This window comes from Dendrobates tinctorius, unplaced genomic scaffold (genome assembly GCF_039654945.1).
Source record: "Dendrobates tinctorius isolate UK_male_01 unplaced genomic scaffold, ASM3965494v1 ptg000043l, whole genome shotgun sequence".
Taxonomy (NCBI): Eukaryota; Metazoa; Chordata; class Amphibia; order Anura; family Dendrobatidae; genus Dendrobates; species Dendrobates tinctorius.
In genome coordinates, this window is record NW_027361711.1 from 23,784,715 (window position 1) to 24,028,507 (window position 243,793).

A 243,793-nucleotide genomic window follows, 5' to 3' on the forward strand; every position below is an offset into this window, starting at 1 on the left:
TGGGAAATACTGGCGTGGTGGTTTTTATCGGTGATGACGCTACTACCGGTAAGACCATCAGTCAGAGCAGGATCATGCTGGCAGATGTCAGCGTGATCCTACAGCTGTGACTGTCACCCACCATAATGCTACCGCTGGTACTGTGGGTTAGAGTGTTGCGGGGTCAGGCTGTTCAATGTCAGCGTGACCCCACAGCTGTGACTGTGATCTGCGGTAATGTTACCACAAACTGTCGGCCAGAGCACTGTGGGATCATGATAACTGATGTCAGAGTGAAATGCAAAAGGAGGGGTGCACTACTGTCATATCTCAATTTCCAGTGGAGTGTAATACCTAGCCCGTCACTTCCCCTGACGAAGCCGCCAGTTGCAGCGGCGATATGCGTGGGGCCTGCCTACCACCCCCTTTCTTTAACCCCTTTGGGACTCTTGCTGCTTTGACCTGTATCTTGTGGTTCTAATTTTCTCATTATACTTCCACTGCAACGTTGCAATTTCAGCCATGGTATAACCATTCTTGGGTGTCTTTTGCACTAGGCAATTTCATTCTGTGGTTAGTTCCACATGCTTTAGGGCAGTTAGGATTTACAAATTTTCTTACATTGTTTTATTATAAGCTTGATATCAAATCTGTTTTTCTGCCTTATCTTTGCCTGCAATGTACATGGCTGTCTTGTTATATAGAATTGCATGATATGTGCCTGCTTATGGGTGGCTATGAATAGTCCAATATGGGCCACATCTTAGTTTCATATTACCTGTTTTTTGGGGATGTCTGGGTCATTGGTTCTTTGTCTGTATTTTAAATGTTTTCAGCTTATTGTATCCAATATGAAATAAAGGTTTTTTATTGTCTATTGGGATGTGCATACCATGATTAGCCTAATCTTTTTCTCCCTTTTTTTTGTTTAACTGATGTCAGAGTGACTCCGCAGCTGTGACTGTGACCCGTAGATGTGGGCCGATGAGACTACTGCTTACATTGGCCTTTGTCTGCTGTCACTGATAACAGTAACAGCAGATGTCTCTGATGGGAGACATAAGCTCATCTGCCGGCGCCTGTGCTCACAGTTAAAGAAAAAAAAGTAATATTACATACACATTCAAATGAAAATAAAAAAATCATACTCACCTTAATGTCCAATCCCTGATGCCCTCGTCTCCTAGAAATAATGTGAAATACTAAACCACGAAATACTTACCTGTCCGCCGTAGTCCATATAAAGCCTGGGTCACATGGAGTCCCAAGTATTGAGACGCAAGTCTCGTGCGAGTTTCTCACAAGTGTTATCTCAGCCTCATCCTGAGTGTCCCACAGCGATATCACATGTAGAACAGTCACATAGAGCAATTACCTCCTCTAAGTGTATCACTGAGCTGCCATGAGAGTTCACCAGTGAGCTCCCTTATAGCACCACTGCTGTGTGGGAAAGTTCTCATGCAGCGGTGCCGTAAGTGAGAGCATTGGAGCTTATGAACTCCGGTGAACTCTTTCACAGTAGCTCAGTGATACACTGCGGGAGCGATCACCTCCTGTCAGTGTATCGCCGGCTGTCTTTGAGAGCAGTCACATCACTGATATAAAAAAAAATATCGGGTATCGCCGATTCCGATACCGGAAGTCCCATTCAAGTCAATGGGACTTCCGGTATCGGAAATTAAAAAAGCCCTTTATTTCCTTGTTGGCTAATTCTACGTAATTGAAAACAAATAAGAGTCATGTAGAATGTATTGTGGGAGGTGGAGGAGACATTAAAGGCATAGTGGTTTATTCAAATCACATGGCATAGCATTAATTCCAATTTTTTTTTCAAGACGTTCGGAGTTAAAAAGATATTGACTATGTTAACTTTTTCATATTTTGTCAGATATGTATGTTTCACAACTTCCATGCTCTTCTCCTTCTTTTGTACTTCTCCCACACTTTCTCCTTCATGATCCGCAGCAGTAGCATTTTTTTCATCAACTTTTTCTTCACCTTATTCATCTTCTTCACCTTCTTCCCATTAATTTTTTTTTCCATTCTTCTTATTCTTCTTATTCAGCTATTATTAATATTCATATGCTATTTCTTCATCTTCTTCCTATTCTTCTTTTTCTTCATTTTCTTATGGTGACAGGCATTCCTGTAGTACTTATCTATAAAAGTTATAAGATTACACCTTACGCTCTGCCTGTCACAAAAGATTTACAACAGGATTTGTCCGCGTTCAGTTTGGCCTGCAGCAGCAGGCATTTTCCAGGGGCACCACGAGGAGGAACGGACTCACCCCCATTTACTGCTTAGTCTTCTTCTGCTTATAATTTTGATTTCTTCTATGCTGATTTTTAGTCTTATGCTTAATGTTCTTCTGCTTTCTGTTCTTCTGCTTTTGCTTCTTCTGCTTCTTGTTCTTCTGTCTTTTGTTCTGTATCTTGGTGGTTGTCTTCATGTTCTTTGTCCTCTTGGTCTTATTATTTAGGGTCATATTTCTGGTCTTCTTTGGTGTGGTCTTCAGGGTCGTCGTCATGGAGATCAATAAGGATTACCAAAGACAATTTCAAAAAGCTTGATCTTGGAAATGCAGCAGAAGGTACAAGAAGGCTGAGAAACTGGCGAGAACCAGCTGACAGTACTGGAACCCGTAGTGGCAGCAGGAGGAACAATAGCCAATGGCACTACTGAGGAACAGCTGACGGTGCTGGACCCCGGTTACTACGCAGGAGGTACCTGTGCTAGAAACCACTACCAAGGACCAGCTGACGTTGCTGGACCTCGGATACCAAGATAGAGGCACCTAGGCCAAAGGCTCTGGCGAGAACCAGCAGACAGTGCTGGAACCCAGATAGGTAGCAGAAGGAACAAGAGCCAATGGCACTACCGAGGACCAACTGACGGTGATGGACCACGGTTACTAAGCAGAAGGTACCTGTGCTAAAAAGCACTACCAAGGACCAGCTAACGGTGCTGGACTTTGGATACCGAGATGGAGGCACCTAGGCCAAAGGCTCTGGTGAGAACCAGCTGCCAGTGCTGGCACCCGGATGGGTAGCAGGAGGAACAAGAGCCAATGGCACTACTGAGGACCAACTGACGTTGCTGGACCATGGTTACTAAGCAGAAGGTACCTGTGCTAAAAAGCACTACCAAGGACCAGCTGACGGTGCTGGACCTCGGATACCGAGATGGAGGCACCTAGGCAAAAGGCTCTGGCGAGAACCAGCTGACAGTGCTGGAACCCGGGTGGGTAGCAGAAGGTACCCATCCAAAGCAAAGTAGCCAGGCCGCAAGCCGGCCGCAGTTACCGATCCCACAGTCCTACAGGGGGTCCATGTCCCATTGGCACTATGGATCCAGCCTTCAGTGCCAGTTCCCGCAGCCCACATAGGAGTCACCTAAACTGCAGGCACCCTAGAGTCGGCTAACCCGGCCGCAAGATGACAGGACAACGGATTGGTGGCATAGTGACCTTGACACTACCCGGAAACAGCTGGCGTGCTGGAACCAGGCTGGGCAACAGGGAGTACCCGTGCCAAAGACACTGCCGAGAACCATCTGACGGTGCTGTAACCCAGATGGGTAGCAAAAGCTACAAGAGCCAATGGCACTACCGAGGAACAGCTGACGTTGCTGGACTACGGTTACTAGGCAGGAGGTACCTGTGCTAGAAAGCACTACCAAGGACCAGCTGACGGTGCTGGACCTTCGGATACTGAGATGGAGGCACCTAGGCCAAAGGCTCTGGCGAGAACCAGCTGACAGTGCTGGAACCCGGGTGGGTAGCAGAAGGTACCCATCCAAAGCAAAGTAGTCAGGCCGCAAGCCGGCCGCAGTTACCGAAACCCACAGTCCTACAGGGGGTCCATGTCCCATTGGCACTACGGATCCAGCCTTCAGTGCCAGTTCCCGCAGCCCACATAGGAGTCACCTAAACTGCAGGCACCCTAGAGTCGGCTAACCCGGCCACAAGACGACAGGACAACGGATTGGTGGCATAGTGACCTTGACACTACCCGGAAACAGCTGGTGTGCTGGAACCAGGCTGGGCAACAGGGAGTACCCGTGCCAAAGACACTGCCGAGCACCAACTAGTGTTATTGGAACCCAGGGACAATCATGGTGAAGGCCGAGGCCTACTTGGTGGTAGTTTTAGATAGTTTGTAGGCTACAACAGACTGTCAACGTGCTCCAATTAGGCAGGGGATCAGCTGACGTTACCGAACCCCACTTTCACATGAACGAGTGTTTTTTTTTGTGTGGACAGCACTTCTGAGCACCAACTGGCATTGTTGGAGCCCAGGGACAATCATGGTGCAGGCCGAGGCCTACTAGGAGCCAGGTATAAATCGGAGGTATTTTGACTTTGGATGGAGCAGGACACTTTGCCCTCCACACAGCAGGGGATCAGCTGACGTTACTGACCCCCACTTTCACATGAGCGAGTGTTTTTTTCTGTGTGCACAGCACTTCCGAGCACCAACTGGCGTTGTTGGAGCCCAGGGACAATCATGGTACAGGCCGAGGCCTACTAAGAGCCAGGTGTAAATCGGAGGTATTTTGACTTTGGAGGGAGCAGGACACTTTGCCCTCCATACAGCAGGGGATCAGCTGACGTTACTGACCCCCACTTTCACATGAACGAGTGTTTTTTTCTGTGTGGACAGCACTTCCGAGCACCAACTGGCGTTGTTGGAGCCCAGGGACAATCATGGTGCAGGCCGACGCCTACTTGGTGGCAGTTTTAGATTGTTTGTAGGCTACAACAGACTGTCAACGTGCTCCAATTAGGCATCTGTCTCCACTCTGTTTCCAGGATTTCACGTGACCACCAACACCGCCAGTTTATGCGTACAGCAGCCGTCTGCCCAATCCACACGTGTTCCTGTGTTACTGGGGTTCTGTAATGTCAGCAGATCCCCTGATGTGTGTCTGCCACTGTCTCCTGCTCTGTCCACTTTCCCACCACTTGTAGTGGGAAGGTGGACAGCGCAGAAGACAGTGCCGGACACACATTGGGGGATCTGCTCACGTAACAGAACACCAGGAACACAGGAACAAGTGTGGAATGCGCGGACGGCAACTGTGAGCAGGAACTGGCGGTGTTGGAGGTCAGGGGAAATACTAGAGACAGAGTGGAGACAGAGGCCAAATCAGAGAATGTTTAAATCTGAAGTAGTTACAATTTGGAGGCAGCAGCACTTTGTCCTCCACACAGCAGGGGATCAGCTGACGTTACCGACCCCCACTTTCACATGAACGAGTGTTTTTTTCTGTGTGGACAGCACTTCTGAGCAACAACTGGCGGTGTCGGAGCCCAGGGAAAATCAGGTAGTAGGCCGAGGCCTACTTGGAGCCAGATGTAAATCTGAGGTTGTTTGACTGTGGAGGGAGCAGGACACTTTGCCATACACACAGCAGGGGATCAGCTGACGTTACCGAACCCCACTTACACATGAGCGAGTGTTTTGTCTGTGTGGACAGCACTTCTGAACACCAACTGGCGGTGTCGGAGCCCAGGGAAAATCAGGTAGTAGGCCGAGGCCTACTTGGAGCCAGGTGTAAATCTGAGGTTGTTTGACTGTGGAGGGAGCAGGACACTTTGCCATACACACAGCAGGGGATCAGCTGACGTTACCGAACCCCACTTACACATGAGCGAGTGTTTTATCTGTGCGGACAGCACTTCTGAGCACCAACTGGTGGTGTCGGAGCCCAGGGAAAATCAGGTAGTAGGCCTAGGCCTACTTGGTGGCAGTTTTCGATTGTTTCTAGACTACTACTAACTGTCAACGTACTCCAATTAGGCCTCTGTCTTCACTCTGTTTCAAGTATTTCCTCTGGCTTCCAACCATGCCAGTTGCTGCTCTGAAATGCCGTCTGCACAACCCACACTTGTTCCTGTGTTACTGGGGTTCTGTAACAGCAGCTTCTCCCTAGAGGTGAGTCAGGCAACGTCTCCTGCTCTGTCCACTTTTCCACTACAAGTAGTGGGAATGTAGACAAAGCAGGAGACATTGCTGTGCTCACCTCTGGAGATGAGCAGATGTTACAGGACCCAGGTAACACAGGAACAAGTGTGGATTGTGCAGACGGCACTTGAGAGCAGAAACAGGCGGTGTTGTAGGCCGGAGGAAATACTCAAAACAGAGTGGAGACAGAGGGCAAATCAGAGAACATATTAAATCAGAGGTAGTCAGAAGTTGTAGGCAGCAGGAGAGTTTGCCGTACACACAGCAGGGGATCAGCTGACGTTACCGAACCCCACTTACACATGAGCGAGTGTTTTGTCTGTGAGGACAGCACTTCTGAGCACCAACTGGCGGTGTCGGATCCCAGGGAAAATCAAGTAGTAGGCCAAGGCCTACTTGGAGCCAGGTGTAAATCTGAGGTTGTTTGACTGTGAAGGGAGCAGGACACTTTGCCATACACACAGCAGGGGATCAGCTGACATTACCGAACCCCACTTACACATGAGCGAGTGTTTTGTCTGTGCGGACAGCACTTCTGAGCAACAACTGGCGGTGTCGGATCCCAGGGAAAATCAGGTAGTAGGCCAAGGCCTACTTGGAGCCAAGTGTAAATCTGAGGTTGTTTGACTGTGGAGGGAGCAGGACACTTTGCCATACACACAGCAGGGGATCAGCTGATGTTACCGAACCCCACTTACACATGAGCGAGTGTTTTGTCTGTGTGGACAGCACTTCTGAGCAACAACGGGCGTTGCTGTAGCCCAGGAAATAAAGTTCAGGTCATAGAAACATGAACACAACAGGAGACCTGGATCCTGTTGCCAGCCAATTATTTATTCTGGAAGAGGACTGGCAAATTCAGGTGAGATCCAGGCCTTGTTCATTTTCACAAAAGTAAGCCGGTCAACATTATCGGCGGATAGTCGCGTGCGACGGTCTGTTACCACACCACCTGCAGCACTAAAGACACGTTCCGATAATACACTGGCAGCAGGGCAAGCCAGCACCTCCAGTGCATACTGGCTAAGCTCTGGCCATGTATCCAGCTTAGAGACCCAATACTTGAATGGGGAAGAGCCGTCTGGGAGTACACTAACAGGGCAAGACAAGTAGTCTGTCACCATCTGACGGAAACGTTGCCTCCTGCTGACTGGAGCCGTCTGTGATGGTGTAGCCGTTTGTGGCGGTCCCACAAAACTTTTCCACATTTGGGCCATACTGGCCTTGCCTTGTCCTGTGGCACTGCCTCTGCTACCTCTTTGTGCAGAGCTTCCTCCACTGCCTCTACCCACATGGCTGGTTTGAAAAGCACTACCAGCAACACTTGCAGGGGGAATGGAGAACATGATGGCCTGCACAAGTGTTTCTTGGTACTCCCGCATTTTTCGCTCCCGGTTCAACTGTGGTATGAGGCTTTGTAAGTTGTCCCGGTAGCGAGGATCTAGGAGGGTGTACACCCAATAATCAGCCGTGTGGAGAATGTTGGCGATGCGGCGGTCATTTAACAAGCACTGCAGCATGAAATCAACCATGTGCTGAAGACTGCCAACTGGACCGGAAACGCTGTCCCCAGCTTGAGGCAGCATCTCAGCCTGCTCAGCATCACCTCACCCTCGCTGTATACACTGACTACTAGAGCCTTGTGTACCTCCCTCCTCTGGAGAGATGTGTTTCTCCTCCTCCATTGACTCCTCGTCATCCTCCTCACTAAGTGTCCCCTGCCTGGGCCTTTGTGTGGAAGCACGTTGCGCAGACTTGCCAGAAGCAGATGGCATTTCTGACTCATCATCCTCGACCTCTTCAAAAACCTCCTCACTTAGTGCTTGTAAGGTTTTTTGAAGCAGACAGATAAGGGGGACAGTCATGCTGACTAGTGCATCATCTGCACTGGCCATCCGCGTGGAGTCATCAAAGGCACGCAAAACTAGGCAGATGTCCCTCATAGTGGCCCACTCAGTGGTGGTGAAGTGTGTCCGGCGCACAGTGCGACTTGTTTGCACCTGATGCAGCTGGTACTCCATTAATGCTGCAGGCTGCTCACACAACCGCTCCAACATATGTAATGTTGAATTCCACCTGGTGGGGAGGTCACATATGATGCGATGTTCTGGCAGGCGGAATCGGCGTTGCAGAGATGCAATGCGCGATCTTGCCATGCTGGAACACCGCAAGTGTGCACACTCTAGGCGAACCTTGTGCAGCAGTGCATCAAGATCTGGATAGTCCCTCAGAAAGCTCTGCACGACCAAATTGAGCACGTGTGCCAGACATGGTATGTGACTGAGGTTGCCTAGGCCCAGAGCTGCCACTAGATTTCGGCCATTGTCACTCACTACCAAACCTGGCTGGAGATTCGCTGGCACAAACCACACATTGCTCCTGCTTGATGGCATTCCAGAGCACCTGTGCTGTGTGGCTCCGATTCCCCAAAGAAATTAATGTAAGGACGGCCTGTTGACGTTTGGCCACACCTGTGCTCATATCTGGCCTAACAGGCTCATGCAGTGCTGATTCTGAGGAACTAGAGTAGGAGGAGGACTCAATATGTACAGACTGCATTCCTGCAATCCTTGGAGTTGGCAGAATACGTACAGAGCCACTCTCCAGATCTGTACCCGGCTCCAGAACATTGACCCAATGGGCAGTGAGGGAAAGGTATCGTCCCTGTCCATGGCTACTGGTCCACGCATCGGTGGTCAGGTGGACCTTGCTACTGACGGCGTTTAGTAGCGCATTTTTAATTTTTCCCTCCACATGCTTTTGCAGGGCAGGGACGGCTTGCCTGCTGAAATAAAAGCGGCCTGGCACATTGTATTGTGGAACTGCCAATGACATCAAGTTCCGGAAGGTGTCAGTCTCCACCAGCCTGAATGACAGCATCTCAAGGGCCAGTAGTTTGGCAATGCCGGCATTCAGAGCCAGTGCTCGGGGATGGTTTGCCGAGTATGGCCGCTTTTTCTCCCATGCCTGTGCTACCGATTGCTGGTGAGTGGCCTGGGAGTGTGCTGATGACTGAGAACGTGGTTCAGTGGGTGGAATTTCACTGGGTCTCTGGACAACAGTGGCAGTGGTTCTTCCATAGCGTTCCAGTGAGGAAGCCGAACCAGCTGTGTGTGAGCTGGAGGAAGAGGCTCCAACACGAGCTGAAGAGGTGGTAGGTGCTGCTGAAGGTTGGCCTACATCTTCAGTGTATCTGTGTAACTCCACCTCGTGCTTGGTACGCACATGTTTACACATATTTGTGGTATTGAGGTTGCTCACATTTTTCCCTCGTTTAACTTTCTGATGACACAGCTTGCATTTGACAAAGCAAATGTCATCTGCAACTGTGTCAAAAAAAGACCACGCACTGCAAGTCCTGGGAGCGCCCGTTTTCAGTTTTGCAAGAGGATTGCTCCTCACGGGTGCCAAAGTGGAGGCTACAGGCAACCAAGTCTGCCGCCGCCCTCTCCCTCCTCTTTTGGCCATTCGGGGAATCTCTTCCTCAGAGCTGCTCCCACCACCTTCCTGTGGCTGACGCCATGATGGGTCAAGGACCTCATCATCTCCACTCCCCTCTTCAAGCATCGGCTGGTCCTGGGTTTTCTCGCCAGCACCGTACGCACCAGAAATTGGCAACTGAGTCTCATCATCATCAGATGAGCACTGAGGTGTGCTGACAATAGGCACTGGCCCACCCGCCTCTTCAAATTCAGAGGGACAAAGCAGTTGCTCATCACTGCATACTCCCTCTTCTTCACGCTCTAGAATGCTGCTTGGCTGGCCACCTCTTTCCAAGCCAACAGATTCTGAGAACAGAAGTAAAGATTGAGATGGCTCCTGTCCAGGGCTCTCAGACTGCCTGGGCAATTTGGCAGGTGGTGAAGAGACAGATGGTTGCTCTTCAGTGCTCTGGCCCTGGGAGGATGCGGAAGTCATTGAAGTGGATGCGTTAGCTGCCATCCATCCGACAACGGCTTCAATTTGTTCGTCACGCAGCAGTGGGGTACGGCGAGGTCCTACAAAGCTGCGCATGAAGGACTGTTGCCTGGTAAAAGTGGGGGATGCCGGGTCACTGGTGGCCGCAGCAGACACCGAATCCCCACGTCCTCTCCCTGCTGAATCCCCCCGTCCTCTCCCTGCTGAAACTCCACGGCCACGACCATGTGCCTTACTCCCTGCCTTGTTCATCTTGGTAGACTGATAAAGATAGGCAGAAAAGTAAAAAAGGGGTGGCTTAGTGTTCTTATTCCTGAACACCTGATAACCAGTATAATAAACACTAATTTGGCTAAGAGTGTGTATACTACACTTTAATATGATCTAATGTGGCCTACACAACTGTAAAGTGGAGTGTTTGGTGAACTTTATTTCCTTTTTTTTGGGGGGGGGGAAGAAAAGGATGTGACCAAAGTTTGAAAGCTATAGTATCACAAACTTTTTGGAGCGATTACAATGCAGGAAGCTAACCTACAATGCAATTGATGAGGCTCCGAAAAATAGGGTGATACTAGTCTGGCTGGCCCTGAAGGGCACAAGCCAGCAAAAAGGCTCCTCTATCTAATCCTATATAGTGTTTGCAACCAACCAATGACAATGAATGCGGATGGAAGCACACTAATATAGGAGCAAAAATCTGGATAAATTTGCTGCAAAAAAAGGACTATGTATGAGGCAGTGACGCACACTGAGCGGACTACAACCAGCGGTGGCTGTAGAACACACTGCAACGTGAGCTGCACTCACACACAGAGAGACCTATCAGACAGCCAAAAACAGTGCAGAGAAATGGGCTATAGCACTGAAAGGCTGCTGAAAGGCTCCGCTGTCCACTCCTTTAGTGTTTGCAACCAACGTATATGGATACGTATGGAAGCACACTATACAGGAGAAAAAAAAGCAGCAATAAAAGAAAAATGTGTATGAGGCAGAGACACACGCTGGGTGGCCTACAAGCAGACGTGCCTGCAGGACACACTACACAGCGTGGGTCTGCACTCACACAGCCCTTGCAGACAGCTATTAAAATAGCGCTGCTGGGCTAAAAAAATGCTACAGTGGTGGATTATGTAGCCTGGGTAGAGCAATAGATATGTTTGATGATCGCTATTTCTAACTGTCCCTCACAGTCTTCAACAGCAGCCTGTCCCTAACTGAATTCACAGCAGAGTGAACCCGAAATGGCGGCTGCTGCGGTTTTTATAGTGCATCATGACATCATTTCAGCAGCCAATCACAGCCATGCCAGTAGTTAACATGCCTACATGCCTAACAGGATGTGCCCACACTTCTGAGGATCCCCATTGGCTGAATCAAATCGAGCAGGCTCCTAGCATTATGGGAACTTCCTATTCCGGTATTTGATATGAAAAAAGTATCGGAACTAAGTATCGGAATTCCGATACAGCGAATATCGGCCGATACCCGATACTTGCGGGATCGGAATGCTCAACACTAATAGTCGCTCATCACTAGTGAGGATTATTTGTGTTTTTTTTTTTTATTGCAGGAGACGTTGGCTTTGGTGGATAAGGCATTTGGTGAGTATGGTTTAATTAAGATTATTAAAGGAGTCTGTGCCATTATTTCAAATAAAGGACTTTATTCTGTGTTTTTATACAATATCACTATGGTGTTACTAATGGATAGGTGTCTTATAGACGCCTCTCCATTACTAACCTGTGGGACTGATGTCACCTGACAATACAAAGATGACCTCAACCCCACAAATATGATCTCCACTTGCCACCACTACAGGGCTAGTGGGAAGAGCAAGGCTAATCGCCAGATTTGGGGGATCTTTAAGATGCGCCTTTTCTGGGGTGGCTGAGAGCTGAGGTTTTTAGTCTGGGAGGGGGCAATATCTATGGCCCCTTCCTAGGCTATTAATATCAGCCCGCAGCTGTTTGCCTAGCCTTTGCTGGTTAGATTTTATAGAGGGACCATATGTCAATTTTTTCTGGAGTCCCCCCCCCGCAAACTAGCCAGTAAAGGCTAAGCCGACAGCTGTGAGCTGATATTAATAGTCTGGGAACCTTTATAGCTATTGGCTCCTTCCCAGAATATTACAAATAGCCCCAGCCATCGGCTTTCCCTCTGCTGGTTATTAAAAATTACGTGGGAGCCCACGCCATTTTTTTTTCTTTAAAAAGAACAGTTGCTGTCTGTTGCTATGTATGTTCGTTCTGTTAATGCTCCTACATAGACTGGTGACAATGTGTTTGTGTTTTTGTTTAGTTAGCAGCTTTGTAATGAGGGTGTTGGGCTGACACCTTTTCATTACTATGTCCAGGACTAGGTGTCAATGACAGCTGCTGACACCAAGGTGTTGAACCGAGACATTACATAACAAAACTTTTTTTTAAATATCTTTATTTAGCTCAAAACACATTCATTGCTGAACGAAAAAACACATACAAAAATGTGTCAAAAAATGCAGCAAACTCTTTTTTTGTGTCTTTTTCTGCAGCGTTTTTCCTGCCAAGAGATGGAGAAAACTTGCAGAAATTTCTGCAAGCAATTACTCAACGTGCGCACATAGCCTTAAGCTAGAGTCACACTTAGCGTAAAAAAATACGGACCATATTGTACGGTCGTAATACGCAGAAATGGTCCCTGAATAGTGATCCGTATGTCATCCGTTGTCAAGGTGTGGCCGCGTATTTTGCGTATGTAAGCATCTGTAAGTAATCCGTATTTGATCCGTATAGCATATTTTTCTCGCAACCTTGCAAAATGGACATTTAACGGTTTTGAAGCCTGCACATAATTTAAATCATCATCAGCAACCCTATTTATTGCCTCTACAACAGGTGCCAGCCTCCAATCTGGCCATTTTGGTGCTGTGCTTGTGTTGGTGTCTTGGTGGTTGTTTGCAAACATGTCAGACACACTTCAGTTCACCCCAACTGACCGTGTTCTGTGCAACTGGGTTTTGTCCCGCCGCTTTGGCCAGCCATACCCAGTGATTGTGGATCCGAGGAGGAGGTGACGAATGTGGGTGCATGCGCATTTAAGATAACGCCTCAATAAAGGCCATTTTCACAGGCTTTTATGCATCTCTGAAGACACATCCCGACAAGTTTTTCCTCTATTGTCGGATGACCATTTCTACCTTTAATGTTTTATTGGAGACAGTGCGCCCAGGGATCACCTTCTAGGGCACCAGGATGCGCAAATGTATCTCTGCTGAGGAGCGCCTTCTCCTTACGTTACGGTATGTATTCCTCAGCTACAGAATGTATGTAGATGATTCATTTTCTAAATAATTATCTTACTCAGTGAACCCTTTTTTGCTGAGTTACCTTCTTAATATATCCAAAATCTATTGTCTAAGCAAGAATACCATGATGTTTTAATACACATTACTGTTATGAGCTCATTTTCTGCTCCACCAGTTGAGAGTTCCCCTTCCGTTCTCCCTCTGGTGGTGACGGGAGGTAGTGAGGTTGGTTTAAGTGGTAGCGATCTGCCACCTGGTGAGGAAGATAATGATTGGATCTCTGGAGTATCAGACTGGATGTAAGACAGCCGACGCCCTATCCTGTTGCTGGTGATTCAGTCTGCTTCTCAGGTCTAGGACTCAGCTCTGTTCCAGTCTTTCAAGATAGGTTTGTTTTTTTGCTAATGTTCACACTTGCTCTTGTTGGGCTTTTCAGTTTTTTGTGTGGTCAGCCAGCCCGGCTGGGCTGTGCTGAATTTCCACTCTTATTTGCCAAATTGCCTTTTTTTTGTCCCTTGTTAGATTGGCCTCTTTTTGCTCTGTGTCAGAATATTTCAGAGTGCTGATATAGTGGGAGAAGTCTAGTGACTTCAAGGTTAATTTTGCTATCAGTTGTGTTGGACATTTTGTAGGGTTTTTTGGCAGACTGCAGACAGTGTCTTTCCTTTCCTGTCCTTTCTAGTTAGTCGGGCCGCATCGTTTGCTCAGCCTATTTTCCTGCCTTTGTGTGTGTTTTCATCTTGTTTCACCATCAATACATGTGGGGGGCTGTCTTTCCTTTGGGGTCTGCTCTGGGGCAGTTAGTTTTCCTCTTTTCCTGCTTTAGGCTTATGTAGCTCTCCAGTTGTGATGAGGCGTCTAGGACCAACATAGGAACTCTCCACGACTGCTACTAGTTGTGTGGTTAGAATCAGGGATCTGCAGTCTGCATAGTTACAAACCTCTTTGGTTTTCTGAGACTTAGCTTGTGTTGTTTTTTATTTTCTCCTTGGCTACCCGTTCATAACAGAATCACCAGCCATACCACAGATTCCAGGGTACTCAAAAGCAGGAAAAAAAGAAAAGTGTCAGAATTTTTTTTTTTTATATGCATTTTTTCCTCTTTTTCTCTGGGGCCGTAGGAGGATTTTTTCCTTAATGGAGATTAAGCAATTGTCTGATCGTGTGGAGCAGCTTGCTGCTGAAGTGCAGGGAATTTCCACCTATCTCGCTCAATGACATGCTGTTGAACCCAAAATCCCCACTCCTGATGTGTTTTCTGGGGATCGGTCTAAATTTTTGAATTTTAAGAATAATTGTAAACTATTTCTTGCCTTGAAGCCTAACTCATCGGGAAGCTCTGCGCAGCAGGTTAAAATTGTCATCTCCTTGCTGCGCGGCGATCCCCAGGATTGGGCATTTTCTCTGACACCTGAAAATCCTATTGTGACTAATGTGGATGCATTTTTACAGGCCTTGGGGTTGTTGTATGATGAACCTAATTTCGTTGATCAAGCTGAGAGAACCCTGTTGGCATTAAATCAGGGTCAGGAACCTGCAGAGTTAAATTGTCAAAAATTCAGAAAGTGGGCGGTCCTTACTACATGGAATGATGGTGCATTGGCAGCCCTCTTTCGGAAAGGTTTATCAGAGACCGTTAAAGATGTTATGGTGGGATTTCCTGTTCCCTCTGGTCTGGATGGCTCTATGTCATTAGCCATTCAAGTTGATCGGTGTTTACGTGAACGTAAAAATACACGGGAGGCGCTGCCACCTTTTGAACAAATGTCTGAACCTATGCAATGGGTTTTGTCTAGGGCTCAACATCGGGAGTTTAGAAGGCGTAATAAGCTGTGTTTTTTCTGTGGAGACGCCTCTCATACTATTTCTGTCTGCCCTAAACGAGAGAAACATTTTGCACACACATTTGCTGTGGGCAGTATACAACCAAAGTTCCTTTTGGCAATTACTCTGATCTGCTCCTTGTCCACATTTTCCACTAAGGCTTTTGTGGATTCAGGAGCAGCTCTGAATCTGATGGATTTGGACTTTGCTAAATGTTGTGGTTTGTCCATGACGCCTCTGCAGATGCCTATTCCTTTGAGGGGTATTGATGTCACTCCGTTGGCGGAGAATAAACCTCAGTTTTGGACCCAGGTGATAATGCGAGTTGCCCCTGACCACCAGGAAAATTGTAAATTTTTGGTGCTGCATAATTTGCATGACACTATTGTTCTGGGGTTCCCCTGGTTGCAAACTCATAACCCAGTTTTGGATTGGAAATCTGTGTCTGTGGTGAGTTGGGGTTGTCAGTGTGTTCTTAGGGACGCTCCTATTTTCTCCACCTCTCCTCAGTCTCATGATATTCCTGATTTTCTGGCTGAATTCTCTGATGTATTTAGTGAGAGTAAGTCTGCGTCTTTGCCCCCTCATAGGAGTTATGACTGTGCAATTGAGTTGATGCCTGGGTGTATATTTCCCAAAGGTCGGCTCTTTAACTTATCTGTACCCGAACATGATGCTATGTGATCCTATATTAAGGAGTCGCTGGAGAAGGGTCATATTAGACCATCCTCATCACCTTTAGGTGCTGGGTTTTTTTTTTGTAGCCAAGAAAGATGGTTCATTAAGACCGTGTACTGATTATCGTTCCCTTAACAAGATGACGGTTAAATATAAGTACCCGATACCTCTGATGTCTGATTTATTCTCCAGAGTTAAGAGTGCCTGCTGGTTTACTAAGCTTGACCTCAGTGGGGCGTATAATCTTATTCGCATCAAGCATGGGGATGAATGGAAGACGGCGTTTAATGCTCCGGAGGGACATTTTGAGTACCTGGTGATGCCTTTTGGGCTCTCCAATGCCCCTTCTGTCTTCCAGTCCTTTATGAATGATATTTTCTGAGACTTTGTGGATAAGTTTTTGATCATCTATCTGGATGATATTTTGATCTTTTCTTATGATTGGGATTCCCATGTGGAACATGTCCGGACTGTGTCTCGGAGTTTGAGGGAGAATTCCCTGTTTGTTAAGGGATCGAAATGTCTCTTTGGTGTACAGAGGATTTCATTTTTGGGATTTATCTTATCTCCATCGACTATTGAAATGGACCCGGCCAAGGTACAGGCCATTTATGATTGGGTTCAGTCTACTTCTTTGAAGGCTCTTCAGAAGTTTTTGGGTTTTGCTAATTTCTATCGTAAATTTATAGGTAATTTTTCTAGTATTGTCAAACCACTGACTGATCTGACCAAGAAGGGAGCTGATGTGCGGAATTGGTCTCCTGAGGCTGTCTCAGCATTTCAGGAGCTTAAGCGGAGGTTTACTTCAGCTCCAGTTTTACGGCAACCTGATGTCTCACTTCCATTTCTAGTGGAGGTAGACGCTTCTGAGATTGGTGCAGGAGCTGTTTTGTCCCAAAAAGACCCTGTGACTTCTAAGTTGAATCCCTGTGCCTTCTTTTCTCGAAAGTTCTCCCCATCTGAATGCAACTATGACGTAGGGAATCGGTAATTGTTGGCCATGAAATGGGCATTTGAGGAGTGGAGACATTGGTTGGAGGGAGCTAGGCATCAATTTGTGGTCCTCACCGATCACAAGAATCTGACTTATCTGGAGTCGGCCAAACGCTTGAATCCTAGACAGGCTAGATGGGCCTTGTTTTTCACGCGTTTTAATTTTGTGGTTTCTTTTCTTCCGGGCACTAAGAATGTTAAGGCAGACGCCCTTTCTAGGAGTTTCTTTGCTGATTCTTTTAATGTGACCGAGCCTACTACTATCCTAGGTGAGGGGGTAGTTCTTTCTGCCATTTTGCCCGATTTGAGATGCGCCCTGGAGGAATTTCAGGAGGATAAACCTGAGCGTTGCCCTATGGGAAGATTGTATGCTCTGGACCAGTGGAGAAAGAGAGTGATGTCTGAAGTCCATTGCTCTGCATTGGCTGGTCATCCAGGTATTTTTGGTACCAGAGATTTGGTGAGTCGGTCATTTTGGTGGCCTGCCTTATCTCATGATGTCAGGAATTTTGTACAGTCCTGTGGGACTTGTTCTCGGTCTAAACCCTGTTCTCGTTCTAGTGGGTTGCTGATGCCCCTGCCGGTGCCCAAGAGGCCATGGACCCATATCTCAATGGATTTTATTTCTGATCTTCCTGTCTCTCAGAGAGTGACTGTTATTTGGGTAATTTGTGATAGATTTTCGAAGATGGTCCATCTTGTACCACTCCCAAAGTTGCCATCTTCCGCTGAGTTGGTACCCTTGTTCTTTCAACAGGTGGTTCGGTTACACGGGATTCCTGAGAACATTGTGTCCGATAGAGGGGTCCAGTTTGTTTCCAGATTTTGGAAAGCCTTTTGTTCCAATCTGTGAATTCAGTTATCCTTCTCCTCCGCGTTTCATCCCCAGACCAATGGGCAGACTGAGAGAACAAACCAGACCTTGGAGTCTTATTTAAGATGTTTTATATCAGCTGATCAAGATGATTGGGTCTCATTTTTGCCCTTGGCCGAATTTGCGCTGAACAATAGAGCTAGTTCTGCCACCTTGATGTCACCCTTCTTCTATAATTTTGGGTTTCATCCTCGATTCTCTTCAGGGCAAGTAGAATCTTCGTCCTGCCCAGGTGTGGACACTGTGGTTGTGAGAATGCAGCAGATATGGGACCAAGTGGTGGATAAATTGTCTCTCTCTCAGGAAAAGGCCCAGCGTTTTTCCAACCGGCATAGGACCATTGGTCCCAGGTTTAAAGTGGGTGATATGGTTTGGTTGTCGTCTAAGAATATTCCTATGAAGGTTGCATCTCCAAAATTTAAGCCAAGATTTATTGGACCATATAGGATTTTGGAGATTCTTAATCCTGTTTCTTTTCGATTGGCTCTTCCAGTTACGTTCAAAATCCATAACGTATTTCACAAATCACTGTTGAAAAGGTTTGTTGAGCCAGTAGTCCCTGTGGCGGCACCTCCTGACCCTGTGTTGGTTAAAGGCAATATGGAATATGAGGTAGAGAAAATATTGGATTCTAGTTTGGTTAGACGGAGACTCCAGTATTTGGTCAAATAGAAGGGTTATGGTCAGGAGGATAATTCTTGTGTCTCTGCCTCTGATATTCATGCCAATAAATTAGTTTGTGCTTTTCACCGGGCCCATCCTGATCGGCCTGGTGGCATGGATGAGGGTTTGGTGACCCCTACTCAAGGGGGGGTACTGTTATGAGCTCATTTTCTGCTCCACCAGTTGAGAGTTCCCCTTCCGTTCTCCCTCTGGTGGTGACGGGAGGTAGTGAGGTTGGTTTAAGTGGTAGTGATCTGCCACCTGGTGAGGAAGATAATGATTGGATCTCTGGACTTTCAGACTGGATATAAGACAGCCGACGCCCTATCCTGTTGCTGGTGATTCAGTCTGCTTCTCAGGTCTAGGACTCAGCTCTGTTAAAGTCTTTCAAGATAGGTTTGTTTTTTTGCTAATGTTCACACTTGCTCTTGTTGGGCTTTTCAGTTTGGTCTTTTCAGTTTTTGTGTGGTCAGCCAGCCTGGCTGGGCTGTGCTGAATTTCCACTCTTATTTGCCAAATTGCCTTTTTTTTGTCCCTTCTTAGATTGGCCTCTTTTTGCTCTGTGTCAGAATATTTCAGAGTGCTGATATAGTGGGAGAAGTCTAGTGACTTCAGGGTTAATTTTGCTATCAGTTGTGTTGGACATTTTGTAGGGTTTTTTTGGCAGACTGCAGACAGTGTCTTTCCTTTCCTGTCCTTTCTAGTTAGTCAGGCCCCATCATTTGCTCAGCCTATTTTCCTGCCTTTGTGTGTGTTTTCATCTTGTTTCACCGTCAATACACGTGGGGGGCTGTATTTCCTTTGGGGTCTGCTCTGGGGCAGTTAGTTTTCCTCTTTTCCTGCTTTAGGCTTATGTAGCTCTCCGGTTGTGACGAGGCGTCTAGGACCAATGTAGGAACGCTCCACGACTGCTACTAGTTGTGTGGTTAGAATCAGGGATCTGCAGGCTGCATAGTTACCAACCTCTTTGGTTTTCTGAGACTTAGCTTGTGTTGTTTTTTATTTTCTCCTTGGCTACCCGTTCATAATACATTGCATAGCCGTGTTGCATGTGTATATGTAGTGTAAGCCTAGCTTCTTAGTTACACACTATTCTGGTGATCTATATGTAATGTGTGCTTCCTTTTTCATGTAGAATTTTTTTTATCTTGAATCAGTCAAACGCTTGAATCCTAAACAGGCAAGTTGGGCCTTGTTTTTCACGCGTTTTAATTTTGTGGTCTCTTTTCTTCCAGGCACTAAGAATGTTAAGGCGGACGCCCTTTCTAGGAGTTTCTTTGCGGATTGTCTTATTGTGACCGAGCCTACTGCCATTCTAGGTGAGGGGGTAGTTCTTTCCGCCATCTCGCCCGATTTGAGATGTGCCCTGGAGGAATTTCAGGAGGACAAACCTGAGCGTTACCCTATGGGAAAATTGTATGTTCCTGACCAGTGAAGGAAGAGAGTGATGTCTGAAATCCATTGCTCCGCGTTAGCTGGTCATCCAGGTATTTTTGGTACCAGAGATTTGGTGAGTCGACCTTTTTGGTGGCCTGCCTTATCTAGTGATGTCAGGAATTTTGTGCAGTCCTGTGGGACTTGTTCTCGGGCTAAACCCTATTCTCGTTCTAGTGGGTTGTTGCTGCCCCTGCCGGTGCCCAAGAGGCCATGGACCCATATCTCAATGGGCTGTATTTCTGATCTTCCTGTCTCTCAGAGAATGACTGTTATCTGGGTGATTTGTGATAGATTTTCTAAGATGATCCATCTTGTACCACTCCCAAACTTGCAATCTTGGTGCCCTTATTTTTACAACAGGTGGTTCGGTTGCATGGATTCCTGAGAACATTGTGTCGGACAGAGGAGTCCAGTTTGTTTCCAGATTTTGGAGAACTTTTTGGTACAATCTGGGAATTCAGTTATCTTTCACCTCTGCGTTTCATCTTCAGACCAATGGGCAGACTGAAAGAACAAACAAGACTTTGGAGTCCTATTTGAGATGTTTTATATCAGCTGATCAGGATGACTGGGTCTCATTTTTGCCCTTGGCTGAATTCGCGCTAAAAAATAGAGCTAGTTCTGCCACTTTGATGCCACTCTTTTTCTGTAACTTTGGGTTTCATCCTCGATTTTCTTCAGGGCAAGTGGAATCTTCGACCTGCCCAAGTGTGGACACTGTGTAGAGAGAATACAGTAGATTTAGGACCAAGTGGTGGATAAGTTGTACCTCTCTCAGGAAAAAGCCCAATGGTTTTCCAACTGGCATAGGACCATTGGTCCCCAGTTTAAAGTGGGTGATATGGTTTGGTTGTCATCAAAGAATATTCCTAAGAAGGTTGCGTCTCCAAAGTTCAAGCCAAGATTCATTGGACCTTATAAGATTTTGGAGATTCTTAATCCTGTTTCTTTTCTATTGGCTCTTCCAGTTACATTTAAGATCCATAATGTGTTTCATAAATCTCTGTTGAAGAGGTTTGTGGAGCTAGTAGTTCCTATGGCAGCACCTCCTGACCCTGTATTGGTTAAAGGCAATGTGGAATATGAGGTAGAGAAAATATTGGATTCTCATTTGGCTAGACGGAGACTCCAGTACTTGGTCAAATAGAAGGGTTATGGCCAGGAGGATAATTCTTGGGTCTCTGCTTCTGACATTCATGCCGATAGATTGGTTCGTGCTTTTCACCAGGCCCATCCTGATCGGCCTGGTGGCATGGATGAGGGTTTGGTGACAACTCCTCAAGAGGGGGTACTGTTGTGAATTCACTTTCTTGCCTACCTCTGGTTACTAGTGAAGGTAGTGGAGCTGGTTATATTGACAGAGGGGTCGAGAGTTCTCTTTCCGGGCTCTCTCTGGTGGTTACAGGAGGTAACGGAGCTGATCTAATTAACAGAGGCCTGACACCTGATAATGAGGAGGTCGATTGGACATCTGGAGTTTTTGACTGGATTTAAGACAGCCGACTCCCTCTATCCCTGCTGGTGATTTTTTCCTGCCTCCTGAGGTCTTAGTTTCCAGCTCAGTCCCTGCATGCTCAAGCTAAGTGTTCTTTTGCTATTGTTCACATTTGATTTGGTTTTGTCTATTCAGTTTTGTGTGGTCAGCCAGCCCCGGCTATTCCTTTGGGGTCTGCTCTAGGGCAGTTTAGATTTCCCCTGTCTTGCTTTACGCTTATTTAGTTCTCCGGCTGTGTTGAGGCATCTAGAATCATCGTAGGTACGCTCCACGGCTACTGCTAGTTGTGTGGATAGGATCAGGGGTCTGCAATCTGCTTAGTTACCAACCTCTCTGGTTTTCTGTGGCTTAGCTTGGTCTTGCTTTCCTCCTCGGTGACCCAATCATAACAGTCCGGGATACATGTTCGCAAATCTGGACCAGACTTCATCAAGTGGTCATGCCTGAGCCCAAGATGGGAGACTGGTTGAGGATTGCCAGGGGATTTGAGGAGCACTGACAATTTACCAATTGTATTGGAGCCCTGGATGGGAAGCACATCCGTGTGCGTAATCCGCCGAACTCAGGGTCCCAATTCTATAATTATAAACAATATTTTTCTGTAGTTTTGTTGGCTCTGGTTGACTGTAACTACAGGTTTATAACTGTAGACATTGGGGCTTATGGAAGAACTGGAGACTCTAGAGTCTTCAATTCTTCCATTATGGGTCGGCGGCTGCGCAATAACCAGTTGGACCTACCACCACCACGTCAGCTTCCAAGCTCAAATCAAGAAGCGGTGCCCTATGTCCTAGTGGGGGATGAAACCTTTCAATTGACCAGGCATGTAATGAGGCCATACCTGCGCAGAAACCTTGACCACCGGTGCAGTATATTTAACTTGCGCCTATCACGTGCCCGAAGACTGGTGGAGTGCGCCTTCAGCATTCTTTGTGCCAAATGGCGTGTCCTCCAGTTTGCCATTCAGCTGAGTGAAGCCAATGTAAATGAGGTCATCAAAGCTTGTGTGGTCCTCCATAACTTCACTAGACTGCATGATTGCTCCTCATCTGATGTGGCTGAAGGTGTGGTGGACAATGGAGATAGGCCAAAGCCACATGTGTTCCCTTTACGGCATCCTCTCTCAGGACTCAAAGTCTGTGATGTGTTCACCCAGTATTTTCTATCACCTCAGGGTGCTACTACCTGGCAAGATCAGGCTGTATCTATGTTGTGATGTTCTTATGTGTGTATATATAAATTTGTTTTGGCCCTTTAATATGGTTTGTGTGTTCTGTTAATTTGGCTTAAAGATGTGTAAATAGTTCCATTTTTTAAAATAATGAAACAAGAGTCCAAACTTTGCATTTTCAACTTTTTTATAAATGCAAAAGGTAACTTGGGATAGTGGTTACCATATCTTTTTCATATGGCATATATTGCCCTTAAAATGTGGGCCTTTATGTATTATACATAATTTGGACAACCAAATATATAAAAAAATAACATCATTTGCTAAAGCAAAAATATACAGAACATTTTAGGTTCATAATTGCTGGTATGTTGGTGCAGGTGAGGGCGGGAGGCCTTCATCTCTTTGTTGGGGTGGATAATCTTGGTCCTGTGGTAATATGTGGCAAGGGTCATGTAGCTGTGTACCGAAGTGGCCATATGGATAATGGAGATTATACTCCTGTGGCTGATTGTAGGCCCGTCCATCATGCCCTCCAATATGACCATGTCAAGCAAATCCAGGTTGGGGCCAGCCTCCAACACTGGGTCTATACAAGGGGCCACTATATTGGGCAGGTTGGTTATAGACCGCAATTTGGGCATGTTGTGGCCAAGGTTGGTTTTGGGGGGAATGTTTTGAGGTGTAGGCGCACGTGCAGGAGGAGCTTCAGATCCTAATTGAGCAGGCACATCTGGGTGTGGGGTGAGGCGGAGACGGTTATGGGATGAGAGCTGCCACCTCTCAAGAAACTCAAACACCTCATATGGGGTATTGGTGTGTGTGCATGCATCAATTAGGATCTGAATGGATCCTCGCACATGTACCCTCACCTCACGGGGTAGGGGACGGAGACACCGGGCCAGGCTTTGGGCTTAAGCCTCTTCAATCTTATCAAGGGCAGCCCTGGACAGGTAATTGAGGACACCTGTGCCTACATGCCTCCGGGTATCTGATGAAGTGTTATCTCTTCTACGTCTCCCACGGTGGCCTACGGCTGCAGGCTGGGGTGAGCCCTCAAGACGGACAGTAGGGCTGCTGTTGCCGGGTTCATCAACGATGCCGGGTGCTGGTGGAGCTGTTGGTTCTGGACCAGGTATAGAGACAGATGCTGGTCCTGGTGCTGGTCTAGAATGGCCTCAGAATCCGACCCTGTCTCCCTCTCTGTGAGGTTGGACTGAGTTCTGTTAGGAAATGTAAAAAAAAAAGGTTGGCGCTCTGACCCTAAACAGCATATGTGCAATGTGGTGTGATGTCTGTACTTACAGTCTGAGATCCGTAATAGGAGCCAAAAAAGCCAGGCGGTCAAAATAAATATATTTGTTCTTGGTCGGTGCTGCTGCCCCACTTCTGGCCTTCTGTTGTCTTTCCCGCCGGAATTGGTCGCTGAAAATTGTAAATTTACCTTTGGGAAATGTGAGAAGCAACTTTCTAAACATTTTACATAGTCATATGGCCTAGTAGGGTGTGCTTTAATTAAAACATTTTCACTTACAAACAATGAAAACTGCATACACATTATAAGATTTTAAGGGCTACTTTGAGAAAAGCTTAGTTCTGGCCTTTAGGCTGAGTTCACACGTGGCGTTTTTTTCGCGTTTCCGCGGCAGTTTTATCCGCGCGATTTTGCCGCGAAAACGTGAAAAATAAGCATCCCATGCATTCCTATGGGATTCCGCAATGCTGTGCTAATGCTGCGGTTTTTACCGCGGCGGAATCGCTTCGCGGTAAAAAACGCAGCATGCTCATTATTTTGCGGAATCGCGGCGATCCCGCACCCATAGGAATGCATTGTTCCGCTTACTTCCCGCATGTGGCTGTGCACAACATGCGGAAAGTAAGCAGAACAATTGCGGATGGTACCCACGGTCCGGAGGAGAGGAGACTGTCCTCCGGGCTTTGGGTACCATATCCCTGTAAAAAATAGAATTTAAAATAAAAAATATTGTTATTCTTACCTTCCGGCGTCCCGCGCAGTCTTCCCGCTTCTCTCCACGCTCCCGTTCCCAGTAATCCTTTGCGAAAATGCCCGCGATGGCGTCGGTTCTCGCGGGATCGCGAAGTCTCGCGGTCATTCGCGCGACGTCATCGCGAATAACCGCGAGACATCGCGATCCCGTGAGAACGGACGTCATCGCGGGCATTTTCGCAAAGGATTACTGGGAACGCCTGCGCGGGACGTCGGAAGGTAAGAATAACAGTATTTTTTATATTCTATCTTTTACTACTGATGCCGCATAGGCGGCCTCAGTAGTAAAAAAGTTGGTCACACTTGTCAAACACTATGTTTGACGAGTGTGACCAACCTGTCAATCAGTTCTCCAAGCGATGCTACAGATAGCTAGGAAAACGCTAGCATTTTGCAAGCTAAATACGCTTGCAAAATGCTAGTTTTTCCGCGGGAATTTAAAATGCGATTTTCCCGCGGACTGGAATTCCGGAATTCTCGCGGTAATTTCCGCGAGAGTTCCGGTACGTGTGCACTTAGCCTTAAGATGATTGGTAAAAAAGGCACTAACTTACTCATTTGTTGCTGCTCCTCATGTGGCCGTTCCCCAAAATCTGTAAACATCTGCCCACAGATGTGCCTCCATGCCGCCTCTTTTCTGGCCCGGTCAGAATAATGTGCATCCCTATGGTCCCAAATTTCAGGCCTTTCCTGGACCAAAACAATTAACATCTCCACATTGATGTGTGGTGGAGACATGCTGCTTGACTCCATGGAGGTGTTCTTCCGGGATGTTTGGAGTGCTTTTTGAGCTAATTAGCATGTCTAAGCTTCCTGATAATGGATTGGCCCATTTCCTGTCACCTGGAGAAGTCTTGCGTATTTCTCTCAAGTCACACATGTGGTCCGTGTGTAATGCACATTTTTTGCGCACCCATAGACTTGCATTGGCGTATTTCGGCCGTAATACACTGACAATCGCAGCATGCTGCGATTGTCTCTGCCTGTAAAGTACGCCCGAGAAATATACGCCTGTTGGGAGCTTTCCCATAGAGAATCTTTGGTCCATGTGCAATGCGGGGTTTTTACGCCTCTCACCCGTCCGTATTTCTCTCTAGTGTGACGCCGGCCTTACAGCACTTCAGCACTTCATGCTTCCCTCTGCCGACAAGCTTTTTGGAGATGGAAATTTCATTCTCCAGCAGGACTTGGCACCTGTCCACACAGGCAAAAGTACACATACCTGGTTTAAAACAACGGTATTATTGTGCTTGATTTGCCAGCGAACTCACCTGACCTTAACCCTATGGGGTATTGTCAAGAGGAAGATGAGAGAGACCAGGCTCAACAATGTAGACGAGCTGAAGGCTGCTATCAAAGCAACCTGGGCTTCCATAACACTTCAGCAATGCCACAGGCTGATCGCCTCCATGTCACGCAGAACTGATGCAGTAATTGATGCAAAAGGAGCCCGACCAAGTATTGAGTGCATTTACTGAACATACATTTCTGTAGGCCAACATTTAGTATTTTAAAATAATATTTCAATCTGGTGTTATAAAGTGTACTAATTTACTGAGATAAACACTTGAAATAGATCACTCTGTTTGTAATGACTCTATATGAGTTTCACTTTTTGTATTGAAGAACGGAAATAAATAAACTTTTTGATGATATTCTAATTTAGTAAGAAGCAATTGTATATATATTAGATTTGCAGGATGCATGCTGAATTTTATATGTTAAGGGAGAATAAGGGACCAGAGCTCAGTGTGGCGCACCAAGTCCACAACATATCACTGAAAAATGCCCATACTTACCAATATTTGGTAAAATATCAGTTCGCTGCAGGATGCAGACAAGTCCCAATGTTTATAGTTATATGATGGCTGTATGGTACCTGACAATATAAGGAAGGTGGCCTATTGACAGCTAGCATTATTGAGCACACATTTGAGATGAAAATAACTGCCCACGCCGCCCACTTGTGATCAGCCAAATAATTTGATGGGCAGGGTTTGGTTCAATTGGAGCAAGGTATTGGCCACCAAACACTGACATATTACCCCATGTGAGAGCCTTTCAAAGATTTTAGTGCCTCTCACTGGTTATCAGCAGAGAGCCGGCTCTTAGTCTCGGACCGAATGCGAACAATCCCTCACTAGCATCCTGGAAGCTTGGGTTCATCTTTCATAGCTATGCCTGACTATAGGATAGCTGAAGAGCTAAATTAAAAGCAAAGCCACAATAAGAGGAATTAGAATTCCACTCAAAAATTCACACAGCAAAAAAAAAAGGGGGCGGCAGTGCTTACCTGTCCAGATCTCAAAACTAATGCAGGATGCAGAAAGTCCGTATAGTAAAAATGGTGGCAACACAGGTACAAAATACTTATGAGTAAAGTTGAGCGAAACGGGTCGGTCAAATTAAAAAATAGCCGACTTTAGCTAAAGTCGGGTTTCGCCGATCGAAACCCGACCATAGCGTGAGGTCGGCCATGAGGTTGCCGATCATAGCGCCAAGTCGCGTTTCAAATAATGCTTCCAGCGCCTTTTCTCAGCCAATGATGGAGGACGCACACTGTGGGCAACGCGATGACATGGGCAGCGGCCACCACCATCTTAGAGAAAGGCATTAAAGTGATTGGCTGGCTTTGTGTGGCGTCACAGTGGGTATAAAAGGCAGTGACCGCCGACCGCCATCTTACTTCTGCCGATCTTACAATAGGGAGAGGTGCTGCTGCTGATGATGATTCTGAATAGGGAGAGCGTTAGGCAGGGAAGAAGAAAAAAAAACTGCTTCTCCTGATAGCGCTTTTCACTGTACAGTTAGTGTGCAGTGAAAGGGGAGGATTTTTGTTGGGTGCAGCAGCAGCGGTGGTGATTAGGCTGCCTTTTAAGGCTATCTGCTAGCTGCATTGCTGTGTGCACACTGCTGTTCAAACTGCTTTTTTCAAAGCACTCCAACTTTTATTATTTTGTCCTAGTGAGTTACTGATCGTTCATTTTTTCACACACCGTATAGCGGTGTACGTTCCTCACACACTACCATGTACCAGCTGGTATCATGGACAAATAGAAGCTATCTGGGTGTGACTCTGGGTGTAGAACAAGCTGCGGAGTTTTTCCATTTTTCCAGACCTACACCTTAGAGAGCTGTCCATTTTTCAAACAGTTTCGTATATCTGCTGTTTGACTACGGTCAAAACTAGACAGAGACAGCGTGTGTCAGTCCCTATAGACGGAGACTGACAATTTTCTATACACACACCGTATAGCGGTGTACGCTTCTTAAACACTACCGTGTACCGCGTTGTATCACGGACAAATAGAAGCTTTCTGTATGTGACTCTGGGAAAAAAAGCCGAGTAGTTTTTCCGTTTTTCCAGACCTACACCTTAGAGTGCTGTCCGCTTTTCAAACAGTTTTGTATATCTGCTGTTTGATAACGGTCAAAACTAGACAGAGACAGCGTGTGTCAGTCCCTATACAAATAGACGGAGATTGACAATTTTCCATACACACACCATATAGCGGTGTACCGCCTTTTAGCATGGACAAGTAGACGCTACCTGTGTGCGACTCTGGAAAAAAAAGCCGAGGAGTTTTTCTGTTTTTCCAGACATACACCTTAGAGTGCTGTCCGCTTTTCAAACAGTTTTGTATATCTGCTGTTTGATAATGGTCAAAACTAGACAGAGACAGCGTGTGTCAGTCCCTATACAAATAGACAGAGATTGACAATTTTCCATACACACACCGTATAGAGCTGTCCAATTCTCAAACAGTATTGTATATCTGCCGTTCCCATTACAGTCACATCTATACAGAGTAAGCGTGTGTGTGACACTCAGTAAATACATATATACGGAGATTGTTAGTTACACAAAAAACGTATACAGCTGTACACTTCTGATACAGTTCCGTATATCTGCTTGTTGGATTACGGTCCAATACATACTGTGAGAGCATCTGTGACTAATAAAATATATACGTAGATTTAATTTTTTTAATACACCTTACACAGCTGGACGCACCTCATACAGTACCATCTCTCTGCTGGTATTTTTGGTACATTTTCCCAAACATGAGGAAGTATGGTGAAAGAGGCCGCGGATGTGGGCATGGGATGCAGCTGGTACTGATGGTGGTGGTGCATCGGCTGGTTCTGGAAAAAGCACAATAGCAGCTAAGGCAGGAGGTGTTGAGCCTGCGTCATCGTCTGGCCCAAGAAGGCCTGTAAGGTTGCCTTTTCTTGGAGTAGGAAAGCCGCTTTTAAAGCCGGAGCATCAGGAACAGGTTTTGGCGTACATTGTCGAAACAGCCACCAGCTCTATTGCCTCCTCTTCTGAACGTTCGAAACCTGCAAGCACGGAGTCGTCAGTGCAGGGTTCTGGTCCGGAAAAACACCTTTCCTTGTGTCTTTCACCCCCACCAAAATTGAAGGATGCGGCAGCCCACACTTCAGATTACTCTATGGAGCTCTTTTCACATACCATGCCTGGACTATCCAGTCAAATCCAGAATTTCCCAGTACAAGATGAATCTGACATGGAGTGCACTGATGCACAGGCACTGCTAGATGATTCTGGTGGTACATCGACGTACAGCACTACATTGCCCTCACAGTCTATTGAGCCAGAATCTGACCCTGATGATACTCAGGTGCCCCTTCCCGTATACAATACCACCTTACACGGTGACACAGAGGAAGGTAAAGAGGAAGGTGCAGATGACTTTGAAGAGGAGGTGATGGATGACCCAGTTCTTGACCCGGATTGGCATCCAATGGGGAGGAGGGTGGCACTGGCAATAGTTCAGATAAGGAGAAGGATCCGCAGCAGGCATTGACATCGCAGCAGCGGTTATCTGCCAGGCCCGTAGCTGTCCAAAAACGTGGAACAAAAACTAAAAGAGCTGCAGGACAGCTTGGCCAGATGGTTAACTTAGCACAGCGTGCAAGGCCAGAAAATGTATACCATAGTAGGAAGAGTGCAGTGTGGCACTTCTTTGTTCAAAATCCTACTGATAAGGCAAAGGTTACCTGTAAGAAGTGGGGAAGGACCCTTAGCTGAGGTAAACAACTCAGAAATTTGAATACCCGTTGCATGCTTAGACATTTAATCAACATGCACTTACAAACGTGGACGGACTACAAAACCTCAGGTAGCACATGTGCACCTGCTCCATCGCTTCCCCCACCGTAAGACCACCGCCACCGTTAAGCACACCACCAGCACTAAATGTGGAGGTGTCGTCGCAAGGCCAAAGCCTTCAGGGAATCACAATGGTTTTGCAACACAACACTGAATCTAGGCCATCACCACCAATACCTCACCAACCCCCTCTCACTCTGTCCGGTCCACCGCTACTTCCCCCATATGCAGCTCTCCAGTCCAGCTCACTCTACCAGACACTCTGAGTAGGACAAGAAAGTACTCATCCTCTCATCCACGTACACTTTGTTTGAACGCCTACATTGCCAAACTAATCTCATTAGAGATGATGCTCTACCGTTTGGTTGAAAGCGAAGCTTTCCACGACTTCATGGCCTACGCTGTCCCACGCTATGACCTACCTAGTCGGCACTTCTTTTCTCGAAAAGCCATACCTGCCCTCCACTGGCATGTAAAAGACCGCATTGTCCATGCACTAAAACAATCAGTGAGTGGAATGGTGCACCTCACAACAGATGCATGGACCAGTAGGCATGACCAGGGCCGTTATGTGTCCATCACTGCGCACTGGGTTAATGTGGTAAATGCAGGCTCCACTGGGGATAGCGGTGGTGGAACAGTGCTGCCTAGCCCACGGTATAGGAAATGGTTGGCTGTAGGCTTTCGATCCTCCTCTATCAGCAAAAACTCATCCACAGAGCGCAGTCGCACGAGCACTCCGACCGCAGCTGGCAGTGTTGCACACGAGGTGTCCAACTATTGAAAAGCTAGTGGTAAGTGTCAGCAGGCTGTGTTAAAGATGATGTCTTTGGGCGACAACAGACACACCGTGGAGGTACTGGCCGACTACTTGCAGAGACAGACTGAGTCATGGCTGGGCAGTCTACATCTTGAGGCAGGCAAGGTAGTCAGTGATAACGGCCGTAATTTTGTGGCAGCCATAGTCTGTGCAAAACTTACACACATACCTTGCCTGGCTCACACTTTGAACCTGGTGGTGCAGTGCTTCTTTAATAATTATCCGTTGTTAACGTCCCTGCTCCATAAGGTGTGAAGACTGTGCTCGCACATCCGTCGCTCAAATGTCCACTCCACTCGTGTGCAGAAGCTGCAGTGATTGCTCCACCTCCCCAAGCACCACCTAATCATAGATGTTGCAACGAGGTAGAACTCCACCCTGCACATGGTTGAGAGGCTGTGCGATCAGAGGTAGGCTGTAATGCATTTGTGGGAAGATACACGGGCAGACAGTTTGAGGGAAGACATGGAATTGTCGTGTGTGCAGTGGTCAAAGCTGAAAGACCTCTGTAAAGTCCTTCACTGTTTTGAGTAATGTGCATGGCTGGTAAGCGCAGATGACGCCATCATAAGCATGAGCAACCCACTTATGCGTCTGCTCATGCAAAGTTTGATGCACATTAAGGATCAGGTGTCTGCAGCCGAGGAGGAAGAGGAGGTAAGCCTTGATGACAGTCAGCCATTGTCTGGTCAGGGAACTGTCCTGGAAGAGGTGGAGGAAGAAGAGGAAGAGGAGGAGGATGAGGGGGATGATTATTTTTAGCAGGAGGATGCTTCTCGGGGGCAAGAGAAAATGTTTGTGTTCCAAGGTCAGGTACAGTGTTTGTGTGTGACTGTAGGGATGTGGATGACACATAGGTTGCAATAAAACTGCCTCGTTTTTGTCCTCCTCTTCCTCGGACTTGCCCATTTCCTCCCTTTGCAGCAGCTGAATTTCCAGCCAACACATCAACATATGCCATTTTTTAAACCTCCCTAAGTGGGCTGCCCACCCCCCCAAATGGCTGGGGTCAACACCTGGCGCACCCGGGCAAGTGCCGTTGCTCTGAACAGGTGGATGGGCCCACAGATGGCCGACAGCACTGGCACAGGGACCCTCATAGTACAATACAATGTCTCTGACGGTGGGGGGGCCCACTCGCCGTCAGACAAACCAGCGTACTATGAGGGGCCCTGTGCCAGTACCATCGACCACGAGTGTGCCCCCCCTGCTTGGTCATGGCCACAGCACTTGCAAGTTGCAATACTTACCTCTCACTGCTCCACCACTGTGTAGTCTGGGCAGTTAAATCCTTCACAGGGACGGCCACTAGAAATTTGGTGTATTGATCAATGATGGTTAAGATGTAGCTATGCCCTGTCCTGCTGGCCTCCAGTTTCAGATGATCAATGGCTACCATTTGTAATGGACGTCAACTTACAAGCGGATGCAGTGGTGCTTTATGATCACCTTTCACAGTTGTGATAGTCACAGACGTGTGACATTCCTGCCACCATTTTTCAAAGTATCCTCTCATGCCAATCCAATAGAATCGCCTACGGTCTGTGGCTTCTGTCTTTTGCACTCCAAAATGACCAGACACATCATGATAGGCAGTGAGGACCATGTCTACATCTCTCCCTGTTATCACAATTTGATTTAGACGAGTAACGGTGATGTGATCCACGCTACTGCGATAAAGCAATCCTTTCTTCACAAAGAACCGTTTTCACTGTCTCCACAGACACAGTAATTGAGGGTCTGCATCGCCTCTGCAACATCTACTGGGAGGTTTTCCCACGATGAGTAATTCCCAAATTTCTACTAACACTCGACTTTCCATCTGTACTTGTATCCATTTAGTTTCCAGTAGCGGAGAGTCTGGACTGGCTTACTGAGATTGAAATATATACGAAGATTTAAAAGTACAACAACACTGTATACTTTTGTATGCTTCGAATACCTTTCCTTTTTTCTACTTGTTAAATTCTGGTGTAATACATACTGAGCCTGTGAGTGTCTGTGTCTGACTCCGGAAGTATAGATGGAAATTTTCAATTACCCCTAGACTGGATACACCTAGTATGTGCTGATACAGTACCTTTGTTCAAAATTTTGTATTACGGTATCATCCATAGTGAGAGAGCGTGTGTAGTTTACGCCTTCTATATATACGGTGAATCGGAGATACCAATTTTTACCCTATATTCGATACAGCTTGTATCTTGTTATACAGTGCCTTTGTTCGACATTTAGAATTACGGTCAAATCCATACTGAGTAAGCGTCTGAGACTGACTACGGGACTATGTATACGGAGATTTCAATTGTACCCTATAATATATATACTTGCTATCTTGTTACCCAGTACCTTTTTTACAACATTTTTTGTTATGGTCAAACCCAGACTGAGTGAGCTTCTGAGGGTGACTCCAGAAATATATACCGAGATTTCAAATTTGGCCAACACTGTATACAGCTGTACGCTTGTGTTACATTACCCATTTATAGCTTTTCATATTCTTGTGTAATCCATACTGGGCCTGAGAGCGTTTGTGTCTGCCTCCTGAAATGTATGCGGAGATTCAGAATGTTCACACTATACTATATATACCTTGTATCTGGTGATACTGTACCCTTTTTCACCTTTTTATTTTATTTTGTAATGCAAGCACTGAGTCGTAAGTGCAGGCTTCTGGTAAGGAGCAACCACTTTCCTTGTGTCCTTCACCCACACCAAAAGTGAAGGATGCGGCAGGACACACTTCAGATTACTCCATGGAGCTCTTTTCACATTCCATGCCTGGGTTAAATAAAAATGGGGCCCATCATAGACTGGAGCATTCAAAATTGGGGGACATCTGACACTGGAGCATCATCCATGAGGCCCATCATATACTGAAGCATTCTAAATGGGGCAGATCAGACACTGGAGCAGCATCTATGGGGCACATGATACACTGGAGCATTAGAAATGGGGCCCATTATATATGGAGCATTATTAGGACCCATAAGACACTGGAGCATCATCCATGAGGCCCATCATATACTGAAGTATTCCAAATGGGGGACATCAGACACTGGAGCAGCGTTTACGGGGCCCATTAGACATTGGAGCATTAGAAATGGAGCCCATTATATATGGAGCATTATTAGGGCCCATCATACACTGGAGCATCATCCATGAGGCCCATAATATACTGGAGCATTCCAAATGGGGCAGATCAGACACTGGAGCAGCATCAATGGGGCACATGATACACTGGAGTATTAGAAATGGGGCCTATTATATATGGAGCATTATTTGGGCCCATAACACACTGGAGCATCATCCATAGGGACCATTATATACTGTAGCATTATGTGGAGCTCATCATATACTGTATGGAAAATTATATGTGGCCAATTATTCTGTATGGAGAAATATATGGGACTCATTATTCTGTATTGCGCACAATGTGGTAGCCATAATACTGTATGGAGTAATATACTGTCCTTTTTTTGAGCTATTGTACAATTTAAAATAGATCAGTCATGTCATGTAAGCAGTGAAGTATTTGTCATTGTACTATACCTATATTTCTGTGCCGTATCGGAGCATCATGAGATGTGGTATGTGTTAAAGGGGCGCTCTGGCACTCTTTGGCCCAGGGCACACGAAAACCTGGAGCCAGCCCTACCCCTCCACAACTTTAGCCAAATAACCCCCTGTTTTCAATGCGTAACTATTATTATGAAGTAAATTAAGGTTGACAAGCTTCAGTAATAAGAATTGATGTTTTTGGCATTGAAATGGGCACTGTAGGTGTGTTTACTGTCTTCCACTCCCTGCCGACTTTGCTTCCCCATTGACTTGCGTTGGGTTTTGTGTTTTAGTCGGCCTCCGACTTTTCCCTGTAGTCAGCCGATTTCGTTCTACCCGACTTTTGAGAAAGTCAGGTTTCATGAAACCCGACTCGACCCTGAAAAAGGCAAAGTCGCTCATCTCTACTTATGAGACAACCACTTGCAACCTACCAATTCATGGAGGGGGTGACTGCTTAGTATTAAAATTGCACACACAAAAGGCTTCATAGGGTGCTGGTCACAATCAGGTAGTGCACGATATCTGGTTTACAGCCAATTAGTGATGTGATGACCATAATTTTGTGAGTGGTTGTCTCATCAGTATTTTCCACCTGTGTTGCCGCCATCTTTATTACATGGGTTTGCTGCATTCTGAGACCTGGGCAGGTAAAAACTGCCTCTCTTTTTTTTGCTGTGTGGATAGTTGAAGCGCTGCTCATCTAAGAGTGAGATGGTTTATTTCCCAGCTTGAGTATTCCTGCTATCACCCTTCGAGCTCCTTATGAGACTCCTAGTGCAGGAGAACATATGGAAATCCTCCCCTATTTTGGTGAATTGGGTATGTGGTGGCACAGAATACGCTTACACATAAAAAATATAAAAAAAAATCCGGTAAATAAGTTGAATATCAATTATTATAATATAGTAGCAAATGGAATCACATAGAAAGCAGCATAATTGCAAAACATCCCTTATAAAGTGTATCAGTGTAATGAGTATATATGGCATCATACAAAAAGGTAGAGTAAGTACGGTAAATATATTACACATATCTCAATGTAGAATATTTTGATGCTGATAATTACCGTATTTTGGCTACAATGAATGTGGATCAAAAAGGATATCAAATTCTATAAAGGGAAGCAATCAACATACTAATGTGGACATAAATAGTTTGTACATACTAGTTCAATCCATGAAATGCTGCTAGTCGTGTGCGTTCTGTGCTGCCACATACCCAATTCACCAAAATAAAGGATTTTTTGTGACTTTTGGCTGCTCCTCAGTTTTTCCTTCTTTGGTTCCAACCATGAAATGATGTGAAGTCAGAGAAAAGTGTCAACGGTGTGTTAAATTTATCATCCTGCTTGAGCCAAATGATAGAATTTACATAGAATTAGTAAATTTGCCCCAGTGCGTCATCACAATGTAAGAACTGAAAGATTAATAAACCGATAATTATGAGCAGGTTATTATGTGAAAATGAAATAGTGAGCAATATGCAATTAGATGTGGGCATTTGTAGTCATTAGAATGCAATGTTTCAAGTCCTACGAACCTCAGCTAAAAACACTTGAATATTAATGATTACCAGTGATTACTCTTAATTGCCGTGTCATTATTCCATAGTAATTTCTATTCCTACTGCAGTCATTTATTATCTATAAGAAAATTTATAGATTAGTAACTTTTTGATTCAATGCTATGGTGCTTTATATATAAGCTAGGTGGATGTCCGATGCTATCGCATCGGGAGGGCGGTAATGTCACAATGGGGCAGGCTTTGCAGCATTGAGAATCTCTCCCCCCATGTGCTCACCGACCTATCCACTCTCTCTTTCTCCATGTGCTGACTTCTCCCGTCTGTGCTCTCTTCTTTGACGTACTTTTTTAGGAGGAGCCATGTTGGCGTTGATATTTGCTTTTTAAAGGGGTTTTCCAACAAATAAAAGTTCATTTAAATAATTGCCTGTGTCTGACCGTGAACAGAACATACCACAGCTCCTGAGCAGGGGAGGAAGCAAAAGACAATACTGACATTACAGCAGGAGATTGCAGAGGATACATTTTGTGAGGTAAAATATCGTTTAAATATAGTGAAATATTTTACCTCATGAATCCTCTGTGATCCCCTGCTGTAATGTCAGTATTGTTTTGCTTCCTCCCCTGCCCAGGAGATGTGGAATGCTCCATACACGGTCAGACACAGACAATTTTTAAAATGAACATTCATTCATGGGAAAACACCTTTAATGTGACCTGCTTCCTCTGCCTGGCCTGTAGACACGTCGCGCATCTGCTGCCGGGAACAGCCGAAAGATTCACTGCACCTAAGCAAAATTCACGCAGGTGCTGTAAATCAGACTGCCGCCATCTTTATGCAGACAGATAGCAGCGGTCACATTAAAACTGTGCATGCTCTCCTCCTGTAAAACAATGGCAGCAGTCAGTGAATCATTTGGCTGATGCCGGCGGCAACGTGTTCGTGACGATGTTCCGCTGGTGTTACCGCGCAAGAGGCTGAGTATGGCATATACAGCGTGTGTGTGTATGTGTGTGGTGCATACGGCATATACAGAGTGTAGATTGCGTACGGCGTATACAGTGTGTGTGTGTGGTGCACATGGCATATACAGTGTATGTGTGTGGTGCGTATGGCATATACAGTGTGTTTGTGTGTGTGGTGTGTACAGCATATACAGTGTGTGTGTGGTGCGGCGGTGTTTCGCTGGTGGTACCGCGCGAGAGACTGGTACCACAACCAGTTTCCATATTGAGACACCCATCACTTGGGCGTCCCAATATGGTGGTCGGTGAACTTCCACGGCTTGGAATTTTGGGATCCGGAGACATCTGGACGGAACAGGATGTGAAGATATTACAAGGTAAGTATATATTAGATTAGCGTCAGAGCAAAGTGCTTGTACTTGTCATTGCTTCAATTTACATGGGCAAATGCATAGCGGCAATTAGCGGTAAACCACAAGCTCCACCTATGGCTACTAATACAAGTGTAATAGTACCCTTATGCAGATGTCTGTCATCCCCTGAGGAAGAAGTAGCTTATACTTCGAAATGTGTTGGGAATAAAACATTGATCTTTTATCATAACTGTAATTGTGTATATTGTCAAGCAGCGCACGAAGTCCAAAAAAAGTTCCATAGGATTTGATATCTCGGTGGTCACTTCTTTGACCCTTGGATGTGCAGCAGCTGATCACTAATTCTATGTGCTTCATCTCTCCTACAGCGGGTGAGTAGATTCTATATACCTTTATAATCTTATCATCGGATAAGACCCTATATGCGCTTTTCTGTTCCTATAGTGCAAATCATATATCAGAGGATAGACATTACAAAAAAGCCCCAAAGCCAAACCCCTTGTTGAGACCCAATGGACTCACAGTAATAAATCTGCAAATCCACCGGCTCTCAAGTATGGAAAGATTCCTAAAAAGATCCCCACCTTTCTGTCCCAATGAGAGCTGATCTATAGCTCTAAATAATAGCTTACTTGCGTCACAAAAATGATGTTGCTGAAAATGTTTTGGTAATGTCTTTAATGGCTCATATTTCTTTGCTGACTTTGCTTTTTCAATATCTCTGATGTGTTCCCTCACCTGGATTTTAAATTCTCTAGTAGTCATTCCAATATATATTTTTTTGCAAGGACATGCTGCAAAATAAATGACTCCCTTGGAAGAACATGTAAGATGGTGTTAAACCTTGTATGTTTGGCTTCCATCAGAATTATTGTAGTCTTTTGTTTTAATCATACTTTTACAGGCTCTTGAAGAGATACATGGATAGAAGGCCCAGATACTAGCTGCAAACTCAGTCAAAGACCCGGACTCAGGTGAATAGTGACTATGGACTAACATGTCCTCAAGATTTTGTGATCTTCTTGCTGTGATAGCCGGACGAGTTGGTAATATTTGTTTTAAAATTGGGTCAGTTTGGAGGACGCTCAAAATTTTTATTCAATAGATGTAAGCTGATCCCAATGTTTATTAAAAGATGTTATCAAACGAATGAGCTGAGTTGTGATATCCTTTCGAGGATAGGGTTTCCTGTATAGCAATTGATCTCGAGGGACCTTAGCAGATCTGATGTATCCTCTGCTAATTTGAAAATGACTGTATCCTATTTCTCGAAAGCGCTGATAAAGAACGTGTGCTTGTTTGTTAAAGATAATCTGGGAAGAACAGATTTGCTTGAGACGTAGATGTTGACCAATGGGTATAGAACTGATAGTAGATCATGGATGAGAAGACTTTGCGTGAAGCAATGCATTAGTGGCCGTTGATTTTCGATAGACATCCATGGGTATGAATCCCTCTGACCGAATTTTAGTCTAAGCTTCAGTTTAGGTACCAGACCAGTACACGAACTTGAACTAGAACCCGAAACCCATAGAAGTCAAAGGGGACCCGAACTTTGGTGCTGTGAAATGGTCATAGTAAGGGCTAGGGGGCTTCCAGACCTCTCTCTTTACAGTTCAGATTCACCCATCACTACTTATAGGCAAATTCAAATCATGGTGCAACCAAGATTAACCCTTCCCCCTCTGGCAACTTTTCATTTTTTGTTTTTTCCTACCTTTCTTCCCGTTCCTCCCATTCTTCCAAGAGCCATAACTTTTTTATATTTCTGTCAATATAGCCATATGCGGGTTTATTTTTTAAGGAACCAGTTGTACTTTGGAATGACACCTTTGATTTTTCTACATAGCGTACTGGAAAACTGGGAAAAAATCCAAGTGCAGTGAAATTGCAAAGACAGTTCAATTTCACAGTTGTTTTGAGCTTGGGATCCAGTGTCTCTCCCCTTCTCCCCTGGTATGTTTCACTAATGTTTTTGTGTCCTTGTAACTTCATCTTTTATTATCTGGCCGTCCAGTTGGGGATTTTACCCCTTATTGCTTTCTAACTGGTCCGCTTGTTACATTTTTTGTTACAATTTTTGACACTAATTCATCTACACTACCAGGCGTTTACTTATGACAATGGGTAGAGTGAGCATTTTGACACTGTATATCCCTTAGCTCTGCTTTTTCTTGTGTCACCCTTTGTTTGCCATGGTTTGTGCTATTTTTACCTGTGCTATTTAATAAAGATTTGCGATCTTATACCATACTTTGGACATCTATGCACTGATTTCCTTTTAAAACAGTGAGGGTGATAAACTTAATAAATTTAATACTTAATAGAGCACTATAATGAAATATAATAAAATAAAATCCAAGTTGGAACACCCCTCTGAAACTATGGATGGCAGACCATCCGGAGAGAGTGACTATACACACTGAATATGGGGGGAAAAAACCAGCAAGGTGGCAGGTGAAAATAGATAAGATATATGCAACAAAGTGCAGTTATAATTAAAATACCCTTTATTAAAATATGGGTGTACACATAAAACAATTAAAAGAAAGACATACCAGGCATGTACACGGTATCATAATATAATATGTTATAGCATGAAGCTTAATATATAACCATGTAAAAATATAGAAACAAGCTCAATAATAAACAGGTAATAGTTGTATATTTCTATATAGACCCCAAAGATAAAAAAGTGATAAAAAAGAAAAATGAAAAGAAAAAATTATATAGTGAGATATAAAATATATATGAATATTGTGTATATAATAATGCAAAAATGGAGTGACACAACAATAATCAATGTAAGATAAAAATTTGTGGAGACGCACATAATATAACCAAAATTGACAAAATGTGTACAGAAGAAACCACACTAAATGTGTGGAAACCACAAAGTTAAAATCAGGGGATGGACAACTACCTGGTGAGCTGTAGAATGTGCCTGGTAACGCGCCCCGACGCGCGTTTCGGAATGAATTACCTTCGTCAGGGGGAGAAGATACTAATAGCCGGCACTTCCATTTATAATGAGGTCAATATCGGGTGGGCCACAGAACGGCGCATGCACCGCCGCCGCGACCCGGAAGACACATCGCGCGCGGCGTCACATGACAAAACACTGCCGGGTAAACCCAGCGTGTCAGGGCATGGAGAGACGCCGTCGCCATGTGAACCACCGGCGCCTAGGCGGTGCATGCGCACAAGGGCCCATCCAGGAAAAAAGTAAGAGGAAGTATAAGTGCAGCGATAGCTGCAAGAGGACCGCTTGTCCAGCATAACGCCACAATATGTATGTGGGAGTATAGAATCCAATAAAGGAAAGAATAAAATGAGAAATAAAAATGATAATGAATAAAGATAAGTGAATAAACAATACTAAAGAAATGAACAATTCACATATAACATGTGAGAAAGAAAAGATGACACTAAATGTGACAACAATTTAATAAATAAAAGAAGGAAAAAGTGTATAGTACATAGAATAATGTGAAAAACAGTGCAAAAACATAATAATAGGGAAATAAGAGAAGTATATAAAAAAAATATATATATCTCTCCATCCATACTGCAAGACTCAAAATGTATCACCATTGCAAGATAAATTGATCTAAATAGTGCTAAAAAGAGGTGCACATATTCACATAGTAATATGTATCTAGATATAATTAATACTCCGAGTGCACCATTGTTACAAGGTAATAATTGTGTGCAGTACGAAAAAAGGAGGAGATAACATATTATACATAATATTATATATATGTATATTGCTAGAAAGATATATTTATATCTCCATCCACATTCAGTATCATGATGTATACGAGAAGATCTTGTCACTGTTTCCTCTTTCTCAGAAATATGTGGTCCATAAGGATACAAAGTGCCGACCAAAGGATCTAAAATAAATACAAACGGAATTAAAAAAAGTACAAGGGTATTTTATAAAAACGGAATAAAAGATAAACTCTCATTCAGACCCAGTGGGGACACAGTATTCAGTGTCCAGATCCACTGGGTTTCTAATTGTGCAAGACGCTTGCTGACATTGCCTCCCCTAGCCCCCTTACAAATCATGTCAATGCCAGACACTTTTAATGAAGTAGGATCACAATTGTGATAGATTTTAAAGTGCCTTGGCAAGGTTTTAAGGGAAGCAATGTCCTCAACCTCTCTCGCTGCCTTTATGCCTAAAACGTGCTCACGAACCCTCACCTTTAGCTGGCGGGTGGTGAGGCCCACATAGATGAGGGAACATGGGCACGTGGCATAATAGACTACAGCGGTTGATGAACAGGTGATGGATTGTTTGATGTTAAAAATGCACGAACCATCTGAGCTTGCAAAAGTGCAGGCCCTGGCAATGTTGCAACAAGCAACACAAGAGCCGCAAGGTTTGCATCCTGCGGGTCGTGTGTGATGAGACGTGAGATTGTTGACTGGTTTGGAAATGTAATGGCTTTTCACTAACAAGTCACCAAGGTTGGGTGATCTACGAAAGGCAATATTGGGACAGTCGCCAATGTATTTAGAGATTATCGGGTCATTTTTTAAAATAGGCCAAAATTTTTTCAAAAGAAATCTCATTTGTTCATTGTGACCATTAAACGTAGTGATAAACCTAACCACTTCCTTGGATTCGGATCTGTTCATGTTCGTGTAAAGTGCATTGTGACGTGACGTATGCTTGGCTCTGTTAAAGGCTCTCTTTAATGATCATCTGCTATAGCCACGTTCAAGGAATCTTTCCTTTAAAAGATCAGCCTGTTTGAAAAAATCGGTGTCTGTAGAGCAAATGCGTCTTAAACGCAAGAATTGTCCAATGGGTATTGAATTAATAAGCGTACGAGGGTGGGAAGATGAAGCATGGAGAAGGGCATTGACGGAGGTGTCTTTTCTAAATAAATCCGTCTGAAGATGATTGTCAAAGTCCCTCATAACTAGAACATCGAGAAATTCGATGGTTTTAAAGTCACTGCGATATGTGAGATGCACATTGATGTTGTTGGAATTCAATACATCAATGAAATCAGGCAACATACCGATGGGATCCTGCCAAATAAAAAATATGTCGTCAATGTAGCGTGTCCAAAAGGGGACACGCTCCATCTGTTCAACTTGACCGGAAAAGAATAAGTCCCTTTCCCACAGACCCAGGAACAGGTTGGCATATGAAGGGGCAAAAGAAGCACCCATGGCTGTTCCCTGGGTCTGTAGGAAAAAGGACTCCTTGAAAATGAAAAAATTGTGTGATAAGGCAAATTCTAATAAATTGATGAAAAATATAATGAAAGCTCGTGAAAACGAAGAATGCTGTAAAAAATATGAAACAGCCGCTATCCCATCGGTGTGCCTGATGCTAGTGTATAAAGATTCTACATCACATGTGACAAAGAAAGAATTTTCATCAATGTGTAAACCATCAACTTTCTTGAGAAAATCATTGGTATCTCTGGTGTAGGACGGGAGGGCAGTAACAAGTGGTTGTAGAATGTAATCTATGTACTTGTTTACATTTTCTAAAAAGTTACCCCTCCCTGATATAATGGGCCTACCAGGTGATATCTCTCTGTTCTTGTGTATTTTAGGCAATAGGTAAAGGGTGGGAATGGTCGGTTCATGGACCTGCAAAGCCAGAAAAAGATCATTGGTAATAATGCTATCTTCCTTAGCGTCATTTAATAGTACTTTTATTTGGCAGGATCCCATCGGTATGTTGCCTGATTTCATTGATGTATTGAATTCCAACAACATCAATGTGCATCTCACATATCGCAGTGACTTTAAAACCATCGAATTTCTCGATGTTCTAGTTATGAGGGACTTTGACAATCATCTTCAGACGGATTTATTTAGAAAAGACACCTCCGTCAATGCCCTTCTCCACGCTTCATCTTCCCACCCTCGTACGCTTATCAATTCAATACCCATTGGACAATTCTTGCGTTTAAGACGCATTTGCTCTACGGACACCGATTTTTTCAAACAGGCTGATCTTTTAAAGGAAAGATTCCTTGAACGTGGCTATAGCAGACGATCATTAAAGAGAGCCTTTAACAGAGCCAAGCATACGTCACGTCACAATGCACTTTACACGAACATGAACAGATCCGAATCCAAGGAAGTGGTTAGGTTTATCACTACGTTTAATGGTCACAATGAAAAAATGAGATTTCTTTTGAAAAAATTTTGGCCTATTTTAAAAAATGACCCGATAATCTCTAAATACATTGGCGACTGTCCCAATATTGCCTTTCGTAGATCACCCAACCTTGGTGACTTGTTAGTGAAAAGCCATTACATTTCCAAACCAGTCAACAATCTCACGTCTCATCACACACGACCCGCAGGATGCAAACCTTGCGGCTCTTGTGTTGTTTGTTGTAACATTGCCAGGGCCTGCACTTTTGCAAGCTCAGATGGTTCGTGCATTTTTAACATCAAACAATCCATCACCTGTTCATCAACCGCTGTAGTCTATTATGCCACGTGCCCATGTTCCCTCATCTATGTGGGCCTCACCACCCGCCAGCTAAAGGTGAGGATTCGTGAGCACGTTTTAGGCATAAAGGCAGCGAGAGAGGTTGAGGACATTGCTTCCCTTAAAACCTTGCCAAGGCACTTTAAAATCTATCACAATTGTGATCCTACTTCCTACTTACCTTGTAACAATGGTGCACTCGGAGTATTAATTATATCTAGATACATATTACTATGTGAATATGTGCACCTCTTTTTAGCACTATTTAGATCAATTTATCTTGCAATGGTGATACATTTTGAGTCTTGCAGTATGGATGGAGAGATATATATATTTTTCTTATATACTTCTCCTATTTCCCTATTATTATGTTTTTGCACTGTTTTTCACATTATTCTATGTACTATACACTTTTTTCTTCTTTTATTTATTAAATTGTTGTCACATTTAGTGTCATCTTTTCTTTCTCACATGTTATATGTGAATTGTTCATGTCTTTAGTATTGTTTATTCACTTATCTTTATTCATTATCATTTTTATTTCTCATTTTATTCTTTCCTTTATTGGATTCTATACTCCCACATACATATTGTGGCGTTATGCTGGACAAGCGGTCCTCTTGCAGCTATCGCTGCACTTATACTTCCTCTTACTTTTTTCCTGGATGGGCCCTTGTGCGCGTGCGCCGCCTAGGCGCCGGTGGTTCACATGGCGACGGCGTCTCTCCATGCCCTGACACGCCGGGTTTACCCGGCAGTGTTTTGTCATGTGACGCCGCGCGCCATGTGTCTTCCGGGTTGCGGCGGCGGCGCATGCGCCGTTCTGTGGCCCACCCGATATTGACCTCATTATAAATGGAAGTGCCGGCTATTAGTATCTTCTCCCCCTGACGAAGGTAATTCATTCCGAAACGCGCGTCGGGGCGCGTTACCAGGCACATTCTACAGCTCACCAGGTAGTTGTCCATCCCCTGATTTTCACTTTGTGGTTTCCACACATTTAGTGTGGTTTCTTCTGTACACATTTTGTCAATTTTGGTTATATTATGTGCGTCTCCACAAATTTTTATCTTACATTGATTATTGTTATGTCACTCCATTTGTGCATTATTATATACACAATATTCATATATATTTTATATCTCACTATATAATTTTTTCTTTTCATTTTTCTTTTTTATCACTTTTTTATCTTTGGGGTCTATATAGAAATATACAACTATTACCTGTTTATTATTGAGCTTGTTTCTATATTTTTACATGGTTATATATTAAGCTTCATGCTATAACATATTATATTATGATACCGTGTACATGCCTGGTATGTCTTTCTTTTAATTGTTTTATGTGCACACCCATATTTTAATAAAGGGTATTTTAATTATAACTGCACTTTGTTGCATATATCTTATCTATTTTCACCTGCCACCTTGCCGGTTTTTTTCCCCCATATTCAGTGTGTATAGTCACTGATTTCCTTTTGTAGTTTCCAGTCACAAATAATGCAGCTGCAGAGACACAGACTAAATCTCCGAGCACGCCCAAAATACTCGGAGATCATCCGAGCATGCTCAGAAATCTTGAGTAACTAGCATACTCGCTCATCACTAGTCACCAGGCTCAGTCATTGAATACATCGGCATAACCCGGAGCCTAAAGTAAAGTTCACACTGAGAAAGCTTTGGGACTAACAAAAATTATTCTCAAAAAACTTCTTAAAAGAGATTGTATTTTTCATGTATAATGAAACCCAATGATGTGATGTGTGGCACCTAAAGAAAAAGAAGATAAAAATGCGATAAATAAAAAAAAATGGTCTTGAAAAAGAAATTCTGCTCTGGCATGATACTTTTCTTCTTTTTATAATATCTTATTCCACTGCCAGTATAGGGATATATCCAAGTAAATGCAGAATAATTTAGACTCGTACTGCTCATTGTAGGCCGTTTACTTGAGTTTTTCTCTGATGAAGTCTGATGAGAGTCGCCTCCATATAATGAGTTAATGACAGCTACTACATGCTACACAAGGCAAATTGTTTTCATCTTAGTCTAGAGACAGTCTCTGACCGGTCTTCTAGCCGTCATGCACTCACAGTCAACTTACAACCAAAGCTAAAGGAAAACAAAAAAAGTGCTTTTTAGCTACAGTGTTGGTATTTGCTCTAAGCACAGACTGGAAAAAAGCAAAGATTAAATTAGGCATGTTTAATTGCCTTGTATGTACACAAAATGAGGCGGATATTGAATTTCTTCAAACAGGACATTTATTTATACTTCAGATTGCTCATGCCATTAAAAGAGTGTTATGAGATATGCCATTTCAATTTAGCCATGAGTTTATACCAGTCATTTGTCAGCCCTTTGTCTTTGTCACGCTACGTTTGCAAAGCAATTGAAATTGGATATTTAAGGCTGTATAAAACAGGAAGACCGTTGTGAGACCGTATCTCTTTATTAGAGGAAAACGTTTAACCCCCTTTATCAGCACGGTGGTCCAAACTGAAGATAAGTCTAGGATACCGATCTGTGACCCATGTATATAAAAGGGAAATAAATGAAGAATGGAAATAATTTTGATTCATTTGCATAAGTCTGGGTCTAGAATAATTGGTTTCAATCCTATTTTTGAGGTGCCACTACAGTAGATTTAGCACTCTGTATTCATAGAATATATGATTTCTTTGCTTTAAAGGGGTTTTATTTGTTTCTTCAGAATCATTGACAACTTTGTCCTAACAGGTTTTCTTGTGTTGCAAGTCAATTGTATTTAACCGCTTCACGACATCAGCAGTACATGTATAACTCAAGTCAGAAGCGGATAAATGGAGTGGACTGGTAGCACATGTATGTGTGATACAGTCAGGACCTTCCTCTACAATTTGCAGGTAGGGCAAAGAGCCTTCCTCGATTGTTAACCTCTGACAGCAGCATTAACACGACACCGGCATGGGGGCACGTCATTCAAAGCACCCATCGGCACGCCCTGTCATTTGATTGCAAGCCGCCAATGGGTCTGATGAAGACCTCCATGCCTGTTATTGCTGAGCTCCATTGAATCGCTGCCTGTGGCCAGGCTTCAAAAGAAACCATGATCTTCACAATTTGCCGCAATACTGTGGTATTGCTTGACATAGCACAAGCAATCAGAAAGATCACAGCTTCAAGTCCCCTAGGCCGGTGACTAACGAATATAGTTTACGGGATAAAAAAAGTTTTAAAAAATATGAAGAAAATGAAGTGACGTGAATGCACGTCAAATGCCTGACAAAGCCTACAGATAGAGCAGCGATGGTGATTTTTTCAAATTACTTGCAACCTTTTAAAATTTAGCTTTTTTTTATTTATTATACTTATATAAGTGTCATTAATTCCACAGCACTTTACCGATATTATCTTCTCTGTCCCCATTGAGCATCACAACCTAAATTCCCTATTACATATGCATTTGGAGTGTGGGTGGAAAGCATAGAACCCAGAGGAAATCCACACTAGCACGAGGAGAACATACAAACTGCTTGCAGATGTTGTCCTTGGTCTTTTAATTCTGAATTTCAGTGCTGTAAAGCAACTGTTCTAACCACTGAGCCTTCGTGCTGCTCTTTTCCAAACCCCCAAAATGTCATGTTTCTCAGCCTGAATACTAAGAAATTAGACATTCATATTTTAATAGTATTTATTCCAAGCAGCCAAAAGAAAAGCATTAAGCAATATGAGTATACTCTAGATGGGAAAAGATAAAAAATGAAGATAATCTACGTCTACATTGTGATTGCACCTTCTCATCCCTCTTTGTTGTGCAATCACATCGTAGAATTTTGCTGGCATAAATGCATCACACATTGGGCTCCTCACATTAATGAATCCACACCAAAACACACACTTTATGCAAATCCAACATTAGCCTAAGCCGATAACATTGAACAAGCAGCATTTATAGCCACCGTAAGGATATGCTCACACAATCATATAAAAAAATCATTCAGCGTTTGATCCAGAAAAGTGGAAAAAAAAGTCTCAGTTTTCATCCATGTGCAGTCCTTATACAATCTGTTTTTCCACAGCAGCAGTTATTAATCATTTACAGTTGCTTATGTTACAGAATTGCAATGCTACACCATGTCAGACTTGAAAGGGTGAGTTTCATCTAATTTACGGAAGAAACCAGTGCATACTGTGATCTTTCTCACACGCAGATTCAGTCAGTGACAGTCCCATTGAATAACATTGGCTTGAGTGCGATACGTTATTTTTACGGACAGCACTCGGACTGAAAATACAGTCGTGTGAGTGAGCCATTACAGTTATTTTAATCGGTGATAATAGCAAAGTTCCTCATTCCAATTAGAAATATATTGTAGCATAAGATCTCTCGGTAAAAGCCATAATGCAGCAATGACCTTGAGGATCAGAGCTTTCGTCTATAGTATTGCCCTTTATGACAGTTCAGGAGCTTCCATCTGTCAGTCAAAGACTACTGACAGGGCTGCCATACCAGGATCCTAAGAATTGATTTGCTTATCTCTAATTATAAATATAAATTCCTTTAACCCTTTGCCAACATCCGTCATACGGTGCACCAAGAAGTGGTTTCTCGTAAACCGCGGTAAATGTTCTCAGGCCTGTTTTTGCCACGAGGCACCGGATGTCCGATGCCAGGCTCAGGTTTGATTTATTTTTAAATCTTTAAATCTTCTCTCCCCTCACTCTCTGTAAAAGGTGCCACATGGAGTGGGATATCTCTGGAAAAAGGCTCCGCATGGGGGGATGTCTCTGGAAAAGGGGGCCACGTGGGATGGGGATGTATCTTGAAAAAGGGGTTGCATTGGTTGGGATGTCTCTAGAAAAGGGAGTCACATGGGGTGGGATGTCTCTGGAAAAGGGGCAGCGTAGCATCACTATGAAGAAGGGGCAGTGTAGGGTTGGATGATTATGGAAAAGGGGTAGCATGGGGTCAGATCACTATGGAAAATGGGCAGTTTGAGGTGGGATCACTTTAATAGACAAGGGGTTAGCGTGGAGGTGGAATGACTGAAAAAGGGGCAGCATGTGGTGGGATCACTATGAAAAATTGGGCAGTGTGGGGTGGCATCACTGGGGTAGGATGGCTATGGAGAAGGGGCAGCGTTGGCTGGGATCACTTTGGAGAAGGGGCAGCATGAGGTGGGACCACAATGGAGAAGGTGCAGCATGAGGTGAGATCACTATGTAGAAAGGGCAGTGTGAAGTGAGATCTCTATGCAGAAGGGGAACTGTGAGGTGGGATCATTATTGAGAAGGGGCAGCGTGGGGTGGGCTCAGTAGGTAGGAGTAGAATTTGGAGTTCAGTATGGGAAAATGGGCTCAGTATGGAGAAGGCTACTCTGTGAGGAGATTAGCATGGGGAGGGGACAGTGGGGATATTGTAGTTCATAAGTCAGGAGGGTGTGATGGGTAAAATTCATAAGGAGGGACGGTGTGGTACTCATAGTATATAAAGGGAAGGCATGGTGCTCCATAGTAAATAAAATGGGATAGTGTGGCAGTTGTAATATAAAAAGAGGGACGGTGTAGTAGTCCTTTTATATAAGGAGGAGCTGTGTGGTGGGAATATTTTAGAGGAAAGGACAGTGTGGAAGCTATGAACCAAAAGAAGGACAATGTGGAGTAATTTTTTGTGCAGGTCTAGGTAAGGTAAGTGAGGGCACCTGACCGGGGAGTGGTCCGTTACTGGCCGCAGACAGACTTGAGACAGAGGCAGGATCGTGTCCAACAGGTCTTCTTTATTAATTATCCGGCAGCTAAGCAACAACTTCACAGCCTCATTTCGTGACTGCTCGACTGCCTCCACGGTCTCCCACAGCCGCTTCACGACACCATACACAGCCGCTGCTTGTCAATCTCCAAAGCTGCACTCAGCAGCTGCTCGTCGCTCTCCACAGCCGCACACAGCAGCTGCTCGACGATTCCCTCAGCTACACACAGTAGCTGCTTGACTTTTACACAGGCCCGGGTACCTTCACTTTCTTTCGTTGACAAATGGACGTGCCTCGCGGCTCTGTCACGGTGGCTGCCCTAGGCCTACCACCACAGCGTTTCACCAGTCCGAGTCTGTTCGGTTTGATCGTACCCCAGGCTGTCTCTGTCTGCGGCCTCACTTAGCTCTCAGTCTGTGGCCTCTGCTGTCTATGTCTGCGGCTAATCCTGTCAGGGCCACCCCCCGTAACTGGCACTACTGTCAGTCCTCTCAGGAACTTCCTTCCTCCTTAGCCGTGCTTCTTGTTTCCTGTGCTCCCTGCACTGACTGACCCTTCCAGAACCTTCTATCTGCCTTTTATCACCTTCTGCTCTGGTAACTCCGCCCCATGACTCAACGTTTTTTTCTAGCCAATGGCTGATGTTTAGTCCTATCCTTACACTCTCCAATGCCCTCTAATGGTCAAACTCTACTACTACACTCTTTCCCTTTATCTCCAGCTGTTTTCCATCTTTCACCACAGCAGTCCATCCAAAATACTCCACACCTCTGCCTACCCACTGCAAATAGGTCCGTCCGTCAGTCCACCTTCCCTACACTCCACCTTCCTTTATCCATTGTCATCCCCGACAATCTGGTCTCCCTCTTTTCCGTTCTGAAACTTTCCCACCTTCTTTTGTCGGACCGGTTGTAGAGCCAGGCCAGCGATACACTGGGGCTGAACCAAACTGGGAGCAATCATGCTCCTAGTAGCTCACGGCTCACTCGTCAGCGCATACGCCACCATGACAATTCCTTCAGGTTGGGTTAGGTCCATCCGGACCACTCTACGGATGTGTACGTCCCACTGCTCTCCCCTTCTATCACCCTCTTAACGTCATGACTGAGGCCCTGACCTACCAGGTCATCGTCAACGTCCTCCTAACCTTCTGGGGTGTACGTCTGTTACTCGGGGTCTGACTTAGGGACTATTGTCTGCTCTGATTCCATCTGTCTCTTCTATCACATCAATTTAAGTAGCCATGGTCGGCGTCTTCGTCATACCTCGTTCCCGGGACCTGTTGAACATTTTTTTTTTAGATAGCACTTCAACATTTTAAACTTGGCTATATATACTAAAAACAGTTTTTTTGTTTTTTTTTAAACTATGCATCTTATGCTTACTTCTAACGGTACTAGACTATCACTCTGTAAATTTTCCATTTAGCACTTTTCAAAGCATAACATCTTTAAATTTTTAACAAACAAGGACACTAGTGCTCCCCCTTCCTTTGAGGAGAGCAATTATTACCCATTTGAGGACTTCAAACTGTCCCCAGGTCGTGCAACAGCGTACGACAGTCCCAGCAGTTCATTTAGCAAGATACTCCGGGCCACCTCCTGGTGGCAGATGTTTCGCCAATTAGCAGGGAACTTCACAGTTGTGAAGTCCCCTGGATGCTTGAAATGTTCTGGGCCTCGAGTGACCCTGATGCCCGAGACCCAGGAGTCCTTGTCTCTTTTTATGGAGGCTCATACCCCTCTGGGTAGGTGATGACTGCTACCACATAGCAGTCGCAGAGGCAGTATTCATTGTAATAGGAGACCGAGTCTCCCTCCCGCAGAGCCCGTCCATGTCTGATTGGGGTCACACTGCGGTAGTCTTTGTGGCCGGTGGCAAGGTCCCGGATGAATTCATATCCTTTTGCAGTGTTAGCATGTACAAGCCACCCATATGATTGAGGGGTAGTCTTGGCTGCCTCTCCCTTCTAGTGTAGCAATGCCCACACCTCCCGCTCTTTGGCCTCCTTCTGCTCAATAATCTCCGCAACCCAGGCGGAGGGTCCGGTGTAGGCCGCAGAGTCCAGTGGGTGGGCCATGGTCGGGGTCAAAAACAGGGCAGAGGCGGCCGCAGACATTGGGGAGCAGGCCGCAACCGGAGTCATGGACGGGACAGAGGCAGCCACAGGCATCGGCGGGTAGGCCACGGAGCAGGCCGCAGCAGGGATCAAGGCGGCTGCGGGCTCCGGCAAGAAGGCCGCAGCAGGGGCCGCTGATGGAGCAGCGGTGGCCGCAGATGCCGGTGAGCAGGACGCGGCGATCTGGGGTGGGGCCGAAATGGCGGCAGGCCCCGATGGATAGGCCACCACCGAAAGATGGAGCGCGGCAGGGAAGGCCACAGGTCGGTTCCGCGCCGGCGACACAGAACGAGGGGCCGCCGGGCGGGGCGGCTCAGGATAGCTGACAGGAGCCGCAAAGTCATCCGGGGCCGGGGTCGCTCAAGAACGGGAGGTCAGGCGGGGAGGCCAGGGGCTGGTGTCAGGGCCCTGTCTTGTTCATAGGGCATGGGGGCGGGATCTGCCTGCGGTGCCGCCGGCTGAGCCGGAGTAACGCTCACCTTCCTCGGCTTCGCAGCTCCCGACAGTCCATCCCGCAGCTCCTCCAGCAGCCGATGTTCTTCACCCCGCCGTCCGGCAGGGCCAACCTCTAGGCCCGATGACTCCGCACGGATGGTCGGCAACAGCTCCTCTAGCAGCTGTTCCTGGTAGTTCAAGGTGGCTGTAAACTCCTGTGTTTCATTTTGGCGCCAAATCGCCACAGCCATTTTTAACAAGACCTTTTTTGGCTCCAGATCCTCCCGATGGAAACCAGCAATCTTAGGCACAGTCCCAATTTGTAATCCACAGGAAAAAAAACAATAAAATCTTCACCCCGTACAGCTTGGGGTCCTTTGGTACTTTGTGGCAGGCTTGCCGCTGAAGATGTTGTATTTGCGGCAATGATCCTGCCGACTACGCCTAATGTAGGTAAGGTAGGAGTGAGGGCACCTGACCGGGGGGTGGTCCGTTACTGGCCGCAGACCGACTTGAGACAGAGGCAGGATTGTGTCCAACAGGTCTTCTTTATTAATTATCCGGCAGCTACGCAACAACTTCATAGCCTCATTTCGTAACTGCTCGACGGCCACCGCGGCCTCCCACAGCCGCTACACGACACCACACAGAGCCGCTGCTTGTCAATCTCCACAGCCCCACTCAGCAGCTGCTCGTCACTCTCCACAGCCGCACACAGCAACTGCTCGACGATTCCCTCAGCTACACACAATAGCTGCTTGACTTTGTACACAGGCCTGGGTACCTTCACTTTCTTTCGTTGACAAATGGACATCCCTCGCGGCTCTGTCATGGTGGCTGACCTAGGCCTACCACCACAGCGTTTCACCAGTCCGAGTCCGTTCAGTTTAGTAGTACCCCAGGCTGTTTCTGTCTGCGGCCTCGCTTTGCTCGCTGTCTGTGGCCTCTGCAGTCTATGTCTGCGGCTAATCCTGTCAGGGTCACCCCCCATAACTGGCACTACTGTCAGTCCTCTCAGGAACTTCCTTCCTCCTCAGCCGTGCTTCTTGTTTCCTGTGCTCCCTGCGCTGACTGACCCTTCCAGAACCTTCTATCTGCCTTTTATCACCTTCTGCTCTGGTAACTCCGCCCCCATGACTCAACTTTTTTTCTAGCCAATGGCTGATGTTTAGTCCTATCCTTACACTCTCCACTGCCCTCTAATGGTCAAACTCTACTACTACACTCTTTCCCTTTATCTCCAGCTGTTTTCCATCTTTCACCACAGCAGTCCATCCAAAATACTCCACACCTCTGCCTTCCCACTGCAGACAGGTCCATCCATCAGTCCACCTTCCCTACACAGGGATCGCAGAGAGGGGTAATTTTTTATTTGGGGGTACAGCCTTAGGATAATATAACACAGCACGTGTGATTCTTTTTATTTTGTCATTCTAATGACAAAGGCACCGTGTTAGGATGTTCTGTGCAAGACCAGAGAAGAGGAAGGTCGCAGAGATGACCTATGGATGGGAAAAGTCATCAATGCACCAGTACCTCTGAGGTACCTAGAGTGACTAAATACATTAACTAAATGCAGATTTTAAATGACCGCTGATTTGCCATATCAAGCAGATTATTAGTCTTTTAATAATACACCAACAAAGCTAATCCTCTAAATCTGAAGCTATAGCTTCAAGGACACTACAGGAGTGTTAATCAAGCAACCGTGATGTGACCACATGATCTAAAGAGTAAGTTAACTACATAGAAATAAGGTCACCATAAAAAGATGTTAATCAATAGTACAAAATTTATTAGAAAAAAACTTAAAATATATTTAATTATAGATCATTGCAATAATTGTAAGAGCTGATACATAATATGAGACAATATAACAGGAACAACTGGGACTACAAAATAGGGGCATAAACCTAATGGGGTTCAATAGAAAGACAGTGCAATATGACTGGTTTGCTAATACACAATTCCAAAAAGTAAAACAACCAGATCAATGAATAAAAAAAGAAAACAGACACCAATGCTATCCTAAAAGAATTTTATAATGCCAAAAAGATACAGTCAGGTTAAATGGTAAAGTGGTTACCACAAAAAGTTTATGTGAAGCAATTAGCCTATTCTCATTTAATAAGTGGTAACCTATGCTATAATGTAAAAAACCCCTTTAGAAAAGGGGAGAAGGTATATCTGAAGTCATGGTGTTAGCAGGTGAAGGTAGGTGCCCCTTCAGGAGTCCCACTCAGCGGCCTCGACGCGCGTTTTGCCAAAAGCAGCTTCGCCTCCTGACCTGCCATCAGAGTAGTAAAAATGTATGTCCCATAATGGGTCTAAGTATAAAATTAAAGTGATGTAATTAAAATGGGCAAAAATCTGAACACTATAAAAGAGAAAGTACGAAAAAAACCTGAAAAATACTTTGCAAGTATAAATGCTGTTATACTGTAATAATGAAAATAAGCAAAAAAGTACAAATATTTGGTATAGCTGCATCCAGAATGCCCTGATCTATAAAACTTTCACATTATATAACTTTTTTGGTCAACAAAAGAAAATAATTAAAAACACACCAACAATATGGCTTTTTCATTATACTCATAAGACAGAATAAAAAGGTATCACTCAATATTGTCCCACTAAAAGCAATCCCTTATATTGTGTTGTTAGCAGTAGTGTAAAACCAATGATGGAAGTTCATGTGGCTACTATGGGTCCTGTGAGCAGAGGGAGCCTTGTGCCAGTGCAGGTGCCGGGTCCCTCACCTTTATCTGTCCTTGCATGTCCAGCTGTATTGGCATCCTGGATGCCAATACAGTGGAAAGTAATGAAGAAAGATGGAGTGTCAGCTGACTCTTCCTCCTCCTTCATTCTTTCTCGGAATCTGATGTCTCAGCGCAGCGTCCGACATTAGCACATGGTGCCCGTTGCTCTGAGAAGTGTGGTGCTTCAGAAAGCTCACTGCAGAGACCAGAGCAGTGGGGAACAAGGAAGAGAGGTGAATATTGCATTTTTTTTAAATTATGGTGGCCATAATACTGTATAAAGGACTATGGGAAGTGTATTATACTGTATGGAGGACTATAGGGTGCATTACACTGTATGGAGGACTATCGGGAATGCATTATGCTATATGGAGGACTATCGGGAGTGCATTATACTATATGGAAGATTATGGGGACTGCATTATATTATATGGAGGACTATAGGGGTGCATTATACTACATGGACAACTGTGAGGAGTGCATTATACTATATGGAGAACTATGGAGAGTGTATTACGCAATATTATTATTATCATGGTGCATTTTACAATATTGAGGACTATGGGGAGTGTATTATACTATATGGAAAACTATGGTGATTGCATTATACTACATGGAGAACTATAGGGAGTGTAATATACTATATTGAGGATTATGGGGTTCAGTATAGAATATGGGGAACTACAGGGCCCATTAAACAATATGGAAGGATTTGTGAGGACCAATTTAATATTTAGAAGACTATGTTGGGGGCTAATGTAATATTTGGAGGGATATGTTGGGTCAATATAATATTTGAAGGACTATGTACTACCCTTTATCTATAATAATAAATGCCCTAACCAGCTTCCGGTTGTAACAACTTCCGTCCAGTTGTAACCGGTGATGTCACCACACACACGCACATGTTAACCCTCAACACATCACACCTCCTCAACACACACTCCTCTCACCTTTCACCTCCACTCATGTCCACTCACTCTTTCACTCCACATACGTTCCTTTCTCTCACTCCGTTTCTCATACTCACACCGTCATCGTCGCTGCCCCGACATCTTCCTCCGCCGCCGCGATCCAGGATCTAGACGTTCTCCAGGCCGCCGACATGTTCTTGCGGGACGCCATCTTGGATTTCGTGAAATCCCGCGATATTCAAGATGGCGTCGCCTCAAAAACATGTCGCTGGCGTGGACGACATCGGGATCCAAAAAGATGGCATCGGCGAAATCTCGCGAGATTACGCCGACGCCATTTTGGATCCCGATGTCGCCCATGCCAGCGACATGTTGTTGCGGCGACACCATCTTGAATATCGCGGGACTTCACAAAATCCAAGATGGCGTCCCGCAAGAACATGTCGCTGGCATGGGCGACATCGGGATCCAAAATGGCGTCGGCGTAATCTCGCGAGATTTCGCCGACGCCATCTTTTTGGATCCCGATGTCGTCCACGCCAGCGACATGTTGTTGCGGCGACGCCATCTTGAATATCGCGGGATTTCACGAAATCCAAGATGGCGTCCCGCAAGAACATGTCGGCGGCCTGGAGAACGTCTGGATCCTGGATCGTGGCGGCGGAGGAAGATGTCGGGGCAGCGACGATGACGGTGTGAGTATGAGAAACGGAGTGAGAGAAAGGAACGTATGTGGAGTGAAAGAGTGATTGGACATGAGTGGAGGTGAAAGGTGAGAGGAGTGTGTGTTGAGGCTGTGTGGTGTGTTGAGGGTTAACATGGCAAGAGGTGTTAACGACGTCGGCGAAATCTCGCGAGATTTCGCCGAAGCCATCTTGCATTCGTGAAATTGCGTCATTTACCTCACGCCGACTTGCTGTGCGGACGCTTGGCATTGCCTGTACCACCATAACTACTGCTGCCTTGGTCCTATGCCTGTTTACTGCCGGTGTCTAATTACTGGACCAATTTGCCTGTACTGCCATAACTATTGCTACCTTGCTACTCTGCCGGTGTCTAATTACAGGGCTAATTTGCCTCTACCGCCATAACTACTGCTGCCTTGCTCCTCTGCCGGTGTCTAATTACAGGGCCAATTTGCCTATACCGCCATAACTACTGCTGCCTTGCTCCTCTGCCGGTGTCTAATTACAGGGCCAATTTGCCTATACCGCCATAACTACTGCTGCCTTGCTCCTCTGCCGGTGTCTAATTACAGGGCCAATTTGCCTATACCGCCATAACTACTGCTGCCTTGCTCCTCTGCCGGTGTCTAATTACAGGGCCAATTTGCCTATACCGCCATAACTACTGCCTTTGTCCTCTGCCGGTGTCTAATTACAGGGCCAATTTGCCTATACTGCCATAACTACTGCTGCCTTTGTCCTCTGCCAGTGTCTAATTACAGGGCCAATTTGCCTCTATCGCCATAACTACTGCTGCTTTGGTCATCTGCCTGTTTACTGCCGGTGTCTAATTACAAGGCCAATTTGCCTCTACCGCCATAACTACTGCTGCCTTGCTCCTCTGCCGGTGTCTAATTACAGGGCTAATTTGCCTCTACCACCATAACTACTGCTGCCTTACTCATCTGCCGGTGTCTAATTACAGGGCTAATTTGCCTCTACCGCCATAACTACTGCTGCATTGCTCCTCTGCCGGTGTCTAATTACAGGGCCAATTTGCCTATACCGCCATAACTACTGCTGCCTTGCTCCTCTGCCGGTGTCTAATTACAGGGCCAATTTGCCTCTACCGCCATAACTGCTGCTGCCTTGCTCCTCTGCCTGTGTCTAATTACAGGGCCAATTTGCCTCTACCGCCATAACTACTGCTGCCTTGCTCCTCTGCCGGTGTCTAATTACAGGGCCAATTTGCATCTACCGCCATAACTACTGCTGAATTGCTCCTCTGCCGGTGTCTAATTACAGGATCAATTTGCCTCTACCGCCATAACTACTGCTGCATTGCTCCTCTGCTGGTGTCCAATTACAGGGCCAATTTGCCAAGACCGCCATAACTACTGCTGCCTTGCTCCTCTGCCGGTGTCTAATTACAGGGCCAATTTGCCTCTACCGCCATAAGTACTGCTGCCTTGCTCCTCTGACTGTTCACTGCCTGTGTCTAATTACAGGGCCAATTTGCCTCTACTGCCATAACTACTGCTGCCTTGCTCCTCTGCCGGTGTCTAATTACAGGGCCAATTTGCCTATATACCGCCATAACTACTGCCTTTGTCCTCTGCCGGTGTCTAATTACAGGGCCAATTTGCCTATACTGCCATAACTACTGCTGCCTTTGTCCTCTGCCAGTGTCTAATTACAGGGCCAATTTGCCTCTATCGCCGTAACTACTGCTGCTTTGGTCATCTGCCTGTTTACTGCCGGTGTCTAATTACAAGGCCAATTTGCCTCTACCGCCATAACTACTGCTGCCTTGCTCCTCTGCCGGTGTCTAATTACAGGGCTAATTTGCCTCTACCGCCATAACTACTGCTGCCTTGCTCCTCTGCCGGTGTCTAATTACAGGGCTAATTTGCCTCTACCGCAATAACTACTGCTGCATTGCTCCTCTGCCGGTGTCTAATTACAGGGCTAATTTGCCTCTACCGCCATAACTACTGCTGCCTTGCTCCTCTGCCGGTGTCTAATTACAGGGCCAATTTGCCTCTACCACCATAACTACTGCTGCCTTGCTCCTCTGCCGGTGTCTAATTACAGGGCCAATTTGCCTCTACCGCCATAACTACTGCTGCCTTGCTCCTCTGCCGGTGTCTAATTACAGGATCAATTTGCCTCTACCGCCATAACTACTGCTGCATTGCTCCTCTGCTGGTGTCTAATTACAGGGCCAATTTGCCAATACCGCCATAACTACTGCTGCCTTGCTCCTCTGCCGGTGTCTAATTACAGGGCCAATTTGCCTCTACCGCCATAAGTACTGCTGCCTTGCTCCTCTGCCGGTGTCTAATTACAGGGCCAATTTGCCTCTACCGCCATAACTACTGCTGCCTTGCTCCTCTGCCGGTGTCTAATTACAGGGCCAATTTGCCTCTACCGCCATAACTACTGCTGCCTTGTTCCTCTGCCGGTGTCTAACTACAGGGCCAATTTGCCACTACCACTTCATAACTACTGCTGGGCAATTACAGGGTCAATTAGTATCTGTTTACTCTACAATACTCCAGGACGCCTTCTTCACTGCCAGATAACTGCCAAATAGACTCCTTTACCTGTGCCAACATGAGTCATAACAAAAAGTATGCCAATGCCAGTGAAAGGAAAGCAGCTTTAGCACTACGACAAAAACAACGCCGTGCTAATGAGACTCCTGAGGAAAAACACCATCGCCTTGAGAAGATTAAGGCTTATAAACGCCGTCGCCTCACACACGAATCCCCTAACTCTAAATCCATAAGATTGGCTGAAGAAGCCTCTGCACGCCATCACCGCCGACAACAGACGGCCTCTTCCTCATCATTATTATTAGACTCACAACAGGATGCTTCCACATCAGCATGTGGAACAATTTACTGCTACACTTCATCCCATATGCCGTTCACTGACATAACTAATCAGCAATCTGTTTCTGCCCTATCAATACCACCATTCAATACCGATGCACAGTATGCCAATGCCAGTGAAAGGAAAGCAGCTTTAGCACTACGACAAAAACAACGCCATGCTAATGAGACTCCTGAGGAAAAACAGCATCGACTTGACAAGATTAAGGCTTATAAACGCCGTCGTCTCACACACGAATCCCCTAACTCTAAATCTATTACATTGGCTGAAGAAGCCTCTACACGCCATCACCGCCAACAACAGACGGCTTCTTCCTCATCATTATTAGTAGACTCACAACAGGATGCTTCCACATCAGCATGTGGAACAAGTTACTACCACACTTCATCCTATATGCCGTTCACTGACATAACTAATCAGCAATCTGTTTCTGCCCTATCAATACCACCATTAGTCAATACCAACGCACAGTTTCTTCACATACAAGCTGCAGTTAGCCCGCAGAAAGTGCAACCAAGACAAATATACGTTGGTCTCAAAACTAGGCGCACCCCATCGGTTGGACATGCACTTCTACTACAACCTCACATTTTCACTAATGATGAAAATAGTATTACCGAACACAGCTGTGGTGACATGACCCATGTATGTGAGCATTGCGAAGCTTTGCATTTTATAGCAGAGATACCTTCTGATAACAACTTTACGCTCTGCTGTCAGAAGGGTAAAGTCCATGTACCCATACTACAATATCCTGATGTCTTTACACGTTTGCTGAAAGGGCAAAGTGAATTTAGCAAAAATTTCATGGATAATATTCGAAGTATTAACAGTTCCTTTGCTTTTGCCTCCATGGGTGCAAATATTTCACCACCTCCTGGATATGGCCCATACTGTTTCCGCATACATGGCCAGATCTATCATAAAACTGGAACACTACATCCCTCAGATGACCAGCAACGCACATTTGCCCAACTTTACATTCTCGATACCACTACCGCAAACGAACAACGCTTACGATGTAAAGAAAATCAAAAATGTCATCCTACATTGATGAACATTATTGCCCTTCAAATCCAAACTATTAATCCTTTTGTGGAAGCTTATCAAATGTTACGTGATGTGGAAGAACAAGAAAAAATTAAATCTCTACAAAACGGAACTGTCATGCCAAACATCACTATGGCTATTAAACAAGATCGTACTCAAGACCCTCGACGCTACAATAATCCCACTGTCAGTGAAGTAGCAGTCGTGTTTAGAGTTGAGCGACTTTTGGTTTTTTAGGGTCGCGTTTCGTTTCGTGAAACCCGACTTTTCCAAAAGTCGGGTCAAGCAAGATCGTCCGATTATAGGGAAAAGTCGGGGTCGTCCCGAAACACGAAATCCAATGTAAGTCAATGGGGAATAAAAGTCGGCAGTGAGAGGAGGACAGGAAACACACCTACAGTGCCCATTTGAATGCCAAAAGCATCAATTCTTCTTACTTAAGCTTGTCAACCTTAATTAACTTCATAATACAAGTTACGCACTGAAAAATGGGGGTTATTTGGCTAAAGTTGTGGGGGGGGAGGGCTGGCTGCAGGTTTTCATGTGCCCTGGGTGAAAGAGTGCCCCTTTAACACATACCACAACTCATCATGCTCCGATACGGCAGAGAAATAGTGGTATAGTACAATGAAAAATACCTCACTTTTTACATCTCATGACGAGGCCCATCTATTTCTCCATACAGAATCATTGGTCCCATATAATGTTTGAAACAGTATATGATGAGCTCCACATAATGCTACAGTATATGTTGGTCCCCATGGATGAAGCTCCACTGTCTTATGGGCCCAAATAATGCTCCAAACATAATGGGCCCCATTTCTAATGCTCTAGTGTATAATGGGCCCTGTAAATGCTGCTCCAGTGTCTGATGTCCACCTTTGGAATGTTCCAGTGTATGGTGGGCCCCATCTATCATTCTCCAGAGTATAGTGCTCCCCAAAAATTGCTGTCCCAACATTGAAAACAATCAAATAAGTCTCCTCGCTAGGGAATCCCTGTACTTGTCTGGATTCCTCGTCGTCCCCATCTTCCATCTCACTGCACAGTATTTCAACTTTGCAAGTGCTGTGATCCTGAGCAAGCAGGGGGGGCCCACTCGTTGGCGACGGCACTGGCACAGGGCCCCTGATAGTACGGTGGTGTGTCTGATGGCGGGTGGGCCGAACCTGCACTTTCATCTGCAGCTTCCTCTTTGTCACCGTGTAAGATGGAACTGTATATGGGAAGGGTAACCTGAGTTTCATCAGGGTCAGATTCAGGTCGTGTAGCGTGCGAGGGGAATGTAGTGGTCTGGGTCAATGTACCAGCAGATTCATCGAGCAGTGGCTGGGCATCAGTGCACTTGTGTCGCCCCCAGGAGTACGGTCGCCACAGTGGCATTACCTTCTTCCTAGGGAGTGTGATGTCATGCTTGGGAGCAATGAAGGATCTCTCTAGCAGGTTAACTGATTGGGCGGCGTTATTCCCACGAGTCATGACCCTCCAAACAGCGTTCATGAAGGCAAAGTGTTTGTTTTACGTGGGCAGTATGGTTGCAAAGCTGAACCTTAAAGGAATGTCCAGAAGGGCACCACCAGGAGTGGAGCCTACGGTTAAATTCGACTCCACCTGGGAAACCTCAACCATGCCAGCTACAGAACAGATGCACACATTGCAAGCTTAATTCCGTTACCGAACGAGACTCCGTCATGCCCCGCGGTCCGAGTCCGGCTTACTAGAGGGACACGTGAGGCTCTGGCACATGAGATTGGCCAATAACTGGTGTGTCATGCCCTTACATGTCCGTGGCTGCATGTGCGCTACACTGAAAAGGCCAGCGTTTGTCGCTTACAGGTGCAGATAACCCGCTGAACAACGTTAGTGATGGAGATCACTGATTACAATTATACCCGCGAACAATGATTTCCCAGTAAGTGCAGGTCAACCGCAGTTCCGGAATTAGGCCTAACCGTCATTCCTGAAAAAATGAAAAACTTACGTGTGCAAACCACAGGTGCTGTAGCTTGCTTAACAGCTCGCCAGCCGTTCTCACGCCCAGTATGGATTACACGTGATTGCACAAAGGTTAGAAAGGGTACCGTATCCCCAGATAACATGTATGGATAGCGTACACATTCAAAATATATGTCTCAGGAGGCAGGCTCAGACGGTGTTAGGCCCAGTATGGATTGCACGTGATTGCACAAAGGTTAGAAAGGGTACCGTTTCCCCGGATAACATGTATGGATAGCGTACACATTCAAAATATATGTCTCAGGAGGCAGGCTCAGACGGTGTTAGGCCCAGTATGGATCGCACGTGATTGCACAAAGGTTAGAAAGGGTACCGTATCCCCAGATAACATGTATGGATAGCGTACACATTCAAAATATATGTCTATACATCAGGAGGCAGGCTCAGACGGTGTTAGGCCCAGTATGGATTGCACAAAGGTTAGAAAGGGTACCGTATCCCCAGATAACATGTATGGATAGCGTACACATTCAAAATATATGTCTCAGGAGGCAGGCTCAGACGGTGTTAGGCCCAGTATGGATTGCACGTGATTGCACAAAGGTTAGAAAGGGTACCGTATCCCCAGATAACATGTATGGATAGCGTACACATTCAAAATATATGTCTATACATCAGGAGGCAGGCTCAGATGGTGTTAGGCCCAGTATGGATTGCACGTGATTGCACAAAGGTTAGAAAGGGTACCGTATCCCCAGATAACATGTGTGGATAGCGTACACATTCAAAATATATGTCTCAGGAGGCAGGCTCAGACGGTGTTAGGCCCAGTATGGATTGCACGTGATTGCACAAAGGTTAGAAAGGGTACCGTATCCCCAGATAACATGTATGGATAGCGTACACATTCAAAATATATGTCTCAGGAGGCAGGCTCAGACGGTGTTAGGCCCAGTATGGATTGCACGTGATTGCACAAAGGTTAGAAAGGGTACCGTTTCCCCGGATAACATGTATGGATAGCGTACACATTCAAAATATATGTCTCAGGAGGCAGGCTCAGACGGTGTTAGGCCCAGTATGGATTGCACGTGATTGCACAAAGGTTAGAAAGGGTACCGTATCCCCAGATAACATGTATGGATAGCGTAAACATTCAAAATATATGTGCATACATCAGGAGGCAGGCTCAGACGGTGTTAGGCCCAGTATGGATTGCACGTGATTGCACAAAGGTTAGAAAGGGTACCGTTTCCCCAGATAACATGTATGGATAGCGTACACATTCAAAATATATGTGTATACATCAGGAGGCAGGCTCAGACGGTGTTAGGCCCAGTATGGATTGCACGTGATTGCACAAAGGTTAGAAAGGGTACCGTATCCCCAGATAACATGTATGGATAGCGTACACATTCAAAATATATGTCTATACATCAGGAGGCAGGCTCAGACGGTGTCAGGCACAGTATGGATTTGACGGCCCAGACTACACAGCGGAGGAGCAGGAAGAGGTAAAGATTGCAAATGCTGGGGCCCTGCCCAAGCAAGGGGGGCCCACTCGTGGGCGTCGGTACTGACACTGGGCCCCTCATAGTACGGCGGTGTGTCTGACGGCGGGTGTGCACCACCACCGTCAAAGACACTTGATTGCACTATGAAGGACCCTGTACCAGTGCCCGCGCCCAAGAGTCGGCCTACCCACCTGTCCAGGGCAATGGCACTCACACGGTGTCGTGCGCTAGGTGGTGACCCCGGCCATGGGGGGGGGAGGCAGCACAGTTAGGGAGTTTTAGAAAGTGGCATATGTTGATGTTGGACATTCAGCTGATGCAAAATGTGAAATAGGTCAATTCCCAGGAAGAGGTGGACCAAAGCAAGCCATTTTTCTGTCACCCTATGTGTCATCAGAGGAAGGTGGGACAAAATCCTTGGAAACCCATGCGTGGTTCATTTTAATGAAGGTTAGATCATCCACATTTTGGGTTGACAGACGGGTCCTTTTTTCTGTCAGGATTGATCCAGCTGCACTGAAGACTCTTTCCGATAGCACACTTGCAGCTGGGCAAGCGAGCTCCTGTAAGGCATATTGTGCCAATTCAGGCCAGGTGTCCAGTTTAGCGGCCCAATAGTCAAAGGGGAATGACCTGTGTGGGAGAACATCGATATGGGAGGAAAAGTAGTTTGTAACCATAGTTGACAACTGCTGTCTCCTGTCACTTTCCATCGATGCAGTATTACCAGTTGTGTGAGCGGTACTTGAAAAATCAGTCCACAACATTGTCATGAAACCCCTGTCTCCAACGTCACTTCTGCTGTGTGCACCATGAACACCTCTGCCAAACTGCCCCCGGCCCGTACGGCTCGTGTGAGAACCATCACCGCTGCTGTGTGCTGGGAATGCCTCAAGCAACCGATTTACCAGAGTTGCTTGTTTATTAGCCAATATTAGGTCAAGGTTCTCCTGTGGCATGATGTTTTGTAATTTGCCTTTATAGCGTGGATCCAGGATGCTGGCCAACCAGTAGTCGTCATCGTTCATCATTTTGGCAATGCGTGGGTCCCTTTTTAGGATCTGCAAGGCATAATCTGACATGTGGGCCAATGTTCCCGGTGTCAATGATGCACTGCGAGTGCTGGTTGGAGGAGCACTTTCTGGCAAATCCACATCCCTCCAGTCACGCACAAACCCTGTACCAGACCTTGCCACGCCAACATTTTCACTTGCCCCACGAGATGCATCCTCCTCCCCTAAGTAATCATCCCCATCATCCTCCTCCTCTTCTTCCTCCACCTCGTCCAGGAGAGGTCCCTGAGCAGACAATGGCTGAATGTCATCAAGGATTCCCTCCTCCTCTTCCTCCTCATCAACATTGGCTGCAGACGCCTGTTCCTTAAGGTGCGTCAAAGTTTGCATGAGCAGACGCATAAGTGGGATGCTCATGCTTAGGATGGCGTCGTCTGCGCTTACCAGCCGTGTGCATTCCTCAAAACACTGAAGGACTTTACAGAGGTCCTTCAGCTTCGACCACTGCACACCTGTCAACTCAATGTCTGCTCTCAAAGTGCCTGGCCGTGTATCCTCCCACAAATGCATTATGGCCTGCCTCTGCTCGCACAGCCGCTGCACCATGTGCAGGGTGGAGTTCCACCTTGTTGCAATGTCGATAATGAGGCGGTGGTTGGGAAGGTGGAGCAATCGCTGCAGCTTCTGCATACGAACGGAGTGTACAGGCGACCGGCGGATGTGCGCGCACAGTCTTCGCACCTTCTGGAGCAGGGCTGTTAACTCCGGATAATTTTTGAGGAAGCACTGCACCACCAGGTTCAAGATGTGAGCCAAGCAAGGTATATGGCTGAGTTTTGAAAGGGCTATGGCTGCCACAAAATTACGGCCGTTATCACTAACTACCTTGCCTGCCTCAAGATGTACACTGCCCAGCCATGACTCAGTTTGTCGCTTCAAGTACTCGGCCAGCACCTCGGCGGTGTGTCTGTTGCCCAAACACATCATCTGCAACACAGCCTGCTGACGCTTTCCACTAGCTGCTCGATAGGGGGACACATCGTGTGCAACAGTGGCAGCTGCAGATGGAGTGCTCGTACGACTGCGCTCTGTGGACGAGCTTTCGCTTCTGGAGGAGGAGGAGGAGGGTCGAACGCCTACAGCCAACTGTTTCCTATACCGTGGGCTAGGAAGCACTGTCCCAACACCGCTGTCCCCTGTGGACCCTGCATCCACCACATTAACCCAGTGCGCAGTGATGGACACGTAACGGCCCTGGCCATGCCGACTGGACCATGCATCAGTTGTGAGGTGCACCTTTCCGCTCACTGACTGCTTGAGTGCATGGACAATGCGGTCTTTCAAATGATGGTGGAGGGCTGGGATGGCTTTGCGAGAGAAGAAGTGGCGACTGGGTAGGTCATAGCGTGGTACTGCATAGGCCATGAGTTCGCGGAAAGCTGTGCTTTCCACCAACCGAAAGGGCATCATCTCAAACGAGATTAGTTTGGCAATGTGGGCGTTCAAACCCAGTGTACGCGGATGAGAGACTGAGTACTTTCTTGACCTACTCATAGTGTCTGGGAGGGTGAGCTGGACTTGAGAGCTGCATATGGTGGAAGTAGCGGTGGACAGGGCGGACTGAGAGAGGGTTGATGATGGTGATGGAGTTGGTGTTCTTTCTGATGGCCTAGAATCAGTCTTTCGTTGATATAACAGTGGGATTCCCTGACTGCTGTGGCCTTGCAACGACACCTCAACATTTGCTGCTGTGCTAACCGGTGGGCTTACAGTGGGGGAAACAATGTAGCGTTGCTGACTACCTTCGTTGTGATCAGTTGCACATGTGGCACTTGAGGTTTGGTGTTTTGTCCACGCTTGCAAGTGCATGCTGGTTAAATGTCTAAGCATGCAACTGGTATTCAAATTTTTCAGATTTTTCCCTCGGCTAAAGGTCTTTGCGCACTTCTTACAGATAACCTTGGCCTGATCATGAGGATTTTGTTCAAAAAAGTGCCACACTGCACTCTTCCTACTTTGGCAGACATTTTGCGGCCTAGCACGCTGTGATCTTTTGACCCTCTGGACAAGCTGTCCAGCAACTCTTTTGATGTTTGGAACCTGTCTTTGGAGTGCTCCGGGCCTGCCAGATAACAGCTGTTGCGATGTCGATGTCTGCTGTGGATGCTCCTCATCTGAGCTATTGGAAGCAGCACCCTCTTCCCCCAATGGATGCCAATCTGGGTCAACAACTGGGTCATCCATCACCTCCTCTTCTATGTCATGTGCACCTTCCTCTGTGTCACCGTGTATGGTGGTATAGTATGCGGGAAGGGGCACCTGAGTCTCATCAGGGTCAGAATCTGGCTCTGTACACTGCGAGGACAATGTAGTGCTCTGAGTGAATGTACCAGCAGAATCATCCATCAGCGGCTGTGCATCAGTGCACTCCATGTCAGATTCATCTTGGCCTGGGTAATTCAGCATTTGACTTGATAATCCAGGCATGGTATGTGAAAACAGCTCCATGGAGTAATCAGTAGTATGGCCTGCGTCATCCTTCAATCTTGGTTGGGGTGAAGGACACAAGGAAAGGTGTGGTTCATGAACATGAGCTTCCAATGACGACTCAGTGCTTTTACTTTTTACAACTGAAGAAGAGGAGGCGATAGAGCTGGAGGCTGAGTCAGCAATGTAAGACAAAACTTTTTCCTGATGCTCTGGCTTTAAAAGCGGTTTGCCAACTCCTAGAAAACTAAGCGTTCGAGGCCTTATGTAGCCAGACGATGACGCAGGCTCAACACCTCCTGCATTCGGTCCTATTTTGCTCTTGCCACTACCATCAGATCCACCACCAACACCATCATTACCAGCTGCCAACCCCCGCCCAATTCCACGGCCTCTTCCACCAGCCTTCCTCATTTTTGGTAGAAATGTAGACAAAATCCAACAAACTATATAGTAATGTAAAACAAGGTACAAGGTGTCTATAGGACAGGGGAGATTTTGAATTTCTGCAGACACTTGTGGACACTGGACACTTTTGGATTGAGTGAGGCCCACTGATATCTGAGCGCTATGTCACAGGCTCGATGGCACAGCTGTGACCAAAGTGACTAGAGGATAAGGGAGATTTTGAATCTCTGCACACACTTGTGGACACTGGACACTTTTGGATTGTGTGAGGCCCAATGAATATCTGAGCGCTATGTGACAGGCTCGATGGCACAGCTGTGACCAAAGTGACTAGAGGATAAGGGAGATTTTGAATTTCTGCACACACTTGTGGACACTGGACACTTTGGATTGTGTGAGGCCCAATGAATATCTGAGCGCTATGTGACAGGCTCGATGGCACAGCTGTGACCAAAGTGACTAGAGGATAAGGGAGATTTTGAATTTCTGCACACACTTGTGGACACTGGACACTTTTGGATTGTGTGAGGCCCACTGATATCTGAGCGCTATGTGACAGGCTCGATGGCACAGCTGTGACCAAAGTGACTAGAGGATAAGGGAGATTTTGAATTTCTGCACACACTTGTGGACACTGGACACTTTTGGATTGTGTGAGGCCCAATGAATATCTGAGCGCTATGTGACAGGCTCGATGGCACAGCTGTGACCAAAGTGACTAGAGGATAAGGGAGATTTTGAATTTCTGCACACACTTGTGGACACTGGACACTTTTGGATTGTGTGAGGCCCAATGAATATCTGAGCGCTATGTGACAGGCTCGATGGCACAGCTGTGACCAAAGTGACTAGAGGATAAGGGAGATTTTGAATTTCTGCAGACACTTGTGGACACTGGACACTTTTGGATTGTGTGAGGGCCACTGATATCTGAGCGCTATGTCACAGGCTCGATGGCACAGCTGTGACAAAAGTGACTAGAGGATAAGGGAGATTGGATTGCTTTTAAAAAAGCAGTTTGCAGAGCAGTGGGTAAACAGCAATGCCAGCCTGTCAGGAAGCCTTAAAAGGCAGCCCAACAACCAACACCACTGATACACCACAATATAGCCTCCCCTTTCACTGCACACACAGTGACTGGTGTGTTGTGCAGGCCAAATTGCTAGCAGCAGAAGCAGTTTTTTTTTCTTCTCAGCAGGACAAAAGAAAAAATTGGGATTGCTTTTAAAAAAGCAGTTTGCGGAGCAGTGGGTAAACAGCAATGCAGGAATGTCAGGAAGCCTTAGAAGGCAGCCCAACAACCAACACCACTGATACACCACTATATAGCCTCCCCTTGTACTGCACACACAGTGACTGGTGTGTTGTGCAGGCCAAATCGCTAGCAGCAGAAGCAATTTTTTGTCTTCTTCCCTGCCTAGTGCTCTCCCTACAGAATCAGCAGCAACCTCTCCCTATACTGAGATCGGCAGAACTAAGATGGCGGTCGGCGTGCACGCCCTTTTATACCCCCTGTGACGCCCACCAAAGCAAGCCAATCACTTGCATGCCCTTCTGAAAGATGGTGGTGACCCCTGCCTATGTCATCACGTTGCCCACAGTGTCCGTGGATCCTGATTGGCTGAAAAAGAGCGCTAAGCAAACTTTTGAAACGCGACTTTGGCGCGTAAGTCGCCGACCTCGTGGCCGACCTCATCCTAGGGTCGGGTTTCGTTTCATGAAACCCGACTTTGCCAAAAGTCGGCGACTTTTGAAATTTTTCGACCCGTTTCGCTCAACTCTAGTCGTGTTTCAAAATGACAATGGTGAGCCACTAATGTCCACTCGCAGGATTTCTGAATACTCAAGATGGCATGGCCGCAAGAACATGTCGCCGGCGTGGACAATGTCGGGATCCAGGATGGCGCCGGCGGAAGAGGATGTCGGGGATTGTGGAGCAGCGACGATGACGGTGTGAGTATGAGAGACGGAGTGAGAGAAAGGGTCGTATGTGGAGTGAAAGAGTGAATAGACGTGAGTGGAGATGGTGAAAGGTGAGAGGAGTGTGTGTTGAGGCGGTGTGGTGTGTTGAGGAGGTGTGTGTGTATTGAGGGTTAACATGGCAAGAGGTGTGTCACTATCCTCTCGATGCGATAGCATCGGGCCTTAATCTACTATAATAAATGCGCTAAGCAGCTTCCGGGTTGTAACAACTTCCATCCAGTTGTAACTGGTGACGTCACAGCACACCTCTTGCCATGTTAACCCTCAACACACCACTCCTCAACACACACTCCTCTCACCTTTCACTATCTCCACTAATGTCCACTCGCTGGATTTCAGAATACTCAAGATGGCATGGCCGCAAGAACATGTCGCCGGCGTGGACAACGTCGGGATCCAGGATGGCGCCGGCGGAAGAAGATGTCGGGGATCATGGAGCAGCGACGATGACAGTGTGAGTATGAGAGACGGAGTGAGAGAAAGGGTCGTATGTGGAGTGAAAGAGTGAGTGGATGTGAGTGGAGATGGTGAAAGGTGAGAGGAGTGTGTGTTGAGGAGGTGTGTGTGTATTGAGGGTTAACATGGCAAGAGGTGTGTCACTATCCTCTCGATGCGATAGCATCGGGCCTTAATCTAGTACTTTATAAAGGGCTATGTGGGTGCCATTATATTGTATGCAAGCAATTACACAATGTGAAGGTTTATGTGGGGTACATCATACTATGTGGAGGGCTGTGTGGCAGCCATTATACTGTTTTGAGAGCTAATGGGGGCCATTCTGCAGGGTGATGAGTTGTGGGGCCCTTATACTGTATGTAGGCCTTTTATACTTCATGGAGGGCTGTTTGGTGGTCACAGTTGGGGATCATGCTATGTTTGCGTCACTATACTTTGCCTGGTGAAGTTGAGGTTGGTTACAGTAGGGTCATCATACAGTGCATGTGGAGAGTACTATTTAGAAATTCACTGTGGGGGAATCATACAGTTTTTGTGTAACACTTTTGTTGGCATCATACTTCAAAGAAAGAGGAGTCTAAGGGTTCAGTATGAGGAAAATTGTTTTGTAAACACAGCAAAGTTGCGAGATATGCTCATCTGTGATCCCATCAAATATTAGTTATTTTTTTGTTGTTGCATGGGCCCAATTGGAATTTCTGCTATGGCGCACCATGATTTTTAGGTATGCACCTGTGAAAAAATTTAAAGTTATAGCTATCAGAATATGATTATGCAAAAACTGCAAAAAATAATTTATAGTGGGTAAAAGTATCAAAACATGAAAAACCTTTAGAAATTAGGTACTATGGTGATCATACATCCCCAAAGAATAAAGTTTTTAATATCAATTTTATGGCACAGTTAAAAAATTAGCAAAAACTTTTTATGAGTTGATGTTTTTTGTTCACTCTGCCACCAAAAATAAAAAAGCCATAATAGAAATGTTATGCAGCAAAAATGGTAAGAGTCAAAGCTTTAAGTCATCCAAAAACAACCAGCCTCACAACAGTGGTGGAAAAATGAAAAAGTTACAGCAAAAATAAATACATTTTTACAAAAAAGTGTTTTTAGCATGTAAAAATAGCACAAATACAAATACTACATAACCCTTACGTTGTTGTAATCGTATTGCCCCTAAGAATAAAGTTGTCTTATTAGGTTTGCTGCACAAAATAACGAAAAATTGTAGACAATTAATGAATTGCTATTTATGTATCCATTCTGAATTGGAATAAACAATTCATTGGAATAAAAAGCAAGTAAAATGTTATATACCTATATACCTCCAAATGACACCCATAAAAACTTCAACTCCTTCACAAAAAACAAGTCCCCACTCAGATCTGTCATCTGTCTGTGGAAAAATTCAACTTTTTTCATGTTACTAGTTGCTGATAAACACTCTAAAAATGATAAGCCATTATTAAGTCTGAAGTCTTAATTTATGGGGCACATGTCTCCAGAATCATGACCTGAGCACTAAAAAAAGCAGCATATTTATACACTCTGCAACATTTATTGCATAGTAATTTCTGGAAAGTGGTAACTACAACCTTAGATTATTTCCTGATTTTTTTAACATCATTTGCAAATATTGTCACTTTTTGAACATTTCTGTTGTTTTGGGAGCGTATATGATCTGCAAAAGCTTCCAATATGTTACTCCAAGAATCTCTGTGCCTGAAAAGCCAAATGGAACTTCCTGAAGTGTGCCCAAATAGAAGTTTATAGCCACATTTAGGGTATCGCCATATTTGAGGAAAATAGTGTAATACATTTTTTGGTTACCTTTTTTTCATATTATCCATTGATGACATTTAAACATTTTGATCTACATTTCTTTATAATTGTAACAAATCTAATTTTTCATTGTCACATAGCTCAATGGTAATAAAATCAGTGAATCATCTGTGGGATAAAGATTAAAAAGCTTATTGCACCCCTAAATGAATTTTCTTAAGTGTGTAATTTCCAAAATGGGGTCATTTTGTGAGTTTTCTGTTCTTGCACCTGCCAACTATTATTGTGAAATTTGTGCTCCAAGACCCAAATTGTGATTCTTCTGTTACAAGCAAAGCTATGTGCATATTATTGTTGTTTATTGTTTGAACACCATTGATTCCACGGCGCTGTACATGAGAGGAGGTTACATACAAAATATAAATTACACTGAACAAACTATCAGTGACAGTCAGGTACAGAGGGGAGAGGGCCCTGCCATTGTGGGCTTACATTCTACCAGATAATGGGGATGGAGACAGCAGGCTGGGGGGGGAGATTGTGTCAGCTTCAGTGGTGGTGAGGTGGCACCGTGGTTATTGCAGGCTGTAAACGTTCTTGAAAAGATGTGTTTAAAAATTGAATCTGAAAGTTCAGAAACTTTTAATCCAAAACGAATAATCAGACATGTTGAAGTACAGAATTCCAGAGTATGGGGGATGCTTGGGTGTTGTCTTGGAGGTGATTGGCTCCAAGGAACATATACGTGTGGAATTGAGAAGGAGACCTTGAGAGGACCGGAGATTACATGTTGGAAGGTAACAGGATATTAGTTCTGAGATATACAGCAGAGACAGATTACGGATGGCTTTGTAGGTCAGCATTAGCAGTTTGAAATGGATATGTTGAGGAATTGGGAGCCAATGAAGGGATTTGCTGAGGGGAGAAGCTGAGGAATAGCAAGGCAAGAGGTGGCTTAGTCATGCAGCAAAGTAAACAACGGACTAGAGAGGTGCGCAAATGTTAGCAAGGAGGCCACAGAGGAGAATATTGCAGTAGTCGAGGCATGAGATGATGATGGGGGCATGCAATAACATTTAAGTACATTTATTGATGAGGAAAGGATGGTTTCTGTAAATATTTTAGAGTTGGAGGTGGCAAGAGGTAGAAAGAACTTGGATCTGAAGGACATGGCAGAGTTGTGATTTACTCCAATGCAGCAGACTTCAGGTACAGGGGAAAGTGTGATATTTATTGTGCTAGATAGATCAGGTAGGGTAGTTGTGTGAGATGGAGGAAAGATGATAAGTTCTATTTTGTCCACATTGAGCTTTACGAAACAAAATGAAAAGAAGGCGCATATGACTAACAGATACTCTGTGATTCTGGACAGCAATGAGGCAATGTCTGTGCCAGAGAGGTAGATCTGAGTATCATCAGTGTATAAATGATACTGGAAGCCATGGAACTTTGAGTTGCCCCAAGCCAAATGTATAGATTGAGAAGAGTAGGGGTCCCAAAACAGAGCCTTGAGGGACTACAATAGAGAGAAGGTGGGATGAGAAGGTAGTGTGAGAGTGACAGGCGCTAAATGTGTGATTAAAGAGGCATGAGGAGATATGGAAGAGGGCAAGGTCTTTGATACCAAAGGAAGAGAGGATTTGTAGTAGGAGGCAGTGGTTGACTTTGCTGAAGGCAGATGACAAGTCTAGATGGAGGAGTATAGAGAATTTTCTCTTAGCTTTGGCTGTAAGTCATTGGTAATTTTGGTCAGGGCAGTTTCATTGGAATGGTGGAGACCAAAGCCGATTTGTAGGTCATCAAAGAATGAGTTAAATGAGAGATGGAAAAGGAAAGTTTAGCATGGACATGCTGTTTGTGGAGTTTGGATGCAAATGGGTGTAGCATATGAGGTGATAGCTGGACATAGAGGTCAGGTTGAGGGATATCTCATTCAGAATTGGTGTGATTGTGGCATGTTTGAAAGCGGAACGAAAGGTATCAGATATTAGCGATAAGTTGAAAATATGGATTAGAGCCTGGATAAGCGAGGTGGTGAGGTTGAGAAGGAGGTGGGATGGCATGGGGTCAAGTGCACAAGTGGTGAGGTGGATTTTGGAGAGGAGTTGAGTGACCACTACTTCAGTGATAGTGGTGAGGAAGGTTGCGGGGAGAGGAAGTGGTCTTTTACACATAGGGGTTGTGGTGGATGGCCAGTGATGATTTGCTTGGTCAGCCTTATTTTTTAAATGTACAGCAAAGTCTTCTGCAAAATGTGACAGGTCGGAGGGGGCAGTGGAGGGTGGAGCACACTTTCTGAAGATTTTTTGTGAGGTTATTGTGTCAGAGTTGTCTATTGATTTGTTTCACTCTGCTATGCATAAACGGGATGACTAAGTCAATAGTTGATGCCAGGGTGGTGCTGTAGAAAATGGTAGCAATGTCTGTGTAATGGAGTGAAGATATGAAGAACAGTGGTAGAATAGAGTTGAAGATCATGTGAATGTTTTGGTGTGAGGTTTCTGCAGGGGTGTGCTAGTTTCTAAACATGAGGGGCAGTTGAGGAGGACAGTGATAAGAAAGTGAGTAATTGTTGGTCAGATAGGGGGAGAGATGAAGTTGTGAGGTTAGAAAGGGAGCAGAGGCGGGTGAAGATAAGGAATAATGTATGTGGGTTTGTGTGGGTGGCTGCGTAGGATCTCTGAGTAAAACCAAAGGATGAAGCAATAGATAGGAGTTTGGAGGCTGCAGGCTGGCAGGTGTCAATGGGGATGTTGAAATCGCCCAGAGTGAAAGTGTAGAAGCCAGGTGGATAATAAAGGCAGTGGCTGGGCCCAGGGGTCTGTTTATGACTTGGAGGTTGGAGATTTACTTGGAGGTTTGATGGAGCATAGATATGGACAGAATGCAATTCAAAAGAAGGGAGGATAAGGGAGGGTAGAAGTGAGACTGGGTGGAAGGTGCAGTTGTTAGAAAGAAGAGAGCCCACTCCTCTACCATGTCTATTGCCAGGGCGAGGAGTATGGGTGAAATGAAGGCCATGTAACACAGCGCAGGTGAGATTGTGTTGGTGGGTTTTAGCCATGTTTCAGAGAGGCCTGGGAAGGATAGGTTACAAAAGGTAAAGAAGTTGTAAATGACGATGGAGCTTATTGCAGATGCAAAGGGTGCTCCAAAGCACTCCAGAGAAAGGGTGCAATGGAGTGGGGGGGGTCAAAGAAATGAGTTTCATGTTTCTGAGATTGCAGTGGTTTCTAGCACATAGTGAGTGATAGGAGAGAGAATTAGTGGGGGGTATCAGCTATGGAGGTCCAGGATTGCAGGATATATACCCAGCAGTGAAGAGAAGTAGAGACAATGAGAGGAGGTGAGAAAAGGAGACTGGCAGGATTGTTTTGTGTTTTAGTGGGAGGGATCTGAGGTTAAGGAGGAGGTCTGCAGATGAGGTAAGGTGGTGGGGTTAGAGGGAAGGTGAGAAATATTTGTTTGATGAGTTCTGTGGTTTGAGGATAGTGAATCATAGAATCATAGAATCATAGATTCGTAGAGTTGGAAGGGACCTCCTGGGCCATGTGGTCCAACCCCCTGCTCAAAGCAGGATTCGCTAAATCATCCCAGTCAGATGTCTGTCCAGCCTCTGTTTGAAGACTTCCATTGAAGGAGAACTCACCACTTCTCGTGGCAGCCTGTTCCACTCATTGATCACTCTAACTGTCAAAAAGTTTTTTCTAATATCTAATCTGTGTCTCCTCCCATTCAGTTTCATCCCATTGCTTCTAGTCTTTCCTTGTGCAAAAGAGAATAAAGTTGATCCTTCTACAATGTGACAGCCCTTTAGATATTTGTAGACAGCTATTAAGTCTCCTCTCAGTCTTCTCTTTTGCAAACTAAACATTCCCAAATCCTGCAGCCTTTCCTCATAAGACAGAGTTTGCAGACCGGTCACCATTCTGGTCGCTCTTTTCTGAACTTGCTCCAGTTTGTTGATGTCTTTTTTAAAATGTGGTGCCCAAAACTGGACACAATATTCCAGATGAGGTCTGACCAAAGAGGAGTAGAGGGAAATAATGACTTCACGTGATCTAGACTGTATGCTTCGGTTAATACATCCTAGAATTGCATTTGCCTTTTTTGCTGCTGCATCACACTGTTGACTCATATTCAGTCTGTGATCTATTAGTATACCCAAGTCTTTTTCACATGTGCTGTCACTTAGCCCTATTCCTCCCATTCTATATATGCTTTTTTCATTTTTATTGCCCAGATGTAGTACTTTGCATTTCTCCCTGTTAAAAACCATTCTGTTAGTTGCTGCCCACTTCTCCAGTTTATTTAAATCTTTTTGAATCCTCTCTCTCTCTTCTCTAGTATTAGCTATCCCTCCTAGCTTTGTGTCATCAGCAAATTTAATCAGTTTACCCTCAATTCCTTCATCTAAATCGTTGATAAAGATGTTGAACAATACAGGGCCCAGAACAGAGCCCTGTGGTACCCCACTTGAGACATTCTTCCAACTGGATGTGCAGCCATTTACGACCACTCTTTGGGTCCGATCACTAAGCCAGTTATGAATCCACCTAACAGTTGCCTTGTCCATTCCATACTTTGTCATTTTTTCAATAAGGATTGTATGAGAGACTTTGTCAAATGCTTTGCTGAAGTCAAGATATACTATATCTACAGCATTTCCTTGATCCACCCAATCAGTGATACCGTCATAGAAGGAAATTAAGTTAGTCTGACATGACTTATTAGTTACAAACCCATGCTGACTCTGTTTGAAGTAGAGTTAGAATTAGTGGAACAAAAACTCTAAGTGTACGTGCCCTCGATGCAGTACAAACACAATGGATGGGATTTTTAGAAATTTCATGCCCACTGTGCTTTTATTTGATGCTGCGTAGACTCACCCACGGACGGGTTTACCAGCTGCAGCATGTCAAATTTCCACATTAGATATTCCCAGTGAACACATGCAGATTTACCTGCATGATTAGAATGCAGGGCTTTGGGCACAGGGAAAATACGCTGCGTCCAAAGCGCTGCTACTTCCTGATCATGGGAACATAGCCTAAGGGCATAGATAAGCAAGGTGGAAGTGTAAAGGTCCCATCTCACATAGCCAGATCGCTAGCGAGATCGCTAATGCGTGATGCAACAGCGATCTCGCTACATGTGACACATAGCGGTGACCGCCCCCCTCTCCGCTGGATATCGTTCATCATGCTCGAATGTCCTGGGCCATTTTTTCATCGTCGGCGTCCCGCTGGCCAGCATGCATCGCTGTGTTTGACGCCGACGAGCGAACTCGTTGGCGATGCAGAACTCAGGGACGCAGGCTGGAATCATTCAGAATAGCTGCTGTGTGACAAGGTACCAACGACCGCCGAGATCGTTATATGGATCGCCGGATCATTGCTGCATCGTTGAAGAGATCTGCCTGGTTGACATCTTATTAGCGATCATTTAGCGACGCACCAGCGATCCCTACCAGGTCGTATCATTGTCGGGATTGCTGGCGCGTCGCTATGTGAAATGGGACCCTAAGTGTGGGAAGTTAAAGAGGAAAGCACATTGTGGTAGAGCGGCTCACTCGGATGGACACAGGTAGACAAAGGAATTACAGGAACACTGTCTCTGGTTTATTGAAGACAGTACAAACCAAGCTTTGGGAAGTAAACATGCCCCTCTGGGCAAGACCGTAAAGCAAACAAAAAGAAACACAGTCCTTTTTCTAACAGGGATCAGCCCGCTAACAGGCAGTAATATCCACTGTTCAGTTTAGCACACACTTTCCTGGAGTGCTCTCACTCCGGGCACCTTCTGAAAACTGGAAGCTTTGGCAGTCAGTCATTTAAGCCCAGACCTTGTGACTCCTCCATCATGTGACTTGATCACATGATCCAGACATCACACACTTCCTGTAAGGACATTGCAGGTGGACATACATAGACATTCTCCCGCCCGCTCTATGGAGGTCCACTAAAACATGGCCATCATATAACTTTATATAAACCATCCCAACACGCTCGGGTGCTGGAGGAAAGTATTCTGGTTTTACATCACTGACGTCATCATGCGCAGTGACATGTATCTCCCCTCCATCACTTCACCAGTGACTCTGTCACATATTCCCCCCTCTGCGCAAAGCCTGTGCTCCACTTAGAAAGTGAAGTCCTGGAGCACCAGAAACCACCTAGTTACCCAGGCATTCTTCTCCTTCTTTTCCCTCATCCATCTTAGGGGCGCATGATCAGAAATTAATCTTAACTTTCTGCCTAACAGGTAATATCTCTGGGTGTCGATTGCCCACTTGATGGCCAAGCACTTTTTCTCCATGATGGCATAGTTCTTCACACAGGAGGAGAGTTTCCTTCTCAGGTATAGGACTGGGTGTTCGTCACCATCTATTACCTGGGATAGCACAGTTCCTAAACCGTCCATCTGGAACACAAACTCCTTCGTGAAGTTTGGTGAGACCAAGAATGGCTGTCAGCATAGGAAGAGGCTTCAACTCCTGAAATGCCATCTCCACTTCAGAGGACCATTTGACCATTGTCAACTTTGTGCCCTTGAGAAGATCAGACAGGGGAGCAGCTATCATGGCGAAGTTCAGGATAAATCGTCGAAAATATCCCACAATCATGAGAAACGCCCTGACCTGCTTTTTGGAGACCTGCTGTGGCTACTTTTGGATTGCCTCCACTTTGCCTACTTGTGACTTTATCTCACCTCTTCCAATGATATAGCCCAAGTTCTTCTCCTCCTCCTTCCTTTGACTCTATGGTAAACCCCGCTTTCCTTAGTTCATCAAGTACCGCCTGGACTTTCTGCAGGTGACTTCCCCAATATTCCCTAATCTGGCTGAAAATCACAATGTCATCCAAATAAGTGGTGGCGTACTTCTTGTGAGGGGACTAGTATCCTGTCCATCTGCGGGGCTTGGGGTCCTTGTAGTCTGAACGGCATCTGGGTATATTGAAAACACCCATCAGATATAGAGAAGGCCTTATTCTCCTTGGCACTTGGAGACAGGAGAATTTGCCAGTACCCGTTTGTTAGGTCCAGGGTGGTGATGTATATGGCTGATCCGAGCCTCTCAATAAGCTCATCGACGTGGGGCAGACATACCAAAATAGAGGGATAGACAGGAGTGAAATGTGATTAAAGAATGTGAGGAATATTCAATTCAGGAAGAAGCATACCTGTGGATAGTCATATCAAGGTTGATGTTGTCATTGAAGGATATATACAGTACAATAAGATTACATTTCTGGTCTATTTCTAATGCACATTTGAAAATGCACTCAAAGATGTATGCATAAGCAATAGATGTGCATACACAGTAGTTTCCGAACACATGTTGAGTACTGCCACATTCTAGAGAAATTTCTTTAAAAAATTTGAGATCCACTTCCTTCTATTATTCCTTGAGAAAATAAAAGATTGGGACTAAAACAAAATTTTAATGGAAAAAAACATAATTTTTAGTTTCTGTGACCCAATGATATACATTTCTATGAAGCACTTGTGTGTTCAAAATGCTAAATAAATTTCTAGAAGATCATCGTTTTTGAAATGGGGTCGCTTTTGGGGAGTTTCTGCTGCTCTGGCATCTTAAGGACTCTCCAAGTGGCACCCACAAACCAACCATCCCAGAAAAATTTGTACTCCAAAAGCCAAATCCTGTATCTTTCCTTCTAAGCCCTGTTGTGTGTCCAAACAAAAGAAAGAAAGCCAAACATGAGAACAACATGGGAAATTGGGACCAAAAGTATAAGGATAAAATACCTTTATTTAACAAACGTGGTAAAAGGTAGCACCACATATAAGAGGTACCAGCACTTAAAAAGATGAGAGGCGTCTGTAATTTACATCATAGGTAGACCTCAACTATGGGAGACAAACTGAGAAAAAAAAATCCAGAAAATCACATTGTCTGTTTTTTTTTTCATTTTATTTGCATATTATGGTGGAAAATAAGTATTTGGTCAGAAACAAGCAATCAAGATTTCTGGCTCTCACAGACCTGTAACTTCTTCTTTAAGAGTCTCCTCTTTCCTCCACTCATTACCTGTAGTAATGGCACCTGTTTAAACTTGTTATCAGTATAAAAAGACACCTGTGCACACCCTCAAACAGTCTGACTCCAAACTCCACTATGGTGAAGACCAAAGAGCTGTCAAAGGACACCAGAAACAAAATTGTAGCCCTGCACCAGGCTGGGAAGACTGAATCTGCAATAGCCAATCAGCTTGGAGTGAAGAAATCAACTGTGGGAGCAATAATTAGAAAATGGAAGACATACAAGACCACTGATAATCTCCCTCGATCTGGTGCTCCACGCAAAATCCCACCCCGTGGGGTCAGAATGATCACAAGAACGGTGAGCAAAAATCCCAGAACCACGCGGGGGGACCTAGTGACTGAACTGCAGAGAGCTGGGACCAATGTAACAAGGCCTACCATAAGTAACACACTACGCCACCATGGACTCAGATCCTGCAGTGCCAGACGTGTCCCACTGCTTAAGTCTGTACATGTCCGGGCCCATCTGAAGTTTTCTAGAGAGCATTTGGATGATCCAGAGGAGTTTTGGGAGAATGTCCTATGGTCTGATGAAACCAAACTGGAACTGTTTGGTAGAAACACAACTTGTCGTGTTTGGAGGAAAAAGAATACTGAGTTGCATCCATCAAACACCATACCTACTGTAAAGCATGGTGGTGGAAACATCATGCTTTGGGGCTGTTTCTCTGCAAAGGGGCCAGGACGACTGATCCGGGTACATGAAAGAATGAATGGGGCCATGTATCGTGAGATTTTGAGTGCAAACCTCCTTCCATCAGCAAGGGCATTGAAGATGAAACGTGGCTGGGTCTTTCAACATGACAATGATCCAAAGCACACTGCCAGGGCAACGAAGGAGTGGCTTCGTAAGAAGCATTTCAAGGTCCTGGAGTGGCCTAGCCAGTCTCCAGATCTCAACCCTATAGAAAACCTTTGGAGGGAGTTGAAAGTCCGTGTTGCCAAGCGAAAAGCCAAAAACATCACTGCTCTAGAGGAGATCTGCATGGAGGAATGGGCCAACATACCAACAACAGTGTGTGGCAACCTTGTGAAGACTTACAGAAAACGTTTGACCTCTGTCATTGCCAACAAATATATATATTTAGATATATCACAAAGTATTGAGATGAAATTTTGTTTCTGACCAAATACTTATTTTCCACCATAATATGCAAATAAAATGAAAAAAAAACAGACAATGTGATTTTCTGGATTTTTTTTCTCAGTTTGTCTCCCATAGTTGAGGTCTACCTATGATGTAAATTACAGACGCCTCTCATCTTTTGAAGTGGTGGAACTTGCACTATTGCTGACTGACTAAATACTTTTTTGCCCCACTGTATATATATATGCCACACTACTAGGTAATACTAAGCAATATAGCTCTCAGTCAAAATGTATATCATACACAATGAAGCTAGTGCATAGATACTGTAAGTGCAACAAGTGCATCCCTATTCTGAAAAAAATGTGCTTTGCCCTGCAATAGCAATGATAGGAGGCAAAGACTGAAACAACCCAGCAACTGCAAAAGTGCTTAAATATATGGGTATCAAAAGGTTATGTGCGCATTAAATAAATAAGTTTGACAGTTAAATGGGAATGTCAGTAATATTGTGCTCAGAATATCAGAGGCAATAGAATATGGCTCATGAACACAGGTAGATGAAATATTAGTACAGACAAGCTAGCGATGCAATGGAGCATTAATAGTTTACCAGGGAGGATGATGGTTACAGTGCGATGCACACCCCAACGCGCGTTTCAGATGGTGTCCTTTGTCAGTCTAACAGTAGTTTCTGGTCAAATATTGGCTAAGTCCATCCTTGGGAGAATTTGTTTTACATATTGTAAAGTCAAATTATCTATAAAAAAACATTTGGGGGCAAGGTAAATATTTTGGTGGAAAAATATAATTGTTGCATCCCAATGTTACAAGCTTTGGTAAATCCAGAAATGTCACTATACCCATACATAAATGAATTGAAGGATGTACTTTCCAATATAGCATCTGTGATGAATGTGTAAGGGACACAAAGGAGTGTCCATGTGTACAGATATATACGTGTATATATAAATATATATATATATTTAATGTTGGATGTTATGTATCCTTTCCCATTAACGTTATTTGTATTTATTGTACATGCCAAGTAAATGTCTATTTATTGTATCTGCTATATGTAGTTAACATTGGACACTGCTATATAGATAGGGAAAGTGTAGTACCCTGGTTTTCCCACTAGATGGGGCTAGAGATGCTCAGCTTGTAAATAGGTAAAGTGGGAGGGGCTATCAGCTGTTAAGCCAGGGAGCATCTGGAATTTGAATCAGTTGGGCGGGAGCACCCTGACAGGACTGTTGGCTCCATAACGTTAAAATAAAGAGCTCAGTCATACAGAATTCTGGCCAGTATCTCATCGGGGAGTAACACAAGAAGACGTGCTGACAGCACAGAATTAGTGGGTCTGTGTCATGCTGCCACTGTATACTCAACAGGCCTCCGCTCCCACGCTGTAGCCCCCTGCCGCCCGACAGCCACGGCGATCCCTTCTAACAGATCCGCGGCTGACGGCTTCTCTGCATGCAATGCACATGTGCCATAGGCCGCAGCAGCGCCTCCCTCCTGTCACTTGTGCTCCGGCAATGCCCTGACCCGGAAGCACTGACGGACCAATGGCAGACCAGACAGGGGCATATCAGGCCGTCCTCCTTTGAGGGAGGCGCCTGATCGTCGTGTTTGCTAGCACACTGGGCCCCTGCTTCCTCGTGTACTCTCTTGTCTCTCGCAGTCCTGTATTCCGTGGTTCCCGCTGTCTATGCTCCAGTCCCGCAGTCCTACTCCAGTCCTGCCTCCTGTGTTCCTGCTCCATCCTGCTGTCTATGCTCCAGTCCCACAGTCCTACTCTGGTCCTGTCTCCAGTGTTCCTGCTCCGTCCTGCTTTCTATGCTCCAGTCCTGCAGTCATACTCCAGTCCTGCCTCCAGTGATCCTGCTCTATCCTGCTATCTATACTCCAGTCCTGCAGTCCTACTCCAGTCCTGCCTCCCGTGTTCCTGCTTCGTCTTGCTGTCTATGTTCCAGTCCCACAGTCCTACTCCGGCCCTGTCTCCAGAGATCCTGCTTTGTCCCACTATCCGTGGTCCGGCCCTGCAATCCTCCTCTGATCCGACCTTCTGCAGTCTCGTGTTCCTACTCCAGTCCGTTCTGAGCCGCCCCTCTCGGTACCGGCTATCATGGTACCCGAACCCCTGGGCATGCTCCTAACGATCCCTGTATAGGGGTCGGCTCCACTTGGCAGCTCGTCCGGGGCCCCTCGGTGCCACAATCCAGAGGGTCCACTCCTTGAGATTTTCCTCACCTGACCAGCTGTGGTAACAGTCTGCAGTTGCCTGAAGAAGACTAAGCAGTATGGGCAAGTCACTCAGAATATGGTGGCTTATTTCATCTGGGGATATTCTTGAGTCCGGGGCTAAACTGTTAAGAGGGTCCCCTACTGGAGTAAGACTGAGCAGAGTTGATGCTGAAAGACCAGAGAGCACGGTCCATCCCGGAAGCAAGCTTAGCGGGAGAGAGGGAAAGACAGGGACAGAGGAGAAAATGTCCTTTGCCAACCCTGATGCTGAAGTGAATATGTATGTGTGGCGCCCATGCGGGTCCAGACGCCACAGAGGTACTGCACCTCAACCAGAGGTGTGGTATCTCATGACCGGGTAAGATGAGGGCACCTCACCACACTCTTAACACTGCTCTCAACACACACACTAGCTAGTCCGGGCACCTGGGTGTACCCTTCAGGAGGATGGCCTCATCCCAGACTGGCTAGGAAAGGGTGTGGGGAGCTAGTGGGGAACGTAGGAAAAGGGGAGGAGCTTAGAAAGTGGAGTGATGTAGAGTAGCCAATGAGTGATAGCGAGTGGGCGGAGCTTAGAGAAAGAGTGGGAGATTTGAAGTGAAGAGAGAGAGTTCCCTCAGGGGAGAGCAGGTGGAAGTATGGGCTTGGAGCAGCTCCTGCCAGGAGGAGCTGCCAGATAGATTGGCTTGGGAGGAAAGCTCCCGGGAGGAAAGAGTGGAATTTCTAAAGCCCCACGCTGATTGCCATAAGAAATTAGGTCGCAGAAGGGTCTCAGCCCCTAGCCTAGCGAAGTGAACAATGAACTTAACTAGCAAGCTGACAGCTGTGGTTGCTGTATGGGCCACAGCGATTCCCACAGTTACTTTCCCAGAAAGGCAGCCACATAGGATCAAGAAGCCGCCTGAGTGACGAATTCTGACAGGATCCGCGGCAGCTAGCCTGAGACACTGACTGTGAAGGTGCTGGAAAGGGAGGAAGGAGAGGAAACAGTACAGTGAGACGGCCTAGGAATGAACATACTGAAAGGGAGTGTTGGAGCGGTGTACTCATCTACCCGGGAGTTTACTGGACCCCTGACTTGGAGGACTCAGCTCCGAAGTGGTCGTCTGTGCGCACCAGACAGTGAGTAAAGCCCTTTTGAACTTCATTCAACTGAGTCCTTGTCTCCTTTCTACAACCAACACTCAGCACTGCTACATCCTCCAATCTGCTTGTCACCATCACCCCTGAAATCACACTCAACAGCCCTGGGACTATTGCTCTACCTGTGGAGAGCCATTGTCACCTCAGCTGCGTCACACCAACGGTCCCAGGAGAACAACACCGTAGCGTTGGTCACCTCTGGCCAGAATAACACAGGTGGCGTCACGTATTTAATCATCTATAAACTTTATCTTCATTTTTACCACACTTCATCAACATCAACAACTTTCCCTTATTTTATTTACTGGACGCCCCAGGGCCATGGACCGCGTCCTTGCCGCCGTGACACCGTCCCCCATTGAAGTCGACGGGCCCGGTACCGAGTACCCCACGGCCCTGCGCGGGGGCGCTCCATATGCACTGTGTAAAGGAAGCAGTAAAGTTGATTTGTTCAGTTATTGAACAGGACTGTGACTCTGTTTGTTCCACATTGTCTAAGGAGAATGTGCAGCGCATAACAGAAAGCCCTCAGGGGGAGCTGGAGAAAGCGACAGGTATGCTGACAGAAAACTGTCATGTCTATGTGAGGGGAGGCCAGGACTCCATTGCCCTGGAGTCCTCTGCCACGACTACGGTCCTGGCTGAACCTTACAAATGCACACCTCGCCACCCCGCCTGATGCCACTATTACATTTGGGGGATCACGCAGTACGGTTATCCCATTTATGCCAAAGTGACATTCCGCATCCCCTGGGAACATGTAAGGTCAGCTTGGCACAGTTTTACACACATACACCCTGTTCACAGTGGCCCAGGCTTTCCCTCTCTGTGAGAGAATGCAGCCCATGCTGATGTGGCACAACACTTGCTCACAACTCTGACAGGCTGAAAGGCCCCTTTCACTAGCACCAGTCAAACAGAGCTTTATCAACCAAGCAGGAATGGCACCAGTTTCTTGTTATATATAAGCCTGGTCCATTAACCGGATTATATCAAGCTAGAAACGAGGCCCAGTAGCAGGTGAAGTTAAAACCGGACGTATAGATTCATGGTTCAAGATAACAGAGGAGCCCAAGGTAGTAAAATGTTATATTTAATCCCTTTAAAGGCACACTAGACAAAACACTATGTTGCCGATATGCAAATATAGGAGATGGCACAAAAAGTATAAGCTGAGGAAACATGTCATTTACCAGTTTGATGCACCACCGTGTGCTGGGCCACATGGGGGTGTGGGGTGGCAGCTGGTTCCAGGTCCTTCCAGCAGGTTACTCGACATGGCTCCCCTTTAAAAGTGAACAGCAAGCATAACAGACAGAGAGAACATGGCCTTACACAAGCCTCTAAGCCTTTAAGTCTTAAACTCTTAAGATCAAACACGGCTTTGCTACCTGACTTTGACTAGCAATTCTGCATACCTCCTCACCCTGGGGTGCTAGAACGGATCAAGACTCTGGAAGCTGTTCCACCAGTTTCTGAGATCTCAAAAATTTAACTGGTGTTCAGCTAGGACATACAATAATTAGGCTGGTGGGGGTGTGCATCTTCACTGTGGAGTTATGAGGCTGGACCATCTGCTGAACCAGGTGCCCTGTTAAAGCTACGCATGTTGCAGGAGGATTGTAATTTGCCATTAAATCACCCTATATCCTTCACACCTCCCTCTCTTAGAATGCACTATGGTGCAGAACTTTCCAGTGCTCAAACACCAGCCCGTCAGTAATCTCCTCTTGTTGGGATAACCCACTGGCATTACTGAGGTCACAACTCTTCTTGTGTTGAATAGCTAAGTGGTACTGCTGAAGCACAAGGCTCCAGAGCAGCAACTGACCATTCATTCCAGATACAGTGTGTAAAAAGCTGAGAGGATTCTAATCCATTTCTATGGTGAACTGACACCTATGCAAGTAGGGCTGCAGATGATATATGGCCCACACAATTGCCATGCATTCCTTTTCCATCATGGAGTAGGCCACCTCCCTCGACAGAAGCTTTTTGTTCAGGTAAAAGATAGGGTGTCCTTGACCCATAGAGTAGACCTGGCTGAGCACAGCGCTGAGGCCAAAGTCAAAGGCATTGATCTGTATTACAAAACAGCCGTGTGAAGTTAACTGGTTTGTAGTACTAGGAAGCGGGAAAGGGCATTCTTCAGCGCCCAGAAGGTCATCTCACAGTTGTTTGACCAATGCAGCTTCTTCTTTGCGAGATCCACCCATCATATTCTCCTTAAAATTCCTTATGAAATCCTATGTGACCTGGGGGGAGTTTGATTGAAGCAATTACCCAGGATGACCCCCTGTGAATACTAGCTAGGCTGGTGGGGTATAAGTTTTCAACGTGCAACTTGTGAGGCTGGACTGCTTGCTGAGCTAGGTATCCTGTTACAGCTACATATGCTGAAGGAGGATTGTAATCTGTGATTAAATCCCCCCAAATCCTTCACAGTGTCATTTGTGAGGGTTTTGCTGCTATGGCACTTTGACGCACTGCAAAAGAGACATATCGTCCAAAATCATTTCAAAACTAAATTGCACTGCAAAAGTCAAATAGTGCACCAACTCTAGTTGCCAATCATATTGTTGTAATCAAGAAAAATCACTTTACAAATAGTGAATCAATTCTCTCCTATTAATAACCATTGTGGAAAGGAAAAATTTTGGTCTAAAATAATATTTTACATCCTAATATAATAAGCTTTCATGAAGGACCTGTGAGTCCAAAAAGTTCACTGCACCCCAACATGAATTCCTCGAGGAGTGTACGTTTCAAAATAGGGCAACTTGGGGAATGTTTATGCTATTTTACAAATAATAATAATAATCTTTATTTTTATATAGCGCTAACATATTCCGCAGCGCTTTACAGTTTGCACATATTATCATCACTGTCCCTGATGGGGCTCACATTCTAAATTCCCTAACTGTATGTCTTTTGGAATGTGAAATTATGTCCACAATCTAGTTGTAACAACCCTGCTGGCATCGCTGCATGGCCACCTATTTCCCATTCACCAACTTGGTCACTGCTCCAAGCCATGCTGTGATTTCTGTCTGCTGCCAGCTCTGTGCCCTGTTCCTCTGCTCTCCTGCATGCTTTCTCGCTGTGTGTGTATAGGAGGGCAGCGCCAGAACTCTCTGTTTCTTATGGAGTCAGGGTGCACCTGCCTAATGTGTCCCTGGCCAATTTCCAAGAGCCCTCTACTATTTAGGGCAGCTGCTCCCAATGAACTCTGCCTGAGCAATGTGTTCACTCAGTTAGTATGTTGCTACTGAGCCTGCCAGGTCCTCTCCTGTATATCTCCTTCTCTGGAGGTTTTTCCCCTAGCCTTGCTTGGTTCTGTTAGGGCTGGCAGAATGCACCAAATTATAAAATAATAGTAGGTGTGTTCGCAGCCTGGGGTCCACCGTGCAGAGGTGGTACACTGCTGCTAAGTAATGGCGGAAGGATTAAGCGGTGTGAAACCAGTCACACGTGGGTTACGTCACCCAATGTGAACTCTGTTACTGCACAGAGCCGCACCACCACTGAAAGTAGATGCTGGAGCCTGTTAACTCACAGAGCTCGGCCAAAAGAGCGCACAGTGTACGGCCACAGAACTCTACCCCAAGGACACAGGGTTAGAGTCCTTCTAGGCCCACTGAACGTGCGGCGTCGCTGCCACGAGTGCCGCTATAGACGCTGGCAATGGAGCACGTGCACTGAGGCGTGCCGAGTCCCTGGTGAGGCCAGATGCCTGACTCAACTTCAGACCTACCTAGGCCTAAGCCTGGGCGCTAGCAGGCTAGGCTGCACAACACATGCGTACCAAGGGTAGGGGTTTCTTAATGAGTCATTCACCAGAGACCTTCATACGTGCATACATCACTCACTCCACATAGTCTGCAAATACAGTCTATACTAGTGCGTGGGCGAGTGGCCATGCAAACCTTTTATAGCCACGGGCGTCCGGGACCTTCCTGGCTTCTCAGATGGGCCAATCCGAACACAAGCAGGACCTGAGCACGTGACCCTCGATCTCCAATGGGAGATCACTCCACGGGCATGCTCAGTGACCCGACATGAGGACTTAGTCCATGGAGAATCTCGCTGCTGAGTAGCATGCATTGTCATAGCTGTGCCAGAGGTGGCAGCAGCAAGCAAACTCACGGAGTTGGCCTGGGCAGAGCGCCGGGACCGACGAATCTGCTGAGCAGGCTCCACTGCGGCCAAAGAAGAATGGGAGACTGCTGGGTGCAAGGCTCTGGATTCCTGCTGTGCAGTGGCAGGAACCAGACGCCTAACAGGTTCTCTCTGTCTGCCCTCCAGGAGGCAGAATATCCTGAAATCTGTGCTTTGTCCTGTACCTGTCTTGCCGCCTCCAGGAGGCAGCATTTCCTGGTCCCTGTGCTGTAGCTCCTAACCTTGCTTTGTATCTGTGTATACTCTGTTCCCTGTGACATGGCCTCCAGAATTAATTGCAGTGAAAATTGAACTCCAAAGGTCTAATACAATAGTCAATTTCTATATGCAAATTATATGCATTTACTCTCATTACAGGCTGTCACAATGAAAATTTGAGGCTAAAGAAATTATTCATTCTACTTTGCATTAATTCCTGTGAAGCACCAGAGTGGTTAACAAACGTCCTAATTGTAGTTTTGATTACTTTGAGGGGTACAATTTTTAAAATGGTACTTTTTTGGGATGGGGGTGGTTCTGACATAATGGCCACTCATAGTAACATCAAAACTAAATAGGTTTGTAAAAAAATGAATTATGTAAGTTTTGTTGAAAAAAATGAAAACTTTCGGCTAAAGTTTCTCTTCAAACTAATATCCTAACAAAATGAAAGTTCAATTAAAAAAGGATGATGATGATGTAAAGTAGACATATGGGAAATATAATTTAGAAACTATTTTGCGGGGATGACTATCTCTAAGGGCATAACAATTTGAAGTTTGAAAATTGCTAATTTTACAACAAACTGCCAAAATTCTAAAATTTTCATAGAATAGCAAATCACCTAAATTCACCATTAAAATGAGTGTCATAAAAATCACAGAGCTTTTAAGTTATTATTACATAAAGAGCTAAATATTAGATTTGAAAAATCGAGCTCTGTCAGTAAGGTGAAATTTGGCTTCAGCAGTAAGTTAAGAACTCTTTACAGGGCCCTCTTTTTATTCATGTCTGTTTTTAATGTCTATTATTTTGTTTATATTATGTATCATTCTATATCGTAATATTGCTATTATTTTTCTATTTTTATAGTTTTTTGCAAAATTGTTCTTCACTACAAAATCTTACTTTAGTGAAGGACAGTAAAACATCTCTTCCTATACCTACATTTATTTCACGTTTTTTTTAGATATTTTATCACATTTCCAATGCATTAATATGATAAGTTAGTTTCATAGATTGGACATTCATGGTCCTGGTACAGACGATGATGATAAGACTGCCTGTTGGTTTACTGATCCAATCTCAAGAGCCTCGCGTACGCCTGTGAGGCTGTTGAGAAGACCAGCAGTAGTTCCGGACATAGAACTCTTATCTTAAACTGTGATTGTAAAGGTCCCGTTACATTTAGCGATGCAACAGCGATCCTGACCACGATATGACCCGGTCAGGATCGCTGGTGCATCGCTAAATGATCGCTAGTGAGCTGCCAAACAGGCAGATCTCACTAGCGATGCAGAGACGCAGCAGCGGTGGTTACTTACCTGTCAGACACGGTGATGATGTCTTCTTCCACCCGCGTCCTCGCGTCGCTCGTTGGCGCCAGCAGGAAGCTGCAGACGAGAAATGGCCCAGGACGTTCTCGCGCGATCAGCAATAACCAGCAGGGGAGCCGGTCGGAGGTAAGTATCACATGTAGCGATATCGCTAGCAATATCGCTGCTGCGTCAAAAAATCGGTGACGCTTAAACGATATCGCTAGCGATCTCGCTTAGTGTGACGGGGCCTTTAGATGAGTGAATCTGACTTAAACCATAATGTTCATTTTCAATTTGCGTCACAATTTACTTTTGACATAATTTGTGATTTACCCAGTCATGGGAGGTCTACAAGATGTTCAGTGAACCAACGCTTTTTCAATTATTGTGCATGCTGTCTTATTGTATGCTTAGCTGACTGTGCTTAGCACAACATCACTGCAGGTGTCTACTGCAATCATGTTACTTCTTTAATGCATAATTTAACTTCTCGCCACACCTCTGTTGGTGTTAATATGCCTTGCATCAGTGATTAAAGGTCTAATTATAAGGAGAAATTCCAGTCTAACTTTAATCAATTTGTAGACAACAGATCATGCTATTTTCATTTGGTTTTGGTGATCCTATTAAGCTCATCAAATCATAACTGTCAAACAAGAACCGGCTAATTACACTTCTATGAAGGATGGTTAAAACAATTACCAGTGATTTTTTTAAAGTGGATCCACATACCTTCTTTTCTTGGAGCGTTTCATGGAGGATAAAAGAGGAAATAGCAAAGTCTCTGTTTTTACAGAGTCTACACTTCACTCTGCTGTTCTAAAGAAAGACTTTCAAAATGAAAAGAAAGTCCCCAAACCAGTTAGATTTATTTAATATTGTCATTGATTAGATTAAAATGAATTTAGCACCATCTTTCATTGTATGAAAATAATATAACCATCTGTTCTTATTACCCTGGTATATAGTGATTTTGGTGTCAAAGATGTTTGACCAGTTTTATATTAGATTTATGGTGCTGATTAAGAATATGCCTTTGGTTTTTCCAGATTGGCTCTAGTTTATGAGATATATAATAATTAATTACAGAAGAATTCTGGCTTCAAAAAGTCACTTTTATAGTATTGTAAGTCTACAGATTGAAATACAAAATAATTATATGGGATATTACATTGCCTAAGACGCTGTTAAAAAGTCAAAAGACCAAAAGCTATTGCATTTGTTATCACATACAGATTGCATTGGGGGATTGCATTATTTTCATGGATAAATTATCTTAAAAACTAGTACCATTTCAGAAAAAGAAATGGGATTTTTTAATTAAGCACCCTCAAAATACCCTATATCCAGAGGCGTAGCTAGGTGTAATAATTATGAAAGTACTATGAAATCTGGTTGCGTGGGATAAAACAAATCTGAGACCAAAGCAGAGGCAATTAAACTGTATTTAACAAAGCTATGAAAATAAGAAACTAACAGAGACAATCCTGCAATTACTGTGAAGTGCACAGCACAAAACAGAAATGTGCAGCAATAATGATAGTGGGGCACAACGGCTAATATAAGCAAGTCCAGCAGTTATATGAAGCAAAGTGCGACCAGCACTTATATGTTGTAGTCCAGAAATATGCGTACAGTGAAGCTGACTTCTTTCATGGAGGTCCAGAAATATGCAGGTGGTGTTAGCAAGGAGAAGGTTTTTTACTGTACTTCTTCTTAGGCTGAAAACTCCAGCTCAAGTCCAGCACCGCAGCCCGCAACAAACACAGCCCAAGAAATAACACTCAGATAGTAATAATGTCAGAAACTCTTACAGACCACAGTAGAACCGGAAACGTATAGCTCCTCTCCTCAGAAGTTTGGACAAAAGGTAACCACCGCCAGGATCAGGAAGCAGATCAGAGGTCTGAAGGTAGCTGGAAGGAATGAGGCAGAGCACCAAGTAAACAAGCAGCAGCAGGAACTCCAGAAGCAAGCCCGGAGGAAGCTCAGAATCAAACAGCAAACAAAATACTCAGGAAAGGAGTGTTTCCCGACCCAGACTTAAATAACAGAAATGACAGGAAGTCCAAGGACAAGGCGAAGTACCAGACTCCATCTTGGACGAGGTAAAACAGGCTCCAAGTAACATCCAGAAACCTTATACTGGGGTGTTGTGAGTTCATTTTCCCCTTCGTCACTGAGGTCTGGTGAACTCCCTATTCTGGTAAAGGAAGGTAATGAGCCTGATTATCAGGCACCTGAGCCTAATGAGGATGACTGGCTGAGTGGAGTCACGGACTGGATATAAGGCTGCTGACGCCCTTCTGCCCTGTGGGTGATTTCTCTGTGGACTTCTAGGACACCAGTCTGATTCCTGCTCCTCTAAAGCTAAGTTTTCTGCTTTGCCTGTTAGCATTTGTGTTTTGTTTGTGTTTTCCTTGCTTTTTTGGATTCTGCCATTCCCTGCTGGGGTGAGCTGAAACTCCTTTTGCCTGTAGCTCTGTCTTCTGAATATTCCTGAGTACTGACATAGCTTTTTTGAAGCCTAGCGTCTTCAGGGCCTTTTTCACTGTCAGTCTGTTGGCTCTTATTTTCATAGGGTTTTTCACAGATTGCAGACAGCAGCCTTCCTGTCCTTTTCTATCTAGTTAGCTTGGGCCCCATCTTTGCTCAGTCTATCTTTCTGCCTGTGTTAGTGTTTTCCTCTTGCTTTACCGTCATTATATGTTGGGGGCTGCCTATTGCTTTGGGGTCTGCTCTGGGGCAGTTTAGATTTCCCCTTTCTTTCTTTAGGCCTACTTAATTCTCCGGCTGTGATCGAGGGGTCTAGGGCATCGTAGGAACCCCCCACGGCTACTGCTAGTTGTGTTGATAGGTTCAGGGGTCTGCAATCCGATAGCTGCCAACTTCTCTGGTTTTCTGGACTTAGCTAGCATTTCTGTTTTTGCCTCCTACGGTGACTCAATCATAACACTGGGGTTTTGATTCAGGGGAGGTGAAACTTCTGGAGCACCGTAACAGTGGATGTAGGAGAACTTCAGCAGATGACCGTGCTGTTACAGAAAATAATCTCTATCCAACCACCAACACTTATATTACTGCCATATGAGGACCAAATAGTGGAAGATATCAGTGCTGCAGAACATATAGGAGATTGCAGCACAGTTATATACCACATTTTTCAGATTGTAAGATGCATTTTTTCCCTCAAATTTGGGGGGAAAATAGGGTGCATCTTATAATGTGGATATACCTTACTGGCAGCAGTGGAGCAGGGTCCCAGAGTCGTTTGCTGGAGGAGGCAAGAGTGGCGAGTTGCTGCAGGCCACAGGCTGGGATGAGGGGGTGTTCCGATGTGTGCTGCTGCGGTTGAAATTGGCTGCAGTGCTCTGTGGTGCGGGGGGCTTCGCAGGTATTTTGTGAAAGCCGGGAGCCCCGGCATATCCATTACTGCGATGCGGTGGCCTCCTGGAAAATGGCCGCCGGGGCAGCGCATGCTCAGATTGAGATCTTGGCACCCGAGATCTCATTGCCAAGATCTCAATCTGAGCATGTGACGCCCCTCGACAGCCATTTTCCTGGAGGCCACCGCAGTAATGGATGTGGGGGGCTCCGGGTTTTCAAAAAATGCCGGTAGAGCTCCCTGCACCACAGAGCACTGCAACCATTTTCACCCTCAGTAGAACACCCCCTCATTTCCATCTAGCCTCGGCCTGGGCACCTTTTTCCAGCCAGGACTCGGCTACATAAATGACAACAAAGTTGCATTTGATTTCTCACATTTCCAGAACAGCCTCATCTATTCCCAACCTGCACAAACTCCTCATCCTACTGATATCCCAATACTGAGCTAATGTTACCCTATATGTCCCTATTACTGCACCTACTGTGTGGTACTGTGAATGAAATAGAAAAAAAAACAGCTTACCCAGGCTGTATGCGCAAAGAAGCACAGAATCCACTGGACCAAATGTAGATAAAATGTGTAGAAAATTCAGCTTATTTTATTAAAAGATATATAAAAATCGATACATGCTGTATTGCAGAGACAGCATAGCAATATGTTTCAAATGCTCATGGCATTCTTTGACAAAGCTGGTACTGTGTGCTCTCTAGATTGTAAAACAAACCTTTAAAAAATATCAATGCCTTGTTCAAGTGCCTAGATAACAGTGCCCACATTTTGCCCCATAGAAAGAAATAATGCCCTCAGTATGCCTCTTTGACAGTCACAATAACCTGAGTTCCTCTATAGAAATAAGTGCCACTTAACATTTAATAATGTTCTGTATCTCCCTCTTGTACAGCTCACCTCTACACAGTATGATGCCTCCTCACTGTATAGTACCCCCACACAGTATAATGGCCCCTAAATAGCCTCTATGTAGTATAATGCACCCCTTAGTCCTCCATAGAATATCTTGCACTTCCCATAGGCCTCTATATAGAATAATGTACTCCCCATAGACCTTTATACAGTTTAATGCACAATCCATAGTCCTCCATATAGAATAATGCATTTCACATAAGCCTGCATATAGTATAATGCACTCCACATAGGCCTTTACATAGTATAATGCAGTCCCTGTAGGCCTCTGTATAGTATAATGCATTCCTCAAAGGCCTCCATATAGTATAATGCACTCTCCTTAGGCCTTCATATAGTATAATGCACTCCCCATAGGTCTTTATAGTATAATGCATGCCCCATAGGACTCTATATAGTATAGTCCACTACCCATAGGCCTCCATACAGTATAATACACTCTCCTTAAAAAAATTACAATAATGATCTCTTTTCCTCGGTCCCTCACTACTCCAATTGCCCACACATCTCAACATAGTGGCACCATGTAGTGATGTGCCTGCTATCAATGTCTGTGTAAGGCTGGTTTCACACTAGCATTCGATCGCACGCGCAATGTTCCCCTATGTTTAACATGGTGATCGCAGGGTCTTGCGAATGTACGCGCTCTTCAGCATTTAGCGTGCGCTGCGCACTTTACTGGTGTGCGCCCAGATGCGCCGTACGCTACATGTTGCATTTTTTTTTCCGATGACTTCGTTAAAAAAATCGCGCGCGCACATGTGCGCTCGGTGTGCGCACAAAAATAGCATTACAGTCTATTTGGTCGCTGACGAGCGCTTGGCACCGCGCACGTCAGCGCCTTGTGCGCGCACGCGATTTGAGTAAACAATGTCTAGACACTGGTCTAGAACTCCCCCTAAACAAGCAACATTGTTTTGGAGGAGTGTAAATAAAAGAAGGTGTCTTCAGGGTCAGACAATTACTCTACAGACAGCCTTGCAGAGAGCAGACAAGAGCCTACAAGTGTGGATTCAAGCTTCAGGAGCCAAAATGTGAGTATTCTTCAACATAATGTCTGTGTGTCCTGTACAATTTTATAATGTACTAATGTATTTTTTGTTTTCATTTCAGCATGTCTTCTTCTGGATCGGTGTATTCGCCATCTCGGCAAGAACTGGCCCAAGCTGTTCGTGAGGTGAGGATCTTGCTGCCTTTGGGTAAATATATCTGCCTCTATAAATGTGTTTTAATTTTTTCTTTCTTTACAGACATCGGACACGGGCACTGAAGGTGAAGTGCGGGAGCAGTCTGAGCGGCAGCGGTCTGAGTGGGAGTGGTCTGAGGATTCTGAGCGGGAGCAGCGTAGTCAAGTCGTGGCGAGGAGACGCAATGTGAGTGTATATATATATTTTTTTCTGTCTTTATTTATCTTGCTTCTTTTCTGTTTCTTTTTGTATCCTTTCCAAAATTCTAAACATTCTATATTTTTTTTTCTAGGTTCCACAACGGGATGACGAAGTCTACATCGACAAAGAGCATCTGATCCGCCTCATTGAGGAGCGTATCCCGTTGTGGAACAGCCGTGACCACCAGTACAAAGACACAGTGGTGACCCGGCAGCTCTGGAATGAGGTGGCCGCAGCGATGATGGATGACTGGGACAGCGCCTCTGCAGCTTCAAAAAGGGCGTTCAGTAAGTATAAACATGCTCTGTGATACTGCATTGATTTATGGTCCTGATGGTGCTTGTGTCTTTTTGGCAAGATATATTCTTGCATTTAAAACACCAATGCCTTGTGGAAAACTGTGATTGATTTGTGTCTTCAACTGCTGCATTGATTTATGGTCCTGATGGTGCTGGTGTTTTTTTGGCAAGATATATTCTTGCATGAAAAGCACCAATGCCTTGTGGAAAACTGTGATTGATTTGTGTCTTCAACTGCTGCATTGGTTTATGGTCCTGATGGTGCTAGTGTTTTTTTGGCAAGATATATTCTTGCATTTAAAACAACAATGCTTTGTGGAAAACTGTGATTGCTTTTTCAACTGCTGTCTTGATCCTGTTTTCACTCTTGCTCCTGATGATACTGTTGTTTTCGCTGATACATATATTCTAGCAGGAAACATAACAGTGTCCTCAGTATCAACAGTGACTGCATTGTGTCTAGAATTTTATTTGTGCTGCAGCATTGACTGTTTGCAAAGTTCTATCCGGTGTGTGTGCTGATAATTAAGTTGCCTTAAGTGCATTTTCTAATTTTTTTTTTCTTTTTTTCCCAACAGTGAACAAAATCCGCACACGTTGGCGCTCGATGAAGGACCGCTTCAACATTGATGTTCGTGCTGAGGGACAGGTTCGGAGTGGTTCTGCGGCAAGGCACAGAAGAAAGTACCTCTATCATCGTGAGTTGGCTTTCCTGAGACCGGTCCTTGCCAGCAGAGCGTAAGTTTTTTTTTTTTCGTTTGTTATTACTATGTGCTTTTCTTTTCCACAGGTGATGCTTCTTGTAAATGCATGATACTCATGTTTTCCCTTTCTTTCCACAGCACTTGGAGCAGCACCCTGCAACCTGTCCCGGGAGCGATTCTTCATCGATCGACCTCGAACCCGTCCCAGCCATCCGACAGCCAGGAAGCAACTTGCAGGTCAGCAACACAGACAGCTGGTGACAAGGAAGCTGGTCCATCAGGTGTTCCCCTGACCCAGGTCTCTGTCACTGGTTATGCGGGCACTACCCGCCAGCGGCAGAGGGCCTTGGACAGGAATGTCATGCCCGAGTTCATGCACTAGAGCAAGGCCTTTAAGGCCATCCTCAAGGCGCTGGCCGCCAGAACGGAAAGCGTTTCTTCCCTGATGGAACGTGGTTTTAACCACATGGAACACTACTTCCACTCTGTTGACCAGCGCCTTGACCGTCTGGAGGCCGACCTCAACAGACCAGCCACCATTTTTTCAGTAAAATTGAACAGGGCATGGCGGAACACCTTAGTCCTGTGTGTTACAGGCCTGCAACACTGCTTACTTGCAGGCTATGCAGCAGAATCGGTATGTTGAGCAGTCAGTGGTGTCATTTCCAACAGTTCCACCACTGACTCACTTTACCACACTACCGACTTCTGCTGCATACCACTGCACAGCCACCTGCATTCCCAGAGAAGCCGGACATCACTACACCACCTCAAGTCTTAGTGCTGCTGGACACTCCTCTGCCACCACCACTATGGCAAGCGCTGCTCCTGTATGGAGCACCACCACCGCCACAGCACCACCAGCTTGGAGCCAAACCACTACAGAACCTGCTTAGGCCACTGACACCACCAGTCAACACCAAAGGAGCACCGCCAGCACTCCACAGCAACAGAGCACCGCCAGCACTCCGCAGCAACAGAGCACCGCCAGCACTCCGCAGCAACAGAGCACCGCCAGCACTCCTCAGCAAAGGAGCACCGCCATCACTCCGCAGCAAAGGAACACCACCACGACTCATCAGCAAAGGAGCACCGCCAGCACTCCGTAGCAAAGGAGCACCGCCAGCACTCCGCAGCAAGGGAGCACCACCACCACTCCTCCTGTCAACATAACCACCACCAATTCTCCTCCTCTGAGTCCACCAAGAACTTTGGATGAGATCCCAGACAGGCAGCCTCCTGCTCAGAGCACCGACCCAAATTTCTCTCCTAGGAGCACCGCCACTTCTAGCAGCACCGCCACCACAGAGCAGCAAAGGGGTGATCCGCATTCGCTATTTTGCAGGGCAAGGCCACAGTCCACCGTCACCAGGCGGTCAACAAAAGTAAGGCGGTCACAGACTGCAAGTCGCTCCGGGCAGGATATTCCTGCGCCAAAGAAGAAGAAAAAAAAAACTTTGTTTGTCCATCCACCGTCTCCTCCTAATGTGTCTCAAGCTGGCTCAATATCCATTCCAGAGCTCCCTTCCCCCAGTACTTTTGTCGCCCCTTCTCCTAGAACCCCTTCCTCTACCTCCAGTCATTCCTCGTTTCTCCATACACCCAAAGTCTCCCAATCTTCCCCCAAATGTCATTCCTAATAAATTTTTTGGGGGTTCTTTTTTGTTACAAGATAAATGTGCACTTGTGCTTTCAAAAAATTTGGAATGGTTACTGTGTCTATCGCCGACTATACACACTGCGCCGTACACACACTGCGCCGTACACTTAGCGTTTTTGCAACAACATATATCTCCATTACTGTTTCTTGTGTGAGACATGTTTCTTGTGTCAGTCTTGAAGATATGTGTGATGTCAACAAACCAAATCTACATGACTTGCCTTTTCAACAACAGTCTCTACATTCTAGCAATATTGCACATATTTGATCAAGCAAGGTTCCCCAACTCCAGTCCTCAAGGTCCACCAAAAGATCATGTTGTATGGAATCCTCTTTTTTTGGGGGCTCTTGTGAAACAGTTATCAACGGAGCTATGGATTTCATTAAAACATGATCTGGTGGTGGACCTTGTGGAGTGGAGTTGGGGAACCCTGCTGGATCCAGTCTGTCTGTGCAATATTACTAGAATGTCGACACTGCTGTGAAAAAGACAAGTCATGTAGAGTGGTTATGTTGACAATTCATAACTCCAAGACTGACACAAGAAACGTCAGTAATCGAGATATCTGGTGTATTGCACACACTGAATTGAGCAGGGTTTCCAAACTACAGTATTCAAAGCAAACCAACATAGCATGTTTTTAGTAATTAAATTTGAGTTAAAAAAATTAAAAAAAGTAAACATGATATGTTGGTTGACATTTAGGACTACATTTTGAAATCCATGGCTATAGAGGATGGTGTTGAGTGCAAGGCATATCTATTGTTCTCATTTAACTATTAGACAAAAAGGCAAGATATACCTTGTAAATAACCACATAATCTATATAGTCACCTACTCTGGAGTATTAGTGAAATCATGATGCACAAAACACAGCATCATAAATTCACTGATACACCTGGCTACTTGCTAATGGTATTGGGAGTGTAAAAACAGAGAATGGACTCAGTACAGGTATCAAAACAGTTTTTTTATTAACATACAGAGAACATGCAATCAAATTTTTTTAAACCATTTGCTCTTGCCATTCCACCCATCCTACATCTGAGTTGAAGTATGCCGCAAATTGGTCCCTCATTTGGCCATCTTCAACGGATGACCTGAGAGGGTGCTGTGTAAATTCAAGCAATGGATTAGGATCAACATCATCAAGATCAAAGTTCGGGTGCTCTCGAGAAAGTACAAAGTTATGTAGAACAACACAGGCCTTGACCACCTTGTCCACGGTTTCCAGTTTCAGATTAATAGCTGTGCCAAGAATGCGCCATCTAGATACAAGGATACCAAATGCACACTCTACTGTTCTCCTGGCCCTGGTGAGCCAGTAATTGAAAATTCTTTTGTTGTGGTCCAAGTCCCGGCTGGAGTAGGGTTTCAGCAGGTTTTGGCACATCTGGAACGCTTCATCACCAACCATTACAAATGGCTGTGGCGGACCTTCGGTGTTGGGAAGAGGCCGTGGCATGGGGAAATTGAAGTTGTTGCCATACAACCTCCTGCCCATGTCCGAGGTCTTAAAAGCCTGGGAGTCATTCCCACGGCCAAATGCCCCAATGTCCACTGCAATAAACATACAGTCTGCATCCGCAATGGCCATCAGTACAGTAGAAAAGTACTTTTTGTAGTTAAAGAACTCAGAGCCTGTTCTTTTGGGCTTGAAACTCCGGATGTGTTTCCCATCCACCGCTCCCAAACAGTTAGGGAAATTGCAGACAGTCCAGAATCTTTCGGCGATTTCCAACCACTTTCTCTGTGGTTGGCTTGGGCATGAATTCGGGACAAAGAACGTTCCAGAGAGCTCGGCAGGTGTCCGCTACAATTCCAGACAATGTGGAGATTCCAATCTGGTACTGGAAGTGCAGTGACGAGAGGGTCTCTCCAGTAGCCATGAATCTGTGACACAAAGAAAACAATAATTAATATTTGTGTATACATAATTTTTTTAACACGTTAAATTTAAAAAAAAAATAAATTCTGCAGCCTTTGGTTCAATACATGCCATCCAAAAATTAACGCAGCTTGTAATTACCGACAAGGCAGAACTGTAATTATGCCAGATTTGGAAGAGTACATGTCACAAGCAAAAAAAATCAACAGGCATTTGTTTAGCAAAACTACCTACCTTAATGTGACCAGGAGCCGTTCCTCAGGAGTAATTGCACGCCGGAGCAGCGTGTCCTGTCTCCGGATGACTTCTTTGACCCGAACAAGCAAATAGTTAAAGGTTTCTTGGGTCATCCGGGTATAATCAGTAAATTTCTTCGGGTTTGCCTGTAGCTCACTGTAGAGGGTGTGGTACGCTCCACGGCTCTCCCAGAGTTCCACATACGCCGCTGCTGCCGTCTTCGCTGCCTCTCTCTCTCCCTCTGTTTATGGCAAGCAACGGCATAAGCCTGAGCCGTCCTCATGTGCAGATCCAAGTCAAAGTAAAAGCTCTTCCAGCGCAGATCCATGTTTCTCAAGTCAAATGCAAGCAAATGTGAAGAATTCAGGTGTAAACAGGGTCTATATAAAGAATTTCCATAGACACGCCCACTGGTGTCCCATTGGTGGAGTGTGTTGCAAGAATTTTTCAAGGATTTTTTCTCCTGTTTATTGCGCATAAAAAATGCAAACGCATGAAAAACGCTTACAAACGCATAAAAACGCTGCGATTTTTTGTTGTAATGTGCACAATAATGATACAAAATAACGCAGCATTTACCAGCGTTTGCATGCGCTTTTGACATGCGTTTCATGTGCGCTCCAAACGCAGTGCAAAACAACGCTAGTGTGAAAGTAGCCTAAGTGATGTCAGATGCAGAGGGAGGATGATGGGAGAAAGAACTTGATGATCCCTCTCTCATCATTGCTCTCAAATGTTTAGACAACCAGCCAATACAGTTGAACTTACGATGATAGGCTGGTGGCCTGATGCTGACACAGGCCCCCCACCTCTCAAAGACCCCATAGTGGCCAGGTGGCAGTACAGGGAGATTGAGTCTCCCTGCTATGCTGCAGTTTATCTGTATGGGCACGCTGCATACGCCGACACGGTTAACAGTAACGTAGCTCCAGCTGATCCCCTCAGAGAGCGGGACCCAGGGCGACTGGCCCCTCTGCCCCCCCGGTAACTATGCTACTGCCTATATCCATTCAAAAAACCTTGGCACCTGCAAAAAAAAATTGTAGACCAGTGTTATGAGCCTTATACCTGCTTAGCAGAAAAATCAAAATTATTTTAGGATCTCTACTATGCCATCTTGGTTTTGGCATTAATGTGATTGGATTATAAAAGGACAGGCGCCGCTCCGCTCGGCACACTGTACAGCACTTCATATTGGAGGGAGAGAGTGCTTGTCTAGGCCCATGTGCACAGTATGATGAATCAGAGGCCTGCAGTGTTGATGCTGGTGCTGCAACTGAGCCATCATACTAACAGCTACAGTAATTGTTTGCTTTGCTGTTTGTATCACATACAACCTGCATTTAGCCTAGGAAGTGAGAGAGAGCTGCAGAAGCAGGGAGAGTGACAAAATCCAGTCTGTAGACAGGAATTAGGCCTGTGTAGTCCGTTGGCAAATATATAGCTGCAGCTTTTTAAAAAAAAAAAAAAAATTGAATACATTTTGATCCATCAAGTATTACGTGTTATGAGGTACTTTTTAGTGTTATATAACACACCCAAAAACTGTTGAAACATTTTCATAGGCTACATTTCTCAATCTCAACCATCACTCAAAATGTGGGGTACATTTCTGTGATATCTAAATTTTGAAGCCATAAAGTGATAAATGGTCTGTGAACATTTCTGTGATCACTCAAACTTAAAAAAAGCTTTTAAACATTTTCTAGGCTTCCATTTCTCAGCCATACAGTGTTACATGGTCTGTGAACATTTCTGTGATCTCTAAATCTAAAAAAAAGCTTTTACAAAATGCATAAGAATTGCGTTAAGAGATGGGAAAGTGGAAGTGCTGATGATGGTGCACGCAGATGTCGAGGATATGGGTCAGGAGCCACTATACCTGTTGCTGGAGCACTAGAAACACACCCATTCATGACACATAGGTTACGGTCCCATTTTGCAGGGAGGCACCTTACACCACTTCTGAAGCCAGAGCGGTTGGATAGCAGATAATGCATCCAACAGGCTTGGTAGCACCACACAGTCTTCCTTACTGTCCAGTCTCACCAGCCTAAAGTCTGGTTCACTTAATCCTCATCCAGATTCTTCTTCCTCACTTTATGTTGAGTCCAAGAAGACTAGTGATCCCACACTAGGATACTCCAAGGAGCTGTTTACCACAACATTTCTTGATTGTGGCCTCTGAACCTACATGCTTGAAGTGGGTCAGGACAACATGCTGTTGATGCACAAAACGTAGAGCAGCCACAGCTACAAGAAAATGATGGTGGGGAAAGGCAAATTTGGGATAAGTAGTAAGATGATGATGTGACACAGTTGTCGTGTCGTTAAGCCTTGTTGTTGTTAAGGCACAAAGTCAGGAGGACCAGGGTGCGGTGGTGGAAGATGAGGTGCTGGATGAGGAAGTCACAGAATGAACCTGGTAAGCTGGCTTGCAGAGTGAGGCCAGCAGAGCTGAAGGGCAGAGATTGGTAGCAATGAAACAGAGAGGAAGAGGCAGTGGGGTGACAAGAGAAGAAGAATCTCTTCCGCAGATCACCAACACTCCTGAATTTCTCTGTCAAAGAGTTAGGTGTTCCCCATTCTGGGACATTTTTAAAGAAAGTTCTGAGAAGAGCAAAATGGCCATTTGCAACCTGTGCCAAGCCAAGATCAGCAGGGGCCTGACCACTAAGAACCTAACCACCACCAGCATGATAAGGCACATGTCATCTCAGCACCCGACTCGGTGGGTCAAATGCTTGGGTTCACAAATGGTGACGCCACTGCCTCTTCCACTGCGCTAGGTGCTTTACAATCTCCTGTTCAAAACACTGGCACAGAAGCTTCCTTTCCTGTGCGTATCTTTGCAAATTCTGACCATAATCATGCACTTCCAAATCCTTGTCCCTGCACAGCGTTCAGCTGTCCCTACCCCAGGCCTTGGAGCATAAAAGAAAGTTCCCAGCTATCCACCCATAGGCGACACATTTCCAGGCTGCTAGCCATTGGAAATGCTGCCATTTAGGCTGGTAGACACGGAAGATTTCCAATGACTCATGGTGGCAGCCTTCCCTCTGTACTCGGCCCCAAGCTGCCACTTTTTCTCCCGGTGTGGTGTCCCCAACTTGTACCAGCATGTTTCCAGGAACATCACCAGTGCCATTACCAATGCATTTACTGACATTGTCCACTTAATGAACAACATATGGACAAGTGTTTTTTGCCAGGGACGCAACATTTCCCTGATGGCACCCCAGGTAAACATTGGTGAGGCTGGGACTGAGTAACAACCTGGCACGGTGCATATGCTACCACCACAGATGTGCTGGTCTCACTTCTATCAGGGTTTCCTCCACCTTCTACAGCATTTCCTGCACTTCCTCCTGCTCCTTGTCTTCCATCTCCAGTGTGCGATCTTAGAGCACATCGTCCACATCACCCACAAACTGCCAACTCTGCAGCACTGCCTTAGCTGCAACAGGCTCTGCTATAGCTAATTTTTCTAGCCACACACAGCGAAAGTTACTTAAACAAATAACTGACCAGACAGATCTGTGGTTTTTGCGGCTGAACCTCCAAGCCAAAAACATCTTAAAAAAATCAGGCTGTGTAAACATGTTGCAAATTTGGTGTTTTTTTGTTGCATTTTTTCTGCTTGGATTTGTAACAAAACCTGAAGCAAAACGTGATGTCAGCGAAGTGAATGAGAAACCTGACTTGTCATACACACGTTGAGTATTTTTGACTTGCAGATTTGGTGCAGAAAATAGTCTGCTGCATGTTAATTGTCTTTGATGTGCATCTTTACAGCTGCGTTTTTCCTGCCAAGAGATGCAGAAATTTTACTCAACATGTGCACATATACTTGTCAGTATTATATTGCTCACCCATAGACTATTTTGTTGTCTGGAGTACATTTCATTCGTTTATAACCCTCAAAAACTTGTTCAAAATTTATTGGTATTATATTGCTCATCCATAAGGTATCACATCTTTTTGGGTACAGTTCGTTGCCCTCTAAGCCTCAAAAACATGTTCAAAATTTTAGGCTGTGTGCACAATTTGCAGATTTTGTGCGTTTTTGTTGCTTTTTTGCCATGGATTTGTGACAAAACATGATCCGAGCAAAGAGAATGAGAAACCTAAAGTGTCAGGCACCGTTAAGTATTTTTGACTTTCAGATGTAGTGCAGAAAATAATCTGCTGCATGTCATTTCTGTGTTTGTTTTTGCCCTGCATTTTTCACCATTGACTTCACTCAAATCTGTCAAAAATACAGGGAAAAAACACAAGCAGAAGCGCACCAAAAATGTGGCCAATATGCACCAGAAATGCGTGTTTTTGCAAATTCATTTTCTCTGTCAAGATTTGTCTTTGGCAGAACAATTCCATTTTTTTCAAGCCTATTAATATTGTAAGAAACTTTCTACTTGTGATATACAGAAAACATTGGATCTCATAGCAAAAATCAAAATTATCTATGGTTTTGTGACTGGTCTGCCCAGACTAAATATAGGGAGAATCAGTTACCCAACAGAAGGTGTCTCAGATCACTCCTAAGTTCATTCAACTGACTAAAAACACATGTGACATGCATAAAAGTGGACAGGTCGGTTGGACAGTGTTCACACCACCCAAAGACTGAAATACAATGAAGAAACACAGTATGACAAATGTGCAAAAATTCTCTGCTGTAAAAAATATAAAACAGTAGTCAGCAAGTGCTGGTAGAAAGATGATAACAAATACAGGGTATTTAGTTGATACGTTTTTTTGCAAAAAATGTATACTAAGCCTCTCCACCAACATCATAGTATACCCATCTCGGAGCAGTCCTATCTAATGTATGCAAAACGGCTCTTTATATGCATGTCACATAAGAGAGGGGCGGGGATCTCCCAAACCTTGCATAAGCAAGAAACTAATAGATTAAAAACACGTGACATACATAAAAGTGGACAGGTCGGTTGGACAGTGTTCACATCACCCGAAGACTGAAACACAAAGAAGAAACACAGTATGACAAACATGCAAAAATACTCTGCTGTAAAAAATATATAACAGTAGACAGCAAGTGCTAGTAAAAAAATGATAACAAAAACAGGGTATTTATCTGATACGTTTTTTGCAAAAAATGTATACTAAGCCGCTCTACCAAATGTCTTTGGGTGGTTTGAACACTGTCCAACCCACCTGTTCACTTTTGTGCATGTCAAATGTGTTTTTAATCTATTAGTTTCTTGCTTATGCAAGGTTTGGGAGATCCCCGCCCCTCTCTTCTGTGACTTGCATATAAAGAGCCGTTTTGCACAGCGTGCCCACATCAGGAAGCGTCTTTCTGAATCCTGCTCATATAGGTACTGTTCACATGATCAGGTTTTAAATACATTAGATAGGACTGCTCCGAGATGGGTATACCGTGACGTTGGTAGAGCGGCTTAGTATACATTTTTTGTAAAAAACGTATCAACTAAATACCCTGCTTTTGTTATAATTTTTTTACAAGCACTTGCTGTCTACTGTTATATATTTTTTACAGCAGAGTATTTTTGCATGTTTGTCATACTGTGTTTCTTCTTTGTGTTTCATTCAACTGACTAGTAGAGATGAGTTGCCATGAAACATGAGTTGGGGTGGCAGGGATCAACTACACTTAATCTCCAGTAAGTGCATTGTCTTAAGGCCCTTTTACATTTAGCGATGCACCAGCGATCCAACCAGAGATCCGACCCGGTCAGGATCGCTGGTGCATCGCTAAATGATGACTAGTGAGCTTTCATACAGAAAGATCTCACAGCGATGCAGCAGCGACGCAGCGCACGATACTTACCATTCACACACAGCGATCCTGCGTCCTCCTGCCCGCCTCCACGCGTCGCTGGACGTCACAGCAGGAAGCCCAGCAGGAAGCAGACGACGAGAAATGGAGCCGGACATTCTCGCGCGATCAGCGATGAGCAGCGGGGGAGCCGGTCGCTGGTAAGTATCACACATAGCGATATCGCTAGCAATATCGCTATAACGTCACAAAACCAGTGACGTTATAGCGATATTGCTAGCGATATCGCTTAGTGTAAAACCCCCTTTACTCTAACTTGTGTCTTAGGGCCCCATCACACATAGCGATCTCGCTAGCGAGATCGCTGCTGAGTCACAAGTTTTGTGATGTAACAGTGATCTCACAGCGAGATCGATGTGTGTGTGACAGCGATCAGCGACCGGCCCCCCTGCCGGTATCGCTGATCGCTGTAGGAAAGCCCTGGACATTTTTTTGGTCGCTGGTCTCCCGCAAGCCAGCACGCATCACTGCGTGTGACAGGCGGGAGACAAGCGACCAGCTGGTAACCAAGTTAACACAAGGTTTCTAAGCACTGCGCTGTGCTTAGAAACCCTCTGTGTACTTTAGTTACCAGCGCGCTGATGCAGGGAGCTGGAGCTAAGGTACACATCGGGTTTCTAAGTAATGCACGTCCCTTAGTAACCCGATATTTACCTTAGTTACCAGCTCCCTACATCTCCCTGCATGCTCGACGTCGCTGGTGCTGATGGCTGGTGAAGCTGCCTGTTTGACAGCTCACCAGCGATCATGTAGCGACTCACTAGTGAACCTGACACGTTGATAACGTTGTCGGGATCGCTGGTGAGTCGCTATGTGTGACGGGGCCTTTAGTGCTTATACTGTCTATTATTTGGATTAGCTCATGTAGCACTTTGTTACAAATGATTGAGGTACAGTACTATGTGTAGTATTACTAGGTTTTGTTCCCTGCACTATTGCCAGACAGCCTCTGTGTTGGGTGTTTTTAACCCCTTCTTTTGGTATATTATTATAAAGAGTTTGCCTAGGCTATGATTTAATATGGGTACTCTGTGAATTAGTAGAGATGAGTGAAATTGTTTGGAAAACATTTGCCAATCTCAAATTCGGCACAAACTTAGCACATTCGGATTCGTGTTCGGTTTCACGATCATTTTTACTCAAAGCTGACAAAATTCGGTCAGAGTTCCACTAATGCTTCTGTTATGACTTTGGCTAGGAGATTGGTGCTGTATGATGAGTGGGTGAATGGTGTGATGTGTTTGATGAGGGGAGGGGATGTATCTAGGTCAGAGTAGCTGCAAAGTGTAATTTTTTTTCATCTTTTTTTTCTTTAATAACTTAATGTGTGTACAGCCAATCAGGGCGCAGAAACCATCCTCAACATCATGACACAAGGTCTTCTGTGATTAGCAGCCAAAGTCCCTTGTCCCTGTCCATGTAAAAAATGGACATCTTGTTTTGTTGGCGCCATTTTCTAAGTGTCACAGTGCAGAGAAGGTGCTGATGCTAGTGATGCTGTGGCTGCTGAAAGTGAACTTGTCAGTTAACTAGACAGGATCCTGTCCTGTGTGAAACCGACCTCACAGCATGTGCAAAAACTGAGTTACATTGAGGAATTAGAAAGCCAGATTTCCTCTAAAGAATTGTTAAGGCTAGTAAAAGGGTTCAGCCAGGAGGCAACATTTGATAATCCAAATAGTTTGTGATAGAAATGTGTTGCAGTGAGAACTGAGAAATCAAAATGCCACATTTCCTCTTAAAAATCATTAGGCCTAATAAATGGGGATTCAGCCAGGAGGCCCTATTTGCTAATCCAAATCATTTGTATTAAAACTGTGCTTCAGTAAGAAATCAGAGGGCCGCATTTCCACTTAAAGATCGTTAGGCCTTATCTTGGGGTTCAAAACTTGGTAAGACCCGGTCAGCAGGAGCGCAAGGACAGGAGAGGAATTAAAATCTTCTTTTTAGTAATAATCCACAACGCGTTTCGACAGACACTTCTGTCTTCCTCAGGTGGCAATGTACAAAGATACACAGGAGGCAGGTATTTAAAGGGGCAGTGACCAATGGGGAGTGGTAAGCAATTAATTACATCATGTCACATCATAAATAATTAAAACATAGTAAATATAAGTAAAAATGAGCATAATTGTATAAAAACAATCACAATGTGGTTAACAAATGTGGAATGAAAGATATTAAAAACTAAAATTAAAAACTTTCTATCTTTCATTCCGCATTTCTTAACCACATTGTGATTGTTTTTACACAATTATGTTCATTTTTACTTATATTTACTATGTTTTAATTATTTATGATGTGACATGATGAAATTAATTGCTTACCACTCCCTATTGGTCACTGCTCCTTTAAATACCTGCCCCCTGTGTATCTTTGTACATTGCCACCTGAGGAAGACAGGAGTATCTGTCGAAACGCGTTGTGGATTATTAATAAAAAGAAGATTTTAACTCATCTCCTGTTCTTGCGCACCTGCTGACCGTGTCTTATCAAGTTTTGCAATTATTTTTCCTCATCTGAGGCACCCGGCTCGAGCTGCATTTACTGCCTAAAACTATGCATGGCTGGCGCTTCTTTTTGACCTTCCTTATCATTACCTGAACTTATCTTGGGGTTCAGGCAGGGGGCTGAATTTGCTAATCCAAGCCTTTTGTGATAAAACTGTGTTGCAGTGAGAAATCAGAAAGCCACATTTCCACTTAAAAATCATTATTGGGGCTTAACCAGGAGGCCCAATTTGCTAATACAAATCATTTGTGATAAAACTATGTTGCAGTGAGAAGTCATAAGGCCACATTTGCATTTAAAAATAGTTAGGCGTAATATTGGGGTTCAGCCAGGAGACCCAATTTGCTAATCCAAATAGTTTGTGATAAAACTGTTTTGAAGTGAGAAATCAGAAGGTCAAATTAACTCTCAAAAATCGTTAGGTGTAACAGTGTTGTTCAGGCACACTATCTATGAAAAAAATAGAGATTGTTCATTTAGTGACAGGTGACTGAGAGGTGTAGGCCTAAAGTTATGAAACAGCAGGTTACAAGAGGGGAAGGGTGTATACAACATGAGTGAGAAAAAGCGAGTTTATAGTGGAAGAGGGAATAGACTTGGTGTTTGATGTGTATGTGGTTTAGGTGTTAATGTTACTGAAATTCTCAATTGAACAAACACCACCTCATCTTATCCAAAGAACACAACATCTGTTACAGTGTCGGATGCTACTAGTTTCGTTGGCATCCGACACAGCATCAAGTTGCCTCTCCTCCACTTCCTCCACCTTAATATCACACACACAGCACAATCTTCAGAGGTAGCAAACCAATCACCCTTGTTTCTCCATGTCAAAAATTTCCAAACTCCCAACTGACTGTGGGGAACCACAGATGATTCACAGAATCCATAGAAGGTAAGAAGTTGCACTGATGGCCAAAATCTTTTCATGTACAGTGGGGCAAAAAAGTATTTAGTCAGTCAGCAATAGTGCAAGTTCCACCACTTAAAAAGATGAGAGGCGTCTGTAATTTACATCATAGGTAGACCTCAACTATGGGAGACAAACTGAGAAAAAAAAATCCAGAAAATCACATTGTCTGTTTTTTTTTTCATTTTATTTGCATATTATGGTGGAAAATAAGTATTTGGTCAGAAACAAAATTTCATCTCAATACTTTGTGATATATCCTTTGTTAGCAATGACAGAGGTCAAACGTTTTCTGTAAGTCTTCACAAGGTTGCCACACACTGTTGTTGGTATGTTGGCCCATTCCTCCATGCAGATCTCCTCTAGAGCAGTGATGTTTTTGGCTTTTCGCTTGGCAACACGGACTTTCAACTCCCTCCAAAGGTTTTCTATAGGGTTGAGATCTGGAGACTGGCTAGGCCACTCCAGGACCTTGAAATGCTTCTTACGAAGCCACTCCTTCGTTGCCCTGGTGGTGTGCTTTGGATCATTGTCATGTTGAAAGACCCAGCCACGTTTCATCTTCAATGCCCTTGCTGATGGAAGGAGGTTTGCACTCAAAATCTCACGATACATGGCCCCATTCATTCTTTCATGTACCCGGATCAGTCGTCCTGGCCCCTTTGCAGAGAAACAGCCCCAAAGCATGATGTTTCCACCACCATGCTTTACAGTAGGTATGGTGTTTGATGGATGCAACTCAGTATTCTTTTTCCTCCAAACACGACAAGTTGTGTTTCTACCAAACAGTTCCAGTTTGGTTTCATCAGACCATAGGACATTCTCCCAAAACTCCTCTGGATCATCCAAATGCTCTCTAGCAAACTTCAGATGGGCCCGGACATGTACAGGCTTAAGCAGTGGGACACATCTGGCACTGCAGGATCTGAGTCCATGGTGGCGTAGTGTGTTACTTATGGTAGGCCTTGTTACATTGGTCCCAGCTCTCTGCAGTTCATTCACTAGGTCCCCCCGCGTGGTTCTGGGATTTTTGCTCACAGTTCTTGTGATCATTCTGACCCCACGGGGTGGGATTTTGCGTGGAGCACCAGATCGAGGGAGATTATCAGTTGTCTTGTATGTCTTCCATTTTCTAATTATTGCTCCCACAGTTGATTTCTTCACTCCAAGCTGGTTGGCTATTGCAGATTCAGTCTTCCCAGCCTGGTGCAGGGCTACAATTTTGTTTCTGGTGTCCTTTGACAGCTCTTTGGTCTTCACCATAGTGGACTTTGGAGTCAGACTGTTTGAGGGTGTGCACAGGTGTCTTTTTATACTGATAACAAGTTTAAACAGGTGCCATTACTACAGGTAATGAGTGGAGGAAAGAGGAGACTCTTAAAGAAGTAGTTACAGGTCTGTGAGAGCCAGAAATCTTGATTGCTTGTTTCTGACCAAATACTTATTTTCCACCATAATATGCAAATAAAATGAAAAAAAAACAGACAATGTGATTTTCTGGATTTTTTTTTCTCAGTTTGTCTCCCATAGTTGAGGTCTACCTATGATGTAAATTACAGACGCCTCTCATCTTTTTAAGTGGTGGAACTTGCACTATTGCTGACTGACTAAATACTTTTTTGCCCCACTGTATATAATATTAGTGCATAGCATCAGTGTCCATTTCACCGCACTAAATACTAGACTGCATCTTTCCATTTACACAGTCACTAAACACGCTGGACTTCCCTTTGTCCAGTAACCATGGATGACTTTAGAGCCATATTAGAGTTTCTTTACTCACAACCATGCACAGTCCTTGATATCCTCCACTTTACAGCTGGGAACCATATCCTCCTGTTTGCAGCCATTAACCACACTAGTCCTCCTTCAGGAACAGGACATCCACCTCCGGTTCACCTCTGGGCACAGGACATCCACATCCGAGACCAGTTACCGTGAACGGCAGCACTGCTGTGTACGCTGCGGGTGCCAGGCTGCTCAGCTGCCCTGGCTGTTGGCTCCGCTCGCCTGTATTGCCTCACACAGGTATAGCTCTGCAAAGTCGACTGCTTTGCACATCAGCACACACTAGACTGACACTGACATTACACCTGACACACCCATACCCTTTCCTGCAGGGCTTTTAACAAAGGAACCTGTGGACTCAAGCCACATGGAAAACCTGGTCTGAAATGAAACGGACTGCACGTCTATCATCCCGCAGTCTGTTTCGAAACACAACAGTCAGAGCAGGTTTTCCCTACATCTGCCTTGGACACTAGCATATCCCGGGCTAGCACTTATTTTATTTTTAATCTGCATTGTAGTCACAGCTATGCCCGTGACTGCCATGCACTCCTATGGCCTTCATACGCCTCCTTGCACATCCTGGGGAAAACACAGAGTGACCCCTACCTGTGAGATCGGTCACTGCTTCACTTTTGCAATCATAGCTACACCTGCAACTGCAATGCCCTCTCGTGGCCTCAATACACCTCCTTGCATAGCCTGGAGAGAACACACAGGGACACATACCTATGTACCTATGATACGGGTCAATGTCTTTCAGGACGTACATGTGCAGACATTTATAAGTTACTAGAAATTGGGTAGATGGATAAGGAACCTAACAAAATACAACACAGTTATTCTTCTACAGAAATCTTGGAATTTCTCGGCAGAAATTGAGGTTGCTTCTTCAATTTATAAAGTCCAGTATATGGAAACATACATAGTCCTCCTCTATGATTGAATTTACTAATACTAATTTACTAATTTACTAATACTACATTTTGGATAAAGTTGGAAGTCTCTAGGATTTCTCAGCTTTTTTTGAATATGGATATGAATACCTTCTATAGATCCAAATAAAACCCAGCCTTCCAAGACAGTTCTTCATTGAGTACCCCTAATTACGCCATATTCTGAGAACAAGTAAGAAAATATTGTTTAGATATTGTAATAATAAAATCCAGTCAATTTCAAAATTGTATCAAGAAATAAAAGAGCTGGCTACTAAACTGAGTCAGCTGCCAAATAGAAACAAACGGGAGAATTAAATTGGAAACTTGGACTATTTACAATGGGAAAATATCTACAGTATAAGTCAATTGAGAAAGTCACAAATAATGGTTCACACAAGATATCCCAGTTGTTTATTATTACCAGAATTTCTTTTTCTCCCTAAATTCCTTCTAAAATCGAGGCAAGGGATTCTGAACATTCAAAATGAATGACGAATTCTACTGATAAATATGTGCTGGAAATGCCAAAACCTATTTTGATACTGGTGACTGACAATTGAACATAAATTTTTTTATCATAAATTTTTAATGCATCCAACGATAAGGATTCTAGATGCTATATTGAATGTAGGGGCTGCCACATGTGTGAAAGAAACAGTTCTGACTATGATATTAACCCCTTACCAACATCTGCAGTACATGTACGACGCAAGTCGATAGTGGGTGTATAGAGTGGGCTCATGGCGTAAGCTCGCTCCATGCCTGGCAGGTCATGGCTGTGTGTGGTGTATCCAGGACTGACTCTAGAGTCAAGCATCACCCTTGATTGTTAACCTGTTAAATTCCGCTGTCGAACTCAAAGCATTTATACAGCACATCGGCATGGTGGCTCATTATTCAATGAGCCAGTCATCGCGCCCGTATTGTGATTGTGGGTTGCTAGGACAGCAAGGGGTCTGTTGAAGACCTCTGTGCTTATCTTTATGGAGTTTGCTTTAATCCCTGCCTGTGGCCAGTCTTCAAAGGAGGCCATGATTTTCATTATATGCAGCAGTACTGTGATATTTCTGTGCATCGCACAAGCGATCAAAAGATCGCAGCTATAAAGTCCCCTAAGCAGACTAACAAATACAGTAAAAAGTAAAAAAAAGTTTTAAAAAATATGAAAAAAATAGAAAAACATAAGTTCAAATCATCTCCTTTTCCGCTACTACAAAAAAAACACATGTGGTATTGGCAAGTTCAGAAAAGGTCGATCTATGAAAATATAAAAATAAACTGTTTGGCAAACCCCGTAAAGGGAAAAAATCAAGAAGGGCAAAATTACATTTTTTTGGTCACTGCAATGCCACAAAAAATGGTGTGACATGTTTTATCCATGCTAAAATACAGTAGTATCAATAAAAACATTGTCTCGCCCTGCTAAAGTTAAGCTTTAACACAGCTCCATCGACTCAAAAATGAAAACATTACGGGTATGAGAATATGGCGACATAACCATCTAATTTTTTTTTTTATAATTCTGATTTATTTTCATCAGTAAAATAATAAAAAACTTGCCATTTTTGGTATGGCCATAATCGTACTGATGTAGAGAATCAAAAAATCATTTTTACCACAAAATGTACACCATAAAAACAATTTCCAAAAAACGTGTCAGAATTGCATTCATGTTTTCCAGTACATTATGCGGTAAAATGAATTGTGTCATTCAAAAGTACAACTTGTCCCGTATATAACAAGCCCAATACGCCTATAAGGACTGAAAAGCAAGAAGTTATGGCTCTGGGAAGAAGGGGAGGAAAAAATGAAAAACGCAAAAGGGTAAATGGGCAGAATAGCAATCTTGTAATCATGGTTGTCACACAGTCAAAAGTTTCTTTTTGAAAAAAATATCAGCTGAAAGTAAATTTTTACAGGATTAGTAAAAATTGTGGAATGGTATACGCCAAAATCAGGTGTGGAACAATCAGACGGAAGGTATAATAGAAACACGTCACCGCTTCTGGATTTCTCACCCTCACCTGGTTTTGGCTTAGAAATATTGGTGTAAAATACTGAACGTGTGAACGTGTCCTAATTATGAGAGTTAGTAACGCTACATTTCCCTAATGATTCATTCTGGGGTGACTCAATCAATCAGAATCAATCAGTCCTTTTTGTGATTGTACTATTTCTTAAACGTGAGCCGTCGGACTGCTCTGATTTCAGTGCTGTTCCTTGTTAGACTTTTTGGCTCCAACATTGTGATTGCCATCTTACAGATTACACATCACTGTAACCAATAATCATAGAATAGAATGGCGCGTGTCTATCTGCTATAAATTTGATAAAAGAATGTTGAGCGGAGGTCCTGGAGACCTGGAGTCCCGGAGACTTCTGTCCTGTAACACACGGCTTTCTCCACCTCTGAGCACTTGAATGGCATGACTTAAGCTCTCCTTTCAGAAGCAGCAACACATTTGTGACCTCTACTCTGACCTCCGGGGATGTTATACATAATTGCTGATTTTTTGTTTATTTAAAAGGAATGTTTGCTTATTTAGTATCTACTTGAGTGGAACCTCTGTTTGTATATGCCATGGACTCCTTACTTTTCCTTGCACCCATTCCATAATGTCAACCTCGAAGAAACTGAGTGGAAGTGCTATATTACGCCGATTCCCTTTATACTTCAGTTCCATTTTTATAATGCATACAGTTAGGTCCATATATATTTGGACAGAGACAAAATTTTTCTAATTTTGGTTCTAGACATTACCACAATGAATTTTAAACAAAACAATTCAGATGCAGTTGAAGTTCAGACTTTCAGTTTTCATTTGAGGGTGTCCACATTAAAATTGGATGAAGGGTTTAGGAGTTTCAGCTCCTTAACATTTGCCACCCTGTTTTTAAAGGGACCAAAAGTAATTGGACAATTGACTCCAAGGCCATTTCATGGACAGGTGTGGGCAATCCCTTCGTTATGTCATTCTCAATTAAGCAGATAAAAGACCTGGAGTTGATTTGAGGTGTGGTGCTTGCATTTGGAAGGTTTTGCTGTGAAGGAAACAAGCGGTCAAAGGAGCTCTCCATGCAGGTGAAACAAGCCATCCTTAAGCTGCAAAAACAGAAAAAACCCATCCGAGAAATTGCTACAACATTAGGAGTGGCAAAATCTACAGTTTGGTACATCCTAAGATAGAAAGCACTGGTGAACTCATCAATGCAAAAAGACCTGGGCGCCCACGGAAGACAACAGTGGTGGATGATCGCAGAATAATCTCCATGGTGTAGAGAAACCCCTTCACAACAGCCAACCAAGTGAACAACACTCTCCAGGAGGTAGGCGTATCAATATCCAAATCTACCATAAAGAGAAGACTGCATGAAAGTAAATACAGAGGGTTCACTGCACGGTGAAAGCCACTCATAAGCATCAAGAATAAAAAGGCTAGACTGGACTTTGCTAAAAAAAATCTAAAAATGCCAGCACAGTTCTGGAAGAACATTCTTTGGACAAATGAAACCAAGATCAACCTCTACCAGAATGATGGATAAAGAAAAGTATGATGAAGGCGTGGTACAGCTCATGATCCAAAGCATATCACATCATCTGTAAAACACGGCGGAGGCAGTGTGATGGCTTGGGCATGCATGGCTGCCAGTGGCACTGGGTCACTAGTGTTTATTGATGATGTGACACAGGACAGAAGCAGCCGAATGAATTCTGAGGTATTCAGAGCCATACTGTGTGCTCAGATCCAGCCAAATGCAGCCAAACTGATTGGTCGTCGTTTCATACTACAGATGGACAATAACCCAAAGCATAAAGCCAAAGCAACCCAGGAGTTTATTAAAGCAAAGAAGTTGAATATTCTTGAATGGCCAAGTCAGTCACCTGATCTCAACCTAATTGAGCATGCATTTCACTTGTTAAAGACTAAACTTCAGACAGAAAGGCCCACAAACAGACAGCAGCTGAAAACCACCGCAGTGAAGGCCTGGCAGAGCATCAAAAAGGAGGAAACACAGCATCTGGTGATGTCCATGAGTTCAAGACTTCAGGCAGTCATTACCAACAAAGGGTTTTCAATCAAGTACTAGAAAAGAACATTTTATTTACAATTATTTAATCTGTCCAATTAATTTTGGTCCCTTTAAACACAGGGAGGCACATGTTAAGGAGCTGAAAGTCCTAAACCCTTCATCCAATTTTAATGTGGATACCCTCAAATGAAAGCTGAAAGTCTGAACTTCAACTGCATCAGAATTGTTTTGTTTAAAATTCATTGTGGTAATGTCTAGAACCAAAATTAGAAAAATGTTGTCTCTGTCCAAATATATATGGACCTAACTGTATGTTCTGCTCCTGCATTGTCGGGGGGATACAGAAATGTAAATCATACTAAGAGCCCACCAATGGAACCCACCTACATTAGAGATCCTAGTGGATATCAGAAGGGAAAATCAAGAGAGGGCAAGGGTATATCAAATGTGGCCTACCAAGAGACCTAGAGAAGGAACAAAAAAAATTGCTGAACTTATTTTCTGCAGAACTCAAGCTTTCTGGTTGCAGAGATATAGTGGGGGAAATAAGTATCTGATCCCTTGCTGATTTTGTAAGTTTGCCCACTGACAAAGACATGAACAGTCTATAATTTTAAGGGTAGGTTAATTTTAACATTGAGGCATAAAATATAAAAAGAAAATCCAGAAAATATAAATTATATAAATTTATTTGCATTTTGCAGTGAGAAATAATTATTTGATCCCCTAACAACCATTAAGAGTTCTGGCTCCTACAGACCAGTTAAGACGCTCCTAATCAACTCGTTACCTGCATTAGACAGCTGTCTTACATAGTAACCTTTATAAAAGACTCCTGTCCACGGACTCAATTAATCAGTCAGACTCTAACACCTACAACATGGACAAGACCAAAGAGCTATATAAGGATATCAGGGACAAGAGCATACACCCGCACAAAGCTGGAATGGGCTACAAAACCATAAGTAAGATGCTGGGTGAGAAGGAGACAACTGTTGGTGCAATAGTAAGAAAATGGAAGAAATGCAAAATGACTGTCAATAGACATCGATCTGGGGTACCAAGCAAAATCTCACCTCATGGAGTATTCTTGATCATGAGGAAGGTGAGAGATTAGCCTAAAACTTCACAGGGGGAACTTGTTAATGATCTTAAGGCAGCTGGGACCACAGTCACCACAAAAACCATTGGTATCACATTATGCCATATAGGTTTAAAATCCTGCAGTGCCCGCAAGGTCCCCCTGCTCAAGAAGGCACATATGCATGCCCATCTGAAGTTTGCCAATGAACACCTGGATGATTCTGTGAGTGATTGAGTGAAATGAAGGTGCTGTGGTCAGATGAGACAAAAATTTAGGTCTTTGGCATTAACTCAACTCGCCGTGTTTGGAGGAAGAGAAATGCTGCCTTATGACCCAAAGAACACCATCCCCACTGTCAAGCATGGAGGTGGAGAAATTATGTTTGCTGGTGTTTCTGTGCTAAGGGCACAGGACTACTTCACCGCATCAATGGGAGAATGGATGGAGCCATGTAATGTAAAATCCTGAGTGACAACCTCCTTCTCTCTGCCAGGACATTAAAAATGAGTCGTGACTGGGTCTTCCAGCAAGACAATGACCTAAAACATACAGCCAAGGCAACAAAGGAGTAGCTCAATAAGAAGCACATTAAGGTCATGGAGTGGCCAAGCCAATCTCCAGATCTTAATCCTATGGAAAACTTATGGAGGGAGTTGAAGCTCTGAGTTGCCAAGTGACAGCCTCAAAATCTTAATGATTTAGAGATGATCTGCAGAGAGGAGTGGACCAAAATCCCTCCTGACATGTGCGCAAACCTCATCATCAACTACAAAAAACATCTGACTGCTGTGCTTGCCAACAAGGGTTTTGCCACCAAGTATTAATTCTTGTTTGCCAGAGGGATCAAATACTTATTTCTCACTGCCAGTGGCGTAGCAACTGTTTGTGGTGCCCGGGGCGGTGGAAAAATTTGCCGCCCCTTTGGTCGTTGATAATTCGGAAGCATCCGAAGAGCCCACACTACACTCAAAGATCTAATTTTTAGTCTGCTACTAACTCTGCTGTTATTATTTCTAAATTTCTAGACTTTCATCTTGCTGCAGTTCTCTATATATATATGTATGTATTAGCTTGATGATGCTGGATGAAGACGTAATGGCTTTTTTAATAATAATTTTTAATAATGTGACAGAAAAAAAACAAAGTACAAATTATTTTGGCAGACAGGGGGCGGACACTGACAGCTTGGGGCCCCTGTGCAAGAAATGTGTCCGGGCCCCCCTTTTTTTAAGGTGTCAAAGCTACGTGTGTGTGTGTGTGTGTATATCTATATATACATAGATAGATAGATATTGATATTATATAGCCACACACACACACATACAGGTATATATATATTACATAGTCTCCTTTATTATGTATATTGCTGTCCCTTACACAGTGCCCTCTCTTGTTATCTACAGTACCGTCCCTTACATATTGAATTATATAGAGCCCTGTTTTTTATTACATACCGTCCTGTCTTGTTGGCTGTATAATGCAATGATGGCTGATGGAGCATGGGAAAGCTTCCTTTCTAATGGAGGAGCTGATGGACTGGTAGTTTGGTCACCGGCTCCTCGATCAGCAGTCATTTTATATGTAAAAAGAGAGGGGACTATGTAATAAAAGAGGGCACTGTAGATAACAAAATTAACAAGAATACACTATGTAAGAGACAGCACTATACATAACAGCAGAGGAAGCTATATAATAAAGGACGGCATCATATATAACTAGAGAGGATGATACGTAATAAGGGATGGTGTTATACATAATAAAAGAGGAAACTATGTAACTATGGATGGTGTTATACAGAATTAGTGAGTACACTATATACTAAGGGACTGTGTTAGGCTGGTTTCACATTAGCGCTTTTTAAGCGCACGCACGGCCGGGGGTAGCTCCGCCCCTGAGCCGGCTCTCTGCCCGGCGTGCCCGCCCCTTGCTTGTAGCGCCGCCTCCTAGCGCACAGCGGCACCTGCAATCAGCGCACCCTATCTTTAGCATAGGGTGCGCAGATCGTGCGCAGGCCGTGCGCTAGTTGCGCTTTGACCTGCACTGCGCACTTTTGACGGTGCGCCGTGCGCGCCAAAATCCGAAAAGTTTGATTTTGGCGCGCACGGTGCACCGTCAAAAGTGCGCAGCGCAGGTCAAAGCGCAACTAGCGCACGGCCTGCGCACGATCTGCGCACCCTATGCTAAAGATAGGGTGCGCCGATCGCAGGCGCCGCTGTGCGCTAGGAGGCAGCGCTACAAGCAAGGGGCGGGCACGCCGGGCAGAGAGCCGGCTCGAGGGTGGAGCCACCCCCGGCCGTGCGTGTGCTTAAAAAGCACTAATGTGAAACCAGCCTTAGACATAATAAGCGATAATGTCTTCCTCCACCTCCCCGTTCCTAAGGCCATTATAAGTCCCCCTTCCTCCCATCCCAATCCCCCACACCCCTCATTGTCCTCCTCTCCTCGCATCCCATTATTGTCCTCTCCCCCACCCCATCATTGGCTTCTTCACCACCTCCATCATTTCCTCCTCCTCCACCACCCCCATTTATTGCCCTTTCCACCACCACCATCATTGCAATCTCCCCCATCACCCCATCATCATTTATTTTCCCCCACCACCCCATCATTGCCTTCTCCCCATCACCCCCACCATTGCCTTCTCCCCATCACTCCCATCATTGCCTTCTCCATCACCCCATCACTGCCTTCTCCCCATCACTCCCATCTTTGCCTGCTCCATCACCCCATCATTGTCTTCTTCCCATCACTCCCATCATTGCCTTCTCCATCACTGCCTTCTCCCCATCACTCCCATCATTGCATGCTCCATCACCCCATCACTCCCATCATTGTCTGCTCCATCACCCCATCACACTCACACACACGTACATATACATACACACACAGACATACATACACACAGACACCACCTCTCTCCTCTCACCTGTCCGCAGCATCGCCCGCACTTCCTCGCTCACAAAGTAGCGGCCGCTGAATGATGATGTAATTCAGCAGCGCTCCTCTGTGTCAAACAGGAAGCGTGGCCTCCGGGCAGGAAGCAAGATGGACCCTTGCAGCTCCGCTCCTGCTATTCTCTCTTGTAGGCAGCGGAGCTGCTGTGATCGCTCCCTGCCCGCTGCTGCACTGCACTGTGCCTCCGCGCTTCTCCCACAGAGAGGAATTGCTGCTGCTGCCGCGCCGCCACCACACACGTGCCACCTGGGGCAGACCGCCCCCCCGCCCCCCCACGCTACGCCACTGCTCACTGCAAAATGCAAATACATTTATATCATTTAAACAATGTGATTTTCTGGATTTTATTTTTGATATTCTATCTCTCAATGTTAAAATTAACCTACCTTTAAAATTATAGACTGTTCATGTCTTTATCAGTAGGCAAACTTGCAAAGTCAGGAAGGGATCAAATGCTTATTTCCCCCACTGTATTCATTTTGCTTTTACTGTAGGTTCTCTAATCATAGGAAGGTTCATTAGCCAAGAATATTTGATGGCACCTTTGGCAACGAGCCACATTATTTCTTTTCCAGAAATATCACCATTTTTCTCTGAGCATTGGACTCACAACTTGTATTGGGTCTGAGAATCAGTGCCAGGCACAATCTGTAGGCAAATGTAACTTTGTTTTTTAGATTTACAAACTTTTAAAAGAAATGTTACTGTAGGCATCCATTACCATTTCCAGTTGTACTTATTTTGGAGTCTTACTTATTGCCAAATATGTTTTATTGTCTGTTTTGCTTAGCCTGGCCAGAATATGTTTTGGCTGTATGTTATAGCTATTTGATGCTGATCGTTAAATCTTTTATTATCTACACAAATTCACATAATGTAACAAATACACTGTAGCCACTTCCACATGTCTGTATTTGATGTCAAAATGGAAGAGGGTCCAATACCTAGAAGAGGGGAAATTATTTTTATTATTCTTTGTCAATGTGTACTTTCCACTCCTGATATTGGATTACAACTAATAATGCACAGTCAGTACTGACCCAAATATAGTCTAGCTCTGAATCCTGACTTAGGTCTCATTCACACATTCATGTTGCACGTAATTGCTCTATCTGTGTTTTTGATGGACGCAAGACATACACATTATAGTCTGTGGGGCTCTTCACATGTACGGGTTTTATCATGGACCATCTGTCCAGGCAAAACACAAGAAGAAATGTCAATTTTTCTCTGATGTCACGGATGAAAAGTGGCAACACAAGTCTATGGGTCATTGAAAAACACGTCGAGCACACGGATGGCATCGGTACAGGTCATGAAATATCCATATTTAACAGCGCAATGTATAGCAGAAGAGTTCTCAGTTATTTATCAGTACGTGAACACTGATGACACACTGACCAAATACTGTTGACGCTTGGATCCAAAACACTGATGAAACCGGTACCGGTTTTTTTTTGCGTACGTGAAAAATATTGACTTCGGAATGGGTTCTAAATTACTGCGTAACATTATTTAGATTTATCGCCATTTTCTACCTTGCTGTGTGCTTTGTAATTAATCTAGAAATAGAACTTTATTTGAGTAAGAACTATGTTCCAGCTGCTAATATAGCACAGGACTCACTTTCTGCACTATGAAACGCGGAGAGTAATTAGACTATAAATAAACTGTATCATCGCTTTACCTCATTTCAATCCCATGTGCACTATTTGATAAGTTAGTTTCTTTATTACACACTAATTAGTACAATATAATCAAGCATAATAACAGAGCAGGGAGAAGAGATGACATGGCATATCACGAGTCTGCTTCTTGGGCACCTTCCAGTTGTATTGCCATACAATTAACCTCCTAGCTTTAGTATTACCAATTGCTGCTTTGTAATGTTGCTTCTATGAATGGTGATATGAGCTGCCATACTCATTGGGCTAAAAAGAGAAGGCTGGTAGTGCAATAAGAGACTGCGCTGCTGTGGTAGAATTCAAGATATCTTTATTGCCAATGCGTTTCCTGAGCCAGTCCCAGCTCACTTCATCAGGGCCCTGATGAAGTGAGCTGGGACTGGCTCAGGAAACGGTTGGCAATAAAGATACCTTGAATTCTACCACAGCAGCGCAGTCTCTTATTGCACTACCAGCCTTCTCTTTGTACCAAGTCCTTGGACCTCGTGCAGACTGCTGCAGCTGTTTTATGCGATTATAGGTGTTGTGACTCTCACAACCCTATCAGGTGAGCTTAACACTTGCTGTGCACTCATCTACTTTCCATACAGACCTACGCATTGGAAGCGCCCTGTCTCCCCCTTTTTCTTTCCACATACTCATTGGGCTGAAATTCACATCATATTTGCTATGTCCCAATCTTTTCCCTGGAATGGCGGTTTATATTCCACTTTAATGTAGAGGAAGACATAACAATTCTTTGAACACATTTGTAGATTAGAACAGCAATGAGTTGATTTGAGCTGCGCAAGTCCACAGTGTTACCAATAACTTCAGTCATCAAATCGCAAATAAACTCTGTACGGTTAGCAAGTGAAGATGTTTAAATCATAGAATCGTAGGGTTGGAAGGGACCTCCTGGGCCATCTGGTCCAACCCCCTGCTCAAAGCAGGATTTGCTAAATCATCCCAGACAGATGTCTGTCCAGCCTCTGTTTGAAGACTTCTATTGAAGGAGAACTCACCACTTCTCGTGGCAGCATGTTCCACTCATTGATCACTCTAACTGTCAAAAAGTTTTTTCTAATATCTAATCTGTGTCTCCTCCCATTCAGTTTCATCCCATTGCTTCTAGTCTTTCCTTGTGCAAATGAGAATAAAGTTGATCCTTCTACAATGTGACAGCCCTTGAGATATTTGTAGGCAGCTATTACAATTGTTGTCTTCAGGGGAAGGTATAGGACAGTCCCTTTCACATCCTTACACAGAGAGGTAGGACATATACATGTCACATGTCACACATGTAAAGCACCATGGAATAAATGGTGCCATAATAATAAATAATAATAATATAGTGGTTAAGGACCATCCATATTAAAAGGTCACCTTGATGTAGTTGGATGCATTTTGCGCTCTTTGATAAAAAAAATGCCAACTAAGTAAGTTAAGTTTTAACATTTAAAGCTATATTGTAATTCAGACAGTATATTCTTTAGTCACTGCATGCTGATGCACTGTGTATGGATTAATCTACAGGAGAGAGAGAGGAACCCACTGACAATAAAAACTTACACACTGCAGAAGAGAGACTAAGGCTAGTTTCACATTAGCGTTTACGGCCGCAGCGTCGGGCTGCGCACGGCCGCCATTAAGCCCCACCCCCTGCCGCACCTCCGCCTAGTAGCTCCGCCTACGGATGCAAGACGCTGCATGCGTCCTGCGTCCCCTATCTTTAGCACTGGGGACACAGGCCATGCGCAGTATGCATTTGGCGGCGCAGCGTCCTTTTGACGCTGCGCTGACCAGCGCCAAACGCAACAGGTTGCAATTTGGTACACTCGGCGCAGCGTCAAAAGGACGCATGCGCTGCCAAACGCATACTGCGCACGGCCTGTGTCCCCAGTGCTAAAGATAGGGGACGCATGCAGGGTCATGCGTCCGTAGGTGGAGCTACCGATGGAGGCGTGGCAGGGGCGGGGCTTAGCGGCGGACGTGCGCAGCCCGACGCTGCGGCCGTAAACGCTAATGTGAAACTAGCCTTACACAGTGACTTCACATATGGAAAATCACTCTGCTGTATAAACTGTGCTCCACTGGGAACCACTGATCTTTGATGGACCATATACTAACCACCACTGTGTAAAGTATGATAATCTGTAAGATGTCATAGCTGCAGGTCATTATGGGAAGACCTGTGCAGCCATGTAAACTGATGTTTGCCTTCTCTCTGATGCACTTATCCTGTACTGCAGGCAGCATCTGTTTTTATCCTACTTTTTGGTTAGCTTCTTGTGTTCTGTTCATGGTTTTTCACTGTCCTGAGAATCACACTTGTTTCTAGAAGCATAGGTGAAGCAGCAGTCAGTTCATCCATACACCATTTCCATGTCAACATCAGAGTTGTGCCTGATCCTTTGAGCTCTACTTCTCTGAGCAAACATTCACATTTCAACTTCTTAATTATGAAAGTTCTTCAACACATAGCACGTTTTATTTTAATAAAATAGAATAAACAATAAAATATAATTAGAAAGTCACAATTTTTTAATTAAAAAAAATCCTTGCTTTTTAACGTTTTTTATTCACCCAGTTGCATACTTTAACCAAGCTGCTGAGAATGCTGTAGGAAATGGGTGATTTAAGGAATGCTTCATTTTAGTTGAATATTTTTGTAAATGACTATACAGTAAACAGGTATGAGTAACTGACCAAGGCTTTGGACATTCTGGAAATTCTGCCATAGTCATCAAGAGAGCTCGTTCCATCTAATGAATGAAAGTGAAGGATGTGCAGAAATAAAAAAAGCATAACATGACCTATACAGTGGCATGCAAAGGTTTGGACAACACTTGTCAAAAATACTGTTATTGTGAACAGCCAACCAAGTTGAAGATGAAAGGATCTCTAACAGGTCTAAAATTAAAGATGACACATTTCTTTTGTATTTTAGGCAAATGACAGATGCAAAAATTTGGGAACCCTTGAAGATTTGTGTGTTCAGATAACTTTGACCACCATTTCAGACCTTAATTAGGCTACTTCCACACTTGCGTTTTTTTGCTGCACGTTTTTTGCGCACACAAACACATGAAAAAACGCATCATGCGTTTGTGTGCGTTTTTTCGGGTTTTGGTGCTTTTTTTGCGCATATGTGCGCATTACAATGTGCACCCATAGACTATAATGGGTGTTTTGCTGTAAAAAAAATGCATTGCGTGTGCATGCGTTTTTTGGGGGCAAGTCGGACACACAAAAAATGCAACAGGATGCATTTTGTGCGCCCGAGCACACACTACAAAAAAACGCATGCGCATACACACGCGTACAAACGCATGTGTATGCGCACCCATGTTAAAGTATAGGGAAAAAACGCATGCTTTTTTTGCGCTAAAAACAGCGCAAAAAAACGCAAGTGTGAAACCAGCCTTAGTTTGTTAGTGTTATGGATTGTTCACTATTAGAGATGGGCGAACCCAAGCAGTAAAGATTGAGGTCGGTATTGAACACCTACTGTTCAGTCACAGACCCTGAACACAGACTTCACCAGGAAGTACACCTTACTGTTTGGGTTTGGCACGTGACAGCATGACAGCGTGGCAAACACAGCATCTATGCAGCAGTAAAATCAATACAGGACGTTAAAAGAGCTGCGATTTGCATGCTGTCAAATGACAGAGTAAGTGCGCAGCTGTGATTGAATGTAAAAAGTTTAGTGTTAGTGTGAGCCTGCAGCTGTCAGTTTTTCCTGGCTGGTTATCAAAAATACAGTTGATCCCATGCCATTTTTTTTAACTGTTTATTTAGAGTCCGGCGCTGGCTGATGAATACTTTCATTTTCTGTGTCTGCTCTTTTTGATAGTAGCTGCAGTAGGTGTAGGCTGATGAGAGTTGCAGTCCCATCAGCTGATGCCAGCAACCGGAGGTAAACTTTTTACCTCTGATCACAGCTGCGGGCTCACACTGACATTTTGCAGTATAGGAACCACGGCTCTCTGATCAACGATAATGAATTTACCGCCGATCAGAGGCAGTGTTTGCTGCGCTGTCATGTTCATGACAGCATTGCAAACACTGGATGTCTGTGCCCCCATTCAAGTGAATGGGGTCCAGGTTCTGGTACTATTCTGGTGCCCAAGTTAAACTTTGTTTTAACTGTCTGGCAGAACCCACAAGACCAAAACATTCAGGGGTTCGCCCTTCTCTATTCACTATCATTGTTATGAAAAGGCCAGGAAAATTTCTCAGCTTTATAAAACCCCACCCTCCTCTAACTTTGTGACAAAAAACAGCAGCCATTGGTTCTTCTAAGCCACTTCCTAGCACTCTGAAAATGAAAATGGGGAGGCCCACAGAGCTGGAGAATGATATAAGAAGATAGCAAAGCATTTTCAAGTTGCCCTTTCCTCAGTTCAAAATGTAATTAAGAAATGGCTGTTAGCAGGAACAGAGGAGGTTGAAGATAAGTTCTGGAAAGCCAAGAAAATTTTCAGTGAGTGCTGCTTGTAGGATTACTAGAGAGTAATGTTGAGCATTCCGATACTACAAATATCGGGTATCGGCCGATATTCGCTGTATCGGAATTCCGATACCGAGTACCCCCGGCAGCCCGCACAGACCCCCGGCAGGCCCGCACAGACCCCCGGCAGCCCACACAGACCCCCGGCAGGCCCGTGCAGACCCCCGGCAGGCCCGCACAGACCCCCCGACAGCCTGCACAGACCCCCCGGCAGCCCGCACAGACCCCCGGCAGGCCCACACAGACCCCCGAAAGCCCTCACAGACCCCCGGCAGCCCGCACAGACCCCCGGCAGGCCCACACAGACCCCCGAGAGTCCTGTACAGACCCCGCCCGCACACACAGACACACACAGTGTCCGCCCACACACCGCCCACACTCTTCCCCCCTCCCGAACTGGATGTACAAGTAAAGAAAGGGTTTTTTTTAATTCTGATATTTCTGTCCCATTGACTTGAATGGGACTTCCGGTATCGGAATCGGCGATACCCGATACTTTTTGGGCATCGGCTGATCCAATCCGATCCGATATTTCTCAATATCTGATGGTATCGCTCAACACTACTAGAGAGGCAAATCAGAATCACACTTGACTACGAAAGACCTTCAGAAAGATTTAGCAGACTCTGAACTTGTAAACATTGTTAAACTATTGAGAGACACCTGCACAAATATGGCCTTCATGGAAGAGTCATAGGAAGAAAACCTCTCCTGCATCCTCACCATAAAATTTAGCATCAGAAATATGCAAACAAACATCTAAACAAGTCTCATGCATTTTGGAATCAAGTTCTATGGATCGATGTGGTTACAATAAAAATCTTTAGCCACAATGATCAATGTGGAGGAATAAAGGGTACAGAATTTCAGGAAAAAAACTTCTCACCAACCATTAAGCATGGGGTGGATTAATTGGGGTTGTTTTGCAGCCAATGGCACAGGGTACATTTCACGGGTAGGGGAAAGAATGGATTCAGTGATAATTTCAACAAGCTCTTGATACAAACATAACACCATCTGTAAAAAATTTGAAGTTGAAAAGAGGATGGCTTCTACAAATGGATAATGATTCAATACACACATCAAAATCCAGAATAGACTACCTCAAAAGGTGCAAGATGAAGGATATACAATGGCCCTCGTAGTCCCCTGATCTGAACATCATTGAAATTATGTGGCTACATCTCAAAAAAGCAGTGCATGCAAGACGACTCAGGTATCTTACAAGCTATGGTATTTTCAAATGGGGGTGCTACTAGGCACTAACCATGCAGGGTATCCAAACTTTTGCATCAGCCTTTCCTTTTTGTAATTTTTAAAATGTAAAAGATGAAAATATATATTTATTTTGCCTAAAATACAAAGAAAATGTGCTATCTCTAACTTTAGGCCTTTTAGAGATCATTTCATCTTCAACTCACTTAACTGTTCACAATAACAAATGACAGTAATTTTGACCAGGGGTGCCCAAACTTTTACATGCCACTGTGCATTGCCATAGTTGGATATATATGTGCTGAAATATAGCAGGTCATATTTGCAGATTGAACTAGGGGTGCTACCACCAGAAAGATATCCTTTCTCTGTGTAGCAAATTTAGTGGCAGAAGTCATATTGAGTGTCTACAATCACCCTTTAAATTCATTAGATGTTTATTAGACTACTAGAGGTGTGCCCGATGCTATCGCATTGGGAGGGAAGTGTGTGTGGGTTTGTGTGTGTGAGTACATGTGTGTGAGTACATGTGTGTGTATGTACGTGTGTGTGTGTCCAGCAGCTGCCTGCCCACCCACCTCCATGCAGTCACAGCCAGCAAGAAAGAGGGTGGTTTGCGGCCTGTGCTGGATATGTGAGTACATGTGTCTATGTGAGTACGTGTGTGTGTATGTGAGTACGTGTGTATGTGAGTACGCATGTGTGTATGTGAGTATGTATGTGTGTGAGTATGTGTGTGTATATGTGAGTACGTGTGTGTATGTGAGTGTGTGTGTTTGTATGTGAGTACGTGTGTGTGAGTACATGTGTGTGTGTCTGACAAGATATAGAATAAACGGGCACCATCCACAATGTCAATTTAGGTGGGATCACCTAGTGCATATAAATTGATTGACATGAAAACGCATGAAGAAAAGAATGTGTGTGTGTGAGTATGTGTGTGTGTGTATATGTGAGTACGCGTGCGCATATGAGTATGTGTGTGTATGTGAGTACATGTGTGTATGTATGTGAGTACGTGTGTGTGTGTATGTGAGTACGTGTATGTGAGTACGTGTGTGTATGTAAGTACGTGTGTATGTATGTGAGTACGTGAGTGTGTGTGTAAGTACATGTGTGTATGTGTGTACGTACATGTGTGTGTGTGTACGTGTGTGTGTACATGTGTGTACGTGTGTGCACATGTGTGTGTGTGTGTACATGTGTGTGTGTGTGTATGTACATGGTGGGCAGGCAGCGGAGAATCTAGCGGCGGAGGTGGGGGGGTTCAGCGGTGGCAGGTCCAGCGGCGGAGGGGTCCTGGTGGCGGCCAGCTGACATGAAAGACCGCAAGCCGCGGTCTTTCCTGCCGGCTGTGACGGAAGTGGGTTGGCAGACAGCGGCAGGTCCGGCGGGGGGGTCCTGGCGGCAGCCAGCCAGCAGGAAAGGCTGTGCACAGGCCGCAAGCTGCGGTCTTTCCTGCCGGCTGTGATGGAGGTGGGTGGGCAGGCAGTGGCGGGTCCGGCAGGGGGGTCCTGGTGGCGGCCAGCCGGCAGGAAAGACCGCGGCTGGCGGCCTGTGCACAGGTCGCAAGCCGCGGTCTTTCCTGCCGGCTGTGACGGAGGTGGGTGGGCAAGCAGCGGAGGGGGGTCTGGCGGCGGGTCCAGCAGCGGCGGAGGGGTTCAGCGGCAGTGGGGGAGTCCCGGCAGTGTCCCGCTGGTGGTACTGTGGAAGGGCCTGGTACCACCAGCGGATGCCATATTAAAATACCCATCACTTGGGTATTTCAATATGGCGGTTGGCGTACTTCCGGTCGGCGCGGTGGATTGTGGGATTCCGGGACATGCAGACTGAAGTGGATGACGGACAATTTATGGCAATTATATATATAGATGGTTTATCCTGAGCCTGATCAGTAATATTTTCCATTTTAAGGCCCACATAGTGATAATGCAATTCATTTTTGGTACAAAAATGCTATATATATGTATGTATATATATATATATATATATATATACACAGAAAATGCTGTGTATATATATATATACACACACATATACAGTTGTGGCCAAAAGTATTGACACCCCTGCAATTCTGTCAGATAATACTCAGTTTCTTCCTGAAAATGATTGCAAACACAAATTCTTTGGTATTATTATCTTCATTTAATTTGTCTTAAATGAAAAAATACAAAAAAGAATGAAGCAAAAAAGCAAAACATTGATCATTTCACACAAAACTCCAAAAATGGACCAGGCAAAAGTATTGGCACCCTCAGCCTAATACTTGGTTGCACAACCTTTAGCCAAAATAACTGCGACCAACCGCTTCCGGTAACCATCAATGAGTTTCTTACAATGCTCTGCTGGAATTTTAGACCATTCTTCTTTGGCAAACTGCTCCAGGTCCCTGATATTTGAAGGGTGCCTTCTCCAAACTGCCATTTTTAGATCTCTCCACAGGTGTTCTATGGGATTCAGGTCTGGACTCATTGCTGGCCACCTTAGAAGTCTCCAGTGCTTTCTCTCAAACCATTTTCTAGTGCTTTTTGAAGTGTGTTTTGGGTCATTGTCCTGCTGGAAGACCCATGACCTCTGAGGGAGGCCCAGCTTTCTCACACTGGGCCCTACATTATGCTGCAAAATTTGTTGGTAGTCTTCAGACTTCATAATGCCAAGCACACGGTCAAGCAGTCCAGTGCCAGAGGCAGTAAAGCAACCCCAAAACATCAGGGAACCTCCGCCATGTTTGACTGTAGGGACCGTGTTCTTTTCTTTGAATGCCTCTTTTTTTTCTCCTGTAAACTCTATGTTGATGCCTTTGCCCAAAAAGCTCTACTTTTGTCTCATCTGACCAGAGAACATTCTTCCAAAACGTTTTAGGCTTTTTCAGGTAAGTTTTGGCAAACTCCAGCCTGGCTTTTTTATGTCTCAGTGTAAGAAGTGGGGTCTTCCTGGGTCTCCTACCATACAGTCCCTTTTCATTTAGACGCCGACAGATAGAACGGGTTGAGACTGTTGTACCCTCGGACTGCAGGGCAGCTTGAAATTGTTTGGATGTTAGTCTAGGTTCTTTATCCAACATCCACACAATCTTGCGTTGAAATCTCTTGTTAATTTTTCTTTTCCGTCCACATCTAGGGAGGTTAGCCACAGTGCCATGGGCTTTAAATTTCTTGATGACACTGCGCACGGTAGACACATGAACATTCAGGTCTTTGGAGATGGACTTGTAGCCTTGAGATTGCTCATGCTTCCTCACAATTTGGTTTCTCAAGTCCTCAGACAGTTCTTTGGTCTTCTTTTCTCCATGCTCAATGTGGTACACACAAGGACACAGGACAGAGGTTGAGTCAACTTTAATCCATGTCAACTGGCTGCAAGTGTGATTTAGTTATTGCCAACACCTGTTAGGTGCCACAGGTAAGTTACAGGTGCTGTTAATTACACAAATTAGAGAAGCATCACATGATTTTTCAAACAGTGCCAATACTTTTGTCCACCCTCTTTTTTATGTTTAGTGTGGAATTATATCCAATTTGGCTTTAGGACAATTCTTTTTGTGTTTTTTCATTTAAGACAAATTAAATGAAGATAATAATACCAAAGAATTTGTGTTTGCAATCATTTTCAGGAAGAAATTGAGTATTATCTGACAGAATTGCAGGTGTGTCAATACTTTTGGCCACAACTGTATAGAAGAGTTGAATAGGTAGCAATTTTTCAAATTTATTATTATTATTTAAAGGGGTGTTCTCAAGTTTAATAGTTATCCCCAATCCATAGCGTTTTGCTTTCCTCTTGACTTGGCATATCCTGAGATGAGCGTCATGAGATTATCTGCTTAAAAAGCAAATACGATTTTGTAATGCTGTGTCAAAAATTGTTTATGCAGCTACCCCACTGTTATTGTGTGGTGTGACAGGGTCACTGGCACAGTGTACGAGGGGAGATATGTGTCACTGCGCATGTTGGCGTCAGTGGTATGAAACCAGGATGTTTTTCCTCCAGCACACTAAGTGTTGGGAGGGTTAAAGTAAGCTGCATACATGGGCTTGTTTTATTTGAGTACTCATAGACTGGGAGGGAGAGTGCTCTCCATATCTCTTCCTGCAGCTGATACTGGCATGTGTACTAGCAGGACCTGTGGTGATGTCACAATCATGTGATCATCACATGGTCCTGGTTAAATACCTGGGTATGTGAGACAGTGTGGGTGGTGTCTTGGGAGAGGACGTACTCCCATGGAGAAAGGCTGTGCTTTTGTTTTCTGAACCCTACCTTGGCGTATGCTGACTACAATAAACCAGCAGATGCTTCACCACCAATGTGTTCCTGTGTCTATCTGAGGAAGCAGCTAAGCTTGGCAACCACTCACAGTGGCTTACAGATTGTCATGGGTTTTGCTAGCATTTTGTGATTACATATTGAATTTACATGATGACAAGTGAAAGTTAACTAAATTTGCCAGCTAGGTCCATAAATATTTGGACAGTGACCAAATATTCTTGATTTGGGCTTTGCATGCCACTGTTTTGGATGTAAAATGAAACAACTGAGATGCAATTGAAGTGTAGACTTCAAGGTTTAATTAAAGGGTTTAATAAAAATGTTCTGTGAAAAATATCTTGTGAAAAAAATATCCTGTGAAATTGCAACCATTGTTTTACAAAGCCTCCTCATTTCAGGCGCTCAAAGGTAATTGGAGAAATTAACTTTACCATAAATAAAATAACCCTTTTTAATACGTTTTGTAGAGAATTCTTTGTAGGCAATGACTGCCTGAAGTCTGGAAGCCATGGACATCACCAAACGTTGGGTTTTCTCCTTTATCAGGCCTTTAGTAGCAGACTTCAATTGTTTCTTGCTTTTGATTCTTTCTGATTTAAGTTTTGTCTTAAGCATGTGAAACTCATTCTCAATGGGGTTGAGATCTGGTGATTGACTCTGCCATTGCAGAACATTCCACTTTGTCTTAAAAACTATAGGGTTGCTTTCACAGTATGTTTTGGTCATTGTCCATCTGTATTGTGAAGCTCTGTCCATTCAGCATTGTCATTGGAAGCCATGCATGTCATGCCATTTCACTACCTCTGCCATGTTTTACAGAGGACCACGCTTTGGATCATGAGCCGCTCCAAGATTCTCCATCTTCTTTCTACATTTTAGTACGTTGATCTAGTTTCATCTGTCCAAAGAATGTTTTTCAAGAACTGGGCTGGCTTCTTTAGATTTTTTTGGGGCAAAGACTAATCTGTTTTTTTCTATTTTAATAGTAGATTTATATACTGAAACACCTGCTTCCTGAAGAGTATTTTTAACTTTTGTGGATGTTGTGAAGGGGTTTTTCTTCACCATGGAAAGAATTCTGCAGTCACCACCACTATTTTCTTCTGGGGGTGTCAAGACCTTTTTTGAGTTCCCAAGCTCACCAGTGCTCTCTTTTTTTTTTTGCAGAATGTATGAAACTGTTGAATTGGCCACTCCTAAAATTTCTTCTATCTCTCATGAATTTCTTCTTTTTCAGCCTAATGATGGTCCGTTTCTCTTCCTTTGAGAGCTCCTTTGACCGCGTGTTGTGGATTCACAGCAACAGCTTCCAAATGCAAATGCATTACCTGGAATCAGCTCCAGACCTTTTACCTGTTTAATTAATGATGGATTAATAAGAGAATAGCCCATGCAGCCCAATAAAGAGCTTTTGAGATAATTGTTCAATTACTTTTGATACCTTTAAAATAGAGGCATCTACATATTAAAGAGCTATAATCCCTAAATCCTTACTCCAATTAAGATGTATGTAACCTTAAATTCAAGCTGAGAGTCTGCACTTTTAGCCCATATTTATTTTTTTAACTGTACCTTGAATGGTAAACAGCTAAAATGCCAAAACTTGTGTCACTGTCCAAATATTTCTGGACCTAACTGTATATTAAGTAATAACAATGGCTCTATTGGGCACTGTGTGCGCATATGTAATGTTGCAGGTATGACCAAACCATTTCAGCTTGTAACAAAGACATGGCTTGAGATGACATACACATAAAACAAGGCATCAGGTTTAATTAAGGAGAGGCTATGATTGGATGTAACAGTCACGCTTTCAAAGTTAGAACCAGAGACCAGCTCTAGATGGTCTTCCCTTCACACAGATGTGACCACTGCAGCCAATTAGTGGTGCAGTGACCAGTGATTTGCTTCAGTGGTCACATGCTTGTTTTTGCCCCCACCCCTTCAGGGAACACCATGGTCAAACCCAGAACACCTACATTTTGGCTTATTTTACATAATCTACATCCTTTCCTCTTTTTATATCCCAGGCCCAGGTGTCGAGGGAAATCCTGCATAGTTAGCAAAAATGTTGGTGAGTGATGGTAGTCGTAACTTTATAACTACTTAATTATGGATAACCACAGTTTAGAGATTCATTGGGATCAAAACCTGAATGCATTCATACATGAAAATAAGAAATCACAGGTCTGGATGAAATTTTGGCAACACAAGAACTGTAGGTGTCAGAATAGTAGCAAATCTCATCATTGTTTCCTTGTCAGATCTGCTTTGAAGATACAAATGTGGAAATCTGATAGGCTGCTATCCAGTTGTTGTCTAAACTTGTTTCCATAGACAAGGTACAATGACCTTGGAATCTTGAGGAATGGCTAGGGGCAGATTGTCCGTGCCTTCAGTAGCTGCAGAATTGAAAAACTGAATTCTAAAACTGTAGTAAAACTACAGAGAAGGCCTTACATTTTGTACAACTTGGAGTAAATGGGAATCATGAACTAAGCATATTAGCTTCTCGGATGAAATCTAATACTGCCCACTTTTCTTTATTGCATAAGAGTCGTTCCTGCTACGACATACGCTACATATGAACGTCTTCCTTTACCTTGTTGCTTAAACTCATTTTGCAATAATTGCAAAGCTGAGTTACAAGCAGGTACCTCCGAGTCCCAAATGTTAATTAAAGGTCTAGACTCTATGTCTCTGAACCTGCCTCTGGATATTTGTCCTCACAGTTTCATACCTCAGCCACACAGACAGGAAAATTAGAAAAATGAGTAAATCCGCATGCGCCACAGCCAAGCCTTTTTCAATTAGCGTAGGTTGGAGATTGCACAGGAGGATCTGCCACAGAGGAAGAGACAGATTATTTGCTGCCGTCTTTCACTGAGGTTTTGGGCCTGGGGCGATGACATGCAGCCGTAATCAGAGCTCAGTTTTCCACTGCTTGAAGATTTCAATAAGGCCGGGCGCTCCTGCTGTAGTTACTGCTGACAGCTCTCCATTATGTTGTTGGCAAAGTGTTAAATAACAAAAACAACTAGAAGATGGGAGAACTGTCATAAGCTCTTACCCAAAACTAAACAATCAAGATGTTAATTGGCAAAGTAGTAACACTATATTCCTAGACGATTGCTTTTTATTAGCATTACAGTAAGCATTATATAATAAAATATTTTTAACAAATCATATTATTGTATTATATTTATAATTAATAGTCAATCAATATTTTATATTATATTTTCTAAATAATAATTTTAGTAAAAATAATCTATCATCACTACTACTACATTTTTGTAGGGGTTGCCTGTTTTTAACAGCCGCATTTCATTCCAAGTTTTACCTTTTCTCTCCCCGGTATGGAAGCAAAGAAGAGAGAAACCAAGCACAGTATGACTTGCTCACTAAACCTCTTGTAGCAGCTTGCCATATAAAGGATAATGTTTCTTTTCAGTTGTCAGATTATTCAGAGCTTTGCACCTACTTATCGTGGTCCAGGATTGTCCAGTCTCATCACAAGTGGAAAGCGACTGCACAAATACATGTCAAGCAGATGGTGATGTTGATGTCCTCTAATCTAGCAGCTCTCTTAAGATTTTTTTTGCAGTGTACAGCGCAGAACAGTGGAATTTGACAGGGGATTATTGTTAATTATGCATTGTAGAATTGTAATCACGTTCAATGAGCTGCTTTATTATGTGTAATTACCCAATAATAACTACTATAAGAAGGAGATAAGTACACCTTGTCTGAACCTTTATTAATATTATTACCATCTATCCTGTGAGTCATCAGAAGGAGACGAGATGCAATTTAATCTGCCCCTAAATGTATCTGTGAACTATATGTTGTTCTAGTGCTGATCTCTTTTTATATATATCAGGGGCAGGCAGGGGTGTAACTATTAGAAGAAAAAAACAGATCTTTGTTCCAGCTCCTTGCGTAAAAATTTTCAAAATTTTATTCCAATGATTAAAACATGACAAAAGACATGCTCCCAGACCACACCATGTATGCACAAAGGAACAGCAGGCGACACGTTTCGACCGCAACAGATTGCTACTGAGGTCGAAACGCGTCGCCTGCTGTTCCTTTGTGCATACATGGTGTGGTCTTGGAGCATGTCTTTTGTCATGTTTTAATCATTGGAATAAAATTTTGAAAATTTTTACGCAAGGAGCTGGAACAAAGATCTGTTTTTTTTCTGCTATATATCGTCTCATCAGGAAGGAGTTCCCGTGCACCTGCAATGTGGTGAGCTGACTTCATTTTCCTTTGTACCTAGGATTGTAACTATCACAGTTGTAGAGGGTGTGACCATGACTGGGCCCATGCGGGAGAGAGGCCCGTCGATGTGCATATTTCAGCTGAAAATATCCAAAAATGCACATTCAGGTGAAATGCATTGTGGTGCAGAGACCAGTCGGGCCAGCAGTTGATGTCGGCGTGCAAATCACTTGCGGTGCATGGCAGTGATCTCATGCACTGCCTGTCGCTTCCACGCTGAAGTCAGCTGCCAGCTTTAGAAGAGAACACCACTTTGCATGGGAGTGAGGAAAGGTGAGTAGAATTGTTTATTATTTTCCATATGCTAAAGAACAGCAGCAGAATGGGGAACATATATAGCAGGATGGGAGATATAGGTACCAGGATGGGGACATTTATTCCATGAAGGGGACATATATGAGCCAAGGATGGAGGATATATACCTGGATGGGGGACATTAGAGCAGAATGGTAGATATATATACCTGGAAGGGGACCAGGATGGTGGACTTTAGTACAGGATGGAGGAAATTACTACATAATGGGGGAGGGGGTCAACACAAAAGTCCTTAAACGCTTTAGTACACTACGTGGACCCGTACATCTAACCAACATCCCGGAGGTCCAGATTTTGGAAATCTCTGATAGAAGAAGGGCAATCAATCCTCGGCGTTGGGAGCACATGTGCCATGCCAGTGTGGGACACCACAACAAGAAAAAGTGGTGTCTGGGGACCGAATACCAAGGGATGGCTGCCACCATGAGTCAGTAGAAATCCCCCATGTCAATAAGTCTGAATTGTGTCTCATCATCATCTTCCGCCTTAGACAAAATTTCATGTTCCACACCATCATCTTGTTGTGACCGTGGCTGCTCTAAGTTTTTTGCATCACTAAACCACATCTTCTTCTGTCCCTCTTGGAACATGCAGGATTAGAGGCCACAATCAAGAAATGATTTTGTAAAGAACTCCTTGGAGTGTCCTAGTGTGGTATCACAAGTCTTCTGGGACTCAACATGGTGGAAGTAATGAAGATCAGGGTGATTAAGTGATCCAGACTGCTGGCTGGTGGGACTGGAAAGTCTGGAAGACTGGGTGGTCCTGCCATGTGTGCTAAAAGCATTATCTGCTATCCAACTGACCACCTGTTTGCACTGCTCCTGCTTCAAAAGTGGTGTACCATGCCAAAGCGGGACAGGAACCTATGTGTCGGGGATGCATGTGTTTCTTTTGCTCCAGCAACAGGCGTAGTTGCACCTGCCCCACGTCCTCTGCATCTGTGTGCACCATAATCAGCACTTCATTTCCCTGTCCTTTAACGCACGTCGTACAAATTTTGTAATTGCTATGTGTCTTGACACCAGGTTTATTTTTAATTAAAAAAATTGGCCCCCTGCAGCAAAGCGTTTTTTTTTTTTTAGTTTAATACTACAGTAATGTAACACAAAGCACATAAATGTGTATAGATAGCAAATTCAATCTATGTGTTAGGAGTCAGGTTTCTGCGTCTGCTCTGCAGGAATCCAGAGCCTCACATTCCGCGGTCTCCTGCTGTCTATCTACTGCAGAGAAGATTACTTTGCAGCAGACCACTCCAGAGACTAAGTTCCTCTGTGCTCCTACTGGGCATGCTCACGAGACAATCTCCCATTGGAGATTGGGAGTCATGTGCCCAGGTCCTGCTCCAGATCTCATTGGTCCATCTTGGAGATCTGGAAGGTCCCGCACGGCTATAAAAAGCGCGCATGACCATTTGGGCTATGCGCTAATATAGACTTTTCAAGATAAAGGTGTGAATGGTGACGGATGTATGACTCTGGTGACTGACTCATTTGAAACCCCTTCCCTCTGATATTACACATGTGGATAGGGAATTAGTGCAGCAGTCAGCGCCAGTTAGTGGCAAGCCTTAGGCCACTGTGCACACCACACCTCTACTCTAGCGTCCGACATTGTGCCTGCTTCCTAGATTTGTTGACTAGCGGCTGTGTCCTACGCCGCGCTGCAGTTGCAGCCCTCCTTGGTGTCCGCAGTAGCGATGCCGCACACACGGTAGGTCTAGATGGACGCAGCTCCTCTGCCTTTGGTCCTGCTCCTGTGACCAGATACCATGTGTGCATTTCCCTGTGGTCTGTGACACTATCAGGCTCAGTGTTTTTGTATGTTTATGTTGCGGCGCCTCTGTGTGTGAACAGAGCCCGCTTTGCGCACTTTGGGTGAAGTTGAACCCGTGCGCATTATACCGCAATATTGCTCATCTGTCATTACCTAGCAGCGGTGTAACACCTACTGCACGGTGGACCCCGAGCGGCGAACGCACTTTATTATTTATTTTTATTTAGTGTGTTCCGCCATTCCTAACACTATGGATGACAAATATAATCCAGAAACATTTTTGAATGCTTTTTCGGAGTGTTATATACCACCAAAATTTAACTGAAAGTACCTAATACTGTATGGATGACTAATTGAATCCAGAAAATATTTTCGATGCATTTTTGGAGCGTTACATACAAGCGAAATTTAACAGAAAGTGTGTAATACTCTATGCATGATTAAATCCAGAAATCTTTTTCAATCCTTTTTTAAGTGTTATATATCAACGAAATGTAAAACAAAGCATGTAATCACCTTGTCTGATTAAGCAAGATATATTTTGCAAATTATGGTGGAAAATAAGTATTTGGTCACCTAAAAACATGCACGATTTCTGGCTCTCACAGACCTGTAACTTCATCTTTAAGAGGCTCCTCTGTCCTCCACTTATTACCTGTGGTAATGGCACCTGTTTGAACTTGTTATCAGTATAAAAGACACCTGTCCACACTTCAGAAAGTCACACTCCAAACTCCACTATGGTGAAGACCAAAGAGCTGTCGAAGGACACCAGAAACAATATTGTAGCACTGCACCAGGCTGGGAAGAGTGAATCAGCAATAGGCAAGCAGCTTGGTGTGGTGAAATCAACTGTGGGAGCAATAATAAGAAAATGGAAGACATACAAGACCAATGGTAATCTCGCTCTATCTGGAGCTCCACGAAAGATCTCACCCCGTGGGGTCAAAATGATCACAAGAATGGTGAGCAAGGATTCCAGAACCACATGGAGGGATCTAGTCAATCACCTGAATAGCGCTGGGACCACCGTAATAAAGGCTACCATTAATAACACACTACATCGCCAGGGACTCAGATCCTGCAGTGACAGAGGTGTCTCCCTGCTTAAGCCAGTACATGTCCGGGCCCGTCTGACATTTGCTAGAAAGCATTTGGATTATCCAGAATTGTATTGGGAGAATGTCATATGGTCTGATGAAACCAAAGTAGAACTGTTTGGTAGAAACAAAACTCACTGTGATTGGAGGATACAGAATGCTGAGTTGCATCCAAAGAACACCATTCCTAATGTGAAACATGGGGTAGCAACATCTTGCTTTGGGGCTGTTTCTCTGCAAAGGGACCAGGATGACTGATCCCTGTCCATGAAAGAATGAATGGGGCCATGTATCGTGAGATTTTGAGTGCAAATCTCCTTCCATCAGCAAGTGCATTAAAGATGAAACGTGGATGGGTCTTTCAGCATGATGATGATCTCAAGGAACCTTTCTCAAGCCTTGAGAAATGTTTGTGTTGTTTGGACCAAAACGTCGCCTTTTGGCCTTATGAAAGAGCTCTTTTTTCCCTACAAATGGTTTGCTGCCTCCAATTTCTCTGGATTTCTATAATTGAGGTTTTTGCCTGGGGAGCCCTGCACCTGGACTCTTTCTTTGTGCTGCTCTAATTTTCTTCTTTTTAGATAGATAGATATATTTTAGCATAGAATACAAGCAGATTCCACCCTGAAATATGACCCATCATTGTCCCCTTCTTGTAGTAATGTGCCTCATCATGATCCCCTTTTTGTAATAATGTCCCATAATGATCCCCTCCATGTAGAAATGTCCCATCATAATCACCTTCATGTAGAAATGTAGAAATTGCCCATTCCACCACCTCCATCATTTCCTCCTCCCTCACCACCCCTATCATTGCCTGTTCCACCACCTGCATCATTTCCTTCTCACCACCCCAATATTGACATTTTGTTCACCATCATTGCCCTCTCCGTCACCCCCATCATTGCCTTCTCCATCACTCCCATCATTGCCTTTTCCTTCACTCACAACGCACTTTCAGTTGAAATGTATTGCGGAATAGATAGTCACTGGTTCCCTGAACTGCAATAGCTATACAAATCACTGGCCTATCACATACCGGAAGCGGACGTCATCATGACTATCACGGCGGCACATGATGACACTACAATGTGTCACCCATCCACCTACACTGGCTATGGAGCAGGAAAAGGATGATGCTTGTAGGAGTGGGAACTGGTAAAATAATATTTTTTTTTAAATGTGTATGTGCCGAGCGCCAGAACAGGGGACATTACTACAAGATTGGGGAGATTTATAAAGGATGGTGGACAGGATGAAGAACATTATTCCAGGAGGGGGGAATGTATTACAGAAAAGTGGCCAGGATGGTGGATATTAATACAGACTAGGGGCAAGAATGTGGGACAAACAAAAATACAGAATTTGTAATAAACTCCAAACAAACATTTATTAGGATCTCCTTCCTATGTGCATTCATAGGTGGATTGTACTAAAGGCAATTTGGGCTAACCCCCGGGGCCAGAGGCTCCAGGGTGCCCATGGCCAGATTGACCTCATTATACTGATTTGAAGCTCCACAGTCGGCAATACAGGATGGAAGTGGTGCTACAGGCATGATGACATCATAGAATGTACAAGCTAGCATAAGAAGTGAAGCCCCGTAGACCAAAGCCAAGCACTGGGGGAAAGAGAGCAAGGTGAGTATGTGTTGTGTTTTCTTTAAGATATATCTATGGGATATGTGTGCCTGTATATAGGGGCTATGTATATAAGGGTGTAAGTTAACAGCAGGCACATAGGATGCAGCAAAGGACCGTATACAAACCTAGAGTAACGGGTTTATTATACAACTGTTACTCCACGCAGGGAGGGAACAGAGGGTATACTTTTCTTAATACAACCAGAAACAGCAGATAATAACTGTAGGAACAGTATCAGATTAAATAACATGCTCAACGTTAATACACTTATCACTCTGGTGCCAGTCGCGGCTGGATCTCCGAATGTCACTGGTGGCGCGCCTTGACTGCGACACAGTAAGGGACTGTCCCAATCCTGAGGAAGACAATGGCCGGAGTCCCGATGATGACGGTGTTACCCCATAGTCCTGATGCTGCCGGTAACTTCTTTTGGTCCTGATGGGGGTCTTGGGTGTAGAAGACTTGAAGGCAGAGAGGAAAATGTCCTTATCCCCAGCTGAGATTGTCCCTGGGCGACAGAGGTGTACAGCTCTATCAAAACCCAACTTACCCCAGGCCGCCCGGTTTTTAGCACCGTATCGGGGTGTGCCTACGTCTCGTTCGCAGACCTTATCCTTCACAGTCAGTGATGTAGGCGGCGTCAGCTGCAGCAGCAGTGTCAGCGGTATCTGCGATGTCTGCGGAGTCGGTCCCGAACACCAGCCATCATCACACTCTGATGTCCCAGGCTTGGACCTGATCTCCCCTTTCTCCTCACCACTAAAATCTCCTCACAGGCTTCTCACGCACCTGTTGTTCCTGCCCAAACTGTCTTTTCACTTGCGCGCTGCAGATCCCTCTGCTTAGCCATGCCACCTCTCCTCATAGAATCATAGAATCGTAGAGTTGGATGGGACCTCCTGGGCCATCTGGTCCAACCCCCTGCTCAAAGCAGGATTCGCTAAATCATCACAGTCAGATGTCTGTCCAGCCTCCGTTTGAACACGTCCATTGAAGGAGAACTCACCACTTCTCGTGGCAGCTTGTTCCACTCATTGATCACTCTGTCAAAAAGTTTTTTCTAATATCTAATCTGTGTCTCCTCCCATTCAGTTTCATCCCATTGCTTCTAGTCTTTCCTTGTGCAAATGAGAATAAAGTTGATCCTTCTACAATGTGACAGCCCTTTAGATATTTGTAGACAGCTATTAAGTCTCCTCTCAGTCTTCTCTTTTGCAAACTAAACAATCCCAAATCCTGCAACCTTTCCTCATAAGACAGGGTTTGCAGACCGGTCACCATTCTGGTTGCTCTTTTCTGAACTTGCTCCAGTTTGTTGATGTCTTTTTTAAAATGTGGAGCCCAAAACTGGACACAATATTCCAGATGAGGTCTGACCAAAGAGGAGTAGAGGGAAATAATGACTTCACGTGATCTAGACTGTATGCTTCTGTTAATACATCCTAGAATTGCATTTGCCTTTTTTGCTGCTGCATCACACTGTTGACTCATATTCAGTCTGTGATCTATTAGTATACCCAAGACTTTTTCACATGTGCTGTTGCTTAGGCCTATTCCTCCCATTCTGTATATGCTTTTTTCATTTTTATTGCCCAGATGTAGTACTTTGCATTTTTCCCTGTTAAAAACCATTCTGTTACTTGCTGCCCACTTCTCCAGTTTATTTATATCTTTTTGAATCCTCTCTCTCTTCTCTAGTATTAGCTATCCCTCCTAGCTTTGTGTCATCAGCAAATTTAATCAGTTTACCCTCAATTCCTTCATCTAAATCATTGATAAAGATGTTGAACAATACAGGGCCCAGGACAGAGCCCTGTGGTACCCCACTTGAGACATTCTTCCAACTGGATGTGCAGCCATTTACGACCACTCTTTGGGTCCAATCACTAAGCCAGTTATGAATCCACCTAACAGTTGCCTTGTCCATTCCATACTTAGTCATTTTTTCAATAAGGATTGTATGAGATACTTTGTCAAATGCTTTGCTGAAGTCAAGATATACTATATCTACAGCATTTCCTTGATCCACCCAATCAGTGATTCCATCATAGAATGAAATTAAGTTAGTCTGACATGACTTATTAGTTACAAACCCATGCAGACTCTGTTTAATCACTTCATTCTTATCCAGGTACTGACATACATGTTGTTTAATAATTTGTTCAAAGATCTTTCCTGGTATAGAAGTCAGACTCACCGGCCTATAGTTGCCTGGGTCCACCTTCTTCCCCTTTTTGAAGATAGGAACAACATTTGCTCTTCTCCAGTCTTCTGGGACTTCTCCTGTTCTCCAAGAATTTTCAAAGATTATGGAGAGGGGTTCAAAAATTTCTTCTGCTATCTCCTTCAGTACTCTGGGGTGTAATCCATCTGGACCTGGAGACTTGAATTCATTTAGGTTAGCTAAATATTTCCTCACTATCTTTCTGTTTATAGATATCCTGGATTCTTCTATTCCCTTAATAGGACAGTGAAGAACAGTTGATGTTACATTTCCTTTCTGAGAGAAAACAGATGCAAAATAGGAATTTAAAAGTTCGGCCTTCTCAACATCCTGTCTTACCATTTCATCATTTTCATCCTGTAAAAATCCTATAGCATCTTTGACTTTTCTTTTACTTTTGACATATCCCCAAAATCCTTTATTATTGCTTTTGACATCTCTTGCAAGCCTCAATTCATTGTCAGCTTTAGCTAATCTGATTTGTGCCCTGCAGGTTCTGCAGACAGCATTATATTCTTCTTTAGATATGCCTCCCTCTTTCCATCTTATAAACATTTTTTTCTTCCTTTTTAGCATGTGCTTAAGTTCTGTGATCATCCATCCTGGCTTCCTTAAATGCTTCCTATTCTTCCCTCTTTTTGGAATTGTTAACAATTGTGCTTTGAGAATTTCATTTTTCAAGATTTCCCATCCTTCCTGGACATTTTTGTCTTTAAGGATATCCAGCCATTGGATCCCTCCAATTCTCTTTTTGAATCCCTTAAAATCTGCCTTTCTGAAATCTAACCTTGACGTCTGAGTCTTCACAGGTCTTCCTCCTCTAGTTATCCAAAATTCTAACTCATGTGCGGTTTAAGATCCTGTGCCTTAAGCATTACACACTGCAGCTTAGGTGACAGCCCCTATGGTTCGGGAACCACAGCGGAGGGAGCATGTCTAGCTGAGTTCTTCTCCTTACATTCTCCCTTTCTTTGTGCTTGCTATTCCATGGGCGAGAGTTCTTGTAGTATGACTCAGCATTCTTCTAAGTTTTGGACCAGTTGCTGCCAGACAAAATTTTCTTGATCAAATCGGTTCGGGGTATTCCTACTGTTGAGCGTTCAGAATGTCATAACCCAGGAATATCAATTGGCTCTACTTGAGTAGTGAGATCAGGCTGGACCATTGAAGGTGGAGATGTGCTCACTTCTGGAAAAACTGCCATCCCAGGTCTTGTGGGAACCCCAGGAGTCTTGGGTTCCAGTTCTCTTTCTGGTCTTGCCTGCAATGATTCAGGGTATTCCTCTTCTTCACTATCACTAGTGACTGATGGAAAATTATCAGGAGCATCAGGTTCTTTTTCCTTAGTTCAAGCTGGCTCTCTGGATACGCAGGGACACAACATATTTTGGTGTACAACACAAGTAGGCCCATCTTTGGCTCCTTCAGGTTGAATTTCATAGACGGGACCTTCAGCATTGACTCGTTGCCGTACACGATATGGTGTTTCTTCCCACTGATGGTCCAACTTGTCTCAAGGACTTTTCTCTCTGACTAATGCCCGGTATCCAGCCTGTAGAGCTGTCCCTCACAGAGGAGCCATTTCTGGATGTTCCAAATCTCGAAACCGGGTCTGTACCAGTCGATGTAATGTGTGTAACCGATGTCGGTGATCTCGGACCCAGGTGGACACCCCCGTCCGTGGGTAGTCCTCCTCTGGGTCCAGCTCCAATTCAGTGATCTCTTTTCCCGGTTGGCTGAAAAGTAAGGTGTGATGAAGGAGCAGCCGCCATCTTGGATATGTGGCCTAATGCTCACCTCATGTCTGAGCTTGGCCTGTCCCAGTGACGCCATTTTGGTCTGAGTTCACAAAAATTACAGGCAGCTAACTGCTCCTACCCCCCAGGGCCTGTAAGCATATTGAAGAAAACAGGATTTAGTGCTCCAATGTTGAATAGCAAGGCGTTTTAGTATGATAATGAGATAAGGCCAAAACAGAACTTCAAAGCTTGAGTAGGAGCCATGCCAGCATGGGGCATGAAGGTGCCTGGGGGCTTCAATTAGAATATACCTGCCAGTTGGACAAAGAAATTCACATCCATTGTCTCTCCCAGCAACTTCGACTCCATCCTAGGATCATGGATTATGAGCACACCTTTCGAGTTTTAGACTCATAAAAAATATCCGCGTAACCCTGAGGAAATCACGCATCTGGCAGTGCGACTCCTGAGTCGGTGAGGGCTCTGGGACCTGAGATATAGAGATTGGCCCTCCACAGTGACCCAATAGGGCCATGTTTGTTCTCCACACGACAGGCAAAACAAACCGCATTCACTGGTACCTCTCGTATCCTGATCCGATCACCCTGGAGGAAGTTACCCCCATTCTTAGATATTGGGAATAAGTTCTGCAGGGAGCTGAAGGGTGGAGATAATTAGCCCACCCTCTGACACAGGGGGGAGGAACCCAGCATGCTTAAGAACTGGGAGCACATGGCAGACAGCCTCTCTCTCACAGAAGAACCAGATGATGATCTAAGAAGGAATTGGGGACAGACCTGCCAAGGGAGCAGCGGCCCGCGCTTTGGGGTCTGTCCAGCAACTAAGATTCTTGTACCTGTGGACTGCAGAGCTCCCGTCATACACATGCAACCTACAACCTGGTAAATTGACCTCCAGCTTAATATCTAAGTCTTGTACCATTATTGTTATATCTTTACTCTGAATGCAAATCCACTGTAATTCCGTTGTATAGCTTACTGTATATTTCTGTAATTATCTGGTGCGCCCTTAAGGCAATTAAACCATAAAATTAATCTCGGGCTGATGCTTTTACTCTGATTACGAATCTTAGAATACCCAGCGGGTAACAGGACATCCTCCCTGGCGGCCATTTGCTCTAGGTGCAGTTCCCTTACTGACCTGAGAGACAAAGGGGGCACCGGAGAGCTGTGCCTGTGTAGTTACGTCACATTGGTGACGTGGGAGGAACCGGTCTTTCCTCCACTTAAGGTATAAGGTGTGTATCCTGTGGTGCGATGTACCCGATTGTTGTACACCCACACCAGTTCTTCTAAAAATTGCAGCCAAACAGTCTTACGGTCCCCTTCCAATGTGCTCAACATTTAGATAAGGGTTCAATTGAACCGTTCGCACGCTCCGTTACCCTGAGGATGATAAGGCCTTGTTTGAGACTTCTCAATTCCATAGAAATGGTGTAACTCTTACATAACTCGCCCAAAAAGCAGGGACTTTGGTCTGAATGAATCCTTTTCAGACACCCATACATCTGGATGAAATTTTTACAGATAGCGTGAGCTGCAGATTTAGCAGTTTGGTCCCGTGTTGGGGTTGCCACACCAAACTTATTGAAATTATCCACCATGACTAAACAATGTTTGCACCCTTGGTGAGCTAGGCCGATTGTGAGATAGTCATTCATCAATACCTCTAGTGGAACAGAAGTCACGATAGTTTGTATGGGGGCTCTCTGTTCCGGAGGTTTGGACAGCTCACACTTCCTACAAAGCCAACACACTTCTTCCACCACCGTTTTAGCGAGGGGTGTACACTAGTCTCTGTAACCATTGAAAGGTCTTTTCCTGGCCGAAGTGGGCCCCTTTTTCATGTTCCTCAGTGCCTACATGATGTAACAGGATCTCAGGAATCACTACTTGCCAAGTGTCAGATAGGGCCTGTTGCATTTGGATCTTTCTATATAGCAATCCTTATCTCAGGTGGAGCCTCTCCCATTGACGTAGGATTTGTTTCATCCCATAGGACAGGGTCTCTCTCCTCCCGGTTGGGTGATTATTTGAGGACCACCAACTGCTGTATTCGGGTGAGCTTTCCATATTCCTGCTCAATTCATACCCACTCATCGCGGGGCTGTTCCAGCACACTTTTCTGAGGTTCTGTTCGAGCCAGTTCCCATGTAGTTGCCCACATCCTGCTCTTTGTCTCGATTGGGACAAGGCTGCTTATTTGGAACCCTGGGTAATGCATCGACATGGGTATTTTCACCCCCCCCGTTTGAAGACTATCTTTTACCGGAATTTGGCCTTTCTAGCCACCCAGCTCTGTTCCAGAGCCCCTATTTTCGCATTCTCCAGGTGAGCCAGCGGGTTGTTGACAGTGCGCACCAGCACCTCAGACCCAGATAGGTATTCTGCACACTTTTCTGTCATGGCCCATACTAGTGCCAACAATTCTAGTTTGAATGAGTAGTAGTTGATTGGATTTCGTTCCGAGTCATGGAGGGAACGACTCGCGTAAGCGATCACCCTCTCTTTCCCATTTTGGACTTGCAATAATATGGCTCCGAATCCATGTAAGCGTCCATCTGTATGGAGAATAAAACGTTGGGAAAGATCAGCATATGCTAGAACTGGAGCTTTTGTCAGAGCCATTTTCCTGACGCTCTCCCCACTGAATTTCCCGATTTTTGCTCCTGATGGCACTCCCTTCAACAGCTCTAGTAACGGATTTGCAATGTGGGTGAAGTCTTTCACGAACCGTCGATAGTACCCGGTTAACCCTAGGAAGGCTCGAACATCCATTACGGTTCTCAGGGTAGACCAGTCCTGCACTGCCGCAATCTTCTCATGGGACGGTCTTACGCCTTCTGCAGAGACTACATGCCCTAAATACACAATCTGAGTGTGGAACAGATGACATTTGGAAGGTTTCACCCGCAGCCAGTGCTTCTGGAGCCAGCTGAGTACTTGCTCAAGACGCTGTAAATGTTCTTCAAATGTGGGGGCAAACACAATGATGTCATCCAGGTAGATGAAAGGGGCCTCAAAATTTAAGTCTCACAAACATCTTTCCATGAGTCGCCAAAAAGTACCGAGAGCATTAGCCAACCCAAACGGCATTCTGTTGAACTCATACAGGCCCATAGGTAGTATAAAGGCTGTTTTTGCTCGGTCATATTCTGACATCGGCACTTGCCAGTACCCGCTAGCCAGGTCTAAAGTGGATAAGTATTTTGCGTTTCCCAGAGCAGACTACGATTCTTCAATACGGGGTAGGGGATATGAATCTCGCACTGTGCAGGCATTAAGTTTGCAATTGTCCACATAGAACCGTAGAGTCCTGTCTTTTTTCCGCAATAGGACTATGGGCGTAGCCCATGGGCTTCAGCTCTCTTGAATGACACCGTTCTGTAACATTTGTGTGAGCATTCCTTTTACCTCTTGGTACATTTGTGGAGGAATCTCTCGATAACGTTCTCTCACAGGCGTGGCATTACCCGTTGGAATCTTCTGTGTGATGGCAGTTGTACAGCCAAAATCATCTTCATATCAAGCAAGCACATCCTGGAAATGCCCCAGTAAGGTCTCTACCTGCTCTACCTGCTGTGGTGTGAACTCTGTCAATTCAACCGGAGCTTGTTCTAAGATGTGTCGCTCCTTTCTCTGTGGTTGAGGTTCAAACGCAGGGGTTGTCTCTACAGCTGCAGTCCATGGATCTTCCTCCTTTGCCTTTAATTGGAGTGACTGTGATGGTATTATCTCCTCTGGCATGCCTACAATTTGCCTGATTTTGCTTCTGGGGTAAAGCGACAGTGTGTTTTGCCTTAAGTTCACACACCGCACAGGTACCTTTCCATCATACACGGTAGATAATGTCCTGGCTACTAAGAACCCTGATGGTAAATTCTCCACAGTAGCTGAATCTAATTGTACTTCAACCCCCTCCAACTGGATGCAAGCTCAGACAGGTAGAGAGAGCACACTTTGACCAGGTAGTAAGTTGAGACTGGCGGCAGCCGGAATTATCACTTTTCCCAGCACTTTTCTGTCACAGGAGGCCTCTTGTGTCTGGGCCGTCCTGATCAACGGCTAAAACACTCTCCTTTGTGGTGTATGCCGGCTCTACTGTTTCAGGAACACGTTCAGAGATTTGTTAATAAGAAGACTTCCAAACACCAGGAGAACATTCATTCCCAGTGTGACGGTATGTCCATGTGTGGGGTCGCCTGTGGTTAACACCACTCCCTTGCAGCCCAGGTCTTGCTGCAGACCTTAATTTGCATCCATGCCACCCATGTGATCGGTATAGGTAGTCCATTGGCGGCCATAAACTTTATCACTGGCCCCCACTCAGGCCTCATGGCTTAGGGGAAGTGACTTTTAAAGCACGTTTCAGGCATCGTGGTTATTTGAGAGCCCTTATCTACCAGGCAGCGTATGGCTCACCCATCCATTTCGGGCCAATACTAATGGGTACACTGACACTAAATTGGTGGGACTATTGGCTCTTCTTTCGTGATGTTTGGGCTCCGGGCAGTGTCCCCCAGCCTCGGAGCCTCCTAGTTTAATGGATGGCGCTGTAGTGTCCACCCCTCTTGTGGGCAGACCCGGACCACATGTCCCAGTTCTTCACAGTGGTAACAAGTTGGAGGCTCTTCCCGACGAGATACTCTTCTACCCTGTCGCTGTTCTGAGAATGTTCTGCCTCCAGATGTACTTAACGAGGTCACCTTCCTTTTAGTATTGGTCAGATCTTCTCTCATGAATTGGATCTCCTTCCGTAACTCTTCTACCCATCCTGGTTCAGTAATTACCTTCACGGCCACCTCCCCGCTTCGTACCTTCGCTGCTGGGATTGTCACCCGTTGCTCCTGTTCACGTGCGTGCCTCAATTCACACCTCTGCAAAGGTCATGCAAGGGTTCATGCACAAGCGCTCCCTTAGGGCCTGTTTTAGCAGTACATTCCTCATCCTGGTCACTAACTGGTCACGTAACACCACGTCAGTCGATCCTACTCCCAAAACATCTTTTCTTACTAGGGCAGTGTGAATTTCTTGCAATACATTCATATACTGTGTCACAGTCTCCCCCTCTCTTTGAACCTGACTAAATAGCTGCATGCGTAACTCCTCTACATCTGTGGGATCCCCGTGCATCTCCTTCAGTATCTTCAACATTTTGTCAAGGGAAACCAATATACTAAACCAGCACCTACCCAAAGGAATAGTGATGAGTGGTGGTGCACAGATGTATCTAAGAGGTAAAACAGTGACCCCCGGAAGAAGGCACTGTGCCGAAACACGCGTTGGGGTGGGAGAAGCCACGGCCTTTTAAGGTAAACCTCTCAGGCACCTTTATTCCTTTTTTTACAATTGCTCTGCTTTTTTCACTTGTGGTGTTTCACCTTCTGGGGTTAATTGTGACCATCTTTGTGCTGCTCTACATGGGTATTATTGTATTTCTGCCTGTCACATAGGATCCTTTTTTACATTAATATACTTTTGTTTTACTACTTACTCTTGGATCTTCAGGTTAGCACAATGAAGTTGCACTTTAGGTATTTGTCCTGACTGGCTTGCCTTTTCTTTTTGTACCGTAGCCCTTTTAGTTGTCTGTACCACTGTCATCCTTGTTTTTATCATGTATTTGAATGTAATTTTTGATCTCTTAATAAATTTTGTTACTTTGCATGAGCTGTGCTTTTTCCTTTTTTGATTTAACATTTTGTCAAGGGTATCCGGCTCCCGGGGGGCCGCAACATAACCAAATCCCTTGCCTCTCCCTCTAAAGCCATAATCATGGCGACCTCTGCCTGTAAGATAGGAACCATGGGGTGCATTCTCATCATTCCTTTTATACGCTCAGTCCAGCTCCATAAGATGGTGTTATTCCCATTAAATTTCGGTAGGTTAATTAACATTGCCCCCAGAGAGATACTGGTCCTAGGGCCTTCCGAAGACACTGTCTTTTATCAAGACCAAAGTCAGTGCAGCCGTCTACCAGGAAATTTTAGAGCACTTCATGCTTCCCTCTGCCGACAAGCTTATTGGAGATGGAAATTTCATTCTTCAGCATGACTTGGCACCTGCCCACACTGCCAAAAGTACCAATTCCTGGTTTAAAAACAACAATATCACTGTGCTTCATTGGCCAGCAAACTTGTCTGACCTTAACCACATAGAGATTCCAAGTATTGGGTGCATTTACTGAACATACATTTCAGTAGGCCAACATTTCAGATTTTAAAATCATTTTTCAAGCTGGTGTTATAAAGTATTCTAATTATTTGAGATAATGACTTTTGGATTTTCATTGGCTGTAAGCCATAATCATCAACATTAACAAAAATAAACAATTGAAATAGATCACTCTGTTTGTAATGACTCTATCTAATATATGAGCTTCACTTTTTGAATTGAAGAACTGAAATAAAACTTTTTGATGATATTCTAATTTTGTGAGATGCACCTGTATTAAGAGAAGCATAACATAGTAACATAGTAACATAGTTTTGAGGGCTGAAGGAAGACCTTATGTCCATCTAGTTCAGCCTATTTTAGTGCAGCTGTCCTGCGTTGTTGATCCTGGGGAAGGAAAAAAAACCCATAGAGTAGAAGCCAATTTTCTCCATAGGGAAAAAAATTCCTTCCCTTAAGCTGGGTCAACCATCTACCTATAATATGCTGTTATTCATAACCTTCTATACTGTTACTCACAAGAAAAGCATCCATTCCTTTCTTAAATTCATTCAGTGAGTTGGCCATCACCACTTCCTCAGGAAGAAAATTCCAGAGCCTCACTGCTCTTACCATGAAGAACCCTCTTCTATGCTGGTGCAGAAATTGTCTTTCCTCCAATCGAAGAGAATGCCCCCTTGTTCTTGTCACAGTCCTTGGTACAAACAGTTCATTGGAGAGATCTCTGTATTGCCCTCTGATATACTTGTACTTAAATATTAAGTCTCCCCTAAGTCTTCTCTATTCTAGAGTTATTAGACCTAATTGTGATAACCTTTCTGGGTATTGTAGTGAACCAACTCCATTTATCATTTTAGTAGCCCACCTTTGAACCCTTTCAAGTTCAGTAATGTCTTTCTTGAGCACCGGTGTCCAAAATAGCACACAATACTCCAAGTGTGGTCTGACGAGTGATTTGTACAGAGGGAGAATTATGTTTTCATCTCATGTCCCCAGACCTCTTCTAATGCATCCCATGACCCTATCTGCTTTGGTGGCAGCTGCCTGACACTGGGCACTCCAATTTAGCTTCTTATTGACTAAGATGCCTAAGTCTTTTTCCTTGTCTGATTTCCCCAGCAGTTTCCCATTTAGTAAGTAATTATAGCATCTGTTTCTCCTTCCCATGTGCATAACCTTACACTTATCTGTGTTAAACCTCATTTGCCATTTTTCAGCCCAATTCTCCAATTTACTCAAATCTGTCTGTAGTTGCAAACTTTCCTCCTTTGTGTTAACTACCTTACATAGTTTTGTATCATCTGCAAATACTGATATTTTACTGTGTAAGCCATCCACTAGATCATTAATAAATATATTAAATAGTAGGGGCCCAATACAGAACCCTGTGGTACCCCACTAGTAACCCTGGCCCAATCTGAGTATGCCCCATTTATAACCACTCTTTGTTTTCTATCACTAAGCCAGCTACCTACCCATCTACACACATTTTCCCCTAGCCAAAGCTTTCTCAACTTACTTACCAATCTTTTATGTGGGACAGTGTCAAATGCTTTAGAGAAGTCGAGATAAATGACATCCAGTGACTCTCCTTGGTCCATTTGAGAGCTTACATCCTCATAGAAGCTGATCAGGTTAGTTTGACAGGAGCGATCCTTCATAAATCCATGTTGATATGGTGTTAAACATTTATTAACATTGAGATATTCCATAATAGTATCCCTTAGAAACCCTTCAAAAATTTTACCCACAACAGATGTTAAGCTTACCGGCCTATAGTTTCCAGGTTCCCTTTTACACCCCTTTTTGAATATTGGACCACATTTGCTTGCCGCCAATCAAAAGGAACAGACCCTGTTTCTATAGAGTCGTTAAATATAAGGAATAGAGGCCTGTCTATCACATTACTTAACTCCCTTAATACCCGAGGGTGAATGCAATCAGGGCCTGGTCAATTTTAATCTTAAAGGCGGTTCTGCACTTCTTCCTGGGTTAGGCAGGTAATACTTAATGGGAAGTTTACATTATCACTCTGCATTTCCCCTGGCAAATCCTTTTCCTGTGTGAACACTGTTGAGAAAAAAGTATTTAAAATATTTGCTTTTCCCACATCGCTCTCTATGATTTCACCCTCATTGTTCTTTAAAGGGCCGACACCATCAATTTTAATCTTTTTACTGTTTATATAATTAAAGAATAGTTTGGGGTTTGTTTTACTTTCTTAGCAATGAGTCTCTCAGTTTCCACTTTTGCTAAATGTATTTGTTTTTTACACATTTTATTTTTTTCTCTATAACTTTTTAATGCTTCTTCATTGCCTTCTTGTTTTAGTTTCCTAAATGCCTTGTTCTTGTTATTTATTGCCCTTTTTACATCCTTATTTAGCCACATTGGTGTTCCCCTGTTCCTAGCCATTTTATTTCTGTACGGTATGGCTAGCTCGCAGTGGGTAAAACTGATTTAAATATTTCCCATTTATTTTCTGTGCTCCTATTTTTGAGGACATGGTCTCAATCAATTCGGCGAAGGTCCTCTCTAAGCTGATCAAACTTTGCTTTCCTGAAATTCAGCGTTTTTGTAACCCCCTTCCAGGGCACCTTACTGAAGGACAAGTGGAATTGTATTATATTGTGGTCACTGTTCCCTAGGTGCCCATCGACTCGTACTTCTGTTATTCTATCTGGCCTGTTGCTTAAAATTAAGTCCAGAAGGGCTGTCCCTCTAGTTGGGCCCTGCACAAGTTGTGACAGATAATTATCCTTGGTCACTGACAGAAATTGGTTTCCTTTCTGAGATACGCAGGTTTCAGTTTCCCAGTCTATAGAGTCTAGATCATGTGAAGTAATTATCCCCTCTACTGCTCCTTGGTCAGACCTCATCTGGAATACTGATTCCAGTTCTGGGCACCACATTTTAAAAAGACTTTGAAAAACTGGAGCAAGATTAAAGGAAAGCTACCAAGATGGTAAGCGGACTGCAAAGTATGTCGTACAAGGAACGGTAAAAGGAGCTGGGAATATTTAGCTTGCAAATAAGAGGGGACTTAATAGCTGTCTACAAATATCTGAAGGGGTGTCACAGTGGAGAGGGATCATTATTATCCTAATTTACACATTGAAACATGAGAAGAAATTAAATGAATCTGAAAGGAAGAAGATACAGATTAGATAGAAAAAATTTGGGACAGTTAGGGTGATCAATGAGTGTTCCTCGCTGCCATGAGAAGTGGTGAGTTCTCCTTCAATGGAAGTCTTTATACAGGAGCTGGACAGCCATCAGTCTGAGATGGTTTAGTGAATCCTGCATTGAGCAGGTGATTTGACACGTTGACCCTTGAGGTCCCTTCCAACTCTAACATTTTATGATTCCATGAACTTGCTTAACTGTTCACATTAATAGTAATTTTGACCAGGGGTGCCCAAATTTTTACATGCCACTAGAGATGAGCGACTTTGCCTTTTTTTGGGTAGAGTCGGGTTTCATGAAACCCGACTTTCTCAAAAGTCGGGTCGAGCGAAATCGGCCGATTATCGTGAAAAGTCGAAGGCCGACTGAAACACGAAACCCAATATAAGTCAATGGGGAACCAAGGGCGGCAGGGAGTGGAGGACAGTAAACACACCTACAGTGCCCATTTTAATGCCAAAAACATCAATTCTTATTACTTAAGCTTGTTAACCTTAATTTACTTTATAATAATAGTTAGGTATTGAAAACTGGGGATTATTTGGCTAAAGTTGTGGGGGGGTAGGGCTGGGGCCAGATTTTCGTTGAACCCGGGCCAAAGAGTGTCAATGGGCTCCTTAAACACATGCCACAATTCATGATCCTCTGATACGGCAGAGAAATAGCGGTATAGTACAATGAAAAATACTTCACTTTTTACATCCCATGACTGATATCCATTGTAAATTCTCCAATAGCTCCAAAAACGGACAGTATATTACTCCATACAGTATTATGGCCACCGCATAGTGCGCTATACAGAGTAATGAGGCCCATGTATTTCTCCATACAGAATCATTAGTCCCATATAATGTTTGAAACAGTATATGATGAGCTCCACATAATGCTACAGTACAGTATATGTTGGTCCCCATGGAGGAAGCTCCACTGTGTTATGGGCCCAAATAATGGTCCATATATAATGGGCCCCATTTCTATTGCTCCAGTGCATAATGGGCCCTGTAAATGCTGCTCCAGTGTCTGATGTCCACCTTTGGAATGCTCCAGTGTATGGTGGGCCTCATATATCATTCTCTAGAGTATAGTGCTCCCCAAAAATAGCTGTCCCAACATTGAAAACAATTAAATAAGTCTCCTCACTAGGGAATCCCTGTACTAGCCTGGACTCCTCATCCTCCCCATCTACCATCTCACTGCACTTGGACTGTTTAGGCAGAGGGTGTACAGACGTGATGTCATCGCGCTCTCTGACCAGAATGTCAATGTCAGGAAACATGGAAGACGTCACGGCGGTGGAGCAGGGAGAGGTAAGTGTTTCAACTTTGCAAGTGCTGTGATCCTGAGCAAGCAGGGGGGCCCACTTGTTGGCGATGGCACTGGCATAGGGCACATCATAGTACGCCGGTGTGTCTGACGGCGGGTGTGCACCCGCACCGTCAGAGGCACTTGATTCTACTATGAGGGACCTTGTGCCAGTACCGTTGCCAAAGAGTGTGCCCACCCACCTGTCCAGGGCAACGGCACTAGCACAGGTGCGTGCGACAGGTGGTGACCCCGACCCTGTGGGGGGAGGCAGCCCAGTGAGGGAGGTGAAAAAATTGGCATATGTTGATGTTGGACATTCAGCAGCTGCAAATGGAGTAATTGGAGAAGTCCGTGGAAGAGGAGGACAATAGCAAGCCATTTTTCTGGCAACCTACGTGTCAGCAGGGGAGGGTGGGACAAAATCCATTGAAACCCATGCATGGTTCATTTTAATGAAGGTTAGATCATCAACATTTTGGGTCGACAGGTGGGTCCTTTTTCCTGTCAGGATTGATCCAGCAACACTGAGGACTCATTCAGATAAAACACTAGCAGCAGGGCAATCGAGCTCCTGTGAGGCATATTGTGCCAATTCAGGCCAGGTGTCAAGTTTACTGGCCCAATAGTCAAAGGGGAATGACCGGTGAGGGAGAACGTCGATATGGGAGGAGTAGTTTGCTACCATAGTTGACAACTGCTGACTCCTGTCACTTTCGATCGATGCAGTATTACCAGTCGTGTGAGCGGTACTTGAAAAATCAGTCCACAACATGGTCATGAAACCCCTGTGTCCAACGCCACTTTGGCTGTGTGCACCACGAACACCTCTTCCATGTTGCTCCTTACGGCTCGTTGGAAAAACATCACCGCCGCTGTGTGCTGGGAATGCCTCAAACAAACGGTATACCAGAGTTGCTTGTTTGTTAGCCATTATTAGCTCTAGGTTCTCCTGTGGCATGATGTTTTGGAATTTGCCTTTATAGCGTGGATCCAGGATGCTGGCCAACCAGTAGTCGTCATCGTTCATCATTTTGACAATGCAGGGGTCCCTTTTTAGGATGTGCAAGGTATAATCTGACATGTGGGCCAATGTTCCAGGTGTCAATGATGCACTGTGATTGCTGGATGGAGGAGCACTTTCTGGCAAATCCACATCCCTCCAGTCACGCACAAACCCTGTACCTGACTTTGCCACGCCAACATTTTTTCTTGCCCCCTGAGAAGCATCCTCCTCCCCAAAATAATCATCCCCATCATCCTCCTCCTCTTCCTTTTCTTCCTCCACCTCGTCCACGAGACTTCCCTGACCAGACTATAGCTGACTGTCATCAAGGCTTCCCTCCTCCTCTTCCTCCTCGGCTGCAGACGCCTGCCCCTTAATGTGCGTCAAAGTTTGCATGAGCAGACGCATAAGTGGGATGCTCATGCTTATGATAGCATCGTCTGCGCTTAACAGCCGTGTGCATTCCTCAAAACACTGAAGGACTTACAGAGGTTTTTCAGCTTCGACCACTGCACACCAGACAACTCCATGTCTGCCTGCAAACTGCCTGCCCATGTATCCTCCCACAAATGAATTACAGCCTGCCTCTCTTCGCACAGCCTCTGAACCATGTGCAGGGTGGAGTTCCACCTTGTTGCAACGTCGATAATTAGGCGGTGCTTGGGAAGGTGGAGCAATCGCTGCAGCTTCTGCATATGACTGGAGTGTACGGGCGACCGGCGGATGTGTGAGCACAGTCTTCACACCTTATGGAGCAAGGCTGTTAACTCCGGATAATTATTGAGGAAGCACTGCACCACCAGGTTCAAGGTGTGAGCCAGGCAAGGTATGTGTCGGAGTTTTGAAGGGGCTATGGCTGCCACAAAATTCCAGCGGTTATCACTAACTACCTTGCCTGCCTCAAGATGTAGACTGCCCAGCCATGACTCAGTTTGTCACTGCAAGTAGTCGGCCACTACTTCCGCGGTGTGTCTGTTGTCGCCCAAACACATCATCTTCAACACAGCCTGCTGATGCTTACCACTAGCTGTTCAATAGTGGGACACCAAGTGTGCAACACTGGCAGCTGCGGATGGAGTGCTCGTGCGACTGTGCTCTGTGGACGAGCTTTCACTTCTGGAGGAGGAAGAGGGTCGAATGCCTACAGCCAACTGTTTCCTATACCGTGAGCTAGGCAGCACTGTTGTGAGTTCATTTTTCCCTTCACCATTGAGGTCTGATGAACTCCCTCCTCTGGTGAAGGAAGGTAGTGAGGCTGATTACCAAACACATGGGCAGCTAGATGATGACTGGGTGGCTGGAATTGAGGACTGGATATAAGGCTGCCGACGCCCTTCTTCCTGGCTGGTGATTTTCCTGCTGGATTCTTGGAGACCAGTCTGATTCCTGCATCTCAAAGCTAAGTTTTTCTGCTCTGCTTTGTACTCTTCAGTTTTGTTTTTGTTTTGCCTTGTTTTTTGGGAGTTCTGACATCCCCGGCCGGGGGTGAGCTGAACTCCATTTTTGTCTCTGATCTGTTGATATTTTGCTCTGTCTTCAGAATATACCTGAGTGCTGATATAGTCTTTTGAAGCCTAGTGACTTCAGGGCCTGTTTTTCCTATCAGTCGGTTGGCTCATTTTGATAGGGTTTTTGCGGATGGCAGACAGCAGCTTTCCTATCCTGTCCTATGTAGTTAGCTTGGGCCCCATCACTTGCTCAACCTATCTTTCTATCTGTGTTAGTGTTTTCATCTTGCTTCACCGTCATTATATGTTGGGGGCTGCCTATTGCTTTGGGGTCTGTTCTGGGGCAGTTTAGTTTTTCCCCTTTCTGTCTTTAGGCTATATAGTTCTACGGCTGTGATCGAGGGGTCTAGGGCACCGTAGGAACCCCCCACGGCTATTGCTAGTTGTTGTGGATAGGTTCAGGGGTCTGCAATCCGATAGCTGCCAACCTCTCTGGTTTTTCTGGACTTAGCTGGTATTTTGTTTTTTCCTCCTTTGGTGACTCATCATAACACAGCACTGTCCCACCGCTGCTGTCCCCTGTGGACCCTGCATCCACCACATTAACCCAGTGTGCAGTGATGGACACGTAACGGCCCTGGCCATGCCTACTGGACCATGCATCTGTTGTGAGGTGCACCTTTCCACTCACTGATTGCTTGAGTGCATGGACAATGCAGTCTTTCACATGCACGTGGAGGGCTGGGATGGCTTTTCTCGAAAAGAAGCGCTGACTGGGTAACTCATAGCGTGGTACTGCGTAGACCATGAGCTCGCGGAAAGCTTTGCTTTCAACCAACCGGTAGAGCATCATCTCTAAAGAGATTAGTTTGGCAATGTGGGCGTTCAAAGCCAGTGTACGCGGATGAGAGGATGAGTACTTTCTTGTCCTTCTCAGAGTCTCTGGTAGGGTGAGCTGGACTTGAGAGCTGCATATGGTGGAACTAGCGGTGCACATGGCGGACTGAGAGAGGGTTGGTGATGGTGTTGGTGGCGTTGCTGATGGCCTAGATTCAGTCTTTTGTAGCAATAACATTGTGATTCCATGACTGCTTTGCTCTTGCGACGACACCTCGACATTTGCTGCTGGTGGTGTGCTAACTGGTGGACTTACAGTGGGGGAAGTGATGTAGCATTGCTGACTACCTTCATTCGGAGCAGGTGCACGGTTTGGTAGTCCATCCACACTTGCAAGTGCATGGTGGTTAAATGTCTAAGCATGCAACTGGTATTCAAATTTCTCAGATTTTTCCCTCGGCTAAAGATCTTTGCGCACTTCATACAGATAACTTTTGCCTGATCATTAGGATTTTGTTCAAAAAAGTGCCACACTGCACTCTTCCTACTATGGAAGACATTTTGAGACCTTGCACGCTGTGCTAATTTGACCATATGGCCAAGCTATTCTGCAACTCTTTTGGCTTTTGTAACACGTTTTTGGACTGCTACGGTTCTTCCAGATAACAGCTGTTGCGATGTCGTTGCCTGCTGCGGATCCTCCTCCTCCTCTTCTGAGCTATTGGCAGCAGCACCCTCTTCCCCCAATGGATGCCAATCTGGGTCAACAACTGGGTCATCCATCACCTCCTCTTCAATTTCATGTGCACCTTCCTCTGTGTCACCGTGTAAGGTGGTATAGTATGTGGGAAGGGGCACCTGCGTTTCATCAGGGTCTGATTCTGCCTCAGTACACTGCAAGGACAATGTAGTGCTCTGAGTGAATGTACCAGCAGAAAAATCTAGCAGAGGCTGTGCATCAATGCACTCCATGTCAGATTCAACTTGGACTGGGGAATTCACGATTTGACTTGTTAACCCAGGTATGGTATGTGAAAAGAGCTCCATGGAGTAATCGGTAGTGTGGCCTGCCACATCCTTCACTTTTGGTAGGGGTGAAGGACACAAGGAAAGGTGTTGTTCCTGACCAGGAGCCTCCAATGACGACTCAGTGCTTTTATTTTTTGAAAGTTCAGAAAAGGAGGCGAGAGAGCTGGAGGCTGTGTCAGCAATGTAAGCCAAAACTTGTTCCTGAAGCTCCGGCTTTAAAAGTGATTTACCTGCTCCCAGAAAAGAGAGCCTTCGAGGCCTTGTGGAGCCAGATGATGATGCAGGCTCAACACCTCCTGCCTTACGTGCTATTGTGCTTTTGCCACTACCAACAGATTCAACACCACCACCACTATCGGAACCAGCTGGCAACCCCTGCCCACTTCCATAGCGTCTTCTACCATACTTGCTCATTTTTGTGAAAATGTACCCAAATTACCACCAGCTATATGGTACTGTAAAAGAAGGTAGCAGGTGTATCTACTATTGTTGAGAATTTGAATCTCAGTAGAGATTTGAGGACGCAGAACTATTGTCTCTGGCCCAGTAGAGATTACACCTCAATGTAACAGGCTGAAATTGGATGGTGAATGACAAGGTGGAGGGTGTCTATAGGATTGGTGAGAATTTGAATCTCACTATAGATTTGAGGACACAGAACTATTGTCTCTGGCCCAGTAGAGATTACACCTCAATGTAACAGGCTGAAATTGGATGGTGAATGACAAGTGGAGGGTGTCTATAGGATTGGTGAGAATTTGGATCTCACTAGAGATTTGAGGATGCTGACAATGATGCTCTCAGTCCAAGTATGGACGCAGGCAGCCTAATAAGCAGGACTGCTGCACAATGCGCACACAAAAGGGTGGAAAAATGAACACTTGGTAACTGTGCAGAAAAGGGGAAGAAAAGTATTTTTGCTTTTAAAAAAGCAGTTTGCACAGCAGTGTGCAAACAGCAATGCAGATCAGGGAGCCTTATAAGGCAACCTAATAACCAACAGAGCTGATGCACAAAAATAGAGCCTCCCCTGTCACTGCACACAAAGTGTTGTGTTGTAAGTGGAAATCGCTAACAGCAGAAGCTGTTTTTTTGGTTCTTCTTCCCTGCCTAAAGCTCTCCCTACAGAATCATCATGAGCAGCAGCTCTCCCTATGCTAAGATCGGCATAAGTAAGATGGCGGTCGGCGTTCACGCCCTTTTATAACCCCTGTGACACCACACAAAGCCAGCCAATCACTTGCATGCCCTTCTCATGGTGGTGACCGATGCCTGTGTCATCGCGTTGCCCACAGTGTGCGTCCTCCATCATTGGCTGAAAAAGGGCACTGGAAGCATCTTTTGAAACGCGACTTTGGTGCTCTGGTCGCCGACCTCGTGGCCGACCTCACGCTATGGTCGGATTTCGTTTCATGAAACCCGACTTCAGCGAAAGTCGGTGACTTTTGAATATGACCGATCCGTTTCGCTCAACTCTACATGCCACTGTATGTAGGTGATCATACTGTATATAGGGGCTATATAGGAGCTCAACCTTCATATAGGGAACTTTGGGGGGCTCATACTTTATATAGGCACTATAGGAGACATCACACTGTATATAGGGGGCTATATTAGGGTTCAGCCTGAGTGCAAGGAGCACTGTGTTATACATAGCACTGTACATAAGTGAATAAACTTATGTGGCACTGTCATTTTCCATCTACAGATGTGCATCAGAGTGCCTCAGTCAGATGTGTAGCTAGGGGTTCAGCTTCAGGGGGGGCGAAAAATCTGAGAGGGCCCCTAACCGGTAACCTTGATTACAACTCAGGTGGCGCACTCTAGTCGCAGGTATAGGAGAACCTCAGCAGACGACTGCGCTGTAACTGAAAAAATCTCTATACAAAGGCTAATACTGATATTACCGCCATATGGTGACCTCATAGTGGTAGATACCAGTCCCTGCAAATATACAAGAGTTTACAGTTACAGATAATAACTTACCGGTGATGTTCTTTCTGATAATCGTTCACTTTTACATCTTACTCAGATGGACATGATGACATCTCCAGCCACGACTCGTCTGCAGAGATTACAACAAAGACACAGCTGACTTTCACATTTCCAGCCCAGTACCCTTCTATTCCCAACCTGCACAAACTCCTCAACCCAATACTGAGCCGCTACCTCTGTATGTGTCCCTATTATTGCACCTGCTGTGTGGTGCAAAAGCTGGGATCCTCTTAGGCTAGGTTCAGATTTGCGGATGACAGAGCTGCGGAGGGCTGCATAGTTCTTCAGGGAAGCTCCGCCCACTATCGCACCTCCTCTGTTCAGCTCCGCCTACATCTGCATGCGGCCTGCGTACCTATCTTTAACATTGGGTACGCAGGCCATGCGGATGTATGCAGATGTGTCTGCATGCGTCATTTTGATGCTGCCGCAACCTGCGTCGAAAGCAACATGTTGCATTTTGTTGCAGTTGCCGCAATGTCAAAACGACGCATGCAGACGCATCTGCATACATCCGCATGGCCTGCGTACCCAATGTTAAAGATAGGTACGCAGGCCGCATGCAGATGTAGGCGGAGCTGAACGAAGTAGGTGTGGCCATGGGCGGAACATTTTAGAACCTTCACCACTTTAGGGGCTAAATCTAGAGAAAATTGACAAATAGAAAATAGACTTAAACAGTTCAAGAAATATTCAAAATGCAGATTGTCAGTAATATGGTAGTGCTGTTTCTTATTTCCAAGTTTATGACGGCCTATTATGAAAATTCACCTGGAATGCATTAATGATTCTTTTAATTAATGCAACCTTTATTAAATGTATATTTAATAAAAAGCTTTAATTAACCAATATATTTCTAATATTTTTTTCCTCTACCGTGTACAGTATATCATTTTGCACATACCCTTTACCTTTTTCTTGTTTTTTATATTATTTAATAGATGGTACAAAAAGATTATTCTTTTTTTCACAGATATTTCTGCATAATGTGCTAAATGTAAAAATATTCTCATTTAACCCTGTACACTGCGTTAGAGTCTTAAGAATATGTTTGTTCAGAAGCCAAACCTTTGATCTTTGTGAACTGTCATATTATATAAACTGACAGTCTCTGTTTTTTTTAACTAAAAAAAACATATTTAGTTGCATTTTGCTTCAGAACCATAACTAAAATTCTCCTATATAAATAATCTTAAAGCATGGATAACTAGCAAATTGCTTAAATTTGCTGATGATAGAAAGTTGGCTAGAAATATAAAAGAAGAGGAAAACTAGCACTGAAAAGCATATTCCAAATTTCAAATTATACTGAGAGAACCATTATATTATAAATTACAGTATATAATTTGAAAATTTGTTTGGGAGTAAAATCCCCAAAACTATATTATTTAAAGGGAATCTGGCAGCAGTTATTTGCTATGTAATTATGTAAGGGTTGAGACCCCAATTAAAGGTATATGCTACTTACTAGGCTGTGTGTAGCTGTTTCATTATAATCAGTGTTTTATCAGCAGATTTACTCTAGACGACTAAGTGTCTCATGCCATGTAGTCCTTCTGCTCTTTGTAATCCCGCTCCCACCACTGATTGGCAGCTTTCTGTCAAGTGCACACAAAAAGCAGCCAATCAGTGGTGTGCAGGGGCGTAATGATCATGGTCACATAGGGAGTAACCATCACGTCAGCTGGATTTGCATCCTAGGAGGTACATTCAGCTGAAGAGTATTTAAGCACGGGGACCCTACTGCTTACAGTCACTGGCAAATCAGAGGCCAGCAGCTGATGTCAGTGTGCCAAGCATTAGCATCTCATAGCAGTGATGTCATGCGTCGCCACAACAGGCACGCCAACATCAGAGGAAGGCTTCTAATTGGCTGGTGACTTCTATTTCAATGCAGAGAGCGTCCCCTCACCCCAGACACACTGCTATCACGCTTAGGTAATTATACCTTTTTCATTGCCTTTTTTGGGGTTACATTTGCTGCTTTCCCATGGCGTCACTAGGGCTCATAATATAAGGTGCCTGTGTTATTTCACACGGCTTTATGGGTTGATTTTTGTTACCATGGGATATGCAACCCTTATACACAGTGCTTGAGGTATACCAGTCTGTATTATACCATTTTTAGATATACGGTCCATGTCTGGGTATGAAGTTTATGTAATTGTGATGGAATATGCTGTGATGTGTCTATTTACACACAACAACCTGTTATGAATTTTGATCAGTGATTGTTGGCATTTTTTTCATCACATATCAAATTGTTATGAGATTGGAATATTTTGCATTTTTTGCCTTGGACTGTTGTTTGGTATTTCTCTTTCTGCATTTATTGACGGTGATGTCTTAGCGTCTCCTAGACGGCATTATGCTTTTGTAATTTTAAGAATTTTTGCAATAAAAATTGTTTTTATGATATTTGGGATCTCTTATTTGTCCCATATAGATAGTTATGGGATTTGTATAGAACACTTGAGTGAAGTGCCCTGTGTATTAGTTTTGGACTTTGTTTGATTGAGGATATATCAATGTCAGCATAAACTATCCATCAACATTTCAGTGAAATTAAACGCTATGGCAAAAGACCAAGTAGGGCAACACTGCTGACACAGAGACATAAAAAGCTAGACTGCAGTTTATTAAAATGTGTGTGAGTAAGCCAAAATCCTTCTGGGAAAGTGTCTTGTGGACAGATGAGATCAAGATAAAGCTTTTTAGTAAAGCACATCATTCTAATATTTTATCAAAAATGGAAAAGAGGCCTACAAAGAAAAGAAAACATTACCTATATTCAAATATGGTGGAGGTTCAGATGTTTTGGGGTTGCTTTGATGCCTCTAGTGCTGGTTGTTTTGACTGTGTGCATAACCAGGAGGATAGCGTGCACTCTAGTCCAGTAGCAGGTGTAATGGACCGGTAGGTCCTATTACCAATAATCTAATTCACCGCACACTCAAAGGGGTTTCATGCAAATAAGTGTCCATTTTATTATGTACAAAATATGTGGGAGCCAAACAAGAATATATAAATAATGATATAAATAAACTGGAGAAGTGGGCAGCAACTAACAGAATGGTTTTTAACAGGGAAAAATGCAAAGAACTACATCTGGGCAATAAAAATGAAAAAAGCATATACAGAATGGGAGGAATAGGGCTAAGCAACAGCACATGTGAAAAAGACTTGGGTATACTAATAGATCACAGACTGAATATGAGTCAACAGTGTGATGCAGCAGCAAAAAAGGCAAATGCAATTCTAGGATGTATTAACAGAAGCATACAGTCTAGATCACGTGAAGTCATTATTTCCCTCTACTCCTCTTTGGTCAGACCTCATCTGGAATATTGTGTCCAGTTTTGGGCACCACATTTTAAAAAAGACATCAACAAACTGGAGCAAGTTCAGAAAAGAGCAACCAGAATGGTGACCGGTCTGCAAACCCTGTCTTATGAGGAAAGGTTGCAGGATTTGGGAATGTTTAGTTTGCAAAAGAGAAGACTGAGAGGAGACTTAATAGCTGTCTACAAATATCTAAAGGGCTGTCACATTGTAGAAGGATCAACTTTATTCTCATTTGCACAAGGAAAGACTAGAAGCAATGGGATGAAACTGAATGGGAGGAGACACAGATTAGATATTAGAAAAAACTTTTTGACAGTTAGAGTGATCAATGAATGGAACAAGCTGCCACGAGAAGTGGTGAGTTCTCCTTCAATGGAAGTCTTCAAACAGAGGCTGGACAGACATCTGACTGGGATGATTTAGCGAATCCTGCTTTGAGCAGGGGGTTGGACCAGATTGCCCAGGAGGTCCCTTCCAACTCTGCGATTCTATGATTCTATAGCAATGACGCCATTGCAGCCAGGCGCGGGAGCGCCGCTTTATAGCACTATAACAACAGCCATCTTTCTTGGGCTATTTTCTTGGGAGTTCTATTCTTCCCTGTGCACCTTATTCAAAGATCCGACTCTGGATTCAGAGATAAAGTGATAAAGGCTCGGACTGAGCTGAAACGTCGTAGTATTTATATCGCTTCTACTTGATGCTATATATTCTTGTTTGGCTCCCACATATTTTGTACATAATAAAATGGACACTTATTTGCATGAAACCCCTTTGAGTGTGCGGTGAATTAGATTATTATTGACTGTGTGCATGGCATCATGAAATCTGAAGATTGCCAAAGGATTTTGGGTCTCAATGTAGTTCCCAGTGCCAAAAAACTGGATTTGTATCCTAGGTCATGGGTCTTCCAGCTGGACAATGACCCCAAATTTACTTCAAGAAGAACCCAGAAATGGATGGATCAAAGCTCTAAAGAAGTTCTGAAGTTGATAGCAATCAGTCTGCATCTAAATACCATTGAACACCAGTGGAGAGATCTTGAAATTGTTGTTGGAAGAAGGCATTCTTCAAATATGAGAGACCAGGAACAGTTTGCATAAGAGTGGTCCAAAACAGTTGATAGGTGTAAGAAGCTTGTTGATGGTTATAGGAAGCAATTGATTGCAGTTATTTATTCCAAATGGTGCAGAACCAAATATTAAGTTGAGGGTGTCAACAATTTTGTCCAGCCCATTCTAAGAGTTTTGTGTGAAATTGTGTCCAATTTGCCTTTTATTCTCTGTTTTTTTGTGTTGTTCCAATACACACAAAGGAAATAAACATTTGTATAACAAAATATGTGTACTTGCAATAATTCATTTTCTGGGACTATTTTAAGGGTACCAGCACTTTTGGTCATGACTGCATATACCAGTATGGACCGAGGATGGGAGACATATATACCAGGATGGGGCACATAAATACAAATATGGGAGACATATGTACCAGGATTGGGGACATACAGCTCTGGCAAAAATTGAGAGAACACTTTCAAATGTTCAGTTTGTCTGATCTTTCTCTTCATATGTATATTTTTGAGTAAAATATAAATTGTTCTTTTAGTCTACAAACTTCTGACAACATGTTACCGAACTTCCAAGCAATAAAAATAGTTGTTTTACTGAAAAGGAGAAATGGTCGAAATGAAAAAAAAACGGCTTTCAGACCTCAAATAACATAAAGAAAACATGTTCATAATCATTTAGAAACAACAATACTAATGTTGTAACTCAGGAGGAGTTCAAAAATCAATATTTTGTGGAATAACCATGATTTTTAAAAACAGCTTTCGTCTTGGCATGCTTGCCACCAGTCTTTCACACTGCTTCTGGCTCAAAAATTTACGTAGTTCTTCTTTGTATGATGGCTTGTGACTATCCATCATCCTCTTGATTACATTCTAGAGATTTTAAATTGGGTTCAATTCTGGAGATTGGGCTGCCCATGACAGGGTTTTGATGTGGTGGTCTCTTAATTTTTGCCAGAGCTGTATATACCAGGAATTGGCTCAGGATGCAGGACATACATTAGTACAGGAAGGGGAACATTACTACACAGTAAAAGAGGGGAGCAAACAGGTATGTCTTTATAGGATTTAGAACGCTGAAAGGGTACATACATCTGACCAACATGCAAGGGGGCCAGATCCAAATTTTACACCAGGGTCCATCGGAATCTAGTAACGCCACTGCTGCTGAGATTGAGGTTATACAGAGCTCAGCATTTGAGCACTGCTATATCTGCAGCAGATAAAACAGTGATTGGCATCAAAATGACAGCATGCAGACCAACAAGTGACACATCGGTAACATCAGGGTACTAGCTCCTGCTTTATTCTTAGATTACATGGTGAAAACTTCAATATCTCCACCTTGTTCATAAAAAAGTTTAGTAGGGAAACTAATTGATTTGCCACGCGCTGTGGCCCTTTTATCATTAGCCACATTCCCTACTCCAAGGTGCAGAGGTTGGTCCGGGGCTTTAAGCTTTCCCCCGTGAAACCTTGGTGACAGTCCTGACAGCTCCGGATCCGTCACGGAGTAGGTAGGCCTGGTCCGGGTCTTCTCCTTACACCTTTATAAAGTTCTAAGACAGCAGCAGAAGTAGAACTAAATAAAAAGGACCCTTTAAAGTTTTATATACAAAGAATCAATAATTAATAGTTAAAAATGGTGCAGGTCTTGGAAATGATTTTGACCATCGTAACGTGAAGTTTTTATGCAAAGGGGTTTTGGGTGGGATTTGGTTTCAACCATTACTTCAAGACATATGAATATCCAAAAAATAAGGAAAAAAGCAGCACACTCTGTTTACCACATCATAAAAAACCTAAGTCCTTTATTTCAGAAAATCATACATGGACAAGGTTTATGAGGGCAGGATAAGTGCAGGCATGCTGGCAAGAAACAGGACTGAATATATTGCACATAAGAGTTATGGAAACTGTAACATACACGTGAGTGTTTGAATAGAGTAAGTTATGACAATGTAGACAGGGCATCATATAATACACTGATGTTAATAAAAAAAGAGAGAAAATTAAAAAATATAAAGATTTACAAAATCTCAAAAATCTAAAGGTAGAGCATGATGCATATCATGACTATTTGTGGTCTGTATAACATTGGAATAAACAAGAGCACAAACAGAAAGAAAATCTTTGAATAGTGATCATTCTGTATTACAACTAAATGATCAACCCTATTAAGAATCCAACGAGGGTGTTCCAAGTAACCGAAAACACAACAGACTATAGTAAATTTTTCCTCCTCAAAATAACTATAAAAACCTACTAATCAACATCACGCCAAGTAAACATCATGATCTCATAAATAAAAATACATACGGTAATTAAAATGGTGATAAGACAAAGGGCTAAACATCTGACTGTCCAGTAAAATATCCCAATGTGTAAGGGGAATGAACCGAAACAATTTAAATCTGCATAGCGTAATCACAGCCAAATAGCAAACAAATTGTTAGGAAGAATTAATACATTTGCCAGATCCCCCATAATCTTTAGAAGGTCTAATAGCACAAATATAAAGTGAATCATTCCCTGAGTGATAACTGGTCATCACAATGGACAACATGGGACAGACCTGTCATTAAACTGGAGCAGGGCAGGGAGACGCTTACTGGGGGCTTGCATTGGACTATCAGTTTTCCCCCTATAGTTTTCGCCAACTTTTCAAACTATACACTCTCTGAAGCGCTATGGCTTTTCAGAGTAAAATATGCCTGATTACAATCACCTAGCCAACCTCTGGTGCACCATGATTGAGGCATTAGCCAAGTGTATTTTATAAGCATGGCCAGCAGGACTGGCACTTATGTCAGGAAAGGTAAGGGCAGACCAAATGTACTCCATGCGTGTTTCACAGTTAGCTCGCCGAGCATTGCCTCCTGAGAAAGCTAAATGCGAAACGGGCCTAGTACCACATGTACTACTCCTGCTGCACGTGCTCTCAGGTTACTATTTTCTGAATTAGAGGAGTCATCCTGGCTTGAGGCAACCACCTTACAAACGGGCACTTATGTGACCCCATGTATGCGACATTTGCTGTCAGATGCCGACTCGGCTCCTTTGATTTCTCTCAGTTCACTCCTATTATGAGAAGACAAATGCGTTTATTCAGCATGTGACAAGTTTTTTTAAGTAACGCCATTTTATAGTGAACTGTCTGCTGGACACTTGTTTAATGAAAAATTAGATTTTCCTGTGGTTGAATTCTTGTTAATGAGAATTTTCTAGTCTAAACTTTAGCTTTGATCCTTAGACTTTTGTTGAGTTGTGCTCATTTGTTACAACACGGTCTTAAATTAATTTGTTAGAAAAATTACTTTTTTGGGGTGTGCAAAATAACAAATTTTGTATGCAATCAATGGCCCACATTTGTGGTAGCATTTTGTAGTAAGGTGTCTCATAGAAAGTGTTGAGTCTGATTGGAAACTCAAGGTTTTCTGACAAATCTGTTGGGGTATACTCATTTATGTTGAGCTCTGTATATTAAGCACAGTGAATTATTTACTGTATGTTTGTGCTATTATCCCTTCTGATGATTATGGGGGATCTAGCTCATGTAACAAATCTTCAAAAAATTTTGTAAGAAAGATGGATTAGCTGGCCATCACAGGGGATCTTGATAGCACAATTTTTAGTCCTGTGTCATATTGTTCTATGTATTCAAAGATTTTTTTATGTTTTTTTATGTTTTTTATTTGGTGTGTGTTCTTTGATTTGAGATTGTTCTTGTGTTGTTGATATGCTTTCTGCATTTAATCTGGTACATTTGTGAGCACATACAGTACCACAGAGCGCCTACTGAAATATGTGTAGCTGTGTAACCTTTGACTAGGTCCCATTAACGCAGAACTAGATGTTCTTTAAGGAAAGCTTTTGATGTCATGTAAGTGGAATTTCTGAGTATTGTAACCATGCTTCACATATTCTCATCTGATATTTGGAACATCTTGACTAATCAAAGGACAAAAAAGATTATTCACCTCGAGGCATGCAACTTGCTCTATTACACTGAATAGCACAACCATAGGCTGGAAATGTTACCACAATAGCAAGAATTGTCCCTGGTAGTAATCTCAGCACAGACAGTGGAAACATATGTTTCATTTACTAACCATGTGTGACAGCGCAATACATTTCCTTCAAGTGGACTAATAATTGGAATAGCAGTTGGAAGAAAAAGGCTAAATGAACCCTAGGGTCTGCCTGTCTCTAATTTAATATGCTATGAAGTTTTACTTAGCGGTCGTAACCAGTGGGCTCACCCTTTTAAGGTATCCCTGTGTAATATATCCTTATATTACTAGTGTCGTGCCCCGCAAGGTCATCTCAGCCTTTCAAACCTTAATTGGGTAATAATACCTATATTCATGTATGAAATTATATCTTTAAAGTGGTTTAGGACCCTAAATATGAAAGGAAACACAAAGACTAAGCTATTATTTCAAACTTTTAGACTGTAGGCAAAAGTCCATTATATATATTTATTATTATTGCTATTATTTTTAATAATAATAATAATAATAATAATAATAATAAAGTGCTATCACATTACCATGATCATATTCAATTTTTTATTTATTTATTTAGTTATTTATTTTATTCTTGATCCTTAATTATCTACTATATAATCGTCTAATTCTGTCTGTCCGTCTGTTTGTAACGGAAATCCCGCGTCACTGATTGGTCGCACCAGGCCGGGCGCGACCAATTAGCGACAGGCATAGTCTGGCCGCGAATTGGCGCTGAATTCAAACGACGCACGCCACCGCTACCTCCGGGAGATCTGCGGCGCTAAGCCGCTGATCTCCCAACGGTTGCCGCGGTTCATGTCCTGCCGAATGGAGTTGCCGCAATCAGCGATATTGGCGCTGTGAGGTAGCGCTGTCATTCATGGTTGGGGGACACTCGCTTGGCAGCAAATAAATCACATCCGGTACGGGTTTTCCATAAAACCATATCAGTCCATGAGGTTTATTATTCAGCATAAACCAATGGAAGCACCACAAAGTTCATATCAGCATAGCTTCCATTATATAGGCTATTCAGCCTCATCATTATCGCACCCGTCAGGGTTCCTTATGCGGGTTCACCATCGCATATGTTAGTTCCCTCCAGGGAGCTCTCAGGCACACATCGCCAATGCTCACACAGCCGCTCCACAGGCTATTAGCCAGGAGATCCTTCTCCTCACGGGACCTTCCAAACTGGACCAATCAGGTCCCAGTATTCACCCCTTGTGACCTACCCTGGCCACCTTATATGGTCCAAAGCCACGCCCACTGGATCACATGGCTATGACCTCATCACAGGTCCTTCACACACTTACAAAGCCTTTTACTATAGGCGCTTTCAGACACACCCCTGGGTGGATTTGTAGGTAACCAGAACCAGCCCATCTCTCCAGTTACCTGAAGACTTCTCCCTTACACTTAGAAACAACACCTCAGCAATGATACTGCTGATCACACATACACAAGTCTCCATCTCAAAGCCACCCACTTTGAGATACTTAACTATCCTTCAGGATTCTGCCACTCATCCGTTCTCTTGGGACATCCACACAGCACCCCCTAGTGGACACAGTGGTCATTACACCACAGCGCAGAATTTAAAGGGGATCTGTCACCCCATTTTTGGCTTATCAGCTGCTGCCACCGCTATCAGGGGCTTATCTACAGCATTCTGTAATGCTGTAGATAAGCCCCTGATGAAATCTGAAAGATAAGAAAAAATAATTCGATTATACTCACCCCGGCGTTTGGTCCGGTCCGATGGGTGTCGCGGTCCGGTCCGGCGCCTTCCATCTTCATACGTTGACATCCTCCTCCTTGCTTCTCCCTCAGCTCCTGCGCATGCATACTTTATCGGCCGTGTTGAGGGCAGAGCAGAGTACTGCAGTGCACAGGCACTGGACTTCTCTGACCTTTCAGGGCACCTACGCAGTGCAGTACTTTACTCTTGTTAGGGATGGCGGAACGCTAAATATTAAAGAATAGAAAGTGCGTTCGCTGCCCGGGGTCCACCGTGCAGTAGGTGTTAAAACCGCTGCTAGACAATGGCAGACACGCTATTTGGCGGTATAGCACATGCGGGTTATAATGTCACCAGATGTGCGCTGGGCGTACTCTGTTGATTCACAGAGTTGCTAAAGGCAGGAACATAAATGCAGAGCCTGTTGACCTCACAGGAATCAGCGGAGTGCACGCACGGTATGTGGTCACAGGACTAAACCCAAGACTCAGGGCGATGTCCGTCTAGACCTACCGTGTGTGCGGCGTCGCTACCGCGGACGCCAACAAGTGCTGCTACAGCAGCATGGCGACTGAGCCAGCTGCAATGCGACAGTGCCCAAGAGGGGCGCACTGTCGGACGCTAGTACTGTGGAGGATGTGCCGTGTGGCCAGTAACTTGCCACTGACTGGCGCTGACTCTATAACTAGATCCCTATACGCACTCGCAATATCAGAGAGAGAGGAATCTTAATGAGTCATTTGCAGTCCATACATCCATCACCATTCACACAGTAGCAATTAGATTCTATACTAGTGCATGGCCGAGCGGCTATGGAAACCTTTTATAGCCAGGACCTTCCGGAAGCTTCCAGATCTCTGAGAGGGACCAATCAGATCTGGAGAAGGACCTGGACATGTGGCTCCCGATCTCCAGTGGGAGATCATCATGTGAGCATGCTCAGTAGAGCTACGGAGGGACTTAGCCTTTGGAGTGATTTGCTGCTGAGCAGCCTGCATTGCCATTGCTGACCCAAAGGTGGCAGCAATAGCCAACCCCACAGAGCAGGTCTGGGCAGAGCGTCTGGGAAGCCGGGATTGCTGAGCAATGTCCTCTGTGGTTGAAAGATAATGGGAGACCGCAGAATGTAAGGCTCTGGATTCCTGTTGAACCACTGCAGGAACCAGACACCCAACAACTCTGCCCTCAACAGGGCAGATAAAGTACGTGTGCGCAGGAGCCAAGGGAGAAGCAAGGAGGAGGACATCATCGTATGAAGATGGGAAGCGCTGGGCTGGACAGTGACACCTGCCCCCTGGTGAGTATAATCTAATGTATTTTTCAGGTTTCATTGGGGGCTTATCTACAGCATTACAGAATGCTGCAGATAAGCCCCTGATGGCGGTGGCCCCAGCCCATGGGGTGAGAGATTCCCTTTAAATAAAGTACATACATATTCTAGAATACCCGATGCGTTAGAATCGGGCCACCATCTAGTATTTTATATAGCCTGATAAATTAGGTATTAAGAAACAGATACAACAAAGCAATTATGAAGATTTCAGAAATCTAAGTCTGTATGGTAGTTAGGAGTAGTGATGAACGAGTATACTCGTTGCTCGGGTTTTCCGGAGCATGCTCGGGTGTCCTCCAAGTATCTTGGTGTGCTCAGAGATTTAGTTTTCGTCGTCTCAGCTGCATGATTTACGACTGCTAGACAGCTTGAATACATGTGTGGAATGCCTGTTTGTTAGGGAATTCCCATATGTATTCAGCTTGTCTATAAGTTGCAAATCATGTAGCTGAGACGACGAAAACTAAATCTCCGAGCACACCAAAATACTCGGAGGACACCCGAGCATGCTCGGGAAAACCCGAGCAACGCGTATACTCGCTCATCACTAGTTAGGAGTACACTGCCTGTCAAATTAATTGGTGTAGTGTCAGCTTGGCCAACCAGAGGAAATTTTTACCCTCCATCTAAACAGAACTTGTGTATGTTCTTTCTGCTCTATCAAAAGCTTTATTGCTACTGTTTCACACAAAGGACATACTATTTATAAGGACTAATAGGTTATTTGTGAATTAATCATAAGAAGAGAACCCTAATATCTCCAAAGTCAGCTTTGAATGGACTTTTCCTTTGCTGGACCTTTGGGTACTTTGTTGATATGGATCTCTAAGGTTACTTTCCCGCAATTAGTTTTAGGTGAATTTTTTATGCAGAACAGTCCATCTACCAATGTGATAGTGAGTGATTATTGCTTGCTAATTATGTAGTTTGTGGTTACTGTAACTGTTTGCTGCCCCAATGACTGTAAGCGAGCGCCTGCAGGGAGAATATAACTTCATTTTCTGCCTGTAGTTGCTGCTCCGGTAAACCGGCTTGGCATGATTTAAATGCTAAATGGAAAATGTTCTTTTATAAGCAGAAATTATTTAAGCATAGTGTGATGACACAGCATTTTTTCTTAGCTATGCCAGACGTAAATTCTATAGTCCCAGGATCAAAGACTACTGCCTGAATTATTGACTCTTCTTGTAGGTTGAATTAATATTTGTAAATTGATGAATGGTTATTATTTACCTCTTATTTCAGCACCTTTATTGTACTGTTAACTTGCAAACAGAAACCCAATGTCACTGAACAATCATGTTTGCTAATATGTTGATTATACATTATACCAGGCCATGCAGTTTGCTGTGAATGATGTCTTGAAGAACAGTTGAGATCTATATAAAGAGACTTTGTCTCTGTTCCAATAGACTCTTCAGGATATCAGCTTAGGGGAACATGGCACCAGCTGGAAGAACTCTGATCTTTTCCATTGATCAGCACTGAACCTCAGGGACATCTTGAAGAATTCAGATTAGGACAATCAAGTCACCTGGCCACATACCTCACTGCTCATGGATATCTTCCTAAGCTTGTTGTTACCTCCTTTCTGTGGGTGCCCACCAAAAGCAAGTGCCACTAGTGGGACTAGTCAGCCCTGGAAACAGCTCCATTCCCAGTGACTCAGCAGAAGGGTGAGACTCTGTAACTTGCACCATCTTGGGTATTTTGCTGGGACTGTTCTTTGGGTTATTGTCTATCTTGTGCTTCAATAAATTATTGCCACACTGATTAACCCTACCTATTGCTATGCAATAATAGAGATGGGTAGAATGTTTGAATTTTGAGTTTGCCAACTTTACTGAATTTTCCCCAAAACTTTGATTTGCAGGGCATAAATTTACACAAATTTGAACACTGGGAAGCTTATAATTGCTCAGAAGATACATGTGGCTAGAGAAGGGAGAAATTAAACCCCACAGACCTTAAAAGCATACGATTTAGAAGCAAAAAAAGAGGGAGAGAGAGGACCCCACTAGCCATAAGAGCTTGCACTGCATACTAGACTTATTGACTTGAGTAGACATCATCCCTAGCTCTGAATGCCCCAGATGCCATCAATATAGTACCAATATTTGACATATAGTACGGACATTAACCTTCATTGACTTTTGATAGGAGCTTCTATTAGTAGTTAGTGCCATATTCTGAACCACCCTACTTTTCCACTACACTCACTTCAGAGTGCCAGATTCTTATTAGAGCCCCACCCTACTAATCAATCCCCCTATAGTGTTTTTTTGAAATATAAGATGAACAAGAATGGTAACAACTAGAGATGAGCGACTTTGCCTTTTTTCTGGTCGAGCCGGGTTTCATGAAACCCAACTTTCACAAAAGTCGGGTCGAACAAAATCGGACGATTATTGTGAAAAGTCGAAGTCCGACTGAAACACGAAACCCAATGTAAGTCATTGGGGAAGAAAAGTCGGCAGTGAGTGGAGGACAGGAAGCACACCTAGAGTGCCCATTTTAATGCCAAAAACATCAATTCTTATTCCTTAAGCTTGTCAACCTTAATTTACTTTATAATAATAGTTAGGCATTGAAAACTGGGGGTTATTTGGCTAAAGTTGTGGGGGGGTAGTGCTGGCTCCAGATTTTCGTGGGCCCAGGGCCAAAGAGTGTCACTGGGCTCCTTTAACACATGACACAATTCATGATCTTTTGATACGGCAGAGAAATAGCGGTACAGTACAATGAAAAATACTTCAATTCTTACATCACATGACTGATATCCATTTTAAATTCTCCAATAGCTCCAAAAACAGACAGTATATTCCTCCATACAGTATTATGGCCACCGCATAGTGCGCCATAAAGGAGTAATGAGGCCCATATATTTCTCCATACAGAATCATTGGTCCCATATAGAGTTGAGCGAAACGAGTCGAAAAAATTCAAAAGTCGCCGACTTTTGGCAAAGTCGGGTTTCATGAAACGAAACCCGACCCTAGGATGAGGTCGGCCACGAGGTCGGCGACTTACGCGCCAAAGTCGCGTTTCAAAAGTTTGTTTTGCGCTCTTTTTCAGCCAATCAGGATCCACGGACACTGTAGGCAACGTGATGACATAGGCACGGGTCACCACCATCTTTCAGAAGGGCATGCAAGTGATTGGCTTGCTTTGGTGGGCGTCACAGGGGGTATAAAAGGGCGTGCACGCCGACCGCCATCTTACTTCTGCCGATCTTAGTATAGGGAGAGGTTGCTGCTGATTCTGTAGGGAGAGCGTTAGGCAGGGAAGAAGACAAAAAAACTGCTTCTGCTGCTAGCGATTTGGCCTGCACAACACACAAGTCACTGTGTGTGCAGTGCAAGGGGAGGCTATATAGTGGTGTATCAGTGGTGTTGGTTGTTGGGCTGCCTTCTAAGGCTTCCTGACATTCCTGCATTGCTGTTTACCCACTGCTCCGCAAACTGCTTTTTTAAAAGCAATCCAATCTCCCTTATCCTCTAGTCACTTTTGTCACAGCTGTGCCATCGAGCCTGTCACATAGCGCTCAGATATTCATTGGGCCTCACACAATCCAAAAGTGTCCAGTGTCCAAAAGTGTGTGCAGAGATTCAAAATCTCCCTTATCCTCTAGTCACTTTGGTCACAGCTGTGCCATCGAGCCTGTCACATAGCGCTCAGATATCAGTGGGCCTCACACAATCCAAAAGTGTCCATCCAGTGTCCAAAAGTGTGTGCAGAGATTCAAAATCTCCCTTATCCTCTAGTCACTTTGGTCACAGCTGTGCCATCGAGCCTGTCACATAGCGCTCAGATATCAGTGGGCCTCACACAATCCAAAAGTGTCCATCCAGTGTCCAAAAGTGTGTGCAGAGATTCAAAATCTCCCTTATCCTCTAGTCACTTTGGTCACAGCTGTGCCATCGAGCCTGTCACATAGCGCTCAGATATCAGTGGGCCTCACACAATCCAAAAGTGTCCATCCAGTGTCCAAAAGTGTGTGCAGAGATTCAAAATCTCCCTTATCCTCTAGTCACTTTGGTCACAGCTGTGCCATCGAGCCTGTCACATAGCGCTCAGATATCAGTGGGCCTCACACAATCCAAAAGTGTCCATCCAGTGTCCAAAAGTGTGTGCAGAGATTCAAAATCTCCCTTATCCTCTAGTCACTTTGGTCACAGCTGTGCCATCGAGCCTGTCACATAGCGCTCAGATATCAGTGGGCCTCACACAATCCAAAAGTGTCCATCCAGTGTCCAAAAGTGTGTGCAGAGATTCAAAATCTCCCTTATCCTCTAGTCACTTTGGTCACAGCTGTGCCATCGAGCCTGTCACATAGCGCTCAGATATCAGTGGGCCTCACACAATCCAAAAGTGTCCATCCAGTGTCCAAAAGTGTGTGCAGAGATTCAAAATCTCCCTTATCCTCTAGTCACTTTGGTCACAGCTGTGCCATCGAGCCTGTCACATAGCGCTCCGATATTCATTGGGCCTCACACAATCCAAAAGTGTCCAGTGTCCAAAAGTGTGTGCAGAGATTCAAAATCTCCCTTATCCTCTAGTCACTTTGGTCACAGCTGTGCCATCGAGCCTGTCACATAGCGCTCAGATATCAGTGGGCCTCACACAATCCAAAAGTGTCCAGTGTCCAAAAGTGTGTGCAGAGATTCAAAATCTCCCTTATCCTCTAGTCACTTTGGTCACAGCTGTGCCATCGAGCCTGTCACATAGCGCTCAGATATCAGTGGGCCTCACACAATCCAAAAGTGTCCATTCAGTGTCCAAAAGTGTGTGCAGAGTTACAAAATCTCCCTTATCCTCTAGTCACTTTGGTCACTGCTGTGCCATCGAGCCTGTCACATAGCGCTCAGATATCAGTGGGCCTTACACAATCCAAAAGTGTCCATCCAGTGTCCAAAAGTGTGTGCAGAGATTCAAAATCTCCCTTATCCTCTAGTCACTTTGGTCACAGCTGTGCCATCGAGCCTGTCACATAGCGCTCAGATATCAGTGGGCCTCACACAATCCAAAAGTGTCCATCCAGTGTCCAAAAGTGTGTGCAGAAATTCAAAATCTCCCTTATCCTCTAGTCACTTTGGTCACAGCTGTGCCATCGAGCCTGTCACATAGCGCTCAGATATCAGTGGGCCTCACACAATCCAAAAGTGTCCATCCAGTGTCCAAAAGTGTGTGCAGAGATTCAAAATCTCCCTTATCCTCTAGTCACTTTGGTCACAGCTGTGCCATCGAGCCTGTCACATAGCGCTCAGATATCAGTGGGCCTCACACAATCCAAAAGTGTCCATCCAGTGTCCAAAAGTGTGTGCAGAGATTCAAAATCTCCCTTATCCTCTAGTCACTTTGGTCACAGCTGTGCCATCGAGCCTGTCACATAGCGCTCAGATATCAGTGGGCCTCACACAATCCAAAAGTGTCCATCCAGTGTCCAAAAGTGTGTGCAGAGTTTCAAAATCTCCCTTATCCTCTAGTCACTTTGGTCACAGCTGTGCCATCGAGCCTGTCACATAGCGCTCAGATATTCATTGGGCCTCACACAATCCAAAAGTGTCCAGTGTCCAAAAGTGTGTGCAGAGATTCAAAATCTCCCTTATCCTCTAGTCACTTTGGTCACAGCTGTGCCATCGAGCCTGTCACATAGCGCTCAGATATCAGTGGGCCTCACACAATCCAAAAGTGTCCAGTGTCCAAAAGTGTGTGCAGAGATTCAAAATCTCCCTTATCCTCTAGTCACTTTGGTCACAGCTGTGCCATCGAACCTGTCACATAGCGCTCAGATATCAGTGGGCCTCACACAATCCAAAAGTGTCCATTCAGTGTCCAAAAGTGTGTGCAGAGTTACAAAATCTCCCTTATCCTCTAGTCACTTTGGTCACAGCTGTGCCATCGAGCCTGTCACATAGCGCTCAGATATCAGTGGGCCTCACTCAATCCAAAAGTGTCCAGTGTCCACAAGTGTCTGCAGAAATTCAAAATCTCCCCTGTCCTATAGACACCTTGTACCTTGTTTTACATTACTATATAGTTTGTTGGATTTTGTCTACATTTCTACCAAAAATGAGGAAGGCTGGTGGAAGAGGCCGTGGAATTGGGCGGGGGTTGGCAGCTGGTAATGATGGTGTTGGTGGTGGATCTGATGGTAGTGGCAAGAGCAAAATAGGACCGAATGCAGGAGGTGCTGACCCTGCGTCATCGTTTGGCTACATAAGGCCTCGAACGCTTAGTTTTCTAGGAGTTGGCAAACCGCTTTTAAAGCCAGAGCATCAGGAAAAAGTTTTGTCTTACATTGCTGACTCAGCCTCCAGCTCTATCGCCTCCTCTTCTTCAGTTGTAAAAAGTAAAAGCACTGAGTCATCATTGGAGGCTCATGTTCATGAACCACACCTTTCCTTGTGTCCTTCACCCCAACCAAGATTGAAGGATGACGCAGGCCATACTACTGATTACTCCATGGAGCTGTTTTCACATACCATGCCTGGATTATCAAGTGAAATGGTGAATTACCCAGGCCAAGATGAATCTGACATGGAGTGCACTGATGCACAGCCGCTGATGGATGATTCTGCTGGTACATTCACTCAGAGCACTACATTGTCCTCGCAGTGTACAGAGTCAGATTCTGACCCTGATGAGACTCAGGTGCCCCTTCCCGCACACTATACCACCATACACGGTGACACAGAGGAAGGTGCACATGACATAGAAGAGGAGGTGATGGATGACCCAGTTGTTGACCCAGATTGGCATCCATTGGGGGAAGAGGGTGCTGCTTCCAATAGCTCAGATGAGGAGCATCCACAGCAGACATCGACATCGCAACAGCTGTTATCTGGCAGGCCCGGAGCACTCCAAAGACAGGTTCCAAACATCAAAAGAGTTGCTGGACAGCTTGTCCAGAGGGTCAAAAGATCACAGCGTGCTAGGCCGCAAAATGTCTGCCAAAGTAGGAAGAGTGCAGTGTGGCACTTTTTTGAACAAAATCCTCATGATCAGGCCAAGGTTATCTGTAGGAAGTGCGCAAAGACCTTTAGCCGAGGGAAAAATCTGAAAAATTTGAATACCAGTTGCATGCTTAGACATTTAACCAGCATGCACTTGCAAGCGTGGACACAACACCAAACCTCAAGTGCCACATGTGCAACTGATCACAACGAAGGTAGTCAGCAACGCTACATTGTTTCCCCCACTGTAAGCCCACCGGTTAGCACAGCAGCAAGTGTTGAGGTGTCGTTGCAAGACCACAGCAGTCAGGGAATCCCACTGTTATATCAACGAAAGACTGATTCTAGGCCATCAGAAAGAACACCAACTCCATCACCATCATCAACCCTCTCTCAGTCCGCCCTGTCCACCGCTACTTCCACCATATGCAGCTCTCAAGTCCAGCTCACCCTCCCAGACACTATGAGTAGGTCAAGAAAGTACTCAGTCTCTCATCCGCGTACACTGGGTTTGAACGCCCACATTGCCAAACTAATCTCGTTTGAGATGATGCCCTTTCGGTTGGTGGAAATCACAGCTTTCCGCGAACTCATGGCCTATGCAGTACCACGCTATGACCTACCCAGTCGCCACTTCTTCTCTCGCAAAGCCATCCCAGCCCTCCACCATCATGTGAAAGACCGCATTGTCCATGCACTCAAGCAGTCAGTGAGCGGAAAGGTGCACCTCACAACTGATGCATGGTCCAGTCGGCATGGCCAGGGCCGTTACGTGTCCATCACTGCGCACTGGGTTAATGTGGTGGATGCAGGGTCCACAGGGGACAGCGGTGGTGGGACAGTGCTGCCTAGCCCACGGTATAGGAAACAGTTGGCTGTAGGCGTTCGACCCTCCTCCTCCTTCTCCTCCTCCTCCAGAAGCGAAAGCTCGTCCACAGAGCGCAGTCGTACGAGCACTCCATCTGCAGCTGCCACTGTTGCACACGATGTGTCCCCCTATCGAGCAGCTAGTGGAAAGCGTCAGCAGGCTGTGTTGCAGATGATGTGTTTGGGCGACAGACACACCGCCGAGGTGCTGGCCGAGTACTTGAAGCGACAAACTGAGTCATGGCTGGGCAGTGTACATCTTGAGGCAGGCAAGGTAGTTAGTGATAACGGCCGTAATTTTGTGGCAGCCATAGCCCTTTCAAAACTCAGCCACATACCTTGCTTGGCTCACACCTTGAACCTGGTGGTGCAGTGCTTCCTCAAAAATTATCCGGAGTTAACAGCCCTGCTCCAGAAGGTGCGAAGACTGTGCGCGCACATCGGCCGGTCGCCTGTACACTCCGTTCGTATGCAGAAGCTGCAGCGATTGCTCCACCTTCCCAACCACCGCCTCATTATCGACATTGCAACAAGGTGGAACTCCACCCTGCACATGGTGGAGCGGCTGTGCGAGCAGAGGCAGGCCATAATGCATTTGTGGGAGGATACTCGGCCAGGCACTTTGAGAGCAGACATGGAGTTGACAGGTGTGCAGTGGTCGAAGCTGAAAGACCTTTGTAAAGTCCTTCAGTGTTTTGAGGAATGCACACGGCTGGTAAGCGCAGACGACGCCATCCTAAGCATGAGCATCCCACTTATGCATCTGCTCATGCAAACTTTGACGCACCTTAAGGAGCAGGCGTCTGCAGCCAATGTTGATGAGGAGGAAGAGGAGGAGGGAATCCTTGATGACATTCAGCCATTGTCTGCTCAGGGACCTCTCCTGGACGAGGTGGAGGAAGAAGAGGAGAAGGAGGATGATGATGGGGTTGATTAATTAGGGGAGGAGGATGCATCTCGTGGGGCAAGTGAAAATGTTGGCGTGGCAAGGTCTGGTACAGGGTTTGTGCGTGACTGGAGGGATGTGGATTTGCCAGAAAGTGCTCCTCCACCCAGCACTCGCAGTGCATCATTGACACCGGGAACATTGGCCCACATATCAGATTATGCCTTGCGGATCCTAAAAAGGGACCCCCGCATTGCCAAAATGATGAACGATGACGACTACTGGTTGGCCAGCATCCTGGATCCACGCTATAAAGGCAAATTACAAAACATCATGCCACAGGAGAACCTTGACCTAATATTGGCTAATAAACAAGCAACTCTGGTAAATCGGTTGCTTGAGGCATTCCCAGCACACAGCAGCGGTGATGGTTCTCACACGAGCCGTACACGCCGGGGGCAGCTTGGCAGAGGTGTTCGTGGTGCACACAGCAGAAGTGGCGTTGGAGACAGGGGTTTCATGACAATGTTGTGGACTGATTTTTCAAATACCGCTCACACAACTGGTAATACTGCATCGATGGAAAGTGACAGGAGACAGCAGTTGTCAACTATGGTTACAAACTACTTTTCCTCCCATATCGATGTTCTCCCACACAGGTCATTCCCCTTTGACTATTGGGCCGCTAAACTGGACACCTGGCCTGAATTGGCCCAATATGCCTTACAGGAGCTTGCTTGCCCAGCTGCAAGTGTGCTATCGGAAAGAGTCTTCAGTGCAGCTGGATCAATCCTGACAGAAAAAAGGACCCGTCTGTCAACCCAAAATGTGGATGATCTAACCTTCGTTAAAAAGAACCACGCATGGGTTTCCAAGGATTTTGTCCCACCTTCCCCTGATGACACATAGGGTGACAGAAAAATGGCTTGCTTTGGTCCACCTCTTCCTGGTACTTCACCTATTTCGCCTTTTGCATCAGCTGAATGTCCAACATCAACATATGCCACTTTCTAAAACTCCCTAACTGTGCTGCCTCCCCCCCCATGGCCGGGGTCACCACCTAGCGCACGACACCGTGCGAGTGCCGTTGCCCTGGACAGGTGGGTAGGCCGACTCTTGGGCGCAGGCACTGGCACAGGGTCCCTCATAGTGCAATCAAGTGTCTCTGACGGTGGTGGTGCACACCCGCCGTCAGACACACCGCTGTACTATGAGGGGCCCAGTGCCAGTACCGACACCCACGAGTGGGCCCCCCTTGCTTGGGCAGGGCCCCAGCATTTGCAATCTTTACCTCTCCCTGCTCCTCCGCTGTGTAATCTGGGCCGTCAAATCCATACTGTGCCTGACACCGTCTGAGCCTGCCTCCTGATGTATTGACATATATTTTGAATGTGTACGCTATCCATACATTTTATCCGGGGATACGGTACCCTTTCTAACCTTTGTGCAATCACATGCAATCCATACTGGGCCTAACACCGTCTGAGCCTGCCTCCTGAGACATATATTTTGAATGTGTACGCTATCCATACATGTTATCCGGGGAAACGGTACCCTTTCTAACCTTTGAGCAATCACGTGCAATCCATACTGGGCCTAACACCGTCTGAGCCTGCCTCCTGATGTATAGACATATATTTTGAATGTGTACGCTATCCATACATGTTATCTGGGGATACGGTACCCTTTCTAACCTTTGTGCAATCACGTGCAATCCATACTGGGCCTAGCACCGTCTGAGCCTGCCTCCTGAGATATATATTTTGAATGTGTACGCTATCCATACATGTTATCCGGGGATACGGTACCCTTTCTAACCTTTGTGCAATCACGTGCAATCCATACTGGGCCTAACACCGTCTGAGCCTGCCTCCTGATGTATAGACATATATTTTGAATGTGTACGCTATCCATACATGTTATCTGGGGATACGGTACCCTTTCTAACCTTTGTGCAATCACGTGCAATCCATACTGGGCCTAACACTGTCTGAGCCTGCCTCCTGAGACATATATTTTGAATATGTACGCTATCCATACATGTTATCCGGGGATACGGTACCCTTTCTAACCTTTGTGCAATCACGTGCAATCCATACTGGGCCTAACACCGTCTGAGCCTGCCTCCTGATGTATAGACATATATTTTGAATGTGTACGCTATCCATACATGTTATCTGGGGATACGGTACCCTTTCTAACCTTTGTGCAATCACGTGCAATCCATACTGGGCCTAACACTGTCTGAGCCTGCCTCCTGAGACATATATTTTGAATATGTACGCTATCCATACATGTTATCCGGGGATACGGTACCCTTTCTAACCTTTGTGCAATCATGTGCAATCCATACTGGGCCTAACACCGTCTGAGCCTGCCTCCTGAGACATATATTTTGAATGTGTACGCTATCCATACATGTTATCTGGGGATACGGTACCCTTTCTAACCTTTGTGCAATCACGTGCAATCCATACTGGGCCTAACACCATCTGAGAATGATAGATGGGGCCCACCATACACTGGAACATTCCAAAGGTGGACATCAGACACTGGAGCAGCATTTACAGGGCCCATTATACACTAGAGCATTAGAAATGGGGCCCATTATGTTTGGAGCATTATTTGGGCCCATAAGACAGTAGAGCTTCATCCATGGGGACCAACATATACTGTAGCATTATGTGGAGCTCATCATATACTGTTTCAAACATTATATGGGACCAATGATTCTGTATGGAGAAATAGATGGGCCTCGTCATGAGATGTAAAAAGTGAGGTATTTTTCATTGTACTATACCGTTATTTCTCTGCCGTATCGGAGCATGATGAGTTGTGGTATGTGTTAAAGGGGCGCTCTTTCACCCAGGGCACATGAAAACCTGGAGCCAGCCCTCCCCCCCCACAGTCTGTAGCCAAATAACCCCCATTTTTCAGTGCGTAACTTGTATTATGAAGTTAGTTAAGGTTGACAAGCTTAAGTAAGAAGAATTGATGCTTTTGGCATTCAAATGGGCACTGTTGGTGTGTTTCCCGTCCTCCTCTCACTGCCGACTTTTATTCCCCATTGACTTACATTGGGTTTCGTGTTTCGGGACGACCCCGACTTTTCCCTATAATCGGACGATCTTGCTCGACCCGACTTTTGGAAAAGTCGGGTTTCACGAAACGAAACGCGACCCTAAAAAACCAAAAGTCGCTCAACTCTAGTCCCATATAATGTTCAATACAGTATATGATGAGCTCCACATAATGCTACAGTATATGTTGTTCACCATGGATGAAGCTCCAGTGTCTTATGGGCCCAGATAATGCTCCACATATAATGGGCCCCATTTCTAATGCTCCAGAGCATAATGGGCCCTGTAAATATTGCAAATGCTTGGGCCCTGCCCAAGCAAGGGGGGCCCACTCGTGGGCGTCGGTACTGGCACTGGGCCCCTCATAGTACGCTGTTGTGTCTGACTGTGGGTGTACACCCCCACCATCAGAGACACTTGATTGCACTATGAGGGACCCTGTGCCAGTGCCGGCACCCAAGAGTCGGCCCACCCACCTGTCCAGGCCAATGGCACTTGCACGGTTGCGTGCGCTAGGTGGTGACCCCGGCCATGAGGGGGGGAGGCAGCCCAGTTAGGGAGGTTTAAAAAATGGCATATGTTGATGTTGGACATTCAGCAGCTGCAAATGGAGGAATTGGAGAAGTCCGAGGAAGAGGAGGACAAAAGCGAGCCATTTTTCTGGCAACCTATGTGTCATCAGGGGAGGGTGGGACAAAATCCTTTGAAACCCATGCATGGTTCATTTTAATGAAGGTTAGATCATCAACATTTTGGGTCGACAGACGGGTACTTTTTTCTGTCAGGATTGATCCAGCAGCACTGAAGACTCTTTCCGATAGCACACTAGCAGCAGGGCAAGCAAGCTCCTGTAAGGCATATTGTGCCAATTCCGGCCAGGCATCCAGTTTAGAGGCCCAATAGTCAAAGGGGAATGACCTGTGAGGGAGAACATCGATATGGGACGAGAAGTACTTTGTAACCATATTTGACAACTGCTGTCTCCTGTCACTTTCAATTGAGGCAGTATTACCAGTCGTGTGAGCGGGACTTGAAAAATCAGTCCACAACATGGTCATGAAACCCCTGTCTCCAACGCCACTTCTGATGTGTGCACCACGAACACCTCTTCCATGTTGCCCCCTACAGCTCGTTGGAGAACCATCACCGCTGCTGTGTACTGGGAATGCCTCAAACAAACGGTTTACCAGAGTTGCTTGTTTGTTAGCCAATATTAGGTCAAGGTTCTCCTGTGGCATGATGTTTTGGAATTTGCCTTTACAGCATGGATCCAGGATGCTGGCCAACCAGTAGTCTTCATCGCTCATCATTTTGGCAATGCGGGGGTCCCTTTTTAGGATCTGCAAGGCATAATCTGACATGTGAGCCAATGTTCCAGGTGTCAATGATGCACTGCGAGTGCTGGGTGGAGGAGCACTTTCTGGCAAATCCACATCCCTCCAGTCACGCACAAACCCTGTACCTGACCTTGCCACGCCAACATTTTCTCTTGCCCCAAGAGAAGCATCATCCTCCCCTAAATAATCATCCCCATCAGCATCCTCCTCTTCCTCTTCTTCCTCCACCTCGTCCAGGAGAGGTCCCGGAGCAGACAATGGCTGACTGTCATCAAGGCTTCTCTCCTCCTCTTCCTCATCCTCCTCGGCTGCAGACGCCTGCTCCTTAATGTGCATCAAAGTTTGCATGTGCAGACGCATAAGTGGGATGCTCATGCTTATGATGGCGTCGTCTGCGCTTACCAGTCGTGTGCATTTCTCAAAACACTGAAGGACTTTACAGATGTCTTTCAGCTTCGACCACTGCACACCTGACAACTCCATGTCTGGCCTCAAAGTGCCTGGCCGTGTATCCTTCCACAAATGCATTACAGCCTGCCTCTGTTCGCACAGCCTCTCAACAATGTGCAGGGTGGAGTTCCACCTTGTTGCAACGTCGATAATTAGGCGGTGCTTGGGAAGTTGGAGCAATCGCTGCAGCTTCTGCATACGACTGGAGTGTACAGGCGACCGGTGGATGTGCGAGCACAGTCTTCGGACCTTCTGGAGCAGGCCTGTTAACTCCGGATAATTATTGAGGAAGCACTGCACCACCAGGTTCAAGGTGTGAGCCAGGCAAGGTATGTGTCAGAGTTTTGAAAGGGCTATGGCTGCCACAAAATTCCGGCCATTATCACTAACTACCTCGCCTGCCTCAAGATGTAGACTGCCCAGCCATGACTCAGTTTGTCACTGCAAGTAGTCAGCCAGTACCTCCGCGGTGTGTCTGTTGTCGCCCAAACACATCATCTTCAACACAGCCTGCTGACACTTACCACTAGCTGTTCGATAGTGGGACACTGAGTGTGCAACACTGGCAGCTGCGGATGGAGTACTCGTGCGACTGCGCTCTGTGGACGAGCTTTCACTTCTGGAGGAGAAAGAGGAGGAGGGTCAAATGCCTACAGCCAACTGTTTCCTATACTGTGGGATAGGCAGCACTGTCCCACCGCCGCTGTCCCCTGTGGAGCCTGCATCCACCACATTAACCCAGTGCGCAGTGATGGACATGTAACGGCCCTGGCCATGCCTACTGGACAATGCATCTGTTGTGAGGTGCACCTTTCCACTCACTGATTGCTTGAGTACATGGACAATGCGGTCTTTAACATGAAGGTGGAGGGCTGGGATGGCTTTGCGAGAAAAGAAGTGCCGACTGGGTAGGTCATAGCGTGGTACTGCGTAGGCCATGAATTCGCAGAAAGCTTCGCTTTCAACCAACTGGTAGGGCATCATCTCAAACGAGATTAGTTTGGCAATGTGGGCGTTCAAACCCAGTGTACGTGGATGAGAGAATGAGTACTTTCTTGTCCTACTCATAGTCTCTGGTAGGGTGAGCTGGACTTGAGAGCTGGATATGGTGGAACTAGCAGTGGACATGGCGGACTGAGATAGGGTTGATGATGGTGATGGAGTTGATGTTCTTTCTGATGGCCTAGATTCAGTCTTTCATAGCAATAACATTGTGATTCCCTGACTGCTTTGGCCTTGCGATGAGACCTCAACATTTGCTGCTGGTGTGCTAACCAGTGGGCTTACAGTGGGGGAAACGATGTAGCGTTGCTGACTACCTTCACTGGGAGCAGTTGCACATGTGGTACGTGAGGTTTGGTAGTCCGTCCACACTTGCAAGTGCATGGTGGTTAAATATCTAAGCATGCAACTGGTATTCAAATTTCTCAGATTTTTCCCTCGGCTAAAGGTCTTTGCGCACTTCTTACAGTTAACCTTTGCCTGATCATTAGAATTTTGTTCAAAAAAGTGCCACACTGCACTCTTCCTACTATGGAAGACATTTGGAGGTCATACACGCTCTGCTAATTTGACTGTCTGGCCTAGAGGTCATGCAACTCTTTTGGTTTTTGTAACCCATTTTTGGATTGCTCCGGACCTGCCAGATAACAGCTGTTGCGATGTCGATGCCTGCTGCGGATGCTCCTCCTCCTCTTCTGAGCTATTGGCAGCGGCACCCTCTTCCCCCAATGGATGCTAATCTGGGTCAACAACTGGGTCATCCATCACCTCCTCTTCAATGTCATGTGCACCTTCCTCTGTGTCACCATGTAAGGTGGTATAGTATGCGGGAAGGGGCACCTGAGTTTCATCAGGGTCAGATTCTGGCTCAGTACACTGCGAGGACAATGTAGTGCTCTGAGTGAATGTACCAGCAGAAAAATCTAGCAGTGGCTGTGCATCAGTGCACTCCATGTCAGATTCTTCTTGGACTGGGTAATTCACGATTTGACTTGATAACCCAGGCATGGTATGTGAAAAGAGCTCCATGGAGTAATCTGTAGTGTGGCCTGCCGCATCCTTAACTTTTGGTAGGGGTGAAGGACACAAGGAAAGGTGTTGTTCCTGACCAGGAGCCTCCAATGATGATTCAGTGCTTTTATTTTTTGAAAGTTCAGAAAAGGAGGCGATAGAGCTGGAGGCTGTGTCAGCTATGTAAGCCAAAACTTGTTCCTTAAGCTCCGGCTTTAAAAGCAGTTTACCTACTCCCAGAAAAGGGAGCCTTCGAGGCCTTGTGGAGCAAGACGATGACGCAGGCTCAACACCTCCTGCATTAGGTTCTATTGTGCTTTTGCCACTACCAGCAGATCCACCACCACCACCAACACCATCATTACCAGATGGCAACCCACGCCTACTTCCACGGCCTCTACCAACACACTTCCTCATTTTTGGGAAAATGTACCCAAAATACCACCAGCAATATGGTACTGTAAAACAAGATACAAGGTGTATAAAGTATTGGGGAGAATTTGAATCTCCCTACAGACTTGAGGACACAGAACTATTATCTCAGGCCCAGTGTAGATTATACCTCAATAAAACAGGCTGAAATTGGACGGTGTATAAAATGTCTATATAGGACTGGGGAGAATTTGAATCTCCCTACAGACTTTAGGACACTGAACTATTATCTCAGGCCCAGTGTACATTACACCTCAATATAACAGGCTGAAATTGGATGGTGTATAAAATGTCTATATACGACTGGGGAGAATTTGAATCTCCCTACAGACTTGAGGACACTGAACTATTATCTCAGGCCCAGTGTAGATTACACCTCAATATAACAGGCTGAAATTGAATGGTGTATAAAATGTCTATATAGGACTGGGGAGAATTTGAATCTCCCTACAGACTTGAGGACACTGAACTATTATCTCAGGCCCAGTGTAGATTACACCTCAATATAACAGGCTGAAATTGAATGGTGTATAAAATGTCTATATAGGACTGGGGAGAATTTGAATCTCCCTACAGACTTGAGGACACTGAACTAATATCTCAGGCCCAGTGTAGATTACACCTCAATATAACAGGCTTAAATTGGATGGTGTATAAAATGTCTATATAGGACTGGGGAGAATTTGAATCTCCCAACAGACTTGAGGACACTGAACTATTATCTGGGGCCCAGTGTAGATTACACCTCAATATAACAGGCTGAAATTGGATGGTGTATAAAATGTCTATATAGGACTGGGGAGAATTTGAATCTCCCTAGAGATTTTAGCAAGCTGACAATGATGCTCTCAGTCCCAAGTATGGCAGCAGGCAGCCTAATAAGCAGGACTGCTGCACACAAAAGTGTGGAAATATGAACGCTTGGTAACTGGCCAAAAAAGAGGAAGAAAAGCATTTTTGCATTTAAAAAAGCAGTTTGCACAGCAGTGTGAAAACAGCAAAGCAGCTATCATGGAGCCTTATAAGGCAGCCTAATAACCAACAGAGCTGATGCACAAAAATATAGCCTCCCCTGTTACTGCACACAAACTGGTGTGTTGTACAGGCAAAATCACTAGCAGCAGAAGCAGTTTTTTGTATCTTCTTCCCTGCCTAACGCTCTCCCTACAGAATCAGCAGCAGCAGCTCTCCCTATTCTGAGATCAGCAGAAATAAGATGGTGGTCGGCGTGCACGCCCTTTTATAGCCCCTGTGACGCCACACAAAGCAAGCCAATCACTTGCATGCCATTCTCAAAGATGGTGGTGACCGCTGCCTATGTCATCACGTTGCCCACAGTGTGCGTCCTCCATCATTGGCTGAAAAAGGGCGCTGGAAGCATCTTTTGAAACGCGACTTTGGCGCCATGGTCGCCGACCTCGTGGCCGACCTCATGCTATGGTCGGGTTTTGTTTCATGAAGCCCGACTTCAGCGAAAGTCAGCGATTTTTGAAACTGACCGACCCGTTTCGCTCAACTCTAGTAACAACATTCAATAATTCCTTAGAGAGTCTCTAGCTATTTGGTAGGAAAGCCATCATGCCAAAATGGATGGATACTACGTGGACCAGTGGAAAAACTTATAAGTATTGCCATGTCATACCTGAAAATTATTGTATTTTTTTTTTTTTAATGCTTTTTTTTGTGCAGTCAATTGTACACAATGTGAGTATCTGATGATGCAGTTGGTACTAGGGAGCAATCCTTTTAGAGGAAATAGAGAAAAGGAGATATGGCAGTCCAGGGTACCATCTACAACATTAGTAGAGCACCAGTTGAGGTTGTGGCAACATTTCTGAGATCTACAGTTTAGCGTGCTTAAAGTTCCACATATTTTACAATGGACAATACTTTTTTCATCTCATTTTATAGTCATTGCTTATCCTGTGTAGTCTTATTTTATGCTTTTTTCATGGCAAACTATTAAAACTCTAAGAGCTTTTATATTCTTTATTGCTTTCTCCACACTACTGGAAGTAGCAGATGAATCGTCAGATGCTTTGATGCTTTGATACATGTCTAATCCATATTAAATAATCTGATGCCAAAGCAAATTAGGCTACTTTTCCAAATATTAGACCTGACAAGAAACAAGGCTGTAAAAACCAGGATCTTGGTATGCCATGAGTAATCTTACACATTTTTAGACCTGGTATTTCACAGTAGTTTTATTATTCATTTTACATATTGAGTTTCTGTCTCTATTTATCTTGTCTGGAATTGGTCTGGAAAGGGTCTGCATTGTGTGATAAATTCATAATATGCAAATTCTAAAGCATATGATTAGCTCTGGCAGACTTTTTCTTGGCGCCAAAGATAGTCCACCACAAGTGGTATCTTCTTGTGAAATGAAATCTATACAACGCAAAGCATGATGTTTGTATAACATTATATCTTGACGGTAGGAGATGATCTGTTTTAGTTCTCCTTATGCCAAGTGTTATGAATGATAATTTTCATAGCCTCCCTGTGTATTTTGACGTCTGCCATCTATTAAATATGGTATTCGGAGACTGGTTATAAAGGCTTAAATAAAGATGAATAGCCGGGAATAGAAATAGATGACTCTATTAAAGAAGGGCCATGGCTAGTTTTGCTAGGGATGCTCCTCTGTTTCTATGATTGGAGAGGTGTGTAGGATCTTGCATTCTAAGCCGTTTGGTTGTCACTGATATGGAGGGTGACCACTGAACTCAGCCCTGAAACAAAAGTTATTGCAGTGGACTGCCATGGATATAACTGTATTGGGGAATGGTAGCGTACTCTATTATTTTGCTATTTGGCTTGTACTGTAATAGATATACTGAGGCTATCAATTTCCACTAGTGTGTTTTGTAGAGCACAACAAATAAAGTACATCCGCTTCTCTTTTTCCTATCCAAACTTAAAAGGGTCATACACTACTCGTTTAACCCCTTTTCAATCCATATGTTTTCCTCCTAGTAAAATAATAAGGCCTATAGTAACCATCGATGTCATCACCATTCCAGCAGTGTTGGCACTGGCTCTCCTGGGTCTTGTGTGACATAACAATTATATTATTTTACATAGGGATTGAGAAGGGGTTGCCCGAGCAGTGGACAACCTCTTTAAAATTCACGCACCTTACTCCACTTCCTCTTAATTGACGCTTCTAAACTGTGTGATAGTACAACCCCAATTGTTAAAAAGTTGGGATGCTGAGTACAATATAAAGAAAACAAAAATGCTATGATTTGGAAATCTCTTGTAGCCATGGTTTACTCACGATTCATTTTTTTCTACTGAAATATAAAAATGTCTACCTTTCAACTTCTGATCTGAATTCTGTTGTAAATAAAATATGGCTACAAGAGATTTCAGAATCAATATATTCTTGTTTCCTTTACATTTTACATAATGTCAAAACTTTTTGGGAATAGGAATTGTACAAAACTTCCTGACTTTCATTATGAATCAAGACAATGTCAGTATGATACGATACGGTCATCAGAGATTTTGTTATAGATGTGTGTGGCGCCCCTGAGGGTTCAGTCACCACAGAGGTACTGCACCTCAGCCAGAGGTGAGGTATCCCACTTCCCAGGTAAGGTGGAGGCACCTGACCGCACTGTTACACCTGCAACCAACACACACGCTAGAGTAGCAGGGCACCCTGTATAACCCCTGCTTGGGTCATAAAGGGTGTTGAGAGGTGAGTGGAGCTTGAGGGTTAGAGCTGGAGAATAGAAGGAATATAGGACAGTCTTCCCATAGGGGAAGAGGTGGAAGTACGTATATAGAGCAGCTCCTGGTTGGGAGGAGCTGCTGAAAGGAGTAGATTCTGAAAGAAGCTCCCTGTAGAGGGAAGGGATCCCAGAGGCACGGGCTGGACGATAGCCACCCATGGGGCTCGCTCCACGCTGACGGCCGTCAGGTGGAGGAATCAGGTAGCATAAGGGTCTTAGCCCCTTAGCCTAGTGGAGTGGACAACGGACTCAGCGAGCAAGCCGACAGCTGTGGCACCTTTAGGTACCACAGCCACTAACCACAGTTATCTTCAACAGAAAGGCAGCCAAAAGGGAGCAAGGAAACGCACTGGGCACGTTATCTGATAAGGTCCGCGGCTGCTGGCCTGGGACACTGACTGTGAGGTGTTGTGTAGGAAGAGGCAAGAAAGCACCACCGTGAGATGGCCAGGGAAGGTATATACTGAAGGGAGTGCTGGAAAGGTGTGCTTCATCTGCCTGGGAGTTGACTGAGCCCCTCTCCTGGAGGACACAGTGCCAAGCGGGTACCAGTTTATACCAGAACTGTAAGTAAAGCTTTGGAACTGCACCCAGCTGTGTCCTCTAATTCTTCCTGCATCACCTATCCAACTCTGCTACATCTATCCTTATCAAATACTACATCATTACCATCTTCTTTATCTTACAACTGCCCTAGGACTAAAGCTCTGCCTGTGGGGAGCTATACCAACTCTGCTGCATCACACCATCAGTCCCAGAGGATCTGCACTGCAGCGCTGGTCACCTATGACCAGAAACCACAGGTGGCGTCATGAACACTTTATTATAAACTCTTTATTATCATCCCCTGTAAATACACCACTTTTATTGGATGCCCACGGCCACGGACAGGGTCACCGCCACCGTGACACTGTCCCTTTAAGAAGCGGCCCGGTACCGAGTACCCCACAGCCCTGGCAGGTGCTCAAAGTGCATTTGCATATGAGCCCTTGTGTCTGGGGGGTCCAAAGTCAAGCAGAAAGACAACAGTAACATAAATGAAATATTGAAAATTCGGTCCTAGAAGTTTAATTTGTTGCTTCTGAAGAAGAGGTAGTTTCTAAATTAGAGGTAGTTCTTTAAATCTTTTTTTCATTACAAAATGCTTAACTTTATTGAGTTGAAGAATACTTTTTATCGTATGATTATATTAATTGATAATATTATATATCATCTTTAGGTCAATATGCTATGGATTTTCTGTTGCTGATTTTTAATGCAAGATGGATGTTTTTAAAGTAATTTCCTCTTTCATTTACTCAAAGGGATTTTAATGTAATGGGCTAGTATGTTAATTAATGGAATGTTTCCATTATATGTATGATTAATATATGAGAAGTGGAAGTCTGCTGCTTTAGGATACTTATGAAAGCGAAGCACATTGACTACAGATCCTCGTTAAATAAGAGAAAGTCAGAGTTCTAATTATTTGCAGAGCAAACGTGTATGTTGTAACAAATCTCCAATTTCTTTTGCAATCCTTTGACCCTGTTCATGTTTTCCTCTCATAACATTGTGTTCAGAGCACACCAATTGAATTGCCACAAAGCAATGACTAACCCCTAACTAATAAAGGAAAAGGATTAGAAGATGAATGCTTACTGAAGCGGAACCTGACCTGTGGCTCATCATTTGAGCTGAGAAAATCTTTTGTGGGTTCATTATACAAAGTAGTAACTAATATTGGGCCTGGCTGAAAAAAGGGGCAGTATTCTTAAGGAACATCTAAATTTTAAAGAGGCGGCAAGTTGTTTTGGGATTGTAAATTATCAACTGTGCATAATATAGTGAGGAAATTGTCCTCATCATTATTATCTTGTAGGAAATCCTAATTACCTAACTTCCTCTACAAAGTTTTCTAATTATATAGTAATCTTAGGGGAGATGATATAAATTCTCTCAAACATTATATCCGATGCTGGCACTTTAAGATAATGGACTCCTTTCATTGAGCTATTATGGTACTGGTCTATGGGAACATCATAATGTCTATAAGGTCTGAGGGGAAATCATACTAAGTGGGGGTGTTTTTAGTGTCCATCATACTGTTTTGTAGAGGGCTGTGGTGTTATCACCCTGTACGAGGGGACTGTGGGTACCATAATACTGTAGGAGGGCTTGTGGGGTAATCAAGCTGTGTGGAAGCTGAGGCTGTCAAGACCATCATACTATCTATGATGGGTCTATAGTATAGTGTTGGAGGCCAGGGGGACATCACACTGTGTGTATGGGGTGGGGTTTTTGTGGGCACTGTGTGGGGTTTGTAGAGAACATCATACACTGGGTAGGTGGCTTTAAAGTCCATGATACTGTGTGTGGGATGGGCTATGTATGGATGGTTGTAAGCTAAATCATACTGTGCTGGAAGGGCTGTGGAGTCAGACACTGTGTGGGAGCATCATACTGTTTTTGGGTGCTTCAGAATTGTATTTACCACTATTTGGTCATTGTATGGCAGTAATATTGGTCTTCATATGGTGATTTTTTTTCAGTAACATCAGTAACAGCATGGTCATTTCCTAAGATCATCTGTAACTCACTGTGATTAGGAAGCACCACCATAATTGTAAGCATGGTTACCTAGGGTAGTTTGCGCCTCCTCCCTTTCTCTTGTGCTGAACCCCAGGTGGGACTACTAGACAGAGTGAGAAGTCAGTGTGATTTAGCAAGTCAATCAGTGTGCAGCATAGTGCAGCACAGACACTGAATACAGGTTGGATATTGTACAGAGTTGTTGCCAACCAGTATGCAGTATATGCCCTAAAACCTGCTCTAGACTGCTTCAGAAGAAAAGTGACCCTGGATATTACAAGTGGTCTTTTGACGATTAACAAAGAAATATCCTGGGGAAGAAGTGGACTGAATTTCTTAATAAGTGTGTAAAACTCTTATTAGTTCAGATAAAGGGGCTCTCATTGAAGTAATCTAGGGTGGCCTCTATCACTTATTTCAGTTTGCAACCGATGCTAGACACGCACTAAGGCTGGTTTCACACTAGCGTTTTATAGCGCAGCGCTATCGGGCGCACGCGCAATGTTCCCCTATCTTTAACATGGTGGTTGCAGGGTCTTGCGATTGTACACGCTCATCAGCGTTTAGTGTGCGCTGCGCATTTTACAGGTGTGCGCCCAGACGCGCCATACGCTACATGTTGCATTCTTTGTACCTCGTACATCGGTAAAAAAATCGCAGGCGCACGTGTGCGCCCAAAAATAGCATTACAGTCTATGGGGTCTCTGATGTGCGCTTGGATGCGCATACGTCAGCGCTTTGTGCGCGCACGCGATGTGAGTAAACAATCTCTAGACACTTGTTTATACCTCCACCTAAACAAGCAACATTGTTTGAGAGGAATCTTGATAAAAGAAGGTGTCTTCAGGGCCAGACCAATACTCTACAGACAGCCTTGAAGAGACAAGACAGTCTTGAAGAGACAAGACAGCCTTCCAACTGTGGATTCAAGCTTCAGAAGCTAAAATGTGAGTATTCTTCAACATAATGTCTGTGTGTCCTGTTCAATTTTATAATGTACTAATGTATTTTTTGTTTAAATTTCAGCATGTCTTCTTCTGGATTGGTCTATTCGCCATCTCGGCAAGAACTGGCCCAAGCTGATCGTGAGGTGAAGATGTTGCTGCCTTTGGGTAAGTTTAGCTGCCTCTAGAAATGTGTTTTAATTTCTTTTTTTCTTTACAGACATCGGAAACGGCCAGTGAAGGTGAATTGCGGAAGCGGTCTGAGCTGGAGCTGTCTGAGTGGGAGCAGTCTGAACGGGAGGATTCTGAGCGGGAGCAGCATAGTCAAGTTGTGGCGAGGAGACACAATGTTAGTATATAATCTGTCCTTTTTTTCTGTCTTTATTTTCATGTTTTATCTTGCTTCTTCTCTGTTTCTTTTTCTATCTTTTTCATTCTCCAAAATTACAAACATTCTAATATTTTTTTTTTCTAGGTTCCACAACGGGATGACGAAGAAGTGTGCATAGATAACGAGAACCTGATCCGTCTTGTTGAGGAGCGTATCCCGTTGTGGGACAGCCGTGACCAGCAGTACAAAGACACAGTGGTAACCCGACAGCTCTGGAATGAGGTGGCCACAGCGATGATGGATGGCTGGGACAGCGCCTCTCCAACTTCATAAAGGGTGTTCAGTAAGTATAAAGATGCTCTGTGATACTGCTTCGATTTTTTTGTCCAGATGGTGCTGGTGTGTTTGTGGCAAGATATATTCTTTCATCAAACACACCAATGCCTTGTGGAAAACAGTGATTGCTTTTTGTTTAGAACTGCTGTCTTGAAGCTGCATTGATTTATGGTCCTGATGGTGCTGGTGTGTTTGTGGCAAGATATATTCTTGCATCAAACACACCAATGCCTTGGGGGAAACAGTGATTGCTTTTTGTTTAGAAATGCTGTCTTGAAGCTGCATTGACTTATGGTCCTTATAGTGCTGGTGTGTTTGTGGCAAGATATATTCTTGCATCAAACACACCAATGCCTTGTGGAAATTAGTGATTGTTTTTGTTTAGAACTGCTGTCTTGAATATGCATTGATTTATGGTCCTGATGGTGCTGGTGTGTTTGTGGCAAGATATATTCTTGCATCAAACACACCAATGCCTTGTGGAAAACAGTGATTGCTTTTTGTTTAAAACTGCTGTCTTGAAGCTGCATTGATTTATGGTCCTGATGGTGCTGGTGTGTTTGTGGCAAGATATATTCTTGCATCAAACACACCAATGCCTTGTGGAAAGCAGTGATTGCTTTTTGTTTAGAACTGCTGTCTTGAAGCTGCATTGATTTATGGTCCTGATGGTGCTGGTGTGTTTGTGGCAAGATACTGTATATTCTTGCATCAAACACACCAATGCCTTGTGGAAATTAGTGATTGCTTTTGGTTTAGAACTGCTGTCTTGAAGCTGCATTGATTTATGGTCCTGATGGTGCTGGTGTGTTTGTGGCAAGATATATTCTTGCATTAAACACACCAATGCCTTGTGGAAAACAGTGATTGCTTTTTGTTTAGAACTGCTGTCTTGAAGCTGCATTGATTTTTGGTCCTGATGGTGCTGGTGTGTTTGTGGCAAGATATATTCTTGCATCAAACACACCAATGCCTTGTGGAAAACAGTGATTGCTTTTTCAAATGCTGTCTTGATCCTGTTTTCACTCTTGCTCCGGATGATACTGTTGTTTTGGCTGCTACATATATTCTAGCAGGAAACATAACAGTGTCCTCAGGATCAACAGTGACTGCATTGTGTATAGAATTTTTTTGTGCTGCAGCATTGACTGTTTGCAAAGTTCTATCAGGTGTGTGTGCTGATAATTATCTTCCCTTCAGTGCATTGTCTAATGGTTTTTATTTTTTTTTCCCAACAGTGAACAAAATCCGCACACGTTGGCGCTCAATGAAGGACCGCTTCAACACTGATGTTCGTGCTGAGGGACAGGTTCGCAGTGGTTCAGCGGCAAGGCGCAGAAGAAAGTACCGCTATCATCACGAGTTGGCTTTCCTGAGACCGGTCCTTGCCAGCAGAGCGTAAGTTTTTTTTTTTTTTGTTTTTTTACTACTATGTGCTTTTCTATTCCACAGGTGATGCTTCTTGTTAATGCATGATACTAATGTTTTCCCTTTCTTTCCACAGCCATCCGACAGCCAGGAAGCATCTTGCAGGTCAGCAACACAGACAGCTGGTGACCAGGAAGCTGGTCCATCAGGTGTTCCCCTGTCCCAGGTCTCTGTCATTGGTTATGCGGGCACTACCCGCCAGCAGCAGAGGGCCTCGGACAGGCCTGTCATGCCCGAGTTCATGCACTTGAGTGAGGCCTTTCAGGCCAGCCTCAAGGCGCTGTCCGCCAGAATGGAAAGTGGTTTTTCCCTGATGGAATGTGGTTTTAACCACATGTAACACCGCTTCCATTCTGTTGACCAGCGCCTTGACCGTCTGGAGGCCGACCTCAACAGACCAGCGCACCATTTTTTCAGTAAAATTGAACAGGGCATGGCAGAACACCTTAGTCCTGAGCAACAGCTGAGTGTGTTACAGGCCTGCAACATTGCTTACTTGCAGGCTATGCAGCAGAATCGGTATGTGCAGCAGTCAGTGGTGTCATTTCCAACAGTTCCACCGCTGACTCGCTAAACCTCCCTATCGACTTCTGCTGCATACCACAGCACGGCCACCTGCATTCCCAGTGAAGCCGGACACCACACCAAGTCTGAGTGCTGCTGGACATTCCTCCACCACCACCATTATGTTAAGCGCTGCTCCTGTATGCAGCACCACCACCGCCACAGCACCACCAGCTTGGAGCCAAACCACCACAGAACCTGCTTGGGCCACCGACACCACCAGTGAACATCAAAAGTGCACTGCCAGCACTCCTCAGCAAAAGAGCACTGCCAGCGCTCCTCATCAAAGGAGCACCGCCAGCACTCCTCATCGAAGGAGCACCGCCAGCACCCCTCATCCAAAGAGCACCGCCACCAATTCTCCGCCTCGTAGTCCCACCGGAACTTCTGTTCAGATCCCAGACAGACAGCCTCCTTCTAGGAGCACGGACACGACAACATCTCCAAGGATCACCGCCACTTCTTTGAGCACCGACCTAACTTTGTCTCCTTCTAGGAGCACCGCCACTGCCACTTCTAGGAGCACCGCCACCACAGAGCAGCAAATTGGTGACCCGCATTCCATCTTTTACAGGGCAACACCATGGTCCACCATCACCAAGCGGTCGAGCAAAGTACGGCGGTCACGCTGTGCAAGTCGGTCCAGACAGGATACTCCTGCACCAAAGAAAAAAGAAAAAGTTTGTTCGTCCATCCACCCTATCCTCCTAATGTGTCTCAACCTGCCTCCATGTCCATTCCAGAGCTCCCTTCCCCCAGTACTTTCATCGCCCCTTCTCCTAGAACCCCTTCCTCAACCTCCAGTCATTCGTCGTCTCTCCACACCCCCAAAGTATCCCAATCTTCCCCCAAATGTCATTCCTAATAAAACTTTTTTTTATTTTAGTTTTTGTGAAAAAATAAATGTGCAATTGTGCTTTCAAAATATTTGGATTGGTTACTGTGTCAATCGCCGAGTACACACACTGCGTCGTACACATACTGCGCCGTACACTTAGCGTTTTTGCCACCAGATATCTCCATTACTGAGACATGTTTCTTGCGTCAGTCTTGGAGATACGTGTTGTTAACGAAACCAATCTACATGACTTGTCTTTTCCACAGCAGTCTCTACATTCTTGTAATATTGCACAGAGTGGATCCAGAAGGGTTCCCCAACTCCAGTCCTCAAGGGACACCAACAGATCATGTTGTATGGAATCCTTTTTTATTTTGGCTCTTGTGAAACAGTTATCAACGGAGCTATAGATTTCATTACAACATGATCTGGTGGTGGACCTTGAGGACTGGAGTTGGGGAACCCTGCTGGATTCAGTCTGTGCAATATTACAAGAATGTAGAGACTGCTGTGGAAAAGACAAGTCATATAGATATGTGTTGTCCAAAAAACCAAACCAATCTACATGACTTGTCTTTTCAACAGCAGTCTCTACAATCTTGTAATATTGCACAGAGTGGATCCAGCAGGGTTCCTCAACTCCAGTCCTCAAGGCATACCAACAGATCATATTGTATGGAATCCTTTTTTATTTTGGCTCTTGTGAAACAGTTATCAACGGAGCTATGGATTTCATTACAACATGATCTGTTGGTGGACCTAGAAGACTGGAGTTGGGGAACCCTGCTGGATCCAGTCTGTGCAATATTACAAGAATGTAGATACTGCTGTGGAAAAGACAAGTCAGAATTTGTCCTATACTCACACAAGAAACATCAGTAATGGAGATATCTGGTGTATTGCACACACTGAATTGAGCACAGTTCCCCAACTCCATTCTTCAAGGCCAACAAACAAATCATGTTTTAAGTAATTCCATTACTCTGGTGATAACAGTATCACCTGAGGGAAAAAAAAATTACATCCTTAAAACATGATCTGTTGGTGAACATTTAGGAATAGATTTTGGAAACCCTGGCATAGAGGATGGTGTTGAGTGCAAGGCATATCTATTGTTACCTTGCATTTTTTGTACCGTCCTCATTTAACTATTATTGAAATTTCAAGGAACTATAGATATACCTTGTAATTAACCACATACTCTTATTACGTGTGTTGAAGAAACTGATTAATATTCAACAGACTGTAGAGATTATAAAGGTAATACAACTTGTGTGTGTATATATAGCTACGTACTCAAGAGTATTAGTGAATTCATGATGCACAAAACACAGCATCCTAGTGTGGCGCCCCTGAGGGTTCAGTTGCCACAGAGGTACTGCACCTCCTCCTGAGGTGTGGTGCCCCACCATCCAGGTGAGTTGGAGGCTCCTGACCACGCTCCAACACTTGCATCCCACACAACACGGTAGTTCAGCAAAGCCACATTGCGGCTCCCTGCTTGGAGTGTAGCAGAGCACCTTTGGTGGCTCCCTGCTTGGAACACGAAACGTGCTGGGAGGCGGGTGGAATTAGAAGGTTTATGAGTTCAGTTCAGTTGAGTGGAGAGATTGAGGATCCCTGGGAGAGGGATGGAGGAAGGAGGTGCTGCAGCAGATCTCAGTGACCTGGGTCTGCTGGCACGGGAAAGGAAAGAAAGAGAAAGACATTGAACAGAAACCTGCTCTTCCATGGGAAGGAAAGACTAGTAAGGAACGTAGGAGTAAAAGGGAACAGAGGATGTGGGTTAGAAGAGAACCCTGCCTAGAAGTTCTAAGCGCAAGGCCAGGGCCCGGTCCCCGAGGTTGTATGGATACTAAGGGTCCTACAGCAGACACCGGTGGAGTAGTGGGCTGTAAATGCACTACTCCCATCTAAGACTTAGGGGCACAACAGCAACTTGGATAGTGAGCCGGGACTTAGGAGTAAGGAGTCCCCGAAGCAGGCTACAGCTGTCTGCCGTACAAGTATAGTTCTTGGGAACATCTGTCAGGAGGAACTCCAGTGTAACTCAGTACTGGGAGTACATCACACCAAAGGCGCTATAAGAGGAGACGTTCAGAAAGGAACATGTTGGCGGAGTGTTGGAAGGGAGCATTCCATCTGACCTGGAGGTTGACTGAGTCCCTGACCCGGAGGACACAGCACGGAGGCAGGCACCTGTGTGTACTACAAACTGTGAGTAAAGCTTTGGAACTACAAGCCCTGGTGTCCTCCATTTATTCCTGCGCCAACACACCCTGTACCGCTACATCTGGGTACCCGCTTCTACACTGCCTGCGCCTCTCCTCTACCATACATCTACACTGCCCTGGGACTACAGCTCCACCTGTGGGGAACTTCACCATCTTGGCTGCAACACACCACCAGCCCCAGAGGATCTGCATGCAGCGTTGGCTTAACCTCTCACTTGCCGAACACCACAGGTGGCATCACGAACTATTCATTCAATCAATTACATTTCACCATTTCAATTCCCCCATTACTTGGGCGCCCAGGGCCACGGACCGGGTCACCGCCGCTGTGACACATCCCACTGACACCAGCCCGGTACCGAGTACCCCACAGCCCTGGGAGGGTGACCCAATAAATTCACTGATACACCTGGCTACTTGCTAATGGTATTGGGAGTGTAAAAACAGAGAATGCACTCAGTACAGGTATCAAAACAGTTTTTTTATTAACATGCCAATAACAGGTATCAAAACAGTTTTTTATTAACATACCAACAGGACAATTTATTTACACCATTTGCTCTTGCCATTCCACCTGTCCTACATCTGAGTTGAAGTAGGCCGCAAATTGGTCCCTCATTTGGCCAACTTCAACGGATGACCTGAAAGGGTGCTATGTAAATTCAGGCAATGCATTAGGAGCAACATCATCAAGATCTAAGTTCGGGTGCTCTCGAGCAATTACAAAATTATGGAGAACACAGGCCTTCACCACCTCATCCACTGTTTCCAGTTTCAGATTAATAGCTGTGCCAAGAATGCGCCATCTAGATACAAGTATACCAAAGGCACACTCTACTGTTCTCCTGGCCCTGGTCAGCCTGTAATTGAAAATTCTTTTGTTGTGGTCCACATCCCGGCTGGAGTAGGGCTTGAGCAGGTTTTGGCACATGTGGAATGCTTCATCACCAACTATTACAAAGGGCTGTGGCGGAGCTTCGGTGTGGGGAAGAGGCCGTTGCATGGGGAAATTGAAGTTGTTGCCATACAATATCCTGCCCATGTCCAAGTTCTTAAAAGCCTGGGAGTCATTCCCACGGCCAAATGCCCCAATGTCCACAGCAATAAACATACAGTCTGCATCCGCAATGGCCATGAGTACAGTGGAAAAGCACTTTTTATAGTTGTAGTACTCTGATCCAGTTCTTTTTGGCTTGATAATCCGGATGGGTTTTCCATCCACCGCTCCCAAACAGTTAGGGAAATTGCAGACAGTCCAGAATCTTTCGGCGATTTCCAACCTGTTTTCAGTGGTAGGAAGGGGCATGAATTCTGGACAAAGAACGTTCCACAAAGCCCGGCAGGTGTCCGCTACAATTCCAGACAATGTGGAGATTCCAAACCGGTACTGGAAGTGCAGTGAAGAGAGGGTCTCTCCAGTAGCCAGGAATCAGTGACACAAAGAAAAAAACAAAAATGAATATGTGTTTAGGGATTTTTGTACACACGTAAAAGTAAAAAAAAATAAAATTATATATCTGCAGCCTTTTGTTCAATACATGCCATAGAAAAATTACTGCGGTCTTTTGTTAACTACATAATTCTGCCAGATTTGGAAGAGTACATGTCACAACCAATAAAATTCTGCAGGCATTGGTTTTGCAAAACTACGTACCTTAATGTGACCAGGAGCCGTTCCTCAGGAGTAATCGCACGCCGGAGCTGGGGGTCCTGTCTCCGGAAGACTTATTGTACCCGACCAAGCAAATAGTGAAAGGTTTCTTTGGTCATCTGGGTATAATCTGTAAATTTCTCCGGGTTTGCCTGGAGCTCGATGTAGAGGGTGTGGTTCGCTCCACGGATCTCCCGGAGTTCAATAATGGGATGTATCCACAAATGCCGCTGCTGCCGTCTTCGCTCCCTCTCTCTCTCCCTCTGTTCACGGCAAGCAACGGCATAAACCTGAGCAGTCCTCATGTCCAGATCCAAGTCAAAGTCAAAGCTCTTCCAGCGCAGATCCATGTTTCTCAAGTCAAATACAAGCAAATGTGAAGAATTCAGCTGTAAACAGGGTCTATATAAAGAATTTCCATAGACACGCCCACTGGTGTCCCATTGGTGGAGTGTGTTGCAAGAATTTTTCAAGGATTTTTTCTCCTGTGAAGTGACACCATTGCGCATAAAAAATGCAAACGTATGGAAAACGCTTACAAACGCATAGAAACGCTGCTATTTTTTGTCGTTATGCGCACAATAATGCTACAAAAAACGCAGCGTTTACAAGCGTTTGCATGCGCTTTTGACATGCGCTTCTTGTGCGCTCGATACACTGCGCAAAACGGCGCAAGTGTGAAACTAGCCTAAGACTTGTTGCAGCCTGAAGAAATGTTGCTTGTCAGTCTGAGGAGCAACATTTTGAACAAGCATCACCTACCTTCTCACAGTCTGACAGGTTTCAAGATATGGACCAGGATAAAAAGCCACTTTGCTCAGTGAATCACACTGCTCTGCTATTTACAGTTTCCAGAAATGCAGAATTGTGAATATGCACAGAGCCGGCTTCTTTTCCTCCCATATAGAATCTCATTAGGTGCCTTGCATTCTACATCACTTCTCCCTAGCAGGCTTAATTTGGCAGTAGTCCTGAGAAGATCTTTGGTCTCAATTGCTGACCTGCATGCTCTTTTGTTGACTTCCCTCAGTCGCACACTTTAGTAAAATACCAATCACTGTGTGTGTAATTTTATTTTCTGTACCTGCCTTGAATGGTGCTTGCGACCTAAACCATCCTGTGCACTCATCATACACCAAGAAACCTTAGTGCTGGATTCCCGTGCAGATAAACAATATTATAATGTTTGAACATTACAAGTGGGGATGAACAAGACCAAACTGTAAAGTTCTGGGTCCAACCCGGACACTAAGGCTATGTGCACATGCTGGGTTTTTCCATGCGGAACCGCAGGTAAAGTGGCCTGCGGTTTTGTCCTGCGGTTTCACACCTCTACTATGTTAAGGCCCTGTGCACACGGTGCAGATTCTGTGCAGTTCTGCAGCAGATTTGGCCCAGCAGAACTGCACTTGATGTACTGTACCATTTAAGGCTATGTAAAACAAAATCCGCAGTGCACATGCTGCATATTTTTCCGCGCAGATTTGGTGCGGAATAAAAGAAGCAGCATGTCGCTTCTTTTGTGCGGTTTTGCTACAGTTTTCCACCTGCTCCATTATAGAAATCTGCAGGTGAAAACTGGAGGGGAAAATGGCACAAAAACTGCACTAAACCTGCACTAAAACTGCAGGTAAAACGCAGGTCATTTTACCTGCAGATTTAGTAAAATCTGCGTGGAAAATTCCACAGCAGAATCCGCATCGTGTGCACATAGCCTAAAGGTGTGAAACCGCAGGGGAATCCGCAGAAACAATTGACATGCTGCGGTTTATAAACCGCAACAAAACCGCACGGAAAAAAGCGCAGCGTGAGCACAGCGGTTTTTAAAACCCGTAGGGTTACATGGTACTGTACCATGTCTGCGGAACTGCTGCAGTTTCGCAGGGCCAAAACTGCAGTGGAACAGCAGCAAAAACCGCAGCGTGTGCACATAGCCTTAGTGTCCACTATGACCCCCGAACACGGACTTCTTACTGTACGTTTGGCTGGCACCTGTAGAAGAACTGTGCCAAAAAGTTGCTATGTGTACTCTGCAACCCCTCCTATGGAATTACTGTGCATTTAAGCCTCTGTGTGTACTCTGCACCCCGGCCTGTATTAGTACTGTGCCAAAAAGCTGCGGTGTGTACTCTGCACCAATATCTGTGAGAGTACTGTGCCTTTAAGCCTCTGTGTGTACTCTGCACTCCCACCTGTAGAAGTACTGTGCCAAAAAGCTCTTTGTGTACTCTGGACCCATATACAGTGGGGCAAAAAAGTATTTAGTCAGTCAGCAATAGTGCAAGTTCCACCACTTAAAAAGATGAGAGGCGTCTGTAATTTACATCATAGGTAGACCTCAACTATGGGAGACAAACTGAGAAAAAAAAATCCAGAAAATCACATTGTCTGTTTTTTTTTCATTTTATTTGCATATTATGGTGGAAAATAAGTATTTGGTCAGAAACAAAATTTCATCTCAATACTTTGTGATATATCCTTTGTTGGCAATGACAGAGGTCAAACGTTTTCTGTAAGTCTTCACAAGGTTGCCACACACTGTTGTTGGTATGTTGGCCCATTCCTCCATGCAGATCTCCTCTAGAGTAGTGATGTTTTTGGCTTTTCGCTTGGCAACACTGACTTTCAACTCCCTCCAAAGGTTTTCTATAGGGTTGAGATCTGGGGACTGGCTAGGCCACTCCAGGACCTTGAAATGCTTCTTACAAAGCCACTCCTTCATTGCCCTGGCGGTGTGCTTTGGATCATTGTCATGTTGAAAGACCCAGCCACGTTTCATCATCAATGCCCTTGCTGATGGAAGGAGGTTTGCACTCAAAATCTCACGATACATGGCCCCATTCATTCTTTCATGTACCCGGATCAGTCATCCTGGCCCCTTTGCAGAGAAACAGCCCCAAAGCATGATGTTTCCACCACCATGCTTTACAGTAGGTATGGTGTTTGATGGATGCAACTCAGTATTCTTTTTCCTCCAAACACGACAAGTTGTGTTTCTACCAAACAGTTTGTTTCTTACAACCAGTTTGGTTTCATCAGACCATAGGACATTCTCCCAAAACTCCTCTGGATCATCCAAATGCTCTCTAGCAAACTTCAGACGGGCCCGGACATGTACAGGCTTAAGCAGTGGGACACGTCTGGCACTGCAGGATCTGAGTCCATGGTAGCGTAGTGTGTTACTTATGGTAGGCCTTGTTACATTGGTCCCAGCTCTCTGCAGTTCATTCACAAGGTCCCCCCTGCGTGGTTCTGGGATTTTTGCTCACCGTTCTTGTGATCATTCTGACCCCACGGGGTGGGATTTTGCGTGGAGCACCAGATCGAGGGAGATTATCAGTGGTCTTGTATGTCTTCCATTTTCTAATTATTGCTCCCACAGTTGATTTCTTCACTCCAAGCTGGTTGGCTATTGCAGATTCAGTCTTCCCAGCCTGGTGCAGGGCTACAATTTTGTTTCTGGTGTCCTTTGACAGCTCTTTGGTCTTCACCATAGTGGAGTTTGGAGTCAGACTGTTTGAGGGTGTGCACAGGTGTCTTTTTATACTGATAACAAGTTTAAACAGGTGCCATTACTACAGGTAATGAGTGGAGGAAAGAGGAGACTCTTAAGGCCATGTGCACACGATGCAGATTTGCAGCGTTTCCGCAGCGGATTTTACCGCGCAGAAACGTTGCATATCCGCATTGTGATGTACAGTACCTTTAAAATGAATGAAAAAAAAAACGCTGTGCAGACGCTGCGGATTTTTCCGCGCGGTTTTCCTGCGGTACAAAATCCGCAGCATGTTACTTCTTTTGTGCGGTTTTCTATCTCCCCTGTCACCAAATCCGCAGGGGGAAGACCGCAATGGAAAACCGCACAAAAACCGCATGAAAACCGCGTGAAAAAAGGAAGAAATCCGCAGGAAAAATGCAGGTCATTTGACCTGCGGTTTTCTTCCATTCTGCACGGAAAAATCCGCAGGGCTCAAAACCCCGTCTGCACTCAGCCTAAAGAAGAAGTTACAGGTCTGTGAGAGCCAGAAATCTTGATTGCTTGTTTCTGACCAAATACTTATTTTCCACCATAATATGCAAATAAAATGAAAAAAAAAAAAACAGACAATGTGATTTTCTGGATTTTTTTTTTCTCAGTTTGTCTCCCATAGTTGAGGTCTACCTATGATGTAAATTACAGACGCCTCTCATCTTTTTAAGTGGTGGAACTTGCACTATTGCTGACCGACTAAATACTTTTTTGCCCCACTGTATGTTGGAGTACTGTGCTAAAAAGAGTCTGTGTGTACTCTGCAACTCTGCCTATGGGAGTACTGTGGAAAAAAAAACTGCTGTGTGCATTAATTTTACTGTACCTCTCTGTTTGGACAAGTAGACTGACTACAGAGTAATTCTAACCTGCAGCCGTCTCTTTGCCATTTGTGGGCGAAAATTTTTTACTCTACCGCTGTGTCTATAGGAGTAGTCTGCCTACAAAATAATTGTACTATGCAGCCATGTGTGTGCAAGCAATGTGCCTAAAATATCATTACACTCTGCAGCCATGTGTGTGCACGCAGTGTGCCTAAAAAATAATTCTACTTTACAATCCTTTCTTTGCCATTTTTGACCCCAAAACCTAATTCTACTCTACAGCCATCTATTTTGCCATTTGGGGGCTAAAAAAATATTTTTCATTATTGCTGTGTCTATATGAATAGTGTTCCAAAAAAATAATTAGTAGTTTGTCTAAAAAATAATTCTACTCTGCAGTCCTGTCTCTGCCATATGTGGACCCAAGAAATAATTTTACTGTACAGCTGTGTCTGGATGGATTGTCTGCCTACAAAATAATTATAGTGGTTTGAAAAAACCACTATATTGTAATCCGAACGCTGCTAACTTATTCTTCTTCTTCTTCTTCTTATTTTCCAGTTGATTTCCGCAATTAATGCGGCCCGAACCGCTACACGCACAGACTCCGTTGAGGTGTCGTTTCGAAGCCAGCGTCTATGAGAGGTGTGCTAAGTATTTTTCGTGTCGATCGGATTTGTAGTTTTTGCGCAATTTGCGTTAGAAAATTTTTTTCCCGTCATTGGAATGCACTGTCTCCAATGCATTTGAATGGGGAAATGGCAAAACGTGCCCTGAGGCGATTGAAATGACAGTTGAGCTCATTGATATGCGCAGGCAGAACCAGTTACTATGCCAACGACTACGAACGTCACATGACATCTCCAGAACAGAGCTTCTGCCACATAATATCAGCTCTTAAAGCGAAACCCACAGCACAAATGCAAATCTAGCTTCATCACATGACACATGCCCCTGAGAGAGAATGTGCGCCAAAGTGTATTTAGAAGCCCAGTGAGCCAAACTGGCTCATAAAGGGCCGAAGCGCCAAAGTGATTCTTAAAGGGCCGCCGCACCGAAATGAGTCTTAAAGGGCCGACGCGCCAAATCGAAAGCTGAGTGACCCCAGGCTCCAAATCGGAGGCTGAGCCACCCCGGCCTTAACATCGGAGGCTGAGCCACCCTGGCCTCCAAATCGGACCCAGAGTGGCACAGCCCACCAAATCGGACACTGAGGGCCCCCGCCCACCAAATCAGACTCAGAGTGGCCCCACCCACCAAATCGGACCCTGAAGGGCCCCGCCCACCAAATCGGACCCTGAAGGGCCCCCGCCCACCAAATCGGACCCTGAGGAGCTCCGTCCACCAAATCGGACCCAGAGTGACCCCGCCCACCAAATCGGACCATGAAGGGCCCCGCCCACCAAATCGGAAGCAGAGGGGTCCCACCCACCAAATTGGACCCTGAGGGGCCCCGCCCACCAAATCGGACCCTGAGGGGCACTGCCCACCAAATTGGACCCTGAGGGGCCCCGCCCACCAAATCGGACCCTGAGGGGCCCCGCCCACCAAATCGGATTCTGAAAGGCCCCAACCATAAAATCGGACCCTGAGGGGCCCCACCCACAAAATCGGACCCTGAGGGGCCCCGCTGACCAAATTGAACTCTGAGGGACCCCGCCCACCAAATCGGACTCAGAGTGGCCCCGCCCGCCAAATCAGACCTAGAGTGGCCCCGCTCACCAAATCGGACCCCGAGGGGCCCCACCCACCAAATCGGACCCCGAGGGATCCCGCCCACCAAATCGGACCCCGAGGGTCCCCGCCAACCAAATTGGACCCTGAGGGGCCCTGCCCACCAAATCGGACTCTGATAGATCCCGCCCACCAAATCAGACCCTGAGGGGCCCCGCTCACCAAATCGGATCCTGAGGGGCCCTGCTCACCAAATCAGACTCTGAGGGGCCCCACCCACCAAATCGGACCCTGAGGGGCCCGGCCACAAAATCGGACCCTGAGGGGCCCCACCCACCAAATCGGACCCTGAGGGGCCCCGGCCACAAAATCGGACCCTGAGGTGCCCCGGCCACCAAATTGGACCCTGAGGGGCCCCGCCCACCAAATTGAACTCTGAGGGGCCCCGCCCACTAAATCGGACCCAGAGTGGTCCCGCCCGCCAAATCAGACCTAGAGTGGCCCCGCTCACCAAATCGGACCCCGAGGGGCCCCACCCACCAAATTGGACCCCGAGGGGCCCCGCCCACCAAAACGGACCCCGAGGGATCCCGCCCACCAAATCGGACCACGAGGGTCCCCGCCAACCAAATTGGACCCTGAGGGGCCCCGCCCACCAAATCGGACTCTGATAGATCCCGCCCACCAAATCAGACCCTGAGGGGCTCCGCTCACCAAATCAGACCCTGAGGGGCCCCACCTACCAAATCGGACCCTGAGGGGCCCCACCCACAAAATCGGACCCTGAGGGGCCCCACCCACAAAATCGGACCCTGAGGGGCCCCGGCCACAAGATTAGACCCTGAGGGGCCCCAACCACCAAATCAGACCCTGAGGGGCCCCAGCCACAAAATCGGACCCTGAGGGGCCCCAGCCACCAAATCAGCCCCTGAGGGGACCCGGCCACCAAATCGGACCCTGAGGGGCCCCACCCACCAAATCGGACCCTGAGATACCCCGGCCACAAAATCGGACCCTGAGGGGCCCCACCCACAAAATCGGGCCCTAAGGGCCCCACCCACAAAATCGGACCCTGAGCCCAAAGTGGCCCCTGAGAGGCACCCACAGTTAAAACGGATCCTGAGTTGAAAGTCTTGCAGGTGCAGCAGGCAAGTCTCTCTTAAAGGGGCAGCATTTCAAACCACTATCTGTACTTCCTTCAGGAAATACACATCTAGTTCTTCTCTGCAGCTGTCTCTGCCAAAAAAAATAAATTTACCATATCGCTGTGTCTATAGGAGTAGTCTGCCTACAAAATAATTATAGTGCTTTTGAAAAAAGTACTATATTGTAATCCGAACGCTGCTAACCTCATTATAGTGGTTTGAAAAAACCACTATATTGCAATCCGAACGCTGCTAACTTATTCTTCTTCTTCTTATTATTAAGTTGATTTCCGCAATTAATACAGCCCGAACCGCTACACGCACAGACGCTGTTGAGGTGTTGTTTCGAAGCCAGCGTCCACGAGAGGTGTGCTAAGTATTTTTCGTGTCGATCGGATTTGTAGTTTTTGCGCAATTTGCGTTAGAAAATTTTTTTTCCCGTCATTGGAATGCACTGGCTCCAATGCTTTTCAATGGGTAATGGCAAAACGTGCCCTGAGGCGATTGAAATGGCAGTTGAGCTCATTGATATGCGCAGGCAGACTCAGTTACTATGCCAACGCCTACGAACGTCACATGACATCCCAAGGACAGAGATTCTGCCACATAATATCAGCTCTTAAAGTGAAACCCACAGCACAAATGCAAATCTAGCTTCATCACATGACACATGCCCCTGAGATAGAATGTGCGACAAAGTGGATTTAGAAACCCAGTGAGCCACCCTGGCTCTTAAAGGGCCGACGTGCCACAGTGATTCTTAAAGGGCCAGCGCACCGAAATGAGTCTTAAAGGGCCGGCGCGCCAAATCGAAAGCTGAGCGACCCCGGCCTCCAAATCGGAGGCTGAGCCACCCCGGCCTCCAAATCGGAGGCTGAACCACCCCGGCCTCCAAATCGGAGGCTGAACCACCCCGGCCTCCAAATCGGAGGCTGAACCACCCCGGCCTCCAAATCGGAGGTTGAGCCACCCCGGCCTCCAAATCGGACCCAGTGTGGCCCCGCTCAAAAAATCAGACCCAGAGTAGCACAGCCCACCAAATCGGATCCTGAGGGGCCCCGCCCACCAAATCAGACTCCGAGTGGCCCTGCCCACCAAATCGGACACTGAAGGGCCCCGTCCACCAAATCGGACCCTGAGGAGCCCCGCCCACCAAATCAGACCCTGAGAAGCCCCGCCCACCAAATCGGACCCAGAGTGACCCCGCCCACCAAATCGAACCCTGAAGGGCCCCGCCGATCAAATCGGACCCAGAGTGGCCCCGCCTACCAAATCGGACCCAGAGGGGCCCCGCCCATCAAATCGGACCCTGAGGGGCCCCGCCCACCAAATCGGACCCTGAGGGGCCCCGCCCACCAAATCGGACCCTGAGGGGCCCCGCCCACCAAATCGGACCCTGAGGGGCCCCGCCCACCAAATCGGACCCAGATTGACCCCGCCCACCAAATCAGACCCTGAAGGGCCCCGGTCACAAAATCGGACCCTGAGGGGCCCCACCCACAAAATCAGACCCTGAGGGACCCCAGCCACAAAATCAGACCCTGAGGGGCCCCAGCCACAAAATCAGACCCTGAGAGGCCCCAGCCACAAAATCGGACCCTGAGGGGCCCCGCCAACCAAATTAGACCCTGAAGGGCCCCACCCTCAAAATCGGTCCCTGAGGGGCCCTGGCCAAAAATCGGACCCTAAGGGGCCCCACCCGCAAAATCGGACCCTGAGGGGCCCCACCCGCAAAATCGGACCCTGAGGGGCCCCACCCGCAAAATCGGACCCTGAGGGGCCCCACCCGCAAAATCGGACCCTGAGGGGCCCCGGCCCCAAAAATCGGACCCTGAGGGGCCCCAACCGCAAAATCGGACCCTGAGAGGCACCGGCTACAAAATCGGACCCTGAGGGGCCCCGGACACAAAATCGGACCCTGAGGGGCCCCGGCCACAAAATCGGACCCTGAGGGGCCCAACCCACAAAATCAGACTCAGTGTCCCCGCCCACCAAATTGGACCCTGAAGGGCCCCATCCACCAAATCGGACCCAAAGTGTCCCCGCCCACCAAATCGGACCCCGAGGGGCCCCGCTCACAAAATTGGACCCTGAGGGGCCCCAGCCACAAAATTGGACCCTGAGGGGCCCCTCCCACAAAATTGGACCCTGAGGGGCCCCTCCCACAAAATTGGACCCTGAGGGGCCCCTCCCACAAATCCGGAACCCGAGGGGCCCCACCCACAAAATCGAACCCTGAGAGACCCCGGCCACAAAATCGAACCCTGAGGGGCCCCGGTCACAAAATCGGACCCTGAGGGGCCCCACCCACAAAATCAGACCCTGAGGGACCCCAGCCACAAAATCAGACCCTGAGGGGCCCCACCCACAAAATCGGACACTGAGGGGCCCCACCCTCAAAATCGGACCCTGAGGGACCCCGGCCACAAAATCAGACCCTGAGTGGCCCCGGCCACAAAATCGGACCCTGAGGGGCCCCGGCCAGATAATCGGACACTGAGGGGCCCCGGCCGCAAAATCAGACCCTGGGGGGCCCCACCCACAAAATCGGACCCTGAGGGGCCCCAACCACAAAATCGGACCCTGAGGGGCCCCAACCACAAAATCGGACCCTGAGGGACCCCGGCCACAAAATCGGACCCTGACGGGCCCCGGCCACAAAATCGGACCCTGACGGGCCCCGGCCACAAAATCGGATCCTGAGGGACCCCACCTACAAAATTGAACCCTGAGGGGCCCCACCCACAAAATCGGATCCTGAGGGGCCCCACCCACAAAATCGGATCATGAGGGGCCCCAACCACAAAATCGGACCCTGAGGGGCCCCGGCCACAAAATTGGACCCTGAGGGGCCCAACCCACAAAATCAGACTGTGTCCCCGCCCACCAAATTGAACTCTGAGGGGCCCCACCCACCAAATCGGACCCAGAGTGGTATGCCCACCAAATCAGACCTAGAGTGGCCCCGCTCACCAAATCAGACCCCGAGGGGCCCCGCTCACATAATTGGACCCTGAGGGGCCCCAGATGCAAAATTGGACCCTGAGGGGCCCCTCCCACAAAATTGGACCCTGAGGGGCCCCACCCACAAATCCGGACCCTGAGGGGCCCCGGCCACAAAATCGGACCCTGAGGGGCCCCACCCACAAAATCAGACCCTGAGGGGCCCCAGCCACAAAATCAGACCCTGAGGGGCCCCAGCCACAAAATCGGACCCTGAGGGGCCCCACCCACAAAATCGGACCCTGAGGGGCCCCGCCCACCAAATTGGACCCTGAGGGGCCCCACCCTCAAAATCGGACGCTGAGGGACCCCGGCCACAAAATCGGACACTGAGGGGCCCCGGCCACAAAATCGGACACTGAGGGGCCCCGGCCACAAAATCGGACACTGAGGGGCCCCGGCCACAAAATCGGACACTGAGGGGCCCCGGCCACAAAATCGGACCCTGAGGGTACCCGCCAACCAAATTGGACCCTGAGGGGCCCCGCCCACCAAATCAGACTCTGAGGGGCCCCGCTCACCAAATTGGACCCTGAGGGGCCCCGCTCACCAAATTGGACCTGAGGGGCCCCACCCACCAAATCGGACCCTGAGGGGCCCCGGCCACAAAATCGGACCCTGAGGGGCTCCACCCACAAAATCGGACCCTGAGGGGCCCCGGCCACCAAATCGGACCCTGAGGGGCCCCACCCACCAAATCGGACCCTGAGGGGCCCCGACCACAAAATCGGACCCTGAGGGGCCCCACCCGCAAAATCGGGCCCTGAGGGCCCCACCCACAAAATCGGACCCTGAGGCCAAAGTGGCCCCTGAGAGGCACCCACAGTTAAAACGGATCCTGAGTTGAAAGTCTTGCAGGTGCAGCAGGCAAGTCTCTCTTAAAGGGGCAGCCCGGGCACCATTTCAAACCACTATCTGTACTTCCTTCAGGAAATACACATCTAGTTATTCAGTTGATTTCCGCAATTAATGCGGCCCGAACTGCTACACGCACAGACTCCGTTGAGGTGTCGTTTCGAAGCCAGCGTCCATGAGAGGTGTGCTAAGTATTTTTCGTGTCGATCGGATTTGTAGTTTTTGCGCAATTTGCGTTTGAAATTTTTTTTTCCCGTCATTGGAATGCACTGTCTCCAATGCTTTTCAATGGGAAGCTTAAAACATGCCCTGAGGCGATTGAAATGGCAGTTGATCTCATTGATATGCGCAGGCACACCCTGTTACTATGCCAACGCCTACGAACATCACATGACGCCCCTAGGAGAGAGCTTCTGCCACATAATATCAGCTCTTAAAGCAAAACCCACAGCACAAATGCAAATCTAGCTTCATCACATGACGCATGCCCCTGAGAGAGAATGTGCGCCAAAGTGGATTTAGAAGCCCAGTGAGCCACCCTGGCTCTTAAAGGGCCAACGCGCCAAAGAGATTCTTAAAGAGCCGGTGCACCAAAATGAGTCTTAAAGGGCCAGCGCGCCAAATCGAAAGCGGAGTGACCCAAGGCTCCAAATCGGAGGCTGATAGACCCTGGCCTACAAAAAGGAGGCTGAGCCACCCTGGCATCCAAATTGGACCCAGAGTGGCCCCGCCCACCAAATCGGACCCAGAGTGGCCCAGCCCACCAAATCGGACCCAGAGTGGCCCAGCCCACCAAATTGGACCCTGAGGGGCTCCACCCACAAAATCGGACCCTGAGGGGACTTACCCACAAAATCAGACCCTGAGGGGCCCCAGCCACAAAATCAGACCCTGAGGGGCCCCGCCCACCAAATTGCACCCTGAGGGACTCCGCCCACCAAATCGGACCCTGAGGGGCCCCCCACCAAATTGGACCCAGAGTGGACCTGCCCACCAAATTAGAGCCACGGGGCCCCATCCACAAAATTGAACCCTGAGGGGCCCCGCCCACCAAATTGGACCCTGAGGGGCCCTGCCCACCAAATCGGACCCTGAGGGGCCCCGCTCACCAAATCGGACCCTGAGGGGCCACGCCCCCAAATCGGACCCTGAGGGGCCCCGCTCACCAAATGGAACTCTGAGGTGCCCCGCTCACCAAATCGGACCCTGAGGGGCCCCGCCCACAAAATCGGACCCTGAGGGGCCCCACTCACAAATTCGGACCCTGAGGGGCCCCACCCACAAAATCAGATCCTGAGGGGCCACACCCACAAAATCGGAGCCTGAGGGATCCCCACCAACAATTCAAGCCCTGAGGAGCCCAGGCCAAGGAATCGGATCCTGAGGGGCCCCACCCACCAAATCAGATCCTGAGGCGAAAGTGGCCCCTGAGAGGCACTCACAGTTAAAACGAATCCTGAGTTGAAAGTCTTACAGGGGCAGCAGGCAAGTCTCTCTTAAAGGGGCAGCCCGGGCACCATTTCAAACCACTATCTGTACTTCCTTCAGGAAATACACATCTAGTTATTCAGTTGATTTCCGCAATTAATACAGCCCGAACCGCTACATGCACAGACTCCGTTGAGGTGTCGTTTCGAAGCCAGCGTCCACGAGAGGTGTGCTAAGGATTTTTCGTGTCGATCGGATTTGTAGTTTTTGCGCAATTTGCATTAGAAATTTTTTTTTCCCGTCATTGGAATGAATTGTCTCAATGCATTTGAATGGGGAAATTTTGCCATAGACAAAACATGCCCTGAGGCGATTGAAATGGCAGTTGAGCTCATTGATATGTGCAGGCACACCCAGTTACTATGCCAACAACTACGAACGTCACATGACGCCCCAAGGACAGAGCCTCTGCCACATAATATCAGCTCTTAAAGCGAAACCCACAGCACAAATGCAAATCTAGCTTCATCACATGACGCATGCCCCTGAGAGAGAATGTGCGCCAAAATGGATTTAGAAGCCCAGTGAGCCACCCTGGCTCTTAAAGGGCCGAAGCGCCAAAGTGATTCTTAAAGGGACGGCACACCGAAATGAGTCTTAAAGGGCCGACGCGCCAAATCGAAAGCTGAGTGACCCCAGGCTCCAAATCGGAGGCTGAGCCACCCCGGCCTCCAAATCGGAGGCTGAGCCACCCTGGCCTCCAAATCGGACCCAGAGTGGCCCCGCCCACCAAAAACGGACCCAGAGTGGCACAGCCCACCAAATCGGACACTGAGGGGCCCTGCCAGCCAAATGAGACTGAGTGGCCCCACCCACCAAATCGGACACTGAGGAGCTCCGTCCACCAAATCGGACCCAGAGTGACCCCGCCCACAAATCGGACCATGAAAGGGCCCCGCCCACCAAATCGGACCCCGAGGGGCCCCGCCCACCAAATCGGACCCCGAGGGGCCCCGCCCACCAAATCAGACCTTAGGGGCCCCGCCCACCAAATCAGACCCTGAGGGGCCCTGCCCACCAAATCGGACCCAGAGTGGCCCCGCCCACCAAAATGGACCCAGGGGGCTCCACCCACAAACTCAGACCCTAAGGGGCCCCACCCACAAAATCGGACCCTGAGTGGACCCGGCCACAAAATCAGACCCTGAGGGGCCCCAACCACAAAATCGGACCCTGAGGGGCCCCGGCTACAAAATCGGACCCTGAGGGGCTCCACCCACAAAATCGGACCCTGGGGGCCCCACCTGCAAAATCGAACCCTGAGGGGCCCCGGCCACAAAATCTGACCCTGAGTGGCCCCGCCCACAAAATCGGACCCTGAGGGGCCCCACTCACAAAATCGGACCCTGAGGGGCCCCACCCACAAAATCGGAGCCTGAGGGATCCCCACCAACAATTCAAGCCCTGAGGAGCCCAGGCCAAGGAATCGGATCCTGAGGGGCCCCACCCACCAAATCAGATCCTGAGGCGAAAGTGGCCCCTGAGAGGCACTCACAGTTAAAACGAATCCTGAGTTGAAAGTCTTACAGGGGCAGCAGGCAAGTCTCTCTTAAAGGGGCAGCCCGGGCACCATTTCAAACCACTATCTGTACTTCCTTCAGGAAATACACATCTAGTTATTCAGTTGATTTCCGCAATTTGGTCCTCCCACCAAATCGGACCCAGAGTGGTCCGCCCACCAAATCAGACCTAGAGTGGCCCTGCTCACCAAATCGGACCCCGAGGGGCCCCGCTCACCAAATTGGACCCTGAGGGGCCCCAGCCACAAAATTGGACCCTGAGGGGCCCCTCCCACAAAATTGGACCCTGAGGGGCCCCTCCCACAAATCCGGACCCTGAGGGGCCCCGGCCACAAAATCGGACCCTGAGAGACCCCGGCCACAAAATCAGACCCTGAGGGGCCCCAACCACCAAATCGGACCCTGATGGGCCCCGCCCACCAAAACGAACCCAGAGGGGCCCCGGCCACAAAATCGGACCGAGGGGCCCCGGCCACAAAATCGGACCCTGAGGGGCCCCGCTTACCAAATCGGACCCTGAGGGTCCCCACCCACCAAATCGGATTCTGACAGACCCGAACAACAAAATCGGACCCTGAGGGGCCCCAGACACAAAATCGGATCATGAGGGGCCCCGCCCACCAAATCGGACCCTGAGGAGCCCCGTCCACAAAATCTGACCCTGAGGGTCCCCGCCCACCAAATCTGACCCTGAGGGGCCCCGCTGACCAAATCGGACCCTGAGGGGCCCCGCTCACGAAATCGTACCGAGGGGCCCCGCTCACCAAATCGGAACCTGAGGGGCCCCGCCCACCAAATCGGAACCTGAGGGGCCCCGCCCATCAAATCGGACCCCCACCAAATCGGACCCTGAAGGGCCCCGACAACCAAATCGGACCCTGAGGGGCCCCAACCACCAAATCGGACCCTGATGGGCCCCACCCACCAAATCGGACCCTGAGGGGCCCCACCCACCAAATTGGACCCTGAGGGGCCCTGCCCACAAAATCAGACCCTGAGGGGCCCCAACCACAAATTCGGACCCTGAGGAGCCCCAACCACAAATTCGGACCCTGAGGAGCCCCAACCACCAAATCGGACCCTGAGGGGCCCCGCCCACCAAATCGGACCCTGAGGAGCCCCATCCACCAACAAAATCGGACCCTGAGGGGCCCCGGCCACAAAATCGGACCCTGAGGGGCCCCGGCCACAAAATCGGACCCTGAGGGGCCCCGGCCACAAAATCGGACCCTGAGGGGCCCCGGCCACAAAATCAGACCCTGAGGGGCCCCGGCCACAAAATCAGACCCTGAGGGGCCCCGGCCACAAAATCAGACCCTGAGGGGCCCCGGCCACAAAATCAGACCCTGAGGGGCCCCGGCCACAAAATCGGACCCTGAGGGGCCCCGGCCACAAAATCAGACCCTGGGGTGCCCCGGCCACCAAATCGGACCCTGAGGGTCAAAGTGGCCCCTGAGAGGCACCCACAGTTAAAAGGGATCCTGAGTAGAAAGTTTTGCAGGGGCAGCAGGCAAGTCTCTCTTAAAGGGGCAGCCCGGGCACCATTTCAAACCACTATCTGTACTTCCTTCAGGAAATACACATCTAGTTATTCAGTTGATATCCGCAATTAATGCGTCCCGAACCGCTACACGCACAGACTCCGTTGAGGTGTTGTTTTGAAGCCAGCGTCCACGAGTGGTGTGCTAAGTATTTTTCGTGTCAATAGGATTTGTAGTTTTTGCACAATTTGCATTTGAAAAAAAATGTTCCCGTCATTGGAATGCACTGTCTCAATGCATTTCAATGGGAAAATGTTGCCACAGGGAAAACATGCCCTGAGGCGATTCAAATGGCAATTAAGCTCATTGATATGCGCAGGCACACCCAGTTACTATGCCAATGCCTACGAACTTCACATGACCCCAGCAGGACACAGTTTCTGCCAGATAATATCAGCTCTTAAAGAGAAACCCACAGCACGAATGCAAATCTAGCTTCATCACATGATGCATGCCCCTGAGAGAGAATGTGCGCTAAAGTGGATTTAGAAGCCCAGTCAGCCAAACTGGCTCTTAAAGGGCCGACGCGCCAAAGTGATTCTAAAAGGGCCGGCGCACCAAAATTAATCTTAAAAGGCCGGCGCGCCAATTCGAAAGCTGAGTGACCCCAGGCTCCAAATCGGAGGCTGAGCCACCCCGGCCTCCAAATCTGAGGCTGATCAACCCTGGCCTACAAATCGGAGGCTGAGCCACCCTGACCTACAAATCGGAGGCTGAGCCACCCTGGCCTCCAAATCGGACCCAGAGTGGCCCCGCCCACCAAATCAGACCCAGAGTGGCCCTGCCCACCAAATTGGACCCTGAGGGGCCCCGCCCACCAAATTGGACCCAGAGGGGCCCCGCCCATCAAATTGGACCCAGAGGGGCCCCGCCCATCAAATTGGACCCAGAGGGGCCCCGCCCACCAAATCGGACCCAGAGGGGCCCCGCCCACCAAATCAGACCCAGAGGGGCCCCGCCCACCAAATTGGACCCAGAGGGGCTCCGCCCACAAAATCAGACCCTAAGGAGCCCCACCCACAAAATTAGACCCTGAGGGGCCCCGGCCACAAAATCAGACCCTGAGGGATCTTGTCCAACAATTCAAGCCCTGAGGATCCCAGGCCACCGAATCGGATCCTGAGGGGCCCCACCCACCAAATCAGACCCTGAGGGGCCCCACAGGCCAAAGTGGCCCCTGAAAGGCACCCACAGTTAAAACGGATCCTGAGTTGAAAGTCTTGCAGGGGCAGCAGGCAAGTCTCTCTTAAAGGAGCAGACTGGGCACCATTTCAAAGCACTATCTGTACTTTCTTCAGGAAATACACATCTAGTTCTACTCTGCAGTTGTGAGTGAAAGCGGTGTGCCTAAAAAATAATTATACTCTGCAGCCGTTTGTGCAAGCAGTGTGCCTAAAAATTATTCTACTTTACAGTCCTGTCTTTGACATTTTTGGTTCAAAAACTAATTCTACTCTGCAGCTGTGTCTTTGCCATTTGTGTGCCCAAAAATAATTTTTTCTCTACTGCTGTAGCTATACAAGTAGTGTGCTTAAAAAATATATCTGCTCTGCAGGCATCTGTCTGCCTTTTGTGGGCTAAAAAAAATATTTTTCATTAATGCTGTGTCTATATGAATAGTGTTCCAAAAAATAATTCTACTCTACAGCCATTGTTTTGCCAGTAGTTTGTATAAAAAATAATTCTACTCTGCAGCCCTGTCTCTGCCATATGTGGAACCAAAAAATAATTTTACTGTACAGCTGTGTCTGGACGGATAGTCTGCCTACAAAATAATTTTTCTCTGCAGCAGTGTCTCTTTGCCACTTGTAGGTCAAAAAAATTATTTTACGTATTGCTGTGTCTATAGGAGTAGTCTGCCTACAAAATGTGTTTTGTGGTTGGTTTCTCTTGTTGCCGAACAACAGTAGACACACGTTTTCTCTGGATGTCTGTTTTCTGTTTTCTGGCTGCAGTCTGTCTAGCAGACAGACTGCATTAGTAATTGGGCTGTCTATTTGTCAACAGTAATTGCTTTAGTCTTTGTTTAGTACTTCGTTATTTACTTTACCCACTCTGAAATCTTTCCTTTGTTCCGCACACTACTCCTTTAGTAGTTAATTCACACAATGCTTTGCCCTCTGGCTCTTTAGGAGGAATGTGAAGCAACTCCATTGCCTTTTTGGATGCTTAGATACGAGTGGCCATCTTCTAGTTCTGTTGTTAAGGCAATGTCTGTACCCTCAGGCACCACTAGGGACTGTGGTGTTAGGATATCTAGTCTGTACAGCAACCAGCAGGGTTAGTCACAGTTTTTAGTGTCTAATCTATTAATCTCCAAATGAGTTGCTGCATAGGCATAACAGAAACAATGCCTCCTGCTAATATGGACCAAATGAGATGGTGAAAATCTATGTTGCGGCATGCTGAGGAAGGTTTTCCACATTTCGACCATGCTAACCCTAACTTTTGAAATGGTGTCAGTGCCCAGCTGCGTTGATGACTTCCTCCTCTGCCTTGTGCCCTCGCTGTTAGGAGACAACGTTTTCAGTAGTGCATCTAGTAGCGTGTTCTTGAATTCCTGCATTTTCCAATCACGCTAAAGTGACAGAAGAAAGGATGGCACATTGTTGTAGTGGGGATCCAGCAGGGTGGCCACCCAACAATCAGCACTTGTAACAATCCAGGCAACATGTCGGCCATTGTACAGGCACAGCAGCTTATATAGGCTAATGTTTGCCAGGCTGCCCAGATGCAACGACAACCAGTCCTTGGTGGGAGGTGTATTATTTAGGTACAGGAAACCATATGCGTCAAGAAGACAGAAATGAAGCTGCACCTCATACAGGTGAGCAGAAGCAGGTTGAGAAAGCACAAAGCATGCACAAGGAGGCCCCGCACTTTCTAACCACATTAGGAGGCAGTGGAGGAAGCAGAGGAGGAGGAGGCAACACAGACAGAGACAGCTGACTTAATAGCTAGGGGCTGGCAGCAGTACTCAGTAGCAGTAAAATTAAGGATGGAACCGGCCACGGTGCACAGTTGCAGCCAACCTAATTGCTAGGGGCCAGTCTTGATGCTTTTCCATGGCGAACAAAAGAAAAAATAAATTTTCCAAAAATTTACAAAAAACGAACAAATTGTTAGGAAACTCACCAAACCCTGACTAATGCACTGGCAGGATACAGCAAAGCCCCAGTGATAAAGGCTGGGGCAGCACAGGTGCATTCCACTGATAAAGACAGCCTGTTAACCCATCAGGGTCCGGCTGCCTAGTGGGAAATGCACACTAATAAGGCTTGCATAAGACATAAGTCACACTGATAAGTGTGATGAATAGTGTCTGAGCAGCCTATCAATGACGCCAAGATAGGCGGGCCGCTCAGCACTATATACATGCATCACACCAAATACCAAGCCAACATGAAGGGCTAAGCTGCATCCTGTAGAAATGATAAAAAGTGCAAAAAGATAAATGATAAAAAAATATGGGGTATTGGTTACTATTTTGGCCAAAGCAGATAAGCTCACAACCCATCGTCAAGGGTCCCCAGATATTGTGAGTCCCTAACACTAAACTAAATGGCGAACAAAAGAAAAAATAAATTTTCCAAAAATTTACAAAAAACGAACAAATTGTTAGGCAACTCACCAAACCCTGACTAATGCACTGGCAGGATACAGCAAAGCCCCAGTGATAAAGGCTGGGGCAGCACAGGTGCATTCCACTGATAAAGACAGCCTGTTAACCCATCAGGGTCCGGCTGCCTAGTGGGAAATGCACACTAATAAGGCTTGCATAAGACATAAGTCACACTGATAAGTGTGATGCATAGTGTCTGAGCAGCCTATCAATGACGCCAAGATAGGCGGGCCGCTCAGCACTATATACATGCATCACACCAAATACCAAGCCAACATGAAGGGCTAAGCTGCATCCTGTAGAAATGATAAAAAGTGCAAAAAGATAAATGATAAAAAATATGGGGTATTGGTTACTATTTTGGCCAAAGCAGATAAGCTCACAACCCATCGTCAAGGGTCCCCAGATATTGTGAGTCCCTAACACTAAACTAAATGGCGAACAAAAGAAAAAATCTGCTTTGGCCAAAATAGTAACCAATACCCCATATTTTTTATCATTTATCTTTTTGCACTTTTTGCACTTTTTATCATTTCTACAGGATGCAGCTTAGCCCTTCATGTTGGCTTGGTATTTGGTGTGATGCATGTATATAGTGCTGAGCGGCCCACCTATCTTGGCGTCATTGATAGGCTGCTCAGACACTATGCATCACACTTATCAGTGTGACTTATGTCTTATGCAAGCCTTATTAGTGTGCATTTCCCACTAGGCAGCCGGACCCTGATGGGTTAACAGGCTGTCTTTATCAGTGGAATGCACCTGTGCTGCCCCAGCCTTTATCACTGGGGCTTTGCTGTATCCTGCCAGTGCATTAGTCAGGGTTTGGTGAGTTGCCTAACAATTTGTTCGTTTTTTGTAAATTTTTGGAAAATTTATTTTTTCTTTTGTTCGCCATTTAGTTTAGTGTTAGGGACTCACAATATCTGGGGACCCTTGACGATGGGTTGTGAGCTTATCTGCTTTGGCCAAAATAGTAACCAATACCCCATATTTTTTATCATTTATCTTTTTGCACTTTTTATCATTTCTACAGGATGCAGCTTAGCCCTTCATGTTGGCTTGGTATTTGGTGTGATGCATGTATATAGTGCTGAGCGGCCCGCCTATCTTGGCGTCATTGATAGGCTGCTCAGACACTATGCATCACACTTATCAGTGTGACTTATGTCTTATGCAAGCCTTATTAGTGTGCATTTCCCACTAGGCAGCCGGACCCTGATGGGTTAACAGGCTGTCTTTATCAGTGGAATGCACCTGTGCTGCCCCAGCCTTTATCACTGGGGCTTTGCTGTATCCTGCCAGTGCATTAGTCAGGGTTTGGTGAGTTGCCTAACAATTTGTTCGTTTTTTGATGCTTTTCCACCCTGCTCCCTCTTTTGCTGTGCAGCTGGGGCAGCGTGTCCACTACCTCTTGCTCTTCCTAATTGCCCAGGTCACCCGGACGGTCATGACCCCATGTGGAATCTAGCACCTCGTCATTACTCATCGAATCATCATACCTCTCCAAACTGTCCTTAAATCTGATGCCTTACTAATCCACTTCTGTCCTCACTACTCCTCTTCTCCCTTCATTGTCTCCCAGTTCCACAGCGTATCCACTTCAGGCAAATAACACTGAGCTACAAAGCCGTCCATAATACGTCTACCCATATATTTCTGAATTCCCCTTCCTCCTGTGCCACCACCTCATCCATCATCGAATGAAGCATTTTTTCAAGGAAGCATAGAAGTGTGATACTAACGCTAATGATGGTGTCATCTGCTCTGGCTATGTTCCTGGAGTATTTGAATCGCCGCAACATGGCACACACCCTGTGCGTGGAAGCCGACTCGCTGGTCTTGGAGTGGTGTTGTTCCGCAGAGGGACTGATCCTTGCCTGCTGCAGCAAAAAGTTCACAATCGTGTGCTGCTGCTCACACAGTCTCTCTGTGTGAGTTGGAGTTCCACCTTGTGGGTACGTTGTGAATGAGGCAATGAGCGTGAAGGCAGAAGTGATAGAATGGTGCAGACAGGCGAGCAGCAGAAGAGTGAAAACGCCAAAAGAGCATTTTCTGCAGCAGTTCTGACATCTCGGTGTAATTTTTCAGGATGCTCTGTATCACTAAATTCAGCATATATGCTAGGAAAGAGATGTACATCAAATTGGCTAGTCCCAGAGCTGCTACTAGATTTAATCCTTTTTCACACACTACGAGACTGGGCTTAAGGTTCAGCGGCACCAACCATCAGTGGTCCATTGTTTGAGCCCCATCCACAGCTCCTGCCCTTTGTGTGATTTTTTCCCCAAAATAGATGAGTTTCAGAATAGCCTGCTGTCATTTCCCACAAGCTGTGCTGAAATTGGTGGAGCAGGTGTTATGCTGAACGTATGATGAGGCAGTCAAAGAAATGGAGGAGGAGGCAACGTGGACAGAGAAACATTAAAAACATCCACCAATCCTCAGTGGTGGTATGATATATACTCCAAAATGTTTATTGCCTCAGGCCCAGCCGCCACAACATTTAGCCAGTGGGCAGTTAGACAGATATAACGTCCCTGCCAATGTTTACTGATCCAGGGGTCGGTGGTTTGGTGGACCTTTACACTGATGATGTTGCGCAGTGCACACCTGATTTTGTCCACAACATGTTAGTGAAGGGCAGGGATAGCTCTCCTGGAAAAGTAGTGGCAGCTAGGAACCATGTACCATAGTACATATTCCAACGTATTGTTAGCCCTTTAGAAATTACTTGTGATGCCACATGTAGAATATGAGATCCAGTGGTTGGGAGATGTACAGCTGAATGCTTCAATGGGATGGTGTGGAGGTCATCAGTGACACTGCTTGTGGTGATGATGTTACATCCTCACCATAGTCTTTATCCCAACCCTAACCCTTCTCTTCAGCCTATCACTAACAACTGGTGTCTTCCCTTCATGCTTTAAACATGCATCGATCACATCCATCCTCAAAAGGCCCTCCCTTGAGCCATCCTCTGTGCCTCTTTATCACCCCATATCACTTCTAGGTAAGCAGGTTGCGGAATGCAGTGACAGACAGGAGACAGAGCAAGGGTTTACAGTTTTACTTAAATGGGGGAATACTCCTCGCAGGGAGGAAATGGGTTAAACAGGGGACTAAACAGTCTAATTTGCAAAGGATTTGCAGAGTTAAGAGACAGTGAATCAGGTAATGTCAGTTCTTGTGAAACACTTGTGTCAGAAGTTCCTCAAACTGTAGCTCCTGCTGGGAAGTCAATAGCGCCAGTAACGGTTGGCGGGGTGTCTTTTCCAATGTGGTCCTGTAGACAACAATGCTTAGTCTTCTGGCGGCAGCGGTCGGTCTCCGGCACCTTCTGCTGAGCCTAGTCCATATGCTACAGTAGCTGACAAGGGTACGGGCCACAGTACTGTGCGAGCCCAAAGTGGATCGGCAAATAAAAACTGGGGAAACTCAGGGCAGAAGCGTCAGCCCCTCTAATGTGGCACGTGTGCTGTACTCACGGGTCCAAAGCATTTGGCACCTTGTTCTCTGTAGTCACCGGCACACTGCACCTCTCTCTGTGGTCAATCGGCACACACTGCACGTTCCTCTCCCTCTCTGGTCCTCGCTGCTGGTGGCGGGATACGGCGGACGCTGGCATGCACACTGACGGTGCTAGCAGGATGAGGCACTCCTCTCTCTGGCTGCTGCTGAGCACACGGCTTTCCTCAGAAGAGTGATCCCTCTGCAGACAGTGGGGGACCCTCTCAATGCGGCCTGTTGTGGCGCCAGTGCTCTGTGTGGGGAACGAGACGTGCCACTCACCTGACTGCATGATGCCCCATGTTGGCGATCAAGCTCCTTTCTGCTGTATGAGCTTTCTGCTTTTCCTGCCCACACCTCCTACGGTCAGGAGATGGGTCTGGCTCACTATTGCTTTCCCCAGGGAGCACAGGATGCAGCCTTATCAGTTCCGGACCCAGCACACTGGTACCTGCGGTCTGGTCGTCACCCATACATCTACCCCTATGCTTCAAAACTACTGGAACAACACATACATCTTGAGCTGTCCTCCCACCTCTTCTCATGCTCCCTCTTTGGTAACAATCTAGCTTCCAACTGCATCATTCTGCCTAAATTTCCCAACAAAAGACACCAATGACCTACTAACCACCAAAACCAAGCAACACTACTCTTCTAGACCTGTCCTCTGTCTTCAAAAGAGTGGACCATTCCCTCTCACTATAGATATCTCATCTCTTGGAATCACAGACCAGGTTCTATCTTGAATTTCTTCATACCAAACAGACTGGACATTCAACATCTCAAATTCACACATCACCTCCTCATCTCATTCCTTATCGGTCAGTGTCCCAAAAGGATCAGAACTAGAACCCATGCTCCTCCCAATCTAAACTTTTGTCCCGAAAGATAAAGTCCCATGGCTTTCAGTATCATCTCTATGCTTATGACACACAGACCTAACAACATGTTAGTGCAAGGCAGGGAAAGCCCATCTGGAAAAGAAGTGGTGGCTGGGAACCATGTACTGTGGTTACTGTGATCCCAACTTATTGTTAGCCCTTTATGAATCACTTGTGAGGCCACATGTAGAATATGGGATCTAGTGTTTTTGGGATGTACAGCTAAACGCTTCAAAGGGATGGTGTGGAGATGTTCGGTGACACTGCTGGTTGTGCTGCTATCACATCCTCTCTTTGCAAGGAGCCAGGTGGCCCTGTTGCTCAGGAGCTGGAGGAAGAGGCTGAGACTGCAGCAGAAGAGGGAGCAGGAGGAGGCTCAGATCTTTCCTGTTTTTTCAGGTGTGTGCTCCACTGCAGCTCATGCCGTGCATTCAGATGCCTCATGATGCAGGTGGAATTTAGGTTAAGAACATTTGTGCTTCTTTTCAGTCTCTGACAACACAATGTACAAACCACCAGTGTCTTGCAGGGAGCTCATTTGAGCTGTATTTAGTGTGCTCAGTCCATCGGCTCAGCGTGCAGTAGCAGCCGATGTACTCGCTAGGGGCCGGCCGCGATGCTTTTCCAACCTGCTCCCCTTTTGCTGTTCAGCTGGGGCATCGTGGCCACCACCTCTTCCTCCCTACTGCCCACATCACTTGGATAGCCTTGACTCTATGTGGGGTCTAGGACCTCATCATCCCTTATCACATCATCACATCTCTCTCTTCTGTCCTTAACTTCACTGCCTTACTAATCCACTTATGTCTTCCCTACTCCTCCACTTCTCCCCTTTGCAAATCCCTTCATTGTCTCCTAATCCCACAATATATCCATTTCAGGCTACCAACACTGATGTACAAAGCTGTCCACAATTTATCTTGCCTATATATTTCTGAACTACTCTCCTGATGTCTCCCACCAGGTAATCTCGGGTCCTCCCAATACCTCCTTACACCTTCACAATCATACATTTCTCATGCAATTCCATGCAAGACTTTTCTCGAGTATCCTCTATCCACTACTGATTTTCCCCTACATTTGAAACTTTCAAGCCGAACTTCAAAAGCCCTGTCTTTAAAACAATTCACAGACTGCAATGACCCCACTGCCACTTCACTACTTCCAGAGCTGCCTTCTCACCAACACCAGAGCAGCTGCAAACCCCAAACCCACTGTCTCCTTCCCCATTATCCTGTAGAATGTAATGCTGCAAAGGTAGGGCCATCGCCCCTATGTACCTGTCTGTCACTATTAGTTAGTTCATTGTAATTTCTATTTGTGTCTTTTATGCAACCCCTTTCACCTGCTTGCACCAGACAAAGGTGTTTCATTTGGGTGTGTGGCAGGCCCAAGATGACAATGGCCTCTCTCTTTGTAGCAGCAATACATTTCCTCATTATTTTCACCAAGAAAAAGTACAGAGTATTACACGGCCTGTATATGGATAAAAAGGGGCCAGCAGATAATTACACTTCCTTTTTTCAGAGTACTCCCCAAAAAATCAATAAAAAAATACAGTGCTAGCTACCTCCTCCTACACATCTTCCACCTATACCTCCACGTCCAGCTCCTCCCCTACTCAGGGCTGGCATTTGGGACAGGCAGACCAGGCAGATGCCTGGGGCCCCCACCTAAAAAGGGGACCCCCTGCATCTGCAGCCCATTTATCAAGTGCCCAGAGGGTGTACAGCAGTGAATAATGCTGTGCATTGCTCTGAAGTCTTGGAGTGTCTCTCGCAAAGCCTCTTGAGCCCCCCTGTCTCTTTTTCCCTGCAGTCAGGTTAAAAGTTGAGCGTGAGGGGGAGGGGCCAATTACAGCACAGTGACAGCTAGGAAGATGCCTGAAGCTCTGTATGTCTCCTGAGTCCTGATCATGCCTGTGCCTCGCACAGTCCTGAGAATGGATATGCTATTGCCTATGTGAAGCCACAGAACCTGGTAAGAGCAGCAATAACAGGTCAGAGGGCAGTGATTTCCTCACTGTGGTCCCAGAGCTCTGTGCTGATTGCTGTAGGATCAAGATTCACAGCCACATACAGCAGCAATCAGCATCAGCTCTGACCACAGTCACTAATCTGTTATGATTGAGTCACCGTAGGAGGCAAAAACAGAAATGCTAGCTAAGTCCAGAAAACCAGAGAAGTTGGCAGCTATCGGATTGCAGACACCTGAACCTATCAACACAACTAGCAGTAGCCGTGGGGGGTTCCTACGATGCCCTAGACCCCTCGATCACAGCCGGAGAATTAAATAGGCCTAAAGAAAGAAAGGGGAAATCTAAACTGCCCCAGAGCAGACCCCAAAGCAAAAGGCAGCCCCCAACATATAATGACGGTGAAGCAAGATGAATATACTAACACAGACAGAAAGATAGACTGAGCAAAGACGGGGCCCAAGCTAACTAGATAGAAAAGGACAGGAAGGCTGCTGTCTGCAATCCGTGAAAAACCCTATGAAAATAAGAGCCAACAGACTGACAGTGAAAAAGGCCCTGAAGACGCTAGGCTTCAAAAAAGCTATGTCAGTACTCAGGAATATACTGAAGACAGAGCTACAGGCAAAAGGAGATTCAGCTCACCCCAGCAGGGAATGGCAGAATACTGAAAAGCAAGGAAAACAAAAAACAAAACAAAAAGCTAACAGGCAAAACAGAAAACTTAGCTTTAGAGGAGCAGGAATCAGACTGGTGTCCTAGAAGTCCACAGAGAAATCACCCGCAGGGCAGAAGGGCGTCGGCAGCCTTATATCCAGTCCGTGACTCCACTCAGCCAGTCATCCTCATTAGACTCAGGTGCGTGATAATCAGGCTCATTACCTTCCTTTACCAGAATAGGGAGTTCACCAGACCCCAGTGACGAAGGGGAAAATTAACTCACAACAGTACCTCCCCCTTGAGGAGGGGTCATCGAACCCTCAACCTCGCCACCAGGGCGATCAGGGTGAGCCCGATGAAATGCACGCACCAATCTTTTGGCATGAATATCAGAGGCAGAGACCCAGGAATTATCCTCCTGACCATAACCCTTCCACTTAACCAAATACTGGAGTCGCTGTCTAGCCAGACGGGATTCCAGTATTTTCTCTACCTCATATTCCATGTTACCTTCAACCAAGGGTCTGGAGGTGCCACCCCAGGAACAACTGGTTCAACAAACCTCTTCTACAAGGACTTATGGAACACATTATGGATTTTAAATGTGACAGGAAGAGCCAAACGAAAAGAGACCGGATTAATAATCTCCAAAATCTTGTAAGGTCCAATAAATCTAGGCTTAAACTTAGGAGAAGCCACCTTCATAGCAATATTTTTTGATGATAACCACACCATATCACCAATCTTAAACTGGGGACCAATGGTCCTATGTCGATTGGAAAACCGCTGGGCCTTTTCCTGGGAGAGAGATAACTTATCCACCACTTGGTCCCAGATCTGGTGCATTCTCTCCACCACAGTGTCAACACCTGGGCAGGCAGAAGGCTCCACCTGCCCTGAAGAAAATCGAGGATGAAACCCAAAGTTACAAAAAAAAGGTGACATCAAAGTGGCAGAACTAGCTCTATTATTTAAAGCAAATTCGGCCAAGGGCAAAAATGAAACCCAATCATCCTGATCATCGGAAATAAAACATCTCAAATACGACTCCAAGGTCTGGTTTGTTCTCTCTGTCTGCCCATTGGTCTGAGGGTGAAAAGCAGAGGAGAAGGACAGCTGAATTCCCAGCTTGGAACAGAAAGTCCTCCAAAATCTAGACACAAACTGAACTCCTCTGTCAGATACAATGTTCTCAGGAATCCCGTGTAAGCGAACCACCTGTTGCAAAAACAGGGGCACCAACTCAGAGGAAGATGGCAACTTAGGGAGTGGTACAAGATGAACCATCTTAGAGAACCTATCACAAATCACCCAAATAACAGTCATTCTTTGAGAGACCAGCATATCAGAGATGAAATCCATTGAAATAGGGGTCCATGGCCTCCTGGGAACCGGCAAAGGCATCACCAACCCACTAGAGCGAGAACAAGATTTAGACCGGGAGCAAGTCCCACAGGACTGCACAAAATTCCTGACATCATGAGACAAGGTGGGCCACCAAAAAGAGCGACTCACCAGATCTCTAGTACCAAAAATACCTGGATGACCAGCCAATGCAGAGCAATGAACTTCAGACATCACTCTCTTCTTCCACTGGTCAGGAACATACAACTTTCCACTGGGACAATGCTCAGGTTTGTCCTCCTGGAACTCTTGCAGAGCAAGTCTCAAATCGGGCGAGATGGCAGAAAGAACTACCCCTTCGCCTAAGATGGTAGCAGGCTTGGTCACCACAGGAGAATCAGCAAAGAAACTCCTAGAGAGGGTGTCTGCCTTGACATTCTTAGTTCCAGGAAGAAAAGAGACCACAAAATCAAAACGTGTAAAAAACAAGGCCCACCTAGCCTGTCTAGGGTTCAAGCGTTTAGCCGACTCTAGGTAAATCAAATTCTTGTGGTCAGTGAGGACCACAACTTGATGTTTAGCTCCCTCCAACCAATGTCTCCACTCCTCAAATGCCCATTTCATGGCTAACAGTTCCCGATTCCCCACATCATAGTTACGTTCAGATGGAGAACTTTCGGGAAAAGAAAGCACAGGGATTCATTTTAGATGTTACAGGATCCTTTTGGGCCAAAACAGCTCCTGCACCAATCTCAGAAGCATCCACCTCTACCTGGAACGGGAGTGAGACATCAGGTTGCCGCAAAACCGGGGCGGAGGTAAATCTTCGCTTCAGCTCCTGAAAGGAAGCAACAGCCTCAGGAGACCAATTCAACACATCAGCACCCTTCTTAGTCAGATCAGTCAATGGCTTGGCAATACTAGAAAATTTTGCTATAAATTTCCGATAAAAATTAGCAAAACCCAAAAACTTCTGGAGGGCCTTCAAAGAAGTGGGCTGAACCCAATCATAAATGGCCTGTACCTTGGCCGGGTCCATTTCAATAGTTGACGGAGACAAAATAAATCCCAAAAAAGAAATCCTCTGTACTCCAAAAAGGCATTTCGATCCTTTGACATACAGGGAATTCTCCCTCAAGATCCGGAACACAGTCCGAATATGTTCCACATGAGAATCCCAATCCTTGGAGAAGATCAAAATATCATCCAGATAGATAATCAAAAATTTATCGACAAAGTCTCGGAAAATATCGTTCATGAAGCACTGGGAGACAGAAGGGGCATTAGTGAGCCCAAAAGGCATCACCAGGTACTCAAAATGTCCCTCCGGAGTATTAAACGCTGTCTTCCATTCATCCCCCTGCTTAATGCGGATAAGATTATACGCCCCCCTGAGGTCAAGCTTGGTAAACCAGCAAGCACCTCTAACTCTAGAGAATAGATCCGAAATCAGGGGTAACGGATACTGATATTTAATAGTAATTTTATTGAGGGCACGATAATCAATACAAGGCCTTAAAGAACCATCCTTTTTGGCCACAAAAAAAAAACCGGCACCTAAGGGTGAAGAGGATGGTCTAATATGACCCTTCTCCAACGCCTCCTTAATATAGGACCGCATAGCCTCGTGCTCGGGTACAGATAAATTGAAGAGCAGACCCTTGGGAAATTTACACCCCGGGCTTAGTTCAATTGCACAGTCATAACTCCTATGAGGAGGCAAGGACGCAGACTCATTCTCACTAAATACATCATAAAAGTCCGCCAAATAGTCAGGAACATCATGCGACTAAGGAGAGGTGGAAAAAACCGGAGCCTCACTAAAGGCACACCGACAACCCCAACTCACCACAGACACAGATTTCCAATCCAAAACTGGATTATGAATTTGCAACCAGGGAAACCCCAGAACAACGGCATCATGCAGACCATGCAATACCAAAAATCTGCAATTTTCTTGATGGTCTGGGGCGACCCGCATGACCACCTGGGTCCAAAACTGAGGTTTATTTTTAGCCAAAGGAGTAGCATCAATCCCCCTCAAAGGGATAGGCATCTGCAGAGGTGTCATCGGAAATCCACAACGTTTAGCAAAATCCAAGTCCATTAGGGTTAGCGCTGCTCCCGAATCCACAAAAGCCTTGGCGGAAAATGTGGACAGGGAGCAGATCAGAGTAATTGCCAGAAGAAACTTAGGTTGAACACCACCAACAGAAAACGTGTGTGCAAAGCGTTTCTCTCGTTTAGGACAAACAGAAATAATATGTGAGGCATCTCCACAGAAAAAACACAGCTTATTACGCCTTCTGAACTCCTGACGTTGCGCCTTAGACAAAACTCTATCACATTGCATAGGTTCAGACGTCTGTTCAACCGGTGGCAACACCTCTCGTGCAATCCTGCGTTCATGTAAACGCCGATCAACCTGAATGGCTAATGACATAGAATCGTCCAGACCAGAGGGAACAGGAAATCCCACTATAGTATCTTTTACGGCTTCTGACAAACCCTTCCGAAAGAGAGCAGCCAAGGCATTATCATTCCAGGTAGTAAGGACCGCCCACTTTCGGAACTTTTGACAGTACAACTCTGCAGAATCTCGACCCTGGTTCAATGCCAACAGGGTCTTTTCAGCCTGAACAATAGCATTAGGTTCGTCATACAACAACCCCAAAGCTTGAAAGAATGCGTTCACATTAGTCAGAATAGGATCATCTGGTTTCAAAGAAAACGCCCAATCCTGGGGATCGCCATGCAGCAAAGAGATGACAATTTTAACCTGCTGCGCGGAGCTCCCTGACGAGTTAGGCTTCAAGGCAAAAAATAATTTACAGTTATTTTTGAAACTCAAAAATTTAGATCGATCCCCAAAAAATACATCAGGTGTAGGGATCTTTGGTTCAACAGCATGCGAACGAGCAAGGTAGGCAGAAATTCCCCGCACTTCCGCAGCGAGCTGCTCCACACGATCAGACAATTGCTTTATCTCCATTGAGAGAGAAAAAAAAAATCCCCCTACGGCCTCAGACATATAGAGAAAAGAATATACACACACTTTTCTTTTTTTTTTTAAAACACAATTCTTTCCTGCTATTGAGTACCCTAGGATCTGCGGTATGGCGGGTGATTCTGTTTTGATTGAGTCACCGTAGGAGGCAAAAACAGAAATGCTAGCTAAGTCCAGAAAACCAGAGAAGTTGGCAGCTATCGGATTGCAGACCCCTGAACCTATCAACATAACTAGCAGTAGCCGTGGGGGGTTCCCATGATGCCCTAGACCCCTCGATCACAGCCGGAGAATTAAATAGGCCTAAAGAAAGATAGGGGAAATCTAAACTGCCCCAGAGCAGACCCCAAAGCAAAAGGCAGCCCCCAACATATAATGACGGTGAAGCAAGATGAAAATACTAACACAGACAGAAAGATAGACTGAGCAAAGACGGGGCCCAAGCTAACTAGATAGAAAAGAACAGGAAGGCTGCTGTCTGCAATCCGTGAAAAACCCTATGAAAATAAGAGCCAACAGACTGACAGTGAAAAAGGCCCTGAAGACGCTAGGCTTCAAAAAAGCTATGTCAGTACTCAGGAATATACTGAAGACAGAGCTACAGGCAAAAGGAGATCCAGCTCACCCCAGCAGGGAATGGCAGAATACTGAAAAGCAAGGAAAACAAAAAGCTAACAGGCAAAACAGAAAACTTAGCTTTAGAGGAGCAGGAATCAGACTGGTGTCCTAGAAGTCCACAGAGAAATCACCCGCAGGGCAGAAGGGCGTCGGCAGCCGGCAGCAGCTCTGTCCTGGGCCCTGTATTGTTCAACATCTTTATCAACGATTTAGATGAAGGAATTGAGGGTAAACTGATTAAATTTGCTGATGACACAAAGCTAGGAGGGATAGCTAATACTAGAGAAGAGAGAGAGAGGATTCAAAAAGATTTAAATAAACTGGAGAAGTGGGCAGCAACTAACAGAATGGTTTTTAACAGGGAGAAATGCAAAGTACTACATCTGGGCAATAAAAATGGAAAAAGCATATATAGAATGGGAGGAATAGGGCTAAGTGACAGCACATGTGAAAAAGACTTGGGTATACTAATAGATCACAGACTGAATATGAGTCAACAGTGTGATGCAGCAGCAAAAAAGGCAAATGCAATTCTAGGATGTATTAACAGAAGCATACAGTCTAGATCACGTGAAGTCATTATTTCCCTCTACTCCTCTTTGGTCAGACCTCATCTGGAATATTGTGTCCAGTTTTGGGCACCACATTTTAAAAAAGACATCAACAAACTGGAGCAAGTTCAGAAAAGAGCGACCAGAATGGTGACCGGTCTGCAAACCCTGTCTTATGAGGAAAGGTTGCAGGATTTGGGAATGTTTAGTTTGCAAAAGAGAAGACTGAGAGGAGACTTAATAGCTGTCTACAAATATCTAAAGGGCTGTCACATTGTAGAAGGATCAACTTTATTCTCATTTGCACAAGGAAAGACTAGAAGCAATGGGATGAAACTGAATGGGAGGAGACACAGATTAGATATTAGAAAAAACTTTTTGACAGTTAGAGTGATCAATGAGTGGAACAGGCTGCCACGATAAGTGGTGAGTTCTCCTTCAATGGAAGTCTTCAAACAGAGGCTGGACAGACATCTGACTGGGATGATTTAGCGAATCCTGCTTTGAGCAGGGGGTTGGACCAGATGGCCCAGGAGGTCCCTTCCAACTCTACGATTCTATGATTCTATATCCAGTCCGTGACTCCACTCAGCCAGTCATCCTCATTAGACTCAGGTGCCTGATAATCAGGCTCATTACCTTCCTTTACCAGAATAGGGAGTTCACCAGACCCCAGTGACGAAGGGGAAAATGAACTCACAACACTAATCCCTGCTTGTAATGTGACAGGGCGACCTCCTGTCACTACTGTCTGGATGACACAAGACAGGAATATTGTCTGCTGAATCAGGGGATTTATGACCTAGAAATAAATGAATTCCCATGTGAAATAATAAGGGTAAACCATACACATATATAATACAGGTGTGCATTTGAATCAGCATTTCTGGTGAATTTTTTTTGCTGCCAAAGCCTGCTCTCTTGGCAGTAAAAACCCTGCTTTCAAAACGCACATTTTTTAGGGTATGTGCAGACGATCTGGAAATGGCAGCATTTTGGACGCAGCGGACATGCGCTCCGTCTAAAGTGCTGCCATCTTTTGAACGCCGGTGATTCCACATCTGTTCATCCCATCCACTATGCTGTAACATCTGGCCGCTGCGGGTTGGATGCTGCGGATGTACGCAGCATCCAGAGTTTACTGATTGCGGACACAGACCCTTAGAGCTTTTGCTGTTTTTTTTTTTGTATAGTATTAGTTTTGTCTACAGTACATGTTTAATAAAGTTAGTTGTATTCACTAGAGTTGAGCGAAACAGGTCTGCCAAATTCAGAATTCGCTGACTTTGGCTAAAGTCGGGTTTCGCCGATCGAAACCCGACCATAGCGTGAGGTCGGCCATGAGGTTGCCAACTTGAGTGCCAAAGTCGCGTTTCCCACAATGCTTCTAGCGCCTTTTCTCAGCCAATCAGCAAGGACGCACACTGTGGGCAACGCGGTTACATAGGTAGCGGCCACCACCATCTTAGAGAAGGGCATTCAAGTGATTGGCTGGCTTTGTGTGGCGTCACAGTGGCTATAAAGGCCGTGATCTTACTTCTGCTGATCTTAGCATAGGGAGAGGTTGCTGCTGCTCGTTCTCAATAGGGAGAGTGTTTAGGCAGGAAAAAAAAGTGCTTCTGCTGATAGCGATATTCACTGTACAACACAACAGTATAGTGTGCAGTGACACGGGAGGATATATTTGTGTGCAGCAGCTCTGTTGGTGATTAGGCTGCCTTATAAGACTCCCTGATAGCTGCATTGCTGTTTGCACACTACTGTGCAGAGTGCTTTTTTAAAAGCAAAAAAACTTTTATTCCTTTTCTCTGCACAGTTACCAAGCGTTCATTTTTTCACACTTTTGTGTGCAGCAGCGCTGGTGGTTATTAGGCTGCCTTATAAGGCTACCTGATAGCTGCACTGCTGTGTGCACACTGCTGTGCAGACTGCTTTTTTCAAAGCAAAAATACTTTTATTTCTTTTTTTCTGCACAGTAGCTACTGAGTGTAAATTTTTGCACACACCGTATAGAGGTGTACGCTCCTCACACACTACCATGTACCGGCTGGTATCACGGACAAATACATGCTATATGTGTGTGACTCCGTAAAAAAAGTACACAGAGATTTTTCCATACATACACGGTATAGAGGTGTCCGATTCTCAAACAGTATCGGATATCTGCTGTTCTTATTATGGTCACATCTACACAGAGTCAGCGTGTGTGTGTGACACTCTGTAAATACATATACAGACATTGCCATTTCTCCATACACCGTATTGGCCTGTCCGATTCTCAAACAGTATCGGATATCTGGTGTTCTTATTACGGTCACATCTACACAGAGTCAGCTTGTGTGTCTGACACTCCGAAAACACATATATGGACATTTCCATTTCTCCATACACCGTATTGAGCTGTCCGATTCTCAAACAGTATTGTATATCTGCTGTTCTTATTATGAATAAAAATACCTTTGACAAGTGTTTGCATTTTAAATATCAAGAAATCAGCATAATAATTCAATAGCAGACAGAAAATAAATGGACGATAAGGACAATCGCAAACTACCTAAAGAGAAAACTGAGCAGAGCTCCAAAAAAGCGACTATAAGTCCAGAGTAAAGTCAAAAAAGTTTTTATTTTAATTAAGACACATCCAAATACAAATGGGGGGGAGTGGGCAATAAAGTGTGAAACCGCACACCGCATGGATAAAAAAGGATTGCTGTACAACCAGAACCTATGCAGTAACAAGGCATACATAAAGCTACTAAATTATCACAGAGTGCATATAGTGCATGGCAATGTATGGCAATTAGGAATAGACCGCCAAACAGTATATATGCAGATATATATCTCTTTATACCAGCTCCATCCATCAAGTAAACAGCTAGATACACAGATCATTATCAGGTAGCAGGTGACCATTCACCATGGTTAGACAGATATATGATGCCTAAGAAGCATAGTAATAAGAGAGGAAGCATAAATTACCTAATGAAATGGCGGGCAGAGGCTCCAGCAGTCAGCAATCCACCCCAACGATCGTTTCGGAGGGTTACTCCTTCATCAGGGGGCGTGACATCTATACAGAGTCAGCGTGTGTGTGTGACACCACATACAGTGTTGGCCAAAAGTATTGACACCCCTGCAATTCTGTCAGATAATACTCAGTTTCTTCCTGAAAATGATTACAAACACAAATTCTTTGGTATTATTATCTTCATTTAATTTGTCTTAAATGAAAAAACACAAAAGAGAATGAATCAAAAAGGAGAACATTGATCATTTCACACAAAACTCCAAAAATGGGCCGGACAAAAGTATTGGCACCCTAAGCCTAATACTTGGTTGCACAACCTTTAGCCAAAATAACTGCGACCAACCGCTTCCGGTAACCATCAATGAGTTTCTTACAATGATCTGCTAGAATTTTAGACCATTCTTCTTTGGCAAACTCCTCCAGGTCCCTGATATTTGAAGGGTGCCTTCTCCAAACTGCCATTTTTAGATCTCTCTACAGGTGTTCTATGGGATTCAGATCTGGACTCATTGCTGGCCACCTTAGAAGTCTCCAGTGCTTTCTCTCAAACCATTTTCTAGTGCTTTTTGAAGTGTGTTTTGTGTCATTGTCCTGCTGGAAGACCCATGACCTCTGAGGGAGACCCAGCTTTCTCACACTGGGCCCTACATTATGCTACAAAATTTGTTGGTAGTCTTCAGACTTCATAAAGCCATGCTCACGGTCAAGCAGTCCAGTGCCAGAGGCAGCAAAGCAACCCCAAAACACCAGGGAACCTCCACTATGTTTGACTGTAGAGACCGTGTTCTTTTCTTTGAATGCCTCTTTTTTTCTCCTGTAAACTCTATGTTGATGCCTTTGCCCAAAAAGCTCTACTTGTCTCATCTGACCAGAGAACATTCTTCCAAAACGTTTTAGGCTTTTTCAGGTAAGTTTTGGCAAACTCCAGCCTGGCTTTTTTATGTCTCGGGGTAAGAAGTGGGGTCTTCCTGGGTCTCCTACCATACAGTCCCTTTTCATTCAGAAGCCGACGGATAGTACGGGTGGACACTGTTGTACCCTCGGACTGCAGGGCAGCTTGAACTTGTTTGGATGTTAGTCGAGGTTCTTCATCCAACATCCGCACGATCTTGCGTTGAAATCTCTTGATAATTTTTATTTTCCGTCCACATCTAGGGAGGTTAGCCACAGTGCCATGGGCTTTAAACTTCTTGATGACACTGCGCACGGTAGACACAGGAACATTCAGGTCTTTGGAGATGGACTTATAGCCTTGAGATTGCTCATGCTTCCTCACAATTTGGTTTCTCAAGTCCTCAGACAGTTCTTTGGTCTTCTTTCTTTTCTCCATGCTCAATGTGGTACACACAAGGACACAGGACAGAGGTTGAGTCAACTTTAATCCATGTCAACTGGCTGCAAGTGTGATTTAGCTATTGCCAACACCTGTTAGGTGCCACAGGTAAGTTACAGGTGCTGTTAATTACACAAATTAGAGAAGCATCACTTGATTTTTCGAACAGTGCCAATACTTTTGTCCACCCTCTTTTTTATGTTTGGTGTGGAATTATATCCAATTTGGCTTTAGGACAATTCTTTTTGTGTTTTTTCATTTAAGACAAATTAAATGAAGATAATAATACCAAAGAATTTGTGTTTGCAATCATTTTCAGGTAGAAACTGAGTATTATCTGACAGAATTGCAGGGGTGTCAATACTTTTGGCCAACACTGTAAATACATATACGGAGATTGACAGTTTCACCAACAACGTATACAGCTGTACACTTCTGATACAGTACCGTATATCTGCTTGTTGGATTACGGTGAAATACATACTGGGTGAGTGTCTGTGACTCACAAAATATATACGGAGATTTCACTTTTTACATACACCTTACACAGCTGTACGCTCCTCATACAGTACCATTTCTCTGCTGGTATTTTTGGTACATTTTCCCAAACATGAGGAAGTATGGTGGCAGCGGACGTGGGTGGGGGGGGCACAGCTGGTACTGATGGTGGTCATGGTGCATCGGCTGGTTCTGGCAAAAGCACAATAGCGGCTAAGGCAGGAGGTGTTGAGCCTGCATCATCATCTGGCACAAGAAGGCCTTTAAGGTTCCCTTTTCTGGGAGTAGGTAAACCACTTTTAAAGCCGGAGCATCAGGAACAGGTTTTGGCTTACGTTGCCGAAACAGCCTCCAGCTCTATTGCCTCCTCTTCTGAAGTTACAAAAACTGCAAGCACAGAGTCGTCAGTGCAGGCTTCTGGTCAGGAGCAACACCTTTCCTTGTGTCCTTCACCCACACCAAAAGTGAAGGATGCCGCAGCACACACTTCAGATTACTCCATGGAGCTCTTTTCACATACCATCACTGGGTTATCAAGACAAATCCTGAATTTCTCAGTCCAAGATGAATCTGACATGGAGTGAACTGATGCGCAGCCACTGCTAGATGATTCTGCTGGTACATTCACCCACAGCACTACATTGCCCTCGCAGTCTACTCAGCCTGAATCAGACGCTGATGAAACTCAGGTGCCCCTTCCCGCATGCTATACCACCTTACATGGTGACACAGAGGAAGGTACAGAGGAAGGTGTAGATGACATTGAAGACGAGGTCATGGATGACCCAGTTGTTGACCCGAATTGGCATCCATTTGGGGAAAAGGGTGGCGCTGACAATAGGTCAGAACAGGAGAAGGATCCGCAGCAGGCATCGTCATCGCAGCAGTGGTTATCCAGCAGGCCCGTAGCTGTCAAAAAAATTGGTAAGAAAACTAATAGAGTTGCAGGACAGCTTGGCCAGACGGTCAAATTAGCACAGCGTGCAAGCCCTGAAAATTTGTATCATAGTTGGAAGAGTGCAGTGTGGCATTTTTTTGAACAAAATCCTACTGATGACGCAAAGGTTATCTGTAAGTAGTGCCGAAGGACCTTTAGCAGAGGGAAAAATCTATGAAATTTGAATACCAGTTGCATGCTTAGACATTTAACCAACATGCACTTGCAAGCGTGGACAGACTACAAAAGCTCAGGTAGCACATGTGCACCTGCTCTGACTGAAGTTAGCCAGAAACGCTCCATCGCTTCCCCCACTGTAAGGCCACCACTAAGCACACCACCATCAAGAAATGTTGAGGTGTCATCGCTAGGCCAAAGCAGTCAGGGAATCACAATATTTTCGTGAGGAAACACTGAATCTAGGCCATAAACACCCTCACCATCACCAACCCCTTCTGAGTCCGTCATGTCCAACGCTAGTTCCCCCATATGCAGCTCTCAAGTCCAGCTCACACTACCAGACACTCTCAGTAGGACAAGAAACTACTCATCCTCTCATCCATGTACACTGGCTTTGAACGCCCACATTGCTAAACTGATCTCATTAGAGTTGATGCCCTTCCATGACTTCATGGCCTACGCTGTCCCACGCTTTGACCTACCCAGTCGGCACTTCTTTTCTCGAAAAGCCATCCCTGCCCTCCACCGGCATGTGAAAGACCGCATTGTCCACTAAAACAATCAGTGAGTGGAAAGGTGCACCTCACAACAGATGCATGGGCCAGTGGGCATGGCCAGAGCCGTTACGTGTCCATCACTGCGCACTGGGTTAATGTGGTGGATGCAGGCTCCACAGGGGACAGCGGTGGTGGAACAGTGCTGCCTAGCCCACGGTATAGGAAACAGTTGGCTGTAGGCGTTCGACCCTCCTCCTCCTCCTCCAGAAGCGAAAGCTCGTCGACAGAGCGCAGTCGCATGAGCACTCCATCCACAGCTGTCAGTGTTGCACATGAGGTGTCCCACTATTGAACAGCTAGCAGCAGGCTGTTTTAAAAATGATGTCTTTGGGCGACAGCAGACACACCACAGAGGTACTGGCCGACTACTTGCATTGACAAACTGAGTCATGGCTGGGTAGTCTACATCTTGAGCCAGGCAAGGTAGTCAGTGATAATGGGTGGAATTTTGTGGCAGCCATAGCCTTGCCAAACTCACACACATACCTTGCCTGGCTCACACCTTGAACCTGGTGGTGCAATGCTTCCTAAATAATTATCCGGAATTAACAGCCCTGCTCCATAAGGTTCGAAGACCATGCTTGCACATCCATCACTCGCCCGTACACTCCAATCGTGTGCAGAAACTGCAGCCATCACTCCACCTCCCCAAGCACCGCCAAATCGTAGATGTTGCTACAAGATGGAACTCCACCAAGCACATGGTGGAGAGGCTGTGTGAACAGAGGCAGGCTGTAATGCATTTGTGGGAGGATACACGGGCAGGCAGTTTGAGGGCAGACATGGAGTTGTCGGTTGTGCAGTGGTCAAAGCTGAAAGACCTCTGTAAAGTCCTTCAGTGTTTTGAGGAATGCACACGGCTGGTAAGCACAGACGACGCCATCATAAGCATGAGCATACCACTTATGAGTCTGCTCATGCAAACTTTGACGCACATTAAGGATTAGGTGTCTGCAGCTGAGGAGCAACAGGAGGAGGAGGAGGAGGGAAGCCTTGATGACAGTCAGCCATTGTCTGGTCAGGGAACTGTCATGGATGAGGTGGAGGAAGAAGAGGAAGATGAGAAGGAGGATGAGGTAGATGATTATTTTGGGGAGGAGGATGCTTCTCATGGGGCAAGAGAAAATTAGGGCATGCCAAGGTCAGGACAAGTGTTTGTGCATGACTGGAGGGATGTGGATTTGCCAGAAAGTGCTCCTCCACCCACCACTGGCAGTGCAGCATTGACACCTGGAACAATGGCCCACATGTGTGATTATGCCTTGCGGATCCTAAAAAGAGACACCCCGCATTGCCAAAATGATGAGGGATGATGACTACTGGTTGGCCAGCATCCTCGATCCATGCTATAAAGGCAAATTACACAACATCATGCCACAGGAGAACCTAGAGCTAATATTGGCTAACAAACAAGCAACTCTGGTAAACAGTTTGTTTGAGGCATTCCCAGCACACAGCAGCGGAGCTGGTTCTCCCACAAGCTGTAGTGGGCAAAATGGAAGAGGTGTTCA

The 243,793-nt window shown here is 45.4% G+C and overlaps 1 long non-coding RNA gene across 1 annotated transcript; it reads right to left on the reverse strand.

Annotated features, from left to right (window-relative positions):
* Positions 1-39,286: 39,286 nt before the first annotated feature.
* Positions 39,287-222,913, reverse strand: LOC141089023 (uncharacterized). The gene is made up of 3 exons (XR_012232143.1): positions 222,717-222,913; positions 161,832-161,910; positions 39,287-40,569 (listed from the first exon to the last, which is right to left on the reverse strand). It is a non-coding gene; the product is annotated as an uncharacterized lncRNA (long non-coding RNA).
* Positions 222,914-243,793: the final 20,880 nt, after the last annotated feature.